The sequence below is a fragment of the Corythoichthys intestinalis genome, chromosome 1 (assembly GCF_030265065.1).
Source record: "Corythoichthys intestinalis isolate RoL2023-P3 chromosome 1, ASM3026506v1, whole genome shotgun sequence".
NCBI classification, from domain to species: domain Eukaryota; kingdom Metazoa; phylum Chordata; class Actinopteri; order Syngnathiformes; family Syngnathidae; genus Corythoichthys; species Corythoichthys intestinalis.
The window spans coordinates 61,996,158-62,212,657 of record NC_080395.1 but is presented as its reverse complement, the minus strand read 5'-3'; the positions used below and the strand labels follow the sequence as shown (position 1 = coordinate 62,212,657).

Below are 216,500 nucleotides of genomic sequence, written 5' to 3'. Positions count from 1 at the left end.
ATTTGTTAAAAAAGTTTAAATTATCCAATAAATGTTGTTCCACTTCACGATTGTGTCCCACTTGTTGTTGATTCTTGACAAAAAAATTAAATTTCATATCTTTATGTTTGAAGCCTGAAATGTGGCGAAAGGTTGCAAGATTCAAGGGGGCCGAATACTTTTGCAAGGCACTGTATATATATATATATATATAATATAGGGCTGCAGCTATCGAATATTTTAGTAATCGAGTAATCGGATAAAACAAATATATTTTTAGGTGAAGAGCAATTATAAATATACATGAGAAAGCAAGACATTTCATCTAATCTTGAACCATTTTCAGTCAATCAGTCTTTATTTTCGATGTATATTGTTGAAAACAGCCAACAATATCATCTCAGATGTAACTAGAATAAAAAAAGACTAATTCACTGCTTTCACTCAAAAAACCTTTTGATCTTATTAAAAAAATATATATATATATGTACCTAAAAATGCCGTTACGCTTGATAACACACATCACTTAAAAGTTAGGATTTTTTCCCACGTGTTTCAATTGAATTTCTATTTGTGTCAAGCCATTTTTAAGTTCTAGTTAAGTTTTAATTTAGTCTAAACTGTAAATCCTGATAGGATTTTGAGTTTTTGCAGTGTTCAAAATAAATGTATGATACAGGCTGTATTGGAGCACATTAGGGACCAGTGCTACTTCTGACCCTATCATCCGAATGTCGCAGCAGAAATCGAGACTCATCAGACCACGCAACATTTTTCCAATCTTCTATTGTCCAATTTCGATGAGCTTGTGCAAATTGTAGCCTCAGTTTCCTGTTCTTAGCTGAAAGGAGTGGCACCCGGCGTGGTCTTCTGCTGCTGTAGCCCATCTGCCTCAAAGTTCGACGTACTGTGCGTTCAGAGATGCTCTTCTGCCCACCTTGGTTGTAACGGGTGGTTATTTGAGTCACTGTTGCATTTCTATCAGCTTGAACCAGTCTGGCCATTCTCCTCTGACCTCTGGCATCAACAAGGCATTTCCGCCCACAGGACTGCCGCTCACTGGATATTTTTTCTTTTTTGGACCATTCTCTGTAAACCCTAGAGATGGTTGTGCGTGAAAATCCCAGGAGATTAGCAGTTTTCTGAAATACTCAGACCAGCCCTTCTGGCACCGACAACCATGCCACGTTCAAAGTCACTCAAATCACCTTTCCTCCCCATACTGATGCTCGGTTTGAACTGCGGGAGATTGTCTTAAACCATGTCTACATGCCTAAATGCACTGAGTTGCCGCCATGTGATTGGCTGATTCGAAATTAAGTGTTAACGAGCAGTTGGACAGGTGTACCTAATAAAATGGCCGGTGAGTGTGTGTATATATACATATATATATATATATATATATATATATATTCAGTGACGTGCGGTAAGGTTCATGGTTGGTGAGGCACTGACTCCTTTAGTGTCAGATTTCCAAATATATAAACCAAAAACGGTAGCTTATTCAATTGGCTACTGGTTATTTCATATCTCATTAGTATTCTTCACAAAACACGCGCACACGGTACATATTATCGATACGTAAAAGTAAGAAAATAACATGCATTTGCTCTACACCCTCAATGTGTTGGCCGTCGCAATTCTATAATTCATGCAACATAAATGAGAGTAAAGAGTGGTGTACAAAACCACAGAATTCAATTCTGACCTTTAGTGAAATATTCAGTTGTTTTTAAAACTTTTAATTCTGATACTTTAATCAATTTATTACAGATTGCTAAACAAAAAGTGTGAAAAGAAAAACAAAGGATATTTTATTTAAGTCCAAAATTTTAATTTTTATTTAAATCTTTAAATATTCTATTATATTTTTCTTAGTCTAAGCTCTTTTTTTTTTTTTTTTTTTTTTTTTTTTTTCATAAGATTGAAATGAAAACTGTTTGTGGTCTCGCGCCTGTCCTTCACCACAAAAACCGCCGTTACTTTGGAAGGGCATAGGTTTGGTCTCAACATTCGTAGGGAAGATATAACAGCATAACCTGCATGTAGGTACACTTTTTGCTGGGGACGGGACATTAATAAGACCAAACAGACTGGATGAAGGGGGCAAAGGGCCACATTTCTCATGTATATGAACCTAATTAATTAATAGGCAAAAATGATCAATGCAAAATAAATCCTTATCTACTGATAATAACTTTTACGTGCATTGGTTAAGATGATACACTGTTCGATTCAAACCATTGTTTTCAAAAAATACTAAAGAAACATTTTGAAAACTTCCTGAATAAATGTCTGGTTTTTATTAGCAAACATAAACATAATGAAAATAATTCACTTAATAATTGTAGGGTCAATTCTATCCTTACAACACATGGAACTATTGAAAGATCTAAATTCTCTATATAACTGAACATTATATCATGCAAAAAAGGTAAGGTTGCTTAAAAGTTGGTGGGGACAATTTTAGCATCCTGAAAAGTTGGTAGTGTTATGTCCCTACCGTCCCTATGCAAACCTATGCCTTTTTTGTAAAAGTCTTCCTTATTTTCCTTTACTTTAAAAAAATCTCTCCGCCTCAATGGAGAGGATTGCTTCAATTAGATCGTTCTGTGTTCAAGCCAGAAAACACAGTGGATGTGTCCAAATGTATAGCTAACCTTTCATCTTTCTCAGCAAAACCATGTAATCGTTCTACATATATGCCACGTTTAGAAGAGCTTACACGCTCATCGTTACCACGAAATGTTAACTCCTGTTTAGCTAGGATGCAGGTTGCATTAATGAGGTCTTTCAAACTCTTTCGGTTTTCCTTTACGTTGGGCGTTGTGGATGCTACCGTTGAGCTTCCGCTGTTCGTCAAAGCCAAATCGATCCTTGGGCTTCCAAAGGTTTTTAAAGCAATCAGGCTTTAAATGTGAGTGGTCGAGCTCCCATGTTTGCTAAGGCTTCGTGGTAGTTTTTTAATGTCACAATATATCGTGTTAGTCCAGACATTGGCACAAGTTGAGAAGAAAAGGCAGGGAAAGCAGCAAAGGCGATTTTTCGAAGGACAGCCACATAGCCAGTCTTTTCGGGTGTACTAGTCCGTTTGAAAAGCGCGAGTTATCTTCTGTCCCTTTAGTTTGAAGCAAACCTTTTAGCTCCGGTGTTGTTAATCGCGTCCACTTTTGACGGAAAGTCCAGTTTCACGTATGCCCCCTTTCAGTGCGGCAGAGTACTATCTGCCGCAACCTGTGCCTTTTCACTGCGGTTTTATTTCCCATCAGCAAAACTAAATGTGTCGCTAACAAACATTAAACTTTAAGGGTTAAAGACATTAGCCAGACTGTGGAAAATAGGTCAAATAGACGTATCTGGAAACATTATAATGGCGACATGCAGATGTACGGCAACCAGCACGCGCCAAATCCATGTATCAACCCAGTTTGTTATGGATTGTGCAATCAGAGGTGAGGCTTTACTCGTTGCTGCCGCACCTCTCGTTTCATTTCGTTATTTGAACAGGAAATGGGCAAATTCAGCGATTTTGACTATAAAAAATGTTTCAAATGATTCATACATTAAGAGCAATGGACAAATATTAATATAAATTTGATGCTATAATTATTTTTTTGTCATGATGACAGGTGAGGCTCTGCCTCACCTGCCTCCCCTGACCGCATATCACTGACGTAACTAGCATCCACATATGTTGACGTCCCATTTTGGGTCATGTAAACCACACTTGTCAACAGAGATGGGTAGTAACACGTTATTTACTTGAGTTACTTTTTGAGAAAAATGTACTTCTAAGTAGTTTTACGAGGCCATATTTTTTACTTCAGTAGATTTGTGAAGAAAAAACGCTACTCTTACTCTCCTACTTTGGGCCACACAAGAGTCGTTACATTTTTCCTTTCTATTGTCCATATTTATTTTTTATTTTTTTTTTTACCAGAGATGCCATTGCCAAGAGTAGTGCTACTAATTTCACCAATGAGACGTTGCAACAATAATCACATGACTCCATTACACCCAAGATGGCTGTTTTATGTTCACGCCAGCCTGTTCAATCATGGAGCGTATTTAAAGCACAGTAAAAAATGAAGTATTTGATATAGAGCACTGCCCTCAACATGACTGGAAAGCACGGATTTAAACCTCTCTCACAGTTTTTATTTGGCACCGATTGACCACGAAAAACCGAGATATGGTCCTATTAATTTCATAATAGTAACTATAAAGGAACTAGAGTAGAGTAGTCGTCCCCCAACCCAGAGGTTGTGGGTTCGATTCTTCGCCCTGATGAACTCGCCTAAGTATCATTGAGCAAGATACTGAACCCCATGTTGCTCCTGGTGCTGCGTCACCAGTAGGTGAATGGCGCGATAGTGTAAAGCGCTTTGAGCGCCTTGAAAGGTGGAAAAGCGCTATATAAGTGTAACACCATTTACCACCATTCAAACTAGGGACTTTTCTCCACTACAGGGCACTCATGCTCTTTGGACGAATAATGCTTAATTTCTGTATTGTTTTCCCCTCTCTTGCCTGAATTCAATTTTTTTTTTTTTTTTTTTAATTTCTTCGGCTTAATGTGGTTATATATGGGTTATTGTACAGTATCATTAGAACAACAATTCATGTACCGTATTTTTTGGACTACAAGCTGCTACTTTTTTCCTTCGTTTTTAATCCTGTGGCTGAAAGTCCAGCGCAATGTAGTTGTTGATTTATTTGGGTTAATAGGTTACACTTTATTTGAAGGGGGTGTCATAAGACTGTCATAAAACCGTCATAATTATGACATGACACCATCATCACTAAATGACATCTGTTATAAGCATTCATTAATGCTCATGACAGTGTCATGTCATAATTCTGATTGTCTAATGACAGTCCTATGGTGCCACTGTCAAAAAAGTGTTACCAAATACCATAATTAGAAATTAATGAAACAACTAGAACAGTAACTGAAAAAATAATTAGACCATGAATTTTGATGGATACTTACATCTGTAGCGCTGCAATGCATGCTAGGAAACATGTTGGATAACAACAGTGTTGACAGCAGGTGGCAGCAAAGGCTGACTGTCTCCGCTGAGAGAGAAGTGATGGCCAAATGAAGCTTCTTGAAGCAATGGTAGTTCGTTTGGTCTTATGACAGTGTTATGATGCCGCTGTCAAATAAAGTGTTACCGATTACTATCTTTTGGTGTAAATATCCCATAACACAGTGAGGACAGCTGCAGCTTATAGTACAGTGCAGTTTATCAGTGAACAAATGCCATTTCTGCCAAATTTGGTGTGTGGTGGCTTATAGTCAGGTGCGCCTTATAGTGCGAAAATTACGGTAGATAAGTTTGTGCTGAGAAGAGAAAAAAAATCAAACAAAAATAAGCAGTTACAATGCTACTCATTACTTGAGTATTCTTTTTGCTAGATACTTTACATGTGCTTGAGTACATTTTTTAGGTGACTGCTGGAGTAATATTATTGAAGTAACGCTACTCTTACTTGAGTAAAAATGTTGGCTACTCTACGCACCTCTGCTTGTATATATGTTAATATCGTGGTTAATAATTATGAGTGGACGTTTCGCTTATTTATTTCCAAATATAATCGATTGCCCTGAAGGTTTAAATTTAAAAAATACTTACTTTAAGAAGCCCTTGCTCACAGTCTGCGAGCACCTTGCTAATGCAGATGTTTTTTTTTTTTGTTTGTTTGTTTTTTTTATGTTCTTGAAATCATGCAAAACATAATGTCACTGGAAATCATTGCAACAGTATAGGCCTCTATAAAATGTGCTAAGTAATCCCTTAGCCGGCCCAGCCGCCTTCCGACGCTAAACCACGCCGCATGCACGCATGAATATTTCACGGTAAAGGTTTGTAGCAACAATCGAACGCCTGTCTACGAGGCCCCTCTCATTTGTTTCCAACAGAAATAATAAGGAGCTCGCCTAAAACGACTGCTTAAATGTCTCATTAAAAACTCTCCGCCGCACGCGGCGATGCGGCCGCGTCAGCTCACGTTTCCCGCAGAATAAGCAGCCACAATGACTGCACTGATCCGGCTCGTGTAAATAATTAAGAAGAGAGGAATAATTACAGTGTAAAATTGTAATTATTGGTGGGGGCGGCAGGGGAGCCTCTTGACGGTGAAAGAGGAGATCAAGGATCATGTTTTATCATCAATATTGTAGAGGATGCTGCAGCAGCTTGTGTCGACTTTGTCTAAAAAAAGACCTTATATATGTCATTTATTTATGCATAGGAGCAGAAATTTTAAATATACGCTGCCAATAGCATTAAAAACACCAAATCCTTGTTGTGATGTCATGTTAATGAAGTCATATTCTCTATAGTTTTTTAAAAAATTTATTTGGCCAATGTGGTCACAAAATAACTTTATCCTCTTCATTTAGACCGGGACCTCTTCAAGGATGCATGCCTGCAGGCTAGCCTTTTTGATGGGTGGGTGTGGCAGCCTACAGCTGCTGCACCCCATAAGAAGAATTCATTTTACCACTATTATTCCCTCAACTGACTGCCAGTAAACTGTGAGGTTCGCTTTAACCCTGTATATGGCAAGTGAATGTTTATTTGTTTATTCTTCCCAAAAATAAATAACAAATAAAACATAAGGCCATCACTTTTTTTTGTAATCATATAAGCCACAACGTTTCGTATACAAGTGACATGACTCATAATGCGATGTCAACATATGTGAGCACCAGATCTCAATTATTATTGTTTTTATTATAATTATTAAGCATTAAAAATGATGAATTAATGAAATGTTAATATAAATAAAATCAGTGATATGTATATATACTGTAAATGTATATATTAGGGATATCCCCGATCCGATCACGTGATCGGAAATCGGACTGATCAGGCCATTTTTCAGAGGATTACGATTGGGTGAAAAGGATCGGCTTTTTACTTTTAACATATGCATGAATGTATATTATTTCTAAGGGCTAAAAATGGGATCAGCGATACAGAAACTCAATGTCATTACCCAAAGAAACAAAAATATATACGTTTTCTACTCCACAACACTCCCAGAAAAACCTGAATAGGTACTGTAAACAGTACTGTAACATGTTTGTAACTTTTATTTGAAAAATAAGAATAAAAAACTCTGGTGCAAAAATATGAGATCGGAACATCCCTAATATATATAATGAATAAAAACACAAATACAGTCTGTGGACTCCAATAACTCAAAAACAAGTATATTCTCCCCCTTTTCAAAATAGTGTAATAGTTTTTAACGCATTATTTGCCATTGACAATGACAGGCGTCCAATAGGAGGCCTGTCTTATGAATGATTGGTGCCAAACTCTCTCAAGTCAAAATGGATTGGACGTTCAGAGCCGTCAGTGGCAGCCAATGACTTAAATGAGCGCCCTGTATATAAAGAGTTAGGCTTGATAAGCTAAATGAAGTTTTAGCAAACAAACCATGTTCATTTACATGATTATGAAGTACGGGTGCTACCTCATTTTGCCCAGAGTCAGCTGGAATGCTCTCCCGCGATGATGGGTGAATAGAAAACGAATGACTGGGTTATTGTTAATTAAAATGTGCTGTTTCAATGCGACCCTGTCAGTGAAACCTCAAAAATGAAAGAAAGCAGCCCAAGCCTTTCTTTTCCATCATTATGTAAATGTGATCTCGTGACTGCGTGCACCTGCTGCACAGCTGCAGGTACATCCACAATGTTTACACTGTCTCACGTCACTCTTTTTTTCCCCCACGGGCAAATATTCATAGACGTTAAAGCATATTTTAAACGTCATTTTCTCAACCCACCTACACTCCCTCTGCAGCATATTTCCATTCAATGTGAGGCCTCAGATTGATTTGCGTGGCCGTGGAAGCCAAGCAGATGGTGTAACTTGATAAATGAGCCCGGGCAATTTTTTTTTTTTTTTTTTTTCTTGTGCACCCCTCATACTGCTTCCGATCTGAAAAGACCCAATGTTGGATAATCTCATTAGTATCATAATCTCAGTATCATAATGGACATTGTGGCTTTTGGTGGTCGCCAATAGGGTGCGAGGGGGTCTTTGCGGGATCTGACGTCTGTGTTGTCCAAGATTGTTGTTCAAATCAAACTTGTAATGGAAAAAAATAACAACAAACTTGTGTCCATTAAATATCATGTGCAGCACTTTAATTTCTGAAATTATGCGTTTTCAGGGACAGTAGTCACTTCAATGGACAGCTATAATTTTTTGAAACGCAAGACCCCTAACTCTTTTATGAAGTGGGTATTTTTGGTCATTTCTTTTTTTGGTCATGATTATTTTGACAGTTTAGACCTTTAATGTTTAAGTGACTACCCAGATAGCAGACCGACACTGAATAAACGTTGACTTTCATTCAAACTCATCAGTATGGTTGACATCGAAATTTTCGACGTCAAGTGACGTTGAAACAACGTTGTTCTATGGTATGTCAGCCAATGGTTGGGTTAACATTGAATAGTTGAATAACTATTGTTGACAAATAGTTGATTTATGATTGACCGGGAAATATGATTGAAAAGTCATTGAATTATAGATGAGCGCGTGTTTTGGTCGAAAACATAATATTGATTCAGCCTTGTTCCAATATTATTAATAATTGAAATGACTTTTAGGTTTTGTAAGGATTTCAACGACACAACATTAATTGAGGGTGCAAAAGTGACGTGATTCAGTGATACAAAATCGACAGCGGAATGTTGATCCACCATCTTACGTCGGTCTGCTATCTGGGTATCTTTGTCATTTAATATATATAAATAATAATAATAATAAAAAAGAAATATTTAACCATTATCACATATTTTGAACGGACTCACATTTGCGTTCGTCATAAAAAGCAGAGAAAGTTGTGAAAAACATTTTTAATGTTAACTGCAGGTTTTGTTAAGGGCCAAGAGCCCAAGACTAAAACCAATGATGAAGTAAATGAAATATTTCTAAATTCTTATTCAAAGACACTTTCAGATCAATCTGACTCAACAAAGATTAATATAAAGATGTGTATTTTGTTGATGGAGCAAGGGTGTAGGTTTGCATATGGACGGTGGGGACAAAACCTACCAACTTTTCAGGATGCTCAAATTGTCCCCACCAACCTTGAAGCAACCTTATTTGCGTTATATAATGACTTAGTTATATAGGTCATTTAGGTTGTCTTTCTATATGTTTAAATGGTTGTTATTGACCCCACCATTATTAAGTGAATTATTTTCATGATGTTCAGACTTACATGTACCTCTTTTCACTTGCTGAATGTGCCGGTCCTAAACGCGCATTTGATTGGCTAATGACTTGACCCCCCCGCCCCCCCCATCCACATACACACACATTAGAGATTAGGGATATTACAAGGTTTTTTTTGTTTTTTTCCCCCCAGCCAGCAGAAGCCACTGTAAGAAATGTAAAAAGACATCAGTGTTGTGGAAGTAGGGAACACACCACTAATTTTGCCTCTGAAAGTCAGAACTGCATCAGAGTTAGCATAAAATTAAACTGTGTGAACTCGCCTAACCTGCAAAACTCGTGTAGGAAGCTGCTTAGACAGAAGTGTCTACTGTTTAACTACTGTCTACTGTTAACGTTATTTAAACTGTGAGAAATGTAGTGAACCGAGGTTTACCCCCTTCTCCTTTTATTTTATTTATGTAGTCTTAAAACAGCCCACAGGAGCTTTCATTTTTTTGTTGAGTTTAGCTGTTCTTGTGGACAAAATCAGTAGTGTTTTATTTGAAAGAAAGCTCCATTTTTAATATTTTTTGTTATTCCCTGACTAAGACGTTTTTTCGGTTATATATATATATATATATATATGTATATATATATATATATATATATATACATATATTTTTTTTATTTATTTAGACAATGTTGAGTGGTCTTAAGACATATGTTTATTTATTTATTTATTTTTAATTCCCAGACAGTTAAGAGATGATTAACAAGCTTGTATTTATTGTGTATGTAAATACATTTTAAGTGATGTCCAAATAATGCAATTTAAATATGCTCATAAAATCTGAACATTTTTTTCTTTAAGTTTTCAAAATGTTTCTTTTGTAGTTTTTGAAAACAAAGGTTTGAATTGAACGGTGTAGTTGAACAAATACACGTAAAAGCTAGTATAAGTCAATACAGATTTATTTTTGCATTGATCATTATAAATGTCCCGTCCCTAGCAAAAAGTGTACATGCCGGTCATGCCATATCGTCCCTACCAATGTTGAGACCAAATTTACGCCCTTGGATTGGAGGCCAAAACATGCGTTTCACTATAGTTTTAGCTTTGAAAAATCCCTGCATTGTTTTTCCAATGAATTTACTTGTTATATGTGTGCTCTGGAGGTTGGACCCCCAAATTACAGACTAGTCTTCCCCGTATAGAGTAAGGCCCCAATATAAATGTTAGGACAGCTGCGGCCTAAATGTGACACCCGTTATCACGTCGTGCGTCAATGCCGCACAATTATCCAGAGCGGGTTTATGTTGCCCTTCTCGACTGAGAACAAGAAGGGGAGGAGAGAGAGCCAAACGAGAGAGGGAGATAGAGAGCGCTGCCATGTGTTTCCTGTCTACCCGCCATTCACATCCCTGCTGTCCAACAGGATGGAGGCACCTTGTCCGCTGCAGCATGTTTACACTTAAAGTCAAAACACATCCAGCACCATTATAATCTCCTATCTGCTCTTTTAGGTTCACAGTCACTTTTTTTTGTGTGTTTCATTTTTACGCTAATTTTGGGGGTGTCGTCTTTTGGAGGAGAAGGTAAGAATTGCATTGTTGTTTATTATTCGTGTAATGATTTTTTGGGACATTTTTTCCATAACTAATTAATTTTGGAGCATGTTTTCAAATTTTGCCGACAGCTTTTTTTTTGTTCCGCGTAAAAGTGCGCAAATGGTAAATGTGAGGGTGAACGCGAGGTGGACCTGCTGCAGTTTAAGACTAATCCGAACTGATTCTTTAATTATATAGGGCTGGTCTTTTATTAACAATGCAAAGATGCACTGTTGGATCTGTGTAATTACCAGAAAAGAGGCTTACAATTGTTCTTTCCTCCGGGCTAAGCGCATTGCTGCAGCTCAGGCTGCATTTATGTCCTTATCTTCCTCTAAAGGTCTTATGTGGCTCTTAAAGTAGTTGGCTCATAAGTGCTTAGCCGATTTGAAGATAAGAGGAACAGTAGCATGTCCACTCCTCGGCACATACACCAGAGTCGTTACAAATGAAGCTCACTTTTTAATATTAGAAAAGGCTCGCATTCATGTATTCTCTTGCAGCGTCACTCCAGATGTCTATGTGATTGACAGGCTTCCAGGGATGGCGTCAATACCCGGCCAGCTTCGAGAAGAGCGCTCCTCCCCGAGTCCTAAACGGGACGCACCGGGCCTCTCAGGCCCCCTCAAGCCGAACCAAGTGAGCGAGACCTCCCTTTACGGGGTCCCCATCGTCTCTCTGGTCATAGACGGGAGGGAAAGACTGTGCCTGGCCCAGATCTCCAACACGCTTCTGAAGAACTACAGCTATAACGAGATCCACAACCGCAGGGTAGCGTTGGGTATCACCTGCGTCCAGTGCACCCCCGTCCAGCTTGAGCTCCTGCGACGCGCCGGCGCCATGCCCATCTCGTCCAGACGCTGCGGCATGATCACCAAGCGAGAGGCCGAGCGACTGTGCAAGTCTTTCCTGGGGGCGCACAGCCCCCCGAAGCTGCCCGAGAATTTCGCCTTCGACGTGTCACACGAATGCGCGTGGGGCTGCCGGGGCAGCTTCATCCCGGCCAGATACAACAGCTCCAGGGCCAAATGCATTAAGTGCACCTTTTGCAACATGTATTTCTCCCCCAATAAATTCATTTTCCACTCGCATCGCACCCCGGAGTCCAAGTACCTGCAGCCGGACGCGGCCAACTTCAACTCGTGGAGACGCCACCTCAAGCTGACTGAAAAGAAGCCCTCGGATGACATCAACCACGCGTGGGAGGATGTCAAAGCCATGTTTAACGGGGGAAGCAGAAAGAGGACCCTTCCGATGGGGAGCTCGGGAGAGCGCTCGCCCGTCAAAGCGCAAATTTCCTCCGCGCTCGGCCGCACCTCTTCACCGGAAGTCCCGCGCAAAACTTTACGTTGCGACGAGGATCAAGGGAGCAATAACATCACTTTGGCGAGCAGCGCGAGGAGCTTCCCCCTTATCCCGGTGCCTAGTAAAAACTTTGGCATGCTCCAAAAAATCCCTCCACCCTTATTCCCACACCACCCGTACAGTTTCAGCTACGGCTTGTGTCCGAAAAAAAGCGACGGCTTGCCGGATGTGACGAAAGCAAACGTGCCCAGTGTGTTTTGGCCTGCCGCCAAGGACGCCCTTTACCCCGCTTTCCCCGTGTTTTGGCCCACGGCGAGCAGCCTCCCCATGCCGCCCTACCCGGCCTCCCCGCCCAAAGCTCCGGAGATGCCCGGGGTCCGCCAGACCGACCTCGACCTATCAGACCAAAGCGAAAGGAGTGCAAACACCCCCAAAGAGGCTCAACACCAGCAGCAAGAAGCAGGGGAGCGATGTCCCAGTTCATCCGGCAACGACGACAGGTCCGGTGATGAGATCCCGCATCGGAAAATCAGCTACATCTCCGCTTTCAGACCTGTGGTCAAAGACACAGAGACCATCGCTAAATTGTACGGGACCCGGGAGGGCTTCGGCGTGAGGCCCGGCTACCTTTCACCGGACTTTGTCAGCGAGACCTCCAGCTATAGGTCCATGTCCCCGGACAGAGACACCGTGGGGGACGAGGACGACGACCCCGACGTGGATGTAGAATCCAACAAGGGGGAAGAGGATGAGGAACCAAGAGGGAACCGCCGTGATCTTCCCGTGCAGGTCGAAACGGGGGAAGAAAGCCAGGAGAAACCTGCGCCCTGCAGCCCCGCTGGAGCATCACCGGAGGGCCATTTGCACACCGGCTCGTCGGATGAAGGCAGGCACACGCGGGATTGTTCGCCTCTTCAATACGTAAGATGACATTCAATATTAAAGGCCATTTTCCTATTTTTACCTAATGACCTGCTTGGTCTTGCACGAATATCCCATGTTCAAAAGAACAAGTATCGCGCATTTATACAGTAAAAAGGTGCTAGGAACTGTATATATATTTTTCATTCCCGGACACTGGTTCGGTTCTGTTTTTTCTCCTTTGCAGAGTAAGTGACTATTTTTGGTCATTAAGAAAAACTTTACATATTTATTATTTAAAATCTTAATTTTATATTTGTGTATAAGTAAATTGATAAAATGCATGAGCAATATTGATAAAATAAAAATGAATTAAAACAAATAATAACAGAAACAATATATATGGCCCACTATAAGATTGTTGATTTTTTTTTTTCTCGTAGTATTTAACTAAGGCCTCTCGTTGACAGCAATAGAGGTCCAATTCATTTAAATTCTAAATGACGGACTGTGAATGCTCATGTTTATTGCCATAAATGGTGCTGTACGTCTAATCCGTTTCGACTGGGAGGGATGGCAGTGATTTGTCGCCCTCATTTGCTGCCAATGAGTTAAATGACTTTCCTCTACAGGGTTATTTATAGTGTTTAATCACAAAGCAATATTGTAATGGCGTCTCCTCATGTATTCGCAGGGTCCCTGTCATTTTTCACAATCCAAGGCCCCCGTTGTGTAAAGTTGAAATGACATTTGTGTGCGCCATTTTGCAGGTGTACGCGCATGAAAAGGACTGCCAAGTGCACGTGGACGAGAAGCTCGAGTTGTCGAGCAGTCCCTGCAGATCAAACGGTGATTATTTGGGTCATTTACCGTGCGTGTGCGCGCGAACCTCATTCATGTCAAGTCTTTCTTCCGCCTTTTCAAAACCCAATTCAGTATTTTTTTCCCTTTTAAATGTGCAGGTGCTTACCAAGATCATCGAATCATAAAATCAAATCAGGAACAAAAGGACAACCAAGGTATTAGTTTTATTATGATGTTGAAATGTAATATCATCCATAACATGTTTTAAAGTCTTTCTTTCTTTTTTTTTTTTTTTTTTTTTTTTTTTTTTGAATAATTAAAATTGTTATTATTATTTTCTTTGCACAGCTGAAGGAGCTTTACGCATTGACATCAGCGTACAAGAACAAAATCTGGAGAACATGGCAAAAGGTAGATAATTTAAATAAAATCGAATTCACAAGATAAATGGTGATGTGCAATGAGGATTAATGCAGTTAATAGAATTGACAATTGATGTATGAACTCGCCTAGAAAACGATCATCCCGTTGCTTATTTCTGATTCATGAATCCCGCGCTCACATTATAAACACTCGCATCTGTCCTGCTAAATATCATGTGCCACATTACACGTGCGAATTTACATCTTATGAGCCTAAACCGTTCCCATAGGTGTTGTGCACTAAATCACAAGACATGGTTGTTTGCACGTATTATTGTAAGAGGAAATCGTTTAGAGGCTATTAATATTTTAACGAACAGAGTCCTAACCCCGAGGCGTGGCAGCTAATTATTTTTGAACGCTTGGAAAAACCCCGAGACCCTAATATCATGGCCTCACGTAGCCTGCGGGCGCTCCACGACAATTATGTGGCACACACGCATACATGCGTACGCAGACATGCATTCACGTGACCGGGAGGCGACGCTTGTTGTTGGAATTGCACCTGATGTCGCCGTTTGCTCATACATTCATGGTACATTATTAAAGTGAAGAAGGTGGAAATTGAAGATATATTGTACATATTCTGCATCACATAGGTCTTTATAAAAGATAATAATGCTCAATTTTGATTGAAACTAAAAATTCAGCAAAGTGAAAAAATAATGAATTTTTAAAAAAACTCCTGTATATTGTTTTTATTGTGCAGTTGTGTTCAATAACTGTTCTATATTTGTTTTAACAGAGGAGTTGCAGAAGCAACTTGTGGAGCAGATGCAGCTCAGGAAAAAGCTAGAGAGAGAATTCCAACATCTAAAAGGTGTGAGCACATGTGGAGAGCAGAGCAACATTTTTAGATCAAATATGATCACTCAATGAAATGTTGAGCAAGTGTCTGGTGTGTTACTGATTAAAAACAAGAATGGGTCTTAAAGGTTTCATAATATCTGGTATTCCTCAGATAATTTTCAGGATCAAATGAAGCGTGAGCTGTCCTACAGAGAGGAAATGGTCCAGCAGCTGCAGATTGTTCGAGGTTAGTGTCTCCCTGCTTTATGCATCAAAAGGACACGACTTGAAAGCATATGAGTGCTCTTTAATTGAATGGAAACAAATTTAGAGACATTATCTTTAGACTGGACCATAAATATGAAAAGGTAAATGTGGCACCTCCATTTATTTTAATATTAACAATTCAATATTGGCCCAGAAGTATTTGGACAGCTTTTATAAATTAACACATAGGATCTGTATACGACAGTTATGATGTTATGCACGAGTCAAATTGTCATGGTTGCTCAAAATATGGCATACATCACTTGTCCGATTACATTAAAGCTTTTGAAAATTAATTCTGAAATATTATGGCTACTCCATTACAATACTTCTGGACCTAACTGCATTTGTCTGATATCTATCTTTTCAACTCACAACATAAATGTTTTTTTTTTTTTCTCTGTTGCAATTATTGATATCCAAAACAGTATGTGAAACTGAAACCAGCTTGTTTTGTTTGCCCAGTTTTTTTCCCCCCTCCTTAATCATACTCTGGAAAATTGAATAGACAGCCCATTATGTAGTGCTATATCAGTTACATGCAGTAGACAGCAACTAAAGCCCCCTGTTAAAGGATTGGCTTCGTGTTACACTTGTTTAAGTACACAGAAGGGGTCACTGTAAATATCACCAGGGCAAACTGCATGTTTGTACTGGATAACTTACTTATTTTTATTCTTTTTATGCTTGATTGACACATTATATGGCAAGTTGAACCAAGAGAGTAATTCACATTTTGCAATATTATGAGCTAAATGTCATTTTATCTGTTTCCAAATATACATATATAAAATACGATAGAGCTACTTTTCAAATTTGCATATACTGTATGTGTGTGTCTACAAACATACACAGCATATGTTAGGGACGGGCAACAGTCAAACATTTTCACTGTGATTAATCACGTTCAAACTGAGCTTAATTTAACACACTTTATTTTTAAATTGACTGCCATACAAATGAAAATGTGTGTTTGTCATACAATGCCAACAATTACATCAAAGAGCAATGCTCTGCCCAAAGCCTGTTGCTAAAACATGCAAGATTATTAAGATTTTCTGATTATAAAGAATCAATATGACCACTAATAGAAAACGATCAGAGCGCTCGTTTGAATCATTGGCTGCCATTGACAGCGCTAGACCTTAACCCTTTCACGCATGACGGTCACTGCAGTAGACAGCTATTAAAACGTCATTTTCAAGTATTAGAATAGGTTTTGATGGCAGTGTTGCTTATAAGCCTCTAAAGTGGACGCCTGAGAATCCATCCAACACTGCTTTGTGTGGTCAACCTTTGTAACTGCAGAATAAATGTGTCAACATCAAAGTTGGCTGCCAGGAATGAAAACATGCCTAGCACCTCTGGGATTTCTGTTCAATTCTTCTACAGTAGGAGACTCCTGCAGGTAAAAAAAATATTTTTACATCAAGTAACACCTAATAATCACCATAGTTGTGAAAATTTCCAAGTATTGATTTTAGATTGGGAGGAAATTGCAATTTTTCAGATGTCCATCGAATTGGACTGCATGCAATTACTGAACAGTATGTCACTCTTGACAATGCTTTATCTGAAATAGTTTTCTTTTGTATGAATCAACATTTTTTTGCTATTAGATTGCAAGCTGCATTCTATATATCAATATGTGTGTTTTGTGCATTTTTCATTATGAGCAATAGGCACAATTCACAATTTACAGGCTAGTGCTGGGCGTGCCAGGCCCAGCCAGGCCCAGCCAGGCCTACAGAATTGTGGAGGAACTGTCTCCTGATTCTGAAAATTCACAGTAAATTGACAGCAGTGATGAAGAGTGGTTGCCAAGTAAAAAAAACTCGAGATCAATGTGAAAGTGCTTCTGAGGAGGAAGGACCGGATGCAGAGGATGTGGAGGACGGAAGCCCTGATGAGATAGCAGCAGAACCCGATTTGAAAGCAGAGAGACCTGTTGACACACCAGCACCACTTGCCACAGCAAAGAAAACACAACAAAAACGATAATCTGGAAAGTAAAGCACAATACATGTGAGGGTATGTTACCTGACTTCTTGGGAAAGTGGAGTCTAAATGTTAACGCAACTGAGCCCCTGGAGTTCTTCTTGCACCTCTTCCCAGAAGAACTCATAGACGATATGACATACCACACCAACCTCTATACCCTCCAGAAGGTAAGGGAGAACCTGAATGCGACAGCAAAAGAAATGAAGATGTTCCTCGGGATAAACTTAGTCATGTCCTACATCTGCTACCCACGGAGACGGACGTATTGGTCATCTGAACAGGGACTCCGTTTACATTTGATTGCTGATGCCATGGCAGTGAACCATTTTGAGGACATTTTCCGATACCTTTGGATCCTGGACACGATAAACTGTTCCGAATGAAACCAGTGCTAGATACTCTTCAAGCAATTTTCCTCTCTGCTGTGGATCCTGAAGAGTTTCAAGCCGTAGATGATATGATCATGCCCTTCAAAGGCAAATTGTCTATCAAGCAATACATACCCAAAAAACCAAAACCCTGGGGTGTGAAAATTTGGGCAAGATCAGGGGCCTCAGGATACATGTACCGCTTTGAAGTGTACAGGGGTAGAGCCAGCACAGGTGCAGTCAGCGAATTGGGAATGGCTGCAGACGTCATCTTGCGCCTCTGTGATGACATCCAATTCAAGAACCACAAGGTGTTTTTTGATAGCTATTTTTTGTGGCATTCCACTGATTACTGTCTTGAAAGGAACAGGCCATCTATAGCACTAGCACATGCCGGGTCAACAGGCTTCAGGGGGCACGAAACTCAGCAGTGCAACAGAACTCAAAGAAGAAGGACGAGGAGCTATCCCTGTTGTCACCAATGGTGAAGATGCCACTGTCACATGTTGGCTTGACACTTCAGGTATTCACATGGCCTCGTCCTGTCTTGGCAAGCACCCGACGGATGTTGCACAGAGATGGTCCAAGAAAGATAAGAAGATCATCACCATTGACAGGCCATTTGCAGTGAAGGATAAACCATTATATGGGAGGGGTTGACCTGATGGACCAAATGGTGGCAATGTATCCCCACAGACACAAGAACAAACGCTGGTACATCAGAATGTTCTTCCACTTCCTCGATGTAACTGTTGTGAATGCCTGGCATCTCCTCAGATTCTCTGGATTGGAGGAGGGTGGTCTTCTGCCTTTCAAGGCATCAGTGGCTCGTTCATTGATAAATTCAGGCACTGTCCGCAAAAGGGGGAGACCAAGTGACACTTCCCCACCACCTCTTCCTGTGAAGCGCAAACATGCCTCCAAGGTACCCCGGGAGGTCAGGCTTGGTCCTGGAAACCAGTGGCCCTAGCTGAACAACATAAAAAATGCCCAAAGATGCCAAGACCCTGCATGCACACGAAAAACGAAGTACAGCTGCATGTGTTGCAATGTGGCTGTGTGTCCTGAGTACATGACAAATTTTCACACGAGATGGTGAACTGCTCAAGTACTGGAAGTACATAAGCATGCAGCGTTGTAGCAGGGTTGTAGCACCTCACCTGTGGCCTAGCCTTAACCTTTTGAGGTTGTCAGTTGATGCATTACAATTTGTGTAGTTTGTTAGTTGAAGCACTGCAGTTTGTTTAGTTTTGTCAATTGAAGCACTGAAGGTTGCTTAGTTTCGCACTTAAAACACTGTAGTTCATTTTTCTGTGAAAAAGAAAAGCCCAGAATGGTGTATTGAAGGGAGCAAAATATTTTGAAAAATATTTATAGTTTTTGCATAATTCAATAAACATTGAAAGTTATATCACTTGATCTTTGTTGATTTTTTTTTCATATTTTAGTTAAAATCCACAAACGCATGCTGTCCACCCATGTGGACATGTTCATAACTCCTTGAAAATTTGGTGTATAAAAACAGAACCAAATCAGTTCTTATTTTTATGTCTAAAAACACATAAAAACACTTAGTAACATTTTTTTAACTCAATATATCATGGGTCATGCATGAAAGGGTTAATAGAAGAAAAAATTTGATTTTCCCTATTAACAGGTTCTATAATTCTCTTGAATTAACAAAAGATGATGATACACAATTAAGGAGCCAAAAAAGCAATAAACACCTAAGTTAAATACATTCAGTCATGAATGAACAATTCAAAGTAGGCCAGCACAATATATCATTTGAATATCGCCATCGCGATATGCGCATGCGCAATAGTCCTATCACAGGATGTGCGATTATTATTATTATTTTTTGAGAACATTAACTTTTGGTTTGCTCCATAAAAGCAGCAAGTATGCCGGGACATAGCTTCCTGTATTCCTTATACAGCAATCTTCATCACTCATATCACTCATTTATTGCGATTTTGCAAATTTTCGCAATTTCAGTTCTTAAACGAAAGAATAATAAATAAATAGAATTAAAGTAAATTGAAGCACCTTACACCTATAATGCAACAATAAAAAAATACAGAAACTGAGATAACAATTTGACAATGAAGAATATGATTAATTGTTTAAAGAACATAAAATAAAGAAAAAATAATAATAAGAATAACAAGAGGGAAACTCAGGCAAAACACTCTCATAAAATACTGAATACAATACACTAATACAATCACATGGAAAGTCAACCAAAGTCTTCCCAAACAGCTATTCAAGTCATCTGGTGAATGTTGTTCTAGTTTTATTATTGCAGTATATATTGCAATATATATTGCATTATATCGCAGACCCCCAAAAAGTCGCAATGTAAGTTTTTTCCAATATCGTGCAGCCCTAATTAAAATCACACCATGATGCCCTCGAGAAGATTCGGTCACGACCTTCTGAATCGTACCCTTTTTATTGTTCCATATGCAAATATGCAGGCTGATGCCAGCCAACGAGTTAACACTGTAAGGGCACCAGTTTGGCTTCCACCAAAGTTGAAATTCCCCGGACATCAGTGAGTCACAACTGAAAAACATCTTTATCTGTTTCAATGACCTCGGTTGGGAGGAAGGCTCCCAATTCTTACCTCATACTAAAAAACATGTCATAGGTCACAGATGCCCAGCAAAGAAGCTAAACACATAATAGCAATGAATGAATATGTGGTATAATGTGTGAATAAATATATATACTTATAATGTACAACATTCGCCCCTCTGAGTCAAAATGGATAAAACATCCATTGCCGCCAATGGCAACAGAACATGAGCATCTTCCCGCTTTAAATGAATTGGACCTCTATTGCTATCAATGGCATGGAATGAGTTAAATACTATGAAAAAAAAACAAACTTTAGAGTGTAACTTGAGTTGTAACCAGTGTGTATTTCTGCTGTATTCATTTTAAATTTCATTAATTTAGTTTTTATTAAGATTTTATCAAATTATAAATGTATTCATAAATTTGAAAAAAAAAAAAAAAAAAATACAATCCTGGGTAATAGCTTTAAAATATGTATAATAATTGCTAATATTCTAAGTTAGGCAATTTTATTTAATTAATATTTAAGAATAATGACTATTTTACGCTTTAGCATACCAGGTCCAAGAAATAGAAGCTCAATGTCAATATTTGGGGGGAGAAGTAATTAAGCAAGTTAATTTAGTGTGAGTGGACATGTTCTAACTGATGGGCGGTTTTCTCCCTAGAAGCTCACGACACCCTACATCATTTCTCCTGCAAGATGCTGACCCCTCGCCAGTGTACTGGAGCCTGCACCTTTAAACCTCCTCTGCTGCCTCCTTAAATTCCAACACAAACCCTGTACCCTCTCTTTCACACACCTCCACTATGTAGATACACTTGTGATTTATAGCACTTGAGTGAAAAATCTTACACTTGGAGAAGCAGGATTTATTTCAACATTGTTTTATGTTAAAAATCTGTCGTAAAAGCTCATACCAAGAAGCCCTGCTACTTACTGTAACTATTCTGAAAATGGGAGGAGACGCACTATATACAGTAAACCATGACAATGTGCAATGGCATGTGTAAATGTGAGAAATTAAAATGTCATTATTTAGCTTTTTATTGCTTGTTTAAATAAATTCAGTTCTATCTTTTATTTATCTTCATTCCCCATTCAGAAGATTTTTTTTTTTACCACCGTATGTGTTGTAAAGCACTTTAACTGGGCAACGTCACTGCTTTTGTCGTCCTTTATATACCAAATGGTCATGTCAGAAAAAAAAGAAGGATGTTTATGTTGAAAAAGAAGCACTTACTTCAACTGTGGCTGAGATCATAATGTATGTTTGAGATCATGCAATAAAAACAATTTCTCTCTAAGTGTGTCATTTTTACATGTTGGACAGCACAGCTATGTAAAAAGGGTTTTACTTAAAATTTTTCATGAATTGTGTGCATCGTGTAAACCCTTGTCCATGACAATGAATGATGGGGGAAACGTTCCTTATGTTCTGTCAATGGTCTGAGTCTGACACCTACTGGAGCCAGAGAGAACAAGATCCCATTGCTTCTTATTCCATTTGACTTCAACATGATCTCTTTCATTAGGCACCGACATCAGCGACCTTATAATGTTTGACATGGTGCCAGGGGAGCAGGCTGATCTAATAGTGAAATCTAATTCTTCTGAAGGCAACCATAATAGATATTGATTGTGCCGCTTTGAGTCCCTGGATGCTTCATGCTGAGACATAATGTCACTGACACATAATGAATGTTAATTTTCTGTTATTGTGAAAGCCTGCCTTAGCATATCCTCTTTTTATGCATACTTAGAAGTTCAGAACTGGTAAATTGGCTGCTTCACCCCATTATTATTGAACACAAAAACTCCTAATGATCATTGGTTGGAAAAGGAGTCAGCCAGAAATCCTCTGGAAACCTCTTTTGATCATTTATTAACAGTTTATTTGAACAGAATAATAATTGTAATGAGTGAAGTTCATTCAGTATTAAATACATTTTGCCCCTTCACCAATACACCAGAGAAGAGTGCCGGTGGTGATGACGCTTCACTAAATTTAGGGTGACTATGTGCTCACTCTTTCTAGTTAAAAATTGACCATCCATCCATTTCAAATACACAGGCAAAAACAAACCTCTTTAAAAGTAGTTGAATTCCCTTGTTTTCAGTGTAAATCTACTACTTCAAGTAAATGAAATAATCTGACGTAACTGTTAACTAGTCTTTAACACTCAAAACAAGATAGAGAAAATTATTTGACTTGATTTAAGAAAAATAATCATATTAAGATGTTATAAATTTGCAGTGTACTGCTTATCCTCAGTAGGGAGTTTGGTATGTTGGGGCCTATCCCCGGTTACATCACGCAAAAGGCGGGACACATTCTGGTCACTAGCTAATATACCGTGCAACAGGGTGTCCACAAAAACATTTCAAGATGATCCTATTTAAAAAAAAAAAAAAAACTTAAAAATACAGCACACTGATGAAGACAGACTCTATGCATCGCTATCAATTAAGTTGCATTTTATTTTCAGTCTTTTTGTCCTTTTTACCTTCATACACATGGTTTCTTCTTCTTCCGTGAGGTATAAACGGCATATTATCAGTCTGATTTACAAAGGGATATTAATATATTGATTGTTTCTATTGTAGATGGCGGTGAATACATTTTCCCACAAGACTGGTGTCTCACAGGTAGCACTGTTTGGTTGTTATCACATTTGCATCATGTGTTAGAATCTTGATTCTTTCCTCATAGAAATTTGGTATGTTTTTTTCCTGTAATATTGTTGCCAATGTTCCCAGTTCAGATTTGTTTTCATGCAATGTATTCACTTTATATTTAGTTAGTCAGACACTTAATGCACTTGCATGGCCAATATTGAAACCACATTCAGTCTCCGATCTAATGTTGATGTTGTTTGACTGTATTTGCTGCCATAATTTATAAGCTTGTCTAAACATGTGTGGTCAAAGACACCTGGTCCATCCAAGATCGTTAACAATACGACAGCTGGCAGACATACTGTCAGAATAAAACCTCTTCTTCAATGTTAAACTGCGCGACGTGTATCCCATCTTTTGTGGATAAAGCTTAGTGTTGTAATAGTTAGTAACCCGAAAGCAAATAAGCTTTTATGACTAATCTATGTACAAGCATTACATTGCATGAAAGAGCAAATACGAGAGTACATGAACAGTAAAGCCATAATGGGTTGAAAAAGAGCAAGGATGATGATACTACAACCTGATTACATTGGGTAGCCCCCCCCCCACTCCCCACCCCAACACATTGTTTGTTTCATGAGTTGGTTTTGCGTGTGTGTGTGTGTGTTTTTGATTGATTCTTTATCATTTTTGGCCATTGATTTCAAATCTGCCATCAGTTTCTACTTTATCCTTTAGTTTTCATGCATTGTATCATATAGTTTCCATGCCTTTCTTCTTCTTCTTGTATCTTCTCATATTAGTAGTATTTATTTATTTATGTATTTATTTACTTTTTAACGGATTCTTCATATGTTTTCACCCAATACTAGTTGAACTTTTCAGTCAATTGCTTTAGCTTGTCATATTTGGCTGATTGTCATACTTTGAAGCACTTTGGCAGCAGTGCAGTACAGCACGTACCTCTGTTGTTGGTCTACTATGTCTCTATCTAAAATATAGCATATCAGCATATTGTTACTACATATTGTTACTTTTGGGCTATTTTTAAGTGCCAACTATATACCAGTGACGTGCGGTGAGGTTCATGGTTGGTGAGGCACTGACTCCTTTAGTGTCAGATTTCCAAATACAGTATATAAACCAAAAAGGGTAGCTTATTCAATTGGCTACTGGTTATTTCATATCTCATCAGCATTCTTCACAAAACACGCACACACGGTACATATTATCGATACGTAAAAGTAAGAAAATAACATGCATTTGCTCTACACCCTCAATGTGTTGGCCGTCGCCATTCTATAATTCATGCAACATAAATGAGAGTAAAGAGTGGTTGGTGTACAAAACCACAGAATTCAATTCTGACCTTGAGTGAAATATTCAGTTGTTTTTAAAACTTTTAATTCTGAAACTGTAATCAATTTATTACAGATTGCTAAACAAAAAGTGTGAAAAGAAAAACAAATAATATTTTATTTAAGGCCAAAATTTAGTTTTTAAATATTCTATTGTATTTTTCTTGGTCTAAGCTCTTTTTTTTTTTTTTTTTTTTTTTAAATAAGATTGAAATGAAAACTGTTTGTGGTCTTGCGCCTGTCCTTCACCACAAAAACCGGCGTTACTTTGGAAGGGCATAGGTTTTGTCTCAACATTCGTAGGGACGATATAACAGCATAACCTGCATGTAGGTACACTTTTTGCTGGGGACGGGACATTAATTAGACCAAACAGATTGGATGAAGGGGGCAAAGGGCCACATTTCTAATGTATATGAACCTAATTAATTAATAGGCAAAATGATCAATGCAAAATAAATCCTTATCTACTGATAATAACTTTTACGTGCATTGGTTTAGATGATACACTGTTCAATTCAAACCTTTGTTTTCAAAAAATACTAAAGAAACATTTTGAAAACTTCCTGAATAAATGTCTGGTTTTTATTAGCAAACATAAACATAGTGAAAATAATTCACTTAATAATTGTAGGGTCAATTCTATCCTTACAACATATGGAACTATTGAAAGATCTAAATTCTCTATATAACTGAACATTATATCATGCAAAAAAGGTAAGGTTGCTTAAAAGTTGGTGGGGACAATTTTAGCATGCTGAAAAGTTGGTAGTGTTATGTCCCTACCGTCCCTATGCAAACCTATGCCCTTATAGTAAAAGTCCTCCTTATTTTCCTTTACTTTAAAAAAATCTCTCCGCCTCAATGGAGAAGATTGCTTCAATTAGATCGTTCTGTGTTCTATTTGACAAGCCAGAAAACACAGTGGATGTGTCCAAATGTCTAGCTAACCTTTCATCTTTCTCAGCAAAACCATGTAATCGTTCTACATATATGCCACTTTTAGAAGAGCTACACGCTCATCGTTACCACGAAATGTTAACTCCTGTTTAACTAGGATGCAGGTTGCATTAATGAGGTCTTTCAAATTCTTTTCTTTACCTTAGCTTTGAGGATGCTACCGTTGAGCTTCCGCTGTTCGTCAAAGCCAAATCGATCCTTGAGCTTCCAAAAGTTTTTAAAGCAAACAGGCTTTGAATGTGAGTGGTCGAGCTCTCATGTTTGCTGAGGCTTCGTGGTAGTTTTTTAATGTCACAATATCTCGTGTTAGTCCAGACATTGGCACAAGTTGCGAAGAAAAGGCAGGGAAAGCAGCAAAGGCGATTTTTCGAAGGACAGCCACATAGCCAGTCTTTTCGGGTGTACCAGTCCGTTTGAAAAGCGCGAGTTATCCTCTGTCCCGTAGTTTGAAGCAAACCTTTTAGCTCCGGCGTTGTGTTAACCGCGTCCACTTTTAACGGAAAGTCCAGTTTCACGTACGCCCCCTTGCAGTGCGGCAGAGTACTATCTGCCGCAGCCTGTGTCTTTTCACTGCGGTTTTATTTCCCATCAGCAAAACTAAATATGTCGCTAACAAACATTAAACTTTAAGGGTTAAAGACATTAGCCAGATTGAGGAAAATCAGGTCAAATAAACATATCTGGAAACATTATAATGGCGACATGCAGATGTACGGCAACCAGCACGCTCCAATTCCATGTATCAACCCAGTTTGTTAAGGATTGCGCAATCAGAGGTGAGGCTTTACTCGTTGCTGCCGCACCTCTCGTTTCATTTCTTTATTTGAACAGGAAATAGGCAAATTCAGCGATTTTGACTATAAATTTTTTTGAAATGAGTCATACATAAAGACCAATGGACAAATATTAATATAAATTTGATGCTATAATTATTTTTTTGTTATGATGACAGGTGAGGCTCTGCCTCACCTGCCTCCCCTGACCGCACGTCACTGCTTTATTCTGTTGTACTTTATATGACTCACTTTGTTTAAAAAAGTAAAACAAAAAACAAAACAAAACAAAAATTTATACTAAAAAAAAAAAAAAGAAAAAAAAAAGAAAAAAAATTAAAAAAAAGAAAAAACCCTAGTGTGTTTCAGAAGAAACTAAGGTCAGATTTGGATTCAACACCCCAAAATTACGTCAGAACAAGCGTTTGCATCAATGCAACATTTTTTTGTTGACCCTCTTTTCTAAGGCTCTTCATTTGACGTACTCGGGCGCCACCTCGCGGCTAAAAAAAAAAGACTTTTTTATTTTATTTTATTTTTTTATTTTTACTGTACTATACTGTATTGTACTGCACTGTACTGTACCGTAGTAATACGACTTCTACAAAAAATGTTTGATTGTTTCACTGTAAAACTTGAAAAATCGATGCCTTATGATACAGTATGTACAATATTTTAATATGTGTTATACAACTTGGCATATATTCAAATTTACTCGAGAAGTATTGTTGCATTATTTTTCATGCAAACTTGAACTTATTATGTTGATGGGAAAATTGTAATAATTAAAAAAAAAAATATATTTTTCAGGTTTTTTTCCCTGTCATTAACTCATTGGCTGCCATTGACGGCTGATTGCAACATGTATCTCCCAGTCAAAATGGATTGGACGTCTAGCGCCGTCAATGGCAGCCAATGAGGTAATGCCAGGGGAAAAAAAGAGAAAATATATTTCAAACAAAATACAATTTTCCCATCAACACAACTAGAGGCTGATAACAAATGATTGCAAGTTGCAACCAGACTCTCCCAGTCAAAATGGATTGGACGTCTCGCGCCGTAAATGGCACAGAGAGGTGAACACCCAAATCCATTCCTCCATGTTTTAATAAATTTCGACGTCTATCGTTGTCAATGGCAGGCAATGAGTTAAATGAAATGGACGAACTGGGGATAACTTGGTTTATTTATTTATTTATTTTTAAATAGATATGTGCGTTTGTGAGCATAAATTTAAAGCTAGTTGCGCGTTCGCGAAGCGCCGTGCGCGTGCTCGTCTTCGGGCTCCCTCAGCACGCCTGCGCAGAGAAATACAAGATGGCGGAGAGTGCGGAACTGAAGGTAAGGCGCAGCTTGAAACCCTGCTCGTTTTCCGCGGTTGCCGTGTCTTCACTTGTCAAGTGACTCGTGGCTCTGCCGGTTTAAGCGTCGGCGATCTGAAATTCGCGCACATATGACGTAGACGCCGCAAACAGTCATGCAACTTTATGGCGTGCACGAGCGAGCGTGTTTATGTTGGTATGGAGACTTGCGGGTTTGGCTCAACTGGACGGACCCTTTCCCCCCAATTGAGCGATGGGCGGACATTAACATCAAGTCGCATCTATGGTTCACTTTCAAACGGCGCGTTCGAAACTCACGCCGCCGGCTTGAAAATGTGCCTTGTGTCGGAGAGCAAGTGATCTGTCGCGCCGACTGACTGTCAGACTGTCACGCTGAGCTCCAACATGACAAGCGGCTTCGTGGGTGTCTGTGCACGGTTCGCCTCCAATACACGAATCCCCTCATAATCGCCATTCATTTACTCACGCGATGAAGTTGCAGTTTATGGCGTGACCAGATTATTCCTGACGCTCACTTTACCTGTTGATGACAAAAGCGGTGCTTTGGCGCCTTCCTTACCGTTAGGCGAACCATTTTAACTCATTCACTGCCATGGACAGTGATCGACCTGCAATCCATTTGAACTGGGATGACTGGCATTGATCATGTTCCACTGCCACTGACGGTGATAGACGTCCAGTCCAATTCGACTGCGGGGCAATCGCTGCCGGCCCTCCCAGTCAAATTGGATTGGACTTCCCAATTAGCAGACTGACGTTGAAAAGATTTTGGATCAACATTCCGCTGTCGATCTTATATCGTTGAATCAGTGTCACTTTTGCACCATCAATGTTGTTTCAACGTTGAATCCTTACAAAACGTCATTTCGATTAGGAGTGGGAACCTCTTGGTACCTCACGATTCAATACGATTTGCGATACAAAGCTCACGATAACGATGATCTGACGATATGGTGATATGATTATCGATAAATTTGTAGAATATCCTCGAATGATTTTCTGACCAACAACTCATAAACAGAAAAACAAGCTTCTGCAGTGAATTGGAATGAGTTTATCACTAGTAGACGTCCAATCCATTTGAAATGGGAGGGTGGCAGCGAATGAACATTCGCTGCCATCCCTCCCACTTCAAACGGATTGAACGTCTATGGCCATCAGTGGCAGCCAATGCCAGGCAATGAGGTCATTTTGGGCCATTTAAGGTCATTTACTTGTTGATCTTCAGTTACTTCCTGTTGATTTTGGGATATTTTATGGGTCACTTCCTGTTGATTTTGAGTTACAGAACGGGAAGTGACCTGGGAATCACCCAAATGAATAGGCAGTGACTCAAACTCAACTAGGGCTGCAACTATCGATTATTTTAGTAGTCGATTAATCGATGAACTAGTTAGTTCGAATAATCGAGTTATCGGATAAGGAACAGGATGTTTTTTTTTTTTTTTTTTTTTTTTTTTTTTTACAGTGCTCTTAACAAATGGTTCAGACACATATTTCCACAAAAAACAGATAAATATATCTATACATTACGAATGCATTTAAAAAAAAAAAATAGCTCAAACAAAAACTTAAGTTGGTCTTAACAAGGAGCAGCTGGGTTCAGCAATGTAAAATGAGGCCGATTAAAAAGCAGTGTAACCACCCAGATCGATGCAAACACTTTAAAAATAAACCATTGCAACGCCACTTTAATTAAACAAATACTCGAAGCAGCAAAATTTAATTTGAATCTTTTTTTCATATCGAATACTCGAGTTAATCGATTAATCGTTGCAGCACTAAACTCAACAGGAAATGACCTATAAATGCCCTAAAATGAACCGCAAGTGACCTGTAAATGCCCTGAAAACCCCCAGTCTAAAAGGATTAGGCGTCGTGCATGGTCAGTGCAGCCTTAGGGGCCTTTTACATGGTGACTCTCCAAGAATACGAACAATTTCAAATTTGCATTTGCATATGCGTCTCCATTTGAACAATGTCGCAATTCCGCATGAAAACAATTTAGTATTCATGCCAGGCCCTAGGGGGCAGTGCAGATTTACTAGGCAACAGAGAATGATGCACTTTGACCCCACCAAGCTCCCTCAGCCCGGAAAAAAATATGCCCGCCCACTCGAAGCAATGTCATTTTTCTTTAGTTCAAAAAGGCACAAAAATTGAAACGTTCAACATATTTAATTTAAAAATATTATTAAAACTAGAGATGTCCCGATATTTGGATCGGATCGGACGCCGATATGGGCAAAAAAATGCGCATCGGTATTGGATCGGCCAACACGGAAAAATTCCGATCCAGACATACCAGTTTTTTTTTTTTTTTTTAAAGTCCGGTCCGGGTTTTCCAGCGCACGGATTCACATAATCCATTCCAGTTTTTGCTTCTGTTTCCCTAAAATCCGGTCCACATTTTACGACACACCTTCAACACACTACATTTACATTACCGTCTCCCAATTTACCGAGAGACTTTATCGTTAAAAATGTCAGCTGTGTGGGATCATTTCACCTTAAAGGACGACAAAAACGAAGAGGCAGAGTGCAACATATGCCACAATAAAGTCAAGTGTGGTGGTAAAGCTGTAAGAAGTTTTAATACAACCAACCTAATCAAGCATTTCGCGAAATACCACCACAAACAATATAAGAAGTATGTTAAGAAAACCGAAGACAAAAAGGAAGGTCCTACGCAACTAACACTGGCAGAAACTTTTGCTATGCGTGACAAACTGGCACTCGACAGTCCCAAAGCCCAGGGAATAACAAGAGTCATTGCCGAAGAATTCATTCTGGATGACGAGCCATTATCTCTCGTGAGTAAAGACGCATCATCCGACACTTAGAACCACGGTACAACATGCCCAGCCGTCATTTCATCCTTGAGCGATTTGGCCGTGGAAGATTCGAGAACGATTCACAAACATCCAAATTCCGATTATTGAAATATGTCAAGTAACGCGGAACTAATACACAGCACGGTCTTCGGGACGCAATGAGAAACGGGCCGCATTGCGTCGCGAGAGTAAACATCATACTTGTCATAGACCCAGGTAATGCCAATGCTCAACTCACGGATATAGCTCAACTCATGCCGCTAGATAAAAAAACACAACAATACCTGACTGCTGCTGACAGCCGCTACAAACTACGTCAACATCGTTTTACTGTAGATAATAGATATCGTATGTATATAGAACTAGATGCAAGGTGACAGACTCGACTGTGTTAGCAACTAGAGGTGTGCATCGACACCGCCCTCATGATTCGATTCGATTACGATTCGGAAGGCCACGATTCGATTCGATTCAGAGGGTCACGATTCGATTCGGTTCGGCAATGCATTGCGATGCATTAAAGCCTGGGATGCATTAAAATTCTAAAGCAAAGCATATTTTTTGTGAATCATGAGCCAACACAAGCGGATAGACATTAAACAACTTTTTATTGGCTCTTGTGTCACTCCTGGTCGAAGTCAAATGAAAATAGTATACTTTCATATATATCTTTAAAAAAAAAAAATCAGATCACAGCATTTAATTAGTGCTTATAATGAGACCAGGGCTTTCTCTCTTTTTTTTTTTTTTTACACACAGTAGCAGCCTTTCACACAGTGCAACATCTGAACTCCTGTGCAAAATCAGTAATAACAGTCACTGTATTTTAGTCACAACGACCCATCAATAAAAATATTCAAGTAAATATTAAAGAAAACGACAAAGAAAATATTGTAGTGCAGCAGCATCTTTATCACAATATCAATCCAGGCATCAGTTCAGTTGCAAACAAAACATCAACTAAATTGCAATGTAGAACAAAAATAAAATGTAGGCCTAGCCAATCTTATATCTATAATATTTCTTGCTCCCTCTTTCTCCGTTTCAGCCATTGTTATGTTATGTCCTGTCTCTCTGCTCTCTCGATTACAACTGCGCTTGTCTGTGACGTTACTCCAGTAAGGAAGCGGATTTGGGTTCCTCGTCCCCCCTGCATAGAGGTTAGATCTTGTGCCCGAACCCGACCCGACCCGAAATGTTAAGCATTCACGTTTCGGTGGGTCGGGTCGGGCCGCCGCGCCGGACTAATAAAGTATTTAAAAAAAAAAAAAAAAAAAATGCGCAGAGGGCTGTGGCGCAGCCCTCTTTTTCTTCTTCTCCTCCCGTTATTTCATTGTGTGAATGCTTTTATAATTCTCATAAATATATGTAGACTATTTAATTATTGAGTAAACTTGCGTTTTTTTCCTGCCAACTGAGAATTCGTTACGAAAGACACTTTTATTTACGCACACAATGGCAAATGTGATCCTTTTGAGTCTTCTCCTCTGTGTGTCTGTAAAACCGTTTTTTTTTTTTTTTTTTTAATCAAACTTTCCCAGCGTTATTTCGTTGTGTAAATGCTTCTATAAATTTCATAAAAATATGTAGACTATTTAAATATTGAGTAAACTTGCGTTTTTTGTCTGCCAACTGAGAATTTGTTAGGAAAGACACTTTTATTTATGCACACAAAGGCAAATGTGATCTTTTCGAATCTTCTCCTCTGTGTGTCTGCAAAACCGTGTTTTTTTTTATATTAAACTTTCCCAGCGTTATTTCGTTGTGTAAAGGCTTTTATAACTCTTATAAAAATATGTAGACTATTTAAACAGTAAGAAAACTTGAAGAAATGAAAATAAATTGCTGCTGCTGCGTTTTTTTTTTCCGCATCACTCGGCTCGGGCATGCAAATCTATAGTTAATTGATCTGGCCGGTCGGGCTTCAATACCAACGGGCCGTGTCGGGTTGGGCTGGAATTTTTAGGCCCGATCTAACCTCTACGGGCTTGCTTTGAATGTAAAGTAGCTCTCTCCACAGGTAAACATGAGAATAACAATACAAATGGGGAAACCAAATCCATTGCATCACCGGAATTGCGCAGAGAAGATTTTTGAACGTACTTATATATTTTAAAATGCGCTGAATCGATTCAGCTTGTTGCCCGCATCGAATCGAATCGTCCCTGCCCCGCATCGGGATGCATCGCCGCATCGATTATTGTTGACACCCTTATTAGCAACATTAAAGTATTGACTAGATTCGTTAGTAAACAGCCGCCATCTTAAAGCAGGAGACTTCCCTAGTAGGCTGTTGTGAACCTTCCAAGCGAACCTAATTAACTTTTTATCCAAAATACTCCTAAATCGGCAAAATCATGACTTGAATCAATCTTCAAAACAGTTTTAAAACTTTCACATGTCAAAGTAGACAGAAGGGAAATTATGGAAAAACGGGAGCAATTTTAACAACTTTAACATTTGATTAGCAAAATTAAATGAATTGAATGTAGTTTAAAGCTGCTGATACAGAATGGAGACTTGAGTATTTTATTTACTGTTTTAAAATGTTAACTTGATACTGAAATAGTCGTTTATTTAAACCTGAGAGGCTTTTTATACAATTTTTGTAACTAATGCACGAAACATTAAAAGCATCTAATAGCTTGGGGGATTTGTGGGATTTTCCACTGAGGTTGGTTGTGTGTTTTGCTTTTTTAAGACAGTTTACAATATTATTTGCACATTTTACTGACTGACTGCCATTTCTGTTTATTATTTATAATGTTTTGTGTTTGTCACTGAATAAACAGGTCAGTTTCTTGTTACCAACCGTTGTGTGTTATTCAAACTCACCTAATTCAGCTGGCTAGTTGTTATCAAGAGTACTGAAACCTTTTTCAACATGAGTCTGACAACTAAGTAAGGAGGCTAAATAACTTTAAACTTTAACACATGCTCAGATAGGCCGGTATTGGTATCGGATCGGAAGTGCAAAACAATATCGGTATCGGATCGGAAGTGCAAAAACCTGGATCGGGACATCCCTAATTAAAACAATAAATTAAAGCCGACATTCCGCCATATTTGCTGTTTTTAATGATTAGTAGCACCGCTGCGCACGCCCAATGTGATGTGTACGAGTGCTGACGTTAACAGCGCGGTCTTGCGCCGCAGGAGCTTTTGAAATGCATGCGGAGGAAGCCCCCCCTCAACCCCCCGAATCGGATTCTTCCACTTTGGAGGCAGGATTCAGAATTTTTCGTCTGCGCCGTCCGTCTTCGCCGACACCATATGCACGCGAGGCGAGTCCGCAACTCAGTCATTACGTCTTTGTGTCGCAGAGTCGACATGTAAACTGCCCCTTGAAGTTAACTGAGACACTATTATGGTGGAAGATTTTGGTAGCAACTTGTTGGTTCTTTTTATTTATTTATTTATTTTAACATTGACAACTTTTTAAAACTATATCTCGATTCTTGGCAGGAGCATATCGATAACCTTTTGGGATACAAAGTATCGAGATATATCACCATTTCGATATTTTGGCACACCCCTACTTTCGATTGTAAATAATATTGGAACAACGCTGAATCAATGTTTTCGTCCAAAACGCCCGCTCATCCATAATTGAATGACTTTTCATATTTCATTTTTCCCGGTCAATCATGAATGAACTATTTGTCAATATTAGTTCATTAACTATAAAACATTAACCATTGTCAACCCGACCATCGCCTGACATACCATAGAACAACGTTGTTTCAACGTCACTTAACGTCGGAAATTTCGATGTCAACCATACTGATGATTTTGATGGAAAATCAAAGTTCATTCAATGTCGGTCTGCTACCTGGGTTCATACACTGTCAATTGTTGCCATTGAGTTAAGATTGTTCTCATGCACACTTGCTTCCTAATTTACGATTTGCAAAGCACCTGTGCTCCCTTACTGTGTTTAACTCATTTTCTGCCATTTGTGGCGATAGACGTCCAATCTATTTGAACTGGTAGGAATGACTCGCGACATTTACATGGACAAAATTTCTGAAATTCGATCAGATTTTGGATTAAATAAAGATTAGGGCTGCAGTTTAGTAGTCGATTATCTATGAACTAGGTAGTTCGAATAATTGAGTGATCAGATTAGGAACATATAAAATTCAAATACCTAAGCTTGGCCTCAAACGGTATAAATCAATAAATGAGGATCGGAGTGCAATCAAAGAACAATTGGCTAACTTGCGTAGCAAAGTCTGCTAGCTTAAATGCTATAAAATGCCTTTTTTATTTATTTATTTATTTATTTTAAACAATGTTCTTAACAAATCGTTCAAACAAATATTCCCACAAAAACGGCTAAATATACCTATAAACTAAATTACAAATGCATTAAAAAAAGCATTAGCTCAAACAAAATCTTACCTTATGTTGGTCTTAACAGGGAGCAGCTGGATTCAGGCATGTTAAATGAGTTATGTCATATTTACTGTTACCACTAGAGGGCAGTGTAGTCACCCAAATCAAAACAATAAATGCAAACACTTTCAATACAAATTATTACAACGCCCTTTAATTAAGCGAATACTCGACGCAGTAAAATTTAATTCAAAGTTTTTTCTAATCGAATTACTTGTGTTAATTGATTAATCGTTGCAGCAATAATTATGATCAGATGCACTGTTTTAATAGACACTAAAAATGTTGATCATATTAGGATTTGCATGTTCAGACGTCACACTGTTGGCTGGAACAAATTGTTTTGACAGTCACAGATCGACCCATTATAGCGGAAATAGTAGTAGTAGTAGAATAAGTAGTAGCGATTACTACTTAAAAGATTAGGTTTATTTCGCGTATTTTTCCCGTTTTTCTACCGTCAAGTCTTTCAACAATTGTAACATGTTTTAATACCTCAGCAATGTGTTGGTCTTGGATACACGCCAATTTAATCGTGTGCCACCATGTCTTCCGCTCGCTCTGCATCTGCTACCTTCCAGGAGTAAAAATAAATATGTATACCAATGTCACAGACATGTGCAGTAAAGAGTTTTTTGGGGGGAATTTTGGAAGACGTGTTTTCATGCCAGTGATTGACCTCAAATCTAGGGATATCCTGATTGCATATTTTAGCACCCGAGTCCGAGTCACCTGATTTTGAGAATGTGTCGATACCAAGTCCCGATCCGACACCAGGGGAAAAAAGTTGTTTTTTTTTCGGGAACAAAAATTCCAAACATGTTACAATACTGTACTGTTTACAGTACTTCCTCTTCCGCTTTTTCCGAGAGACTTGCTGAGTATAAAACATATATATTTTTGCTTCTTTTGGCAATGCCATTGTGTTTCTGGATTATTTTATCCCTTTTAGCCTAAAAAAACACACACATATAATATATACACATACAGTGGGGCAAACAAGTATTTAGTCAACCACTAATTGTGCAAGTTCTCCGACTTGAAAATATTAGAGAGGCCTGTAATTGTGAACATGGGTAAACCTCAACTATGAGAGACAGAATGTGGGGGAAAAAACCCCCAGAAAATCACATTGTTTGATTTTTAAAAAAAAATTATTTGCAAATCATGGTGGAAAATAAGTATTTGGTCAATACCAAAAGTTCATGTCAATACTTTGTTATGTACCCTTTGTTGGCAATAACGTAGGCCCAACATTTTCTGTAACTCTTCACAAGCTTTACACACACTGTTGCTGGTATTTTGGCCCATTCCTCCATGCAGAACTCCTCTAGAGCAGTGATGTTTTGGGGCTGTCGTTGGGCAACACGGACTTTCAACTCCCTCCTCACCTCGTGGCGTCAAAATGATAACAAGAACGGTGAGCAAAAATCCCAGAACCACACGGGGGGACCTAGTGAAAGACTTACAGAGAGCTTGGACCACAGTAACAAAGGCAGTAACACAATGCGCCGCCAGGGACTCAAATCCTGCACTGCCAGACGTGTCCCCCTGCTGAAGAAAGTACATGTCCAGGCCCGTCTGCGGTTCGCTAGAGAGCATTTGGATGATCCAGAAGAGGACTGGGAGAATGTGTTATGGTCAGATGAAACCAAAATAAAACTTTTTGGTAGAAACACAGGTTCTCGTGTTTGGAGGAGAAAGAATACTGAATTGCATCCGAAGGACACCATACCCACTGTGAAGCATGGGGGTGGAAACATCATGCTTTGGGGCTGTTTTTCTGCAAAGGGACCAGGACGACTGATCTGTGTAAAGGAAAGAATGAATGGGGCCATGTATCGAGAGATTTTGAGTGAAAATCTCCTTCCATCAGCAAGGGCATTGAAGATGAGACGTGGCTGGGTCTTTCAGCATGACAATTATCCCAAACACACAGCCAGGGCAACAAAGGAGTGGCTTCGTGAGAAGCATTTCAAGGTCCTGGAGTGGCCTAGCCAGTCTCCAGATCTCAACCCCATAGAAAATTTGTGGAGGGAGTTGAAAGTCCCTGTTGCCCAACGACAGCCCCAAAACATCACTGCTTTAGAGGAGATCTGCATGGGGGAATGGGCCAAAATACCAGCAACAGTGTGTGAAAAGCTTGTGAAGAGTTACAGAAAACATTTGGCCTCCGTTATGCCAACAAAGGGTACATACTGTAACAAAGTATTGAGATGAACTTTTGGTATTGACCAAATACTTATTTTCCACCACGATTTGCAGATAAAGTCTTTAAAAATCAAACAATGTGCTTTTCTGGTGTTTTTTTCCACATTCTGTCTCTCATGGTTGAGGTTTACCCATGTTGACAATTACAGGCCTCTCTAATATTTTCAAGTGGGAGAACTTGCACAATTAGTGGTTGACTAAGTACTTATTTGCCCCACTGTATATGTATATATTAAAATTAAAAATCCCGATCCTTTTTACCTGATTCCGATCCTCAGAAAAATAGGCCGATCGAATCACGAGACCGGATCGGAGACGTTCCTAATCAAATTCATTTGAACTGGAATGGCTCCAATGATCGCTGCGAAACCTCACAGTCAAAATGTCTCATGCCGTCAATGACAGCCAAAGAGTAAACATTGTTTTCATGAACCCTGTGTCCAAATTCATGATTTGCAATGCACAGGTGCTCCCTTACTGTATTTAAATCATTCGCTGCCATTGACTGTGAAAGACGTCTAATCAGTTTGAAACGGATGGAACTGCAGTGAGTGGCAGATCTGCCAGTTCAAATGGATTGAAAGTAGTGCTGCAACGATTAATCCATTAACTCGAGTAAACCGATTACAAAAAGATTCGAATTACAATTTGCTGCTTTGAGTATTCGTTCAATTAAAGTGGCATTGTAATGGTTTGTTTTGAAAGTGTTTGCACTTAGTTTTATTGGATTTGGGTGGATACGCTACCCTCTAGTGGCGACAATAAATGACATAACTCATTTCACAGCTGCTCCCTGTTAAGACTAACATAAGCTACTTTTTTGTTTGAGCTAATGTTTTTTTAATGCATTCGTAATTTATAGGTATATTAGGATTATTATTATTATTTTTTTTTTTTTATGGAAATATGTGTTTGAACCATTTTTTCTGATAAGGCGGGAGAAGCAGGGATTGGCAGCTTACATGGTAGAATGTAAGAAAAGAAGCAGCCATGGTCTTATGTAAGTCATTCAATGCAAGTCATTAAAAAAAAGTTACAATCCTTGGAAAGCGAGCCCCAATACACAGTGAATATTGTGTTTCATTATTACTAGAGGTGCACGATAATTATCGGTCCGATAATTATCGGTTCGATAATAGGAATCATGAGATCCTACCAATAAATCCAATATCATTATATATTATCGGGCCTATTAATATTAATTTTGGCACGGTGTCGGTGGATTGGGATGTGTGCGTTTGTTTCCATTCCTGTTTTGCCAGTATGCAAAGTTTTGTTACTGTTCTAGAGGCCTTATTTTTCCATCACTGAGTGATGAACCTTACTATGGCAATTAGCAAATGTTTGCATTTTACAGTGTTATGTTTACAAGTAATTGAGAGGCCTTTTAGTTATTGATAGGCTTGCTGTCCTATAATTGCCAGGTTAAGAGAGTTTCATGGACCAAAATGAGAAAAGTCTCCTCTCCTGTTGCACCAAATGTTTTGTCTGCTGACAAAGCACAAAACCTGTTGGGTTTGTTTGTTTCAGTTCTGTGCTTATTGTTCAGGGGAACACATCGTCAATGATATTGACTGATTGATTGTGATTGACTCAAATGGGCACTTTATTTGAAGTCAAAACTGTTCTTGTCTTTGTTTTGTTCATTATAATAAGGTTCATGTCATCATGAAAATTCTGGTTAGGTCAAAGGCAAATCTATGCTGAATCGGTTTTAAAAAATGGATATCGTGCACCCCTAATTATTACACACGCCAGTAGATAAAACCTATGGGAGGCGGAGGTTATGTATTCAGTTCCATACGCCTGTGCTTGTCTTTTTGTCTTCAAGATAATTCAAGAACGAATAAAGGGATTATTATCAAACTTGCAGGATATGATTGTGATTTGAAACGGAGGAAGTATTTTTTTTCCCTGACAGGTGTGACCTTTGACCTCATTACCAGTCAAAGGTCACATACTTTAGGTCAGAAAAGGAATTTTTGGATAACTTTTGGATAACAAATGAGCCTATTTAACTCAAATATGCAGCGAAGGTGATGTGATGAGAGGATAAGGAGGTAGAGGTAGAGCAGGTAGTACTTCGGCATGCGAGTAAGAACGTATATGTACACAAAGTAGAATGTATGTGCGTCCACAAAGAATAGTGCACGCGCACACACAAGGATGAGTGCACGCACACACAGGAAGAAGAGAGTCACACAGCTGAATAAGAGAGGTGCACAATTTTGCTAGTTAAGCATCTACAGAGGCAACACCTGTATATAACACCTTTTGTACTGTTTATTGTGCGTTTTCGATTGTGGTCAAATGCTTGCAGCGACTTTATGTGATTGTTTTTGATTATGTGCAGACGCTAATAGATACATACTAATCATTTGCATTGATTGTTATTGCTGTATCAGCTGCTAGTTATAAACGTAAATTTGAATTGCTGTTATTGAGGATGAATCTGATTTGATTTTTAGTTTCATTTTGCAAGTGTTGCTGTAATGAGCAGCTGAGGAAAGTCAGCAAACCATACGGACGTATGACATTAGAGGTGTGACAAAATATCGAAATGGTGATATATCATGATACTTTTTATCCCAAAAGGTTATCGATATGCTCCTGCCAAGACTCGAGATATCGTTTTAAAAAGGTGTCAATGTCTAAAAAAATAAAAAAGAACAAAATCTTCCACCTTAATAGTGTCTCAGTTAACCCTAAAGCTGCACTGATGGTGCTTGACGCCCAATCCATTTAGACTAGGAGCGTTCGTTCATTCGAAACCAGAGCATTCACAGTCATTCTGTGATTTTTAGGGCATTTACAGGTCATTACTTGTTGAGTTTGAGTCCCTGCCTATTCATTTGGGTGATTCCCAGGTCACTTCCTGTTCTGTAACTCAAACAGGAAGTGACCCATAAAATACCCCAAAATCAACAGGAAGTAACTGAAATTCAACAGGTAAATGACCTTAAATGGCCCAAAATTACCTCATTGCCTGGCATTGACTGGCACTGACAGCCATAGATGTTCAATCCGTTTGAAATGGGAGGGATGGCAGCAATCATCGTTATCGTGAGCTTTGTATCGCAAATCGTATTGTATCGTGAGATACCAAGAGGTTCCCACTCCTATCTGACATTGTCATATCGAAGCTTAGCTCGCAGTCTAGCTATGACATATAATACATGTTTTTGGATAGGTATTTTGAGATTTGGGGGATATTTGAGGGGTGCTTATTGGGTTAATTTTGATATATGCGGAAATTCAGGTTACGTCTCCACCGTAGGAACAAAACTCATTCGTAACCCGGGGACTACTTGTATACACAAAATCTACCAAATAAATGAAAAAAAAAAAAAAAAAATCTAGCTTTTACTGTTCTGTTTTGATCAGAATTAGAAAATTGTTTGTTTTTATAAACTGTAGGCGTTTCTCTATAATAAGAAAATAGGGGAGAAACAAGCTTTTTGTGAAAGGAAATAAATCAAGCTAAACAGTGATTTTGATTCTGTATTTTTGCTTTCATGACACCTCTAACAAGTAGTTTGAAGCTTTCATTCTAACAAGTAGCCAAAACAACAATTTGAAATGACTTTGCTGGAAAAATATGTATTTAACAATACATACTAGCTTTGAGCAACATAACTCACCACAATGCCTGTTGATTGTGCCACTAGTAATTTACCTGGCTCTTCATTTGGCGGTTTTCGAATGTCATATATATCCAAGTTATACTCTGTTGTTGTCAAATTTATGTTGCACACTTACTGTACTTGTTTTAAGTACCCCAACACGTATTCCCACAAATCTATTGAATTTCTTTCAGAGTGTTACATGATTTCAACATAGACCCACTTCCGGTGTCCTCATTTTCTTCTCATTCATTTTAATGTGTGGGTGGGAGGAAATTGGTCTTGTGTAAAGTAAATAATGGCTCATGCCTTGATACACTCTCTTGGTAATATTGTCCCATTCACCTTGTCTGGTAATGTGGATTCTAAAAAATGTATATGAATATGTTTTTATTTTTTCTACACCAGGTAAACAAATAACTGAAAACATAGTTTGTTTTTAGAGCATTTTCAGTTATTTATGCTAACAAAGCTATTTGAAGATGCCGCCATGCAACATGTAAGATGATTGATTTTTTTTTTCCCCCTCCGAGTAACTGCCTCTTTTGCCCAGGTGTTTTCATTTTATACATGTCTTTCCATTTCTATTTCGATACATGGTGTTAGTACCTCTTCCACTTCTGTTTGAAAACACCAAGACAAGAGTTGGAACCTTTCTAGCAGGTATTGATCTGCCTTTTTGTCTATTTATAGACATTACCCTGGTGTGTTTCCACTAGCTGTTGTGGCCTTGGGAGCTCTAGTATAGAGCCTACCCACGTACCACGTGCTCGCTGTATGGTTCCGCCCACTTGTCCGTCATTTTGACTCTGTATTAGCATTGTTTTCAATTGATGGCGGAATTTAAAATGCATTTCATGGAAGACCCGGTGCTTTCTGATGCCGCAAACTCACTGGATCTGTTGCATAAAAGGCGTTATGAGGAAAAGCTTCGTTCTATACAGTCGCCAGATCCATATTTGATGCCTAAATCGATGATTTTTGACCGGCTGCCTTCGCCGTCTCTGCCTGACCCTGATATTTACAACTTTCTTGTCCACACAAAATCAGCCTATTCTCACGAAAGTTTGAAAAACTTTAAGAGCTTCGAGGCTTATAAATGCTACGTTGCTGGTTGGGTGAAACAGGTCCTCGTACACGAAAATTCGGCAGGAATCTTGTGCTCGGAAGGTGAGTTACGAAATTTTCAATTCAAAATCTTTTGTTCTTGCTAACATCCACTGTCAAGTCTAATGTATTTCGTGTCATTTGTCAATGGAGCTAGGGCTTTTAATGTTTATATGGTTTAGCGATAGCACTCTGACTAGATACATACGTGTATGTTGTCGGCGATTAGCCTAGCAATGATCTTAATTGTGGTTATTTGTCAGCCCCGTAGACGAGGCCAGTTTCTTTCACTTGGTACCAGCTAAATATTATTCAAAAAATAACGATGGTGGAAGAAAGGGAAGTCACAAACATCTTGAATTTGAAACTATGTCGTACTACGTCGTATGTTGTCGGCGATTAGCCTAGCAATGATCTTAATTGTGGTTGTCAGGCCAAAACCCTCTAAATATATATTAAATGCATCTTACCGGATATAAAATGACTAATACATAGTCTGTGGTGATTTTTTGGTGTCCAGTTTTCACGTCGAATTGCAGCCGTCCATTTCGCTCTCCTCTTTGGATCCCTCGGAATACGGTAAAACTTCTAGTCTCTCCTTCCATCTTCTCTGTTAGTGCAACCAACAGCCACACATGCCTTCACCATTTTGATTGTTAATGTTAAGGAGCAGAAAAACACGCCGTAAATAGGAGAAATGTACGTAGCCGTAACAGGTTAACACTATGTTTTGACGGACAAGTGGGCGGAACCATACAGCGAGCACGTGGTACGTGGGTAGGCTCTATAGGACAGAAAGTGTTTTCAGATGGTTTCTCCCATACAAAGATGTATGAAAAGTAGAGCTGAAGCTATCGATTATTTTAGTAGTCGATTAATCGATTAACTATTTAGTTCGAATAATTGAGTAATCTGATAAGGACCGTAAAAAATTTTAAAATAATTGAGCTGAGCCTCAAACGGTATTTATTAAAAAAAAAAAAAAAAAAATCTATGTACTACAAAAGAACAGTTGGCTAGCTTACATAGCAAAAGTCAGCTAGCTTAAATGCTATTAAATGCAAACATTTTTACAATGCTCTTAAAGTGCCTGTGAAACGAAAAAGCATGTTTATTTCATAATACATGCGGTATTTTATGCCCCTGAATGATTTGGACCGCTTGGATGTGTGTGGAAGTGATCGCTATTTTTATTTAGTTTTTTGAATCCCGCGCCATGAAAATGAGTGACTTCCGGCTTCGGTCTTGCATTGAGGAGGACGGCGCTGTGACGTGTACGGTAGAAGACGTCCTCTTCACGCTACAGTGTACTGTTGTGTATGAGGACGAAGGATTCAGCTGATTTTGCGGATTAAAACGTTTATTTTTCGCATCACGCCAGCCAAACGGCTGCAGAAAAATCATTCTGTTTGAGGGAGAGGCGTATGCGCCTTTTTGGAGTTTCAAAAGGTTCCCATTCACCGTGGATATTTACTGTGGGACCATTGGACTTACGAGGAAGTGAGTAAACATCTTGTTTTGATACGAATACAGCGATTACAAAGTAAACACTACAAACTTCCTTTAAATAAAGGACTACTTATGTTTGATCATTGATATGCATGTAAAAAGCTCTCCTAATGCTCATTAGCAGCAGCACGTTAGCGGCACAACAACTTCAGCCACCCTCCTCCGGGGAACGAACTGTAAGTTGCTCTCCGCCGGGCGGTTTGCCGATCCGCGGAGACAATCGACACCCGGGTCGTCATGTCAAATAATCTAGGCTAGTTATGTGTGATTTTCCGCTTCGAAGACTTTGAAACATCACTCGGTTAGCATGTCGGCTAGCTGTCACGCCTTCTGGTTTGTTTACATTCTCCGAAGCCGGGGATGGGAAATGACATAAGTCCGATTTAGGTGTCATAAAATATCGTTCGGGAGGTGCGACAGTAAAGGTGAAGTCGACAGTTTTGACCATTATGGCGTAATTTTGCCATGTCGTCCTGAATAAATGCATTTTTATTATTTCATATTCCATTCAGCACAAGACTGTTATTTGTCATGACCATGCCATTTATTTAGCAATTGGGGAAAATACTTGGAAAATAAGAATATCCTGTAAAAATATTGAAGTAAAGAGACAGAAACAATGACATTTTGCCGGTCTCTTCTTCGCGTTTTCCTCATTGTGAATAGTTCCCCCTTGACGGGCTGACTGGTTCGTCTCAAGCCATTTATATAGCTATTGGGGAAAAATACTTGGATAAAAAGAATATCCTGTAAAAATATTGGAGTAGAGAGACTGAAACAATGACATTTTGCGGCTCTCTTCGTCGCGTTTTTCTCGTTCTGAATAATTCACCCTCAATAGGCTGAAAAGTAAAACCGATGAGCCCAGTCTACCGCTGACGTCATCCACCTGTTGGGGACGCTAAAGCCCTATAATGGTAGGCGTGGCTAACCGGCAGATTAAAAGACTAATTTCTCGTCATCTGTGCTTTGCTAAATTGTTGTATATAGTCAAATCGTCTCAAAATATGATTCTAATTCACATAATAATGCCATTTAAGACTTTTTTTCTCGTGTCATATGCTCTTTAACAAATGTTTCAGACACATATTTCCACAAAAAATGGCTAACTATTCCAATAAACAAAATTACGAATGCATTAAAAAACATCAGCTCAAACAAAAACTTAGCTTATGTTGGTCTTGACAAGGAGCAGATGGATTCAACCATGTGAAATGAGGTAGACTAGAGGGCCGTGTATCCACCCAAATCAACAAAACTAAATGCAAACACTTTCAAAACAAACCATTACAATGCCACTTTGATTAAACTAATACTCGAAGCAGCCAAATTTAATTTGAACCTTTTTTTCTAATCGAATACTTGAGTTAATTGATTAATCGTTGCAGCACTAATGAAAAGTAGGCCTGCACAATATATCGTTTGAACGTCGCCATCGCAAAATGTGCATGCGCAATAGTCCTATCGCAGGATGTGCAATTGTTTTGAACACGTAAACTTTAGTTTTGCTTCATAAAAGCTGCAAGTGTGCAGACAAGTAGCCTCCTGGATCCCTTTTACATAGATCAATCTTCAATATTCACAGATGAAGCCCCTTAACCTGTAGTAAACTGTATTATATGAATTAGGCCTGTACAATATATCTTTTGAACATCGCCATTGCAATGTGCACATGCGCAATAGTCCCATCGCAGGATGTGCAATTTAAAAAAAAAATATTTTTTTTTTAAAATATTGTTTTTCTTCATAAAAGCAGCAATTGTGCATAGACATGGCTTCCTGAATCCCTTTTATAGACACCAAATTTCATCATTTAAAAATAAACCCACTTAGACTGGATTAAACGGTGTTATATGAATACTAGAGAGCTACCGAGGCGTCTCTGGCCAGATCAAAGCTACAAAGCTGTCAATCATTGTTAACTTTAATTACCTATCGGTACTTGGTGACCAAGAAAAACAGTTTGGTCACACTGTTTACTAGGAGGGACGGTTATAGGCTGTGCGAGCATTAAGCAAAAAAACATAAAACCTGATCATTTTCGCCCGATTCCAATCTTCTGAAAAATGGCAGGATCGGCCTGATATCCGATCACGTGATTGGATCAAGACCTCTCTAATGAATACAATATGGTCATACAGAGTCAACCAAAGTCTTCCCCAACAGAGCTATTCAAGTCATCTGGTGGAAATTGTTCTAGTTTTAACATCACAATATATATCGCAATTTATCGCAAAGCCCCCAAAAGTCGCAGTGTCAGTTTTTTCCAATATCGTTGAGCCCTAATGAAAACTAAATACAGTTATCCCTCGCTACTTCGCGCTTCACACTTTAAAAAAACAAACAAACAAAAACAACCCCCCCCCCCAAAAAAAAAAACAATTTACGGTAAATTGTTAAGACATATGCAAGTATACATGTACAGATCATTGTGTTCTTTTATAATATATTTGATATAATATTTTATACATTTACAGTGCTTAAAAAACATTTCTAAAAATTATAAATGTTTTTTTTGTTTTTGTTTGGTTTTTAAATTTTTTTTTTTTTTTTTTTTATTATACTTTGAAGAAAAAAAGGGGAAAAATGTCTTATATGGATCTCTTTGCCATGCTGTTAATTCTGAAGAAATTGAATGCTACCCCCTATCCTCCCAAAAACATATTTTCTAAGGTAAATAAGCTCCGCCACTACTTCACAGATTTTTTTTATTTTCGCAGGAGGGGGGACATTAACTGCGAAAAAATGAGGGATCATTGTACTGTGTATGAATATTCGGCAATTAAGCAAATGATGCAGCATGTCAATTGCCAATCTTGGTTCCTTTCTGTTTGAACTGTGACTTTTGTGTTGTCAAAAAAGTCACCGGTTTCCACAAAGGTTTTTAGTTACTTGTTTGTGCCAGCTGTTTTTTTTTGTTTCATCATACATCAAAAACCTCAAAATCTGGTTGTAGGAACCTAAAGGCAGTTAACACAAGTACCCGTCTTTAACAACAAAATTATAGAGTAAAAGTAAGATAGGAACTTGGTCCAGGAGAGTAAATCCAACGAAAGACGAGCTGGAACTTGAATGTTTGCAAAAAAAATATCCTAAAAATCTGATGTTATGATTGATTGCCTGATAAATTAGTCACTGGTTTCCTCTCTGCTGGAGGCAATCTTTGTTTTACTTGTTATATTTAAAGGCTGAGTGTTTCATCATTTGGAGTAAAAATATAGTCTAGGTTTACTGTAACTGATTTAGTTTGCACTGCTAGGCTTTATTTTTCCTCCCTCTGCATTTATGTTTAATGATTAAGAAATCAACAGGGTTCTTGAAATGAGCGCTTATCCATGAAAGTCTAAAGGGGATTGTATTGTAGCATGCTGATAAGTTTCTTATCTGTAGCGGCTGAGTGGTGCAAATCCCATGTAGAGGTTTCTTTAGGATTAAAATAGCAGATGGACCAAAGGCAAAACCACAGTGAAATGCACTATAACCATTAAGATGTTACTCTAACTTCTGGCCGTGTTGATTGGATGATTTTTGTTTAAAACTTTTTCAGTCCATCTTTTATTACAAATTCTTACAGCAGGGAGATCAGTGTCAAAGTTATTGAGATTGCTGCAAAATATTTAGCATTGAACTTGGGACATTGAAAAACACAAACAGTACAGTATACAGTACATTTACACTTCCAAGGTCAAACATAAGTTTTTCTGAGTGAGTAAGTTATAATATGATATTTCCTAGATATTTGACTGCAAAAGCCATAGTGTCACAATGAAGGTGCTAAAATTGAAAGAAAGCAATCTATAATAAGGATCTTAATAGCTGAGCGAGATGTCATCGCCTTGCGTATCAAGCATTCCAGATGTTATTAAATATGAAAGTACACATCAGTCGAATATAAAATCCATGTGTCTTATTACTGTTTTATGAAGCAAGAATAAGCTTTTCAATGCCAATTTTTTAGGCTAAAAACTAAAGTAATCTCAAAATGGTCTCTTTATTTTGTACAGGCACATTCACAGCGTCAGTGCAAAAGCGTTTGAGGTTTGAACTTCACAGTTTCATAATATATTTAAAAGCGATGTGCTCAAATCCTGTCATCTTTTGTCAAAATTGATTTGATACGATTACCAATATTAATCATATTTTCCTCCTTTTGCTCATAGCAACAGAATTGGACATTAATAATTTGTCTTTACTCATTTTTAGAACGATGTGCTTAATTCAAAATGTTCAATTAACTGAACTAATTAATTTGTGAGTTGAACTTTGAACTACTGTGGTTTGCCTTCAAAATTAACTTTATCAAGAGTAAACATACACACACAAAAAAAAGAATTTCATAACCATACTACATAATTAGAGTTTATAATATTATAGCGCTTGGGACGACAAACTTGTCCACACTTGGAAATGTTCGCTGAGCAGCTGAAAACCACTTTTTTGTGGGCAAACTATGCAAAGCAAAGCTCCTCACATATAAAATTCATTTTTTTTTCTGTCCACTATTTCAGCGCGACACACAGCCCACACTTTGACCGATTCACACTGTTCTACATTCGAAATGTTCAAAACTTCATGCAAAGCAGCCCCCCCCCCTCATTTCGCCCCTTATTTTTACAGTTGTGGCAAAAATGTCTTTTTCTTTGACAAAAAAAAAAGCCCCATTAATTCCAATGGCAAAAGCAAACTTTCAAATATTCAAAATGGTATTTGTCTAAAAAATAATTCAGATTCACACATTAAAAATGTCACATAATCAAAGAGCACTAAGTTATCAGCCAGTTTTGGACAAAAATGTCTAATTCAACCAAAATTTTACAAAACCTTCTCCATACATTTTCAATGCCCCAGTTAATATGTAACGGCACATTACTACTACAAAAAGTGTTTTCCATTCACTCCTATTAATTTTCAACTCGGAGCTGACAAAAAAAAAAACTTCATTAAATTGCCCCATATTACACAGGTATTGACCCAAAATGTACAGGAAGTGACCCCCAAATGCCCCCGAATCATCAGAAAGTGACCCAAAATCCACAGAAATGGACCTGTAACTGCCTAACCCGGATATGCCCCCAAAACAACAAATTGACCAGTGAACATGAAGTGACCTTAAAAATGCCCTAAAATCAAAAGTGAAATGAAGTGATGTAAAATCAACAGGGAGAGACCCATAAGTACATTAATTTACAAGGAAGGGACCCTCAATTAACTCAATTAACAATTATAGATATGCAATTCATTTAAAGTGGGAGGACTGATTATGAATGCTGATCTTTCAGTGCAATTTCAGGCATGAAAATTTCTCACCTTTCGGCGAAATTTGCTGTTTTGAGGTAAAAAAGGATGACCTACGTGAATTGTGTAGCTTTTAGGTTAATTTTTTAGGGGTGGTTGGGAGATTTTTTAAAAATTATTATTATCACATCATTAACTTAGTAAGGGTGTGCCAAAAATTGATTATTAGATTCTTCTTCTTCTGTGCTCAAGTTATTTTTTAGAGCGAGAGTGGAAGAGAGACGGTTAGTTGCTTCTTGCCTTTCAGTTGTCCAGCAGTAGGTTCAAGTCGTGTTAATTGGAAAATGTCCCTGGTGTGTTGTTAAGTCCCACGTGCGTCTACAAGAGGTGAGTACATGAACCCTGTTGTACTATTTAGCCCAGACATGTCCAAAGTCCGGCCCGGGGGCCAAATGCGGCCCGTGGTCAAATTTCATCCGGCCCCCAGCCTCTGTCATAAAATCAATAATGTCTGGCCCGCACACAGACTTAATAAGTTGGTCAGCAGTACTGCTACCAGCATATGAAGTGGCTTACACACTAAATGCTGCTCCTCATTTACCCACTAAAAGGCAGCAGCACTCTAAGCAACATTACCCCGTGTTATGCTTTATTCCCCATTTCTAAAATGGCGACAATCAACAACAAAAAAAAGAAAGTTGACTGTGACGGCCGACGCTTCAAGGATACGTGGAAATTAGACTATTTCTTCTCTAAAATACGCAACAACTGTGTCTGCGTCATTTGTAAAGAGACGGTCGCTGTTTTTAAAGAGTTCAATGTGAGGCGATATTACCAAACAAGACACGCTGAACATGTACGACAAGATTACAGGGAAGATATGTAGCGAGAAATTGAAGCAACTTGAAGCTAGTTTAATTTTACAGCAGCAGTATTTTGTAAGAGCCTGAGAGTCGACAGAGAATGCCAAAATGGATAGTTGCGAGATTGTTGAAATAATTAATTCAGGGCTGTCAAACGATTAAAATTTTTAATCGAGTTAATCACAGCTTAAAAATTAATCGTAATTAATCGCAATTCAAACCATCTATAACATATGCCATATTTTTCTGTAAATTATTGTTGGAATGGAAAGATAAGACACAAGACGGATATATACATTCAACAAACTGTACATAACTACTGTATTTGTTTATTATAACAATGCATTAACATTAACATTCTGTTAAAGCGATCCATGGATAGAAAGACTTGTAGTTCTTAAAAGATAAATGTTATAGTTATAAAAGTTTTATATTAAAATCCCTCTTAATGTTTTAATAAAATTTGTAAAATTTTCAATCAAAAAATAAAATACCGTAATTTCCCGAATATAACGCGCACTTTTTTTCCCCAAAATCAACTGGTAAACTCATGGTGCGCATTATAAACGGGTACATGGAGTTTCGGTAATACTTCACTCTAATCGGCCGAATGATTTCATCTGTGTTAAATTCTGCTTTTTTCACTCTTCATAAAGCACAGAATTTAGTTTCTTGAACTCATTTGAGTCGACGTTTATTGCAGCTCCGCAATTCGGACCTTAACAAATGTAAGGACACACACTTCCTGTGTCCGTCAACTATATCGGTCCCTCGGGAAACTCAAACCCAAATAACAATAGTTCCTTTGGTTACTGTCGTGTTGACAGCTATGAGCTCTCACGGATTTCCGACTTACGTTCTCACTTTCATTTTACCGTATCAATCCATGGAAGAAACATTTATTCATCATGAGGAAACGAGCAAGTTATACAGCAGCCTTTATAAGAAAAGTCACATCTGTTTTGTTTTCTCCTAGATTCTGGTAAGTTGGAGAAGTTGTCAAATCATATTATTACCGTAAATATTGTCAGTTCACGTTAATGTTTTGAACTACCAATGTGCTATGCTTGTGCTGTGTTTCACCAGTCAGTAAAATGACATCTCTGTATCTGTACACAAGCTCTGTTTTCTTGTATTCTTCTATTTATTGGTGCTAAAATTAGGGTGCGCGTTATAAACGGGTACAATAATTTTCCCTAGATTTTACAAGTAAATTTGGGGTGCGCATTATACACGGGTGCGCTTTATATTCGGGAAATTACGGTAGTAGCTCGCCATTATTGTCAATAATTGCACAACGCTCATGGTGCTGAAACTCATAAAATCAGTCGCACCCAAGCGCCAGCAGAGGGCGACAAAACACAAGTAACAAGTGGACTTAAAACTGTGCTGTCATTTTAATCTGTTTGAGCGGGGCATGTGCGTTAATTGCGTCAAATATTTTAACGTGATTAATTAAAAAAATTAATTACCACCCGTTAACGCAATAATTTTGACAGCACTAAATTAATTAAAAAAAATAATAATAAAGCAAATGTGACACACAGAATGGCCTGCTAAAATTTGCTTAAATATAATGTTCTACGTAAAGGATGTCAGCCATGGTCGGCCCTCCACATTTTTACCACACCAAATCTGGCCCCCTTTGCAAAAAGTTTGGACACCTCTGATTTAGCCTTTATTGTTGTTGTTTTTGAGATGTTACTAGTTAGCGCCGAGTTAATTAATTAGCGATTTCGCTAACATGTATTTCCATGTCAGTTGTGTGTTGTTTAGTTGTGTACAAAAGTTATTCCAGATGCAGAACGTGTGAAACCAGGATTAAGTACAGCGGTAACACTACAAACATGTGAAATAGTACAGAAATCTGGGAAAACAAAGTATATTGGTTAAAAGAAGTCTTATTTCTAAAGACACTTTGTTTGTTTCCAGAAAATGTGGAATTCATTCCACCAGTGTAAATTTTATTGTATTGTTGAGAGAAATAAGTACTGCTGTTTGAAACAGCTAATGTTTTTGCACCTTCTTGTCAAAAAGAGCATATTGTTTTGTATGGGCATGGGAAATAATTACTGCCTTTAAAATGGTTAATGATTTTTCACTTTATTGTAAAAAAAAAAAAATAAATAAAATAAAATAAAAAAAGCAGTTTAAGGGCAGCTTTTTGTCGTATGGGCATGTTTCCATCATTCCTGTTGAATCATTAGGATATTTTAAATAAATAATGGACATAAATTTGTTTGGCTACTTTAATAATTACCGTGATTTCCCGAATATAAGGTGCACCCGTGTATAATGCGCACCCCAAATTTACTTCTAAAATCTAGGGAAAATTATTGTACCCGTTTATAACACGCACCCTAATTTTAGCACCAATAAATAATAGAATACAAGAAAACAGAGCTCGTGTCCAGATACAGAAATGTCATTTTACTGACTGGTGAAACATAGTACAAGCATAGCACATTGGTAGTTCAAAACATTACCATAAAATGACAATATTTACGGTAATAATATGATTTGACAACTTCTCCAACTTACCAGAATCTAGGAGAAAACAAAACAGATGTGACTTTTCTTTTAAAGGCTGCTGTATAACTTGCCCATTTCAGGCATGAAAATCTCTCACCTTTCGGCGAAATTCGCCGTTTTGAAGTCAAAAAGGGCGACCTACGTGAATTGCGTAGATCCGAGGAGAAATTCTTTTTGGGAGGAGGGGGGGGGGGTCGGGAGGTTTTATTTAATTATTATTATTATCATCATGTGATTAACTTAGTACGTAAACTGAGCACTTAAGAACAGTCAGCAAATCCTTCTAGATGCTTCGCTGACGAGAACCAATCATCGGCCCAAGCTGCGTTCCATTATTCCAAACGCGCGCACTCCTTACGCATGTACATGGAGTGCTCGGAGAGCCTTCGGTTGCATTGCAAAGCAGCGAAAACAAAAAGCAGGCCTTATCCACATCGGGGCAGACCAGAGCGCAGCATACTCACTTGCCTGTATTTGCCAGCAGATTGAATTTGGTGAGTAATGGTTTCAATCGTTTTCACGTTTTGCGATATAAAAAAGTTACTGCCCTTCGTTGCAGCTTGCGTTGAACACTGCCAGAGCTAGCCAAATCTCCCATGAAAAAAAATAGCTCCCGTTAAATTGGCGTCAAGCTTGTGTATTTAGCGGTAATATAAACGAAGAAACACACTGTTGAGTCAAATTAAGCGGCATTCTCTCGGATGGAGGGGGCGCCTCACATCGCTCCCGTCGTCCGCCGGAGACGCGTTATTTTCGGCTTGGATTTCAGCTGACGGCCGGTGTCGGCACAACAGCGGCCCGACGAGTGGTGGGAATGAGTCCTGCTTCTTAAAGCTTTTCAGAAATACAGGGATCCCTCGTTTTTCGCGGTTAATGGGGACCAGAACCCGCCGCAATAAGTGAAAACCGCGAAGTAGCGCCCCAACCCCCATTTTTTTGTGCGTGTTCAATGCATTTATTCAGATTTTACATTGGAAAAAAGATACATATATATATAAGACATGTTTTTTCACTTTTTTCACCAAAGTATCATTTATAAATGGTTTTCAAGCACTTCAAAATGTAAGAATTATGATAAGTTTTAAACATGTTACTGCCCCACCGAATTATTTTTAAACAAGAATAAAATAGTTAGAAAATGCTTGGCTTTATTAAAAGCTTCATAGTGAGTCTACTCAAACCCTCTCAGGCTTTGGTAAACGGTGATTGTGCAAAGTTTTTCTTTTTATATATATTTTTTTTGTTTGAAGCAACTTATTTGATTGAATAATAAAGACACAAATGTCCTAGCCAAAATGTGGCCCAAACGCAAAACATTACTTAAATGGAAAAATTTGTTTCAATCAAGAAAAATAGTTTTCAAATGCTTTTTTTGTCTCAAATTTATTATTGCAATCAAAAACATTTTTTTTTTTTTTATTGAAGCTACTTTTTGGGATTAAAAGTATATACTGTATTTTGATTGAAGCAACTTTGTTTTTGATCGAAGTAACTTTGTTTTTTGATTGAATAATAAAAACACAAATCTAACTCCATCGTTATTGAGTGAGAAAGAAATTAAGAAAGCTTTAAAACTAAAAGCCACCGGGGAGTCTGTTATTTTAAATATTTATATTTCATTACATAGACATGCGTCGTAGGGAAGGGAGATTGAGGGATAAAAAAAGGAGTTAGATGAGGCTGCTAAAGGCAGTGGATACCTCATCAGCTGGGTGAATAGCAGACCTGGTAAGAACAAGTTTGCAAGGATAGTCGGGTATTAAATCCAATTATAAACACAATTACAATGTTATTTTTCTATAAGATTTTTATGTCATTGCTTTATTAATCATTAGGTGCTAGAGTTGTTAAGTATGGATAATAATGAAATAATAGTTTTAAGAAAACTGTGCTGTTGGTGGCTCAGTGACCATCTGATGTGGTTTGTTCTCAGATGAACAAGTTGAGGAAGGAAGTTTTGATGCAGACGTTGAAGGAAGAAAAGAGGCAGACTGACTGAGTCACAGCCAGAAAGTGTTGATGACAGTTTTGATTTCTATTCACTGTTGCCCCCTCCCAATTAAAGTATGTCACAGTCGCAGCCAATTATTATCTAAAGCTGGTTAAAATTGAAGTTATGTTGTTTTAAGGTGTATTAAATACTTGTTCATGTGTCCCTTTTGATCTACGAGCACCCGCCCCTCCACCGGTCTCTGCATGGCCCTGCTGAAACACAGTGTGGGTCGACAGAGCTCAATATTTTGTTTGGGGTGTACAATACAGTGTACTGGAACATATTTCCTCCACACCCTTCTCACCTTTTTAACCCCTGACCCATTTTCATGCCTGCATCATGATGAGTAAATGTTTCTTCCATGGATTGATACGATAAAATGAAAGTGAGGACATATGTCGGAAACCCGTGAGAGCTCATCGCTGTCAACACGACAGTAACAATAGGAACTATTGTTATTTGGGTTTGAGTTTCCCTAGGGACAGATATAGTTGACGGACACACACAGGAAGTCTTTTGTTACGTTTGTCACGATCCGAGTTGCGGAGCTGCAATAAACCTTGACTCAAATGAGTTCAAGAAACTAAATTCTGTGCTTTATAAAGAGTGAAAAAAGCAGAATTTAACACAGACGAAATCATTCGGCCAATTAGAGTGAAGTATTACCGAAACAAAATGGTGATGTCACGCAACGGGATCGCCGCATACGTTTCTTCAACACAACGTGGCCGTGTCAATATAAAAAAATCGGTTTACATATATGTAACATATGTATATTTCTGTCTCCATCCATGTACCCGTTCATAATGCACACGATGATTTTACAAGTTGATTTTGGGGAAAAAGAGAGCGCGTTATATTCGGGAAATTACGGTAATAATGTATGAAGCATCGATAATCGGGATAATCGTGATCACCATCAATACCGTGTTCATTGTTCAATAATCGAATCGTAATCGAATCCAATCGTGGGGTGCCTCCTGCAGATCACTAAAACAAAGTGTGGGTTGACAGAGCTCAATATTTTGTTGGGTTGTACAGTGTACCGGAACATATTTCCTCCACACCTTTCTCACCTTTTTAACCCCTGACCCATTTTCATGCCTGAATTGACGGCGCTAGACGTTTCATTTGCGCTTCCCAGTCATAATTATTTGGAAGTCTAGCGCCGTCACTGGCAGCCAATGAGTTACCAAGGAAGTGTTACTCAATGTGATCAGTTTTTTTTCAAGCCAGTTGTTGGTGGTTCAAATCCCAGTTGAGCCTATTACAAGTTCTTCCTCCAAAATAAATTGTTTAGTGTGATTTTTTTTTTTTTTAATCCCCTACTTAAAATAAAAAATGTTTGGCCTTTCCCTTATCAACACCCGTAGATGCAGTAAAAATTGAACTCTTTTTCACATGACACACAAACAGAAGAGCTGTTGTTGACCATAAAAGTTAGAGAAAAGCTTGATTTAGTCTTTGGAGGCGAGGACGAGATGCTCTCATTCATGTTGCAGGCTAAAAAATAGGCTTCAGAAAAATACTGTGCTTATCTGAACATTTTTATGCAGTACTGTAGATGAAGTGTGCTTGGTTTGAGTTAGTAATAGTAACCCCTGGAATAGTCCTGGGAGAAAGAGTCCATTCGTGAAATTGAAACAATACCATTTTAGAAAAATTTACCAAAACATTATTTAAGACAATTTGATCCTAGAGAAGTATGACATTACCTCCCCGTTGGCTGATATGGGCGTAAATTAAATTTATGATCTCCATTTCTTCATTTTAATCTTAATTTTCCCCTCTTCACTTATACGAGACCAAATTAAGTTTTAATTCTTTTTTTACCTTATAAGATTTGCCATATTTCTCCTGATACCCATAAGCTTTGAAATAAGCCTCCCCCTTTACAAAATGGTTTTTCTCGAGCAGTAGCTTGCATGAACTTCCAAAGAAATAGGAAAAAGTGTTTTTTCTTTTGTTACAATTAGTATTTCTTTTTGGATGAATAGGCCTTTTGTTACGACATGTATTTAAACACTGAACTGTATGCAACTTTCTTTTAAGGTAAACGCTAGAATGCTCAACAGTTTGACAAAATAAGCTTTCAAATTTAAAATAAAATTGTATAGATGAGGGAAGGTGCAACCTCTGCAAATTATTTGGGTTGTGAAAAAACAAACCTCGGGTCAAAAGATTCCAGTGTGTTGATAATCTGCAATACATATATATATAAATGGGAAGCCTTTTTTTGCTGTTGTGATTGCTTATCTATTGGTTGCGTTTTACTGGAATCCTGTTTGGTTTTATGTCATTGTCAGTGTTTCCACTCATTCCAATATAGAGATATATTACAAAAATTGTCCTGAAAAATAAAAATTAAATAATCAAATCTTTTTAGATACAGTGATACCTCTACATATGAAGTTAATTCGTCACAGGACCTTGTTTGTAAGTCGAAATGGTCTTGTATCGAGCAGGATTTTCCCATAAGAATATATTATAATTCCATTAATTCGTTCCACAGCCTTTTAACCTACAATAAATCCTTAATAAATACTGCTTGTACTATTGCAAATAGCAATTACAAATAGCAAAACAAATAAATTATAAATAAAACAATCTGAATAATAATACATTATAATAATTCCCGGAATAATGTAACGAATCGGGTTCTAATGTGGCAGACGTGTTTTGCTTGCTGTACCAAAAAGCACCGTGTGGCTGACGTGACAGTGAGAGTAGAGTGCGGTAGAGATTTTACTTTCTCTTTTAATGTTTTGTTGTTGTTGGCGACTTGGCGTCAACTGCGGCGGACAGTAGGCATGTTGTGTTGCACAGGTTCTGAAGTGAATGATTAAAACCTGACGAAGCTGGCTATTTTTTTAGCGATGTTACCTGAATAAAAATTGACAACTTATAAAGACTGTCGAACGGAGGTCAGAGGAGGACCGTCGATATGGTAGACATCCTACGGCAATATTGTCCAGCCATTTCACGGACGTGAACACCCCGCTCATATTTTCCATCTTCATTTCAATGGTAAGCGTCACGTTTTTCCTTTTTTCACCACCTGTACTAACCTTGGAACCCATGTTGATTTCTCTCACAAGAAAATCCGCCACGCGTTCGTCTTGCGGGAAAACAAAGAAACTGCTGTGCTGTCATAAATCGTCGTATTTCGAGCATGTCGTCGGATGTAGAAACGAATGGTCAAATTTTACGTCAGATGTCAAAAAGATCATGTGTCAAAGCGATCGTATGTCGAGGTACCACTGTATATTATGACATACTGTAATTTGTTACATGACAGTACTTGGTGTCCCCTCTGAATCAAGTTATTTATACACATTCTGAATCTCACAGACATAAGACAGTTGATAATGACAATAGTATACAGTATATGGTGGAAAACACCGACAAGACTGAAAAAGCAGTTTCTGCTCTTGCACTCCTCTTTAAAAGAAACTGCTGTATTTTAAGCCGAAACAACTGTTGTGTTTGATAGAACAATATGTCTATATGCTGCCATAGCAAATTCAATCGCGCATTAAGACCCCGAACTATTTTTAATTTGTCCGTTTTACCCTGAAAACCCCTATTTACAGACGTCGTGCAACCGCTTTTGTTTCAACCCAGCCATAAAACGAAGGTAATTAATTATTCAAAATGTGTGTCGTTTTTAGATTAGAATCATTAATTGATGTCTCATATTTCGTTTGACAAAAAAAAAAAAAAAAAAAAAAAAAAAGACTGTAGAAAATTATTCACTCACATATTTTAAACTTTTAAACAAATTATGTCACAATGAAAAAAATGGCGTCTGTAAAATAGTCACGGATATCTACCTCATGACTATCACTTAATTGTATATCTTTTTTTTGTTACTGTCGCATTTCTTGGATATGTTAGATGATAAATATTCGATCCAAACAAAGAAAAATTGAACTGAACGTTCAAAAGGGTAACTATATGAAAAAGAAAATCTCGACAACTCCTTGATGTCTGCGATTTCTGCATCGTGACCCTTGTTATATTACCATATTTCACCCATAAAATCCCCCAAAAATCCAGCTGTGGCCATTCCCAGCTGTGTCTTGACACTCAGTGATACATGCTTCATGGAGTACGTGATAATATCTTGTTAAAGTCATGCCGTCTGTAAATCTGCTCTCGCGTGCTCTCACCTCCAGACAGGGTTTTGCTGTTTAAAAAAACATTTTTTAAAAAAAATCCCTCCTGTTCAAAAACTTTCTTCCCCCAGAAAATTGAGATTTTAAGCTGTCCAATGATGTATCACACATACATATCGGACAATTTTGAAAGTTAGCTAAATTGGGGGTCTCAGAGCGGAACTTCAAGTCACCTGAGTGTTTTTCGCCACATATACTTAATTTGGGAAGCTGTTACCAATTTGGCATATTATATATGAAGCAATCAAAGGAACTGGTGGACAAGCTGTTACCAATTTGGCATATTATATATGAAGCAATCAAAGGAACTGGTGGACAATGAAAAAATAAAAGAGCTGCAGCATGATTACAACAGGTAAAACAAATCATTTTGCCATTGTGGATGCTTTTTAAAATTGCTGTGTGAATTCATCATAATACAAAATACATCAGCGTAGCATTACCGGGCTCTCATAGGTGCCCTGTTGCGTTTAATTGAGTTTCAAAGGAGTCTGGGCCCGCCTGCGCTTCTTTGAACTGTCTTCTCTCTTCTCTCCAGTAGCAACATGGCAATACAAATAAGCATCTGTGCTCTGGCAGCTTATAGGAGGAGACAGTCTATTTGTAGAGCCTGTGGCTAGGTTAATCCCTAATGATACAGGTCCTCTTCTCTGCTCTCATACCTGTTCTCTTGTCTCCTCTGCCTTTGTGCGCATGCGAAGCATTCACGCTGGGGGGTGAAAATCTCTAGTATCCTCACTTTTCAATTCTATTACGAGTCAAGGGGTCAATTGGGTCACCAATTATAGAGGGGTGCTCATTTGCTATATAAATATATTTTTTCTAAAGAGATCCGTTTTCTTCCACACTCCTTTTAAACCCGTATTTATAATGCGAAAATTTAAAGTCCATAGTCTTTATTCAAACAACATGAAAGGTACTGTATATGAATTAGAAATGTAGCATTTGTCAAACATGTTCCTTATCGAAAAACCCGCTAGTGATGTCGATTCTATGTATTTAAATTGCAGCGATGTTATTTGTGTCCGGGTGTAGTGTATATTAATATCATCCACAATTCAATTCACACGTCCCTTACTTTATTAACACATTTGATTCTCATGTGTCCAGTGCACGTCACTGATGCGCCTGCTCTGTGTTGTGATGTCACTCACTGAGGTGTTATGCTGTCTCCCTCCTCAGTGCACAGACAATCCCAACTGGAGATGAAATGTTACCAAATTTAAAAATTGGCTAGTTTGTTTTTTCCAATTCATGATGTGGTTGTTGATCTGAAATAAATGTTGACTGCATGGCTTTGAAAAGTGTTTGGCAGATGTTTTTGTAAATACGTTGTTAAAGGCTGTTGTTCTTTGACTTGATACAGAAGTTTGTGCTTGTTCCAGGGCTAAGAAGCTATTTGTACTGCAGACTAAAAAGGTCGTACTAACAGGAAGCGACCCAATTTCAACAGGAACTGACCTGTAAATGCCTCAAAATCAATAGGAACTGACCCAGAAATGCCCCAAAAGCAACGGGAAGTGACATTCAAAGCATTCCCACCTAATTTCTTCAGAAATTGTGTTTTACAGTTAATCTAGTAATTGAACATTGTTCTGGGTTTTTGCTGTGTCTGTGTTGATTGAAGTGAGTGGTGCTCTGAATATCCAAATGGCACATTTGAACAACACTACAATTTTCCTTAGGTTGGAGTGTATCACACTTGGTTGAGACCTTCTCTGACATCATATCTTTATGATGGAGATGTATCAGACGGACTTAGTTATATTCACTTTGTTCCTAAACGAACTTATGTCATTTAAAATGAATGTTAGTTTAATTTTCCTAATCAAAATAGTACTAAAAGTGAACTTGTGAAAAATGGGCCGCCTTGAAGGTATAGGCCCATTAAAATGGTTGTATGTCGGGAAACCCCACTCGCTTTTCTTGCCCTGTTGTGCAGGACATAATTGTCGCTGTCCGTCAAGTATAGTATAAGTCAAGTTGACCCAACACTGGCGTAATCTTCAGCATGTATCCTATTTTTTGTCAGTGGTGTAGGCATGTACCAGTATGATATTCTGACGGTATGATAACCTTAAGCCAAAATATCACGGTTTCACGGTATTACAATTACAGCTCTAAAATGTGTTAGTTTGAGATATCTGGGTTAAAAAAAAAAATCCATTGAACAGGATTTTTATTTTTCAAAACATACGAGCAATTGGAACATAAGTATAATGTTAAGTTAAAATGAATAAAAATTAAAATAAATGCAGTCCTTTAGGTGAGCCTAAACCCAGAGCCACAGCTCAACATTATTACCATCAGAACAAAACTAATTATTCTCATTAAAAAGCATGTGTGTATGACTCATATCATGTTTACATTACACACTCACTCTCTTAACACAGGCAGTTGCCAGAGAGAAAAAAAAAAAACACCACGTTTTACCACCACTAGACACACTAAACACGCTGGAGTTAACTCTCGTAGCTGATAGGGAACGTTCATGACAGTGTTTACTAACCTTTAATTTTCTATAAATATGAAATCATATTGGAGGTGTTGCCTCGTCAGCAGCCACTCTCCGCAAACAAGTTTTACAAGTCGGTTGGTCCTCCTCCGCTAAGCCGCGGCCGTCTCTTACTTTTCTGTAGCCGTAGTATTCCCATACTAGCAATTTTGTTTTCCTCGATGGGGGGAAAAAGTTTAGGAGTTTCACCTCCAACAGCCATAGTGTAGCACAGCTGACCCACTCACACTGAGGGTTGAGCCTTGCAGCTGCAAACGAGGGATTATCCATGCATTTTTGGGACATAAAAAATGGCTAATACCTTAGGGAAGTTTTTGCGATTTTGAAACCTTGACGTTTTCATACCACGGCATACCTTGAAACTGGTAATTGGCACATGTCTAATGGTGGGTTTGCACATACGGCAATATATAACAGAAAAATCAGAGGTGTCAGTTTGATGTTTCAAAAGCACTACAAAATGCTTTTTTAGCTAATGGTACTTGCTTTTCTCAGCAATAGACATGGTGCAGTTTGCTTATTCTTTGCCATAAGATATAAATAACACACCCTACTTAGCATAACAATAGTAGGTTTCAGACAGCCTAACTCAAGCTGCAAAGGCTTATACTGTGCCTCATATTTGTCACCAATCATTGACGTCCGGAACAATTTAGCAAGGGGGGGCTCCTGTTGACTTCAGTGTTAAGCAGTTCTGTTGCTATGGAAACATGTCACAGTTGAAATGGACATGGCAAGATAACAGTTTGGAACGTAATTTTGTGCTTCCAACTGGAAGAGAAAGACATTTCAGTGACCACCCCACTGTTGGGTTGGCTGAAAGCTGAACATTTTCTTTTCTAATTCAGGCAGACGCTCATCATAGCAGGCATCAGGGAAAAAATATATATTAATGCGATTTCTAAACTTCTAATTCATTGTTTGACGAGTAAGATGGTTAGTCAAGTGAAATTCAGGAAATGGTATCAGTGTAAATGCACATTAATGGTTGACTGAACGGTCATTTCCCCATTTTATTTAGCCTCCTAGTAAAAATGTGATGGGGATTTAATTAGTGGTGCACAATAATTATCGGTCCGATAATAGGAATTATGATGTCATCCCAATAAATCCGATAACAATATGTTATCGGGCCTATTAATAATATTTTTGGCACAGTATCGGATTGGGATGTGTGGGTTTGTTTCCACTCCTGTTTTGCAAGTATGCAAAGTTCTAGAGACCGTATTTTTCCCTCACTGAGTTATAAACTGTCCTATGGCAATTAGCAAATATTTGCATTTTACAGTATTATGTTTACAAGTTCTTGAGAGGCCTTTTGGTTATTGATAGGCCTGCTGTTCTATAATTGCCAGGTTAAGAAAGTTGCTTAATGGACCAAGACGGCAAAAGTCTCCTCTCCTGTTGCACCAAATATTTTAACTGCTGACAAAGCACAATACCTGTTGGGTTTATGTTTGTTTTAGATCAGTGCTCATTGTTCAGAGGAACACATCTTTAATGATTTTGACTGATTGATTGTTATTGACTCAAGTTATATTTATTTGAAAATAATATGGGCACTTTATTTGAAGTCAAAACTGTTCTTGTCTTTGTTTTGTTCATTATAATAATGTTCATGTCATCATGAAAATTCTGGTTCGTTCAAAGGCAAATCTATGCTGGATCAACCACTAGTATTTTTGACTACAGGTGTTCAAAAACTCTGGTGAATATACATTGAAAAAGTATATATATATATATATATTATCGGTTATCGTATCGGTCTTGAGGAGCAGGAACTTATCAATATCGGTATCGGTTTCAAAAAATGGATATCGTGCACCCCTAGATTTAATGTTTTCTTTTCTTATTGTGAATAGAAATGTCCCAATTACATTATTGTAACCAAGTCCAATAACAAATTACGATCTGATATCTTTGAAATGCTTAAAGAAAAAAAGAGCATGCATCCTAATTCTTCTAAACTTTTGTTTAAATAAAATTATCTCAACCTTATGATTTTTTAGAAGTCTATTGGTGCCATGTAACTACTCAGCGATATGTCCTGAATAATTAAAGTACAATATAAGTGATAAAATATCAGAAACTTGGATCAGTAACACAGCTTCTTAAATGTCATTCAATTATTTTGCACACGGTACGATACTTGTAGCAGTAAAATTTGCTTAACTCCACTTCAAAGACGTTAGCTTCACATTGAAGAAAAATAAAAGTTAATGAAATTCCATGTCAGGGCGGTGCAGGTAGAACAACTAATCGACTGTCAAAAAAATTACTGATATTACTTTTCACTGCTATTTCCTAATTTAAATACAAACTGTGTAAGTCTTCCACAAAGTATTATGTTGAAAGTTGGCTAATCACTGATTATTTTTGCAATTAGCCAACTAATTGTATATATGATGTTATTTACTTTTATATTAGCCTACTATGGCCTTAACATTTTACCTCTGAATGTGAATTTCAACCAAAAACTGCGCTGATATAAGTTTACAATGAATACTATGTAAATATGTGACTGTGTCATTGTTTGCATCTGCATTTATCGAGAACTACAAAAACCAACTATATTTATAGTTGTATGTAGTTAAATGATTAATTGACTTAATTAATTAATTACTTAATTAATGTGATAATTGTTGATTTATCGATGAATCGTGACAGCCCTACAAGCGTTTGACAACTATTGTCAAATTTCATTTTGGGTATTTAAAGAAAAAAAAAAGAATCACTTGGTTTGATTTGACGTAAAAAAAAAAAAATACAGTACATTTTCATCTATCTGTAAAAAAATATGTAAAACGTAATACAAGGCTCTATTTCAACAACTGTGACAAAAGCCACAATTTACTGCTAATCATCATTCAAGTCTCTCTGAGATTGAATGAATGAATGTTGGTTAAATGACGTTGCATTATTTGATGTTGTTGAGTTGTATGGAGTCACAGTAGTGCCATAAACTATAGGAAATACAAAGACAACCAATAAAAGAGAACATTTAAAAATTTATTCATATAACGGCAATCAATAAGTAGAAAAACTTTTCAGAAACAATTTCATATAGGACAACCGACAGTCAACCTTGGTTAGAAAAAGTATGTGTTTCTGGGGATGTCTTATTATAATATTTGATGTTTCGATTAATCGAGTTCATAAAATATTAGTGGCAGTACTGAAAGCTGAAAGACATTAATAGTTATTTACATTGCCTGTTCTCCCCAAAAAATCCCCATTAAAAAAAAGGCGAATAATATTTGTTTGGACTGCTTCTAGCTTTGATTATGGGATGCATTCGCTGTAGGATTATTTCGATAAGCTTCTGCCATGTCATAAGTACGTATGTGTCGTTATGATATTCTGACGGTATGATAACCTTAAGCCAAAATATCATGGTTTCACGGTTTCATTGTATTGACATTACAGCTCTAAAATGTGTTGCTTTGAGATATCTGGGTTTAAAAAAAAAAAAAAAAAATTGAACAGGATTTTTTTTTTTTCAAAACATATTGGCAAATTGGAACATAAGTATAATGTTAAGTTAAATAAATAAATAAATAAAACACAATTCTAAATAAAATTTAAATACATGCACTAAACCAAGAACATAACCACCCACAGCCTAACATTATTACCATCAGAACAAAAATAATTGGAATTATTTTCCATAAAAAACATGTACGACTCGTGTCATGTTTACATTATACACACACTCTTTCTCAACAGACAGTTGCTAAAGAGGAAAAAAAAAACATGTTTTACCACCGCTAGACACATTAAACATGCTGGCGTTAACTCTCTTGGTGGGGAACGTTCATTACAGTTCTACCTAACCTTTAATTTTCTATAAATGTTAAATCAAACATGTTTTACATGTTGGTTGGCCCTCCTCCTCTAATCCCGCGGCCGTCTGTAACTTTTCTGTAGCCGAAGTATTCCCATTCCAGCGATTTCGTTTTCTTCGATGGGGGAATAAGTTTTGGAGTTCCACCTCCTCCAGCCATTGTGTTCCACAGCTGACCAATGACACTGAGCAACAACAGGTGGGGGAGGGTTGACCCTTGCAGCTGCAAGCGAGGGATTTCTCCATGCATTTATGGGACATAAAAAGCAGCTAGGCAAGGCAAATGGCAAGGCAAATTTATTTATATAGCACAATTCAACACAAGGCAATTCAAAGTGCTTTACATCACATGAAAACCATAAAAATCACATTTAAATCAACACAACGTAAAAACCAAGACAAAAGATCGCATTTAATCACAGAATAAAAATAAATAAATAAAAATAAAACAAAAATAGAAATAAAGCAAAAACTACTACTAATAATAATCATTGAAATCAGCAATGGAGATAAGCACAAGAGGAATAGAAGGCAGGTAGATTGAAATATATAGACAGTTATGGATATGCAGTGCTAAACAAAAGCGTTTTTAGCCCTGATTTAAATGAGCTAACGGTTTGAGCATACTTCAGACCTTCGGGTAACTTGTTCCAGAGGTGAGGAGCATAATAACTAAATGCTGCCTCACCCTGCTTGGTTCTTGTTCTTGGAACATGCAGAAGACCCGTTCCAGGCGACCTTAAGGGTCTAGATGTCTCATAGGAATCTAACAAGTCAAGCATGTATTTTGGTCCAAGGCCATTAAGTGTTTTGTAGACGAGCAGTAGTATTTTATAGTCAGCTAATACATTAGGGGCGGTATGACGGAAAATTTGTGCTGTTTTGAAACCTTGACGTTTTCATACCACGGTATACCTTGAAACCGGTAATCGGCACGTTTCGTCACAAGATTTATTTCCATCCAGTGTTGCATTAATTTTTCACCAAGATCTTTAATTGATTATTGTAAAGTCGGACTGCTGCGAATAGCCTTCTCTCAGTGTGGTTAAGGTCTGGACTCGGTGGTGGCCAATACATGTGTGAAAATGATGTCTCAACCAGTCTTTCACATCTTGGAGTGTGCCGGTACCATCATGGAAGAAAAAAATCCCCTGATTATTAAGTATATTCAGAAAGTCAGCTGACCTCATTCTTTGAGCACATATTGTTACTGAAACTAGACCTCACCAACATGCAGCAACCCCAGATCATACTGTAACACTGTGCCCACAGGCTTGTACAATAGGCACTAGGCATGGTGGGTGCATCACTTCATCTGCCTCTCTTCTTACCATGATGTGCCCATCACTTTGGAACAGGGTAAGTCTGGGCTTTATCAGACTTCATGATCTTTTTCCATTGTTTTGAATGGCTTCAATTTGGAGAGATTGGACCTATGAATCAAAATGGACTGCCTTCCAAAATCTACCCATTGTAACCGGAATGAATTCCTTTACAAAATTGCTGTAATATGTTCGGCCAAAATATGAATTTAAAATCTGAATTCGTCAACTATTTTTCAAAAAATTTGTTCAGGAACAACACTGGCAATTGTGCGTTAAATACAGTCATGCATGAAAACAGCTGAAAAGGACAGGTTTAAAAAAAAAAAAAAAAAAAAAAAAGAAAATCATGCACCACCCCATGCTGTGTAGGGATCTCTAACCTCTTTTACCCGGATTCCATCACAGTGGCTGTGCTTTTATCCTCGTTTGCAACTATCAAATTACACAATCTGTCTGGGAATTGAGGAATTTACTAAGGTGTAGGTGCCGTCTGTTCTTTATGATGCCTTTGATCGTGCCTCAGGGGGCATCAAATTGACGGGTCTGATTCCCTCTCATTTATTCTATGTATACACTGTTTGACAGAAGCATGATACGACACGAATACTGATAATTTTCTATTTACGTGTGTAGTCCCCTCCTGATAGTGTTTGCAAGTGCAAGTTTAAATTATGGTCATCACCATTTTCGTCTTCATTGTTGTGAAAGTATGCGATATGATTTTACTGTCACTTTGCATCTTGGCTTAAATCTTCCTTCCGACTTCAATTGTGACAGTGGCTGCCATCAAATCTCTGTACCATTAAGCAGTCTTAGGATGAGTTTGAAGTTGACAACATTCATGTCCCAATGTGTGACTTATTTGGCCTCAGGGGTGTTGGAGATGTTCTGATTAAGCGGTACAGTTCATTTGTCTCTTGTAGTATAGCACTGTGTTGGGATCCATTCATCTAAAAGGGCAAAGGGTGCTAATCTAAATTCACAATGTCCTTACCGTTACACATCTCGGACCCCCTGCCATGGGATATTGCATGGTTCATCAGCTTATTGCTCTGGAGCCTCATGCAGCTCTTTCTTTCTGCTGTTGCGGCTGCCTGTGGCCGTTATGTGGCACTGACTTATATTACGTTGAATGTGCTTAAGGATGGCCCTGCTCGATCTCGAGAGCAACAGCATGACGCTGTGAGGAGAAGCCTACTCTAACCCCGGTAATACACCAGGCACGCCTATAGCGCTTCAACGTTGCCGCCGCGTCAACATAGTGAAATGCGGCCGTTCAAGTCAAGCAGGGAGTGCACACCAGTCGCAGTGCGGCCGCGTTTTATACGCGGTTGTACGCATCGCACTCAAAACGAACAGTAGAGTTTATTATTTGACGCGAGACGCAAACCCTCCTGCGTCAATACTACTAGGTAGGACCAGGCAGACCAGACGTCACTCGTGTAAAACTATGGCGGTTCCAGTCAATTTTCAAAATAGTATGCAATAATTTTATTAATTTCTGCGTGGCGCTTTAACATGAGAAAATCCATCAATAAAGCTTTTGAAAACCGTTCATAGGGGGAAAAATATTCATTGATGCATTTCATTTGTAAAATACATGTTAAAATCTTTGTCATTGGGATTTTTTTTCTCTTTAGCACAGGACTTTTTCTTCTTTCTTTCAGAAAGAAAGCTGACCAATACGTTGGGTCTGAAATGCAAATGGTTGTTGTATTATCTTTAAATACCTGCTACTCTCGCGCGATCTTGTAGTACTCGCGTGAACCGATTGAGCCGCTCCACAGACGCGTCCTATGGAAATTGGGGGCAAGTGTCAGTGGTGCGGTGACGCGCCGGCAACGTTGACGCGCCGCAGACGTGCCTGGTGTATTATTACCGTGTTAACATGGGTGCCGAGATCACAAATCCAGAGAGGCAAAGTATTTTCAAATTTTGAATGCAAAGGTCCCATTTCTCTATCTTTGTTGTTTTTACATCAGAAGAAACTACTTTTAAGGAAGAGTAGTAGATATTATGTGTTTTGTAAATACAGTGAACTAGGGCTGCAGCTATCGAGTATTTGAGTATTCGACGGAAAATTCTATCGATTAATAGAATAATCGGATAAAACTTTTTTTTTTTTTTTTCAGGTAAAGAATTAGAGCTATTATAAATCAAAACATTTCACCTAATATTGAACCATTTTCAGACTATCAATGTCTTTATTTTCAATGTACGTTGTTGAAAACAGCCAAAAATTACATCTCACATGTGACTAGAAAAAAACTCCAACAACAACAGATTCACTTTATGTGAGTGTTTTTTCACTATACGAGCGCCAGAAAAGTGTTTCTCTCGTTTTGCATGTCCAAGTGCCTCGGTATCCTGCCTATGGGCATTCAAGCTCTGTCTTCTGCTTTGTCTTCCCAAGTTTTTCGGCATCGCGCTAGGGGGCATACGAGTGTATCACATCAACAGAATCCATTCATCTGCCCTTCTTGCCTCATCCTCGTTTTCTTCAGTGTGTGCATCTTTGTAGAAAATAAGCGTTCAAGTTCTACAATTTGGCAAGTGCATGTATATATATAATATGAATAACATTTTTTCTTATGCTTTTAATTTCTTTTTCAGATTATTCACCCTTAAAAATAATGCCTTGTATTATTGAGTAGGCGTAACGGAGGGTTATGGGAAGTGTTGCACGCATTAACTGGAATTATTTCTTGCGGAGAACATACATTCATGATACGAGCACATTCACGTTCCGAGCTTGGTTGTGGAACAGATTGTGCACATATCATGAGTAGTGTTGAAACCAACAACTGTTTTGAAGTTCGAAATGTCTTTATTGCACGGAGAAATGAAATGGGTTTCTCTGTATGAGTAAATTGATTTCAAAAGGACAAAAATCTGTCTAGGTGCTAAACAATTTTAAAATTTGGTATAAAAGCAAAAAAAAAAAAAAAAAAAAAAGTACATTATCATTAAAGTTTAGATATTCTTACGAATGGCTTGGAAGATGAATGAATGAATGAATGACCTATTGGGTGAAAAATCACAGTGCTGTGGTAGTGGATAACCCTGTTGCTGTTGTCCAGAATTAATACAATAGTCATAACAACTGTGTGACAAGAGAAATGGAATCACGAGGACAGTCTTTAGAAAGAGCTCATGAAGAGCCCTTTGCGGACACTCATCAGAGCTGACTTTTTTTTTTTGCCTTACTGTCCTGTGCGTAAGGTACATATACAACATGGGCTGTAGAAGTTGACCTGAATTATACATAACATTTATGTAAATGAGTTGTTGAGGTACCGAGATGAAAGGCAAAACTGTTTTATTTGGTAAACATTTTTGAAATTGACATTTCCCCTTCAAACATTCCACCTAACACCTAATCTTTTGATTCAAAGTTCTATTTTCATGAAATAAACATTACAGTGTTCAAAAATTTTCATTTCACAATCGCTGGTTTCCTTACTATTTTTTTCAATATCCTGACGGTGATACCTCAACTTAAGGGTATCAGTTCCAAAAACACAGGATGAGATGTTCTTATCCTTGTGCAAGCACATTCAGAGTTGGTAGATTTGCTGTTGTGCTCTCTGGCTCATGGGGTGTTTTGGTCATTCATACTCTCCACCCTCACCAGAAGCGCCTGGCCACAGGCTGATCAGACCCGAGCTTCCGTTCCATGCCCATTTAGCCATGACTAGGAGTGGGAACCTCTTGGTACCTTACGATACGATACGATTTGCGATACAAAGCTCACGATAACGATGATCTGACGATATGGCGATACAACGATTATCGATACATTTGTAGAATATCCTAGAAAGATTATCGATGGTCCCATTTCTCTATCTTTGTTGTTTTTACATCAGAAGAAACTACTTTTAAGGAAGACTAGAAAGATTATCGATACGTCGTGACCGAAAGAACAAGATCCCGGATACAAGCGGCCGAAATGAGTTTCCTCCGCAGGGTGTCCGGGCTCTCCCTTAGAGATCGGGTGAGAAGCTCGGTCATGCGGGAGGGGCTTGGTGTCGAGCCGCTACTCCTCCGCGTTGAGAGGAGGCAGTTGAGGTGGCTTGGGCATCTGGTTCGGATGCCTCCTGGACGCCTCCCTGGAGAGGTGTTCCGGGCATGTCCCACCGGCGGGAGACCCCGGGGTCGACCCAGGACACGCTGGAGAGACTATGTCGCTCGGCTGGCCTGGGAACGTCTTGGAATCCCGCCGGAGGAGCTGGCTGAAGTGGCTGGGGAGAGGGAAGTTTGGGCTTCCCTGCTGAAGCTGCTGCCCACTGCGACCCGACCCCGGAATAAGCGGAAGATAATGGATGGATGGATGGATAGATTATCGATACATTGGTCAGGAAATCATTCTAGGATATTCTACAAACAACTAATAAACTGAAAAACAAGCTTCTGCTGTGAGTTGGAATGAGTTTATCATTAGTAGACGTCCAATCAATTTGAACTGGGAGGGTGGCAGCGAATGAACATTCGTTCATTCGCTGCCATCCCTCCCACTTCAAACGGATTGACCGTCTATGGCTGGTAGTGGCAGCCAATGCTAGACAATGAGGTAATTTTGGGCCATTTAAGGTTATTTACCTGTTGATTTTCAGTTACTTCCTGTTGATTTTGGGGTATTTTATGGGTCTCTTCCTGTTTATTTTGAGTTACAGAACAGGAAATGACCTGGGAATCACCCAAATGAATAGGCAGTGACTCAAACTCAACATAAAATGACTTGTAAATGTCCTAGAATGAACAGCAAGTGACCTGTAAACGCCCTGAAAATCGGACAGAATGATTGCGAATGCTTTGGTTTTGAATGAACGAACGTTCCCAGTCTAAATGGATTGGGCGTCGAGCACCGTCAATGCAGCCTTAGACACTATTATGGTGGAAGATTTTAGTAGCAACTTGTGGGTTCATTTTTATTTATGTATTTTTTTTAGACATTGACATCTTTTCAAAACGATATATCGATTCTTGGCAGGACCATACTGATAACCTTTTGGGATACAAAGTATCACGCTATATCACCATTTCGATATTTTGTCACACCCCTAGCCATGACAGTTGTCCCATGGCAGACCTCTCATGGGACGATTCCATGGCAGGGGTTTCCTGATCCCTGATTCAAGCCTAAGCTGACCACATACCTCCTGGTTTGCTACTTGGGGGCCCAACAGGGATCTTTCCTCTTCACCCAGACACACTGGCTGCTTATCTCTGCTGCTTCTGATGCAGTTTTGATGGCTAAACGCTGACTCTTGCCTCTGATCCTAATGTCCCTCAGTAATTTGGTAACTAATGTTACCACGAAGTCTCTGCATCCAATGAGAACATACTACGTTACTATACTGCTGGCGGACATGGAAGAGTAAGCTAGTTTCGTACCCAGTTTTGATTATTCTATGTCGTTGTGAGGTAAAAGTAGCCAGATAAGGTGTAAGGATTTTCAGTAATACTCCATCAAAATAATTCTAGCATAGCATATTTCATCTGAAGACAATGGCCTAATATACTGACCTCTCATTGGTCTACTTTTATGCGCTAGCGCATTGTGTTATACTGTGTCTATGATATTTTTGACTGCTTTCGCAAACATTGAGTTTTCTACATATTCTAAGGTGGAAAACAGATTAAGAAGATTTAAGGGCTTGTTCAAAGATGACAGACATTGCTGACAGTTTAAATTAGCTGTCGGCTTGCAATTTGGATGGTGCTGCATGTATGTGGCAGGCAGTAGACTGAGCTGGTTTCCGCATACTGCTGTGATGATAATGGACGTGAAGGCAGCGACTGGAAGAATTTAAAAAAAAAAATAAAAAAAAAAGACAATAGCTGTGCTTATAGTGTAGTGGAAACTTCTTAATGATGACCAAGACCCTCTGTTTTCAGCTTGAACATTTACTGGCTGAAATGCAGCACATTAAACAAAAGGCATTGAGGCCATAGCACGTCTCATTCGACTTGACTTACTCTCTCTTGTTTTCCGGAAACGCAAAACAACAGCTTACTTTGTTGGACTTCATAATAAAGCACTTTTGTCAAATTTCTAACAGTTAACTAATTAACTGTTATGAACTCAATTATGCTTTTTAACCAAGCATTTCAAAGCAATGCTCAACCTGAGTTTTAGCAAAAAGACAGTGGGAAAATGGCTCAAGATTGCATTCATTTCTGAAATAATTTGCAGGTTATGCTGGGTCACACACTGTCAAACCCACGCCCCTCGTCAAAAGTTGCTGAAAAGTCTCAAACCATATGACCGAGGGCATTACAGAGGTTTTTCATCGTCACGTGAATCGTGACATGTTTCCGCCGAACTGTAAGCATCCCTCCTGTTATGGAGGCTGGAGGATGTGACCCAAAAGCTCAGCCGTGAGAAGTCTGTAATCAGAAGCAGCCTGAGGGCGTGTTTATTGGACACAAACAAAAAGGGGAAAACCAGTGAGAAGCGGTGGCTCTGTAGATTTCCTGACTGTCCTGAAGGGCCGAGGAGTCTTGGTGTTGCTTTGAAGGAAGTAGAATAAATAAGTTCCAAGGTTAATTAGGAGAGTGTCCTGCCTGTACGTTACCAAATATGGTGAGGTGAAGCTCTGGTGTTAATTAAATGATGTGCAGACCGGTCTCTTATATTGGTAGGCAGTTGTTGCTGAGTGGAGGCAGGTGTGGAGATTGGTGACAGGTGTGCAGAGCAGTGTCAGTGAGGAGAATGTGAAGGTGAAGATGAGTGAGCCGTAGCACCTCCACCTCTTGACCTTCTGGTGGCATCGTTTCCCACACGTGGGCAAAAATGAATATATGCGAAAAATACAATGATTACCAGTCGTAAATCGAGACAGGACATTATGTTAGCTTTCGGGCTGCCACATGTAGATTACCCGGACATTGATTGATTGATTGATTGATTTCGAAAACATGCATCACGTTATAGATTATACAAGAATACAAACATACAAATAAGACTCGAAAAGGAGTAGGAAAAAGTAAAAAACTTATATGAATCCTACCCCTTTGTCCACTACATAATCATCAGCATGAATCAGGCAAAACAAATACAATTCACAACAGTTCAATAATGCCTAAAGAACAATGGTTGGCATTACTCAACATTTTCTAAACATAAATACTATAATTCATTTCTATAATTACAGAAAACAAGATCTTTGTATTTTCTCTTAAACATGCTCAGATTAGCGCTTTTCTTTAGGTCCTCTGTAAGTTTGTTCCGCAAGTTCTCACCACAAATTGAAGGAAAAAAGCTCTTTTTTGTTGTACGGTGATATTGCTTTTTGAAGTTTAACTCCCCTCTCAGATTATACCCTCCTTGTCTATTTGAAAACAAAACTTGTATATTTCCAGGTAATGCGTTTTTCCGTGCCTTAAACGTGATTACGGCCCTTTTGAATTTGACTAGATCCAGGAATTTTAACTGCTTGGATTCCAAGAACAGTCTATTTGTATGTTCAAGGTATTTAGCCTTGTGCACTATTCTTATTGCCTTTTTTGAAGTACCACAAATGACATATATAAATACCTAATAAAAACCAGGAGTACTTACACCAACCAAACTTTAAAAATCCTCAAATGACTGGAAGGCTAGAAATACTTCATAGCAGGATTCGTCAAGGAGCTTTTATTGACAAAAAACATGTCAGATGTTTACATTTTCGTCAGTTAGGTGAGTAGATTTTTCATGTACACTGCCCACACGTACAGTACATTAATTTTAAGCAGACCTGTCACCAGACAGGAAATATGAAATGCATTGGATGGAACAATAAATATTCCCCTCTGTCTTGTCTATACAATATTTTGAATTGGTCTGAATTGGTCCCCTTCAGGGGTCGCCATAGCGAATTAGATATCTCTGTCTTACCCTGTCTTCTGCTCTCACACCAACTACCTTCATATCCTTATTAGCTACATCCATAAACCTCCTCTTTGGTCAACCTCTAGACCTCCTGCCTGGCATATAGAAATTCAGCATCCGTTTGCCAATGTACTCACTATATTCAATTATTTATTTCATGTAAAGTTTTTTTATTCGATTGGCAATTATTTTAATTTTCCATTAGAGAGCAACACAATCATAGCAACAGGGATGACCACCATCTGCTGCATGCGTTTCTTCATTTGTTGGCGTCGGTTGAAGGTCTGCAGTAGGGCTGCAGCTATCGATTATTTTAGTAGTCGATTAATCGATGAACTAGTTAGTTCGAATAATCGAGTAATCGGATAAGGAACATAAAAAATTAAAACACCTGAGCTGAGCCTCAAACGGTATAAAAAATTAATAAATAAAGATCTAAGTACAACAAAAGAACAATTGGCTAACTTACATAGCAAAAGTCCGTTAGCTTAAATGCTATAAAATGCTAACTTTTTTTTTTTTACACTGCTCTTAACAAATGGTTCAGGCAATATACCTATAAACTAAATTACGAATGCATTAGAAAAACATTAGCTCAAACAAAAACTTAGCTTACGTTGGTCTTAACAGGGAGCAGCTGGATTCAGTCATGTGAAATGAGGCAGCCCTAATTAATAAAACGAAATGCAAACATTTTCAAAATAAACCATTACAATGCCACTTTAATTAAACGAATACTCGAAGCAACAAAATTTAATTCGAATATTTTTTTTCTAATTGAATACTCGAGTTAATCGACTAATCGTTGCAGCATTATTCTGCAGTACACCCGGCTTTTGTTTCGGGTGACAGAGAATTGTTGCTTTTCTCTCCTGCATTGAATAAATACAATGAAGAAATAAAAACAGAATAAATGCACATTCGTTAGTGAATTTCATTACTACACTTCAATGCACGCAGATCACATGCGTCACTTTAGATCAAAGCAATTCTTAGTCAGATTTTATCTCTCTACCTATACGCAGAAGTGCAAGGCTTTCCTCTTGAAGCGTCTTGCCTGGCTGAGTGGTAGCTTGGCCCAGTGACCAAACAGGCCCAAACACACTTAAATGTTAGCATAATTAAAAAAAAATAATAATAAATTTGCATAGCTGCTATGAAATGCATGCTACAAAGCCTTGACTTGTCAACTCGGAAGAAGTTTTACCCGTTTGATAGCAGCCAGCCACTTTTCATGACGTTCCTTCTCTTTTGGGATCCTGTAAAAGTGCAGATTCTTCGAATTCTCCTGCACATTTGTGCAGCCAAATGATACGCAATAATTCACCATTTCGTATTTTGTCACGGCATATCTAATTTGAAAGGAGATTGACACTTAAAAACAAGCAGGACGTCAGGTCCAAGATGGCTATTGACATTTTTGAGGAAGTGTGGTGACGTCGCATGAAAAATCTCTATACAGCTTCCGAACATGCTTTCGGTGAGAAGAGTAATCGGTCTTAGCTACGTTGTTCTTGGGCACTTTGAAAAGAATGCTCTTGCGCTATACCTTACTCTCTGTCTAAAATCCAAGCCTTATTCAACGATGATATGAACTATGATTTTAGTTACTTCAGAGGCCAGTGGAAGATAAAACAACATGGAGAGGTATTTCAGAGTCAGAGAAGCTGGAAGGCTAAGATTTGGGGGGAATGGGAGCACAGAGGAGAGGAGGACAGAGAGGGATCTGACACTCAGTACAGGGCCCTTTAGCTGAGAGTGGGAGCTTTATATAATGGCCAGGTAGTATGCAGGCTTCCACCCCCACAACACACACAACACCCACATATGCACAAACACACATTCTACAAAAACTACTTGACACAACATTATTACCCTCACTATCGTCCAGTCTCTTGGGACTTTGAAGAACTGCAATATTGTGCAGCTTTTCTTTCCATATGCAACATAGTTTTAGTATTGTGTAAAAACATTCTGGGGCTCAACGGGAAACCAATATTAGTAACTTTAAATTAATCAAGTAATAATAAATATTAATAAAGATTTAATTCTTACAGAATTTTCTGGCATAAAGTAGGAAGCAGTTGTTTACATGACATTGTTTTGATTTCTAACCAGGGGTGGGAAATAGATTAGGGGCTTTTTGCAGATCCGAGATTCATTCGTTCATTTGTTCATTGGTTCATTTTCCATACCAATTATCTGCACGAGGGTGACGCGGGTGGTGGAGTCTATCCAGATAAGTACAGTATGGTCAGTTGGTTGGGTACATCCTGAACTGGTTGCTAGCCAAGTGCAGACCCAAGGTTCAAACATTTTTTAAACTAGCACTCTTGTTGTTACACAACAATGTTAACAGTGAAAATAGCTCGTCTTATATCCGGATCAATTACATCTGTACATTTGGCTATTTTTGTTTTTTGCTTTTCAAAATGAGTTGATAATTATCCTGCTAAGTGTGTACATTTACTGTACTGCTAGTGTCACCAGTGGAGAACCATAAAGGTCAAGTTCTAAACCCACAAGCACGTGCTGACAAAGTGCATAACGATATGCTGGCTGTCAGTATTTGCATAACATACTGGCCATCAATAAACCACCAACAACAATGTAATAGGCAGATCGTTAACTTCTCTCTTTGCCTTGACCACTGAAAGGCTCTGGTCTTGTACTGTCTTGAGCAAGGGTGTCAAACTCATTTTGGTTTGCAGGGCAAATTGTTGGTAATTAGATTGCAAGTTGGCCAGTATATTTTTCATCCAATAAATTATAGAAAATGGTTATTCATTTTCTCCATTCATCCCCCCCCCCCCCCCAAAACAAAAACACATAATGTGTACAATACCCACATAAATATTCACATTTATGATTATATATTTGTGAATCTGATTTAAAATCAACAAAACAAAAATTTTAACAATACTATGAATCATTGTTTCCATTCACAAATATACAAATCTGTGTGGATCACTGTCATAAAACCAACTAGCTTCATCCATACATACATACATACTTAAAATACTAGGGATGTACCGAAAGCAAAATTCTTGGCCGAAACCGTATAATTGAAACACTCGGCCGAAAAACCAAAAACCGAGTCCCAAAAAAATAATACACATGTATACAATTCATTTTTAAATTCTTTAAAAAATATATACTGTATATACTCGTATTTTCCTGAATATAAGGTGCACCCGTGTATAATGCGCACCCCAAATTTACTTGTCAATCTAGGGAAAATTATTGTACCCGTTTATAACGCGCACCCTAATTTTAGCAACAATAAATAGAAGAATACAAGAAAACAGATGTACAGATACAGAAATGTCATTTTACTGACTGGTGAAACACAGCACAAGCATAGCATATTGGTAGTTCAAAACATTAACATAAACTGACAATATTTACGGTAATAATATGATTTGACAACTTCTCCAACTCACCAGAATCTAGGAGAAAACAAAACAGATGTGACTTTACTTTTAAAGACTGTTCTATAACTTGCTCGTTTCATCATGATGAATAAATGTTTCTTCCATGGATTGATACGGTAAAATGAAAGTGAGAACGTAAGTCGGAAATCTGAGAGAGCTCATCGCTGTCGACACGACAGTAACAATAGGAACTATTGTTATGTGGGTTTGAGTTTCCCTAGGGACAGATATAGTTGACGGACACACACAGGAAGTCTGTGGTGTTACTTTTGTTATGGTCCGAGTTGCGGAGCTACAATAAACGTTGACTCAAATGAGTTCAAGAAACTAAATTCTGTGCTTATAGGAGAGTGAAAAAAAGCAGAATTTAACACAGACTAAATCATTCGGCCGATCAGAGTGAAGTATTGCCGAAACAAAATGGTGATGTCACGTACCGTAATGGTCGGCAACTGATCACCGCATACGTTTCTTCAACACAACGTGGCCCTGTCAATAAAAAAAAAATCGGTTTATATTTATATGTATATATATATATATTTCTGTCTCCATCCATGTACCCGTTTATAATGCGCACCATGATTTTACAAGTTGATTTTGGGGAAAAAAAGGGCGCGTTATATACAGGAGATTACGGTGTATTTGATTTCATTATTTTCCGATTAATGCCCTTGTCTTTGGCCTTTTTTTTTCAGGCGGAAATACAATATGGGCGCTTCTCACAAAGATGCAAACCTCTTCCAAAATGTTCTACAACCCCCGAGGCTCGAGAAATTTTGTTTAAAAGGTGCAGATTCTGAAACCCCCTGGGAAGGTGCGTTTTCGGCGGCAGTGAACATTTTGTAGCAAACTCTGAACACGTCCTATAGCAGAGGCGCTGGCGTCGTCGTAGCATCCTTTTCGATGGACGTCACGGCCAATAAAACCTTAATAAATGCGCTTTCTTGGACGTTTGGGAACTTGAAACATGGGTCTCACGCCTTTAGTTGCTGAGCTAAATGAGATCTTGATGTACTTTCATATAGCAAAGTAGTTCACAGCAACAACAACAAAAATATTAATTTCTCCTCCAAACTAATAAAGCTCTTAATAAGTCTATTACAATCTGTTGTACTCCTTAAAATAAGATTCGCTGTTTTCTTGTGCAACAAGTGGAATCGATCGATAACCAGGCAAGTGGGCTGAGTCCTAGCGGCAATGAAGCCGAGTGAAGTCACTCCCGGCCGGATTAAATGGCGACTGACAGAGGGGGGGTGTAAGTTGTAGAAAGAAAGAAAACAAAAAGAGGAAGTGGTCTTGCCATAAAATTATGGTACCAAACCAAAGTAAATGCACATGTATGCATATTAATACTATTTTTTTTTTTGTATAATGCTCGCTTCATTAAACTCCAAACTACTCACATGCGGGCTCAAATGCACTGTACTTGATGTGACGCGAGACATCAGTGGCAAGCAACTTCAGAATGAGTGATGTAGCAAATCTGTTTTCCTTTCTTTAATAATTTATATGTTTCTTTGATAAAATAAAATAAAATACTTTCAAACCGTGGACATGTTGGCTGTGAGCTAGTAGTGTTGCTTCTCGCCGTGATTTGATTGCATCATCACAAGAGGACTACGGTTCGTCACACTATTCGGTGGTGACGAATTTTTATCGGAACAATGGTTTATACTGAAAACTTGCTTTGACCAAGTGACAAATAAAGGGTTTCCATTAAAGTGTTGTTGAAAATTACATTGGAGCTGAAACGCCAAGGCATTAGTTGGCGCGGTTGGCTCGTCGTCAAAAGTGCACCAGTAAAAATAACCTGGTTCTAATATTTTCAAATGCTAAATTATTTGTTTTTCAATCGGTATGCTTGCTGTGTGTTGTGTAGAATTGATAGACATAAATGTAAGATATTTACCATTCAGTATACAGTAGGCACCTGAGATCCAATGGAAGTGAAGCAAAAGCTAATGCTTCCGTGTCAGGCTCATCTCTTGCACGCTGTGATGGTGAGTTTGGCTTTGGTTTGAACCTGTATGGCTGAATCCCTCCGGAATCTTATTCTTCAGTATTTACTTCTTTTACTCACCTTTAATTTCGCATTCCGACTCGTCGCACGATAGAATCAACGAGTCGTGATGATTGTTATCCACTGACTCGTCTGCCCCCTGGCCAAAATTATGCCCTTTTGATACGTCATCGATTTTAACTTCACAGAGGAAAACCGCTACAAAAATTAGTTTTATTGCACCATTTCAATAATTATGGATCTGTGTGAGTCTTTATAGTTGATTTTAAATACCTTTTGACAAGAATCAATCATTAGTGTGGAAAAAATGGCGACAGTGGGTGAGTGGGACTTTTAATGCATTTCTGCATTTAATGCTTTTCTGCATCAAAATGCGTTGGTAGGCAGTGTGTTACAGTGGAGTTAACTTTAACATTCCTAGTTACATACATTTTCAATTAAGTATGTAACTTCATAGATTTTTCTATCCATCCATTTTCAACACTGCTTATCCAAACAAAAAATAGTGATGAAATATTATGATATTATATATAGGTTTTGCTTTTGCAATGGCACAGTCACTTTATGCTCACCGGCAATCACGACTCTCCGCACGATGTCCTCATGGGCCTAACTTTCCGCATACCCACGGGAAGTTTTAACATAAGGACGACTAGCGTCCACTGACAGGTTCATAGCTGACTATAGACACGAGAGGCGGCAAAGAGGGTGCACTCACTCCCACAAGCCCAAACACTTTGGGTTTTGCAGTGCTCGGCACAAAGGTAACGTGTGCATTAATAACTATAATGAAATGACAATAATTTTTGCCCAGGACAGGTTTATTCACATTTTTTTGTAATCATCATTCTCAAAATAAAAAGTGCCTCATTTTTATCAGTTTACTTGCCATTATTTTCCTAATAATTATTGTTTTTCTTTTAAACGGGTGATTACAATTATCCAACCATGCATATTCTACATATCCTACAACATTGTTTTTTATAAGACCTTATAGAAAATTTGGTGCGTTGAGAATTTTCATCAAATTATTCATACAAAATATGCATAAAGAAAGGTCGCAAGAGAGATTGGTGCCTCAAAGGCTGTGCACTCCAGCCATTTGGCAATCAGTGTGAAGCTGATGATCTCTGGTGCTGTGCGTGGATTCTAATGCTTGGTGGGTGTCCCTCGCATGCCAACTTTGTGTGCTAGAGCCGTGTCATGCATGCATTTTGTCTTTTTCAGTACTCTCTGCGTGTGTGCTTAGTTAAGCTGAAGCCTTGCATGATAACAGGGAAATATTGTGTGTGCATGTGGGTTTTCTTGATTTAAATGATTTGGGTCTAACAGATACAGATCTGTTAGACCCAAATCATTTAATTGATGTTAAATAAACAACTTTGCTTTTTGGCAAAACGGAGGAAAAATGTCTACAGTGCTCACAACAAATATCAGTTGCTCCGGTAGTAGATTGTTTTTGAACAATTAATGATTGATTCGACTGTATTAGAGGAAGTATGGTTTAAGATCTAAAAAAATAAAAAACTTATGCTCATGTTCGCTTACCTTAGGTCTGGATGCTGTAGTATTAAACCTGTTTTGCATGTGTATCTGTATTGCCTGAGGACTTTTGGTGATTTGTCATCATTGTGGAGGATTCCAGAGATCTTAAACTGATGCGAATGCACCTTGTCTTTAGTTTATGAAGTAAAAAATTTGCTGCAAATTAGCTACTGTATTTTCCAAAACACAGACATCCAATCATAATATTAGTCTCTTGCATTTTTACCTGAGTGTTTGTTCTTGTAATTGCGTGACTTTTCTGTGTTTCTTTCCTTTCATATTACACACATTTCTGCATTTTTCATGTGTAAACGAGTAGGTGTCTTGACAACTTTTCGGGGGCAAAATATACAGCCCCGTATTGGACTATATGGCTATCATCAGCAATGGCTGTAGGTGGAGGGGTGTGCCTTGCCTGCTCCCCCCTCAATTGAGGGAGTGGTGCCAGGCTTGTCCGACAGCTCCCGCGCAGCAGTTTTATTCTTCAAGTTAGGGTGGGTACACACATGACTAGGTGCCACTAGACACATACCGGTATATAAAGCTTGGTGCCAGGAGTAGTGATCACGTAGCTAAAAGTATAATGTCCACTATTCTCCTGGCAATTTGTCCTAATGCTTGATTCCCCTCTACATATTACTAACATTGTTTACGCACTCACCTTACTTCAATTTGAACAGTCTTCCCCATTCTTATTCTTTGGTCCCCTCCCCACAGGGTAAAACTAGTCTTACCGAAAAGGCAGTGCCACTTACATTAGGTAGGATATATGTTCAATCATGTTTTTGTATCACTATTCCCTCTGTTCTGTCTTTCTCTCTGTCGCCCAAAATTTTCTGTCCAGCTGCATTCTCCAAATAAACAATCACAAAGGGAGTATACCAAACACCAATGTGGTGCAATAAACCGATTCCAGCTTGTCATGTCAATTCAGATTTACTATTCTCTGTGTCTAAGTAGCTGAACAGTACAAAAAAATGACTACAAGGAGACACTGCGGCACACCCGTGGAAATCTAGGAAGAGCTGGACCTTCTAGTCAGTCCAAAAGAAACCCCAAAACATCTTTTTGGTCAGTAGAATAGACTAATCCACAGACTTTGCTTATTTTGTGCGAATGTGCTGCATTTAACACAGGGGTTGGGTGGTGATTAGGCAAATTGGTAAAGGTCCACAGGTAGTACTAATCCCTTGCGAATCGGGCTTTATGTTCCACTTGCACGTAGCCTGAGTACCAGTGTTGTTTTTGGCAGCTCTTTTGATTTTCGTCTTAGTCTTTTGGACGATAGTACTTATTAGTCTTCGTTTTATTTTAGTCATCTCAAAATGTGTCTTTGTCTAGTTTTTGTTGACTAAAACTGAAGACGAATTTCATCTAGTTTTAGCCGACGTTTACTAAAACGGTTTTCGTCTGTAAAATAAAAAAATATATACTCCATAAATAAATAAATAAAGGTTTACAACTATTTCAAATGAACATTGACAGACGAGCACATATCGTAACGTCTACAACAGACATGTCCAAAGTCCGGCCCGGGGACCAAATGTGGCCTGTGGTCAAATTTCATCCGGCTCCCAGCCTCTGTCATAAAATCTGGCCCGCACACAGACTTGATAAATTGGTCAGCAGTACTGCTACCAGCATATGAAGTAGTTTACACACTAAATGCTGCTCCTCATTTACCCAAAGGCAGCAGCGCTCTAAGTAACATTACCCTTTACTTCCAATTTTCTAAAATGGGGACAATCACAACAAAAAAAAGAAAGTTGACTGCAATGGCCGACAATTCAAGGATAGGTGGAAATTGGACTATTTCTTCACTAAAATATGTAACAACTGTGTCTGCCTCATTTGCAATGAGACAGTCGCTGTTTTTAAAGAGTTCCATGTGAGGTTATATTACCAAACAAGACAGGCTGACATGTACGACAAGATTAAAGGGAAGGTACGCAGCGAGAAATTGAAGCAACTTGAAGCTAGTTTATTTTCACAGGAGCAGTATTTCGCAAGAGGCCAAGAGTTGAAAGAGAACGCCACAAAGGCTAGTTGCGAGATTGTTGAAATTATTAATTTAAAAAAATAAAATAAAGCAAATGTGACACACAAAATGGCTTGCTAAAATTTGCTTAAATATATTGTTCTACGTAAAGGACGTCAGCCAAAGTCGGCCCCCAACATTTTTACCACACCAAATCTGGCCCCCTTTGCAAAAAGTTTGGACACCCCTGGTCTACAAGGACAACGCGGATTTGGTGATAATACACACTCAGCTGGAAAACAGGACATTATTTTCAATTAATAATACCCTCCTGAACGCCACGAACTGTATGTAAAGGAAGTTGTCCGAAAGTACGCTCGTCGTTAGCATTAGCGTAATGCTAATGCTATCGCGAATGCTATGCATACACTAAGAGTTATATTTAATGTGTGATGATCCCTCAGCACAGACCTTCAAAGGCTAAAGCGACATTGCATATTCTCTCTGGCCAAGTTAAGAAAACAAATCTTACTGTGTGTGCAAGCTTGGAGACTGGAGAAGACACACTGGTGAGACAGAGCGGAGGGCACAGCACGTAACATGAGTGCCACAACCAGACACTGCTACGATGCAGGCTACAGTATCTACAGATAAAATGTCACACAATGTGAACATGTGACAGAAACTATTGCGCATTTTCGTCTCGTTCTCGTCAGAAGAAAACTGTCACTAAGCTCGTTATGTTTTAGTCTCCCAAAACACGTTTTTAGCTCGTTATAGTCTCGTCGTCGTCATGAAAAAAACTGTTGACAAAATATTTTCGTTATAGTCATCATTGACGAAAACAACATTGCTGAGTACCAGACTTTGTTTCTTCTAAGGGACCGTCTGAAGTGCAGTTTTACCGAGAATCAAAGTTTCGGTGCTGCAAGAATAATCATGTAATCAAGACCACCCCATGCTGCCTGTGAGTGGCTGTAACGTTGTTACAGGCAGGAAAAATAACGTGGGTGTTCACTTCACTTGAGTATGTGGTAGCAGTTAGTGAAATTAAAACAAAAACAAAAAAATAAACTGAAAAATGCCGGTGAGATCAAAAGTATGACCTGGTTTTAGCCAAATTGATGCCATTACTTTATGTCGCAAAATATGCAAAACAAAATCATAGTTGCTAAGGCCAGCAAGAAAAAAACTTATTGAAATCCCCTTCTACATACATAATCAATGGGTTTAACTGCGTGATGCTTCCGCTCGTGTGAAAATGACTCATATTCCATTAGAAATTGTTTAATTATTGAGGTCCATTGCTGTTCACCCGCAACAACAAGCACATGATGATCCTCAGCTGTCTAGTATGATGTACTGATTGACAATGATTGTGGAAAGAAGAAAAAAAAAAAGCAAAAGCTGGTTTCAAATAGTGCTCACAATTGAACCTTTCAAAGGCTGGCGGAAAGACATCATCAATTAACCAAATGTCTATAGTGTAAATCATTTTGTTTTTCTAATAGTTTCCACTTTGCGGATTTCATTCATTGGAAGCTATTACCTAGAAAGAGCGGCTGTACTAAACTGCTTAGCGGCATAAGTAGCATTGACCATTAGACACTGGCCTCGTCGCTTGTTTGCAAATGTTTTTTTGCCCTGAAATTCGTTCATTAATGGTTTTTGTAGGAAAATTGCTTGGGGCAGAATAATACTGATCTGAAAAATAAAATACAGAGGTACCTCGACATACCACCGCCTTGAAATACGATCCTTTCGACATCCGACCTAAAATTTGACTCGACATTTGTATCGACATATGACGACATGCTATTATTGATTACACATACACTGTATGGCTGTCGTGGAATCATATTTTAAAATATGTTGGGTTTTTTGGCTTTGTTGGTTCCAAAAGGTTCCCGACCCCTGGTATAGACCCTACTCACCAACGTCACAGAATGGCGTGTCGCTGTATCCGGCCGCCATATTGTCCGTCAGTGTTTATCCGTATTCTCAATGGTTTCAATTTGTCGTGCAATTTATAGTGCAATTCATGGAAGCCCCAGTGCTTTCAGACGCTGTAAACTCATTGGATGCGTTGCATAAAAGGCGTTATGTGGAAAAGTTTCAGTCTATCCATTCGCCAGATCCATATTTGATGCTTAAATCGATATTTTTCGACCCGCTGTCTTCGCCCTCTCTGCCTGACATCTGCTACCCTGATATCTACAACTATCTTGTCCACACAAAATCAGCCTATTCTCACAAAAGTTTGAAAAACTTTAAAAGCAGCACTCTAAGCAACATTACCCTGTGTGACCCTTTACTTCCAATTTTCTAAAATGGCGACAATCAATAAAAAAAAAAGTTGACTGCGATGGCCGACGCTTCAAGGATAGGTGGATATTGGACTATTTCTTCAATAAAACACGGAACAACTGTGTCTGCCTCATTTGCAAAGGCAAGGCAAGGCAAATTTATTTATATAGCACAATTCAACACAAGGCAATTCAAAGTGCTTTACATCACATGAAGATAATTAAAAATCACATTTAAATCAACACAACGTTGAAACGAAGACAAAAGATCGCATTTAATCACAGAATAAAAATAAATAAATAAAATAAAAATAAAACAAAAACTACCACTAATAATAATAATTGAAATCAGCAATGGAGATAAAAACAAGAGGAATAGAAAGCAGGTAGATTGAAATATATAGACAGTTATAGATATGCAGTGCTAAACAAAAGCGTTTTTAGCCCTGATTTAAAAGAGCTAACAGTTTGAGCATACTTCAGACGTTCGGGTAACTTGTTCCAGAGGTGAGGAGCATAATAACTAAATGCTGCCTCACCCTGCTTGGTTCTTGTTCTTGGAACATGCAGAAGACCGGTTCCAGTTAAAGAGACAGTCGCTGTTTTCAAAGAGTTCGATGTGACGCGATATTACCGAACAAGACATGCTGACATGTACGACATTACAGGGAAGATACGCAGCGAGAAATTATAGCAACTTGAAGCTAGTTTAATTTCACAGCAGCAGTATTTCGCAAGAGCCCGAGTGTCGAAAGAGAACGCCACAAAGACAAGATTGTAGAAATTATGAATTAAAAAAAAATTATAAAGGAAATGTGACACATAGAAGGGCTTGCTAAAATTTGTTTAAATATATTGTTCTATGTAAATCAGCCAAGGTAGCCCCCCGCATTTTTACCACACCAAATCTGGCCCCCTTTGCAAAAGGTTTGGACACACCTGTTTAACTTCTTTCACTTGGTACCAGCTAAATATTATTCAAAAAATAATGATGGTGGAAGAAATAAGTATCTTGAATTTGAAACTGTACGTTGTCGGCGATTATCCTCGCAATGATCTTAATTGTGGTTGTCAGCCCAAAACCCTCTAAATATATATTAAATGCATTTTACCAGTTATAAAATGACTACTACATAATCTGTAGTGATCGTTTGGTGCCCAGCTTTCTCGTCGAATTGCAGCAGTCCATCTCGCTCTCCTCTCCGGGTCTCTCGGAATACGTCTCTCCGTCTATCTTCTCTGTTATTGCAACCAACCGCCACACACGCCTTCACCATTTTGATTATTAATGTTAACGAGCAGAAAAACGCGCCATAATTGGAGGAATTTACGTAGCGGTAATGCTTAAACCCAACGAGCTGACGGACAATATGGCGCGGAGGCGTGGTTGTGACGTCATGTGAGTAGGGTCTATAGTGCAAGAGATTTTTGCTTTTTTATTTTTTTTATTTTTATTTTTTATTTTTAAGTGGAAATAGCAAACCTTACTACAGAAAATAAATGGATCTTTCCAATGATTTGAGCCAAGCCAATAACATCATAAAAGCCGCATTTTGTTTAATTTCACCTACCCCCCTTGCAAATCTGGGCAAACTTCAATCCATAAGGGCGTATTGTGCCATGCAGTGCCTATTGAATGGCACTCCGTAATGGGTACACCCACTGAATCACCTTGAAATCACTGAATGTAGTCTGTGCTATTTTATAGGATGACATACTCAGAGATTGCAAAATTGTTTTTTTCTTGCGCGCAAGACAGCCAACTGCTTATATCTGATATAAATGAGATGTTAATATCATGATAGTATAATAACATGCAGTTATTGTACTCGACAGAGATTATAAACTGAAATATGTCCAGACCGCCGACATTTTACACTCGTAGTTTGTTTTTCCTACATATGAAAAAGTTGCCCCGTGATTGGTTAAGAGCGGCTATTGGCCCGCTGTCATTGGTCTGGAGCAGGCTAATAGCGACAGCTGCTTGGCATCCAAAGTCATCACGTGTCATCACACAACAGAGCGTAGTGAGCGTCAGGAGGAAAAAAGGATGTGTTAAAATGTATAATACTGGACTGGTAAATGGTATCAGCGCCCTCTTTGTTGGTACTCGCCGATACTGATTCCACCATTTTGGGCCGGATCGTCTCCCCCCCCCCCCCCCCCCCGCCGCCGATACTGGTATCGGTATCGGTGCATCCTTCGATACTGTATAATAGGATAGATGGTATGATAAGATGAAATGTACGTTTTTTCGTAAATCCAAAGCATTTACAGTGGGACAAATAAGTGTTTAGTCAACCACTAATTGTGCAAGTTCTCCCACTTGAAAATATTAGAGATGCCTGTAATTGTCAACATGGGTAAACCTCAACCATGAGAGACAGAATGTGGAAAAAAAACAGAAAATCACATTGATTTTTAAAGAATTTATTTGTAAATCATGGTGGAAAATAACTATTTGGTCAATAACAAAAGTTGATCTCAGTACTTTGTTATGTACCCGTTGTTGGCAATAACGAAGGCCAAACGTTATCTGTAACTCTTCACAAGCTTTTCACTCACTGTTGCTGGTATTTTGACCCATTCCTCCATGCAGATCTCCTCTAGAGCAGTGATGTTTTGGGGCTGTCGTTGGACAACACGAACTTTCAACTCCCTCCACAGATTTTCTATGGGGTTGAGATTCGGAGACTGACTAGGCCACTCCAGAACCTTGAAATGCTTCTTACGAAGCCACTCCTTTGTTGCCCTGGCTGTGTGTTTGGGATCATTGTCATGCTGAAATAAACGCCACGTCTCATCTTCAATGCCCTTGCTGATGGAAGGAGATTTTCACTCAAAATCTCAAATCTCAAAATGGTTGACTAAATACTTATTTGCCCCACTGTACATCTTTGAATACAATGGATTTAGCATTTGCACAGATGGGCATGGTGTAATTACTAATTTTCCACATTGACATTATTGTAAATTAGGGCCGTCTCTATCAGAGAATCATATAATCAATTATTCTATCCAATTTTCCATCGATTATTAAATGGTTGAGTAAAAAATTAATTTTTAATTAAAGTTTATACTGTTTTTTTTTTTTTTTTTTTTTTTAATTAGCAATATCGCACAAGACAAATATGTGGCACTCACATTTTTGAAACTGTGAGTTACTACATAAATTTTTCCACGTCTCTAAACAATTACTGATGATCAAAATAGTTCTCTGTTAATTTGATTATCAATTAGTTTAAGGCGATGACTAGTAGTTTATAAACCTTGGTCACATAATTGTCCATTAGTGCTTGTATTATCAACATATGGTAGAATTGTATCTTCCATTAATTTTGAAGTACAGTAATTATAATATTTTTTGATTATTTAAAGATGACCACCTGGCTTGTAGATTTTTGGACAATTTGTGTTATGCAACTTCGATTGTTTTTGCACCCATTATGAAAAAATACCGATTGATATTGTTTTGTTTTTTTTTTTTTAAGAAAAAAAGCAAAAATTCAGATCAGTGTTTGAAAAGCTATGCTAAATTGGGAAGTGGAACATGTAACTGTCTGAAACAATTCCCAAGTTTGTGGTTTGCACTAGTTCTGTATTTCTGCAACGTTTCTGGGGACGTGCACATCTGGCTCACAAGCTGCTTCGGTATGAGCATGCAACACGTATCCACAATCGCTCCAAGGAGAAATTGAATTAATATTGAAAGAAATGTTAATATCACTATTAGGGATGGGAATTGATAGGATTTTTACAATTCCGATTCCATTATCGATAATGCTTAATGATTCGATTCTTTATCGATTCTCTTATCGATTCTAATTTGGGGAAAAAGAAGAACATTTTGACTGGCATCTAGTTTTTTAAATCAGAAGTCACAACCTTACAAACTCACAACGAAGTCAAAAGAGGCCCAAAGCCTTGATGTTAGCTGTGGCAATATGTAACTGTGGCAAATAGATAGGAATGTGAAACATTTTACTGAGACATTTTTCTAATAGAAATAAATAATCCTCCTTTTTAAAAGGACATATGAGCTGATAGCACTCAAAAATAATAATAAAAAAAGATAAATACTGTCAAATACAAGAGAGCAGTGCGTAGTGCAACAATTCTTTTGCAGAAAAATAAGCATGTCTGGTTTTTCAGGTAGGATCTGTGATCTTTCTGGACTAATGGTGTCTCCAGCAGTGGCGAACACCCTCTCAGATGGGGTGGAGAAAGCCTGCACACACAGAAAGTGTTCAGCTAGTCCAGACAGCAGGGGCAGAGTATCCCTTTTGTTGTCCCAAATATTAACAAGTTTATAATTAGGTTGGTGTAATTATATAAGGACGGTTGGATCTCATACAATATAAGAGTAATTTTAGCACAATCCTCAGTCGACTTGGATTTGTTAACTTCCTAAACATAGTTGGAAAGGCATTTTGATACTGAGTAGAATAAAAGTTTTTGGGGACCAATGGAACTATCCTATCTCGAATTATGGGCAAAAATACGCTCATTGGCTGTAGTCGTCAAGTGCATTTCAGGAAGTCATTTGGAACATCCACTTCCGTTAGTCGTAGCAACACAAAAATACCACCATCGGATGCGGAGGTATATACTTTTGTGTGAAATCAGTAGTCAGATTGGCCCTACGACCCACCAAATTCAAATTATTCCGGAAAAACCACTGATTGGTGGACTACTGACCGAAATGAGTATTTAAATTGCTAATAAAATCATTTAGGATTATTTTAGATGAGTATATGTTGTATTTTCATTATAGAGTATTTGACGAGGAATACGATTGACCCATTAATAGACTTTTTTTGGGAAAATCACCATTTCTATAAGTAGTCTCATGAATAATGACTTAGCCTGTGAAAATCAAGTTTAACTTACCTGGCAATGGTTTGCCAGATTATAGTTGAAGAAAGGACGCTCCTTGAATATTCACGTGCTCTTACTTGCTGATGCGAGCGAGTGTAAGAAGCGTAAATTGCAAGAAGTATTAGTGACATGATATGGGATATTTGGAATCTAATAGAAAACTCTAAGATAAACGATTCCATAGAATTAAAACGCATGGAAACGGTTCTTGATTCCCATCCCTAATCACTATAAAGTAAAAGAATTGATTCTGGTTGTCAGATTATTCCGTTGCAATTCAACGCAGAGATCCCTGACCCCTTCACGCCCAAGAGATTAAAAAATCTGTCATTTGTGTTATTTCTTATGAATTAAATTCATTAAAATACATAAGTAAAAAAAATATATATATATATATAGAAATATTGATAAACATATCAATAAATAATAAAATACATTTAATTTTATATATGATGCAAATTGACAACAAAATGCATTTGTGGTAAAAAAAAATTAAAAAAGCAATAAGGCTACTTTGATTTGAATTTGCGATAATAGGCATCCTGGGATTTTAAATGAGTAGCTTTTAATTTGCTTGAAACACAAGCTTGTATGATGAAATGTATCCATCAGTTAAACATCCCATAGAAAAGTCTTACAGGGAAAATTAGGTGTGTAGCAAGAACAGTGGAGAGTCTAGACCTGACCAAATCGATGCAAGGGGGAAGGTATAGCAACCTATAACCTATTCTTCTATCGCTCCTCTACCTCCATCCCCCCACTGTTTTTCTTCTGTATTTGTTTTCCTCTTTTTTGTCGGTCTGGCAGAGGAATGTTACACATCCGCAGTGTGGTGAATGGTGAAAGTGTTGAGTTTGTGTGTGTGAGTGCATTTTATGCGCATGTTTGCTTTGCAATGAGAGTGTGGGGGTGGTTTGCGTTGTATGTATGTGTTTGTGTTGAGATATGGAAAAGTGTGTTTGAAATGGTGGCCAGCCAGTGTCATCATTTGGGCATACCGGCCTCCCTAGCTCATCTTCCCGATTTCACGGCATGCATTTTTCATGGAATTGGTCTTGATGTCGCCATCATGGCAGTACTTTGTCAATACTTGTGTATGTGGAAAGGGGATATGAAAGAGAATAATATTAAATTAGAAATTACTCTAGTAAAAATCCACAGATGGACAGCTGCTACTTGCGTGCTGCTGGTGTGATTGATGCGTCTCGTTTTGCTGTCAGAGCCATCTGTCTTTGAATGATGTGTTATTGTAACTGCTCTGTTATTCACATCCAGATCATCAGAATCACATTTAAATAATTTGGGTTCTTTCATAATGGTGAATGCACTATGTATCTGTCAGGGCTTGTAGTTCTGTGCGGGTGACTGTTTAACGGGGATTGGACTGTGAGAAGCTGCGCATACACTTTACATTATCACCCGTGCTAGTAGGAGAAACCTTTGGAAGGCAGAGTTTATGAATTCGGTTTGGAGCAGGAATTGTATTTGGGGGTAATGAGGTCAAAGGTCACAGAGGTCAGAAAAGAAATTTCACGAGACAATGGTACCTTTACATACGAATTTAATTCGTTCCAGGACCTAGTTTGTGAGTCAAAATGGTTGTATGTCGAGCGGGATGTTCCCATAAGAATACATTCATTCATTTATAATTCAAATAAGTCGTTCCACAGTCCAAAAACCTACGCTAAATCCTCCATAAATACTGCAGTCTCCCGTCCTTGATCCGCGCTACAACCTTAACTTATTAAGGGTGTAACGGTACATGTATTTGTATTGAACCGTTTCGGTTCGGAGTCCTCGGTTCGGAACGGAGGCGTACCGAGCGAGTTTCTAACGTAATGTAACCCTTACTTTTCGAGGCTGTGAGTTGATCGGGTTACAGTTTCTTTGTGTAGATTATGTTTACTCAGTCTTCTCTACTATAATGAGGACTAACACGGTAGGACAGTTAAGAAACATCAACCGCGCGGCAACGTGGCCGCCGCGAGAACGCAGTGAAACGCGGGCGTCAATCAGCCAATGCACACCCGTCGCAGTGCGGCCGCGTGTTAGACTCGTTCCAGAAGCGGCTCAATGTGACGCACAAGAACGGCAGAGTTGATTATTTGACGCGAGACGTGGCCCTCCTGCGTCAATACTACTACCGGTAGCTAGGATCGGGCCGGATCGTGTAAAAATACTGTGGATCCGGGCGATTTTCAAACTAATATGCAATCGTGACCTACTTTTTGAGTCCATCAGATCTCTTGAGTGGTAGATCGTGGCACAGTTGACTTGTCTTTGTTGATTTACTAATGTCTTCTCTGCTATAATAATAACCAACATGGCCCCGTGTTCAATACAAAATCCTCCTACCACAACAAAACTAGTAGGAATGAATATTCACATAGGAACTAAAGTTATACAACATAAAATATACAATATAAATTAATACTACATCACATTTGTAAAATATAAACACATAATAAAATAAATAATAGCCCATTTAAATTTTAAAAAAAATGAAATAAGCTAAAACACCTGTAATCAAATAATAAAAAACACACATCCTGCTTACACAATTAAATTTATTAATTTCTCTGTGGGGCTTTAACTTGACAAAATCCACCAGTAAAGCTTTTGAAAACCGTTCATTAGAAAAAATGTGTTTCATTGAGGCATTGAATTGGTAAAATACATATTAAAATCTTTGTCATTGGGATTGCTTTTCTCTTTAGCACAGGACTTCTTTTTTCTTCTTTCTTTCAGAAAGAAAGCTGACCAATACACGGGGTCTGAAAGGCAAATTGTTGTTGGATTATCTTTAAATACCAGCTACTTTTTGAGCAGAATTCTAGCTATGTATAGGCTAATGTTCCTATTGTTGAAAGCACAAAAGTGTGTAATAAACAACTAGCACATTTATATTTTGCATTTTGTCTTCTTACTGTACCGAAAATGAACCGAACCGTGACCTCAAAACCGAGGTACGTACCGAACCGAGATTTCTGTGTACCGTTACACCCCTAGAGACTAGCGAACAGGGGTTGGAGGAGACAGAGGGTGGAGGTGTCTTTAATCCACATCATGTTATGGCTCACTCAGCCTCGCCTTCACCTCCTCCTCACTGACTCTGCTGTGCACACCTGTCATCAATCACCACACCTGCCTTCACTTCACAATCAACAGCCTGCTACTACAAAAGACTGGTCTGCACGTCATTCAACGCCAGAGCTTCACCTAACCTCACATGGTAAAGTACAGGCCTCTCACGCAACCAAACTTTGACTTATTCATATCCCTTTTCTTCACAGCAACTCCAAGCCATCTCAGCCTTCCAACTCTGCAGTGCCTCCACCTCTCGTCATTCCTTTTTATTTTCTTGTTTATTAAACACGCCCTCGGGCTCCTCGTCACCTCTGCCTCCTCATTGCTGCGCTTTTGGGTCGAACATTCCAGCCACCGTAACAGTAAGCTCTGGCCAAAAGACCCAGCCAGCATGTCGCAGTTGGAGAGACCCACGACCCCCGACCCGCGTCAGACCCAGGAGCGGCTGTTGGCGCATCATTCTCGTGAGCTATCTGACGCAGCTGCTCTTTTCGCTGGATTGAGGGAGGACGTCCGCGCGGTGTCAGGTCTTCAACAGACGCAGGCGTCCGAACACAAGGCCCAGGTTAGCCAACTCACCCTTTTGGTCCAGTCCCTCACCGACCAGGTTGCTGCTCTCGACGCCCGAATTTCTTCTCCTTCGGGGCCTCCAGCTGCTGTCCCTCCGCCGGACGCACCCCCCGCCCGGGAGCCCCACCTTGTTGCTCCGGCCCTGTATGATGGCTGTTTTTCGCTCTGCCGTGAATTCCTTATGCAGTGTGAGTACGTCTTTGAACTCCAACCAAGCATGTATTCAACTGCTCCTGCTCGCATAGCCTACATCGCTAACCTCACCACAGGGCAGGCCCGTCGGTGGGTTATGGCTAGCCGAGAGGGCTCTGCACCTTACATGCATGATTACACAGCGTTTATTAGGGAGTTCAGGTTGGTTTTCGATCATGAGGCCCCTGGGCAAGATGCTGATACTGCTCTTTCCACCCTCCAGCAGGGTTCTCTTTCCGTAGCTGAGTATGCCACAGAATTCCGTATCCTCGCAGCTCGCTGTCAATGGAATGAGCCTGCCCTGTTCAGTGCGTTCCGACGAGGTCTGACGGAGCCCATTAAGGACGCCTTGGTGGGTAGAGAGAGGCCTACCTCCTTGAACGGGCTCATCACACTCGCCATATCCCTCGACGAGCGACAACGTGAGCGTAGGCGAGAGAAGGCTCACCAGTGTCATAATGCAACCAGGCTACTTTCTTCACCTCCGGCGAGTCGTAGCCAGACTTCTCGACTCTTCCCTGCCTCCTCAATACCTGCTGGTGAGGACGAGCCCATGCAGTTGGGAAGGGCTCGTTTGACTCCAGCGGAACGTGAACACCGGAGACTACAGGGACTCTGCATGTATTGTGCCAGCTCAGCCCACTCTGTTGACTCTTGTCCAAGCTTGTCGTCGAGAGAGCCCCCAGCTCGACCCCCAAAAGACAAGGCTCACTCGGTCGGGGGTTCCGTGTGAGCCACTTGTCTAATCCCCACTCCAGCAGAGCCAGGTTCCTTGTCACTCTCGCCTGGTTGGAGCAGACACTCACCGTCCCAGCAATGATTGATTCTGGTGCTGATGAGACTTTTGTTGACCGTTCTTATGCCCAACAGGTGGGACTCCCCATCACGCCCCTGGAGCAGTCTCTCTCGGCGTTTGCGCTGGATGGTCACCCCATGGGCCCCATCACTCATCGGTGTGAGGCTCTCACCCTCACAGTCTCGGCTAACCACGTGGAGAGAATCCGTCCCTACGTTATCAACTCACCCGACACGCCATTCATCCTTGGCAGACCTTGGCTAGAACTTCACACACCACACGTATGTTGGCGTTCTGGCCGCATTCTCAGCTGGAGTATCCCTTGCCATGCCCGCTGCCTTCGATCCGCTCTGACACCTTCCTTGGCTGAACGACCCAGTCCTGCTCCTCCTGACCTCACCAAGGTTCCTTCTGTGTACCATGACTTGGGGGAGGCTTTCAGTAAGGAGCGCGCTTGTACCCTTCCTCCGCACAGGCCCTACGACTGCGCCATTGAGCTCCGTCCTGGCGCTGAACTTCCTGCCAGTCGCCTCTACAACCTTTCACCCCCTGAGAAAGCGGCTATGGACAGCTACATTAATGGGTGCCTGGCTGAAGGTCTCATACGCCCATCCACGTCCCCGGTGGCTGCCGGTTTCTTTTTTGTCAAGAAGAAGGGTGGGGACTTGAGACCATGCATCGACTACAGAGAGCTCAACAGCATCACTGTCAAGAATAAGTATCCGCTGCCCCTCATGAGCTCAAATTTTGAACCCCTCGTCGGGGCTACAGTCTTCACCAAGCTGGACCTCCGGAGTGCATATCACCTTGTCCGCATCCGGGAAGGGGACGAGTGGAAGACAGCATTCAAGACACCCCGTGGGCACTACGAATACCTAGTTATGCCCTTTGGCCTCACCAACGCCCCTGCTGTCTTTCAGGCCCTCATGAACGACGTACTCAGGGATATGTTGGATGTCTTCGTAGTCCTTTACCTGGATGACATCCTCGTATTCTCCCGAAGTCTTGAGGAGCATGTTCAACACGTCCGCCTAGTAATCCAGCGCCTTTTAGAGAACAGACTATTTATTAAGGCTGAAAAGTGCGTCTTTCACGCTGCCTCTGTTGAATTCCTCGGGCACATTGTGGAGGGTGGTTGCATCCGTCCTGACCCCCGCAAGATTAAAGCCATCCTCGACTGGCCAAGACCGACTACCCGCAAACGGCTCCAGGGGTTCCTCGGCTTTGCAAACTTTTATCGCCGTTTCATTCGGAACTACAGCCGCTTAGCTGCGCCCCTCACTCGCCTCACCTCCACTCTACGCCCCTATGTCTGGTCACCAGCAGCCGACGCCGCCTTCGCAGTCCTCAAGGAACATTTCACTACTGCCCCTGTCCTTCTCCATCCTGACCCCTCGAGGCCATTTATAGTGGAAGTCGACGCTTCAGACATAGGTATTGGGGCTGTCTTGTCCCAACGTTCCATGGAGGACCAGAAGCTACACCCCTGTGCCTTTTTCTCCCGCCGGTTACAACCTGCAGAGGTGAATTATGACATCGGTAATAGGGAGCTGCTTGCAGTGGTAGCTGCTTTTGAAGAGTGGCGCCACTGGCTAGAGGGTGCCAGGGAGCCAGTTGTTGTCTGGTCAGATCACAGGAATCTGACCTTTATCCGGGGCGCCAAACGTCTTAGCTCCCGCCAGGCAAGGTGGGCGCAGTTCCTGGACAGATTCAACTACACCCTCACCTACCGACCTGGCTCCAGCAATACCAAGGCGGATGCTCTTTCTCGGCTCCATGCACCCGAGGAGTCTTCTGCCGAGCCAATGCCCATTGTTCCTGCTTCTCGGATTGTAGGAGTGGTGACCCTGGACGTTGAAGCCGAGGTCGAACGGGCCCAACAGGCTTACCCCGGGCCTGGAAACGGTCCGCCCAACCGGCTCTTCGTACCTGACTCAATGCGATCCCGGGTGCTTCTGTGGGGCCATTCCAGCCAGTTTGCTTGCCATCCCGGGTACCAGCGCACCCTCTCCTTCCTGAGCCGCAGGTTTTGGTGGCCGACCATGAGGGCGGACATCAGGGAGTTCGTCGCTGCCTGTGACACCTGTTCCAGGGCCAAGGCATCACATCAGCCGCCAGCTGGCCTTTTGTGTCCTCTTCCGGTACCCAGTCGCCCTTGGTCTCATATTGCTGTGGACTTCGTGTCTGGTTTTCCTTCTTCCCAGGGGAATACAGTCGTTCTCACCGTAGTAGACCGTTTCTCGAAGGCGGTGCATCTGGTGGCGCTGCCCAAACTCCCTACCTCTGCTGAGACAGCCGACCTCCTCACCCAGCATGTGTTCCGGCTACATGGGTTTCCCTGCGACATTGTGTCGGACCGGGGGCCCCAATTCACATCTCAGGTCTGGCGTGCCTTCTGTAAAGGTATTGGTGCCACCGTTAGCCTTTCCTCTGGGTATCACCCGCAGACTAACGGACAGGCCGAACGGACTAACCAGAGCCTGGAGTCAGCCCTCCGCTGTGTGTCCGCTCTCCACCCGACCTCCTGGAGCAGGGACCTGTCATGGGTGGAATATTCCCTCAATGCCCTGACCTGCTCCGCCACTGGCAGGTCTCCATTCGAGGCCTCTCTGGGATACCAACCCCCATTGTTCTCAGTCCAGGAGACCGAGGCCTCTGTCCCCTCTATTCAAGCCCACCTTCGGCGTTGCCAACGAGTGTGGAGGGAAGTCCGCTCTGCCTTACTGCGTGCCAACATTCGCTCCTGCCGTGGGGCCAATCGCCACCGTACCCCTGCCCCGTTGTATCAGGCTGGGCAACGGGTTTACCTTTCCTCTGCTGACCTACCGCTACAAGTGTCATCCAAGAAGCTAGCTCCAAGGTATGTTGGTCCCTTCCCGATTGACAGTGTTCTGAGTCCCACAGCTGTTCGTCTGAAGCTTCCTGCCGCCATGAAGCAAGTGCATCCCGTGTTTCACGTCTCAAAAATCAAGCCTGTCTCTTCGAGCCCTCTCATGCCCTCTGCCCCAGCTCCGCCGCCACCTCAGTTAGTTGACGGACATCCCCAATGGAAGGTCCGGCGTCTGCTGAAGGTCCGGCGCCGTGGTCGGGGTTTTCAATACCTGGCTGACTGGGAAGGTTACGGCCCAGAGGAACGTTGCTGGATCTCAAAGCGGCTCATCATGTGTCCCTCTCTCCTTCGAGATTTCTACGAGGCCAATCCTGAGGCCCCTGGTCGACCGCCTGGGGGCGCCCCTCGGGGAGGGGGTACTGTTATGGCTCACTCAGCCTCGCCTTCACCTCCTCCTCACTGACTCTGCTGTGCACACCTGTCATCAATCACCACACCTGCCTTCACTTCACAATCAACAGCCTGCTACTACAAAAGACTGGTCTGCACGTCATTCAACGCCAGAGCTTCACCTAACCTCACATGGTAAAGTACAGGCCTCTCACGCAACCAAACTTTGACTTATTCATATCCCTTTTCTTCACAGCAACTCCAAGCCATCTCAGCCTTCCAACTCTGCAGTGCCTCCACCTCTCGTCATTCCTTTTTATTTTCTTGTTTATTAAACACGCCCTCGGGCTCCTCGTCACCTCTGCCTCCTCATTGCTGCGCTTTTGGGTCGAACATTCCAGCCACCGTAACACATCAGCAAAAGGCGTTTCATCTCCTCCAAAATAGTGCTATGACGTTTAGAGAAAATAGTCGTCCCCTTAGATGCTTTGCCCATCTTGAGGGCTTCCGTCTGCTTGAGGACCGTCGAGATTGTAGACATGTTCCGGCCGCATTGTCGAGCCAGTTAACGGACACGCGCACCACGCTCACATTTTTCTGTCATTTCCTTCTCAATTTCAATGGGAAGTGTCACCTTTTTCCTATTTTCACCACTTGCACTAACCTTCTTGGAATCTATGTTGATTTCTTTCACAAGAAAATCCGCCATGCTGCTGTCTTGTGAGAAAACAATGAAATTGCTAAACTGTCATAAATCATCGTATTTTGAGCATGTCGTCATATGCCAGGACGAATGACAAGTAAAATTTTACGTCAAGAGGATCGAATGTTGATGCGTTCGTATGTCGAGGTACCACTGTACTTTGATAACGGATTGGCCCATTTGATAGACCAATTCCTGATATGATAAGAAATATGATGAAATTGTTCAAGGTCATAAAGGTCAGAACTGGTGATGTTTTCAATTTGGCTGCTTAGGTGGAGACCTGCTCCCTAAGTTCTCTGGTTTTTTTGTTTTTTATGTATCATTTTGAGAGAGTGTGATTGTTAATGGTTGGATTTCTGTGTGCCTCTTGAATGACGGGTGATAAGTCTGGGGCGGGTGTCTGCAACCCGTGTTTTAAGACCCGCATGCATCTCTTTAGCGCTTCCCTAGTGGCTCCCTGGAGCGTTTTCAAAAATATTTGAAAATGAAAATGGAAAAAGATAGGTGAGGGAAATATATTTTTTGTTATACATATTGTTCCCGTAGGAGGACAAAAATTATACAAACATTAACGTTTTCCGATGCTGTAAAAATGTAGAAAGTGTAGAATAAATATTAAATTTCAACGTTTCTGTCAACGAAGATTTACGCCATAGCCTGCGACACATGTTTCTACCAGCAGGACGGGATGCCAGGCAGGTGGCTATTGTAAACAAACCCGCAGCCGTGTGATGGCCCATGGATCCGAAAAGGAAAAAGAAAAATAACTGAGGAGAACAGAGGATTCAACGTTTCTTGGACCGAATCATTTGCATTCATTGCCAATGTGTAAGGATTGCCTGAATATTTACTCTGTGGGGAGAAGTTGTCAGTGAGAGAAAAAGTGCGATTGCATTACTTCTGAAGAACTTAGAGGAGCGCAAAAATAGATTTAAGAAGATGATTGTATCGCCAGATTTCACTACAGCTGCAAGTTTTGTTGCAACCCGGGAGATAATTAAGTGTGGAAAACCGTTCACAGATGGTGAGTACATGAAGGACACGTTCATCAACATATCAGAACACCTATCTGCAGACTTCAATAACAAAACCGACATAATACAGAAAATCGAAGACATGCCCAAATAAGGGGCATGTTATGCACGTTCCATTGTGTTTTTTCCCGAAACCTCAAAAATAAAAATGACATCAAAAATCGGATTTTTTTACAGCATTTCTTTAATTCCATAAAAGCAATGAAACAATTCATTAATATTGTCATGAAGTTAAATTGAAGTGGTCTCATACAACAGAGTAGTCACGTGGTGCGTTGGATGCGCTGCAGGGGAAATAAACATTAAATCATGAAATCTAATTGTGTTTTTTTTGCCAACTTAGTCATTTTGATAGTAGGCTAATATAGCTCATTATAAGGCTTATGTAAGGGTTTTAATTTTTTGCGGCTCCAGACATATTTGTTTTTTGGTCCAATATGGCTCTTTCAACATTTTGGGTTGCCGAGCCCTGGTCTGGGGTTTAGTCTGCCTTTCTCCCAAAGTCAGCTTGGATACGCTCCAGCTTCCGCCTCCCTGAACAGGACAATGAGGTGTAGAAAATCGATTGCTGCTCCCCAACTCTTACAATTGATTAGACACAATTATAGTTACTTACAGTTCACATCCCATTCCCTCACTAATCTGCCACATCCTACTTTTTTTTCCTGCTCTCTCTCATCCTTTCCTGTTCGTTAGTCCATGCTTTCCACACATGGTGTCTGTTGACAAATAAAAACACGACTGCTTTGTAAAGTTAGTTATGTAGTTATATAACATGTTTTATATTAAATTATACCTCTGATGTGTTATACAGACTGAATAAAATCTTAAGATATGTTGAAAAAAATAGATAGAATTAACATTTTGCATATTTGGATCTTAATGAGTTTTTAAGTAGTTACAATACGCAAAAGCAAAAAGGGTGAATGTGACAAAAAGCACGTTGAAATAGTTCATTCATTCATTCATTTTCCATGCTGCTTATTCCTCACGAGGGTCGCGGAGGTGCTGGAGCCTATCCCAGCTAACAACGGGCAGTAGGCAGGGGACACCCTGAACTGGTTGCCAGCCAATCGCAGGGCACAAGGAGACACACAACCATTCACGCACACACTCATACCTACGGACAATTTAGAGTGTTCAATCAGCCTACCATGCATGTTTTTGGGATGTGGGAGGAAACCGGAGTTCCCGGAGGAAACCCACGCAGGCACGGGGAGAACATGCAAACTCCTCGTTGAAATAGTAATTTATTTAAAACATCTATTATACTGAAATGGGCTGTTTATCAGCTGATCAAGAAGTTAAGACCATCGCTCAAAATATAACAAAAAACTCCAAACCAAAACATTTTCTGAGTTTTCTCATTTTCTCTGTAATGAGTGGCTTCACCATTCCTAATGCAAGTGGGAACATGACTCCAAGTATTGAAGACTGCTTCCCGAAGGTCATCAACTGTCTGGAACTGATGGCCATTTTTATAAACTTCCCTTTCCATCCATCCCAAATGTTCTCTATGGGATCAAAAATCATAAGATCATGCAGGATGGTCCAAAAGAGTGATGTTATTCTCCCTGTAGAAGCCCTTAGAGTGAGCATTGTGAACTGAAGCATTGTGCTGTTGAAAAACCCAACTGTCACCACACAGATGAGGGCCCTCAGTCGTGAGGGATGCCCGCTGCACAAAATCTATATATGAACTGCTGCTTTTTGATGAACCTTCACCACCTGAAGCTCCAGTGTTCTACTGAATGAAAAAGTACCCCAGATCATGATCGACCGTCCTCCTCTGTGCTGGGTAGGAAACATCTACAGATGGCGTTCAACATGACTGGCATGTCAAGGAGATCCCACCTGAGATGTTTCTCAAAAAAATATTGGTTAGTTCATCCACACAGTTGAGGTGATTGTGCAGTCACAATTACAGCAAGTTTGGTTGTTTTGTTTTTATTGAATACTGAAGACATTTGGTTTTCAGATAAAACGATGAAAATGAGACATAAGTTCAGAATTTCAGTTTTTGTTTTGTGGTTTTGGAGAGAACCTATGCATTTTTTTTTTTTTGCAAGGGGTTTTGTTGAACGAAAATATCGGTAAATTTCAACCAAACTGCCCGCCACTTACTCGACCGATAGTATAAGTCCGAAAATGAGGCTAATTATGAGAAGTTCCCCTGCACTTTAGTGTACTTTGAATCACTTTTTTGTTCGCTCTTAAAACATTGAAAACCGAAAATAATAAAGCATTTCCCTCTGTGTTTGCAATCTGTCAATCACGTGGCACCGAGGCTGCGTTCGCTCGTCCCAGTGCACGAAAATGTACACATTGTTCTGCGCTGACACATGAGCAGCGAGAACAAGAGCGTAAAGTAACAAATTGATTTCACCAGGCTATCATCAATCCAGCACTGATTCTAATTTGGTATCGATAATAACTATACAGTGGTACCTCTACTTGTGAAATTAATTGGTCTGGAAGTAGTCTCGTAATCTAAAAATTCCGAAAGTAGAGATGTGTTTTCCATGTAAATGCCCTAATCAGTTCCAAGCCCCCCAAAATTCAGACATAAATTTATTATAAAGCATAAGTAATGCATCAAAAGATGTAACAAACATGTTACAATTAGATTATTGCACAATAAACATAAAATGAGAGTTATACATATTATAAAAAAAAAAAAACAAAGAATATAATAGAGAATGAAAGTTAATACACTCTTGTAAAGCTGTCGGAACACCTCATGGCATCCCGCCGAATAAAGAGCACGCTGGGATACACACATACACGTACAGTAGAGCCAATTGCTTAGCCTAGCCAATTGGATTACAGGAATATGCTAGGCAATAGCCAATGGTAGAGCAACTATAAGTATGTTACGTTCAGTAAACTTTGGGTGCTGCGAGTAGCAGTACGGTTAGCCGTAGCAGCCAATACTGTATATTTACCTCTCGTATTCTGAAATTTCTTTCGTAACAAGAGGCAATATTTCCCCTATTGAGGCATGTCGTAATCTGAAAATTCTGATTGTAGTGGCTTTCGTAAGTAGAGCTACCATTGTATTTGGATCAGTCTGAACACCACTACTTAGCATTAAAAGACATTCAGACTCCCTATCCCACGTGTCCATGGAACTGAACAGAGCGGGTTAAAAAAAAAAAAAAAAAAAAAAGGGTGCTGGTTAGACAGTTGTTTCCCCAAATTCTCGTTTGGTTCTCTCACTGTACTATTAAACTTATTGAAAATTGTTTTAGCAATTAGTTTGATAAGAAATGGATAATATTTAAAACTCTACTGTATATACCCAATCTTATACCCTATTCATAGCATAAGCACTTCTCATATACCGTGTCCTTTAATGTTGTTCGTGAACTACAGTCCCACCTAAAGGGTTTCAAGATATCATTTAGGCTTAGCAGGTAGATGTTCGAAAGCCCCTTGGGAAACATTAAGAAAATGTATTTATCAACGCTCCCTCTGTAGTGATTTGATTGACAAAATGGATGGCAAAGCATTGAAAAAGGGTTTGTTGCACTTGAGTAATTTTAAGTATGATGAGGTCACTAAAAAGCCTGAAGCTGTCATGTTTGATTTTGAATGTCAATTAAATGCAAAGACCAGCGTCAAAAGGAATCTTAATTAAACCCTGCAGGATTTCTCTACACAATACTGAATTCCGTAACTGTGACTGGGTATAATGTACAGTACCGAAGATACACTAAAACAAAATACATATATATACAGTATATATATATATATATATATATATATATATATATTACATTATGGAATGCACAATTTAATTTTACAAAAGAATACATACATCATCTTAGTTGCATTTGTGAGCCTATACTGAAAATATTACTTGAAGCACTTTGATTGCAGCGTTCAACTATTCTTGATAAAAGTCTTATCAGGATGGCATATCATGATGTGTAAATTTGTGCACCCTTCTTTTGGGAAATCGCTCCAAATCTGTCAAATTGTGCCCAGCCCTCATTAGCTTACTACACAGACTTCAAACTGGATTAAGGTCTGCATTGCTGAATGGCTCAGTCCCCGATCCGGTGACTGATGATCACTGCAGGGTGTATTTTAATGAACATAGAACTGTAGTTCTATGTAGGGGTGCACGATATCCATTTTTTGAAACCGATACCGATATCGATAACTTCCCGCTCCTCAAAACCAATACCGATATCGATAACCGATAATAAATATATAATTTTTAAATGTATAACCTGAGTTTTTGAACGCCTGGAGGTTTTTAAAAAAATAAAAATAAAAAAGTAGTGGTGGATTCAACATAGATTTGCCTTTGATCTCATCAGATTTTTCATAATGACATGAACAAAACCGTGTGTTTCACTTCTGCACTGCCCGACAGCCAGCTAAGAATGAATGCACTTCCATGAACCACAAGGCTTGGTCTTTTCTTGCTTTTATGGGAAGACACTCGTCTTAATATTGTGAAAGTACAACAGAAAAATACACATATTCAATACTCAATATACAACAAACTGCACAATACACTTATATACACAACTATTATATGTATAGCATAGCACACTGGCTTGAGCTACTAAAGCATTGGCTGGCTTCTATAACACAACTCATGAAGTTCTGTACATATGACCCTTCACCAAAGAAGTAAACATATTTTGCACATCCATATGTTATAGTAAACATAAATTACTTACATATATTTCCGAGGCGGAAATGTAACAGAAAGCATTCACGACTGTCAATACTACGGCTAGACACCGCAATGTGTAAGTGATTGAACCAAACTACTGTAACAAAAAATAGGTGCATTGAATCATTCTGGCCAGCAGGAGGGAGCAATGCCCCGCAAATGGTCAACTGATTTCCCATACTATTGTGTAAACTGCAAAGCCAGAACAGTACGTAATAACGGTCCTATTATAAATGTTATTGGATTTATCGGGATGACGTCATAACTCCTATTATCGGACCGATAATTATCGGACCAATAATTATCGTACACCAGTAGTTCTATGTGAACCAAAACAGGACAATGATACATAAGTTATGATGTAGTAGAGGCTTATTTACAATATTGGTATTTCATCAACATAGATTTTTCAAATAAAAATTTAAAAATATAATTATTTTAATGTATTCTGATTAGAAGCTACATCCCCTTCATCATTTTTTTTTAAAATAATAAAGCTGTCTGCTTCTTAAAATAGTTGACAAACAATGTGTAAAAAAAATATACACAAATACTATGATTTTCTAATATGAAGAATATGACAAATAATCCATCCATCCATCCATCCATTATCTTCCGCTTAGTCCGGGGTCGGGTCGCGGGGGCAGCAGCTTTAGCAGGGAAGCCCAGACTTCCCTCTCCCCAGCCACTTCAGCCAGCTCCTCCGGCGGGATTCCAAGGCGTTCCCAGGCCAGCCGAGCGACATAGTCTCTCCAGCGTGTCCTGGGTCGACCCCGGGGCCTCCTGCCGGTGGGACATGCCCGGAACACCTCTCCAGGGAGGCGTCCGGGAGGCATCCGAACCAAATGCCCGAGCCACCTCAACTGGCTCCTCTCAACGCGGAGGAGTAGCGGCTCGACACCAAGCCCCTCCCGGATGACCGAGCTTCTCACCCTATCTCTAAGGGAGAGCCGGGACACCCTGCGGAGGAAACTCATTTCGGCCGCTTGTATCCGGGATCTTGTTCTTTCGGTCACGACCCACAGCTCGTGACCATAGGTGAGGGTAGGAACGTAGATCGACCGGTAAATCGAGAGCTTCGCCTTTTGGCTCAGCTCCTTCTTCACCACAACGGACCGGTGCAGAGTCCGCATCACTGCAGACGCTGCACCGATCCGCCTGTCAATCTCCCGCTCCCTCCTACCCTCACTCGTGAACAAGACCCCAAGATACTTGAACTCCTCCACTTGGGGCAGGATCTCATCCCCGACCCGGAGAGGGCACTCCACCCTTTTCTGGCTGAGGACCATGGTCTCGGATTTGGAGGTGCTGATCTTCATCCCAACCGCTTCACACTCGGCCGCAAACCGCCCCAGTGAGAGTTGGAGGTCACGGCTTGATGAAGCCAACAGCACCACATCATCTGCAAAAAGCAGAGATGCAATGCTGAGGCCACCAAACCGGACACCCTCAACGCTTCGGCTGCGCCTTGAAATTCTGTCCATAAAAATTATGAACAGAATCGGTGACAAAGGGCAGCCTTGGCGGAGTCCAATCCTCACTGGGAACGAATTCGACTTACTGCCGGCAATGCGGACCAGACTCTGACACCGGTCGTACAGGGACCGAACAGCCCTTACCAGGGGGCTCGGTACCCCGTACTCCCGGAGCACCCTCCACAGGACTCCCCTAGGCACACGGTCGAACGCCTTCTCCAAATCCACAAAACACATGTGGACTGGTTGGGCGAACTCCCATGCACCCTCGAGGACCCTGCCGAGGGTGTAGAGCTGGTCCACTGTTCCACGGCCGGGACGAAAACCACACTGCTCCTCCTGAATCCGAGATTCGACTTCCCGACGGACCCTCCTCTCCAGCACCCCTGAATAGACTTTACCGGGGAGGCTGAGGAGTGTGATCCCTCTATAATTGGAACACACCCTCCGGTCCCCCTTTTTAAAAAGTGGGACCACCACCCCGGTCTGCCAATCCAGAGGCACTGTCCCCGATGTCCACGCAATGTTGTAGAGGCGTGTCAGCCATGACAGCCCCACAACATCCAGAGCCTTTAGGAACTCCGGGCGGATCTCATCTACCCCTGGGGCCTTGCCACCGAGGAGCTTACCAACCGCCTCAGTGACTTCAACCCCAGAGATCGAAGAGCCCACCTCAGAGTCCCCAGACTCTGCTCCCTCAAAGGAAGGCGTGTCGGTGGAATTGAGGAGGGCTTCGAAGTATTCTCCCCACCTACTCACGATGTCCCGAGTCCAGGTCAGCAGTACACCATCTTCACTATACACAGTGTTAATGGTGCACTGCTTTCCTGTCCTCAGACGCCGGATGGTGGACCAGAATTTCCTCGAAGCTGTCCGGAAGTCGTTTTCCATGGCCTCGCCGAACTCCTCCCATGTCCGAGTTTTTGCCTTGGCGACCGCCGAAGCCGCAGTCCGCTTGGCCAGCCGGTACCTGTCAGCTGCCTCCGGAGTCCCACAGGCCAAAAAGGCCTGATAGGCCTCCTTCTTCAGCTTGACGGAATCCGGCTTGACGGTTCGGGGATTGCCGCCACGACAGGCACCAACCACCTTACGGCCACAGCTCCGATTGGCTGCCTCAACAATGGAGGTGCGGAACATGGCCCACTCGGACTCAATGTCCCTCACCTCCCCCGGGACAAGGGAGAAGTTCTGCCGGAGGTGGGTGTTGAAACTCTTTCTGACAGGGGATTCTGCCAGACGTTCCCAGCAGACCCTCACAATACGTTTGGGCCTGCCAGGTCTGGCCAGCAACTTCCCCCACCATCGGAGCCAACACACCACCAGGTGGTGATCAGTTGACAGCTCCGCCCCTCTCTTCACCCGAGTGTCCAAAACATGTGGCCGCAAGTCCGATGACACGATTACAAAGTCGATCATTGAACTGCGGCCTAGGGTGTCCTGGTGCCAAGTGCACATGTGGACACCCCTATGTTTGAACATGGTGTTCGTTATGGACAAACCGTGACGAGCACAGAAGTCCAATAACAGAACACCACTCGGGTTCTGATCGGGGGGGCCATTCCTCCCAATCACGCCCCTCCAGGTCTCACTGTCATTGCCCACGTGAGCGTTGAAGTCCCCCAGTAGAACGAGGGACTCCCCAGAGGGGGCGCTCTCCAGCACACCCTCCAAGGACTCCAAAAAGGGTGGGTATTCTGAGCTGCTGTTCGGTGCATAAGCGCAAACAACAGTCAGAACCCGTCCCCCCACCCGAAGGCGGAGGGAGGCTACCCTCTCGTCTACGGGGGTAAACCCCAACGTACAGGCACCAAGCCGGGGGGCAATAAGTATGCCCACACCTGCTCGGCGCCTCTCACCGTGGGCAACTCCAGAATGGAAGAGAGTCCAACCCCTCTCGAGAGGACTGGTACCAGAACCCAAGCTGTGTGTGGAGGAGAGTCCGACTATATCTAGTCGGAACTTCTCTGCCTCACCCACCAGCTCAGGCTCCTTCCCTGCCAGAGAGGTGACATTCCATGTCCCAAGAGTTAGCTTCTGCAGCTGGGGGTTGGACCGCCAAGGCCCCCGCCTTTGGCTGCCGCCCAACTCTCTGCGCACCCGACCCCTTTGGCCCCTCCCACAGGTGGTGAGCCCATGGGAAGGGGAACCCATGTTGCCTTTTCGGGCTGTGCCCGGCCGGGCCCCATGGGGACAGGCCCGGCCACCAGACGCTTGCCTTCGAGCCCCACCTCCAGGCCTGGCTCCAGAGGGGGGCCCCGGTAACCTGCATCCGGGCAAGGGAAACTGGAGTTCATTTCTTTTTCTCGTCATAAGGGGTCAGTTTGAGCCATGCTTAGTCTGGCCCCTCACCTAGGACCTGTTTGCCATGGGTGACCCTGCCAGGGGCTTAAAGCCCCAGACAACATAGCTCCTAGGATCATTGGGACACGCAAACCCCTCCACCACGATAAGGTGATGACTCACGGAGGAGCATGACAAATAATCCCAAACATTTTCCAACATAATTATGATGCTTAACCTAATTGTTGAAAAAAATACATTGCTATGGACAGGAAAAAAAAAACAAAAACAAAAAAAAAAACGACTATTAAAGATTTCCCAATGAATGAGGGTTTTAGGAATATTTAGGAGTATTAGGAAGCGTTACATAAGTGATAACACATGTGCGTTATTCACACAGGCCTATGCCTCATTATTAACCCCTACAATAGCTCCAGTGGAAGAACTTGTAAATAGTTTCAGTTCCGGTGTGATGACTGTAATGGACACTATTGCCCCGATTAAGACAAAAACAAGAAAGAAGAGGTCACCCTGGAGAAATGCCATACTAGCTATAAAACAAAAGCAAGTTTGTAGACGAGCAGAACGCAGATGGCGAAAAAACAAACTCCTAGTTTTTTATGATATCTACAAAGAGAGTCTTCGCAAATACAACCAGGAACTGAAAAATGCTAGACAATCATATTTTTCAGAGATCATTAGTAGAAACACCAACAATACTCGCACACTATTTTCTGTTGTTGACAAACTGACAAACCCACAAGCATCAATACCTCAGGAATTGGCATCTGAGGTGTCCTGTAATAATTTCGCAGCATTTTTTACACACAAAGTACTAATGATTAGACAGACTGTGTGCAACTCCGGATTAACAAATGTTACACTAAATGCCTCCCAACATGTCCCCCACGTCAATCTTAGACAGTTTAGCCTCTTGGACTATGCCACTTTAACAGAAATTGTGTCGAAACTAAAGCCCACAACATGCTGCCTTGACATCCTTCCTTCAAACTTTTTCAAAACTGTTTTTCATTGCATAGCCCCAGACATACTTCAGATTATAAATACTTCCCTCCAAACAGGAGAGTTTCCTCAGACTTTAAAAACTGCAGTAATAAAACCTCTCCTAAAAAAACCTAATCTGGATGCCTCAACCATTAGTAATTACAGGCCAATATCAAATCTGACATTCCTGGGGAAAATTATCGAAAGGGTTGTGTTTGAACAGATCCAGACTTTTATGATCCAAAACAATCTTTTTAACTCATTTCAGTCTGGATTTCGGCCACAACACAGCACCGAGACCGTGCTTATCAAAGTCCTAAATGATATTCGTCGGAATACCGATGCAGGCAAATCATCTGTTCTGCTACTATTGGATCTCAGCGCCGCATTTGACACGGTTGATCACAACATACTACTCAGCAGATTGGAACAGTGGGTAGGGCTTACTGACACTATTCTTCAGTGGTTCACATCCTATTTACATGATAGGGATTTCTTTGTGTCAATCGGAAATTATCAGTCAGAACGAACCAAATTCACGTGTGGAGTCCCTCAAGGGTCAATTCTTGGACCACTCTTATTTAACATCTATATGCTTCCGTTAGCTCAGATAATGGAACAGTATGACATCTCCTATCACGCCTATGCAGATGACACACAACTGTACATTTCTGTGTCCCCACATGATTATAGTCCCTTAGTCTCCCTGAGTAAATGCATTCATCAAATCAATGAATGGATGTGCCAGAATTTTCTCCTGTTAAATGTGGAGAAAACAGAGGTGATCATTTTTGGGCCAAAAAAGGAAAGGTCAAAGATAAGCAGCCAACTTAGCACAATGTCACTTACAGCTACAAATCAAGTCAGAAACCTTGGCGTAATTATTGACTCAGACCTAAAATTTGATAGCCATCTAAAGTCCGTCACTAAATCCGCTTATTACCACCTAAAAAATATAACCAGAATTAAGGGGCTTCTGACTCAACAAGACATGGAAAAACTTATGCATGCATTCATTTTCAGCAGATTGGACTACTGCAACGGTATATTTACAGGTCTTGATAAAAAATCAGTCAGGAAGCTGCAGCTAGTACAGAATGCTGCAGCCAGAGTCCTCACAAATACAAGGAAGCTGGACCACATTACACCGGTTTTGAAATCGCTACACTGGCTTCCAGTGAGTCAAAGGATAGACTATAAAATACTACTGCTCGTCTACAAAACACTTAATGGCCTTGGACCAAAACACATGCTTGACTTGTTAGATTCCTATGAGACATCTAGACCCCTAAGGTCGTCTGGAACGGGTCTTCTGCATGTTCCAAGAACAAGAACCAAGCAGGGTGAGGCAGCATTTAGTTATTATGCTCCTCACCTCTGGAACAAGTTACCCGAACGTCTGAAGTATGCTCAAACCGTTAGCTCCTTTAAATCAGGGCTAAAAACGCTTTTGTTTAGCACTGCATATCCATAACTGTCTATATATTTCAATCTACCTGCCTTCTATTCCTCTTGTGCTTATCTCCATTGCTGATTTCAATGATTATTATTAGTAGTAGTTTTTGCTTTATTTCTATTTTTGTTTTATTTTCATTTATTTATTTTTATTCTGTGATTAAATGCGATCTTTTGTCTTGGTTTTTTACGCTGTGTTGATTTAAATGTGATTTTTATGGTTTTCATGTGATGTAAAGCACTTTGAATTGCCTTGTGTTGAATTGTGCTATATAAATAAATTTGCCTTGCCTTGCCTTGCCTTGCCTTTTCCAGAAGCTTTGTACCCCTGGCAGGATCACCCATGGCAGACAGGCAAGCAAGACTCCCATGATCTCTATGCAAAAAAAAAAAAAAAAAAAAAAGGAATGAATGAATGAATGAACTTGGTTTTCCCTACCCTGGTCTTAGATCACCAATCGCCTACCCCACAGTGGGGAGTTTGCGGTCCCATCCTTGGCTACAGAAGCTGGCTCTAGGGATGTGGAATGTCAACCCTCTGGCAGGGATGGCGCCTGCGCTGGTGTGTGAGGTTAAAAAGTTCGGACAACATATAGTTAGGTAGAATTCAACACACAGTTTGGGATTTGGCACTAATCATTGAGTTGCTGTTGTGAACTCGCAATATGGCGATGAAACGATTATTGAGGGAATCATTCTAGGCTATTCTACAAAACAACATATAAACAGAAAGACAAGCTATCGTCATCCTTCTGCTGTAAGTTTATCACTAATAGACGTCCTATCCATTTGAACTGGAAGGGTGGCAGCGAAGGAACCCCTCCCACTTCAAACAGGCCCCTCCCACTTCTATGGCTGTCAGTGGCAGCCAACGCCAGGCGACGAGGTGAATTTGGGTCATTTCAGGTCATTCACCTGTTGATTTTCAGGCACTTCCTGTTGATTTTGGGGCGTTTTATGGTCATTTCTTCTTGATTTTGGGTTACAGAAAAGGGAGTGACCCGGGAATTTCCCAAATGAATGGGCAGTGACTCAAACTTAACAGGAAGTGACCTGTAAATGCCATAAAATGAACAGAAAGTGACTTCTAAATGTCAAGAAAATCGGAAACCATAATTATGAATGCTCTGGTTTCGAATGAACAAACGTTCTTTCGCCCCTCCCAGTCTAAATGGATTGGGTATCGAGCGCCGTCAGTCAGCCGTAGAGTTAACTGAGACATTATTATGGTGGAAGATTTTGTTAGCAACTTGTTGGTTCCTTATTATTATTATTATTATTATTTTATTTTATTTTTTTAATTAAATATTGACACCTTTTTTAAACGATATTTCGATTCTTGGCATGAGCATATCGATAACCTTTTAGGATGCAAAATATCATGATGTATCACCTTTTCGATATTTTCTCACACCCCTATTGATAATGATATGATAACAATATCACTACGGTTTCAGTAAACTACCTTAATTTTCGGACGACAAGGCACACCAAACTATAAATCGCCACCCATCAAATTTGACACAAAAACAGCATTTTTTCATAGATAAACTGCACCACAACTGTCCTCACTGTATTATAGGATATTTGCACCAAAAGATAATAACCGCTAACACTTTATTTAACAACGGCGTTATAAGACTGTCATAAGATCATCATAATTATGACATGACACCGGCATAAATAAATGCCTGTGACAGATGTCATTTAGTGTCATCTGGCAAATTATCTCACTTTTGACTGGATTTAAAAGATCCGAACTGGACATAATCGGAGTTCGTGACAAAATTTGCCAGATGACACTTAAAGACATCTATCATAACCATTATTAATGCCCATGACAGTGTCATCTCATACTTATGCCATCTTACGACAGTCATATGACGCCGCTGTCAAATAAAGTGTTACCTTTTAACCCAAATAAATCAACAAATAAGCTGCTGTGCACTATAAAACGCAGGATTCAAAATGAGGAGAAAATAGCAGCTTATAGTCTGAAAAGTACAGTATATAGTAGTATTATCCTCAGTATGATCCTCAGGGAAATAGGATACCTGTGGACAAGGGCATAGGTTTGGTCCCAACATTGGTAGGGATGATATAAAGGCATACGCTGCATGTACACGTTTTGCTGGGGATGGGGAATCAATAAGATCAAATGGTTTGGGTGAACGGGGGTCAGGGCTACATTTCTCATGAATATGATCCTTATTAATTGATAGACTAAATGATAAATGCAAATTAAATCTGTATTGACTTATACTAACTTTCATGTGTATTGGTTCAAGTAATAAACCATTTGTTTCCAACCTTTGTTTTCAAAAACTACTCATGATTTTTAAAACTTCCAGAATAAAATTCTGGATTTTATTAGCAAATTTAAATTGCAATATTTGAAAACATTATATTAGCATACACAATAAATACAAACGTGTTAATAATCTCGTAAATATCCAGGAATGCAAGAAAACTAAAGAACATTTACCTTTAGACCACCTAACATTGTCTGTCTAAAAAAAATGTATTCGATATAATTGAAAAAACGTCTTAGTCAGGGATTAGCTAAAATAAATAAAAATGGAGCCTTCCTTCACCACTGCTTTTGTCCACAAGCATCTCTAAAGTGCATCAGTGGATTGAGATAATATATTAAAATATAAATAAATCAGGATAAATTAAACTTTTTACCTTAATTATGAACAATGTATGGTTGCAAGATATTTGCAGAGGCTGCAAATGAAAATAATTTAGAAAATACATACATACATTTTAGCTGATGAATGAAATATACTAATACGTATTTAATTTCAAAAGTGTAAAGTCACAACATGCTCTAGCCTTCTTTCATTCTAAACCAGGCCGTATACAAGAAGAAAAGCATCAGCATGTGTTTTTTTTTTTTTGACTGTCAACACTTTCCTGTGAAACACAGACTACGTCCTGGAACCTCTCTCTCTAAGCAGCTTCATGCTGACGGTTTTCTGGTTCTATAGTTTCCGGCAGAGTTCATTGCATTTCTCAAAGTTTAATTAACGTTAACAGCAGAAAACACATACAGGAGGACACTTCTCTCTCAGCAGCTTCCTACTCGAGTTTAGCAGGTTAGCAAGTTCACATAGTTGAAGTTCATTGCATTTCTCAAAGTTTAATTAACGTTAACAGCACAAAACACATACAGGAGGACACTTCTCTCTCAGCAGCTTCCTACTCGAGTTTAGCAGGTTAGCAAGTTCACATAGTTTAATGTAATGCTAACTCGTGATGCAGGTCGGACTTTCAGTAGCAAAATTAGCGGTGTGCTTCCCACCTCCACAACATTTTTACATTACCTACAGTGGCTGCAACTGGCCAAAACAGAACTTCTAATATCCCTCCTCTTCGAAGGGAGAGAGGAGGCGGCATGTTGTATTTCTGTGTCGGGGCTGGCTCCGTGTGCGTGGTGTGCGTAGATGTGCGTGTGGAAGGGGTGAAGTCATCAGCCAATCAAACGTGCGTTTGAGGAAGAAAAATGGACCAGCACATTCAGAAATGGAAAGGGGATAAATGTAAGTCTGAACATAATGAAAATATTTCTCTTAATAATGGTAGGGTCATTTCTGTCCTTACAACATATGGGAAGACAATCTAAATGACCTATATAAGTGAATTCATTATATAATGTAAATCATGTTGCCTTAAAATTAGTAGAATAGAATAGAATGCCTTTATTGTTACAGTATGTCCCTACCGTCCCTATGCAAACCTATGCTCTTGCCTATTGGTATCGTGTTTTAAGTTCGAAGTTCGTGTGCATGGATCTTTGAACCATGCACAAATCTGTGGTTGTGACAAAATGATCAATTTCTCTAAACTTTGATTCAACATTTGTTTTATTTCATTCATGAGTTTTGGAATTGCCACACAAAAATGCGATCGGTCAAGTAGTGTGTAGCATTTTTGTCCAACGAATGAACCATTTTCTGAAAGAACACATTTTGTGTATATGGCATGACATTACTGTATGTATCGGCACTCAACCTTTTTTTGGGCTTCACTTGGGATGGCTGAAAAGTGGCTACATTCATTCTCATAGCGCTGCACTCCTTACGTGGTGGTGGTGTTTTAAGTGGCGAAACATGTTTGTTGTGTTAAATCCAAAATACCTCCAAATTACAAATGTTTTTTTCTTACAAAATCGACTCAAGCACACACTGCATTGATCTTCTTATTCTTTTTTTCTTTTCTTTATTGTGCTCTCTTCCTGCTGCGCTGCATATGAATTTGTCTGTGTATACATTTTAGATTATTTCCCCATTAACGTCCAACGATGTCCGATCCATTTTGACTGACTCGTAGTCAAAATGGATTGGATGTCTTCACTGTCAATGGCACTGAAAGAAGAGCAATCACAGCCATTCCTCCTAGTTTAAATTAATTGGACATCCATCATTGTCACTGGCAGGCAACCTGGTTAACATTTTTTCTTTAAAATTAGCATCATCTTTAATATTAAGTGTTAAAATTTACATGTTATGAACTAGCAAAAAGAGACACATTTCCATAAACGATCTCGATCAATTAATCGTCCAGCTCAAACTGAATCTGTGAGACTTGAAAAAGAGAAAATCCAAATTTATCCGTCTGATGTGGTTAAATGTTGACGAGTTACCACACTTTTTATCTTAAATCCTAGCCTTTCACTCTGATAGTACATTTGAGCTACAATGCACGCCATACATAATGCACTATTCTGATTCTTCTCTTTCTCTCACTGTGTCTGCTTTAGCAAATGGTGATGAGCCTGCGGGTGTCTGAGCTCCAGGTGTTGCTGGGCTATGCTGGGCGCAACAAGCACGGACGGAAGCATGAGCTTCTAACCAAGGCGCTGCATCTACTAAAGGCAGGCTGTAGCCCCGCCGTGCATATGAAGATCAAAGAGCTGTATCGCAGACGCTTTCCTGCAAAAATGGTGTCTCACTCCGAGCTCTCCCTGCCCGGACCACATCACCCAGCCACAGCGGGGATGGTTGGAGGAGGTGGAGCTGCTTTGCCCGCTGGCCTGACGCAGTTGGCGTACGAGGGTCACGCCGGTCACAGTGGAGCACCGTCACCTGCTGCCTTAATACCCCTCTCGCTGCTCGGCCCGGGGAAACACGAGCTTACTGGGTTGACGCACCACCTGTCCGCCGCTGTCCCACTGCACCCCGTCCACCCAGATGTGAAGCTCCAGAGGTTGCCATTTTATGACATGTTGGATGAGCTCATCAAGCCAACCAGTCTAGGTAAGAGCTTTTAAAGAGTTTTTTTTTTTTTTTTTTTTTTTTAATGTCAGGTGGTTTAGTTATGCCATTTGGGCCATTATTGAGGTAACAGGTGATTAACCCTATAAAATCGGTGGATGCGCTGGCGCGTCCTGTGCGCACGCCATCTCACAAGCGTTGTAACTTGATGAACTCACCCACGTGCTTGCGGTACCCCTCATGCAAAAGTGGAGATTCATCCTCGTTTTCACTTGCAGCCAATAGACTAAGTAAAACGGGAGATAATGCCCTTCGAGTTTTAGTTTTATTGCCCTCATAAATAAACATTAAAACGCTGCATGGACCATGTTTTTATTAGAAATAGACCGATTATCGGCCGGGCCGATTAACAGCGCCGATACTTGGAGATTTGACGTCAGTCTGTATCGGCCTTTTTTTAATCTGACCAGCCAATATGAAAAAAAATTTTTAAATTGGGTTATTTCGGCTCAGATTCAGCTGCACCTCTCTCCCCTGCCTGCTGTCCCCTGCACTAGTATCCACCCCGTGCACTGTACTTATTATCGTCTGTACTATGCTAATCAGGCTAATTACGCAGATACACAGAAAGTTACAAATAAAGCTGCAGACACTCGTCAATCCACATATTATTGTACTTACTTGCGAATGCATGCTCAGGCAACATTAGATGATAAGCTTGAACATTTTGTCTCAATAAACGTAGGTCTTACCTTTTGGGGGGCAAAAATATGCCTAATCACAACAAATTCCATATAATAACAAGAAAACAGCAACCTTGTGTTTTATTGGAGGACATACAATGTTAGCTGGCTGATGGGCAGTGCACAAGGAAACGCACTGTCTTGGGCACTACATAATGTATATACACATAGTAGCAGTACATATAGTACATAGTATATACAGTGGGGAGAACAAGTATTTGATACACTGCCAATGGGTTTTCCCATTGGCAGTGTATCAAATACTTGTTCTCCCCACTGTATGCTGTAGAGCTGAAACGAATACTCAAGAAACTCGAGTAACTCGAGTTCAAAAACTGACTCGAATAATTTTATTAGCCTTGCGGAATCGTTTAATTTTGCCAGCTTTAAGCATCACAATTTGCCCAGACTACTTTTAATGCGGGACAACGCGCTGACATCACGTGCGTAAAGGAATAAGCAATAATACCTGACTGCAGCTGACAGCCGCTAAAAACTATGCTAACGTTGCTAAAAACTACACGTGCATGATGCTACGGTGGTAGCAGATAGCGTCTGATGCATCTCATAGATATCACATGTATATAGAACTAGATGCGAAATGACAGACTCGGTGGCGTTAGTAAACAGCCGCCATCTTAAAGCAGTAGAATTCTCAGCGCTAATAAATAAGATTAACGTTACTGTCCCTTGCTCACGTAACGTTAGCCCTGCGGAGGGCTAGGTTTGTATTAATTATGACTACTGTTGATGCGTGGCTAACGTGTCTTACATACAGGCTTTATTTAATCCAGTGCTTCTCAATTATTTTCTGTCACGCCCCCCCAAGGAAGACGTAAATGTTTCGCGCCCCCCCCAAACTCTCTGCCGCCACTGTAAATAGTATCATTTGTCTATAAAATTACTATTATAAATACGCATCTGCCTAACATTGTGTCCCTTTTTTCTAATAAAGAAAAAAAGTAACATAGATCAACTTATAATAAAGTATAACTTTATTATAAACATTGTTTTGTTTGTAACAGAGAAGACTTGATGTGCATCAATTTGCCTGAATTAAAAAAAAAAATTCACATCCAAACTAAAAAATACACTCAAGGTACATTTTTGACCATTTGATACAGAAAAATAAAATGTAATAAAATCAGTAAATAATACCAAATTAAAATTGATTAGAAACATTCACTCATGAGGACAATGTGCCAAAAAATTTGACCGAAAAAACAAATCTGAATAAAAGGGGGGGAAAAAGTGTCCTTGGACAGGACAGTTTTTATTTTTGCTGCTCACAGTATTTACCTCCTTTGCAATGATGTGGAGTTATTTTTCAATTAACATGCTAACAATGCTCACTGGCTTACTGATATAACACTGACAAAGCAGGACGATTGTTGGCAATATTCGGCACGTTTTCACTGAAAAAATCAAGCAGCTTAACAATGAGATTGGGGTCTAATGTCTTTAAGTGGCGTCTTAATTGATTTGGCTTCTTGCTGTCTGCTATAATTATTTTTAGACACAGTAAACAGTGGTCTTTCATCATCACCCACTGTATTAAAAGTCAAAGCTAAAAGGCAAACGGCATGAAAAAAGCGCATTCACGGCGGCCGAGGTAGAACCGTAGGTGAGGGCAGTCGTCGTGACGATCCCAAGCCGAAAATGGCACTTCTCGGGCGGCGACGTGAGAACCGGACAAGACAGTGGGTCGCTGCGTGAGTGAGTCCGGTCGGAAAACGGCTTTCGAAAACGGCGGTGGCACACTGCTCTTCATATCTGTTGTCTGTGTGTGCTGAGTGCTCTTCCTTAGTTCAAAAATACTGCGCGCACTCTGAAAATGAGAGCGCCACTGCCACCTACTGAGTGGATGTGCAAGTACACTTTATTCCAGTACGGCAAAAAAAAAAAAAAACACATAAAACATGTTCCCCGAGGTCACATGCGCCCCCCCTGGCATTGCTCTGCGCCCCCCCAGGGGGGCGCGCCCCACTATTTGAGAAGTACTGATTTAATCTGTAAAACATAGCGCTGTAGAGTGATGAGGGTGTAAAATAAAAACATAATAAAGGTAACTGTCAATTTTATCTCTAATTTTAGGATGAAATAAGTAGCGCTGGTCCCTAATGTGCTCCAATACAGCAGGTATCATACATTTATTTTGAACACTGCAAAAACTCAAAATCCTATCAGGATTTACAATCTAGACCATGGGTGTCCAAACCTGTCCTCAAGGGCCGCTGTGGGTCCTGGTTTTTGGTCCTACCAATCGAGCACAGACAGTTTAACCAGTAAAGTTTGTTCTAAAACAAGCAGCACCTGACTGCAGTCAACTGATTACACTTGTGAGACACCAGATTGGTGAAAAGATGTTGTCTTGTTTAGTAGGAATGAAATCCAGCACTCACTGCGGCCCTATGTGGAATAGTTTGGACACCACTGGTCTAGACTAACTTAAAACTTAACTGGAACTTAAAAATAGCTTGACACAAATGGAAATTCATTTGAGCCAAGTGGGGAAAACACCTAACTTTTAAGTAATGTGTGTTATCAAGCGTGATGACATTTTTAGGTAAGAAGTTTTTTTTATAAGCTCCAGACGTTTTTTGAGTGAAACTAGTGAATTAGTCTCTTTTTATTCTAGTCATAGCTGAGATACAGTTGTTGGCTGTTTTCAACAATAAACATTGAAAATGAAGACATTGACTGACTGAAAATGGTTCATTATTAGATTAAATGTCTTTGTTTTCTCATGTGTATGTATAATTGCTCTTTACCTAAAAAAAAAAAAAAAAAAAACATTTTTTCCAATTACTCGATTAATCGATAGAATTTTCAGTCGAAGACTCGATTACTAAAATATTCAATAGCTGCAGCCCTAATATGCTGTTTATTATTTTATTTTTTATGTTTTTGTTTACATACAAATAGTACAACCTGTCCTGAATGTTTGGGCTAAAATAGCCCGTAAATACACAAAACTCTTGCATTTTAAAGTTTTTCTTTAATATGTGTATTCAGTTGTGAGTTTTCTTGCTTATAGACAAGTCTACTCGTTACAAATAAAATCTAAGACTAGTCGGCAGGGAAATTAGTCAAAATTCCCATCCTACCACCTACCTAATATACGTATTTTTTATTTCTTTTCAAATTAAAAACACGATCCTTTTCACCCGATTCCGATCCTCTGAAAACTGGCACGATCAGGCCGATTTCTGATCATGTGATCGGATTGGGGGCATCCCTAGTTAAAGGAGACCAATAATTTAAAAATTTACTAATAATCACCCACTAAATACAATGGCATTTTTATTTTTTATTATTTTACACCAATGACCAACGGTGACCGAAAATATTAGTTGTGAATAAGACTAACAGTTGGTTTTCGGTTTCGGTTGGAAACGCTTTTTTAGTTTGCCGAAAATGTATTACTACTGAGATCTAACGTTACATTGAGTTCCCATCCACAGTGTGACCAACCATTCATTTGGTATAGCATTTAATTGCTGTAGCTTTGTAATGTATTCCGAAATCATGAAAATCTGTCTGGATATTTCATCATTAGCATTTTAATGGAGTAAGAAACTGTCATGTGATTTATTTTCCAGCCAACGCATGTACAACCACAGTTGCCACAGAGCTGTCGTCGCAACATTTCTCCTTTTATTGTAGAATACATTTATTTTGTACATTCTATCTGTTCCTTCTGTTTTTTTTTTGTTTTTTTTTGTACTACTCCGCCTGCCATCGTCCACTTTGCATGCAAACATTTGCATTCAAAGTGAAACTGTGCACACGCACAACAGTGCCACAGAATACATTGTTCCCTCTATTTGAATCTGAATTGCACATAGACATTGTGTTCTCTCACACGATGATACAGTACGTCTGCTCATATGGCTCCTTCCAAAACCAGACATACTTTCATATTAATAATGCATAAGTGTTCTCTCCACAGTGAGGAAAAGGGCGAGTGAGAAAAAAAAAAAACCTGAAGATGGTGCATATAATTTCATAAGACTAGAGATGTGAATGCTTTTAAAAGACTGCTCAGCTTCATGTGATCACCATATTTAACCTAATTATAAGGTAGAGAGCGCTGTTACCATTTGATGATGCACACACAGTATGCCTCACTCAGGTCCATTGATTGTTATTCATACTGCTTTCTCAATTGTTTCTGCATCCCCTTTTGCCTCAGCCACTATATCATTTTCACTAAATCCCTACCCCCACTCCTTCTGCTGCATTTGTTTATGCCCTTTCAGAGAGTATTGCCATGTGTGTCATAAAATGCTTAAATGACAGTCCTCCTCTTAAAGGAGAAGAAAACATGTCTTTAATGTGCATATCAGCATAAAGAATCTTGTTTGCTAAATTGAAAATTGCCAGAATTTTTCAATAAAAGCAAAGAAAAGCCAGCATTTCCTGAAAATGGGCACAGATATTTTATCAATGCCGCTACAATTTTAGCCAATCATATGCAAGTATGCCTGATGGTCTTATCATTAATTGGTTGGTTTTATTCATTGCATTTCACTTCGAAGCGACTTGCAGTGTTCAAAACAAGAATTTGAGGCATTTCATTTTGTGGTTATCTTGGCCCTAATGGAATCTGCAAAGCCAACAAATAACAATATGATGTATTAGGGGAAATTATTTTGCTTCGTTAAAAGATGAGATTCATTGATGTGGTTAGGAAAGTCAGGTAGCAGAAGGTAGAGCAGAGGACAGTGAGAAATTGCAGAGGATGACAACTCATACCAGGGGTAAGGTGAAAAGTAGAGGGGAAAGATCAGTTTAACATGACTGATGTTCTCTTACATCAAGAGAAAACACAGACCCTTTCTAAATCAGAACACTGCGGGGACGGCGAAGCAACTGCGGTGTCAATGAGCATTCGATAGTTCTGCGGCGTTGCTCTGTAATTCACCGCCAAGTCACTAGAGGGGTGTGGCATTGTGTTTGTAGGGTTTTGGGGGACTTTTGACGACTTCTATTTTTTTTTTACGGTTACACTGCTATGCAAAAATGCTAACGGAGATAAAACGCTTGAATGTGGCTCTTCAGCTCATCAACATTGAACAACAAATGTTGATTAAAAAAAAAAAAAAAAATGTTGATCATACAAATGTTGAAGCGCAGGCGACGCAGAAGACTGTTTCGGAGGTGGTCCGTTGGACTGTTGATGCTGTCACATCATGAATTCAAGGCTCAGGTGGAAGCCAGCAAGCTGTGGCGGCTAGCTTCAAACTGGCGAAGAGCTATGTGACCAGCGTTTTGTCCGAGGTCTGCAAAGAATTGTGGACAGCCCTCCAGCCAGATTTTTTTTTTTTTTTTTTGCCGTGTCCTACAACCAGCCAGTGGGAAGCCATAGCAGATTTTTGGCGGCGATGGAACTTCCCAAACTGCATTGTAAGACTCGATGGTAAACACGTTATCATAAAAGCCCCGAGACACTCTCAATCATTGATGATATACAGTGGGGCAAATAAGTATTTAGTCAACCACTAATTGTGGAAGTTCCCCCACTTGAAAATATTAGAGAGGCATGTAATTGTCAACATGGTTAAACCTCAACCATGAGAGACAGAATGAGGGAAAGAAAAAAAAACAGAAAATCACATTGTTTGGTTTTTAAAGAATTTATTTGCAAATCATGGTGGAAAATAAGTATTGCGTCAGTACCAAAAGTTCATCTCAATACTTTGTTATGTACGCTTTGTTGGCCATAACGAAGGCCAAACGTTTTCTGTAACTCTTCACAAGCTTTTCACACACTGTTGCTGGTATTTTTACCCATTCCTCCATGCAGATCTCCTCTAGAGCAGTGATGTTTTGGGGCTGTCGTTGGGCAACAGGGACTTTCAACTCCCTCCACAGATTTTCTATGGGGTTGAGATCTGGAGACTGGCTAGACCACTCCAGGACCTTGAAATGCTTCTTACGAAGCCACTCCTTTGTTGCCCTGGCTGTGTGTTTGGGATCATTGTCATGCTGAAAGACCTAGCCACATCTCATCTTCAATGCCATTGCTGATGGAAGGAGATTTTCACTCAAAATCGCTCGATACATGGCCCCATTCAGTCTTTCCTTTACACAGATCAGTCGTCCTGGTCCCTTTGCAGAAAAAACAGCCCCAAAGCATGATATTTCCACCCCCCTGCTTCACAGTGGGTATGGTGCAATTCAGTATTATTTTACCTCCAAACAAGAGAACCTGTGTTTCTACCAAAAAAGTTCTATTTTGGTTTCATCTGACCATAACACATTCTCCCAGTCCTCTTCTGGATCATCCAAATGCTCTCTAGCGAACAGCAGACGGGCCTGGACGTGTACTTTCTTCAGCTGGGGGACACGTCTGGCAGTGAAGGATTTGAGTCCCTGGCGGCGCATTGTGTTACTGAAAGTAGCTTTTGTTACTGTGGTCCCAGCTCTCTGTAGGTCATTCACTAGGTCCCCCCGTTTGGTTCTGGGATTTTTGCTCCCCGTTCTTGTTATCATTTTGATGCCACGGGGTGAGGAGGGAGTTGAAAGTCCGTGTTGCCCAACGACAGCCCCAAAACATCACTGCTCTAGAGGAGATCTGCATGGAGGAATGGGCCAAAATACCAGCAACAGTGTGTGAAAAGCTTGTGAAGAGTTACAGAAAACGTTTGGCCTCCGTTATTGCCAACAAAGGGTACATAACAAAATATTGAGATGAACTTTTGGTATAGACCAAATACATATTTTCCACCATGATTTGCAAATAAATTCTTCAAAAATCAAACAATGTGATTTTCTTTTTTTTTTTTTTCACATTCTGTCCCTCAGGGTTGAGGTTTACTTATGTTGACAGTTACAGGCCTCTCTAATATTTTCAAGTGGGAGAACTTGCACAGTTAGTGGTTGACTAAATACTTATTTGCCCCACTGTATCAAGTGTGTGAACTGTCTAGTTGAAAATAAAACATCAAAACAACTCTTTTGACACCAAACCTGTGCTTTATTCTTCAAATACTAGAACTGTGACACATAAATAAGTCATAGACTCACAGCATACATATGAACACAATAAATGATGAAATGCACCAACCAAAAATACGACAGAAAGTGATAAAAAGCTGGCAGTTTTTGGCCGACTGGTCACCGCTTGGGGTGGCCATTCGATTCGGTTTGCACACATACTTGTCTCGGTGGTTCATTTATTTTTTTATTCAATCGCTGGCTGACATCCAGCCCCGTATTTTCAGCAATATACTGCCACGAAATGCTTGCCATTCATAATGTCTTGACGAGAAATTTTAGAAGTTGTTGTACTTGCTCTTCGTTGATAACACTCTTGTCGGCTTGGTCCATTTTTGCGTGGAGCAAAAATGTTTGACAATGGCGGTGATTTCGCGCTGAACCAGAAACAACAGTCTGAGCGGACCAATCACAGTCCATGTTCACGACGTCACACACGTTGACGTGACGCGAAGTCAGAAAATTGTGAAGGAACAAGAGAGGCTACGGCGGAAAGTCGTAAAACGGGTCTTCCTTGACGGCGCAGGTCTGCCGCGGAAGCGTAACTCGGCCTTTGCTGTCATATTGAATTGCCTCATTTGCTTATTTGATGTCTATTATTTACACCAAAATGAAGTGATAATACCTATTATTGGTAATTGTTACAAGCATACTGTAATGTTATTATCAAGTTTATCATTTGACTTTGTGAATCACTTCCTGAAAAAGTTTGTTTTTTGTGTCTAGTTTCCTCCCACATCCTAACAACATGGATGGCTATGTTACTTGAACACTCCAAATTTTCCATGTGATTATGATTGTGACAGTTTGTCAACATCCAACACGTTGAGGGTGTGCCCTGCCTCCTATTAGCTGCGATAGGCTCCAGGACCCCTGCAACCATTGTGAGGATAAGCGGTACTGAAGATAAATGAAAGAAAATAAAAAACTTTAGTTGAACCTGAAGCAGCAATAGAATTTACATCTAATAGCTCATCACATTAATCATTACCAAGAAATAGTTCAACTGGGGCTGCAACTATCGATTAATTGGACGATTAAATAAACAATTAATCGATGTCACTTTTTTCAATGACCTTCACAATTTAACTTTTGTTTTAGCAATGTTTAATTTATAACAATGAAGATAAAATAGATTACTATTTCCTTCAAAAATAATATTTCATTACAGCTTTATGACTTAACCGTAGTCTACAACTTTACTGTCTTATGTACATAAATCTTGTTAAAATGTTTAATAAAGGTTCTGAGAGCAAAACATTTAAAAGAATTTCTCAGTACACAAATCAAACAAAAGTTCTGTTCATTCAAATAAAAAAAGTGCTGCTGATTTACCTTTTTTTCTAGTGGGCAAAGCACTGATAAAAATTGTGTCAATGACTCATTTATTTTCTTTAAAACAAACGAAACAGTTGTCAAACAGTGGTTCATAAATACAATCCAAATCCAATTTCAAAGCAGTCTTTTGTATGACAATTTACAGTTAAAATGGGAGTTTGTGTTGAAGCTAAACTCTAAGCTCTTACAGTGGGGAGAACAAGTATTTGATACACTGCCCCCATTGGCAGTGTATCAAATACTTGTTCTCCCCACTGTATATTAATGGGTTTATGTGTGTGGTTTCTTTATAAAAAGAATTGAGACAACTTTACTATCTACCAATAACTTAAGTGCTAATCTGCTACTCCAAAACAAACAAACGGACACTTAAGACACTTTAGCATAATTGCTAACTAGCTTAGTGCTCCGTGCTAAGGAGCAACGTCTCATCAGCAAATAATACAAACAATACAATTGGCTTTATTTACTCACCTCTGACGGAGGCACACTAGATCTAACAACACAAAAGACAATTTAACTCTTGACACTTCGTAATATTGATTTAGCAACCCAACCTGAGTGTAGCAATGCACTCTTTCTCTTGGTGTAATCACTGGCACGCGCGTAGCATTATATTCAGGGTTTCCCCTACACATATAAGATTGTGGCGCAAATCTTTTCCACTCCAAAATAAATGCTGCCACGCCTTGCAAATTAGATTTTTTTTTTTTTTTTAAAGATATTGTAATTTATAATTTGTATAATTTAACAATCCGTCCAAATTAATATCTATAGCTCATTATTTACGCACTATTTGCCAGACGTTGCCTGAAATAGCACGTCAAACACAAATTATTCCTTTACACGCTTTATTTTGAGAATCACATCGGTTCTCCCGTTGCAAGCGTGAGTATGTTGGCGCGGAGTCGGGTGAAAAATCCACAGAAAGGTATTTCAAGTTAATGAATGTAATCTTGCCTGTGAAAACGACCTTAGTATTGAGATTGACATAACGTTCAGGTTCTTTTTGGTGTATGTTGCTTCCTAGCATAGCATTGGATCGTTGCCGATGTCACTGGTAGTAATTTCTGATGAGTATTTTGAAGTATTTAAGTTGTCAATGGACGAGGGTCCGTTAACAGAAGGACTATTATTGTTGTGGTAATGTAGTGCATATTAGGGCCAAATAAAAAAAAAAAAAAGAGATGTTAGTCGTGCTATTGCTACATGGAAAAACAATCGTATTATTAAGTTGGAATAATGTAGCTGTTATCAGCTACGCATTTTACGTACATGTACCGTAGCTGAGAGCTTCGACGAAGCATTAGTATAAATCCTTCAATTGATTATAATTTTGCTGTAGATGAGTCAAAATATTAAGGATTTCCTTATTCGTTAAACTTATTGTAAAACACAAGATGCTCTTAATATTGATTTTAACGGAGGCGGCAACGCGATACATAAAGTACGTAGCTGCTTTTTCAGCTACATTAGCCCTACATATTAATCATGTTTTTTATTTTCATACTATTAATTCGACATTCATTCTCGTAGTAATAGTTCAACTTTTTTTCTCTTGCCTCATCTGCATCAAATTATTATCCATAGAATGATTTATGCTAATGCTTCGTCGTCGCTCCCAGCTAAGGTACATGTATGTAAAGTGCGTAGCGGTTTACAGCTACATTACTCCTACGTAATAATACTTTTTTCCTCCTCGTTGCAAATTTAATCTCGTAGTCATTTTATTTATTTATTTGGCCCTAATACTCCATCGTAAATATAGACTGTCACGTTTTAAAATATTTCATTAGCATGAAATATTTGACATAGATCTTTGTTATGGTTTTTCTTGGAAAAATAAATGTTGTTAAAAAAATTCTAATTAGTCATGATATGAAGCAATTTCGCCTTCGATGCAGCCCACCATCACCACAGTTTCAAAGAAATCCTTGGGGAAACCCTGATATTACTGTACATACAAACAAGGACCCAAACAGGACTGCTCCTAGCTGTCACCAAAAATCGATTATCAAATTCGTGGGCAACTCATTTATTAATATATTTTAATCAATTTAATTGATTAGTCGTTGCAGCCTTAGTTTCAACAATGTTGGTGAGTTCAACGTCACTCACTTTAATTAACACTTATTCCAGGGAATCAGAATTTTGCCATAAATGTTCATTTAAAAAATACATATGTAACAGAATTTTTAATAAATGAAATAATTGCTAAAGTAATAAAATCTAAAAATGTTCTATATCTGCAATCCTAATATTAACCGCTGTGGTAATTTCAGTAGCTGAAAAGCTATGAATTTGGTTAATAACAATAAAACTAATATGACTTCAAAGGTCACCCTGCATTTTATTTTTCACATAACCTTTGATGTCATTTTATGAGGTTAACAAGAGTTTTGAAAAGTGTGGTGTGACATCACACCTTCACAGTTTTCAAATCCTGCCATCTTATTTGCAGAGCATTTTGACCTACGAAACCATGTGAAAATTAATTAAAAATAACATAGATGACAAACTTCTACCTGGTCACACACTCATTTTGATCTATCTTAACCATGAAACGGTAAGGAAATTGGCATTCCATGCAAGGTCATCTTTGATATTTACGTTAATCTTCGATATTATCTTTGAAAAGACAAACTGTTAAATGACATAGACTTAAATATTAAATGTTTTTGTCCTACTATGCTATGAACTCATTTTTGAGGATAGAACAAAACAGAAATCCAAAGTGTACTGATGAACACACGGTGGCAAATAACGACTTAATTTTCTCCTTTGTTTTTGGTGCACATTGAACACCTATGTTTTCCACCAATTTTCAATGCTCTTACACATGCTGTTAGCAGATGTGTTGACTTGGGTGTTGCCCTTGTAATTGGCACAGCTTGCAAAATACCTATTTACCTTGACAAGAATAGCAGGGCCAGCTGCTAGATTGAGAACACACTAATCTAGGCATTTTTCTGCATGCACACTGATATGCTTTAATGAGAACCGGTGTTCGTCCATTCCTTACTATGCGGCGAAACGTCCTACACAATGCTAAGCGCGCTTGCGCATGCATCCACACGCATGCGCACATCGGTTAGAAGCGGCGAGTAGTCACTATTTTTGTTTTTATTTAGTTATCTAGAACCTTTTCACTGCCTCAAAGATACTTTTTGCATGTATTACCCTCTCATACTTTTAACCATTGTGTTTTTTGTGTTAGCTTTGAAGCAGTTGACCACATTAGTCACGTAGTGTATTTAAACCGTCCTTATTTGATATAACTTCATTTAAATATTTTCTGCAGGCAATTTTTTATTACGTTATTCCTGTATGCATCTAAACAAAAGAAGTTTAGAGCGCACAGTAGTACTTTGGGTGTTAAATTCGACTAATGTAGGACGTTTCGCCGATGTAGGAGATTTTGGCAGAACACCGTTACTAAAAACTGGAGAGCAAGCCCATTTTGTCGTAAAGTGAGGAGGAAGTTACAAAGGCTGCCATGTAAATTCTAGAGCTCACCTTTTGTCGCACATTGTTCTACTAAGTCTGTCTTTGTGTTTGGTACATGTTTTTCTGAGAATTGCGTTGTCTCATGTGTTTGTGTGCATATGAGTTCGTTTGGATGCGGCATTCTAATTTAATGAAAAAGTAGCAACGGCATGACCAAACTAACAAACTCCAGCTGGGCTTTGTTGTGCTGATTAGGCAGATTGAGCTAAGCAAATTCTCTCTAGCTTAGCTCATACCTAAGACCAGACCTTAAGCAAAACATTTTTTGTTTTTTTAACTTCACCTCGGAGGCAGAATTGGCAGTATTAGCATATTGCACCCTTTTAGAGTGGAAGGCACTGCATTACCTGCCAATATTTTGCAAAAGGGAACAACCAAAACCGATAGTGAACGATTACGTGGTCGCAAATACATTTTTTTATTGCAAAATTTACACAGATTAAATATTGTGTGTGTTTGAAAATTTCCCAGGGTTCTTGGTTCATTTCATTCATGTGTTGGACAAGCATATGAATTCTATCGAAACCTTCATTATAAGCTATATGAATGTCTCAAGTCGGGATTGGTCTTTAAAAGATTACGATGAATAGTAAGAGCATAAAAAACAATTATATAAATGAATTTTTGTCTTCTTTTTCCAATTTTATTTTGTCCTGTTTATCTTTGAATAAAAAAAAATAACAGGAGGCAGTTATGTGGTTGTAGAATGAAAGTGAACTGGGATTTTCAACCTTTTTCATATCTCCTTGAGCCACACACCGAAACATGGGAACAGATCCAGTTTTGTGGTGAGAGTGACTTCTAGCGTGATGGAAGGGTGGGCCGGGGAGCGAGTGAGAAAAAGCAAGCAAGGACAGAGTGAGCAAGAGTGCGCTAGAGCTACAGTAGAGTGATCGAGAGCTATTTTTAGCTTCAGTTGCCCGATGAGGAGGAAAAGTCTGAGAGCACATCACATGTAATTTTGTTCTCCAGCTGAGGAAAGCTCTAAAACGCATAGAGAAAAGACACATTGGATTGAATGAAAATAAACTTTAAAGGTCCCAATTTGTATGGGAATTACCATGGAAATCAATATTTGATGACCACAGCCCTTGTCCATGTTTTAAGCAGTCTCTAACATTTGACGAGTCTATTTAATTCCTGATCGGCATTTGTCAATCTTTTTACATGTCACCATAGACTTCACTATGAGTTGATGGGACACAGGACCCGGGGGCCGATCCGTAGGGGCCTATATTAAAAAACTTAAATTAAAAAAGAATTCAAATATTTTCAAAACCAAAGCCGCTAGCGACCTAAAACCAAAACGGGCACCTCCCTTAGGAGCGACATAAAAAAGTCGTTCCTTAGTAAAATCCAGATTCTTTTTTTTTTTTTTTTTTATACAAGTATTAAACTTAAAATGGCTATAAAATTCTCACATTTTACACTAGATGCACAAAAATCACAAAATGCAGAGATAATCACCTATATTTTCAGAATCAATAGCAATATTTAACATATAAGTTTTTGACCAAAATAGCGACTTAACTTGCACTAAATTAAAAAAAAAAAAAATCAGCATCTATTAAATCACTAAATTTTCACATCAGAAATTTAATATTTGAGAAAAGCATGCAGAATCATCTTAATTTTACTGAACAAAAGCAAAATATGCATTTTTCTATTTACAATCACTACTTATTTAGGTTGAATTCCGCTATTTTGTGGAGATACAAAATCCAACATGACGGCCATGACAATTCTTGTAAATAAATGCTTGAATTGCGGAATTTATATAGATATGAACGTAAAACAGTCCAGATTCTTGGTTAAAAGCGAAAAAATAGGCAGTTATCATTCATTTTACGTTAAATATTTCAAGCCAACGTTACAGTATTGTGTAATCCAACATGGCGGCCGTCACAAAACAAAGAGCTTTTTAAGTTGAACATTCTTGCAAATAAATGCTTAAATCGTGGAATTTCTATAGATAGGAATGTAGAGCAGTCTAGATTCTTGGTTAGAAGCAAGTAACGGGCAGTTATCGTTCATTTTATGTAATTATTTCAAGCAAAAGTTACAGTAATTTTATCCATTGATTTTTTTTTTTTTTTTTTTCACTTTTCAAAGTGCAAGCATGGTTCTATTTAATTTAATAATTACCTTGAATCCTCGACCAAGTCACTTTTGAGACACTCCTGCCTGCTTTTATGTAGTAAAACCTTCGTCGTATTTCCACCTAAATCTGGCATTAGAACGCAGGGTGTGTTTGAGTTTATCACAGTGAAAGCCAACTCAACGTTCTGCCTGAGTAGGCGTGGCACAATGTCTGTGGGAGCTGTCTTGTCAACTGATGGTGGAGTCTATGATGTCACATTTATTTGCAGCCCACTGGATGAAAGACCTCAACTCAGCCATTATAATTTATCAGTCTTGTGACGTTTGCTGATTGTTATTAACATGTACTGGTAGATTAGCTGGATAGGCGAACCAGTTTGTGCTGAATTTTTTCATTAGGAAACCGGTGTGCACCTTTTTAAGTGTGCTAACTAGAAAAGTCAAATCCCATGTTTTGACATCATGATATTTGAGATGTTTGTCTTACAGCCAACTGAATAATGTTTTAAAGAAAATACATCCAAAGGAAAAAGCTGATGGAAGAAATGTTGAACAACTCGGCTTAATTTACGAAGATTATCTGAAAATATTGCCAACGTTATACTAAAATAGGAAAACACCAAGCTTCAAATTATGTCAAAACTATTTCATGAAGAAGTTGCCAGATGGTTTTAGGTTTAACACTGAGTGGTTGGCACAGTTACCACAACGTAGGAGCATGACCGTCTGTTGCAAGTTCCCATCAAGTCAGTCCCTCGCTCAATAACCAGTTCTGCCGTTGGCGAGCATTATTGATTTACAAAAATGTCAACTATGTGTGTGGTGTGAAATATTAGTAGTGTATAATTTCCCTTTATGTTTGTTTTTCTGCAGCTTCTGACAACAGCCAGAGGTTTCAGGAGACGTGTTTTGCCTTTGCATTAACGCCACAGCAAGTCCAGCAGATCAGCAGTTCAATGTAAGATGAATGAAACGCATTTTGTCCAAGCTGGACTGTGAATTATTTCTTGATCATTCATTAGGTCACAGGGTTAATGGCTGAATTTTTTTTCTTTTTCTTTTTAAGGGACATCTCGGTGACCAAATGCGATTTCTCAGTTCAAGTCCAGTTGCGCTTTTGCCTGTCTGAGACGAGCTGTCCTCAGGAAGATCATTTTCCACCCAGTTTGTGTGTGAAAGTAAACGGCAAGCCATGTAACCTGCCGGTGAGAAACACTGACATGAGCACAAGCACTACAGAAGCAGCCCGATGCCGTGTTTTGGTTTGCAATTTGATACTTACGCATATTTACCAAACAATATCACAGGGTTATCTTCCACCAACCAAAAACGGTGTCGAGCCGAAGCGGCCCAGCCGACCCATCAACATTACCTCACTGGTCCGATTGTCCACCACAGTACCGAATACCATTGTGGTGTCCTGGACTGCGGAGATTGGAAGGGTAAGAGAAAAAAGGGCCAGATTTTCAAGGATGGAATTTCAAAAATGTTGACACAGCAGCAGAAAAGAGCTTTTTTCCCCCCATCTCCTGTTATTATGACTGCGCTGACTCGTCATGCTTATGCACAGCGGTGTCGTTAGTACCTGCCTTTCAGAGACACTATTTCACGAAGCAAAATCAGCTATTTCAATTCCTGTCCACCTTGGTTAATCAATTTGCATGTATTCCTCTCAAAATGCCCAGAGTGAACTATTCGGCAATTATGTGTAGGCAGACACATCCTGTGTGCGCAGAATTAATGAATCTGCTTCCATATAGGTGAGACACGTCCAAATTCAGGCCCAGTCTTTCTTGATTTAAGGATGCCTGCCTTTGGACATACAGTGAAGAAGAATAAGTATTTGAACGCCCTGCGATTTTGCAAGTTCTCCTACTTAGAAATGATGGGCTGGTTTGAAATTTTCGTGGTAGTTGCTTGTCCACTATGAGAGACAATCAAAAAAAAAATCCAGAAATTAGTGGGGGTTTTTTTTGTTTTTTTTTAACCCTTAAAGACCTGCAACATGAAGCAATTATGTCAAAATGAATATGTGTAATAAGCGCTCTAATATCTATAACCCTAGCTAAATCCTGTTTTTTTTTCTCATGGAACCTGCAGATGCACTTGCATCCATCTTTTTTTTCTGAATTACTCTCAAAATCATGATTTTTTTAGGTGTATCAAATGTGATACATTTGGCAATAAAGGGTTAAACAATTTATTTGTATTATACTGCTGTATTAATTAAAGTATTTGAACACCTGAGAAAATCAATGTCAATATTTGGTACAGTTTCCTGAAAATTTTCACCAGGTTGGCAGGTTTGCACAGACTGCAGCAGGGATTTTGCACCACTGCTCCAAACAGTTCTTCTGCAGATCAATCAGGTTTCTGAACTGTCACTGAGAAACACTAAGTTTGAGCTTCCTCCAAAGATTTTGTATTGGGTTTAGGTCTGGAGACTGGCAAGGACCTTGATAGGACCAGAACCTTGATATGCTTTTTACAAAGCCACTCCTTGGTTATTCTGGCTGTCTGCTTCGGGCTATTGTCATGTTGGAAGAGCCAGTCACGACCCATCTTCAGTGCTCTAACTGAGGGAAGGATGTTATTCCCCAAAATCTCACAATACATGGCCCAGGTCATCCTCTCCTTAATACAGTGCAGTCTTCCAGACCCATGTGCAGAGAAACACCCCCAAAGCATGATGCTGCCACCCCCATGCTTCACAGTAGGGATGGTGGTTTCTTGGGATGGTACTCATTCTACTTCTTCCTCCAAACACTATGAGTGGAATTAAGACCAAAAAGTTCCATTTTGAGCTCTAATGACCACATGACTTTGTCCTATGACTCCTCTGGATCATCCAAATGGTCATTGGCAAACTTAAAACAGGCCTGGACATGTGCTGGTTTAAGCAGAGGAACCTCGCGTGTCATGTTAAACCATGACGTCTTAGTGTATTACCAACAGTAACCTTTGAAATGGAAATTTTCAGGCATGAAAATCACTCACCTTTCGGCGAAATTCGCCGTTTTGAAGTAAAAAAGGGTGACCTACGTGAATTGTGTAGATCCGACGAGAAAATTTTTAAGGGGGGTGGGGGCGTGTCGTAATTCCATCTAACTAATGACATGTTTTATTTAAGTGTCTAAGCCTGTTGCGAAATGCAATGAGTCCACTTATCGTAAGGTAAATAAAAATGAGGGCGATTTTATCACCGCGTGCGTGCATGCAAACATTTGTGCGTGCGTGTAGATGACATATGAGACTCCAGTTCATTTCATAGATGTTCATTGGTAATCAACACGCCGTAGAATTTAAGTTCAGACATACAAAATAAGGAAACACATCTATATTAAACACTGTAAATGTTAGCATTGCTACATTGAGACTAATGGGGGAAAAAAGACATTGGCAGTCTTCTCCAAAACGCAAACTTGCGGTTAAAAGGTGACACTTCAAACATTAAAAATCGCTGGTTAACAGCATTTGCAAACGAAAAAATGAAAAGAAAAAAAAATCTGTGTGTCACCACAAGCAATGACGAAAAGTGCCTTTTTGCGGAGTGTGAAGCTGTTAGCGGTGCAGCGAACGTACTTCCGGTGAACATTTCAAAATAAAAGCACGTTGCGGTCATATAAACGATTTCTGGAGTTTATCCCCCATACTTCAGAATTAATACTATATTATGTAAATACTATAATACTACAGAATTCAGATTTTACACTAAAATGAACTTTAAAATGACACCCTTTTTGAAAAATATGATTGGCAATGAGTATTATAAATATTGTAATACTATTTTATATAGTAGTATACTATAATAATAATGCTAGATATTTTTTTAAAGAATTGTTTTGAATAATGTAAAGGCGAAGTCAGTGTTCTGAATCTGTTTACATTCCATTCTTTTGCACTAGTACGGTAAATGCTATCGACATTTGACCTCATTGTTTATTTGCAATTTGGTTTTTACATGTTTATTTGTACTTTAATAAAGAATTTAAGTGTTCCAAAATGTTTTTGTGAATTATTAAGCATTAACAAAAATTTCATTGCTAAATTAGTTTAAAAAAAATAAATAAATAAAAATAAAGTTTTTTTTTTTTTTTATTAGTCGACTAATCGTTAAAATAGTCGGCTGACTAATCGGGAGAAAATTAGTCGTTTGGGACAGCCCTACCGGAACATATTTCATCCACACCCTTCTCACTTTTTAACCCCTGACCCATTTTCATGCCTGAATGGTGGTCCCAGCTCCTTTCAGGTTATTGACCAGTTCCTCCAATGTAGTTCTTGGCTGATTCCTGACTATTCTCAGGATCATTGAGACCTTACGGGGTAGATCTTGCATGGAGCCCCAGTCTGAGGGAGATTAACGGTCATGTTTAGCTTTTTCCATTTTCTAATAATTGCTCCAACGGTGTATCTTATATTACCAAGCTGCTTGGCAGTTACCCCGTAACTCTTTTCAGCCTTGTAGAGGTCTACGATTCTGTACCTGGTGTCTTTGGATGGCTCTTTGGGGTGTATGGGGTGGATAGGTGTTTATATGCAGCTAACCACCTCAAACAGGTCAAAAAGACAGACTCAAAAAGTCCACCTCCATTCCACATATTTAGGAGAATTATTGGAGTGGAGGTGGACTTTTTAAAGGCGACTAACAGGTCTTTGAGGCTCACAATTCTAGTTGATAGGCAGGTGTTCAAATACTTATTTGCAGCAGTATAATACAACTAAATTGTTAAAAATCATACACTGTGAGGTCTGGATTTTTTTAAATTTTTTTTTTTACATTGTCTCTCACAATGGACGAGTTCCTACCATGAAAATTTCAAACCTGTCCATCATTTCTAAGTGGGAGAACTTCAATCAAGATCGCAGGGTGTTCAAATACTTATTTTCCTCACCGTGTGAGCCAGAATTTATTGTAGTTTCAAAGACAGACAATAGATGGCAGTATCATCTCTCGTATATGTTTGGAAATTGTCTTAGAAAAGCAAGTGTCCATTTGTACAAGAAAATTGCTAATTGTGTCTTTCATATTAATTAACGGGCAACAAAAAATAACTGGTTTGTGTTTTTCATGTCTTCAGAATTATTCGATGGCAGTATACTTAGTGAAGCAGCAGACATCCACAGTGCTGTTACAGAGGCTTCGGGCTAAAGGCATAAGGAACCCAGACCACTCCAGAGCACTCAGTAAGAACCCTTTAGGGAAGCACAGGTCCATTTGCGGTGCACATATATGTACTTTTGCTATGAGTATCTATTGCCAGTTTTTATGACGATTCCTTTTGTCATTACAAGTGTTACTTTTGGGTTTGCGTATTATTATCAACAATTCTCAATGACTTGAATGATTTGACATCACCGGTAACAATTTAGTTCGTTATTATATATTTTTTTACTAGTTATTTTTTAACCCATTATAGGGCAAGTGACTATTTTTGGTAGTTGGGGAAAAAAAAAACATCAGAACTTGGCATCCATTTATGTAGACATCACATTTTGGGTCATCTAGGCCCTTAGGCGAAGTTTTTCTTTTGGGGCAGGGGGGACACAACATGTTGATGACCCAGAAACGCAGTGTCAACAATAAAATTAACTTACAAGAATATTCATAATAATAAGTTTTGAAAATGAACGTTATTTTGTTTCCCATCATTTTTGAGGGGAATTCTAAACCAGGCTGCTTAGAACAGCTATTTTTTGTTATTGCCAAGATCATCATCCACTGGACATGGGACGCCCGCCTGTGGTGGCTCTTTTGTACAGTTTGCGTCTTTAGTTGGGCAAATTTAAACTCCACTCATCATTTTGGCGGTGCTTCCTGGCGTTTCATGGTCCACGTTTTAAATCCTTGGTTCTTGCTCAGAAATTGTCACTTTTGAAAGCTAAGGTTTGAAAAAAATTAAGTATATCCATCTTGCCTCTTTGGTCCTTAGGTGGTTTTGGTTAACCAAAGCAAATGATCCTCTTGACCCATTATAAAAATATATTTTTTTGTTCATTCCTTTAATTTTGTTTTATTGCTTTACAAATTTTATAGACACACATTTTTACCGGTAAACTCTTAATTTTAAAATTGTATATTGGAACGTGAATTACATTCAATGACACTTTTCGCCGATTTCGTATACAACTGTGGCTTACATAACATAAAATGTCATGTCCACATATGTGGATGCCTGGTCTCTATTTTTATTAATCATTATTTAGATTTTTTTTTTTATTAAGAAAATTATAAATGACAGAAATACAGTGTGGTTATTGCCCCCAATAACACTCCAAAGTTGATTCTTTTTTTTTTTTTTTTTTTTTTTTTTTTTTAAATTCATAGTATTTAAATGAGTGTCCTATAAAGAGTTAAGAAAATTAAGTTTCACCACAAACAATGTAAAATTAATTAATCTCTTTAATATTATCTCATCAAATCCATTTCAACTGGGATGGCTGGCATTGAATGATGATGTTCCACTGCCATTGATGGCGGTGGACGTCCAATCCAATTTGCCTGGGGGGCTGGCAGCGATCAAATGATCGGTCAAAATGGAATGGATGTCTATAGACGCCAATGAGGTAATGTCAGTAATTATCAGTAATGTCAGTTTTTCTTTTGGTAAAGGATTGGTGTCTATTGGTAGAATGACAGTATGGCAGGTTGTATTGTGGAAGTGTGAAATATGACTTTTGTCTCCAAAAGGCGTACATCTTTAATTTTTTTTTTTTTTTTTCCTGTTTACCTACAGTCAAAGAGAAGCTAACAGCAGACCCAGACAGTGAAATAGCCACAACTAGCCTTCGTGTGTCCTTGCTCTGCCCAGTAAGTACAATTTGGTTATTGAATGGGAATTTCCAGATGTTCTGTCGCATTAAAACTCATTCCTAAAATAAAAGTGATCTGTATGTTCAGGCCATTGTTTGTCTTTTTTTTTTTTCTTTACGAGAGCATCTTCTCAAACCCTACTGTCTACCTTTTTCCGTATACTTGACATGTTTATATTTATTCCACCTTAATACTGTAGCTTATGCCCCTGCTGTGTGAGCGACCTCTTTTTTGCCTTAAGACATGTTTATGCACCCTTTTCAGCTCGGAAAGATGCGATTGACGATTCCATGCCGGGCGCTGACGTGCTCCCACCTGCAGTGCTTTGACGCCACACTTTATATTCAAATGAATGAGAAGAAGCCCACCTGGGTATGTCCTGTCTGTGACAAGAAGGCCCCTTATGAACACCTCATCATTGACGGGTAAATAACCTTGCTCCCATTTTCAGTGCAGCAGTACTTTTTGTCATAAATATGCCTTATTATCTTAAAATCGTCATTATTTTATCACTTCTCAACTATTTCAATGCATCTACAGGGCTCAAACATAACAATTCAGGCACTTGTTTTCCTGCCAAAATTGACAACTTCCACATGATAGTTATTTAAAACCTCGAGTCTACCATTGTACTAAAAATTAGGGTAAAGTTACCCTCAGTCCAAATACTATAGCCTCTACGTTATTTATTTACACAATGTGACAACTCTTTACTTCGACTGTTTTTCTTCTATTGGGTGATGTTGTTCCTCTTGGTACATCACTCAGGCTTTTTGTGGAGATCCTCAACAGCTGTATGGACTGTGATGAGATCCAATTCAAGGAAGATGGAAACTGGGCTCCCATGAGGACAAAAAAGGAGGTGCAGGAAGTCTCATGTGCTGCTTTAAACAGCAGCATGAACGGTAAGAAATGAAGGGATGTATGGGGTAGTAAGGCGCCAAGAAAACCTTTCAATAAATTAAGATATAAAGTAAGATGTGAAAAGAAATTGGCATTAACTTGAATTTGATTTTCAGTACTGGTAAGTATTGGTACTAATAGAACTCACATAGCAAGTTTAATATTGGACCCTCACACATTTACAGTTTGCCATTCAGAAATGCACCCTTTTCCAGGTTGCCTTTTATTGAACTGCACATTTCTAATGTCTTAATCAGATTATTTTTCTAAAATCTACTGCAGTCAAATAATTTTCTCCATCTTGTTTTCAGTGTTAACTGTTAAAGGCTAGTTAGCAGATTATTGCGTCAGATTATTCCACTTACTTTAAGAAAATATCACTATTTGTTCTCATTAAGCCTATACATCTAACAGTTGGTAATTTTTCACCTAAATTGAGAATGATTTGTTTTCAAATGATGTTTTCAACAATATCTATTTTTGATTTAAAAAAGTTTTTGAAAAACAAGCTTGTTAAGACTAAATATACTAATTTATTGCTTAAAATAAGTCTGCTAAGCTTATTTTCAGCTAGCTATTTTTAAGTGAGTAAAACTTGATGCACTGGCAGCTAATTTCACTTATTTCTATTAGCTTTACATTGAAAACAAGGAAATTTAAGTAGTTTTAATGAGGTGTGTTTTTGCTGTGTGTGGTTGAGAAACGATTCTCCAATATTTGCCCATGTACAATTTTCAAAAATGTCATTTTTCTTAATACAAAACTGTATAGCAGGGGTATTCAACTAAAAAAAATATTGGGACAAACTGAATATTTAATAGGCATATACAGTGTGTTTGAATCGTTATTTAATCAATATGTCTTACACTGGGCGATATGGAGCAAATGTTCAGTTAAATCAAAGCGAAATATAACACGCCACAAGTACTTTTATTGAAAATGGCTGTTTTAGTGAACAAAGGCAAAATCAAATAAATACATAAATTAAGCGTTTTCTTCAGCTGATTCATGAAAAATGTTCAGTTGTTCAAATAATAAAATGTAAATCAATCAATCAAAAACAATCAAATCAAAAACAAGAGTACCTTGTTTGAAATAATAGCTCTAAAAGGTGCATATTTGAACAACAAAGGACTTGGATAGCGATGTATATGCTGTAGTCTAATTCTATGTCACATTTAAAAATTAGGGCTGTCAAAATTATCGCGTTAACGGGCGATAAATAATTTTTTAAATTAATCACGTTAAGATATTTGACGCATTTAACGCACATGCCCCACTCAAACAGATTAAAATGACAGCACAGTGTAATGTCCACTTGTTACTTGTGTTTTTTGTTTTGTCGCCCTCTGCTAGCGCTCGGGTGCGACTGATTTTATGGGTTCCAGCACCAAGAACATTGTGTAATTATTGACATCAACAATGGCGAGCTATTAGTTTATTTTTTGATTGAAAATTTTACAAATTTTATTAAAACGAAAACATTAAAAGGGATTTTAATGTAAAATTTCTATAACTTGTACTAACATTTATCTTTTCAGAACTACAAGTCTTTCTATCCATGGATCGCTTTAACAGAATGTTAATAATGTTAATGCCGTCCTGTTGATTTATTGTTATAATAAACAAATACAGTACTTATGTACCGTATGTTGAATGTTTATATCCGTCTTGTGTCTTATCTTTCCATTCCAACAATAATTTACAGAAAAATATGGCATATCTTATCGATGGTTTGAACTGCGATTAATTACGATGAATTTTTAAACTGTAATCAACTTGATTAAAAATTTTAATCGTTTGACCGCCCTATTAAAAACATACCGATATATGACCATATTACTGCTGTCAACTCAAATTAAGATTTAAAAACCTGTATTCATTTTTTTTTTTTTTTTTTCGACTGAAGATATATGACTGCCAATATGTACTCATTAAAGTGCCTGTGACACGAAAAAGCATGTTTATTTCATAATACACGCGGTATTTTATGCTCCTGAATGATATGGACTGCTTGGACGTGTGTGGAAGCGATCGCTATATTTATTTAGTTTTTTTAATCCCGCGCCAGGAAAATGAGTGACTTCCGGCTTCGGTCTCGCATTAAGGAGGAGGGCGCTGTGACGTGTACGGTAGAAGACGTCCTCTTCACGCTACAGTGTACTGTTGTGTATGAGGACGAAGGATTCAGCTGATTTTGCGGATTAATACGTTTATTTTTCGCATCACGCCAGCCAAACGGCTGCAGAAAAATCATTCTGTATGAGGGAGAGACGTATGCGCCTTTTTGGAGTTTCAAAAGGTACCCATTCACCGTGGATATTTACTGTGGGACCATTGGACTTACGAGGAAGTGAGTAAACATCTTGTTTTGTATTATGTCAAATACGAATACAGCGATTACAAAGTAAACACTACAAACTTCCTTTAAATGAAGGACTACTTACGTTTGATCATTGATAGGCATGTAAAAAGCTCTCCTAATGCATTAGCAGCAGCACTGTTAGCTGCACAACAACTCCAGCCACCCTCCTCCGGGGAACGAACTGTAAATTGCTCTCCGCCGGGCGGTTTGTCGATCCGCTAAGACATTCGACAACCGGGTCGTCATGTCAAATAATCCAGGATAGCTATATGTGATTTTCCGCTTTGAAGACTTTGAAACATCACTCGGTTCGGGTTAGCATGTCGGCTAGCTGTCACGCCTTCTGGTTTGTTTACATTCTCCGAAGCCGGGGAAGGGAAATGACATATGTCCAATTTAGGTGTCATAAAATATCGTTCGGGAGGTGCGAAAGTAAAGGTGAAGTCGACAGTTTTGACCATTATGGAGTAATTTTGCCATGTCGTCCTGAATAAATGCATTTTTATTATTTCATATTCCATTCAGCACAAGACTGTTATTTGTCATGACCATGCCATTTATTTAGCAATTGGGGAAAATACTTGGATAAAAAGAGTATCCTGTAAAAATATTGAAGTAAAGAGACAGAAACAATGACATTTTGCCGCTCTCTTCGTCTCGTTTTCCTCGTTGTGAATAGTTCCCCCTCAACGGGCTGACTGGTCCTTCTCAAGCCATTTATATAGCTATTGGGGAAAAATACTTGGGTAAAAAGAATATCCTGTAAAAATATTGGAGTAGAGAGACTGAAACAATGACATTTTGCGGCTTTCTTCGTCGCGTTTTCCTCGTTCTGAATAATTTCCTCTCAATGGGCTGAATAGTAAAATCGATGAGCCAAGTCTACGGCTGACGTCATCCACCTGTTGGGGACGCTAAAGCCCTATAATGGTAGGCGTGGCTAACCGGCAGATTAAAAGACTAATTTCTCGTCATCTGTGCTTTGCTAAATTGTTGTATATAGTCGAATCGTCTCAAAATATGATTCTAATTCACATAATAATGCCATTTAAGACTTTTTTTCTCGTGTCATATGCTCTTTTTAAGTCACCCTCAATCCAAATACAAGGGAATTTAAGTAGACTGGATTGGTGAAATATTGGCCATTTTTTAAAGCAACGGCTGACTTTGCAGTGAACCAACTCATTATTTTCTTTATTGAGGTTTGGTTTAATGGTTATTCAAATTTAAATGCAGCCCGTATTAAGCCCCAGATAAAAGATGGATGGATTTAATTTCATTTTTATTCAATTAAAAGATAAGATTTAATTTGTATTTTGAATGGTAAATGCAGCATCAGGGGCAACATGGGGTCGCTATCTTGTTCAAAGATACTTAGACGAGGTCACCAGATGGGGGAATCAAACCCACAACCTCTGGGTTGGGGAATAACTATCACTAGCCACACCGCCCAAATGATCACTTTTTTTTTTTTTTTTTTTTAAAGAATGGTACCCATCTAAGGCTACGTCTACACTAGGACAGATAATTTCCTTAAACGTTCAATTTTTTATATTATACGGCATGTCGGCTACACTAATGTACCTCATGTCCGGATCTTTTCTTACATGGGCTAGGGAGCCAGCTAATTTCTTAAACGGCAGATACCAGAGTCTAGTGTAACCGCCTGTGTAAAAATCGGAGCCAATGGAAGTGACGTCATGGAGCTCTCTCGCCATATTTTTGTATGACATTATGGCATCGTGAAAAATGGAGGTGAATGGTACAGACACGGCTTTCCTGCTCCTCTTTTTACAACTGAAAGAACTTGCAAATTTTACGCTTGAATATGTCAGGAAAAGACATCAAACAACGCTGAAAAATTAAAAGCTTCCGATTCAGAGGTGACCCGCATGGACGATGACGTCACACACGAGGCTGCTTTTTTTTGTGCAAGCGTAGTCTGCGCAAATGCAGGAACATGGCCTTTATAAACACACCTTAAACGTTGTGCGGACAGGTATACTATATTGTCTGGATTACAACGCAAAAAAATTATCCTTTGTAGTGTAGATGTAGCCTAACAAAGTCTGTCAGGATCATCAAACCTATGAGGGTCCATGGTTTCCACGGGTAAATATAATTAGCTAACGATAGCCCCACTATGTTCATATAAGTAGCATAGGCATTTTAATATATTTTGTTTGTTTGTTTGTTCTGCTCCTATTCTGTCTGCTTCCCTCCTGAACCCCCACCTCCCCGTTCGCTGCTTTCTCATAAAACATAATGAACAATCACAATTGGTTATCCCTTGCTACTTCGCGCTTCAAAATTCACGCTCTCACAGGGTTTAAATGTTGAAAGCTCTGTATGTCTGGGCCAGTATAGGACAGCTTCTAAGTCTGGACCACAGTCTGTCAGTTCGTGACATCTGCTGCATAGTACAGTATGCTTGTTAACTCATTTGCTCCCAAAAACATATAAATACGTTCAATTTTTAATTGTTTCAGTGTCCCAAAGATGTAGTTATTCGTCTTTTATGTTTTTTTTTTCACAAGAGACATTTCTAGGTTCTCATGCAACTTAGCTCCAAAGCACAATGCTGAAAATCGATTTTAAAGCAATACAACTGTCCACTGGAGGGCTGTAGCGCATTTGGTAAGACGATTCAACGGAACGAATAGCCGGGCCACATGGCCGGGGTGCCAGGAGAAGACGACCGAATGGATGCCCGGGATGCCAGGGGCTGGACGACTGAGCAGAACGACCGGGACCACCAGTGCAGCGAACGATGCCGTTGAGTCTGTGCTGCTCGCCGAGCAGAGCCCGTGCGCCGTGCTCGGCCGCTCGCGTCCCCCACACCCTCCAGTGTCCCGTGACTCAGCCGGAAACGCGCACAGCCAAACCAGTCCCCCCCCCCAGGAACACAAGTTCCCCAGGCGAACTCCGCCACAAGGCAGTGGTCACCACAAAAGAAAGACTCAAAAAATTCCATGTTGATGAGACAGACGGCGATGAGGGAAAAGTTTACTCCGGCTGTCGCAACCACAACAGCGTCATTTCTCAGTTCAAATGTGTAAATAAATTGTTACTTTACTATCAAAAGCTCTATTTGTCTTGTTGTTTGTTATTTTGTAGAATGAAAGCATTATTCAGATGTTTGGGATGTCACAAAAGCTAAAAATAGCTGCGTTAAAGTCAAAGTTTGAAATGTATGCTTTTCAAAAAAGCTAAATTTCTCTGTTTTTCAGAAATTGGAAAATTGCTCAAACTAAGCTATTTTCTAATGCTGATGTCTAAAGAAAGGAAAAAGATATGAACATACTTTTTTTCCTGCTAAAAGAAGAGAGTAATCTTTCTTTTGGTGGGTTCCATGTTTATATAGCATTAGAACAGAATTTTCTGTGGGCCTTGTAAAATCAGTCAAAATCTAGTAAAACGGCCGGGGGCGAAGGGGGTTGCGCCGGTGAAAATGGCTGGGAGTGAATGAGTTAATCATTTCATTGTAGCATCTTTTTAATCAAGAAAACAAATGGTTACTCTCAGCCCATCAAACAAGTTGGCCACGCCGCCAAACGTCCGACTTTACACACACTTACTCACTCAGTCTTTAACATTCTTAGACAATCACAAATCTAGCAGCAGCAGTGCTGTTTTTGCGATTGAAATTTAACAGAAATGGAAAGATAGCATGGTGGATTTCAGTATTTTTGCCAAATTTGGAGTAAACACGTAATCAAAACAAGACACTTTTGGTTGTCACTGCGTGGCTCCACTGGTTTCGGCTCAGTGAGCAACCAACCTAACTAATGTATTGTAGAGTCAACAGCAAACTATACATTATTTTTGGAAGGTTTGTGCCAATGAGGGTCTTGGTTTTAAACTTAAACATCAAGGGATCACAAAATGACCACATCACAAATCTGTCAATGTCGCTTTCCAGGTCCGTGTCCGACATTGAGCTCAGATCAACAGAACTCCATGTCTGCCAATCACAGCAGCAGCAGAAGTGACAGCAGCAACAGCAAGAAAATGGCAGTGATTGATTTGACATTAGACAGCTCCTCGGAAGACGAAGCCCAGGACTCTCCGCCGCCACCGCTGCCGCCACCACCCCTGCCCCCTTTGCCTCCTCCAGCCAAACGATCCTGTCCCTCCATTTCCCCGACATCACCGTCCGCCCTCAACAAAGGGTCAGTTAGACATTCAGATCATTGTGTACTTGTCTTCCCTCCTATTTTTCTAAATCATCAAATATTGGAAAGGCTCACCTGGGAAATGAAGCATCAGTATATTTAATGATTCATACGCTTTTCACTTGAATGCACGAATTGGTATTTTGCTTGAGCAACCACATCATTGGCAACATAAAAGGTTGAGTGTGGAACATTTGTACTTCAAGTCCCTTGTGACGGTTAGGCAGGGTGCTTTTAAGAGACTTTGCTGAGGAACAAAAATATGTCATTTAGTAAAATGCTGTACATTATATAATATATATGTACAGTATATTTTTTTATATGAGCAACGTTGAAATAGATTTTCCTGTGTCAAGTTTGTGTGTGTCATCAAGAGCAGATCTGGGTAAAACTTAGTTTCATGTTACAATTTAGATACCGTAATTTCCCGAATATAAAGCGCACTTTTTTTCCCAAAAATCAACTTGTAAAATCATGGTGCGCAATATAAAGGGGTACATGGATGGAGACATATATATATATATATATATATATAAAAACCATTTTTTTTTAATTGACATGGCCATGTTGTGTTGAAGAAACTTATGCGGCGATCCGTTGCCGACCATTACGGTATGTGACGTCACCATTTTGTTTCGGTAATACTTCACTCTGATTGGCCGAATGATTTCGTCTGTGTTAAATTCGGCTTTTTTCACTCTTCATAAAGCACAGAATTTAGTTTCTTGAACTCATTTGTGTCAACATTTATTGCAGCTTCGCAACTCGGTCCATAACAAACAACAACACAGACTTCCTGTGTCCGTCAACTATATCTGTCCCTCGGGAAACTCAAACCCAAATAAGAATTCCTATTGTTACTGTCGTGTTTCCAACTTACGTTCTCACTTTCATTTTACCATATCAATCCATGGAGGAAACATTTATTCATCATGATGAAACGAGCAAGTTATACAGCAGCCTCTAAAAGAAAAGTCACATTTGTTTTGTTTTCTCCTGGATTCTGGTAAGTTCAAGAAGTTATCAGATCATATTATTAGCGTACATATTGTCAGTTTACGGTAATGTTTTGAACTACCAATGTGCTATGCTTGTGCTGTGTTTCACCAGTCAGTAAAATGACATTTCTGTATCTGTACACGAGCTCTGTTTTCTTGTATTCTTCTATTTGTTGGTGCTAAAATTAGGGTGCGCGTTATACATCGGTACAATAATTTTCCCTAGATTTTACAAGTAAATTTGGGGTGCGCGTTTTGCACGGGTGCGCCTTATTTTCGGGAACTTACGGTATGTTTTACTATTCTTCATAAATCATAAAAGTAACTTCTCAAAAAATTTTCAAATTGTGATAAAGTTCATTATTTTCTGTAATGTACTGATAAACAATAGACTTACTTATATTTTATATTTATTACACACAACTTAAGTAACCGAGCCTTTTATTGTTTTTATATTGACGTTTTTGGCAAAAATTTAAAAGAAAATCCCCATCTCAAAAAATTAGCATACGGTATTTCATCTGACCAATTAAAAAAAGTGTTTTTAATGTATTAAAAAAAAAGGCAACTTTCAAATAATTATGTTCAGTTATGCACTCAATTCTTGGTTGGGAATTAATGTGGCATGGCATGGAGGCAATCAGTTTGTGGCACTGCTGAGGTGTTATGAAGGCCCAAGATGCTTCGATAGCGGCCTTAAGCTCATCCACAGTGTTGGCTCTAGTGTCTCTCAACTTCACATTATCCCACAGATTCTCTATGAGAGAATGTCGGAGAGTTGGCAGGCCAATGGAACACAGTAATACCATGGTCAGAAAACCATTTACCAGTGGTTTTGGCACTTTAAGCAGGTGATAGGTCTTGGTGAAAAATGAAATCTTCATCCCTATTAAGCTTTTCAGCAGATGGAAGTATGTAGTACTCCAAAATCTCCTGATAGCTAGCGGCATTGACCATGCCCTTGACAAAACACAGTGGACCAGTACCGGCAGCTGACATTGCACCCCAGACCATCACTGACTGTGGGTACTTGACACCAGATTTAAGGCATTTTGGCATTTCCTTCTCCCCAGTCTTCCTCCAGACTCTGGCACCTTGATTTCCGAATGACATGCAAACTTTGCTTTCATCTGAAAAAAGTACTTTTGACCCCTGAGCAACAGTCCAGTGCTGCTTCTCTGTAGCCCAGGTCAGGTGCCTCTGCCGGTGTTTTTAGTTCAGAAGTGGCTTCACTTGGGGAATGCGTCACCTGTAGCCAATTTCCTGTACACGCCTGCGCACGGGGCGCTGGATGTTTCTTCTCCAGACTCTTTCCATTGCTTCCGCAGGTCCCCCAAGGTCTCGAATTGGCCCATCTCCACAATCTTCCTCGGGTCCGGTCACCTCTTCTGGTTGTGCAGCGTTTCTTGCCACATTTTTTTCCATCCCACTGACTTCCCACTGAGGTCCCTTGATATAGAACTCTGGGAACAACCTATTCGCTTAGAAATTTCTTTGTGTCATACCCTCTTGCTTGAGGGTGTAAATGATGGCCTTCTGGACAGCAGTCAGGTCGGCAGCAGTCCCCATGATTGCAATTTTGAGTAATGAACCAGGCTGAGAGTTTTTAAAAGCCTTGGGAATATTTTGCTGGTGTTCAGAGTTAATTCATTGATTCAGATGATTACGTTAATAGTGCTCTTAGGGCGTTTTCACGCTAGCACTGTTTGGTCCCTTTTAAATGGACCAGAGTTCTTTTTGTCAGGTAATCCGCTTGGTTTTGTAAATGCGAACGTGTATTTCATCTGCTCAATAATCATGGGTCTCGGTCTCGGCGCACCCTGCTTCCCTTACGAATGCAACCGGAGAAGGATGCGCTTTATGCTACTTTATGTGCAGCGTCACAGCCTGAAGCTGTGATGCTCCAGGCTGTGACGCTACACGCAGTACAGCGCACACGCTATTTAAAATCAACAATGGCAAGATGACCGACGAATAACTATGGGCAAATGTTGTTGTGCTGCACTACGCAGTTGCATTTGATACACAGAATCAGATTCTAATGCGGTAGTTGTGTTTTGCATGCTGTTACTGGACGGACCATGTGAGAGTGATAGTGGCCGAGACAGGCGGAGACTCTCGGAGTGGCCGTTTCGTGATTCTCGCTCTCCTGGAAGTGGCGACTATTTGACAGTCTACAGTAAATAGTCCCGAAAGTGAGAGCAATTGCTCGCCTGTGTGACTTGGGGTACCACGTGGTTCCCTTTTGTGGTTTCATTTTCCCCTATGTATTTTTATATACTCCAGTTTGCTCGACATATATTCAGGAGGGAGAGACCCGCTGGCCGAGCGGCAACTTAATTTATGCTACATTATGTGCAGCATCACAGAACCACGCTGGGACGCTGCATGCTCCCTCCCCTCCCAGAGGGGGGTATTTCCTCTTCTATTTGTCCACTCAATGAGTGCGCCTATCATCCACGTGATCTTGCTTGGAAAGTTCGGTTGGCGCAGTGTGAATGCAGAACCTTTTCAACAAGTCATTTGCAAGTGTTGTTGCGAGGTAGCCTTCCAACCGACCTTGGTCCTCTTAGTATGCTCTCCAGTGACGCCAGCAGGGGGTGGCCAGGGGTGGCCATGGCCACCCCTATAAAGTGGTTGGCCACCCCACTGGCCACCCCGCTTGCCAGTATATCGTTAGATTGTTGTACCATCAGTTATGCATTTCATCCCAAATAAATGCATTTATTTTCTTTTGTTAAATGTAGGGCTGTCAAATTTATCGGGTTAACGGGCGGTAATTAATTTTTTTTAATCACGTGAAAATATTTATCGCAATTAACGCATTCGCGGTACGACGCACTCACGCATTGCCGCAAACAGCCTATAATGGTGCCGTTTTACTTATATACAGAGATAAGAGGCAGTGTCAAGGGAGTGGAGTAGATACAAGCATTCATTGAGGCCGTGCTTTTAATATGCAAAAGCTTTGTCATCTCTCCCACAGTAACTATAAATATTGTGGGAAGCGACGTGGGGACGAATAACAGGAGTTTATCTTTTTCTTAACACCCTGTAGTATACCCAACGCAGAGAAGATATAGCATTTGCAGCCACCACACACAGTCATGGTTGCACCACTTCCCATCGTGCATTTGGGCAGAACAGTTAAGTCGCTACAGTATCATTTACTGAAAGCTCAACAAATAGACTAGATGGCAATATTTAGTCACAATATACAAAACAAACTCACATTTATCCTTTAAGAATCACTTTCCATCCGTGGATTACTTTCACAGAAAGAATGTTAATAATGTTAATACCATCTTTTGGATTTATTGTTATAATAAACAAATACAGTACCTATGTACAGTATGCTGAATGTATATAACCGTCTTGTCTCATCTTTCCATTCCAACAATAATTTACAGAAAAATATGGCATATTTTAGCGATGGTTTGAAATGCGATTAATTACAATTAATTTTTAAGCTGTGATTAACTCTATTAAAAATTTTAATCGTTTGACAGCCCTAGTTAAACGTACACCTTATGCCTAATATATACATAACACATTAAAAACAGAATTGTTGTGGAAGTCAAAATGTTGACTGGACAGTTATGGACTATGCACATTAAATCATTAGTAACATCAAATATTACACAATACACCAAAGTATATCAGTAGCTGTGTCCTTAAGTCGTTCTGATAATTTCCCCCTGACCTTTTTACTGCAATAATATAATGAAAACCTGAAATTATGGCTTTTAGTTTTGGCCACCCCAAGATTTTAAGTGGGCCCATCTGGCCACCCCTATGAAAAATTTCTGGAGGCGCCACTGATGCTCTCCAAACGGACCCTGGTCCTCTTGGTATAATGTGAAGCCGCCCTCAGAGTACCTTTTCATGATATGCTAATTTTTTTGAGAAATTTTGGGTTTTTATCATCTGTATGCCAAAGTCGTCAGTATTAAAACAATAAAATCCTTGAAATATTTCAGTAGGTGTGCAGTAAGTCTTAAATAAATGAAAGTTCAATTTTTATCATAACATTATAGAAAATACTGAACTTTATCACAATATGCACTTTTTTTAGAAGGACTATTATATCGTGAAAGAACTGAATCAAAACTATGCTGATTTTGTTACAGCCAAAGCTTCGGTTATATCAACCACATGACATTGTTCACAATCACAGCTTTTTGTTTTTGGCTCAGTGGAGGTGCAAGAACAATGATAAATAAAACATCCAACGTGACTAACTCTGCGTGACTATTATCCCCCACCCCTCTCCATCTGCCATCAGGGTGTTGAACCTGCACCACCAATCCTCCCCGGTGAGTCGTGCTTCCAGTATGCCAGCTGTGGATACTAGCTACATGCCTCCTGTACCCCCACTGATCCAGGACTATAGACCCTATTACCACACTCCCAATGACCTTCCAGGTAATGACCAACACGCACAGACAAACATAACAAAAAGTGTTAAATGCAGTCATAAAAGCAAGTGTTTCAAGGACCAGTGGTGTTTCGATACCTATTCATTTTAGTGTAAACTGGGTTACAAAATGATTTGGAAAATATTAAAATGTGAGAGCTCACACAAGGGGTAAGAAAAATGCTGCCATGTATTTCAGATGACAAACATTATGGTTGGGCAACATCGCAAACTCCAGGTTAGTTCCTAATCGGTTGTTGTTCCATTTCATGACAATCACAGAGTGTGACTCGGTCAAACTCTGTGTGAACCATGAAATATTCCACTGTACTAAGATTCACAGTTGTTGGCCTGTCTTTTTTATGGTAATGGTAATGCACTTTTGACACACTCATCAAATCAAATTTGACCATATTGTGGGTATGTGCATGCAACCTGACTTACCAACCTATCCCACCTAATTTTCAGATTTGAATTTCTTCTCCTTCCTGCAAGGTGACAATCATCAGGTAGGAGTCACAGTACATCACACTGACACGAGTTTGGATATTTACTAGTCCCCCAAGGAACCAGCGGCGAAAAAGTGTTGATTCCGCAGAGAACAATCTTGTATTCTGCGGAAAGAAATTCTTGATTCCGCAGCTTAAAAGTTGTTTTTTGTTCCACAGGCATTAAAAAAAAAACTGAAATGACTATAACTACATGTCTTAATATGGGATATTTACATAGAGATGTTACGCAGGAAAATCTTATTAATCAAAAATATCTTTATTAATCAAACAAACATTCATTAACATGCAGAGCTACGTTCTCATTCATATGCAGTGGCCTGTCACTCTGGTGAGCCAGACAAACTTGTGTTATTGCAAACTTTTTAAAAAAATTAACTAGTGCTGTCAAATGTATTGCGTTAATGGGCGGTAATTAATTTTTTAAATTAATCACGTTAAAATATTCGACGCATTTACCGCATGTGCGGTATGACCCGCTCATGCATTGCCTCAAACAGATCACAATGATGCCGTTTTTTGCACATTGAGAGCTAAGAGGCAGAGAAAGGCGAGTAGACACAGTCGTTTATTGGACCGTGCCGTTTATTGGCATAAGCTTCGGCAACTCCTTCACAACAAACATAGGTATCATTTAGTGAAAGCACAACAAAAATAATATTCCTATCTCTCAAAAAAAAGAATGTTCACAAAAAGAAAAGCGCTCAATGCAAAGAGAACTGGCATTCCCAATCAAATTAGGTATGCAAAATACACATAAAACTTACTCAGACTTTGGTCAAACTCTATTCAAACATTTCGTTTAGTTCAACAAATACACTGGATGTCAATATTTAGTCACAATATACAAACTATCAGAGGTCTCGTACGTTGTGAAGCCAGCACTCAAATGACCGTGGATGCACCAGTAAACAGGGAACTACGGCGTCAGTCGAGGGACAAAACAAACTCATTGGCTTAATTTCTAAGTAATTTATGTATGTATGTATATAATAATTTAATAATATAAGTAAATTAAATTTTAAATTTTAATTTAAATAAATTAATTTATTGACACCTTGTGGTGTATTTCAATCACTACCTTACATAGTTAAAGACACTGGAAGAACGGCACGGAGCCCGTGTGATGTCACGACTCGGCGACGTCAACAATGCCGAGCTACTAGTTTATGTTTTGATTGAATATTTTACAAATTTTATTAAAACGAAAACATTAAGAGGGGTTATAATATAAAATTACTATAACTCATACTAACATTTATCTTTTAAGAACTACAAGTCTTTCTATCCGTGGATCCCTTTAACAGAAAGAATGTTAATAATGTTAATGCCATCTTGTGGATTTATTGTTGTAATAAACAAATACAGTTCTTATGTACAGTATGTTGAATGTATGTATCTTGTGTCTTATCTTTCTATTCCAACAATAATTTACAGAAAAAATATGGCATATTTTAGAGATGGTTTACTTGCAATTAATAACAATTTTTAAGCTGTGATCAACTCGATTAAAATTTTTAATCGTTTGACAGCCCTATTAACCCTAACTGTAAAAAACAGGTCACTACATTGACAAAGATGACAAAATATAATTGACATAATTTTGCCTTCTAAGATTGAAGTGGAGGAAGTAGTCTTAAATAGCCTTGCCATAGCATTTGATATACTCCGGTCCAGGGCTAATGGCTAGTGCTAGCCCTTAGTAAAGCACATATGTTGTAGCAAACCATCCTTTTGTAATCAGAACAAAGTCAGAACACCCAGGGCTAGCCTTAAACTGTTCTTCTGTAATGGGATCAAGCATCAGACAAAAACATCCTGGGCAGTAAAGTCCTCTGAGTGCAGGTTGAAAACGATTAATGAGCGCTAGTGTCGCGTCCTCTTGTTGTAGCAAACAGTGGATGTCCATCATTCAATTGTAGCGGCATCTAGCAATAGATGGAGTCCTATTTGTCTGTAAAATGCCCAGAGTTTTGAGTCTGAGTCTCACAAAGCTTCTGAAAAGCTTTATGTAAGAGGATGTCATTATAAAATTTTCATTGAAATTTTTAAAAAATATCTACATATCCATAGTTAGACTTAATTGACTCTTCTTTTGTGGCAACAAAAACACACTTGTATTAACAACAAGTCTGCATATACCTGAAATTGATAAGATTTTGCCCTGGATCCTTTGAGGCTAACGAGCTGGGATGCGTTCGGAGAATAGAACACACACTGAGCGCGCATGGATACCCACAGGAACTCAAGACTGATTTCAAACTGGAACACTCTCCTTAGTGGTTAGAGACTTTGATAACATGGCAACGTCATCATGATGCGACGGACCGCAGAGTAAAATTGAAATGTCATTATTCTTAATAAGAAAATATGGAGTTCGTTTTTTCCCCCAAAAATCCATAAATAATTTGCTTCGTTATTAAAGCTGCAGGGTACAGACTCAGAGAAAAAGGTAGCGGCTTACAGTCCGAAAAATATGCTAATTTAGTTATAATAGTTAAAATGATTTAGTTAAAATGATAACCACTCCCCAATGTTTGTTTTTTTACACTGTCGGGAGCGCTTTACATAGCAGCTTGATCTGTATTGCCCCAAATTAATATGTGATGTCAGAATTCGGTCGGGCTGAAGCTGGAATGTATTTCGTTTTCTCCAAAATTTTAGCACACTTGTCTTCAAAAGTTAATTTTGAGCCTTTAAATATTAAATTCCAGCATCCATACAGGAAGGTAGTTAAAATTTCTCTATCCTTATCACTTTCTATCCATAAATCCCGGTAGCTAAGTATCATCTACTCTGGTGCTGAATGTGTGAAGAATCTTGCATCTTGCCTCCCAGCATTACAACATGGTGATGGCGGCTGCGGCGGCCGCCTCCTCCTCAGAAGACCACGAGCTTCTGCTCAACCGCTTCCTGCCCTACGGCACGTCCGGCTCCTCGGCCTCTTCGCAGCTGTTCCTCGACCAACCGGGAGCCAACTCGGCATCTTTACTGACCGTGCCGAGCAACGGGGCCGGCGGCTCTGGCGGCAGTAGCGGTGGCCTGGCGTCGTCCGGCGGCCTCCGGGACACTCATTCCTTATCTTCGCACTCGCACGGCGGGGTGCTGGCTGGCCGGGGTGGCGCGGAAGCAGCAGTGGCAGCTATTTACGGAGGAATTCCTGACGTTATATCGTTGGACTGACCCACAAAGTGTCAGACTGGATCCAACAATGAATTTCACTGCAGGGTAGAGAACTGACTCTCAAATTAGACGCAAATCTTGTGACTCCTTGGTGGAGTTGGAGTGCAAAAGGAGGTCCTGGCAGGACTTGACAGCAGTGTCGGCCTAAGCAGTAGTGAAGGTCAGGTGAGCACATTGTTTAGGACTTCTTCAGTTGGCTCACCTTCTGGCTTTACTGCTCCCAGCCTGGCACAAAAAGCAAAAACAATAAAGAGGACAGCTCTTTTTTTTATAAACACGAGGAGGTCCAACGTGTACAGAGAACAAAGTCTATTTTCTTCGTTGACTTTTGTATGGTCATTGGGGACACGGCCAGGCTAGTGAGCTGCTTCAACTGCTGTTTTTGGCCACGTCATACGTAATTTGTAGTGCATACATAATGTAAGGTTCTTGCCTTGCGTAACTTGTTTAGCGATATACTGGTTTCAGTCCTCATTGGATCTCTTCCCCGTAAATCTCCCGCAGTCCTTCTGTTCTCGCTTCTGTTCATCAATACTTCTTTTACGCAATTTGCATTCCTTTACATGTTCAGGTTACGCTGGTTGTGTGTTAGGAGGAGTGCAGGTGGAGCAGCCATATTCCAGATCTGGTTTCTCATTTTTACTCCTTTTGAAGACAACATACAACATTTAGACTGTTTTTGGAGCTTCACCTTATTTATACATGTAAATCATGAAGTGGAAGGATTTTAAAAAGATTTTTACTTTTTTTTTTTTTTCCCATGAATGCCAAAAATGACAAGGTACCTTGAAGGTGATTGTAGTGCATTTCAGCACTTAAAACGTCAGTCCCAGTGTGTCTTTCTTTGGGCACTTCAACTATATTCTTGACAATTCACTCGACCTTTCACAATAGATGAACAATGGAGTTGATAAAACCGCAGCCTGTCTTATCTCAATGGCTCCCATTGACTGTCATAGACATCCAATTCATTTGGACTGGGTGGTCTTGTAGTTTGTCACTCTCTGCCTTCCCATTTAAAATGGATTGGACGTCTATTACCGCCAGGGGTAGCCGACAAGTTTAAATCCAGTCAGTTGAGTGGCTGAAAACGGCTTAACCGTTTTTTGCTAACCTGGTTAAACTTACTGTTCATTTTCCAACTTGTGTGTACGTATAGTGTTCTCGTCTCAGTGTAACAACTGAAGACCAAACATCACACAAAACTCTTCTGAAAATGAAGAGATAAGTCGTAGACTTTACTGGCTTCTTCACAGTGACAAAGAGTGAAAATTGGAAATAAGGAAAATAAAGGAAATCCAGTAAGCACAAAATTCCCATCTATCCCCAAAAGTAACAACATTGTCTTAGCTGAAGAACTTAGCTGCACTTCTGATTCTGCCAAAAAATGACATAATAACAAAATGTAAACTGATGAACAAATAATGTCCTCTAAAAGATCCATTTCAATAATTACGGCATTGCAAGGCCTTGTTTTCTATTTCCAGCCTCTATGTGCCAAAACAGGAAAACGCTGCATAAAACAGAGGACATGATGTCACTGTCGTTCAAAATACACTACCAAAACAGAAAGTCTTATTAAAACTAAATCGCTGAACCCAAAAATACATTTTTATTAAAACTAAGATTTTTTATTTAGACATCTCCGTACGGATTACATAAAATTTCCCTGAACGTTCTAAACTCCTCTGGTATCAGGCAGACGAATGCTGCCCAGAGGCATTAGTGTCAAGTATGGCGACAAACTTGTTGAAAGTGACTCAACATTGCCTCTGCTGTCTGCAGCCAAGTAAACTAAAATTTCTCACCCCCACCCCAAATATACGCTGCTCAAAAAATAAAGGGAACACTAACGTAACACGTTTTAGATCTGAATGAATTAAATATTATTATTAAATGCTTTGTTTTTTCCAAAGTTGAATGTGCTGACAACCAAGTCACACTAAAATTATCAATGAAAATATAATGTATCAACCCATGGTGCACTGCTATAGCCCTACAAAATGACATCCAGCAGACCACTGATGTGAATGTTTCTAACCAAACAATCAGAAACTGGCTTCATGAGGTTGGCCTGAGGGCCTGACACCCTGTAGTGAGCCCCCGTGCTCACTGCCAATCACCGTAGAGCTTGACTGACATTTGCCATTGATGACCAAAATTTGCAACTATACCACTGCCGCTGTGCTCTTCAATGACTGATCTTCACTGATGAAAGCAGGCTCAACCTGAGAACATGCGACGACCTGAAAGGGTCCTGAGATGCCGTGGAGAACTTTATGCTGTCTGCAACATCATTCAGCATGACTGGTGTGGTGGTGGATCAGTGAAGGTCAGGGGAGGCATATTCCTGGAAGGACACGCATACCTCTACAGGTTAGATAATGGCACCCTGACTGTTATTAGTTATCGGGATGAAATCCTTGGACCCATTGTCATAAGCTCCACTTGTGCAGTGGGACCTGGGTTACTCATGGTCCATGACAATGCCTAACCTTATGTGGCTGGAGTATGCAAGCGGTTCCTGAAGGAAGAAGGAATCGATAACATTGACTGGCCCCCATGTTCACCTGACCAAATCCAATAGAACACCTCTGGGACATTACGTTTATGTCCATCTGGCAGAGCCAGGTTGCTCCTCAGATTGTCCAGGACCTCAGTCATGCCCTGGTCCAGACCTGGAGGGAGATCCCTCCGGAGAACATCCGCCACCTCATCAGGAGCATGCCCAGGCGTTGTAGGGAGGTCATACAGGCACACGGATGCCACACGCACTACTGAGCCTCATCTTGGCTTGTTTAAAGCACATTACATAAAAGTTGGATCAGCCTGTAGTGTTTTTCCACTTTCATTTTTAGTATAATTCTAAAGACCTTCATGGGCTGATATATTTGACTTTCATTGATAATTTTTGTGTGATTTTGTTGTCAGCACATTCATCATCTGAAAGAACAAAGTATTTGATAAAAGTATTTCATTTATTCATATCTACAGTGTGTTACTTTAGTCCTTAGAGTCCTTTGAGCAGTGTATATCACGTCATCAAAATATCAACTAATTAAGGGACAGACATTACCTAGTATAAATGACGTGAAAGACGGTTGCTCAAAAAGCATTTTGGTAAGCAAATCATGCATTTCTTAGACCTCTCATAATGGAGAAAATCTTTTAAAGGTGCTATGAAATACAACAGCAAGTGACTTTAAAATGATAGCAGACCATAATTTGGACACAAATCCATTCAGAAAAGTGACAGAAAAAGCTTAATACTTAAATTAGATCCTAATTGGTCTTTTCTGTCTCAGCTGCCTTGCCCCCACCCACTAAAAAGTCTCCAGACAGAAGATGATGTCACACCTAGAATGCAGATTTTTGCAATCTGCTAGCATGCTATCCAAAGGCTTTCTCTTCTCTTGTTGCTAGCTAGAGCAGCACTAGAAAGTGAAACATGATCAGCAATTCTGGTTGTGATGTCACAAGCAGAATTTCTGAAAAAAGGGGGGCTTTCCCTAATGCATTGTTTTGGGTGAATTAACTATAAAATTGTTTAAAACATTTTTTTTTGAGTGCCAAAGGTTTGAGTGCCAAATTCGTTTTCTACATGTAAAATTACATTTGTGCAATATTTTTCGTTTTTTGTCATGGTCACCATTTCATAGCACTTTTAATAAAAAAAACAATTCGCAGCCATGGCTTTTGATGAATGTGATGTCAGTCATACGCAGGCGCGGACCATTTTTTAACATTAATATTCTTAAAAGGTATAAAGTAGCAAAAAATCAATAGGCACACACTCCTAGTAGTAGTTACTAAGGGTGTAATCGGACACTAAAACATTTTCGGTTCAGTTTATTAAACTTCCCGGCTCAATGAATTTTCAGTACAAAAAAAGCAGACAATTCTTAAAACGCTTATATAACAATAGAAATTGTATAATTAAATTAACCAATTTGTGAGAAGTTTAAAAAAAATTAGACTGAGTTTTGAAAATGCAATAGTTGACAAAAGATATTATTAAAATAACAATTAACTGTTTCAGCACACACTGAAGATAATAGACATGTTGTTCAATACTGGTTCTGTGTACCAACTGTTCAATACGCACGTGACTTGTTACTACCATAAATTTCGGACTATAAGGTGCACCTGACTATAAGCCGCAGCTGTCCTTACTGTCTAATGGGATATTTACACCAAAAGATATTAACCGATAACACTTTATTTGACAGTGGCAACATAAGACTGTCATAAGATCAAATGAACCACCGTGAAGCTTTGAACCAATTGGCTGCAAAGCTTAATTGCTTCAAGAAGCTTAATTTGGCCATTACTTGGAATGAGATAGTCAACCTCTGCATCCACCTGCTGTCAACACTGTCGTCGTCCATCATGCCTCCTAGCATGCATTGCAGCACTACTGATATAACTAACAATCAAAATTCATGTTTTGCGCTAGTTATTTCTTCAGTTAGTGTTCCAGAACTTCCAGTTGTTTCATTAGTTGCTTGTTATGGTATTTAGTAACACTTTATTTGACAGTGGTGCCATTGGACTGTCATAAGACCATCATAATTATGACATGACACTTCCATGAGCATTAATGAATGCTCATGACGGATGTAATTTTGTATCATACGGTAAATCATCTCACTTTTGAACGGATGTAGAACATCTGAGCTGACATCTGTCATAAAAATCCATTAATGCCCATGATAGTGTCATGCCATAATTATTACGTTCTTATGGCAGTGTTGTGACACCGCTCTCAAATAAAGTGTTGCCTATTAACCCAAATAAATCAACAAATAAGCCGCACTGGACTATAAACTGCAGGATTCAATATGAGGGAAAAAAGTAGTGTCTTATAGTCCGAAAATTACAGTGTTTAGTTACTGTACCTGTTCAATCTGTCAATGTTTTCCTCTTTTCCCATCTGACACACAGACGTAGCCCGTTTCGCCTGTTGGGTCCCATTCTTCGTCCAACCATTTCCTGAATAAACCTTAGTCCATCAACCTCTTGTTTGTACACAAGGGTGTAGTTTTGCATAGGGACAGTACAAGGGTCGCGTTAACCGAATATTTTCCGTCGTTGACCGTTTTTTTAAAACGGTGACCGAAAAAACTGAAGTCCATCCGTCATTTTGACAGGTTGCAATTCACACCCCAGACCACAGGATGGCGAGTGAGCATATTAATAAGCTATTGTCTCTCGATGCATGACGTCGCTGGCCTTACTCGGAAAAATGTCCGAACTAGCATTCAGGTGTAGCAAACACGGAAACGTTAGGAAGCTTTGGAGAGCATTGTCTAAGGCTACGTTCATTCTACAGGTCTTAATGCACGAATCCAATTTTTTCGTGTTTTTCCGACTCGAGTCAGGCATTAACTTGACGGTCTGAACGGGACAAGTCGCATAGAAGTGGACCATTTCAAATCCGATCTGGGTCATTTTTTTATGTGGTTCAAATCCGATCTGGGCCACGTTTTTCCCGACCTTTCGCGGCGGTCTGTACCGTCCAGTGTCCCGGGCTTGACAACAGTCATAAAAAAATAAAAATGGGTTCAGGATAAGCATGAGAAGGATCGGTTTTCTCTCTGCTCTATGTGAGCTATATTTCAACATTTCCTACACGGCCGAGAGTCGGGAGAGGGGTCTGGCTGCAGCCCGTCTTGGAGAGTCAGGGCAAACTGCCCGTATGTGTGTGTGACATGCACGGACAGTGCGTGCATGCTATCGATCCATATAAACTGTGAATATAAGCCTAAACGAGGATTATTTATGTCTGTTATTTGTGTCCTCCTTTTGAAAAGCAAAATATGATAGCCCTGGAATGACGGATGACTTGTCATTTGTTTTGATGCTTCTGCGCACCGGCGCGTGTCGGACTGCGAATTGGAGCGCATGCGTAATACTTGAATGGTCTCAATGGACAAAGGCAGTCTGAACGGGCACGCCCAAAAAACGGATATGACAAAAAAATCGGATTTGTGCATTAAGACCTGTAGTATGAACGTAGCCTAATTGAATGAGCAGGGACAAACAGCTTGGAGTCAGAAGTACGCGCACCCCGAGTCTTGGATGACAAATCAACAGAGCAGAGAATAGACACAACATGGCTGGTAGTTTCTTCAATTTATTCAGAGTTGAGTAAGTAACGCACCACTTTTGACCAACACTGCTATTGAATATGTCATTATTATCATTTTAAAAATTTAAGTGACGGGTAAAAATACATTATGACCGGATTTTTATGACCCTGTCAGTCAAAATGGCAGACAACGAAAAAGTCTAGCGCAACCTCTGGGACAGTAGGGACAAAACACTACCAACTTTTCAGGATGCTCAAATTGTCCTCACCAATTTTTGAGCAACCATATTTGCATTTTTTAATGTGTTAAGTTATATAGGTCATTTAGATTGTCTTCCCATATGTTGTAACGATAGAATTCACGCTACCTTTATTAAGTGAATTATTTTCATTTTGTTCAGACTTACATTTACCCCTTTTTCATTTGCTGAATGTGCCTCAAACGCACGTTTGATTGGCTGATGACTTGATAAACTAAACAGACTTATTCTAAGCTAAAAGTTTGTATATTTAATCTTAAGACTTCTTTGTCGGAAATGTTTTAATTCAAGATATTGTTCAAAACATTGAAAGATTTTTTTTTTTAGGTGAGAAATGACCAACTTTTGGATGTATGGGTTTAAGAGGAACAAATGGTAATATTTACTAAAAATAAGTGGAAGAATCTGACACATTAATCTGTTAACTAGCCATAAAAATTAAAAGAAGATGAAGAAAATTATTTCACTAGATTTTAGAAAAATTATCAGATTAAGATTATAGATTATCAAATCAGATTATACTCTAAATTTGCCATGTGAAAGTTAGTATAAGTCAATACAGATTTATTTTGCATTAATCATTTATCCTATCAATTAATTAGGTTCTTATTGGTGAGAACTGTAGCCCTGACCGCCGTTCACCCAATCTGTTTGGTTTTATTAATTTCCCATCCCGAACAGAAAGTATACAAGCAGGTTATGCCGCTATGTCGTCCCTACTAATAATGAGACCAAACCTACACCCTTGTTTGTACAGCCAAAAGCCTCTACTGTGGCATACTGACACCGGATACCTATTTTCTTCCTGTTGTTTTTCGAGTAAAATCCGTGAACCAAATTATTATTGAAGTAATTACTCATGTATAGTGTTAACTTGTAGTAGCCGTATGGGACAACGGGTATGACTGAGATCACGAGGAAGGGCAGGCAATCTGTGATACTCCCATTTGATTGGCTAAAACAGTACTGGCATTTAAAAATATCTATTACCGGCTATTTCATACACTTTAGAGAAGTAGTGGCTTTTTTTCTTTACAGATAAGAACATTTTAATTATGTGTTTTTTTTTTCAATTTATTGAACAATATTCTTTCCTCTGGTATGCACATGATGAACGTGTTGACTTTCCCCTTTAAGCCTGAGAACTGCAGTCATAGCCATGACGATAGACCAAATTTTACCCGTGTGTTCTCGAGGGTTAAAGCATTTGTTTTTAAGCCTGTCCTTACAATTAAATTTTGTGACCTCCAACCCTCTGTTCTCTAAAGAACTTATGATTGCTCGCCAACCAATCCTGGAAATGTGCGACTCTTGGACTTTGCTGTTCAAAAGGTCCACTTAGCAATGCCTGGTTGGTACAGATAGGCAGGAAAGCTAGTTAGTGTGTGAAAGTGAAGCTTCCTCACAAGTTCTCCTCAATGTTCACTGTCAGTCCCCTCTGAGTAGCTCAAATCAAGTCTGAGGTATTTGCCAGCATTTTTGCTATTTACAGTATGTGGATGAATTATACAAGGAATGTCTGTGGAGATTGTCCATTCTTGTTTGCTTTCAAGTCTATAGAAGAGCTTTCAGAACAAATAATTCACTTTGCCTTCTCTCCATTGTTATGCGAAAGTAACTTAAGAGGCCCACATCAAATAAATAGGTCCCTTTTTAAAAATCAAGTTTTTTTTGCCTAGCGCTTAATGACAATGACATTTTAAAGTGTAAAAACAATATGGATGACGTCAACTAGTGTATTTCTTGACTGTTCAACAAAAAGAACAATTTCCTTTTTCTGTTGGAGTTTTGTTTAGGAGGGAGTATGGGGGGGGGGGGGGGGGGGGAAATCACCCTTGAACTTGATTTCATATTGTCACAAGAACCAACCCAGTCGAGCTATCATTTTTGGGAGTAAGCTCTTGTTTCTTTCCTGTGTTGTTTATTTATTTGGTATTATTTCTTTGTACCATATTCTATTTTGTACAAATTGTGTAAGAGAGTGTATGTTATTCCCTATCATTCCGGATCGGTTTTGTTACATTTTGTATTTACCTTCCTTCGACAGCAGCATTCTTTGTCACAAAGGGTGCGCTCAAGTTATCACCAAAACATTTTCATTCATTTTCACGAGAGCTTTAATAGAGTGCAAGCCAACTCATGCAAAAGTCATAATGACCTAATGGTTTTAGCTTACCTTCCTGCCGTTAAGAGTTACCGTAATGCAGCAAATCGTAATTACATAATGTAGGGAAAGTACTTTTGAGGCAAGTCGTTGGAGTGTTCCCTTTTTTTTTTTTTTTTTTGCAATGTAACTTTTACAGATGAACTTATTTGACCATCGCTAAACTTTTGAATGCCCCTGTTCAATTTGTCTCGTACTTTTTCCACAACTTGTTGTTTTCTGACGAGGCGTGTTCTCAGAGCATTGAATCGATCGCAAATCGGCTTTTCTGGTTCAACTGGAACTGATTGGTCAGTCTGTCATTCAAGATGGAGAGGAGTTTTAAAAAAATGTTTATAATTACTTCAAATCTACAGTATTTTGGTAATCCTCAATACAGCCAAGACTGACACAGGCGCTATTTCCAGATCCCCGGAGGAATTAAGTTGATAACATGATCAGTAGGGATGTAACGATACAGCAGCACGTCACACGAGTGACACAACCAAACATTGCTAAATGCGTGCTAACTACACATACAATAAGAAAATATCACAACTTATGAATTTATGACGGAAACTAGCAAATTTTCATCACGTTCTCGTGTCGTCAGATGGCAACTGGCATCCATCTCGTTATGTTTTAGTCTCCCAAGACATGTTTTCACCATGTCATAGTCATGAAAAAAATTGTTCGTTGACGAAAACGACACTGACTGGATCGATATATCCATTGCTTAAGCACGAATCAATTGAAATCAGTCAACATTTTTATCTCCTATAGAGGCCGTTTTGTGAAAAAAAAAAAAAAATCATTCAAATGTGAAATGTTTCAGCAACAAAAATTGTCAAAATCATCAAAATTGCTTTGCACTGTTTTTTAAATGCTTTAGGTGAAATGTAACTAACTGGGATGAATGTCTGAAAATCGTATTTTTAAATCGATAAAAAGGCCCGTGAATCAAACGAATCGTGGCAAACATTGTAATGTTGGAAACTATCGTATTTGTGTCCAAAGGATCAAAATCATCGTATAGTCATTAAACTGCTAAGTTACCACCTCAATAATCAGCAGGTTGCAAAACCAACTCTTAATGAGTCACAGAAGGGAAATCTTTTGGAAATTATGTTCAGCACCTTGTTTGAGGACCACAATGTTCGAGATATGGATGCAAAAGTTAAGAAAAGGTCAAATTCAGTTCTTCGATAAAGGTTATAGTGCATTTATGAAACCAAATAGCCCTTAAAATGAGTTGAGTAGCGTGTTTTGAACCTACTCTCTATTTCTCAGCGCATGATGGCGAGCAGACTATGTAATTATGACTTGTGCATTAGTTTTCTAGTGTTTTCTACTGATGTCTTTTACCTCTGAGCCCCGATGAATATTTTCCACATTTAGTTACTAGTTTGTTCTATAGTGACACAGAAGGTTGAGTAGACACTCCTAAATATCCCAACAGGAAATCAATGTATTGGAAATTGTATCATGGCTATGTGTGTATCAGACTATGACGCGTCACAGGCCGTGTTGAATGTGTTTCTGATCAAGTGCCCTACATTAGATGGGTGCGTGGGAAAAAGTCTTGTTCAAAAGCATCTGCCTCGTGGTTCACTGACAGATATGAAGCTTCTGTTCTTTTAAATGACCGATTTGTGTGAGAGGACAGCAGACAGCCTGCAGGGACGGAAAAGCACACTCCACTTTGCCCATCATTTTCCCCGCTTCTGGTGCGCTGCATGAGGTCAGTGCTAGGGTGACACAGCCCAGCCAAGACTAGCCTGCGCTGAATCCAACGGTTTAAATGAAGCCACTCCTGAAAAATACTCCCAAATGAGTCCCAGTGATCAAAAGGGAAACTTCAACCATGTGAATAATTTGCCTGTATTGAATTCTGAATATTCAGATCCAAACGTGTTTGATGTCCGTTCATATGCTTATTGTGTCGATTCAGAGCCACGGGAAGAAAGTAATTTATATATATTTTTTGAAGAACATGGAAGCTGTAACTCCTCACTATTGAAGAAAGGATCGCGGCTAATGAGGAGTGCCGTCGAGCTGTGATAGTCAACACCTGCACTCACTGCCTTAAAACATGCACAGGTTTGATTTCATGGCTCCAACTCCAAAACCACACAAGGCTTTTCAAGAAGATGACGCTTGTCAGTTTGTACAAATGTACCTACCAAGTGGAAGAAAATATTTATTACACGCATTGGAATACATTGTTTACTTCTTGAATGTTAATTGTTTATGTAGAAAAGTTTCGATGTATTAAAAGTGCATTCTGCAAATTCACGGTGTTTGTGTTCCTTTGTTTTACATCACGTCCTTACAGTTCTACATTTATTGTTAATCAACCCTTTCATGCGCAAAGTCTGTTGGATTGGACATCTAGCGCCATCAATGGCACTGAAACAGGAGCATTAGCTGCAAGTCTTCCTGGTTTAAATCAATTGGACGATCACCATCAATGGCATGCTATGAGTTAAATACTAAGAAAAGTAAATCAACTTTGGAGTGTTACTTGGGACCGTAAACCAGTGTGTATGTGTTTATTCATTTTAATTGTATTATCTTTAGTAACATTCAATTTATAAATATGTAATTATAAAAGATAATATAAAAATTACAATATTAATGATTTAAAATATATATACAGTATGTTGTAATAATTGCGAATATATATATATATATATATATTTTTTTTTTATAAATGACCAAAAATAGTCACTTGCTCTATAAAGTGTTAAAGATCTTGAGTGTCAACTTTTGAATAGCTGCAGTGACCAATGTCCCATAAAGGTTTAAACAGGCATGCAAACTTGCCACCTTTCGGCGAAATTTTGCCGTTTTGAAATCAAAATGGGTCATTCTTCTCAATCACGTAGATCCGAGGATAAAAAAATGGGTGGGGGGGGGGCATGTCAACGAGCGATTGAAACCGTTAATAAAAAAAAAAAAAAACGTAGTCCATGCTCAAAACTACACTCTAGTCCTATGACCTAGACCAGTGGTGTCCAAACTATTCCACATAGGGCTGCAGTGGGTGCGGCCCTTTTCACCAATCTGGTGTCTCACAAGTGTAATCAGTTGATTGCAGTCAGGTGTTGCTTGTTTTAGCACAAACTTCATTGGTTAAACTGTCTGTGCTCGATTGGTAGGAACAAAAACCAGGACCCACGGCGGCCCTTGCGGACAGGTTTGGACACCCATGACCTAGACCTATCACCGCCACTCTCTTCTCGTGACAACAAATGACTGACAAAGAGTGACAGACGGGAGCACAGTTATCACCAATCAGCAATGAGGAGGCCGAACCCCTCTCCATCCCAGCTTCTCGCCCCTTTCTCACAAAGAAATAAATTATGGAAACAAAGGGAGCCGTGCTTTGTTGGCACATTGTAAAACAGAGATCCACAAAAAGAAAGCGTGTGACCTGTCAGGCACTCATAGTATAGCCAGCCTTCTGTCCAGTGAAACAGGGCCCTCTACATCAGCTCCAAACAAGGGACCAGAGAACATCAGATAGCAGTGCCAGGCAAAGCCTCCAACTCCCATTGCAAATCGTATAGCAAATTCAGAGGTAGGGATAGAGCTTTCAGCTCAGCACAGGCAGCACCACCAACATTACAAGCCATAACCTGATCCATGTGTTGGTACACAATTGTCTTTTGATGTTGTTGTAGGCCATGGTTCTTGGTTCCCTTCTCTATTGCACCAGTGATTGTGGAGCTTGCTCAAACCCTTGCTCTGGACATAGAGGCTTTGCAGGGGATGAAGCTTTCTAGGACCGCAGCAGCTTACAAGATGGTCCATTGACTTGGCCAAACCTACTCCGACAGAACTCTGTCCTACATGAGGAGTAGACCTTTTTCGTTAAATATAGATGAAAGTACAACAAAAAGGTAATATTCTGAGTTGTTTTCAGTAATGTTTTGAGTTTCATAACTCTTAAGCCTTAAATAACTTGATGGGCTATATCCAATAACCATTTTGCTTTAAAATGTATGATTTAAAATTTGATGATAATGATGTTTATCCACGATGCATTAGTGTTTATGTGTCTGTTGTGTTTTTGTTCTGATCCTCCTGTAAAGCATCTTTGAATACCATGAAAAGCGCTATAGAAAACTGATTTATTATTATTATAATTAAAGGTGCTGTCAATGCTTGTGAGCTACTACCACGATGGCCAGAAGAAAGCTCTTGTCGAGCATTTGAGAACATTGGAGATATTAAAAGGTACTTCTGCCTGCTTGGAGAGAGAGCTCTGTCAGTTCTTTGACGAGAACAAAATTCCATGGAGAAATCTGGTAAGCATCTTGATGGATTCATGTGCCGTCATGAGAGGAAGCAAGACTGGCTTGGAGACAAGAATCCACCAGCACTGTCCAGGCCTTCTCGACATTGATGGGGACTCCTGTCACCATATGCACAATTTTGCAAAGAAGTTTGCAGAGCCGTTTGAATGTCACCTGGAGCAGCTATTCAGTGATCTTCAGATGGACCACCAGTGGTGCCCAGATCAGGTACAAATGAAACTAATTTTAATGTGTAGTTTCTTCCTTTAGAGAATATGGAAGTCAATCATCCATCTTAGACAAACCAGAAAATGGGCTGAAATACTGAAAGATTGATTTATATGTCTATATAACCAGAATATAGCTTGAAGTACTTAGACCTTGGCCAGGCTGAGGCACGCAGCTAAGCACAGGAAGAGGGCCTGTGAGATTTTAGTGCAGGCCAGAAAGAAAAAGAAATGAACTTTCTTCTCAATACTGTTAATGCCTATGATATTGTTTTTTGTCTACAGTTGTCCAATAAAGACTTGTATATGTTAAATTATTATGTACTGTTCAATTCGAGATAATACATTTTATAATAATACATTTTATTTGTAGAGCGCTTTTACCAATGCTCAAAGACGCTTTACAGTAGGAACAGAAACAGCAAACAACGTGGACAGAACAAAACAAGAAAATAATTATAAGTTAAAAGCTAGTTTAAAAAGGTGAGTTTTTAACAGTTTTTTGAATGTGGGAAGGTCTGAACATGAACGAATGGATTTTGGGAGTGAGTTCCAAAGGGAGGGGGCGGCAGCGGAGAAGGCTCTGTCCCCCCTAGTTCGGTGTGTTCTTTGTTTGGGCGGTGCGAGGATGTTTCTGTTAGAAGAGCGGAGGTGACGGGAAGGGGTGTGGGGACAGAGAAGGTCTGTGAGGTAGGGCGGGGCCAAGTTATTGAGTGCTTTGTAAGTGAGAAGGATGATTTTGAACTGAATTCTGTATGAAATAGGAAGCCAGTGCAGTTTGTGGAGGACGGGGGTAATGTGGTTCCTATAGGGGGTCTGGGTGAGAAGGCGTGCAGCAGAGTTTTGGATATGTTGTAGTTTATTGATGAGTTTGGATGGAGAACCGAAGAGAATGCTGTTGCAGTAGTCAAGTCTGGAGGTTATGAAGGCATGGATGAGGGTTTCAGCAGTAGAGAAGGTGAGGGAGGGGCGAAGACAGGCTATGTTCTTGAGGTGGAAGAAGGCAGTTCTGGTGATATGGTTGACGTGGTGGTCGAATCTGAGTTTATTGTCAAAAATGATACCAAGGTTGCGGGAATGTGTTGAGAAAGGCAGGGTGCAGTTGTTGAGGGTGAGGGAAAATTGACTGTCTATGATGTGGGCTGCAGGGTCGAAGATGATTATGTCTGATTTGTTACTGTTGAGTTGAAGATAGTTTTCTTGCATCCAGGAATTAATTTCACTGAGGCAGTTTTGAAGTGTGGATTGGGTGCTGTGTGAGATTTGTTGTGTGGTTATGTAAATTTGGATGTCGTCAGCGTAGCAGTGAAATTGGAGTCCATGTTTGCGGATGATCTGACCAAGGGGGAGGATGTAGAGAATGAAGAGGAGGGGACCTAGAACTGAACCTTGGGGGACACCTTGTGGTAGGGGAGCAGGAGGGGATGTGCAATGATTGATGGCGATGAATTGTTGTCGGTCAGTGAGGTAGGAGCGAAACCAGGAAAGTGTGGTACCAGTGATGTGTAAAGATTCTAATCTGGAGAGCAGGATGGTGTGGTTGATTGTGTCGAAGGCAGCAGTGAGGTCCAGAAGGATGAGGATGGTGAGTTGTCCGGAATCCAAGGAGAGAAGAATATCGTTGGTTATTTTGAGAAGGGCTGTTTCGGTGCTGTGCTGTGATCGGAAGCCAGATTGAAAGAGTTCAAACAGGTTATTATTGGTGAGGTGGGTTTTGAGTTGAGAGGCCACGGCCCTTTCCAGGATTTTTGACAGAAAAGGGAGATTGGAGATGGGGCGGTAATTGCTTGGTATATCGGGGTCTAGGCCAGATTTCTTTAAGATGGGAGTGATGGCAGCCATTTTGAGAGTTTGGGGGACAGAGCCAGAGCGGAGGGAGGTGTTAATGATGTCAGTGATAAGTGAGGAGATTACAGGGAGACAGTCTTTTATTAGAACAGAGGGAATGGGATCTAGGGTGCAGGTGGTAGTTTTAATTCCAGACATTATGGTGGCAAGTTGAGTGGTTGATATTGGAGAAAGTTGAGTGAGTTTCTTGATCGGAGTGAGCATAGAGGCAGATGGAAGGAAGGATGGAGGGGTACGTAAAGCAATGGGACAGATCCTGGAGGTATTTAGGTTTCTGTAGATGTTGTCTATTTTTGTTTGGAAAAATGAAAGAAATAATTGACACTTTTCTGGAGTGAATGAAGCAGACGAGTTGTCATGGGGTTTGAGCAAATAGTTTATGGTGGAAAAAAGAGCCTTGGAATTGTTGGAGACGGAGCGGATAATGTTGGCATAGTGGGTGGTCCGGGCGGTGTTGATTGCTTCTTTATATTGCTGTAGATGTTCCTTATATGCTATTAGATGAACTGTTAGGCCGGTTTTCTTATGGAGTCTTTCAAGTTGTCTTTTCCGGGTTTTCATTGAGCGGAGTATGGGCGTGTACCATGGGGCAGAGTGTGTAAAAGAAACTGTTTTCGTTTTGAGAGGTGCGTGCTGATTTAAGCAGGAAGAGAGTATGGTGTTGTAGTAATTTACCAGGACAGTGGGGTCCTTTGATGGCGGGGCAGGTGAAGTAGACAGATACCCGGTGAGCGAGGCTGATAAGGCTGTGGGAGAAATGGATTTAAGAGTTCTGAAGGTTATGGTACGGGTTTGTTTGATTCTGGGGATAGGAATGTTAATGTCCATGGTTATTGCCAGATGATCAGAGATATGAAGGTTGTAGCTGTTTATCTGCTGGATATTTAGGTTGGAGGAGCAGACGAGGTCCAAGATGTGACCCTGACTGTGTGTGGGAAAGTTAATATGCTGGGTGAAATCTAGACATTGTAGCAGTTCTAGGAATTCAGTGGCCAATTTATTGCTAGAGTCGTCAATATGCAGATTAAAATCACCCAGGAGGAGAATTGATGGAGAAATGGCAAATAACTGGGTTAGCATGTCAGTCAGGTCAGAAATAAGAGAAGGGTGCGGTTTGGGGGGGCGGTAAATAATAGCAGTAACCAGAGGGCAAGGGCCGGAGAGTTTAAAGACAAGGTGTTCAAATGAAGGGACGGACGGAATTGAGATGGCAGTTGTCTTGATAGTTTTCCTGTAAATAATAGCAATGCCACCTCCTCTGCCAACAGTGCGGGGTTTATCAAGGTATGTGAATCCAGTGGGAGTGGTTTGATTAAGAGAGAGATATTCTAATGGTTTTTGCCAGGTTTCGGTGAGGCAGAGAATGTCTAGGTTCTTTTCTGTTATGAATTCATTAAGAGTGTGGGTTTTGTTATTGATTGATCGGGAATTAAATAACGCCAATTTCAGATAATTTTGTTTTATAAGGGGTACTGATGATTTGGGAATTGGACGAAGGTTGGCTGTATTGATATGTCTTGTGTAATCGAAGCGGCGCTGCCTTTGGTTGATGATGGTTTTAATTTGATTTACAGGATGAGATTGTAGTGCCAGATGAGGCCGAGGAGAGGCGCTGATGGACGGAAACAAGTAAAGTGATGTCATTGGATTGGAGTGAGGGGAGGGCTCATGGGAGCTAATCAGTCATCCTGTGGAAGCACGTGTGAATGTGTGTGGAGATGTCTCTGGTTGCACTATGAAATGCACTTTTCCGTGCATGCCGTGTGTCCATGTTTCTTTGTCACCTTTTTCACCCCTAACCAGTTTGCATGCCTGCTTAAATCCACTCTGGATGTTCATTCCATTTTCACAGGCGCAAAAGTAGGAGGCAGACAAACAAATACAGCCACTACTCAACAAACAAAGTTTGCTTTGAGAATAAAGAGGAAAAATGTAATGACTCTTGTGTAGTCCAAAGTAGCGGAATAAGAGTCTACTCAAGTGAAAATAAAAAGTATGGCTTAGTAAAACTACTATTAGAAGTATATTTTTCTCAAAACGTTCCTCAAGAATATGTAATGGAGTACATGTAACGCATCACTACCCACCTCTGGATTTAGGTTGATATTTGACAGTCTAAACATGGCCTCCTTTACACTTTGGGAGGTCAGTCAAACGCCTCCGCCTAAATCTGTCCACTAGAGGACGCACTGACAACCATTAATATAACCACAGCTTCCATCTAAAGTACAGTGATCCCTCGCTACTTCAAACTTCGCACACTCAGTCCATCGCAAATTTTTTCCAATTAAAAGAAAATAAAAACAGTATTTTACTTTAAAATGTTAAGATAAATGCATGTATACATGTACAAATCATTGTTTTCTTATAAGCGCAGATAAACAACAAAAATTAACATTTTTTTTTTTTACTCATTAAATCAAATATACAGTATCAACAAAAATGCATATTCTAACTGAGGAAAAAGTTAGGACACCCAATCACCTAATACATTTGGCTGAAATAACTTAAGTGAGACGCTTTTTAAAGCCATCTACCGGTCTTTGACATCGGTCTGAAAAAAGTTTCACTTTCTTTTCCAGAGATAAAGAAAAAAATAGAGCAGATATTTATATGTGAACATTTCTTAGAGGCTTATTGGTGTGTTCAATGTATTTAATAAAACTAAATATCATTGGATAGAGATACATAAAGACAAGCTGCGAATGTAATAATTATGATATGAGATAGTCATGTGAAAAATCAGGACACCCCATTAAATATTCAGAAAATGTAAATTAAGTAGACTTTATAAAACGATTCATTTTCAAAATTACTTGTCACATTTATATACTGGTGAGATTTGAGAATTTTATTGTTATTTTACCAATATTCAGCCAATTATTTCAGGGACAGTGGTCACTAAAGTGGACGGCTATTCAGAAGTTGACACTTAAGACCTTTAACCCTCCAACCTATTCCAAAAAGGGCCGCTTTAGGTGCAGAATTTCATTCCAACCAATCAAGATGACACTTTTTCACTAATCTGGTGTTTTACAAGTTCAATCAGTTGATTGGAGTCAGGTCTTGCTTTTTCCTGCAGAAACCTCGTTGGTTCAACTGTCTGTGCTGGATCGGTTAGAACAAAAACCAGCACCCACAGTGGGCCTTGAAGACCGGTTTGGAGACCCCTGCTTTACTGAGCAGGCGACTATTTTTGGTCATTTAAAAAAAAAAATTTTTTTTAACTTAAGTATTAGCAGTTATTATTATTTTAATCATTCATCACTATTGTATTTTTTTAAATAATTTTTTATTATTTTATAAATACACCTATGAATTCATGCAATGTTAATAAATAAACTAAATTACATTATGAAATTAAAATGAATACAGATGATACAGATAATGCACACTGGTTACGGCACTATTTAACTCCGTAAAGTACATTTTTTTCCCCCCTTCGTAACATTTGACACATTGCATGCCATTGACAAACAAATGAACGAACATTAATTCACCCTTCCCAGTCAAAATGGACTGGATGTCTAGCAAGCCCATCGACGGGGGGGGGTAAAAAGGTATGTTGTCCCGGGCCTCAGTACCATATGGGCCCCTGAATGACCCTTAATTTATTTTACTTTACATTCATGTGTTTCTTTTTTATTTAAATCATTGTCTGATTAAATATTATGTTCTACTTGATATATACTTAAAAACTTTAAAATATAAAATATTTCAAATAGATTTTTTTTTTCCTTTCTTTGCACAACCCCCCCCCCCCCCCCCCCCCCCCCCCCCCCGTCTGTCTTAGCAGAGAATGGTTTGACCCCGCTCTGGCGCACTCAAGGCTATACTATGTATGTGCCCTGAAGCGGGAAATTAAAATATGTCATTGTTACAAACTCTAAACATGGCGAGTCGTCATAAATCGGGTGCACAGAAAACAAATATGAAAAAGAGATGACGATCATAGAGGTGAATGAGAAAAAATGATGACGTTTTTAAAAGTGGGCCAAGAAGCCAGAGAATTAGGGCTAGAGTTGGCTGTGGATGGTGATGTCGGTAAGTGAACAACAGTCGCGAACACTGCACGTTGACAGTCTCGATCACCGTGACCAAAGCCCGATTCGAGTCTGTCACCGGCCGCTTGTAGCCTATTGAGCTGCAGTATGACAAGACATGCTGCTCGTGTTGAGCCGAGGAGAGAGGAGGTGATGGGAGATCAGGGATATACAGTATGTTAGTCTTTGGGTGCAGGTGCGCGAGGCTGCAAAGACTCGTTTCCGGCGGCTTACGCATTTTCTTGTCTTTGCCAGTGACTGTAGCTGGAGGAGAGCGAGCCTTCATTAAAATAAAAATAATAAAAAACTACCTACGCTCCACCATATCACAGAGCAGGCTTAACAACCTAGCCATGCTCTCCATTGAGCGTGAGCTTGCTCAAAAACTGGATTTCACTGATGTTATAAATGACTTTGCTGTCATAAAATCTATTTGCATCACTGCTTGAGGGCTTGATAACCCCAGGGATGTAGAGGTGGCAGGCACAGGATGTTTAGTTATACTGTTTTGTTGCTTAGCAGGCAGTCATAGCACTCTCAGTTGTATTTCACTGTAGCCTACATGGGACAATAAATGGAAATGGTTTGCTTATATTGTGTCACATCACATTACGGTCTTTAAAATTTAACTTTCCATCTCGAATTCAATAATTTGAAAAATTTACACTGTCATTGCTTGCAAAGCATTAAAATTACTGCGTATGTTGTCGTGACAAGCCGGTGGCAGGGGTGGGGTGGGGGGCCCTATAATGGTCTCTTGTCCTCTGGCCCCTGCAAGTCTGTTGACAGCCCTGATGTCTAGCACCATCGATGGCAGTCAATGAGTTCAATGATTGCCCTGTAGGTATAAAAATTAAAAAATAAATAAATAAAAGCTAATTCATGCATTAAAAGGTTAATATGCTGAGATGAAATCCTAAATGGACAAAAAGGAATACATATTGTTTGAAATGAGCCTTTTTAGGTGAAAAAAATATGCCACCATATAACAAATATTACATATATACTAGTAGATATAATAGATAAAAGAATAGAACAGGCCATGTGTGTGAGGCTATAACTTCAAACTCATGAAAATGGAAACACTCTGAAGGGGTCTGCAATTTTAATTCATTCATGAAACCTTAAATTAGTCATCAGCACTTTTATCCCATCTTGGTTGACGCTCATGTAATTGCCCAAATAATACCTGTGAATCTTTAAGTGCTGCAAATAAAACAGAATAAATTTGAGTGAACCCACTCAACTCTCACATTAAGACAAACTTGCCACAATTCAATGTGCCTCTAATTACGATCAAATACTGTTCAGCCGTTCTGCCAAGATTTTCTGGCAATTATGTAGACAGAAGTCTTTATCCAGAGGGGGCTTCTGCTAGAGGAACCTTATTGTCAGCCAGGAGAAAGCCACAAAAGAATTGCTAAAGCATGAAATACAACCTGGAGGAGCAAAGTTAAGACATTCTCAAGTGGAGAAAATTCCGCACATCACCAAGGACTATGCGTCCCGAGAAAGATGAAAGAAACGCGGTCGGGAAGAATGACCAGAGGCCAACAGGATACCAAAGGAGGCGCAGACATTTTTGCCAAGGTATTGTTCAATGTGACATGTGGCAACAATTTACCATCTTAAATATCTGCGCTAGGCTAGTGTGGCAAGATGGAAGCCATCTAGTATTTCAAAGAAGTAAAAACTCTTGGAACCTTTTAAATGCGTGGGCAAATGTGTTCTGGCCAAATGAAATCAATTTGAACTTTTAGACTGCTATTCAAAATTTATGCTTGGCACACTGTTCATCACAAAAATAACATTACCTGCAGTAAAAGCGTGGTGGTACCACTGTCGCCATTTTATATAGTGTTCACTCAAATTTCTAAAACATTTCAGCAACAATGTAAAAAAAAACAAATAATGGTTGGTATTGTATTTGTAGTAACATATACCATATTTTTCAGATTATAAATTGCATTATTGTATTTATTTCTTCTTTTCATAATTTGCGGGGGTGCGATTTCTTCTCCAGAGCAATTATTAAAGGGATGACTCAACCAAAATGACATAGTGGTTCTATATTTTAGTGATTACAAGACAGCAAGGGACAGTTTGCACTTTAATATTGTAATCGGAAGAACGGACTTAATTTAACATCCACGATCAATGCCAAATAATGGCTCGTCATTAACTCAAATGTCATGCACAGTCATGGTGTGATAACAAACTGAAACTATTACATATCAAACCAAATACCATAACTAGCAGGTAATTTAAGAACTGGAATGGTAGCTGAAGAAATAATTGGCACCATAGGCGGGGATTGAGGGGGGGTGGCCAAAAAAAAGTCATTGCATGCAATTTACTTTCCTATAAATATACTTAAAGGTCGCATTATAGAGGGGGTAGAGCAGTATAAATACTTGGGTACTGTGATAGACAGTAAACTCAAATTCGATGCAAATAAAGGGACTATCTGCAGAAAGGGTCAACGACGAATGTACTTCCTATGGAAGCTTAACTATTTTAATGTTGATAAGGTTATCTTGTCCTTGTTCTATAAATCTTTTATTGAATCTGTTCTTACATTTGCTTTCATTGCCTGGTATGAAGGTATCAGCCTGAAGGAGAAAAATAACATCAACCATATTGTTAAGGTGGCTTGTAAGATAATAGGCTGTCCACAGGTCTCCTTAACAGATATTTATGAGAGGCAGGTTATGAGGAAGGCAAATTACATACTGGATTAGAGTCCCTTGTTTTAAGTCTAACAGGACAAAGAACTCCTTCTTATCAAGTGCGATTAGGTTGCACTTAAGTGCGAAGCTGTCCATAGCATTTTTAAATTGTAGTCTGTGTTATTTATTGTATGCGTATGAGTTATTGTTATGTTATCTATATGCTTACCTGCTGTAAGACAAGTTTCCCCATTTTAGGGGGCAATTAAACTGAACTGAACTAAAGGGTAAGTTCAGAATTTTTGACATAAGGCTTAATCTTCGAGTTAGGAGGGGTTTAATTAGACAGTGGAGTTGATTTCAACAAATTCTGTCCAGTTTGTTAGTTATTTGTTAGCTTCAGGGCTCCATAGTGGCTAAGCAAGTGCGAGTCAACGGTGCCTGCTTAGCATACCAATACAAAAACAACATGCACACATGAGAATCACCGATAACCCATGCAATCAATAGTATTGGCTATGTTTTCAGCATAAAGTTACTAAAACTTACCATTGCATGTCAATAATTGCAGTATAAACAGCAACATTTGTAATCCAGCAGCTCTGCAGGGAACAGGCTGTCTAGGCAAGCAGCGTGGACTGATATCACTTTTTTTTTTCACCACAGATTTTTTTTTTTTTTTTTTTTTTTGTGGGAAAGAAAAGGACTCCCCAGCAGACTGAGCACAAGTGGCCCAAGCACTCCTTTCTATTGTGGTTCATTATGCATCTTAAAAAAATAGTCCCGCAGAATAAAAAGGAATTACGGCAGTTTGGTGTGACATTGTTTTGACCGCGTGGGTATTTTGAACAATGACCTGCATTCAGAATTTATTTGACTATGTTAGATCTGTTAATATCGTTTTTTATTGGCATGCTAAGTGAGCACTATAGACTCGCGTTTGCTTAGCCACTCCGGAGCCCTCTAACTAACAAATAACAGACAAACTGCACAGCATTTGTTGAAATCAACTCAAGTGACTTATTAAGTCAAAATCACTTGATCATTAAGCATAATGTCAAAAATTGTGAACTTCCTCTTTAAAATAAAGACCTAGGCGGTAAAATGTTGTACATAAACGTTGTAGACCGATAAAACAAACAACAAAAATGAATGAAACGAACAAGAATCCTAATGGGTCACAATTATTTTTGGAACAGATCATGTGACTACCTTAGAGACGGTCCTTTGCTTTGTGTAGCCAAAGCTACATCTGAGGAGGCAAGATGGATATTTAGAATTTCTTTAAGCCTAAGCTTCAACAACAACTGAGCTTGAACCAAGGATTGAACACGAATAGTGTCAAGATGTGTACTATATTGTAAGTTAATTTTATTGCTGATACTGCGTTTCAGGGTCATCAACATGTTTTTCCCTATCTTCCACAAAAGTCAAACTCTGCCTATGATTTGCGCAGAACATGAACTTTGAATATGATTTACGTCCAGGGTGCCACAATGCATGCTGGGAAGCATGAGGCTGTTCTTATTGGTCAGTTCCGCACACAAAGGTTGTAAAGGTAATTTGTCAAAGCAACCGTGATTTTAACTAGGAAGTCAAATTGGATTGGACGGCTATCGTCAATGGCGGTGAAAAATGATCACTTAGTGCCTGCCATTCCATTTGGAATTGATTTGATGTCAACGGTAGTGAGTGAGTTAAGGCCTTTTCACACTGCATCATTGTAAAGAGCGGTAGCTTGACGTAGATGCTGTCAGGAAGTGAAAAGCAGCAAACATATTTACTATAGTCCCAAGTACAGGTGCATTTATTGTTCATTGTTGCACAAGAAAACAGCGACTTTTCCGATTTCAAGGTGTAGGAGGCATTATAATAGCTGTTTCAGGAGAATTACTGTACTTGTTTCCGTTAGAAGGTGAATTGTTTTTGTTTTTGTCCGTGAACTACATTTCCACACAAACACACATCGAGGTACTGTTTAGCTTAACAAGGAGAGGTATGAGTAATTTTTCAAGTGGCCAGAGCTCGCAAAACTTTAAAAAGTGCATTTATCAAGGTTTCGTTGGCTGTGGTTTGCGTATATCAGTCTGCCGAAACAGCCTGTAAGCACAGTAAGTACGCCTGCCCCTCTGCTATTGGATGCGTTGTTGACAAGGCTCTATTTTCCGCCCTGCCTCTCGGCGCAAATTCATTAAAACTTGCCGTTCCGCCCTAAACCCTAGCCCACCACTCACTTTCGCCAAGAAGTCCTCTCCCACATACAGTATACAATGAATCTGTTGCCGCTGAACCCGTCACACTAGGCTGTCACTAGTATGAAACGGCCTTTAATATAATTTTGACAAAATCACTGTACATAATTACACTGTGTAGGCCTACTATTAAATAGCTCAAGTGATGTCAGTTGTGTGTGGGTGTGTGCGTGCGTTCGTAGGTGTGCGCCTGTGTGTCTGTTATTATGTGAGTTTCTAACTGCTGCTGCCTTTTTTACATGGGAAATGATGCTTACAGTAGCCTCAACATGGCTCCCCCTTTTTTTGATGTTGTTTACCCTCAATTTTACTGGCCAATATGTTGGATATACAGTGCCTTGCAAAAGTATTCGGCCCCCTTGAATCTTGCAACCTTTCGCCACATTTCAGGCTTCAAACATAAAGATATGAAATTTAATTTTTTTTGTCAAGAATCAACAACAAGTGGGACACAACCGTGAAGTGGAACAACATTTAGTGGATAATTTAAACTTTTTTAACAAATAAAAAACTGAAAAGTGGGGCGTGCAATATTATTCGGCCCCTTTACTTTCAGTGCAGCAAACTCACTCCAGAAGTTCAGTGAGGATCTCTGAATGATCCAATGTTGTCCTAAATGACCGATGATGATGAATAGAATCCACCTGTGTGTAATCAAGTCTCCGTATAAATGCACCTGCTCTGTGATAGTCTCAGGGTTCTGTTTAAAGTGCAGAGAGCATTATGAAAACCATGGAACACACCAGGCAGGTCCGAGATACTGTTGTGGAGAAGTTTAAAGCCGGATTTGGATACAAAAAGATTTCCCAAGCTTTAAACATCTCAAGGAGCACTGTGCAAGCCATCATATTGAAATGGAAGGAGCATCAGACCACTGCAAATCTACCAAGACCCGGCCGTCCTTCCAAACTTTCTTCTCAAACAAGGAGAAAACTGATCAGAGATGCAGCCAAGAGGCCCATGATCACTCCGGATGAACTGCAGAGATCTACAGCTGAGGTGGGAGAGTCTGTCCATAGGACAACAATCAGTCGTACACTGCACAAATCTGGCCTTTATGGAAGAGTGGCAAGGAGAAAGCCATTTCTGAAAGATATCCATAAAAAGTCTCGTTTAAAGTTTGCCACAAGCCACCTGGGAGACACACCAAACATGTGGAAGAAGGTGCTCTGGTCAGATGAAACCAAAATTGAACTTTTTGGCCACAATGCAAAACGATATGTTTGGCGTAAAAGCAACACAGCTCATCACCCTGAACACACCATCCCCACTGTCAAACATGGTGGTGGCAGCATCATGATTTAGGCCTGCTTTTCTTCAGCAGGGACAGGGAAGATGGTTAAAATTGACGGGAAGATGGATGCAGCCAAATACAGGAACATTCTGGAAGAAAACCTGTTGGTATCTGCACAAGACCTGAGACTGGGACGGAGATTTATCTTCCAACAGGACAATGATCCAAAACATAAAGCCAAATCTACAATGGAATGGTTCAAAAATAAACGTATCCAGGTGTTAGAATGGCCAAGTCAAAGTCCAGACCTGAATCCAATCGAGAATCTGTGGAAAGAGCTGCAGACTGCTGTTCACAAACACCCTCCATCCAACCTCACTGAGCTCGAGCTGTTTTGCAAGGAAGAATGGGCAAGAATGTCAGTCTCTCGATGTGCAAAACTGATAGAAACATACCCCAAGCGACTTGCAGCTGTAATTGGAGCAAAAGGTGGCGCTACAAAGTATTAACGCAAGGGGGCCGAATAATATTGCACGCCCCACTTTTCAGTTTTTTATTTGTTAAAAAAGTTTAAATTATCCAATAAATTTTGTTCCACTTCACGATTGTGTCCCACTTGTTGTTGATTCTTGACAAAAAATTAAAATTTTATATCTTTATGTTTGAAGCCTGAAATGCGGCGAAAGGTTGCAAGGTTCAAGGGGGCCGAATACTTTTGCAAGGCACTGTAACATGATCACAACATTCTCATGTTTGGGCATAAAATATTAATTTGTAAAATCAAAAATCAAATTTATTTATATAGCCCCTTACAAAACCCGAAAGGTCCCCAAAGTGCTTTACAACAAAGACAAACATGGCTCATAGTAAATAAAAAGCAGGAAAGTATTATACAATGACATTAAGAAAATATACATTTATATATATTATTAATTGTTTTTTATTTTTATTAATTAATTTATTAATTTGTAACATTTACCCTGGGACAGATATCCTTCCTTATAAATGGAAAGTTGACATTTTATTGTTATTAATTAATTTATTAATTTGTAACATTTACCCTGGGACAGATCTCCTTCCTTATAAATGGAAAGTTGACATTGGACACACACACATTTATAAACAAATATATAAATAAAAATCCTGATTTGGCAAGGTGGTCCACCGCCCATATATTATATTAACCCTTAAATGGGATTGGATGTCTGTTGCTGATAATAGGTGTTTTCAAAATAACTAACTACCACAACACATACTCTGCGACCTGTGGCCTATACTACGAACCGAGTTCAACCTCCCCAGAAGTAATCCAGTTTACCAGCGGGTAACCGGAGTTGACAAAACCTGGTTGTCTAGTTTGTGATCAATCGGTGCTACGACGCTGATTATGAGGTTGATTAGTCGAACCTGTGTCAACCCAGTCAGAGTTACTGCGCGTTCACATAAAAGGGGGCGGAGAGCAGAGTCAAACACTACTTGTGACGATGGCACGGGCACCTTACTTCACAGAGGAGGAATGCGCGATGATTAAAATCCACCCTCACCGCGAAATCCAACACCGATTCGGCGAGTTGAGCGCGACGGGTCTGTTGACAGCGAATTTACAGATCGTGTGATTTGTGAATGCGTCAATATGCCAGTTTACTTATGTCCATGAAAAGAAATAAAGCCTGCTGTCAGGACAATAAAAGACGATTTGGTACGTTAACAGTAAGAAATAATTTATCGCGCATCACCACATGAAGCAGGATGATTGTATGTTTAGTCTCCTTGACTGTATGAATACGTATGTTCTTTTTTTTAGTTTGGGCCTAAAAAATCCAGCTCGACCCGACCCGAGTCCGATCAATCAACTTGATTTGCAGGCCCAAGCCCAACCCCCCCTCCCAAAATTTTATGTTATATTTGTGAGGACTCAGGAGAAGAAGAAAATGCCGGGATGCCATGCATTGTTGCGTAAATTAAAGCCCGTCTTTTGTAACGAATTTTCGCTGACAAACAAGACTGTAAGATGCATATTCAATAAACATTTATATCTTTTATATTTGTGCGTCTGTCCTATCAGTGGATTTGACAATTTAATCTCTTCGAGTTGGCAGAAAAAAACGCAAGTTTTCTCAATGTTTAAATAGTCTATATATTTCTATGATTATTATAAATACATTTACACAACGAAATAACGCTGGAAAGTCCGTTAAATATATTTCTTGTATGAGAGCAAAGCTCCGCATTTGTTTACATTCAGCGATTTCAACAATCAATTTGAAGCGTTTCCATACCCCACTCCGAATCGCACGGCATACAGTGTTCTTACGCAGATATTCAGCATCACCGATGGACTCATGGAATACATATATTGTTCCTGGCAAAAGAGCGCACGGACAGGCACACAAGCTGAGCGGTTGTGAGGGCCTGACTCGGCGGGTTACATTAGTGACGTCCGCCTCGATCAGTTGGCACAGGTAAAGAATTTCCTCACTTGAAAATATGTCTTTCATGGAGAACATCTTCCGGGTACCCCAGCGAATTTTGGCGGTCCCGAAATACCCGTGCCCTCCGGAGAGAGCCCCTCACAATCCGTGCGCCAATGTCGTATGGGTCGTCCAAGTACGCTGTCATTGTCAGGAGGACACGTCCGCGGAGGGGTGCTGTTTAAATAGAGAGTGGTTAATTGGAATCCTGATGTTAAGCAAGATCTAACTCTGACACGACCAGGTTTGGCGTGTGGCGTGTGTTGCCATGGCAACACTTCTCGGTTCCAACATATCCACCTTTCGTAGTCTCGCATAGCCGCGAACTTACGTCGCACGTGATAAAGTTACTCTCGAAGTTACCCTGCTAAGCCAGAAAACCGGCTTCGTAGTATAGGCCACTGGGCTAGCAGTGAATGAGTTACGCTAAAGAAAACTTTTGAACCCAACTGCAGTGGGCACTATCCCTGAAATTTTTATTTATTTATTTTTTTTACCTTACAAGCGTGGCTTCTTTTTCCCTTTTTGAATCTGTTATGTTGGATACAACATGATCACAAAATTCTTTATTTTTTGTTATAAAACATTCATTTCTAACCTTGAACTAGGGGCAACATGGCACAGAGCTCCTTCCCTACAAATCGTAAGGTGACACAAATGTGAAAACCCAAGGTCCAACTCATACACTTCATCCACCACCATGGTTTTCTGCCAATGCTTGGTGATCATTAATTGGGATTTTTTTTTACAATAGTGAGACACTAAGCATATGAAGCCCCATTTGCAAGCGAATGAATAAAATCTGTCGATACATTCATGTAACACACTTGAACTTGAACAATGCACAGAACACCGACAATCAACAAAAGGTACACGCATTGGTTAAAATTACACAGCTTCTTTTGAGTTAGAAAGCAATGAGGTTGACCGGAATACAATGATGTTGATGCGCGAATTACTTTTTTTTTTTTTTTTTCATGTTTTTATAACATTGCTATAGGACAGAGGTCTCAAACATGCGCCACAGGGGCCAACGTTGGCCCTCGGGACCATATTTTGCGGCCCCCATTTGACGTCCAATTTTAGTACAATGGTACCTTTACATACGAAGTTAATTCGTCCCAGGACCTTGTTTGTAAGTAATATTGGTCATATTTCGAGCAGGATTTTCCCATAAGAATACATTAATATTTCCATTAATTCGTTCCACAGCCCGAAAACCTACACTAAATCCTTAATGAATACTGCTGGTACTATTGCAAATGGCAGTTACACATAGCAAAACAAATAAATTATAAATAAAAATTGAAATAATAATTTAATAGTAATAATTCCTGTAATAATGTAACAAATTAGGTTCTAAAGTGGCGGACGTTTTTTGCTGTACCTGAATGCACCGCACTGCTGACATGACGGAGGGAAAGCTTACTTTCACTTTCAATGTTTTCTCGAGACCACCGTCAGCTGCTAGGGACAGTAGGCGTTGCACAAGTTGATGGATTAAATGATTAGAAACCTGATGAAGCTGGCGATTTCTTTGGCGATGTCACCACAATAATAATTGTCACCTTAACTTGTAAAGACTGGCGAACGGTGGTTGGAGAACGGATGCGCACCCCGTGCTCTTATTGTTCTATAATTTACGTCATCATTGCAATGGTAAGCGTCACCTTTTTCTTGTTTTCACCACCTGTACCAACCTTTTTTGAAACCGGTGTTGATTTCTCTCACAAGAAAATCCGCCGTGTTTTTCTGCCGTGCTGTCATGTCATCATATTTCGAGCATGTCGTCGGATGTAGAAACAAATGGCGAGTCAAATTTTACGTTGAATGACGAAAAGATCGTATGTCGAAGCGATCGTATGTCGAAGTACCACTGTACCTATAACAATGTAACGATTCGGGTTCTAATGTGCCGGATGTGTTTTCTGTGGTGTACCTGAATGCACCACGTAGCTGACTTTCACTATGTTTAGCTGCAGCGGACTGTAGGCATGTTGTGTTGCACAAGTTCTGAAATAAATGATCAAAAACATGACAAGCTGGCAATTTTTTGGCGATGTCACCACAATAATAACTGTCACATTATCTTATAAAGACGAGCGAACGGAGGTTGGACAAGGACCGTATTGTAGAGCCAGTTAAAGGACGCGCGCCATGCTCATATTTTTCTATCATTTCCAGCTTTATTTCAATGGTAAGCCTCACCTTTTTCCTTTTTTCACCACCTGCACTAACATTCTTGGAACCCATGTTGATTTCTCTCACAAGAAAATCCGACGTGTGTTCATCTTGCGGGAAAACATAGAAACTACGGCGCTGTCATAAATCGTCATATATCGAGTATGTCTTCGGATGTAGAAACAAATGGAGTATCAAATTTTATGTCCGAAAAGATCGTGTGTCGATGCGAGAGTATGACACGGTACCACTATATTAGTCTTATTTTTCAATAGGCAAAAATAATCATAATAATAACAAATTTGAAATAAAATGAATTAATTAAAGGATCCGTTTTGGCAGGGAGGGTTTAGTTATTTAAATAGTAAGCCATGGATGATAAACAAAATAATCAGAATAAAATGTAATGATTAAAAAAATAATAAAATAAAAGATTTCATCTTTTGTGTTTGCTTTCAAGTAGATATTAAAGTGCGAATGACACCAAAAAGCATGTTTATTTGATATTTCACGTGATATTTTAGCTCCTGAATGAAATGGACAACTTGGATGTGTGTGGATGCGATCGTTTTATTTCTTCAATTTTTTTAATCCCGCGCCATGAAGTCTTGGGTTTAGGACGAATGCAACTGTGACGTCACCCGAGTCAGCATCTCACAGCATTGCTTTACAACATGCAGATGGACTGCGGATTCAGCTGATTTTGTGGATTAATCTGTTTATTTTTCGCATCACGCCAGCCAAATGTGCTGCAGAAAATTGTTGCGGCACCAGGGAGAGGTGTATGAGCCTTTTTGGGTTTCAAAAGGTTCCCATTGACTGCGTATATTGGCTACAACAAGCCTTACTACTGTGGGACTATTGGACTTACCAGGAAATTAATAAACATCGTATTTTGTATTATGTCAAATACTGGGATCATGGCACACGTTTTAATACGGAGGTGGCTTGCATTTTGTGGCTGATTGTCCACAGAGAATGCCACTCGGCCAACGACCGGCGGCTTGTCGCACACCCCCCTCTATACTCGGCTTTTTTCCCTCTTCGTGTGCCCGGTGTTCTTTCAAATTTTCAACCCCATCAGAAATTGCAAGTTTGTGTTAAAAATGGCTTTGAATACAGCAATTACAAAGTAAACACTACAAACTTCTTTTTTACAACTTTACAAACTTTTTTACAAACTTCTTCTTTAAATAAAGTACTATTTACTTACGCTTGATCATGGACGGACATGTAGAAAAGTTCTCTAAGTATTTAAATACACAAATTGCGAGTTTCTTAGACCTCTGACAATGGAGAAAATGTTTAAACACACACAAAAAAAATGTAACTCATGGGTGCAAGCATTTTGTGATGTCAGTTATACCCATCCACATACAAAATACACATGTAAGCAAGTGCACATAATAATGGGGATTAATGACATAACGAGCAAGCATGGAATAGTTGGGATACTCAAATTTGATTGGTGAAAATAGTACCAGGGTTGACATAATGTTGAGGTGAGTTTTAAAGGTTTGTAATGAAGGACTCTCCCTGATGGCAAGTGATAGACCATTCAAGATCAGTTCTGACCAGTTTTACATTTAGTTTTTTAAGTCCGACATGGGAGATGGGGCGAGTCCATGTAATACCTTTACACCAGACAAGTCATTAAAAAAAAAAAAAAAAAAAAAGTAATTCTCAAGGCTCAATAAATTGTACTTTTTAAAAATGTTACAAACATGTAATGACCTCTGTTTTCTGGCAAAGATTGTTAACATTTTTTATGGAGTGATTCTATGGTTTTGCATGTATTTTTACACCTGCCAGTTGCCAGCATGTAATGCAATATTTAATCTGTGATAAAATTCATTGAATGTAGAAACATTCCTCCAGCCTCAACTCTTATGAAAAGTTATGAGGTCGTATTTGTTTAAAATTGTCAGGTTGAATTTAACTGTATTACATATTCTTTTAAAGTGGCTCTTAAAAGACAGTGTGGAATCAAGTATCATATCAAGGCACTTGAACAATTTGTAGTTCCTGTCCTCCCAAAAATACACCTGAATGTTCGATGTCCAAAGGTAGCATTGTGAACATCATACAAACAGTTTTAGTTGTGTTTAGTAGTAGGTATGTTTTGTGAAACCAATAATTTATAGAAACCATCGCTAATGAGAGAACAGAGGCTGCGTCTTGAATATTTTTTGCACTAATGAAGACTGCATCGTCGGCGTACATTTGTAATTCCATATTTACGCATGAATTTGGCAAGTCATTAAAGGGTATGTCAACTCCTGGGGAAATGTTAATATTCCATCATTTATCCATAAACGCATGCCTTTTGTATTCATATCATGCCACTTCGTGTAATTACACACAAGAAAATGAGAGAAATTTGGATCGATTGTCAAGCTAAAACGACCGGCGCCCGAGATCTGGCAGATTGTGTGCGTGACGTCATTACAAGTGAAGCGAGTGCCACCGGCCACTAGGGGGGCAGCGCCTGTCTACATCAATATAATTCCTTCTAGTGAGGGGAGAATTAGGGGTGTTTTGAGCTGTTTATGCTGTTGCATTGTGTTCGTCCTGCTCTGCACATATTCCAGGTTCCCTCATGAAGAAACACCCCTCGTTGCCAATAAAAGAGAATTCAGAATTGACAGTGAGGGGTGTTTCTTCAACAAGAAAAAGGCTCAGTGCTTTAATACTGAATGGCGGAGATGATGGCAGACAATTTCGTTTCTAGTTCCAGCGACAAATCCGACGTAGAAGGACGTAACAAATGTTCATCTAGTGGCGACGAGGAGAGTTGCGAAGCTTTAATTGGTGTTTTAGGATACCAATTTGAGCCCAAACGAACGCCAATGCAGCGTAATGAAACGGTCATTGAGGGGAGCAATAAATATTAAAATATTGTAACGTTGATAATATTCAACCGTTGAATCAGATTGCAATTCTTTATTTGTGGGAACTTATTGAACAACACAACTGCTGTCTGCCGCAGCCAACGCACATATCACCCGCCAGAACAAACGTAAACACAGGAAGGCACGTCCCTCGCTCTCCCGCACCTCCCTCACCCCTTTACGTCATGCGGTGCATTCAGAAACATATGCAAACACCCGCCGCCACATTATAACCCGATTCGTTACAATATGTAAAATGTAAAATATTATATATTATTGCTTTTATTTATAATTTATACATGCGTCCAGTCCTGTATCCAATGAGTGATATTTTTTTTATTATAGAAGAGTACTCACTCTGGCCATTTCCAGCTTAGCAACTACCCTCCTTTGCTTTGCCTGGAATGGTGAGGTGGTCTCATCAGTGGCAGTCTTCGTCCTCTTTCTTCGTGTCTTGGGACACTTAGGTGGCTGTGCGTGTATGGCGGGCACCGCATCTGCTTTGAGCAGCAATCTTTTAGCAAAACCCGATTTCACTTGTCCATAGTTCGAGAAGCTTTCAGGTGGAAAATGCGCACCACACAAAACCGTGCCGGAGGCTGGGTCTGGAAAATTAGCCCTCTTTGCACGGACGAACTTTACCCATTGTCTGCGTAGTCCAGCTTTTTTTTTCGCGTTCGGGAACTCATGGATACTATATTCCGATAAATAGCTATTTGTACACCACATAGCACAGCAGTTTTGAACCGTTTTAGTGATGTTTTGGTCAAACAAACCCGTCGATAAAAAACAATGGCACCTGGCTCCGCCTCGACTTTCATTCACTTGTAGTGACGTCGCCGCCCCATTCGGCTGTTTCCGGAACACTTTCGGAAATGTTTGTCATTTTCGATCTGTTTTCGATAATTGCTCATTAATGTGATTGATTTTTTGTTAACTTTATCAATATTTGTTATCTTGGCACACAACGGTTCTATTGATGTCTCACACCCCCTTTGCGTTTTCATACCCTTTAATATACATAGAAAATAACAGTGGGCCAAGTATTGACCCTTGAGGCAGGCCAACAGGGACATCTAGAAAGGGGGGTAAATGACCATTGGTAGTGACCACTGTCACTGAAAGGGTTAAATAGGACGAGATCATTAGCGGATTTTAAGTGGGGGCCAGGCCCCCCCGTGGCCGAAAAGTGTCATTGCATGTAATTGACTTTCCTATATACTGTATATACATATCTATATAAGTTGTTAAGCAATAAAACTGGACCAAAAATGAATTAAATGAACAAAAAAAATATTTTTATCGTGGGTCGAAATTATTTTTCAAGCACCTTAAACGGTTGTTTGCTTTGCATGTAATTTAAAAAATATAGATTATATATTAGAGAAAACATATTTTTTTAAATGATTTATTTCTTTGATCGAAAAAATATTGATTGAATGTTTAACACACAAATATCCTAATCATAATATGGCCCAAACAAAAAAAGGATTGCTTTTTCAATGAAAAATTAAATGTTCAAATGCAAAATTTTTCAATCAGAATTTTTTTTTTCGCATTCAAAAACTTATTTCTCTGATTAAAAAATTTCTTTTTTTGATTGAAGTGATTTTTCTTTTTGAAAATCTATATATTTTTTAAGCAATTTATTTTTTGATTGAATAATAAAGAGAATAAAAGCCAAAATGTGTCCCAAACACAAATCATTACTCGAATCAAAGAGTTGCTTCAATCAAAAATAATAATTATTATAAAAATTAATCAAAGAAAAATAGCTTTCACATGCATTTTTCTTTAGTTTCTTGAGTTTCAAATTTATTTTTGCATTCAACCACAATTTTTTGATGGAAGCGACTTTTTCTAGTTGAAAATATTTTGATCAAAATAACTTTTTTTTTTTTTTTTTTAAATTGAAAAAACTTTTTTGATTGAATAATAAAGACCCAAATCTACCTCCATATGGCTCCGCCTAGGGGACACAATTTTTGACTGTGGTAGCTACATTGGCAAGACACCGGCGGGCGTACCAAATTCAATGGATGACAATCTTGGCAAAAAGTATTGCCTAAGCAGCCTGATTTAGAATTCCCCTCAAGAATGATGGGGGGGGGGGGGCGCTCATTGTCGACCTATTATTTTAAATGTTCTTGTAAATCAATTTTATTGCTGACACTGCGTTTTGGGGTCATCAACATATTGTGCCCCCCGGCCCCAAAAGTCAAACTCCGCCTATGGACGAGATCCTTTTTTGTTTTTTGTCCTCACAGTGGCTGTCAATATGTATGTGGGGAGATGCTCTGTTGTTTGTGGGAGAAGGGAGGGCTTCGAGCTTGCGGAATAAATCCTCGGGATTCGTGCAGAATTACGCAGGCAGCGAGCTCCAATCCAACCATTAGAGCAGCGGCTCGGGCGTGCGCCTGCAGGAGCCGAGCCATGAGCGAAGACAACAACACCGACTTTTGGGCCGACAACTCCACTTTTGTCACCCTGGAGGACATCGACGTGGTGGCGGATGGTAGTCCGCTCCTCCGCGTCCTGATCTGCTCGGTTTACTCCCTGGTGTGCGCCGTGGGTCTGGTGGGCAACCTTCTGGTTTTCTTCTTGCTGGGACCCAAACAGGAGCGCAAGACGTCCCGGATGAACTTTTTTGTGCTGAACTTGGCACTGACCGACCTGCAGTTCGTGCTGACGCTGCCCTTCTGGGCTGCGGACACGGCTCTGGATTTCAGCTGGCCCTTCGGGGACGCCATGTGCAAAGCGGTGCTTTCCGTCACCGTGATGAACATGTACGCCAGCGTCTTCTTCCTCACGGCCATGAGCGTCACCAGATACTTGTCACTTGCGTCGGCTCTCAAGCGCAGCGAGTCCCACCGCGGGTCCCGCTCGGACAAATGGACCTGCGCCCTGATTTGGATCCTTGCCAGCGCGGCCACGTTACCCACGTCCATCTTTTCCACCGTTAGCCACGTGACCGGAGAAACCCTGTGTTTGCTCAAGTTCCCCGGCGGTCAAGCCTGGCTGGCGGTCTACCACATCCACAAGATCCTGGTGGGCTTCGTGGTACCCATTTCTGTGGTGTCCGTCAGCTACGTCAAGCTTTTGCGCTTGATCCGCAACAGAAGCATGACGACCAGCAATCCTAAAAGGACGTCACGAGTCACCAAGTCTGTCACCATCGTCGTGCTGTCCTTCTTCCTCTGCTGGATGCCCAACCACGCAGTCACCCTGTGGAGCGTTCTGGTCAAGCTCAACGCCGCCAAATGGGACAGAACGTACTATGTGGCGCACACCTACGTGTTCCCGCTCACCGTGTGCTTGGCCCATGCCAACAGCTGCCTCAACCCCGTCATCTACTGCCTCATGAGACCCGACTGCAGGAGCAAGCTGAAGCTTCTCGTCCATTGGGGAAGCGCCTCACAAGTTTAGCTTGATGTTTTGATTTCGTTTTGCACTTGTTTTGCTTTTCGCTGCAATCCAGTGCGCGCAGCGGTGCGTAATTGCGCACACATTGGCAGCGTTAATCCTGTATTTAAATCACTGGCTGCAATTGACGGGGCTAGACGTGCAATCCATTTTGACCGGGCGATCATTTGCTGCCGAACCAATCCTCAAAAGTAAACTGATTGGACCTTGAGCGCCGTTAATAGCACTTAAACATAAGCATTCAAAGCCAGTCCTCCCGGTTTAAATGAATTGGATGCTATCGTTGTATACAGTAAATCCAGGATTCTACTATAAATTACCTTCACGTGAAAGATGGTTGCGTATTAAAGAGTGCAAATTGCCCATTTATTTTTCAGAAATCAGTGGTCACTATAGGACAACAATTCAAAAGTTGACACTGAAGACCTTCAACATTTCATATGACAAGTGACTATTTTTGGTCATTAAAAAAAACTTAAATATTAGCAAATGTACTGATATTTTTAAATAATTAATATACAAAAGAATTAAAAAAAAAATTTTTTTTATATATAATTACAAATATATGTATAAATTGATACAACATTAATAAAAGCTAAATTATTGTTTTCTCTGGTTACGGCCATCAGTAACATTTTAAAGGACACTTTTTTTTTCTTCATACGACAGGATTTTAAAAAAGTCTTAAATAGCATTATTATGTTAATTAGAATCATATTTTGAGATGATTCGACTATATACAACAATTTGTCAAAGCGCAGATGACGAGAAATTAGTCTTTTAATCTGCCGTTTAGCCACGTCTACCATTGTAGTGCTCTAGCGTCCCCAACAGGAGGATGACGTCGGCAGGGTCATGGTTTCATCTGATTTAGAATTCAGCCCATTGAGGGGGAATTATTCAGAACGAGAAAAATGCGACGAAGAGCGCAGCAAAATGTCATTGTTTCATTCTCTCCACTCCAATATTTTTACAGGATATTTTTTTTATCCAAGTATTGTTCCCCAATTGCTAAATAAAGGGATATTAAATATTAAAAATGCATTTATTCAGTACGACATGGCACAATTACTCCATAATGGTCAAAACTGTAGACTTCACCTTTACTGTCGCACCTCCCCAACGATATTTTATGCCACCGTAGTTAGTCCGGCTTTTGTCATTTCCCTGCTCCAGCTTCGGAGAATGTAAACAAACCAAGAGGCGTGACAGCTAGCCGACATGCTAACCCGGGCCGAGTGACGTCTCAAAGTTATTTTCGCTCTTCGAAGCAAAAAATCACACAAAACTAGCCCGGATCATTTCACACGGTGGCAGGGTTGTCAATCGTCTTCGCCGATAAGCAACCAGCCCGGCCTCGAGCAAGTTGGAGCTCGTCGTTTCACTGCTGCGGAAGGAGGGCTTGTTTGCGGGGCAGCAGCTGGACAATGACCGCCTGACAAACCGGCCGAAGATGGAGGAGCACGTAGCTGCCACACGGTCAACACGAATATGGCGTAAAATAATGCTTTACTACACGGCGAAGACATAAACAGTGAGAGAGTCATACGAGAACGCCGTGCAGTTGTTGTGCAGCTAACATGGCAGGATGTTTCTGAGGAGAACTTTTCTACATGTCCGTCCATGATCAAACGTAAGTAAATAGTCCTTTATTTCGAGAAAGTTTGTAGTGTTTACTTCGTAATCGCTGGATTCGCGGCCATTTTTAACAAAAAGTTGCAATTTCTGATGGGGTTGAAAATTTGACAGAACACTGGCCACACGAAGAGGGCAATAAGCCAAGTATGGTGGGGGGGGGGGGGGGTGACAAGCCGCTGGTTCTCGGCCGAGTGGAATTCTCGGTGGATAATCAGCCACAAATTGCAAGCTACCTCCGTATTAAAACGTGTGCCATGATCCCAGTATTTGACATAATACAAAATACGATGTTTACTCATTTCCTGTAAGTCCAATGCTTCCTCAGTAGTAGGGCTTTTTTTTGGCCATTATCCGCACTGAATGGGAACCTTTTGAAACCTAAAAAGACTCACACACCTCTCCCTGGTGCAGCAACAATTTCTGCAGCACATTTGGCTGGCATGATGCAAAAAATTAACGAATTAATCCGCAAAATCAGCTGAATCCGCAGTCCATCTGCATGCTATAAAGCAATGCTGTATTTTGTTAGATGCTGACCTGGGTGACGTCACCTTCGTATTCCTCCTCAAAACAGGAAGTTATTCATTTTCGTGGCACGGGATTAAAAAATTGAAGAAATAAAACAATTGCTTCCACACACATCCAAGCGGTCCATTTCATTGAGGAGTATAAAATACAGCGTGAAATATGAAATAAACGTGCTTTTTGGTGTTAAAGGCACTTTAAATAATTGCATGCTGTTGACGTCGATAGTCGTTCAAATCATTTAAACTGTGAGGACTAGCCGTGAATGTTCATATTCGTCTAGTGCTGTCAGTGGCTGCCAATGAGTGAAATGGTTGCTCTGTATTGGTAAAATTATAAAGTCATAATTCATTTCTGAAACGGTTCTAGACACACAAAAACCGACACAGCTTCCGAGTGCAGCGATTGTGTGACGAACTTGACATCAGTACAAATACAAATACAGCACAAAAACTCTGATGCACTCAAAACAAAACGGGTAAAAAAAAGTAAAGAACATAGGTACATACATTATAGTTTCTGTCCAATCTGTCGCGGTCTCTCTCCTTTCCCTATCTGAGACTCTGATGAAGCCTACTTAATTTCCTGTGCCCCTTAATTAAAAATGGGAAAAAATACACAATTTAATTTTTCTGATATAGTTGAGAAAAACCTAAATAAAAGCCAGTATTTCCAGGAAGTGTTCTAAAATTATGCAAAGAATCCCTACTCACCAATAACATATATGGTCAACGTGTCATTTAAACAAAAAGTAGTCCCATCATCTTGGAAAATGGCTGCCGTCACCCCAATCTTCAAATCGGGTAACAGTTTAAAACAGCCATCTACGGCCAATCAGTATCCTGTGATTTCTAAAGTGGCTGAGAGATGAGTAACAAAAATTATGAATGAACATTTAAATAAAGCCCACTCTTTTTTTTTGCATCCAATGCAATTTGGTTTCCATGAAAATTATTCCACAGAGTTTGCAAACTGTTTGTTGATACAAAAGACACAATGCAAAAATTGCGTTGGTGCAGTATTTCTAAATCTGAGAAAAGCATTTAACATCGTAAATCATGAATTCTTCTGTCTAAATTAACCCATTTTAATTTTTCCTTGGAAGCAATTCAGTGGGTAAAATCATAGTTAGAATTCAGAAAACTGTGTCGTCATTGACGGTGTCAAATCAACGTTTCTAGATGTCCCTGTTGGCCTTGGCCCACTGTTATTTTCTATGTATATTAATGACTTGCCAAATTCATGTGTAAATATTGAATTTCAAGTGCACGCCAATGATGCAGTCTTCACTAGTGCAAAAAATATTCAAGACGCAGCTTCTGCTCTCTCATTAGCAATGGTTTCGATAAATTAATGGTTTTACAAAACTTACCTACTACTAAACAAACCTAAAACTGTTTGTATGATGTTCACAATGCGACCTTTGAACACCGAACATTCAGGTGTATTTTTGGGAGGACAGGAATTACAAACTGTCTCTGAATTCAAGTACCTTGAAATGACAATTGATTCCACATTAAAAGAATATGTAATACAGTTAAATTCAACCTGAACAATTTTAAACAAATACGACCTCATAACATTTCATAAGAGTGGAGGCTGCAAGAATGTTTCTGCATTAAATGAATTTGATCACACATTGAATATTGCATTACATGTTGGCAACTGGCAGGTGTAAAAATACATGCAAAACCATAGAATCACTCCATAAAAAATGTTAAAGATCTTGCCAGAAAACCAATGTCATTACATGTTTGTAATATTTTTAAAAAGTACAATTTATTGAACCTTGAGAATAACTTTTTTTTTTCTTTTCTTGAATTACTTTTCTGATGTAAATGTATTACATGGACTCACCCCACCTCCCATGTCGGTCTTAAAAAAAAAAAAAAAAAAAAAAAAAAAAAAATTTTAAAGCGGGGGGGGCTCACTGCGTTCTCAGGACCATCTACTGTATATGGGACTGTGAAGTCCCACTCAGAAAAACAGCCTAACGGTCTACCACTTGCCATCAGGGAGAGTCCTTCATTACAAACCTTTAAAACTCACCTCAACATTATGTCGATCCTAGTACTATTTTCACCAATCAAATTTGAGTATGACAAATATTCCATGCTTGCTCGTTATGTCATTAATCCCCATTATTATGTGCACTTGCTTACAAGTGTATTTTGTATGTACATGGGTATAACTGACATCACAAAATGCTAGCACCCATGAGTTACAACATTCTTTTGTGTGTTTAAACATTTTCTCCATTATCAGAGGTCTAAGAAACTCTCAATTTTGTGTATTTAAATACTTAGAGCAACTGTCTTTTATATAAATGTAGTTTACTGTATACTAGGTGTTGTCAAAAGCAGGAAATGAAAGGCAAACATTCTCTTATTTAAAAAATCTTGGTTAAAAAATGCTTTTGTAAAAATTTTAGATTAAAAAAGGGGGGATATAAATAACCTCATATTTATTTTAATCTATTGAAAATATGGCTTGAAAAAAAAAGATAAATGGCATCATTAGTTTTAAAATCAAATGGCATATTAGTTTAAAATGTATTTATTTTTTTGCATTTTAATTGTTTTGAATTCTACATTGAAAAAATATACATATGTATATGTATGTAATATAAATTGAGTCCTGGCATCCACATGCAGTATGTGGGGATCACATTTTAGGTCATGTAGGCCACACTTGTACTACACCAAATATTAATATTGTGGCCAAATAACCCAAGATGAGCTGTCCACATATTGTATTTGGATGCCAGGTCTTTATAAGTTTATGATTTTTTAAATTACCCATAATAAACCAATGCCCCATCAAGGGTTAATTAGCTATGTCCCATCGCTTGTTTGAGTTAATTTTGTTGACTTGTTAAAAGCAAATACTTGACTTCTAAGAAAGCTTCAGATTTGCCAACCTTCAAGAGAAGTGAAAAACGGATAAGGCACATTAAATAAAGCACTAAGAAGAGTGCGATTTTTCCACACACACTTGTGAATGTTTTCGATTTGTTGCTTGCGCAGTGCAGTAAGTGCTTAAATGGGACCGATCAAGTCTTTATGTAGAAAAATAATAACCTGGCAAAATGAACATGAACCAGGAAAAAATAATTGTTCTTTCGTAATGCTATGTATCTTTCGTGTTTTTGCTGGACATGGTGCAGTTGTGGCCGATTGACATTTTCCACCAAATGACTCAAATCCTACAGAGATTACGCCTAACCCTTGAGATCCATTTTCTTTTTGCCCCTCATTGCAGAGCTTGCAGGGGCTCTGTGAACTTTGTGCTTTATTTTCAAATGGACATAAGCATTGGCGTGGATGTGTGAATATATAATTGTGTATTTTGAATAAAATGGTTAATTTCACAAATACATACAGTATGTCTGTCTTATTTAAATTCAATCAGTTATTTCATTTTAATGAGGCGTTATTACAAAAGCAATGTTGATCATTGGGCTACATGCGTGCCAGCCTTCTTCCTGTCAGAGGTTGTATCTTCTCCGATATATGAGGGTTTCCTGTGACTTCTTTTGTTTTCTCACGCATCACAAAAGCACTTTAGGTTCATTGAGAATGTTAATTGATTTATTTATTTAACAGGTAACCAGTCCTGGGTATACTGTTGTCCATAATGAAAAATTAACACGTTTGCTTAATATGCTGCACAACCACTGCTGCGTTTCTTGCTACATTATGCTAATGTATTCCATAAAATGCTTTACTACAGTGTAAAAACCTTTACGCATTATTGTGTGTCCACTCGATTCACATGCACACACTGGTACTCATTTTGACATTTTTGCCTGTCAACTCAACCATGATGACTGCAGTGAACAATAATTATTGAGAGCATTTGATCTATAGTAATTCATTTGTTTTACGGGTGATCATAATGTTATGTTTGTGTGTTTTTTTTGGCTAACTCTGTTTTTAAGTGGAATGGTCCATTATGTGACTCGTATGTTATACAGTTTACAGCTCCTTGCATGAAATAGGGTTTAGGATCATTTTGAACACATAGTGGATGACTCATACAGATGGATGTGTTTATCTTATGAATATTTATAGATAGATTACCTCCTGTTGATCAGTGAAAATATGCAAGCGGTTAATAATTGGCAGTTGTTGAATATAGAATGCCATTAAAAAAAAAAAAAATCTTAGCTCCTTTCTCAAATGCCAAATCTTTTGCATAGTTAAACATTGTACTTTTTCCAGATACTGTATGCTGCAATTTAGTTGTAACCAAATAAAATTATGTTGCGGACATCTAAAACTGGAATTGTGCCTCTTCAAAATATCTTTGTAGTTACAGTCCTAAACTGCAATTAAAGGTGGCTTTAATTCAGTTCCAGTTATATGTAATTAAGTATTGACTAAGGAAAACTGTATTAAAGATGTGAAAGTCTTTATTCTGTTGTTTCGACGACTGTATTCCCGACCACGATACAGGTCTTAAATACCAACTATTTAAAAAGTACAGTGATTATGACTAGTCAAAAAGAATTTGATATCTTTATTCAAAAAGCAATATCATTTTTGATTCAGCAATATGTCTGTCTGACGATTTCAACCCCAGGTTTTATCACTTGGAGGGAATATTTCTTCAACTCTGTTGCCAGGCGCTTGCACATGTGTGGGGGCTATTTGACCTGATTTTGCAGGAAATAGGCATTACTGTATTAATTTATGTAAAATTCACATTTTGTTGATCTGTTCTGTCAAAAAAGTCATGTTGTGCGCATCGGTGTTTCATGGTTCATTATTCTTTCACCAATAAAATATGTACTGATGTTTCAAATTTAAAAAGAAAAACATTTTTTTCCTGTATCAAGTGCTTCTCAGTGAAGTTTGCTACCGACTGCAATTACTTGAAATGCAGCTGATATGCTGGTTAGCTGTGCTTGCAGATGCAATAGCGTACCGCAAGCGACACGTCACTTTTGCTCATTGATATTCATGACGTTAGCAATTGTTGCTAGGCTGGTCAAACTCCCGTTTGTCCATAATAGTAAATGCATGAAAATAGTGTATGAACGAGATGTTTACTGAGCTAAACATACCATTTCTGTCGGAAAATGATGTCTCTGGTGCCAAATTCACTGGTATAGATGTGGGAGAACATACAAATGTTCAGTTAAAGAGATGGCTTGAGTGTCGAGGGCTGAAAAAGATAGGAAAAAGAGCCGACCTGATCTATCAACACCTTTTTCTTCTGTGTATTGCCTTATGCCACTGACAATGAAATTCTCCTGTTTTAACAATCCATCCTTTACCACCATATGCCCTGTCTTTCTTATACATTATATCATCTGGTTGTCTTACGTCTCTGACCGTTCTTGGGGTAATTTACATTGCTATTTTTGTGTAGCGATCGCAAATGCTACTCAGGGACAGCCGATGAACACTTTTAATTTTTTCATTTACAAATCTTAGTTCTATAATTTATTCACACTTCCCCCTTATTAAAGTTTTTTTTTTTCTTTTTTTCATAACAGAAAAGGTAACAACAGTGGCAGTAAGATACCATTTTAATTTTTTTCAGGTCATTTATTGTCAGACAGAAGAAGCACGGCATAACGCCACTCTAAAAAATTTGTAAAAATATCAAAATGGCTTACCTCTTTGTCCTCTGTAGGACCACGGCCCCCAACAAAATGTTTATTGCGTATGATATGTGAATGGCTTCCTTGCTGGCGTTAAACTGGTCTTTTGGACGTCCGCACAAGCTGATCCATTCTTCACATTAAGAAAACATCCTTCACATGTTGTAATGTCTAGAGTAGTTTCTACAACTTCCATAGCAGCAGTGTTTTACTCGGCATGCTCTTTTTGAAAGATTATCGGAGAAAACAAGCTCAAATAACATGGATTGTATGCGAGGACGTGTCTAAGATGACCCATTTTCACGTTATGATGGCAACGTCACGGTCTAAAAATTAGCATTCAGGCTGTATGCTATTACTAAACACATACGGTATTCTGTTTTCCTAATATACACAAAATAATCCTATTATGGTGCACTGAACCCTAGTGGCAAATTGCCATTGAGAATATTTTTGGTCATTGCACTGAATGCACTAAATTTTCATTTCTTTACCTTTCTCTGTCTTATATCCCTTGTAGTATAGTAGTTAGTGTCAAAAGTTCCCAAATATGACACTTTTGGAGAACAAGCACTAATATGCTATACAGGGTGAAGGCTGTGACGACGACCACACATGCCCAGTACTGGCTCCTAACTCCTCCTATAGTCAAATATACTGTAATTAATTAACCAGGCCGTGGAAAAAAAGACTCTGGGGATTGTTAGGGTTAAATTATTGTTCCATGAAGTACAGAGTTTTTTAATTAATTAATTTATTTATTTATTTATGATAGTGTACACACCCAAAAACATGAGCAGTGACTTGACTGAACTTCAGCCAGTAAAAAAAGTAATGACTGTCATGTATGTCAATCAAAGACCAGATGTCTGCGTGATTCTTCGGCTAAAGGGGCTCTGATATGGGTTTCTCCAGTTATGCTTGACTTGTTTACCTGTATGTCAGTCAAAAAATAAATGCAAAAGCAAGGAACGTGCAGGGATATTTTAGTTATAACGGCCTTTTTTCCCGCTTTCTAAAAGAGAACATTATCGTGCTGCCGTCATCTCGTATGCACCCCACTCTCAAAGTTGAGCATTTATTTACGTCGTATTCATATTGCACATGTTTGTTTATGATGCAAGTTGTTTATTTAGCAGCTTTGGATAATATTGAGAATCTAACTGAATGTAAAAGATTGCTTATTCATTGCCACAAAAGCTTCGGGAGAAAAATCTCACACAGCACATGACATAATGTTACTAAGTAGCTAAGGTTATAGCTAGATAGATATTCGACCTGTGAGGTTTCTCGTTTTTAAGTTGCGAGTGGTAGCATTTCACCTCGGTTATAATAATGTTTAATCCCATGGACATACCGCTCCATTGCACCGTCTGTCGGCTTCTAGACAAATTTCATATAAAAAAAAAACGAAGAAAAACATTTCATTTGAGACAAAAGCAGGTCGATTGCCAGCTTTAGTAGTGCAAATTCAGAAATTTGAACTCCTGCCATCGTCCATAAATCGTTCATTCACTCAATCAATGTCACTGAGAGAATTTGACATGCGATAGGTCCATTGCAGTCGAAGCACCTGAGCCTTTACAGCTGACACCACTTTGACCAATGCCGGTGCCATGAGAAGAAAACGAAGGTCAGCATTTGAGAAACAGACTGGTAACATCTACTTAAAGTCCCACTGTCATCATTTATGCACACGAGTTAAACTATTAAACCTTGTGGAAGTGTATTCAAAAAGCCGTTTTAAAAACACAGAGCCATAAGATTTGAAATTGCGTATTAATCCTTTCAGAGAAAGTTGTCTCAACATTGGACAGGTATTCAAAAGTTGACACATAAGATCTTCGACTTTATAGAGCAATCGACTAGTTGCGGTCATTTAGAAAAATGGTTTATTAAAAAAAAAAATTTTACTCTTAAGACTTTTAACCTCTATGCTGTATAGGGCAAGTGACTATAATTAGATTATGTAGATATGTTTTATAAATTATTAATCATTGTATCATTGACGGCAATAGACGTCCAGTTCAATGAAACTGGGAAGGCTGACTGTGAACGTTTATCAAGGCCAAATGGATTGGACTAACCCTATTAATAGTTAGTGTAGGTGTTCAATGTATTTCTTGTTGTTGTTTGTGTTTCTTTTCTTTCTTTTCTTGTGTTTCTTTTTTTCTGTCCCCCATAACCCCTTCCTGTTCGCTGCTTTGTCATAATAAACTAGATATGTTGAATGATCACAGTGGGAGTAAGTCATACTCTCAAAGTGAAACATTAAAACTGTTCAGACCAGCCGGACACTTATGCCCCTTTCCCACTGAAACTAGTGGGTCAACGTGCATTTTTTGCAAGCCGATGCAACCCACTAGCAATTGGCATTTGACACCTTTCCCATCGACAAAAAAAAAGCGGTGTCTTTTTTTTTTTTCACCCGTCTAACCCCCCACCCCTCCTCCGCCGCGTAAGGTTACGTAACGTCACCACGCTAAGATGCGTGTCGACAAGTGCAACCGAATTCATTAATTTCAAGGAAGTAAACAATGCAGAGCAACATGGAATCCTCCTTTCCGTTTGTGTTCTCTGTTTTCATGCTTTTTATTGCCCTAAAAATGGTCGAAATGCAGCAAAGGATCAACACTCAGCTTGTGCTGAGGCAACGTAGGCGACGTGAATTTTGGTTTGAAATTGAAAGGAGTTATGACGCATCACGTAAGGGCCTACGTCACCACGGGGTTTTGCTTTCACACTGCATGACGATCAGAGCCGAGGTGATTTTAACGTGGGTCGCTTGGTGGGTTGATTGACACGGGTCAAGGCGGGTCGCTGCACCTTTCCCACTGCCGCCAAAAGCAGATTGTCAGTGGGTTGACATGGGTTTTTTGGTCAGGGGGAAAGGGGTATTAGACTTCCATTCTCTGTGTCAAACAGCTGAACAGGACATTTAAAAAAATATATATATATAAATATATATATATATATCCAAATGGATTGGATGTGTGGCAGCATCAAAGGCATGAGTTGAATGAGTGCCCTGTAAGGATTTTTAAAAAGTGTCATTGTCGACCACTTTTGTCGAAGCGTTTTTTTGTGATCAAATTCATAATCCTATGCAAAAATTGGGACCACTGCAGAAATTGCGAATAGACGTCAAGTGCCGTTCCTCTCCAGAGACCTTTTGTTGGAGCAATTTTCAAAAATCACAGCACCTATGGCATTGTTTCAAATAAATACAAAATGAGTAAAATCCTTAGAAAAAATTATATATATATTTTTTTAAACAATAATTTGGGGGGCTAGGATATTATAACACCATGCCCAACCATACCTGGACATTGCTTGATTTTAGCCAATTTCATCTTGCAGTAGAAAAATGACCCAAAGCACACCTTCAAATTGTGCAAGAACTATTTCGGGAGCAGGCAGCTGGTAGTTTCTCTGTAATGAAGCAGCCAGCACACTCACAGGGTCTCAACCCCATTGAACTGTCTCTGAATTAACAAGTGCAACAAGCTATTATTCTTTTCCTTTGCAGCGGTACAAAATCAGTAAAAAATAATCTCAGTAGGACCTTGAAGGGGGTATAAAATGTTTCAAATAAAAATGAATATTTCTAACCTTGTTAATGTCTGGACTGTATTTTCAATTCTTCACCTCATTTGATTAAAAAAATATAGTCCCTCTCATTTAATTCCTCTCTTTATAGGTAGAAAAAAAAAAAAAAAGACTCACCTTGCATGGATCATTGCTCTTCAAGGCCAAAGTTTTGGTCATTAAATGCATCACTGATCTTGAGTAGGATGAGTGGAGGTCTGATGAATAGCTGGATCTATATTCCTGGTGCTGTTGGTAAATCATGTCTCTGTATTCAAAAGTACCATACGCTATTTTATGTTTCCCTTGCAGTGGTTTAAAAAATATGATCAAAGCAGTGTGAAAATATTTTGCCAATGAACAATTTTTTCATGACGATGACGAGCTAAAATAGTCTTGGAAGACTAAAAGATAGACGGATGCCAGTTTTTGTCTGACTAGACGAGAACAAGATGAAAATTGGCCATAGTTTCCGTCATACTTTAATTTGTGTGACATTTTCTTATGGTATGTGTAGTTGGCACGCACCATAGTAGTGTTTGGTCGTGTCACTCATGTGATGTACTGTTCCCCCCCCCACCACCACCACCAAACACACGCTTACTCACTGGCCGGTAACTAAGCGTGCGTTTCAGGTGCTTATTGGTAGGTTTAGTTAACTTATCTTTGCTAGATATGCCATGTTGCTTTATCTTTTAATGGTCTATGCTGAAAGATCATCACACACTAAATGTAACTTGTAGCATTAGCATAGCATTCGCGTTAGCATTAGCATTTAGTGCGGTGAGAGTTCTCTTAAACTCTTGGAAAACTTTTTACATACAGTTCGTGGCATCCAGGTGAGTTTAATTAATTGTAAATAATGTACTGTTTTCCTGCTAAGTTTGTATTATCATCACAAAGATAGTGACATCCTTCTAGACTTGTTATGTGCTAGTTTGTCAATGTTCAAATTTTTTTGGGAACCTTTCATTCATTCATATATTCATGGACTAAAACTTTTGAAGTTTATAGATGAAAACATTGTGAGTAATTGGCGAATAAACCTAGACAAAATTTGTCTGAGTTTCCGTTGACTAAAACAAGACGAAGACAAACACATTTCCAGATTACTAAAATTTGACTGATACCAACAAGTATTTTTGTCCCAAAGACTGAGACAAATAAAAGCGCTGCCAAAAATAACACTGGTACAAAGCAAACTCTGAAAAATAGCAGTACAGTACTTTATTCATGTTAACGGATAGTGGGAAAATGTAAGCTAGTTTATCTGTCTGGGTGTCAAACCTTAGACCGACCACTGACAGTTTCAGGGTTTACAATTTGTGTGTCTGAAATGAATGGGTTTCTGAAAGCAGAGTTCTCACTACGTGGACAGCAAACTTGTGAAACAAAAGCGCGAATACTCATTTCAATAATATACTGTATATATATATATATATATATATATATATATATATATATATATATATATATATGTATATCAACACAGCCAGTGTGACACATTATTGTTCGTCCCACCCAAATACTTTTGAAAACAATACATTACAAATACATTGGTAGAATGAAAAGAAATGGTAGTTTATCAAGTACAGCGGAAGGTTACGGTTCGCGCATTTGCTTCACAGTAGCATGTGAATCAGTGGCTCAGCGGCCGTCCTGTGTGGACTTCGCAAACTCTCCCTGTCGAGATTTTGCAGCATGTGTATTGTTGTATGGATTTACTCCAAGGTGGTGCAGGAAGGAGTTGCACCTGTAGGCAGTTGCAATCAACTTCTCCTCACAAGGCCAGTCAGTGCACCTGTTTGTTGCTGGATCATTGTTTGTTCTTAGGCCATGTCCACATGTAGCAGGGTATTTGGCAAAAAGAAGACATTTTTCTACGGTTTGACCTATCATCCACACGCGCACGCAGATTTAAACCAGGGTTCTTAAAAACGACGGGGAAGGTGAAAATTTGCGAATTCTGCGTTTGTGGCTGTATCATGTGGACACTGATAACCAAAGATTTACATCACTGGCTGCGGCAAATTTTGTCCTCACGTCACAAATGAGACCAATTTTTACATTTGGAGTATATTAAATAGGTGTTTTTGCTTCCATTTTTTTTTAAACAAACTCTTGCTGTGCTTCTTATTGAATAATGGGTATTTTGGACAATTATTTTATTGTTTTGAATGTACTTAAAAATGAATGAAAGCGGTTGGCTGCGGAAGTTTTTTTTTTTCTACACAAACGTGCAGGTGTGGACGCAATTATTTTTCCCCGACGTATTTGGGAAGAATCCTCGTTTTTAAAACAAAACCCTGCTATGTGTGGACATGGCCTTAGATTCTACCTGGCTCGACTGGACTCTTTTGTTTATGAATAAGTTTCCACCTGCAAGCCTGCCTCACTTTCCTGCTTACCTGCATTGGGGTCCACGCCAACAGTTCTGCATGAAATAACATAATGATCCGGCCACAGACGGAGCCTGTAGGCTCTATTCTTCTTAGTCTTAGTCTGGAATTCTTCCGCCAGTTACAGGAGAACTAACGGCTATTGAATAAGATAGATGTAATATTTGGATCACCCTCGTCCTACAACAACCATGCGCTGGTGATATCCTGGCATCCTTACTCCCAAATTCTGGTGGTGTCCATCAAGAGAAGAAAAAATTTAGCCTGGTTAAACAAAATACTACAGAAGCAACTTTATAAAATAATAATTGCAATTTACCTCACTTGAGACACCACAGCCTCTTTTGCTTTATGGTAGCTACTCACCTGCCCCTGTCTATCCGAATCTGCACTCAAAAATGGCATAGGTGTACAGTAGGGATGTGTATTGCCTCATATCTGGCGATACAATTTGTATCACGATCACGTAATCCTGATACTACCCTCAAAGACCATTGGTGCGATATTTGTATATCACTTTAGAAAAACACTAATCATAATGGAAATAAGTACATTTAGAGCAATTTATTCCTGAAATCTCATCCAGCACTCAAGTAAATGTTGTTTTATGTTTGAAAAACATATGACTTTCATTGTTGTTTTATGTTTGAAAAACATATGACTTTCATTATAACATTTTCTTTTTTAGTCTAAACCTGCTTTAGTCCAAACCTACTTAAATGCATTATTCTAAATAATCGATGCCTCCATTTTGTAGTCAAAGCCAAAAGGATCCCAAATTTCAGACTTACAAAAGGACTAATCCAAGCAACCGCTAGGGGGTGATGTACACAGATCTCTACTCGGATTAGTCTAATGTTGTTTGTTAATTCAGCAGACTGCAAAGCAATCCTGCAGACAGATTTTGAACGTACGGCGTACACATTTAAAAAGCAGTGCTCACTTGTACAAATTACGCCGAAACCGTACAACTTGACATGTATGGATATTTAAATTTCAATTCCTCATCATGGGGGAAAAAATTGACATGGGCAGAAAGCGGTCAGGTGAAAAAAAGGTATTGCACTAAACCACAGTAAATGCACATGAATAGATTTCAATAATGCTCTATTTACATACGATGGCTGTAAGAAAAGTCTTGGGGCTCAATATAAAGTGTGAATTTTTTTTAGCTATGTTTGTTTCCCTATTGTTGGGTGATTTTCACCCAAGCAAATTCATTGACGTGATTATCAAGATGATCTGTTTCTCTGAGTTTATAGTTACCCTTCCTGAGTAACTATACCATTGCTTTTGATATTTTAAAATGTGTTGTTGTTTCCCTGCCCAAAAGACTACTTTTTCCTATAGGCCTGCTTTCGGGTGATTTTCACCCAGCAGTATTTTGGGTGGATTTCACCCGGTGATAATGTTTGTGTATAAAATTAGGTGATATTGCCACATGTCAAGTGTGACAACATCACCACATTTACTGTCCCTGGTCAACTTCAGCTTTCATCCTGTTGCAAGATTAATGTCTCTGCCATCCCAGCTAGTGTGCAACATTTAGGTAAGTTTTGTTTAACTTTGCAATTGCCACTGTGCATGTTCTACGGCATTATCAATGCTGGTGTGATAAACTCATGAATCATTCACAATGAGAATGCAATGAAGAGAGGTGACAACAGAATGCAGAGGAGGCCTTACATGCAGGCTTTGGCAATGGCACTCATCATGCCATAGGCAGAGCAGAGTCTCTCCTCTTCAAATATGTCACGTCAACTCAGAGCCCTGATCTGTGGTGTGTTCAACATCCCAACTCCTGGCAGTCTACGAAGTGAGGCAGGTCCAGTTGCACCGGAACGCAACAGTCCACTAGTGTGGTGTGGTGATTGCAGTGCAAGCTCAGACAGGAAGACACCACACAGGTGCCATGTCTGCCGTCGACCAGTGTGTCAGCGCCATTACTACCCTTGCTTGTACTGATTGCATGTAAGAAATAGGTAAAAAAAGAGTGGTCCTGGAATATGTATGCTACCTTTACTTGGTGTGGTGGTTTTAAGTGGTGAATTCATATTGTGAAAGCAATATTTTAGGTAATTGGTTATTTTTACCAACTTAAAAACTGCAATTGTTTCTTCCTGTCCTGTAGCTGTTCATATGTCAAGAGTTCTATAACTTCAACCGAGGGGTCTCACATGTCCATGGAATCGTTTTTTTGTTTTTTTTAAAGGGAATTTTTTGTTTGTAAATACCTAATTTTCAGTAATTTGAGGGCCTTTTTGGCGTGGCTTTTTTTTTTTCATTTTGTTATACATGCTACAGTTGGAAATAAACACACTCTAAATTTGTCATGTGTATTTTTATTTTTTATGAGAAGTAATTTTTGCTGGGCATTTTACATCGGGTAAAAAATCACCTGGCGATAGTGATGTTGTTACTTTTTATAGTGAAAGGGTTAAAAAGACTTCTACCAGTGGTGCTTCAGTGCTTGTATCCTTGAATTGTAGAAGGTGCCATCCTCGTTTAAAGAAAAAAAAAGTCATTTACAGTGGATATCATCATCGCTATTAGCTTCTTCATGTTTGGGGAACAGGTGGCAGTCCGATGGAGCTAGATCAGGAGCGTACGGTGCGTGGGAATGAGCTTCCAATAACTGAGTGAAAAGATTTTAATAATATTCTCCATTGATGATTTTGCCCTTTTCTAATTCAAGAACACCTGGCTTGTCCAGACATTTCTGGGTGTAGGTTCACCCACTGCCACCACAAATGGTGGTGCTGTCACACACAAGTAATCAATACACAATCATATAACTAGGAATAAGAGAAGTAAATGTATGTATGTAGTAAATCCAAAGTGCTCGTTTAGTACAGTTACTTTTTAGAATCAAAGACTGTGTTGTATTTTTGGTTGTAATCAAAGGCTGACTGTGCTACAGTATATTTATTTTGTATGGTATTTTGCATGGTACAAAAGGCTAGACTTTTTTTCATGTGTACTCAGTCATAGAGTTCACTGTGATTTGACGAGACAGCTCCTTACAGACATTGCGCCACGGCTTCCTGTAGGGGGCCAGGCCAAGCAGAGCTTCATGACAGCTTTCAGTGCGATAAACTTAAACACGCGGCGTTCTAAAGCCGGATTTAGGTGGAAACAGGACGAAAGTTTTCGTGCATACAAGCAGGCAGGGGTTTCTCGACAGTGATTTGTTCAAGGATTCAAGGTAATTATCATATAAAATAGCACCATGCATGCACTTTGAAAAATTTTTTTAAAAAATAGAGTAACTTCAGCTTGAAATACTGTATTTACGTAAAATTAATGATAACTGCCTGTTTTTTGCTTTTAACCAAGAATCTAGACTCTTTTACGTTCATCTCTATAGATTTACACATTTATCTGCAAGAATCTACAAGAATTTTCAACTTAAAAAGCTCTTTGTTTTGTAATGGACACCATGTTGGATTTTGTATCCATATACAATAGCGTAACTTTACATTCAAATAATTAAGTGATTTTCGGCCAACTGCCCGTTTTTGGCAAAAAAGTAATTTCTCATTTTTTAAATTAAAATTTCATTAAATTTAGACATTTCTCCGTCCATACCAAAAAAAAAAAGCTTTTACATGTTTTATTTTATGTAACATTTCAGTTTGAAAAATGACGAAGGCCAGATAGCCGGCAAGATGTACTGACAGTGTGTAGTGACATCGAATTCAACTGCCAAAAGTTGTGATTGTATATGAAAAATTGCAAATTTTCATATTGAGTAAAATTAAGATGCTCCTGCATGCTTCCCTTAAGTATTAAGTTTCTGATGTGGAAATTGAGTGATTGATTAGTTATTGAAAGCATGTCAAAAGTGGACTAAATTTTTAAAAAATTAAGTCTCTATTTCGGGCAAAAACTTATATATGTTAAATATTGCTATGGATGCTGAAAATACAGGTGACTAACTCTGGATCTGATTATTTCTGTGCATCTAGCGTAAAATCTGAGAATGTTATAACTATTTTAAAGTAGGGCTGTCAAACGATTAAAATTTTTAATCGAGTTAATTACAGCTTAAAAATTAATTAATCGTAATTAATCGCAATTAATCGCAATTCAAACCATCTATAAAATATGCCATATTTTTCTGTAAATTATTGTTGGAATGGAAAGATAAGACAAGATGGATATATACATTCAACATACGGTACATAAGGACTGTATTTGTTTATTATAACAATAAATCAACAAGATGGCATTAACATTATTAACATTCTGTTAAAGTGATCCATGGATAGAAAGACTTGTAGTTCTTAAAAGATGAATATTAGTACAAGTTATAGAAATGTTATATTAAAACGCCTCTTAATGTTTTCGTTTTAATAAAATTTGTAAAATTTTCAATCACAAAATAAACTAGTAGCCCTATTCTGTCCTCAATGTGTGTGAGTACACAAATTGACAGATAGCGAACATAAGTTCCAAAAAGAAATCAGACGGTGTGGCAAAGTTGCATGGGCTTTACTGAAGTCATCTCTTTTTGACAGGAGCACGTTTCTTGTATTTTTGTAAAACTGAAAATAACAAGGCAATGTGTCAATAACTTGCATAAATCACAAAATAACATAAAATGTACACACACGTGTTCATTTGAGCAGTAGCACTAGCCAATTAGCTCACAAGCATCTAACAATGTAACTGCATTTCACCATATATGTGAACAAATTCAAATACACATCATCAATAACTATCTAATGCTCATGAATATAAACAAAGGAGGAATATAACTCACAAGCGATGCATGTATTAGACACAAACAGTGTGATGGGGCTATGAGAACTGCCACTGAATACTGGATGCGGACGTTAGCTGGTCTGAATAGCACTGTCTATTAGTGTGAGTTCGCGTCGACATATAATCTCGTCAGAAAAGCGCGCCGAACCCAAATAATCAGCTGCACTGAATCGCCAGCAGAGGGCGACATTACGCCACATAACATATGCAAGTCACACCCAAGCGCCAGCAGAGGGCGGAAAAACGCCACAAAACACAATTAACAAGTTGGCCTTTCACTGTACTGACATTTAAATCTGTCTGAGCGGGCCTAGTGCGTTAATTGCGTCAAATATTTTAACGTGATTAATTTTAAAAATTAATTAACGCCCGTTAACGCGATAATTTTGACAGCCCTATTTTAAAGTTTTGTTATACAAAAAAATAATTGCTCGGGATTTTATTAGGGAACGGCCTTGAATTTTTTTTTGATGCCGCTGCTCATGGAGACTCATATATGCCTAAGGGAGGTGCCTGTTTTGGTTTTAGGTTGTGAGCGGCTTTGGTTTTGAAAACATTTTGAACTTTAAGTTTTGAAAATAGGCCCCCTACGGAACACCCACGCGCCTGGTTTCCCGTCAGCTGATAATGAAGTATATGACTCAGTGGTAAAGCTTGAGAACTTCTGAGTTAAAGCATCGATTTAGCATTTTTTCCCCGATGGAGAAAGAATTAGAACTGGAGTAATAAAAAAGGGTCATGTGCTCATTGAGTCTAGATTTACCAATAATTAATCTTATGTACTGATAAAATAAGGTCAACTGACTCACTTAATATCACATTTTTTTCTTCCTGGTGATGGGCTCAAATAATGAAAGAGTGAGTGAGTAAGATTGTTTTCACTCTTTGTCCAACACGGTCCATAATTTAACCCAATTATTGTATTGTTATATAGTCAATTGGCTTTCAGCAAGCTCCCTAAATTTAACTAGAAACTGTCTCTGTGCCAGGTTACGTTGTTGCAGCCCCCGAGCTTGACATGCATGCATATGATGAGCTAAACCTACAATTGTGAATGTCTACTATTGTCCCCGCTAGCTCAAAAAGGAACCATACAGTCATTTTCTCCTTGGGGTAAGAAATATCTGCTTGGTTACACTGAGGACTCAAAAACTTGTTGACTCCTACTACAGTCTCAGCTAGTGCTCCCCAAGGTCCCCAAACCATTACATACTGTATATGTAATGGTTGGGGGACATTGCGCTGTCATGTTTCATTCAAATTCACATTTGTGCAGTCAGGCCAGTTGTACATCCTCCAAACGCATGCTCTCAAAATTGATTTTGTGCAGTACCTCAGACATTCAGAATTTGAACGGATCTGCTGTTGAATATGTCATAATTTGACCCAAAATCTAGAGCAAGGGTGTCAAAACTAGAAAGAAAAAAAAGATTAAAGATGAGAACAACATGCTTAAAATACCAACAGAACTTACCAAATAAAGTACAATTAAGAGGCATTTTTAGTTGAAAAATCAAGAAATTAGCCTTTGTGAAAGCAACAAAAATGTGGGCCTTTAAATGGTTCAGAGCAAAGTGATCAGAGTGAAAGAACCAACTGAATATATTAGTGCTGTCCGATATGACTACATCATCATGTATAACAAATGAAAGTTGAAGGATTTCAAGTTTACCTTTGCATTCTTTGACTGTCCTGAACGCGGCTCTCAGAGAAAAGAGTTTGGACACCCCTAATCTAAAGACTGATGGGAAACTAAACAAGAAAATCACATTAACAAAATAATTCAAATCGGAATGTAAAAACAGGAACTGGTAAGAGTCAATACATGTTTTCTTGTTTTTCAAGGTCTTCTTTCATTAAAATTAGGGCTGTCAAAATTATCGCGTTAACGGGCGTTAATTAATTTTTTAAATCAATCACGTTAAAATATTTGACGCAATTAACGCACTTGCCCAGCTCAGACAGATTTGAATGACAGTAGAGTGAAAGGCCCACTTGTTAATTGTGTTTTGCGGAGTTTTGCTGCCCTCTGCTGGCGCTTGGGTGCGACTGATTTTATAGTGTAAGTAATTATTGTCATCAACAATAGCGGGCTACTAGTTTATTTTTTGATTGAAAATTTTACAAATTTTATTAAAACGAAAACATTAAGAGGGGTTTTAATATCAAATTTCTATAACTTGTACCAACATTTCTCATAAAGAACTACAAGTCTTTCTATCCATGGATCACTTTAACAGAATGATAATAATGTTAATGCCATCTTGTTGATTTATTGTTAATATAAACAAATACAGTCCTTATGTACCGCATGTTGAATATACAGTGGGGAGAACAAGTATTTGATACACTGCATATGGGAAAACCCATTGGCAGTGTATCAAATACTTGTTCTCCCCACTGTATATGTCCATCTTGCGTCTTATCTTTCCATTCCAACAATAATTTACAAAAAAATATGGCATGTCATATAGATGGTTTGAATTGCGATTAATTGCGATTAATTACGATTAATTAATTTTTAAGCTGTAATTAACTCGATTAAAATTTTTAATCGTTTGACAGCCCTAATTAAAATCAATTATTTTTACAGTACAGATCAAAAGTTTCGACACACCTCATTTTAATGCAACATAAATGAAAGTTCCAACCCCATTGATAAAGCAACAAAATCCACTAATCAACCCGGAAAAGGCATACCTGTGAAGTCAAAAAACATTTTAGGTGACTTCCTCTTGAAGCTCATCAAGAGAATGGCAGGAGTGCAAAAAAAGTGATCAGAGTGAAGGGTGGCTACTTTATAGATACTAAAATATTATACATGTTTTTTGTTATTTTCATCCTATATTCATCCTTTTTTGTTTAGAACATACTTCCACACCACACGTGTTCTTTCAAATGTTTTATGACCTGCAAATATTATACATGTTTTTTGTTATTTTCATCCTATATTCATCCTTTTTTTGGTTAGTACATACTTCCACACGTGTTCTTTCAAATGTTTTATGACCTTCAGTAAGACTTAATAATGTAAATAGTGATGAAAATAAAGAAAACTCACGAATGAGAAGGTGTGTCCAAACTTTTGGCCCTTTACTTTTTGTGCATAACATACAGTAGGTCAAACTTAAATTAAAAATAACATTTTTCATTTCTGCGTTCATTGAAGTCTAGATATGTGCAAGAGATGGAGTATATGAGCTGGTAATGTTAAAGTGATTGATTTGGTTCGTTTCTAAAATATCTTCACTTTTATTTCAGCTCTTTCTCTGTCGGCTTTCGCGTAGTGCGCGAATGCTTCCGAATGATAGTGACCCCAACACTATCATGATGCAAGATCAAGAGTTTCTGAAATTAGATTGCTAACTAAAGAAATACCGAGTGAGAGAATCCTTAAATAACAAGTTAATGTGGACAACATGGGGTGTTTGCAAAATGATTGTATGTTTAGACATTTATGGTGGATATAGTCAGTCTGTTTTATTTTTCAGTTAAATTGTAATGTACTGTATATGATGTTTACAAAGAGGTCAAATCAATGGTGGAGAAAAATAGTTTTAAAATAGACTAATCTTGGTCTGCAGTTCAATCTTTTTATATTAACAGAAAAAAATATATTTGAAGATTTGCGTTTTGATTGTTGCTATTCACTGCATATAAAAGTGATGTGGCAATTGGAAATGTTTCCTGACTTGTAGCCTACTCCTTGGACAATGGAAAAGATCACAACTGTGTTTGGGATTAATTAAGTGCTCTGTATTTTGAATTTTCAATAGGTTTAAATTATCTTTTCATGCCACAAGAGTTACACCCTAGCTGTTATTTCTCCTGGAGTTATCAAGTTAAAAATTCATGTAATGGAAGCGACGAAGATGTGGCGCCTCCAGAGAACCACCGCATGTCTACGTGAGTGCTTGCAGGAGGTCTCTCCTTTCTCCCAAAATCACCAACATTTTATCATAACTGCATAAGTGGTTATTACATATAAGAGACTCATCATGATGGAACCTTTTAAAGTTAAAATGCTTACCCTTCATCTTGGTTTTCAGAAAAACAACAAGCAGAATTTTACTGTCTGTATAAACTCCCCTTGAAGTAATGTATTGCAGTCAAACTTAGTTGTACACATTATGTTGTTGTATGTGTGCATTTATTCAGGCTATGTTGTTGGGGTAGGACGATACAGGTAACTCCTGAATCAATTCTATGATGATATGTGGCCCACGATAATGATATTACAATACAATATATTGAATACTCGCTTTTTAGTTTTCCCCATCCAAAAACAGCCGATTTGTACCAAATTTGTCATGCTACCGTGTTTTCTCCATACACGGCGTGTACAATGGCAGTACACACGCATGCTGGATAGTTTACGTACTACTGTACTACTAGGCCATTACAAAGGGCGCCTTCTATTTCACCTACATTGGGTGTTGGAGTTTTTGTATTGGAAATAAAAGCGCGTATATTATAATTAGGGCTGTCAAACGATTAAAATTTTTAATCGAGTTAATTACAGCTTAAAAATTAATTAATCGTAATTAATCGCAATTAATCGCAATTCAAACCATCTATAAAATATGCCATATTTTTCTGTAAATTATTGTTGGAATGGAAAGATAAGACAAGATGGATATATACATTCAACATATGGTACATAAGGACTGTATTTGTTTATTATAACAATAAATCAACAAGATGGCATTAACATTATTAACATTCTGTTAAAGTGATCCATGGATAGAAAGACTTGTAGTTCTTAAAAGATGAATATTAGTACAAGTTATAGAAATGTTATATTAAAAACGCCTCTTAATGTTTTCGTTTTAATAAAATTTGTAAAATTTTCAATCAAAAAATAAACTAGTAGCCCTATTCTGTCCTCAATGTGTGTGAGTACACAAATTGACAGATAGCGAACATAAGTTCCAAAAAGAAATCAGACGGTGTGGCAAAGTTGCATGGGCTTTACTGAAGTCATCTCTTTTTGACAAGAGCACGTTTCTTGTATTTTTGTAAAACTGAAAATAACAAGGCAATGTGTCAATAACTTGCATAAATCACAAAATAACATAAAATGTACACACACGTGTCCATTTGAGCAGTAGCACTAGCCACTTAGCTCACAAGCATTTAACAATGTAACTGCATTTCACCATAAATGTGAACAAATTCAAATACACATCATCAATAACTATCTAATGCTCATGAATATAAACAAAGGAGGAATATAACTCACAAGCGATGCATGCATTAGACACAAACAGTGTGATGGGGCTATGAGAACTGCCACTGAATACTGGATGCGGACGTTAGCTGGTCTGAATAGCACTGTCTATTAGTGTGAGTTCGCGTCGACATATAATCTCGTCAGAAAAGCGCGCCGAAACCCAAATAATCAGCTGCACTGAATCGCCAGCAGAGGGCGACATTACGCCACATAACATATGCAAGTCACACCCATGCGCCAGCAGAGGGCGGAAAAACTCCATAAAACACAATTAACAAGTTGGCCTTTCACTGTACTGACATTTAAATCTGTCTGAGCGGGCCTAGTGCGTTAATTGCGTCAAATATTTTAACGTGATTAATTTAAAAAATTAATTAACGCCCGTTAACGCGATAATTTTGACAGCCCTAATTATAATGCAATTCCACGCAGCTAGACTGCACAATGACAAACAAACACATTTGAAAACTAAAAGTTCCTCTGTTTAAAATCCCCTTTTCACAAATAGCGCCTTATTCAACGTGACCCGGTAGCGAGCAAGGTGTCAAGATTGTGTGTGTGTGTGTGTGTGTGTGTGTGGGGGGGGGGGTTCTGGGCTCCGATCTCGCGTCACCCCCTGCGCTCCGTCGCTGGCTGGATGCCGGTGAGTAAGCTGGGTGTCGCCTGCTCCGACGGGGGGATCCTGCCCTGCCCTGGGCTTGGTGAGCTGTTCGGGGTCCCGTGGCGTGCCGTGCCAGTTGGGGGGTTGCGCCTGTGGCTCGTGGGCCGGGTGGGCGGGAGGTAGTGGGAGTGGGGTTCATGGTGCGTCCCCTCTTCCAATCCCTGAAGGCCGGTTGACGGGGGCGCAGGTGGCCTGGGGGACCACCCTGGATCCCTGGGAGGTGGCGATGGCCCCTTCGCTAGCCTGCGGGAGGAGGGATGGGCTGCGCAGGCTCGACCTCTCTCCGGGCTGGCTGGGTGGGGGCTGTGCTCCTGGGGTGGCGCTCCGCGCAGCTTCTTCGCTCGTCTTTGTGGCCGTCGCGTGTTTGGTGGGGCTCGCGCGCAGCTGGATGTGATTGGCCGCACCCGGGTGGAGGACCTCGGTGCCGGGATTAGCGAAGGGGCAGGATGGGGTCGGTTGCCGGCGGGCTTACATTCACAATTCTCATGATTACTGGTTTCTAGATCACAGAGCTGATTTGTGTACACTCCACCCCTCCCAATCACTTACCGTATAGACACCCACCCCCTTCTTTCCATAGTCAACAGGCCCCCACATGGTGTCAACCGGAAATATATCCAGCTGACGATAACACCAACATATTCATAGTTAGTGTAGGCGTTTAATGTATTTCTTGTTGTTTGTGTTTCTTTTCTTTCTTTCTTGTGTTTCTTTTATTTTCTTCTGTTCCCCCATAACCCCTTCCTGATTGCTGCTTTGTCTTAATAAACGAGGTATGTTGAATTATCACAATGGGAGTATGTCATTCTCTCAATGTGAAACATTAAAACTGTCCAGACCAACCGGACACTTAGACTTCCATTCTGCATGTCAAACTGCTGAACAGGACAGGTTTAAGAAAAAAAAAAAAAAAAAAGAAAAAAAACATTTTTTCAACATATCTATATTTAAAACATTAAACACGCTGTTGTTTAAATATTTATTTATTTATTTTTACTCTTTCAAAAATTCTACAAAAACACTTACCCAACCCCAGGGCGTATAGTGTGGGGCAAATAAGTATTTAGTCAACCACCAATTGTGCAAGTTCTCCTACTTGAAAAGATTAGAGAGGCCTGTAATTGTCAACATGGGTGAACTTCAACCATGAGAGACAGAATGTGGAGGAAAAAAAACAAAAAATCACATTGTTTGATTTTTAAAGAATTTATTTCCAAATTAGAGTGGAAATACAGTAAGTATTTGGTCACCTACAAACAAGCAAGGTTTCTGGCTGTCAAAGTGGTCTAACTTCTTCTACCGAGGTCTAATGAGGCTCCACTCGTTACCTGTATTATTGCCACCTGTTTTAACTCATTATTAGTATAAAAGACACCTGTCCACAATCTCAGTCAGTCACACTCCAAACTCCACTATGGCCAAGACCAAAGAGCTGTCGAAGGACACCAGAGACAAAATTGTAGACCTGCACCAGGCTGGGAAGACTGAATCTGCAATAGGTAAAACGCTTGGTGTGAAGAAATCAACTGTGGGAGCAATTATTAGAAAATGGAAGACATACAAGACCACTGATAATCTCCCTCAATCTGGGGCTCCATACAAGATCTCACCCCGTAGAAAATCTGTGGAGGGAGTTGAAAGTCCGTGTTGCCCAATGACAGCCCCAAAACATCATTGCTCTAGACGAGATCTGCATGGAGGAATGGGCCAAAATACCAGCAACAGTGTGTGAAAAGCTTGTGAAGAGTTACAGAAAACGTTTGGCCTCCATTATTGCCAAAAAAGGGTACATAACAAAGTATTGAGATGAACTTTTGGTATTGACCAAATACTTATTTTCCACCATGATTTGCAAATAAATTCTTTAAAAATCAAACAATGTGATTTTCTTTTTTTTTTTCTTCTTCACATTCTGTCTCACAGGTGACTTCCGCTCTGAGACCCCCAATTTGGCCAAACTCAAAATTGTCCTATACAAATGTGTGATACATCATTGGAAATCTCAGTTTTCTGGGGGAAGAAAAATTTTGAACAGGAGGGCATTTAAAAAAAAATAATAATAATAACAGCGAAACCCTATCTGGAGGTGAGAGAGCACGAGAGCAGAATTACAGACGCCATGACTTTAACAAGATATTATCACGTACTTACCTTGTTTCGATCCAAAAACTCCATGTAGCATGTATCACTGAGTGTCAAGACACAGCTGTGAATGGCCACAGATGGATTTTTGGGGAATTTTATGGGTGAAACATGATAATACAACAAGGGTTGCGATGCGGAAACCGCAGACATTAAAGAGTAGTCGAGATTTTCTTTTTCATATATTTACCCTTTTAAACATTTTTTTTCTATGTTTCTTTGTTTGGATCCATTAATTATCATCTAATATATCCGAGAAAATGCGACAGTAACAAAAAAAAAAAAAATACAATTAAGCGATATTTATGAGGTAGATATCAGTGACTTTTTTACAGACACCATTTTTTTCATTGTGACGTAATTTGTTTAAAAGTTTAAAATATGCGAGTGAATAATTTTTTAAAGTCGTTTTTTTTTTTTAAACAAAATATTAGACGTTAATGACTCTAAGGTAAAAATGACAGACATTTTGAATAATAAATATAATTAATTACCTTTGTTTTATGGCTGGGTTGAAACAAAAGCGGTTGCGCGACATCTGTAAACGGGGGTTTTCAGGGTAAAACGGACAAATTAAAAATAGTTCGGGGGCTTAATGTGTGATGAATTTGCTATGGCAGCATATAAACATATTGTTCTATCAAACACAACAGTTGTTTTGGCTTAAAATACAGCAG

At 39.3% G+C, this 216,500-nt stretch overlaps 3 protein-coding genes across 7 annotated transcripts; all 3 read left to right on the top strand.

Annotated features, from left to right (window-relative positions):
• Window positions 1-10,612: 10,612 nt before the first annotated feature.
• On the top strand, window positions 10,613-21,432 carry LOC130920242 (SKI family transcriptional corepressor 1 homolog-B-like). 3 transcript variants are annotated; one of them, XM_057843320.1, is made up of 8 exons: window positions 10,613-10,766; window positions 11,312-13,004; window positions 13,715-13,793; window positions 13,907-13,963; window positions 14,097-14,159; window positions 14,916-14,990; window positions 15,132-15,206; window positions 20,847-21,432. In XM_057843320.1, exons 2-8 carry the CDS (start codon window positions 11,322-11,324, stop codon window positions 20,942-20,944), a joined length of 2,130 nt encoding a protein of 709 aa, XP_057699303.1. In that variant the 5' UTR covers window positions 10,613-10,766; window positions 11,312-11,321; the 3' UTR covers window positions 20,945-21,432. The 3 variants fall into 3 exon arrangements, with proteins under 3 accessions (XP_057699303.1, XP_057699313.1, XP_057699293.1); XM_057843330.1 differs by lacking the exon at window positions 10,613-10,766 and having other exon boundaries at window positions 11,177-13,004; window positions 20,850-21,432; XM_057843310.1 differs by lacking the exon at window positions 10,613-10,766 and having other exon boundaries at window positions 11,177-13,004.
• Window positions 21,433-27,166: 5,734 nt separating this feature from the next.
• Window positions 27,167-161,367, top strand: LOC130914937 (E3 SUMO-protein ligase PIAS1-like). 3 transcript variants are annotated; one of them, XM_057834538.1, is made up of 14 exons: window positions 27,167-27,233; window positions 114,718-115,213; window positions 130,735-130,819; window positions 130,928-131,066; window positions 131,169-131,303; window positions 134,943-135,048; window positions 136,599-136,672; window positions 136,940-137,100; window positions 137,444-137,580; window positions 143,866-144,115; window positions 149,402-149,541; window positions 149,733-149,771; window positions 150,002-150,042; window positions 152,881-161,367. In XM_057834538.1, exons 1-14 carry the CDS (start codon window positions 27,210-27,212, stop codon window positions 153,223-153,225), a joined length of 2,172 nt encoding a protein of 723 aa, XP_057690521.1. In that variant the 5' UTR covers window positions 27,167-27,209; the 3' UTR covers window positions 153,226-161,367. The 3 variants fall into 3 exon arrangements, with proteins under 3 accessions (XP_057690521.1, XP_057690539.1, XP_057690530.1); XM_057834547.1 differs by lacking the exon at window positions 27,167-27,233 and adding an exon at window positions 57,405-58,073; XM_057834556.1 differs by lacking the exon at window positions 149,733-149,771.
• Window positions 161,368-188,126: 26,759 nt separating this feature from the next.
• LOC130921841 (relaxin-3 receptor 1-like) lies at window positions 188,127-189,738 on the top strand. Its single transcript, XM_057846150.1, has one exon. It carries the CDS (start codon window positions 188,129-188,131, stop codon window positions 189,260-189,262), a length of 1,134 nt encoding a protein of 377 aa, XP_057702133.1. The 5' UTR covers window positions 188,127-188,128; the 3' UTR covers window positions 189,263-189,738.
• Window positions 189,739-216,500: the final 26,762 nt, after the last annotated feature.

Excerpts from the sequence above, each read along its gene's own strand:
- LOC130921841 (XM_057846150.1), top strand. The coding sequence starts at position 188,129 with ATGCTCTGTTGTTTGTGGGAGAAGGGAGGGCTTCGAGCTTGCGGAATA.
- LOC130920242 (XM_057843320.1), top strand. The coding sequence starts at position 11,322 with ATGGCGTCAATACCCGGCCAGCTTCGAGAAGAGCGCTCCTCCCCGAGT. Across the intron at positions 13,005-13,714 it reads ATTGTTCGCCTCTTCAATAC|GTGTACGCGCATGAAAAGGA; the intron begins GTAAGATGACAT and ends GCCATTTTGCAG. Across the intron at positions 14,991-15,131 it reads AGAATTCCAACATCTAAAAG|ATAATTTTCAGGATCAAATG; the intron begins GTGTGAGCACAT and ends GGTATTCCTCAG.
- LOC130914937 (XM_057834538.1), top strand. The coding sequence starts at position 27,210 with ATGGCGGAGAGTGCGGAACTGAAG. Across the intron at positions 130,820-130,927 it reads CAGCAGATCAGCAGTTCAAT|GGACATCTCGGTGACCAAAT; the intron begins GTAAGATGAATG and ends TTTCTTTTTAAG. Across the intron at positions 131,304-134,942 it reads GGACTGCGGAGATTGGAAGG|AATTATTCGATGGCAGTATA; the intron begins GTAAGAGAAAAA and ends TCATGTCTTCAG.